The sequence below is a fragment of the Mya arenaria genome, chromosome 16 (genome assembly GCF_026914265.1).
Source record: "Mya arenaria isolate MELC-2E11 chromosome 16, ASM2691426v1".
NCBI classification, from domain to species: domain Eukaryota; kingdom Metazoa; phylum Mollusca; class Bivalvia; order Myida; family Myidae; genus Mya; species Mya arenaria.
Window position 1 is genome coordinate 21,215,273 of NC_069137.1, and position 288,358 is coordinate 21,503,630.

General features: G+C 34.7%; 8 protein-coding genes across 20 annotated transcripts; 2 read left to right on the plus strand and 6 right to left on the minus strand.

Moving 5' to 3' along the window:
• Window positions 1-3,978: 3,978 nt before the first annotated feature.
• On the minus strand, window positions 3,979-38,007 carry LOC128222184 (uncharacterized). Of its 3 annotated transcripts, none has more exons than XM_052931071.1 (9): window positions 37,872-38,007; window positions 19,190-19,312; window positions 17,992-18,189; window positions 15,956-16,101; window positions 13,758-13,869; window positions 12,986-13,141; window positions 10,340-10,516; window positions 5,354-5,401; window positions 3,979-4,931 (listed from the first exon to the last, which is right to left on the minus strand). In XM_052931071.1, the coding sequence occupies exons 1-9, from the start codon at window positions 37,899-37,901 to the stop codon at window positions 4,821-4,823; spliced, it is 1,101 nt and encodes a 366-aa protein (XP_052787031.1). In that variant the 5' UTR covers window positions 37,902-38,007; the 3' UTR covers window positions 3,979-4,820. The 3 variants fall into 3 exon arrangements, with proteins under 3 accessions (XP_052787031.1, XP_052787030.1, XP_052787032.1); XM_052931070.1 differs by lacking the exon at window positions 37,872-38,007 and adding an exon at window positions 30,909-31,020; XM_052931072.1 differs by lacking the exon at window positions 37,872-38,007 and adding an exon at window positions 29,364-29,426.
• Window positions 38,008-42,316: 4,309 nt separating this feature from the next.
• On the minus strand, window positions 42,317-137,889 carry LOC128221219 (transcription factor 12-like). Of its 8 annotated transcripts, none has more exons than XM_052929727.1 (24): window positions 137,726-137,889; window positions 129,663-129,747; window positions 127,387-127,407; window positions 118,147-118,225; window positions 98,504-98,568; window positions 96,250-96,325; window positions 95,662-95,723; window positions 90,285-90,402; window positions 89,536-89,585; window positions 74,536-74,632; window positions 73,290-73,423; window positions 65,490-65,675; window positions 64,973-65,051; window positions 64,329-64,405; window positions 62,586-62,612; window positions 60,107-60,343; window positions 56,708-56,937; window positions 56,304-56,318; window positions 54,442-54,474; window positions 52,526-52,606; window positions 50,863-50,901; window positions 50,034-50,179; window positions 49,439-49,563; window positions 42,317-48,710 (listed from the first exon to the last, which is right to left on the minus strand). In XM_052929727.1, the coding sequence occupies exons 1-24, from the start codon at window positions 137,746-137,748 to the stop codon at window positions 48,678-48,680; spliced, it is 2,118 nt and encodes a 705-aa protein (XP_052785687.1). In that variant the 5' UTR covers window positions 137,749-137,889; the 3' UTR covers window positions 42,317-48,677. The 8 variants fall into 8 exon arrangements, with proteins under 8 accessions (XP_052785687.1, XP_052785688.1, XP_052785689.1 ...); XM_052929728.1 differs by lacking the exon at window positions 50,863-50,901 and adding an exon at window positions 51,643-51,681; XM_052929729.1 differs by lacking the exon at window positions 62,586-62,612.
• A 17,216-nt stretch (window positions 137,890-155,105) lies between these two features.
• Window positions 155,106-172,395, minus strand: LOC128222116 (deoxyuridine 5'-triphosphate nucleotidohydrolase-like). Its single transcript, XM_052930974.1, has 6 exons — window positions 172,165-172,395; window positions 165,496-165,587; window positions 164,354-164,398; window positions 162,279-162,353; window positions 161,690-161,760; window positions 155,106-157,079 (listed from the first exon to the last, which is right to left on the minus strand). The coding sequence occupies exons 1-6, from the start codon at window positions 172,326-172,328 to the stop codon at window positions 157,023-157,025; spliced, it is 504 nt and encodes a 167-aa protein (XP_052786934.1). The 5' UTR covers window positions 172,329-172,395; the 3' UTR covers window positions 155,106-157,022.
• Window positions 172,396-188,964: 16,569 nt separating this feature from the next.
• On the minus strand, window positions 188,965-193,076 carry LOC128221483 (deoxyuridine 5'-triphosphate nucleotidohydrolase-like). Its single transcript, XM_052930089.1, has 7 exons — window positions 193,038-193,076; window positions 192,340-192,479; window positions 191,949-192,040; window positions 191,038-191,082; window positions 190,296-190,370; window positions 189,970-190,040; window positions 188,965-189,042 (listed from the first exon to the last, which is right to left on the minus strand). Exons 1-7 carry the CDS (start codon window positions 193,074-193,076, stop codon window positions 188,965-188,967), a joined length of 540 nt encoding a protein of 179 aa, XP_052786049.1.
• An 11,898-nt stretch (window positions 193,077-204,974) lies between these two features.
• On the minus strand, window positions 204,975-209,403 carry LOC128221172 (uncharacterized). The gene is made up of 3 exons (XM_052929647.1): window positions 207,643-209,403; window positions 207,238-207,450; window positions 204,975-206,438 (listed from the first exon to the last, which is right to left on the minus strand). Exons 1-3 carry the CDS (start codon window positions 208,298-208,300, stop codon window positions 206,086-206,088), a joined length of 1,224 nt encoding a protein of 407 aa, XP_052785607.1. The 5' UTR covers window positions 208,301-209,403; the 3' UTR covers window positions 204,975-206,085.
• Window positions 209,404-211,767: 2,364 nt separating this feature from the next.
• LOC128222516 (protein hinderin-like) lies at window positions 211,768-236,170 on the plus strand. 2 transcript variants are annotated; one of them, XM_052931560.1, is made up of 13 exons: window positions 211,768-211,825; window positions 212,671-212,712; window positions 213,257-213,401; window positions 215,530-215,662; window positions 216,395-216,498; window positions 218,213-218,328; window positions 219,103-219,209; window positions 222,093-223,140; window positions 223,628-223,669; window positions 227,985-228,204; window positions 229,865-230,008; window positions 231,488-231,624; window positions 232,714-236,170. In XM_052931560.1, the coding sequence occupies exons 1-13, from the start codon at window positions 211,771-211,773 to the stop codon at window positions 232,815-232,817; spliced, it is 2,397 nt and encodes a 798-aa protein (XP_052787520.1). In that variant the 5' UTR covers window positions 211,768-211,770; the 3' UTR covers window positions 232,818-236,170. The 2 variants fall into 2 exon arrangements, with proteins under 2 accessions (XP_052787520.1, XP_052787521.1); XM_052931561.1 differs by lacking the exon at window positions 223,628-223,669.
• Window positions 236,171-240,131: 3,961 nt separating this feature from the next.
• Window positions 240,132-249,020, minus strand: LOC128221188 (uncharacterized). 3 transcript variants are annotated; one of them, XR_008258914.1, is made up of 3 exons: window positions 248,774-249,020; window positions 241,852-248,491; window positions 240,132-241,569 (listed from the first exon to the last, which is right to left on the minus strand). XR_008258914.1 is itself a non-coding variant. In XM_052929662.1 (2 exons), exon 2 carries the CDS (start codon window positions 248,335-248,337, stop codon window positions 242,662-242,664), a length of 5,676 nt encoding a protein of 1,891 aa, XP_052785622.1. In that variant the 5' UTR covers window positions 248,338-248,491; window positions 248,774-249,020; the 3' UTR covers window positions 240,132-242,661. The 3 variants fall into 3 exon arrangements, 1 of the variants encoding a protein (XP_052785622.1); XR_008258915.1 differs by having other exon boundaries at window positions 241,852-249,020; XM_052929662.1 differs by having other exon boundaries at window positions 240,132-248,491.
• A 1,928-nt stretch (window positions 249,021-250,948) lies between these two features.
• LOC128221484 (uncharacterized) lies at window positions 250,949-276,558 on the plus strand. Its single transcript, XM_052930090.1, has 7 exons — window positions 250,949-251,048; window positions 255,333-255,617; window positions 255,909-255,987; window positions 258,541-258,588; window positions 259,512-259,640; window positions 261,107-261,445; window positions 276,434-276,558. Exons 1-7 carry the CDS (start codon window positions 251,022-251,024, stop codon window positions 276,556-276,558), a joined length of 1,032 nt encoding a protein of 343 aa, XP_052786050.1. The 5' UTR covers window positions 250,949-251,021.
• Window positions 276,559-288,358: the final 11,800 nt, after the last annotated feature.

The window sequence follows — 288,358 nt, forward strand, 5'->3', positions numbered from 1 at the left end:
AGTGGCAAAAATGTCAGCTGTTAAAATGGGAAACCAATCGTTTACAGAAGTTCAATACAAAAAAAAAATGTATTGTTTTCTTACGTATGTGTAATGTTCAGTGTCGAAATGTTAGCAATGTCTCAATATCTGTCTAATATATGTTATCATGCTTTTATCAAGTGTTCACGACATGGCTTAATTTAGATGAGTAAATTGGAATCACGCCCTCCATTTATTTACTCATGACTTGTTATTTAGTTAGCAGTTAATGTGTCAACTCAGTGTACATTGTATTAACAATATTTAAATAAACGCTGCCATTCAGTACATGGTAACTAATTTTTGGTTTTATGGGGTGAGGTTTTGATCAGGAAAGAATACAATGTCCATATTCACAAGAAAAACTCATTCAGAATGAGTTGAAAAAAATAACCAACCGAGAAATATAATTTACTGAATGAATTGTTATTGAAATGTTTGTAAATTAAAAACAGGGGTGTAGCTAAAAACTTGTAGGCGCGATGATTATAAATGAGTTTGGGGACTTTTATATGCATATTACACACACTTAATTATATTTGCAATGATAACAATATAATCAAGCCATACACCCTGCACATAGTTAAATTAAACACCGAACTTACTTTGGTTAAAATAACACTTTTTATAGTTGTTCAAAGTGTTTGAGTAGCTATTAGTATTTATTGCAATTTTTTAGTTATCTGATAATGACATTTTTCAAAAAAGGTGTAGGCCCATGCCTACAAGGCCTATATGTAGGTACGCCACTGAACAATACACTCGAAACAGAAAAAAACATGCACGGGAATCCGACCGTGATGACGAAATATTAAAGGTTTAGCTTATGCCTTCTGTAATTGAATTTCCTTTCGACACCACTAGTATTGATTGGAAATTACCCACAACACCCCATCTCTCCCTTTTATAGGGTTTCGGTTATTCTCTGTATTTCTCTATTAATACCTTGATTGATTGATTGATTACTTGATTGATTGATTGATTATTTGATTGATTATTTGATTGATTATTTGATTGATTGATTGATTGATTGATTGATTGATTGATTGATTGATTGTTTGATTGATTGATTGATTGATTGATTGATTGATACAGAATCCCGATTCGCATAAAATAAGTTATAAATAAGCTATGCCCACCTATCTTACCATTTTTTGAGATGTTAGTTGAAATAAAAAATTAAAAAATATCCATATATTCAAGTTATATGAACGTAAAAAGTGCATCATAAGGAAAATCGAATGCACGGAAATAGTCAGAAAATAATAAACACGGAAGCAAATATTATAGTTTTGTGGATTTGTTTATGTTACAATTATTTCTATATGAAATATGAAACAACATGTTGACTCAATACTTATGTGAAAAACTACTGAAACATGCTCAGAAGCTAAAAGTTTAAACAAAAACCCCGTTTAATGGCACTGGGTAAATGCCAAAGACAAGAAACACAAAAACAAAACAAATCACAAAAATAAAACATGGAAGAACAGCACAAAACTCCACAAACTACACAAAACATATCCACTATATGAAAAAAAGGTTTGTGTATCAAGAGGTGTTAGGTGCCGCCTTAGAATGATCAGTTAAAAGATAATTTACTGGTGGTTTAAACCAGAGGTCGTGCACAAACCTCACCATTATCCCAACGAACCTGAATAAAGAAAAAAACGTAAATATAATCAAAGAATGCATTAACCTGATTAATGGATCAGTCAATTGGATATACAAGACAGGTGTACATTCCACAAAGACTAGTACAAGAGAAAGAAAAAAATAGAAAAGCAACGCAGCAAGGAATTTCCAGTTGGGAATCCATGAAAGCTATAAATAGATAGGAGAGTTAAATTTTAAATAAGTCACTGTGCCATTCTGAACAGCAGCTTACATATTACAACTGCAAGAATACAGTTAAAATAGCCTGTATCGTGTTTACATGGCAAAGACCTTTTCCACAACTGTGGCATATATTTTTCCAGCCCAGGAAAGTGTTTTGCCTTCTTTCTGTTTGAAATCTATAAGACATATTCAATTGAATGTAAGAGTCACGAATGACAATCAGAACAGGTGAAATATACACAGACATTGTTAAACAGTTACCTTTAACAAATGCCACTTTGTTTTGGCGATTACATGACATATAGATTTAACAGTTTCAGCCCTACACTTAGCAAAGATTATCTTCAAGATGTTTAGCATTAAACAATCAGATACAGACTAGTGATTCAGCCGTAACAACTTGCATATAACATCCGTTATATACACATTAATTTCAACCTCCAGTAAACTCTTGTTCCGCTGACCTCTTCATTACGGTCAACTCGATTTTTTAACACCTGATATAGACTCATTAATTTCAACCTCCAGTAAACTCTTGTTTCGCTGTCCTCTCCATTACGGTCGCCTCGATTTTTTAACACCTCATATATTCTCATTTATTTCAACCTCCAGTAAACTCTTGTTTTGATGACCATTCTAAGTCAGTAACCCTGGCATTCATAACACCCGATATAGATACAGTTTGTACACGTTCGGACATCTGTTATCAATTCAATATCTACATTCATATATATCCATATTTAAACTACAACGTGTATTTATTGCATAACAAAACCACTTTAAAGCAATACTGTGTCGGGTTATATAACGAATCGCAACAATGTTCTAAATATATTTTAAGCAGTATTGTATTTTTAATGATTAACGACCATGACTTACATTGATATATGATGTGGAATTATCGTGAATTTGGCCACGGGTACATCAGTCACTCCTTATCAACGCACGTATCCTCTCCTTGGGATGATAATACGTCCGATACTCGCAAACTACCGTTACGTGGACCTTTCAGAGGGTTGGCTTCATTTTACCGTTGTCATTGGAAAGGCTCATGTGCATTTTCGCAAATTTCCAGCGTGGCCAAGTCGTCTTAAATTCTTCTAGGTCTTTGTTACAACGTACCGTACTATACATACTAGCGATATCGTCTTACAGCCTTCAGGCTCTTTGTAACATGATTGTATGGTCCTCTACGTCGTAGCGTCATCGACTTACAGTCTTCTGGCTCTTCGTAACAACACAGTCTAGTCCTGTACCTCGTATCGACATCCTCTTACAGGCTTCTGGCTCTTCGTAACAACACAGTTTAGTCCTGTACATTATAGCGACATCCTCTTACAGTCTTCTAGCTCTTCGTAACAACACAGTTTAGTCCTGTACATCATAGCAACATCCTCTTACAGTCTTCTAGCTCTTTTCAACAACATAGTATGGTCCTGTAAATCGTAGCGGCATCGTCTTACAGTAGTTTAGCTCATCGTAACAACATGGTATGGTCGTGTATATCATAGCGACATCATCTTACAGTCGTCTAGTTCCGGGGAGCTATGTATCAGACTTTAATTGAATAGCTGTTGTCTATGTTTTTATATGTGTTGTATTGTGGAAATGTGTGTCTCTTTAATTGGCTGTTTGGCTTTGTTAATTTTGTTTAAGCTTTAAAAGCGGTGTTTGCCTGAAGAGCTTACCCCTGTACCTTCTGTCCTATTAGCAACTGGTTTTGTATTTTACTGCCATTTTTTATGATTACTCCCTGTTAGGTTGGCCTCCTGATGCACGATCTTGTTTAGGTTTCATCGTTCTCAGAAGAGAAGAAAAACTACTGAAATAAGGCAAATGTTTTATAGCACTAGATAGTTTGCAACTCCATTACATTCCGCTGACCATTAGGCTTTCTTTTTAGCTCGTCTGCTGCTAGATGAGATAAATCGCCTGAATATTTAGATAACACCTTTTTATCAGTCAAGTAATCTGCATGCCATTTGTAACTTGGAATATTAAACTTACAATAACTGGTCGCTCGCTCGTTGATATAACGGCTCCTCTAGACAAACCAATGTAATGAAATATGAATTAACTATAAAAATGTTCTACCTAACATTCAGATAAAATGCAAGATAACTTACGACTTTTAATGCTACTCACTGTCATAACAATAACAAATAAAACAATCAAATGATTATGACAATTAAAAAAGTACCGCATAATCACACAATAGAATAAATACATTTGTTGACAACTGTCCTGGTTATAAACGCCGTTAGCAATGAGGTTAATTCACCAATAAACCTTTAAATTTCAACACGGCGTGGATTTTATTGCGCATGTTCAGAAACAACTTCCTGTCGCGTACATTTCCCTTTCACGATGAACCCAAATCCAATATTCAAATTCATATTCATGACCGATTAACAAGAAAGTGTTTTTCCACATGTGCATATGATTTAACAAATACATTTATTCACAGCTGTCATGCTTATTATAAGCAGTTAGAGTTGAGGTCAATTAAATAATAAAACTCCAAGTGACACCTCGGCCTCGATTTTATTGCGCATGTTCAGAAGCAACTTCCTGTCGCAATATTTTCTTTCCTTGATGAACCCAAATCGATATTTAAATGTACAGATTAACAAGAAAGTGGTTTGTTTTTTCCACATGATCACATAAATAAGCAAATCCATTTATTCACAAATTCTTTCTTATTCTATGCAGTTGGAGAAAATCTCAATTCAGCAATCACACTGCGAATGTCCCTGCGGCGTCTGTTTTACTGCGCATGTTCAGAAACAACTTCCTGTCGCGTACATTTCCCATTCACGATGGACCTAAGCCGAATATTCAAATGCATATTTATAATATATTTACAAGATAGTGATGCTACCACATGAACACATGGCAAATCAATTTAATCACAATGCCCTGCTTATTCTATGCAGTTAGATAGAATGTCAATTTAGCAATCAAACTGCGAACGTCCCAGCGGCGTCTATTTTATTGCGCATGTTCAGTCGCATCTTCCTGGCGCGTCTATCGTTCTTCCATGACGACCCCATCAGACTCAACGCCTTCTCCTATAAGAATATGCAAATCTATGCAAATAAGCTCAAACTAAGATCTACTTAAACCCAACGCTTTTTCATGTTAGGTAAGGCACACGTAAGATAGAATAAACTGTTAATGTTACATTAACATCATCGTCGGCAACCAGGGTACATGCTTCCGCTACACTCCATTCATATACCGTGAGGAAATTGACTGACAAGATCTCGTTTTAATGAATGTGAATTAGGCAGGGGAGACAACTTTTCTTCCAGTGAAATCGAATAATACAATTAAATGCCCTTCAATAATTCTGTATTGTCAGTTATAGTGATCTGACGGATCGAGTCGTTCGGGTTAGCAATTGAAGGTTTATTTGGCATATTACAGACGGAACATCTCTAGTATTAAAGTGTGTTTCATAAAGTTATATATATATACATAGAGAACAAACCTGATAAGCCTTCTCTATTATGTCGACTGCATAGAGTCTTTTCGCACGCTGGAAATAGACAAAATAATAGGATAAGATAAGATATTTTAAAACAATAGCTACTATGGTATATGGAAAAGCCTATAAAATAAAAAAGAAAGGAAACAGCGTCCGATGATCTAGTTTAATACTGCTAAAAATGGTAAGAGATAAGCTAAGAACTTTTTCGAGGATCAAGTAAAAACAATAATGCCTTAGACTGAAACGTTTGGGACGATTGGTTCAGTCTGTTAGATGTAGGTATGCCAGTAATCCGCATTGAAGGCTAGGGCAAGCTATCATTATGATATACTTTTAAGAATGTATCTTGAATAATAGTGCTGTTTATTAATACGGGGTATACTATCTTGTTCATGCATAAATGTCTGAACAGAGCTTCTAGTTTTTTTTAATAGTTTAATTGTTAAAGATGCACTTTTACTCCCAAATAATATTTACCACAATTTATACAATTGCTTTTATATACCCAAAAGAATAAATGTCGAAAAAAAAGGATTCTTATGAAGGATACCGAGTTTAATTTGAAAGGAAGGTGCAGAAAACACGGTAGTTCTACCTTATGAGACAGTAGTAGATAACAAAAAATCCTTAAGCATTCACCAATCATTGTTTTGCGTTTTCAGCTATTAAATACACGTGTATAATCCTGTTATCAGTAATTTATAGCTTTCGTAAAAACAGTATTTAGTAAGTAGTTAAAGGTTTACCACTTAAAATGAATATTTGTTATACATGAGTATGTATTGATTTTGAATAAGAGTTTCACTTTAATGAAACTATCCTATTAATTAGACCGACTGAAAAGTTTATGTCTTACAGTTGTTTATGTTGTTTTTATAGATTTTCTTTATACAATGCTGCAAAATTACCTTGGAATGTCTTTGGATTGTTCATGATTATTTCCGATTGATTTTCATAGTTGCTAATAAATCAGCACATGTCCAATCTGCTAAATTAGCTAGTATCATATTGTTTTTATCTGAAACTTCGCTAGCTGTTTACGATTAAATCCAGCACATGTTGTTCATTCTCGTACACCAGAGCGATGGTACTATCCGCACAACACTATTTTCATAGATATATTATTGTCGAACCTCTGATGAATTAGAATGTTGTAATAGGTAAATAGTGTTTATGTCCTTTAATTGAAATTTATTGTTTTCTATTTCCCGTAGCATATGTTGCTAAGGGTAACGAATTCTAATCACAAAGTATTTTTCTGTGTTAGTGACGTCATTGTTGAGTGTTTGTTTTCGTAGCGAAATGGTAAGAGCTCCTTGCTAGCATGTACAAAATGTTCAATGTCATTAGCATTACATCGAACCCAAACTTACACCCAGTTTTACATAAAGAAATTCCATTGAACAACAAATACGGATAAATAAATTGTCTCTTAATTTTGGTGCCTTTTCCCTTGGAAACTAATTTCTTTGGTATTAGTTTTTTGAAGAAATTAAGAGGCTTTTTGTGAAATTTTCTTTTGCACATGTCATTGTTCTTTCTCGGTTCTTGGTGATCAATTGTAAAGTCGGCTTGTTCCAAGTAATCCTTCAAAGCAGAGATGGCACAGCCGGGCGTCCATATTAAAATGAAATCAAAGCTGTTAAAGTGTTCAGGAATGGCATGCCGAAGAGCATTGTAAACAACTGTAGAACAATTCATGTTCAGTAAGTTATAGGTCTTGTTTTCCTTTCGAAATTTCTTCCACCATACCGCAATTTTAAGCACAACGTGATATGGAAGTGGCCTTTTCACTTCTTCGGGTATGACGCCATTTTCATCTTCTATGTCCTCTTCGACTGATTTATTTAGTTTCACGGGCCATGAAAGCCAGGTTAACTTCCCGTGTTTTCTTTCGGGCCACCAACTGATGTATTCCTCTGTCGGCAACCATAACGACACGTGACCAAGACGTTTAACGGCAGCAGCTTTCCAAATGTAGAATGTACACTCAACTGTACGTGTTGATTCCATTTTAACGTAATCCTAAACTGACTGTTATTTCAAGTGTGTTGATAAACTTCTATTCTTTATTTATTTGTTTCACTAATTAATTACATGTGAAATCATTGTCTATCACTTTATTAATAACTATTTCAATAAATTTGATTTCATTGCTAACAGACCTATGAATCGCTGATAATCTGTATTGTGCTTAAATAGATGTTTAGATATGTGGGAAACCCTTGCATGTGTCATGACATAATTGTCGTAAACGTTAGCTGATGAAATGACAAACAAATCCTTTAAAGATGCACTCTTACTTCCAAATAAGATTTACCACAATTAATAGTATTGTTGTTTTAATATTCTAAAAATGATGAATTGATGTCGAAAACAATGTTCTTGTGAATGATATCGAGTTTAGTTTAAAAGAAATGAGATAAAACACGGTATTCCTACCTTATTGGACTAAAGTAAACCGCAGTAAATCTTTTAGCATTCACCAAACATTTAATATGTTTGCGCTTTCTGCTTTAAATACACGACTGCTATCTTGTTGTTAGTAAATAATATTTCCCATAAAGTAATATTTAGTAAGTAGTTGAAGGTTTATCAGTCAAAATTGATGTATCTTATGCATGTGTATTCATTGATTTTGAATAAAAGTGTCACTTTAAAGAATTTAACTTTTCTATCAAGTGTTTTAAATTGACATGTATTAATTTAGATGAGTAAAATTGGAATCCATTTACTCATGACTTGTTTTTTTCTATAAATAACTTATGTGTCAACTTAGTGTACATTTTATTTACTCTATTTAAATAAACGCCGCCATTCAGTACATGGTAACTAATGTTTGGTTTTAGGTGTAAAGTTTTTTATCAGGAGAGAATACAATGTTCATATTCACAAGAAAACTTGTTCAGAATGAGTTGAAAAAAAATAACAATCGGGAAAAATAAGTTCATGAATGAATTGTTATTTAAATGTTTGCATGTTAACAACAGGGGTGTAGCTAAAAACTTGTAAGCCATATACCCTGCACATAGTTAAAATAAACACCGAACTTACTTTGGTTAAAATAAAAATAAAATTAAGTGTTTGTGTAGCTATTAGTTTTTATAGCATTTTTTTGTTATCTGAAATTGTCAATTTTCAAAAAAACAGTTGTAGGCCCAGGCTTACAAGGCCTATATGTAGCTACGCCATTGAGTTACAATACACTCGAAACAGAAAAAAAACATGCACGGGAATCTGACCGTGATTTAAGGGTGCATGGTGAACAAATATTATTTTGGTAGTATTTGAAACAGAGGGAGAAGAAATAAAACCTTTACCTCACTAAATTAACAAAAATGTTTGCTTGGCCTTCAAAGATTGTGTCATTTACGTCCGATTTCAGTCGTAATAAAGTGTACATATCGAGGGGTGAAAGCGAAAAGGTTCTATCTTCTTCTTTATTTAATGCCACTTAGACCCTTTTCGCATTCACTCTCGATATACAAACTGTGATAACATGATTTATGGTGAACTCCAGTGAGTCATTTATTTCGCAATGAGCGGATTGTTTACAGCGAATTCCTTAAACTCATGTATCGCCATACATCCAAGGTGTTTTATCGATAAAAAAGCCGAGGAATTTCCCAGCTGGGAATCCATGTCAATCTATAAATACTTATAGATTGAAGAATCGAATTATGAACAGGTTTACATTAAAAGAAAGAGCAAATGATTTAACTATAAACGATTGTTGATTCTGTTGAATAGGTTTTTTAATAAGATTAATGCAAAATAACAATTTAATTCTAAAGAAACTATAGATATACCGTGACATACAGGTCGCATAGCATGAGTCTGGGTCTTAGGTTCTTATGATGGTATTATATTGTAGTGTTTATTAATGCACCAGTCAATTGTAACCACGGCCCCACTGGTCCGTGGTATACCGGGGATAGCCGGGAAAATGGGCCGTGTTTTTACCTTCCACGTGGCCCGAAGTGCCGGATGAATGCGTTGGTTTTGTCTTCGGGCCAAAAACAGCGCGGAATTGGCCTTACCTATGGTCACTGGGGTGCGGGGGCATTTGGCAGGGATTTTACCAGCAGTTCGTATCCGCAGGGCGGAAATTTTACTCGGGCTTGGCTGGACCGAAAGTCAAAGTCCTTGCTATTCCCCGGACGTGAGGGGGCCGTGGTTACAATTGATTGAAGCATAACATTTACAAAATAATCTTTTGAAATTTTCAAGCACTACCGAATCAAGCTAGTAGCCAACATATATAACAAACATGAATTTTAAATGATACACCTTTAACTACTACCCAAATAGTGCATTTATGGAAAATATTAATTACTTATAACACGATTGTAACTGTGAATTTAAGAGCTAAAATCGCAAAAATAATAAATGATTTGTGGGTGCTAAAAGATTTACTGTGATGTATCGTCTAATAAGGTAAAACTACTGTGATTTGGGCACCTTTCTTTCAAATGAAACTATGTATCTTTCATAAGAACCAATGTTTTTGGACATTTATTTATCCTTTTTGGTATGTTTAAACAATGCATTGTGGTAAATCTTATTTGGGAGTAGGAGTGCATATTTAAGCAATCTATGACTGAATCTCCCCTCGCCACCTCAACTACCCTAACCTATCCCTAATATGGGGTATCGGTTCTACTTGTATTGCTCTCCCTGGTTTCTTTCATCATTCATTGGATCTCATTTTGTTGTTGTTTTTGTTGTTGTTGTTGTTGTTGATGCGTTTGTTGCGTTTGTTGTTGTTGATGCGTTTGTTGTTGTTGATTACGCGTTCAAGTGTAAGATCGTTATAAATTTCACCGAGTGGGCACCACAATTTACATTTCACGAGTGGCGTAGCCATGAGTAAAATATTAACTTTTGGTGTTCACGAGGTATTCGAGCTTGAATGAATAATCCTTGAAATATCTTAAGAAATTCAGCTGTTATTACAACCTCGCTAAAAAAATAGTACAAACTAACCCTGGCAATAATGATGATCCAAATAATAAGCTGGAACAGTACGAACACTGCAGTAAGGGTGTAGAATGCATAGCTGTCAATTTCAGCGATATTGTCCCTTTCCTGGAGTTGGGAGAGAATACCGTGCCAGACGCAGACGAGCCAGTTGAAGGACATGTTACCGATGATAAAACGATCCTGAAAAGATTAGGTGGATAGATTTAGTTAACGTATAGCTGTCAATGTCAGTGATATTGTCCCTATCCTGGAGTTGGAAGAGAATCCCGTGCCAGACGCAGATTAGCCTGTTGAAGGACATGTTCCGGATGATAAAACGATCCAAAAAATATTAGGTGGATAGATTTAGTTAGCTGTCAATGTCAGCGATATTGTCTATATCTTGTAGTTTGCAGATATTCCCTTGCCACACGCAGACTAACGAGTTGAAGGAAATTTCCCCGATAATAAACCGATCCTGAAATGATTGGGAGGAGGATGGTTTAAGCGAGCGTATAGCTGACAATGTCAACGATGTTGTCTATATCTTGTAGTTTGCAGATATTCTCGTGCTAGACGCAAACTAACCAGTTGAAAAAAATGTTCACGATGATAAACCGATCATGCAATGATACGGAGAAGAGAAGATGTAGTTAACGTATAGCTGTCAATGTCGACGATGTTGTTTAAATTTTGTAGTTGGCAGATATCCTCGTGCCAGACGCAGACTTCGCAATTGAAGGACATGTTACCGATGATAAAACGATCCTGAAATGATTAGGAGGATAGACTTAGTTAACGTATAGCTGTCAATGTCAGCGATGTTGTCTATATCTTGGAGTTTGCAGATAGTCCCGTGCAACACGCAAACTTACCTGTTGAAGGAAATGTTCACGATGATAAACCGATCCTATAATGATAACAATGAGGATGGATTAAGCGAACGTATAGCTGACAATGTCAAAGATGTTGTTTACATTATGTAGTTGGCAGATATTCTCGTGCCAGATCCATATTTCGCAGTTGAAGGACATGTTACCGATGATAAAACGATCCTGAAAAGATTAGGAGGATAGACTTAGTTAACGTTTAGCTGTCAATGTCAAAGATGTTGTCTATATCTTGGAGTTTGCAGATATTCCCGTGCAACACGCAAACTAACCAGTTGAAGGAAATGTTCACGATGATAAACCGATCCTGAAATGATAACAAGGAGGATGGATTAAGCGAACGTATAGCTGACACTGTAAAAGATGTTGTTTACATTTTGTAGTTGGCAGATATCATCGTGCCAGATGCAAACTTCGCAGTTGAAGGATATGTTACCGATGAAAAACCGATCCTGAAATTATAAGGAGAATAGATGAAGTCAGCGTATAATTGTCAATGTCGGCGATGTTGTCTATATCTTGTAGTTTGCAGACAGTCATGTTCCAGACGCAAACAAACCAGTTGAAGGAAATGTTTACGATTCTAACCCGATCCTGAAATGATGACAAGGTGGATGGATCTTGTTGTTAGCGAGTAGCTGTCAATGTCAGCGATAATTTTCCTGTTGTTATAGCTAGGTCACTTAAACGGAATGAGAAAATTATCTTGAAATAATGCATTGAAATTATTAGCTAATTAACGACTGAAGGTAACAACTACTCATCTATAAAAGGCTTAGCACAGTACTAACTGCACCACGATATCTGAAAATGCGTATTAACTCTGAGGACTTCCTCCACTTACACTCAAACCAAAAAAGAAGAAACACAACAACGAAAAATAGAGAGAAATGTTGTAAAGGGTTTCTTGGTATCTTTAACATGTTTTAAACGGTAGATAACAGAGGAAAGCTTAAGCAGGTCGGAATGGCGGGGCAGCATCTACATACTGGAAGTGCGTGTGGGAGGGTGTATTGTGAAGTAATCTATTCGACTGAAGCATTACAAGATTGGAAAGTTATAATACATTTGTCAAAGTCGAATACTTCAATTAGACAATTATTTGGTATAAACAGTCATACCCGGCCGTTGAAGGGTTCTTAATTGACACCTCCATTATCCGGCCATTTAAAATTCCTCCAGTATGATAATACAATATTAAGTACATATATTAAGCGGACACCTGTCTTGCGCGGCCGCGGGTACTTATTGTTAACCTCATGAAGTCATACAAACATCCTTAAACGACCACTGGTCACACTATTATGGTTGGTAATATTTAGGTAGAGATAAGGGGTGAATAAACAAGCGTTACCAGATCGGTAAGGTAAGGTATCTTTGGCGAACTGGAAGTGAAGTCATGCCATTTCAAATCCATATATAAAGTAAATATAATAACCGGACACTTAAACGCTATCCCCTTAATGCCATACAAACACCCTTAAACGACCACTTATCACACTAGTATCGTTGGTATATTATGTATGTTGAGAGTAGGAACGACGTAACAAGCATTAGCAGATGGGTAAGGTAGGGATTTTTTTTTTTGGCAAACTGGAGAGGTTTCAGCCCATTTCAAATCCTCCAGTACGAATTGTCTATATAAAGTACATATAATAAGTGGACACCTCACCTTATCATGTCCATGAAGCCAAACAGACACCCTTAAACGATCTCTTTCCACATTAGTATCGCTGGTATGTTATATAGGTTCAGAGTTTTACCACTAAACAAGCATTACCAGATGGGTAAGGTAAGGTATTTTTGGCAAACTCGAGGTTGAGACCATCTTGAACGTCACTCCCGTCAGGGTAATGATGAAGCCGAGTTGAAGTCGATTCTCAATCTTTACGGTGTTCACTCCGAACGTTGTTAAACTCAAGGATGAAATCATCGTCTGTAAATAATCATGAAAGGGTCATTTGAATTATCAATTTAATTGTTTTGGCCTGGGACCGTGTTTAATATCCATTTTTGATTTTATGTAAATTTAAGAGCAGAAATTGAGTGTTTTGATTGGACTAGATAATATTTGACAAATACACTGAATAGAGTCTCTGAGGCATGTCAAAGAATAATGGATAACAGCCATATTGAATATGAGACTCAGATGTGTATACCTGTGATTAAAACTCATTTTGACCCAGTATGAAGTCATCGTGTGTGAAATATAGAGATTATTAGGAATATTAATAACAGAGTTATTGCATCAAATTAGTTTGCAAGATGCTGCTTTTAAACAGGAAAAGCTCCACTAGTATTTAGGTTCAAAACGTAACATGAAAGACCGTGGCACCTATTATGATCATGATGGCTTTAAACAACAAAACGTCTTTTCTTGATTGTGTCCAAACGTAACATGACACAATGTGGGACCTTTTATGACCATGCTGCCTTTATACACCAAAACGTCTGCTTTCTAGGGTCCAAAACGTTACATGGCGCACTTTGGCACCTATTATAACCATGATGCCTTTAAACACCAAAACATTTTTGTGCATTTTTCTACTAACCATGATCATAATTATGTTGTACAAGAAGAAGCCAGCTCGTCTTGTAGCTACGCATTTCACCAACAGAGCTGGGTTTTTAAACTGGGTATCACTGATCTCCTTGTTGAATACTCTGCAAGATATGTAAGTTATATTTTTGTTATAATTATACAAAATGACTATTCAAGTATTTAAACAAATAAATTTTATATCTTAAAGTTTTAGCAATTCGCCTTCATCCGTAGATAAATAAACATAAAAATTATCATATTTTAATACTAAAAAAGTTTGAATATTTGATAATAATTCACTGCGGATGTTTGCTTGCATTTTCTTGGTACGGTTTAGATAAATATCAGTTGGGGTTTGATTTTTAAACGTTTTAAAAGCGCATTCTATCATAAAATATGTTGATTAACTGCTTTGGTCAAGGCTATCTTCTACAGCCATAAATGTGTTTGAGAAAAATATTTTTTTTACAATCGTTTGTTTTTCTGCACAAGAACAATTCCACTTTGAATTATTGACGAACGTGTAAAAACATACAATATTTTAAATCAACCTTTTAATTTTTTGTGGTAAATTGAGCTGAGATTGAGATTGAGATTTCACTTAAGTAATTTTGTTTTCATTTTCATCATCACAATCATGCGGGCATTTCCCCCAACAGAGCTGGGGTTATGAACTGGGTATCACTAATCTCCTTGTTGAATACTCTGCAAGAACATATCGGTGGTGGTGGTGTTAGTAGTTTATACTCCGGGTCCCGGCGTGGGCACTTTGAAGGGTCCAAGAGTGACAATTCAACCACTGCGCACCTATCCTGGGCAGACTATCAGGCGGTTAACCAGTACTAGGTGCCTTCACCTCTGCAAGGAACTGACAACCTATGTACATGCCAGGGGCAGTGGTACAGTGCGAATAGTCGTAGAAAGGATTTTATAACTAATCACAACAGAAGTAACCTGGTCCACCCGGGAATCGAACCCGGGTTGTCCGATTCACAGTCCAACGCTCTACCGATTTAGCTAACCGGGCGGACAAAATATCGGTTATATTTTTGTTATAATTTATACCCTTTTTTATCTTACAAACAGGTTATGTTGTTGCTGTTGTTTTTTTAACTTTTTTTATTATATCTTAACATTTTAGCGTTTCACCTTTATCAGTAGATAAAACAACTTTACAAAAATATCATATTTTATAAATAAAATAGTTTAAATATTTGATTATTATGCGCTGCGGATAATAACTTCAATTATCTTGGTTCCGGTTTAAATAAATATAAGTTGGGTTTTGATTAGTTGTTCTATCTTCCGGTATTTAAGTTGGTAAGGTTTGTATTCCTGGTTGCATGACATGAGTAGTAACTTCGCAAGCACTCACACCTGTTCCAAATTATATATCCCCATATACTTACAGCCTAAAATAATCAAAGCACTGATAGTGCTGAACGGCTGGTGCGATGATTCCTTCTATGTGTCTATGTGATAATCAAAAATATCATTTAAATGGTTCCCTGGTATTCGCTCGCTCTCTCATTTGCACAACCTTATAGATAATCCCCCAGCTAACCAATATCACTCGCTTTTTCAGTTCGGTTCATTATATTATTGCAGCATGTGAACTCTGAACAGGACATCAAGACGGTTCCCTCTACATCTGCTAATCACTATATTTTGATGCATGTGTTGCGCTGTTTTGTACTGTGTGTGCCTCTCGTAAAGTGCATGTTGTGCAATGATCTTGTAAATTAAAGCGGGTTTATCGTTTTGGCTTTTGTGCTTGTTCCTGGGAATAATATCGCGTAAAATACTTCAGTCAAATCTCAATCTCAGTCTCAACTCCTTTTGTTATATAACATCAAAAGTTGTTGTGTTTTTTTTAAAAACCATATATGTTTTTACAAGTATAAAAAGCGCATTCTATCATAGAATATGTTTATTAATGGCTTTGGTCAAGGTTCCAACAAAAAGATCTTCTACAGCCATAAATGTGTTGGAGTAAAAAAAAAAAATTTACAATTTTTTTGTTTTCTGCGCTAGAATAAGTCTTCTTTGAACTATTGACGAACGTATAAAAATATACAATATTTTGAATCAATCTTTATTTCATGTGGTAAATTGAGTTAAGATTTAAATTGAGATTTGACTTGAGTAATTTTGTGACATTGGGGCCAGTATTATTCATTGAATTGTCACATTGATGTAAACACCTACCTCGGCTCTGTGTACACAAGGTCACGTATGTGCCATTCAGTTTCGTCCACAAAACACATGACGTTAACAGCGGATATTTCTTCCTCGTCTTCCACGATCTCGATAAGGTCGTCCTCATGCTCCGAAGAAACAACGACGGACAGGTCCTAAAACAATAGTATAATCGTTACAAACAAGGAGCGACATATCCTACAGCAAAAATGGTTGCCTCACAAACAAAAGAACAAAAGACGGATGGATCCCAAAACAATAGTCTTTGCTTCACAATTAACGACAGAAATGTCCTTCATCAATAAATAGTTTATGCCATGTTTATACATGGTGGTTCAACATGATAAAGTTCAACGTCACGGCTGCAAATCGTGCTCAATGTCGAAAGTTGTTTTTATTGTATTCATCCTTGAGATATGTCATGTTTCATTTTCTGATGCATGTCATGTTTTGTCAAGAAACTGTTATCAACAAGTGTACGACAATAAACAATTATGTATCTTTGCATGTCGAAAAACTAATTATGAGTCGCATTTCCGGGGGAGATTGATTGCCACTTTTGTGAGTATAATCTTGTTCCGGATGTGTTTTATCTAATGCTGTATTCGAAATACGTTTCTTATCTTTAAATACACCATAAAACTGTTTCATTTTTGCCACTCTTAAACATAATTTCTGAGAATTCCATGTGCACGTTGTCTGCATCCGCTTACCGCGTACGTTTAAATGATCAAGTTAAACGTCGTTGGGATTGCGCAACTGATCCAGGTCCGATCCGTATGCGCTAAAATCGAGAATTTCGTCGGACGCATAAGTGATCAGAGAATGGTTTGAAAAAAAAAACGGAAGAATTCATGCCATTATGAACGAAAATACTGTCACGAAGAACGAAAATTCAATCGTGTTTAATTAATCATTTGTGAAAATGAAACATATGTTTCCGGAAAAGATCTATACAGAGAGGCGGGAGTTACACATTGAAATGGGAGCGATAGAGAGAGAGAGAGAGAGAGAGAGAGAGAGAGAGAGAGAGAGAGAGAGAGAGAGATTTAAATGTGAAATATGAAAAGGTGGAGAGAGGTAGGTGAGGTCAGAAAAAGAAAAGACCATGGGGGGGGGACGATGGAAAGAGAGTGGGAAAGAGGGAAGGAATTTGTGGCCATGCAGCTTTTACTTTAATATTTTTTATAAAGTCATATAGTTGTTGAAATGTACAGATTTTTTTTAGACAAATAAGTTTTACATAATACATAAAAAGGAATCAACCTATATTGTGACCCTCAAATGACAGAAAATATAGTTTTTACAGCAATTTTGTTTAAGCGTTAATCGGAAATTGCGCAATATCGCAAGACCAATAAATACTGCTTGAAATATTAGTGGCGATATAGCGTAATAAAATACACATGCATTATCTCTACACAAACCTCTTTCAAGTGGTACTGAAAACTATGGAGTCACGAGGCCACCACAATTTAAGCGTAATGGAAACATTAAATACGAAGTTTATTAAATCCAAAATCAATTTATCTGTAATCAAACAATTATTTGGTCGATTTCAATAACTAATACAATCGGTTTTGAAACAAATAAAGTGATCTATTTAAGTTTTTATCTACAATTGCCCAATCGTCGTGAATTAGATAACATTCCAGACTTTTCAGTTGGCGAGACAAGAAATACGATAAACATTTACATGTAGCCAATAACGCTGTAAGTAGTTCGCGTAACAGATTTCAATATAACAAATGAACCTGATGACTCTTTGGAATCATAATTGTCTTGTTAATAATACCCTTGGCTGGTTGTGACTTTGAACTTTGTATTAAAAAAACACGTTTAAACACTTCAATTAATTAATATTATTATATCAGAGGCACAAATCAGAGGATGTTTTCGATCGAAAACGGCCGAACGAGGTGTTGGCACAGATTAAAGTGTGAAATTACATATAGGCTAGAAAAAGAAAGAAATAAAGATCCGACCTCCCTACCACCATTTTGAAAGTAAAATCGAAAACAAACAATGTATATTGTTGGCCTTACTTGTACATCAAATGGGAATTCATGCAACTCCAGATTCTCTGAGAAGACGCCTTTGAGCCGCCTCTTTTCCACAATATAGGCCTCACCAACGGTGTTTTGGCTCACGGACGCCCATACTCTGCAGTCAACTGACGGGGCGCTGTTGGTAATGATAATTTTGGGATTCCAGTACTTGCTTGTGTCGATGCGTTTGGTTTCCTGGAAACAGATTAGTTAGACGGGTTACCGTGTAAGAGATAGGTCATTTAGGCTTGTAGACTGGTTACCCTGTAAAATTAGATAGATCCCCCTGCCTTAAAACAAAAATTAGTATTTTTTTACTGTTTATACTTGACATTTTCAGTCAGTAACCCTGTATTGTTTTTAGGTTGTTAATACTTGTAGACTGGTACCCTGTATGAGATGAATTATTTAGTTATGTAGACTGGTTACCTTATAATTGTAGATTGTATAGAATTCTAGAGTGGTTACCCTGTAAGAAATATATTGTTAAGAATTGTAGAATGGTTGCCCTGCAACAGGTATATGTTTTAGATTTTTGGACTTGTTACCCTGTAAGACATATATAATGTTTATATTTGAAGACTGGTTACCCTGTAAAAAATGTATACTAGTTATCCTATAAGAAATACATTGTTTATACATGTTGTCCGGAAGCATTTGCTGCTCTAATATGTATTGTTTTTGTTGAGGTCAAGGTGTTGCATTTTGCATTTGACAACTTATTATTTGTTTATCCTTGAATCTGATGCTTTAAATTTTGCTTGGGCGACTACAAAAGTTTTGCTTGATAGGCACCCTTATTTCAGATTAAACGGCGCTGTTAGTTATTAAGGATCCAACTATGTTTCCTAAAACCGTGACCGACAATTGTGTAATGTTTGTAAAAGTGCAAGTTTTGTGTTGTTTGTACAACTGGGACCTAATTACTAGCTCGAAAAAGAGAAGCGATTGTTGATAAGAAGTTCCCTCATTAAAAAACTACACTATCGAACAACCCAAACAGGTCAAACGAAATAAATTTTAAGGTTGCCTCCCCCCCCCCCCAGCCCTCTTTGCTTTTGTCGGTATCCTTGTTCTCGTTTTCTTTAGTTTTGAATTAAGATTGACTGACAGAGAAATTATTATTGAGTATCTTTGACCTACCAGTGGCTGTTAAGCGATGGTGTCCGTTTATGAATGGTTATCTATGACCTACCTGTGCACTGTCGAGCGATGGTTCCCGCCATCTTGTTTGTACGAATATATCCGCGTGGAAAACTTCCTTCAGCGTGTCAATGTCCGTAACCTTTAGGAAATTGACTTTGACGAAAACTTTCCGCTGAAAATATAAATTCACTAAGATGAATATTGCATTTTATTATATACCCATCATAAATCCACACGCAATACATATAGCATAATAGTCCAGTGCAATACGGCCGTATTCAACTCTTGTGACGTCACGTCATAACATGATTCGTTGCGCGATGTTAAAATGACGTCATAAAACAAAATAGTGCGTCGTTAAAATGACACTTATTATTGCTAATGTCCTTGACCATGAAGAATTTTTCTGAAAAAACTCCACTGAAAGTAGTAATAAAAGGTTACCCAAAATTGCATGCATGGTCATTTTCAAAAGGACCTAATTACTTATTTAATTTTCTCCACCATGAAAATGGTATTTGATCTAAGAATTATATAAACGAGCATCAGAGTCTGAAGCGAGTGTCTGGGTACAGTTGGCTGAAATAATGTCCAATTTGCCAAAACAAGTATTCGAGTTACGAATGGCAAAAAAAAGCATTCGAGTAAGGTATTGCTGAAGCAAGCGTTCGGATAATGGATAACTAATTGAGATTTTTTAAGTAAGAAGAGTTAGATACGAATTTCTCAAACAATGCCCGAGTTACAAATTGTCAAAACAAGTATTAGAGTTCAAAATAGCTAGTACGAATGTCAACTAGGAACAGCTTATACAATTATCCGAACTAGGAACAGCTTAAACAAGTATCCGAACTAGGAACAGCTTAAACAAGTATCCGAACTAGGAACAGCTTAAACAAGTATCCGAACTAGGAACAGCTTAAACAAGTATCCGAACTAGGAACAGCTTAAACAAGTATCCGAACTAGGAACAGCTTAAACAAGTATCCGAACTAAGAACAGCTAAGACAAGTATCCGAACTTCGAACAGCTTAAACAAGTGTCCGAACTAAGAACAGCTAAGAAATGTATCCAAACTTGGAACAGCTTAAACAAGTATCCGAACTAGGAACAGCTTAAACAAGTATCCGAGCTAGGAACAGCTTAAACAAGTATCCGAACTAGGAACAGCTTCAAACAGTATCCGAAGTAGGAACACCTTAAACCAATATCCGACCTAGGAACATCTTAAACAAGTATCCAAGCTAGGAACAGCTTAAACAAGTATCCAAGCTAGGAACAGCTTAATCAAGAATCAAGTATGCGTGCTAGAAACAGCTTAAACGAGTATCTGAGCTAGGAACAGCTTAAATAAGTGTCCGAGCAAGGAACAGCTTCAAGTATCCGAGCTAAGAAGAGCATAAACCAGTATCCAACCAAGGAACAGATTCAACAAGTATCCGAGCTGGGAACAATTTAAACAATTATCCGAACTAGGAACAGCTTAAACAAGTATCCGAATTAGAAACAGCTTACACAAGTGTCCGAACTAAGAACAGCTAAGACAAGTATCCGAGCTTGGAACAGCTTAAACAAGTATCCGAACTAGGAACAGCTTAAACAAGTGTCCGAACTAGGAACAGCTTAAACAAGTGTCCGAACTAGGAACAACTTAAACAAGCATCCGAACTGGGAACAGCTTAAACAAGTATCCGAACTAGGAACAGCTTATACAAGTATCCGACCTAGGAACAGCTTAAACATGTATCCGAACTAGGAACAGCTTAAACAAGTATCCGCGCTAGGAACAGCTTAAACAAGTGTCCGAACTAGGAACAGCTTAAACAAGTATCCGAACTGGGAACAGCTTAAACAAGTATCCGAACTAGGAACAGCTTATACAAGTATCCGAACTAGGAACAGCCGAACTAGGAACAGCTTAAACAAGTATCCGAACTAAGAACAGTTAAGACAAGTATCCGAACTTCGAACAGCTTAAACAAGTGTCCGAACAAAGAACAGCTAAGACAAGTATCCAAACTTGGAACAGCATAAACAAGTATCAGAACTATGAACAGCTTAAACAAGTACCCGAGGTAGGAACAGCTAAAACAAGTATCCGAACTAGGAACAGCTTCAAACAGTATCCGACCTAGGAACAGCTTAAACCAAAATCCGAACTAGGAACAGCTTAAACAAGTATCCAAACTAGGAACAGCTTAATCAAGTATGCGTGCTAGAAACAGCTTAAACGAGTATCTGAGCTAGGAACAGCTTAATTAAGTGTCCGAGCAAGGAACAGCTTCAAGTATCCGAGCTAAGAAGAGCATAAACCAGTATCCAAACAAGGAACAGCTTCAACAAGTATCCGAGCTGGGAACAACTTAAACAAGTATCCGAACTAGGAACAGCTTACACAAGTATCCAAAGTAGGAACAGCTTAAACAAATATCCAAAGTAGGAACAGCTTAAACAAGTATCCGAACTAGGAACAGCTTAAACAAGTATCCGAACTAGGAACAGCTTAAACAAGTGTCCGAACTAGGAACAGCTTAAACAAGTATCCGAACTAGGAACAGCTTAAACAAGTATCCGAGCTAGGAACAGCTTAAACAAGTGTCCGAACTAGGAACAGCTTAAACAAGTATCCGAACTAGGAACAGCTTAAACAAGTGTCCGAACTAGGAACAGCTTAAACAAGTATCCGAACTAGGAACAGCTTAAACAAGTATCCGAACTAGGAACAGCTTAAACAAGTATCCGAACTAGGAACAGCTTAAACAAGTGTCCGAACTAGGAACAGCTTAAACAAGTATCCGAACTAGGAACAGCTTAAACAAGTATCCGAACTAGGAACAGCTTAAACAAGTATCCGAACTAGGAACAGCTTAAACAAGTATCCGAACTAGGAACAGCTTAAACAAGTATCCGAACTAGGAACAGCTTAAACAAGTATCCGAACTAGGAACAGCTTACACAAGTATCCAAAGTAGGAACAGCTTAAACAAGTATCCGAACTAGGAACAGCTTAAACAAGTATCCGAACTAGGAACAGCTTAAACAAGTATCCGAACTAGGAACAGCTTAAACAAGTGTCCGAACTAGGAACAGCTTAAACAAGTATCCGAACTAGGAACAGCTTAAACAAGTGTCCGAACTAGGAACAACTTAAACAAGTATCCGAACTAGGAACAGCTTAAACAAGTGTCCGAACTAGGAACAGCTTAAACAAGTATCCGAACTAGGAACAGCTTAAACAAGTGTCCGAACTAGGAACAGCTTAAACAAGTGTCCGAACTAGGAACAGCTTAAACAAGTATCCGAACTAGGAACAGCTTAAACAAGTATCCGAACTAGGAACAGCTTAAACAAGTATCCGAACTAGGAACAGCTTAAACAAGTGTCCGAACTAGGAACAGCTTAAACAAGTATCCGAACTAGGAACAGCTTAAACAAGTGTCCGAACTAGGAACAGCTTAAACAAGTATCCGAACTAGGAACAGCTTAAACAAGTATCCGAACTAGGAACAGCTTAAACAAGTATCCGAACTAGGAACAGCTTAAACAAGTATCCGAGCTAGGAACAGCTTAAACAAGTATCCGAACTAGGAACAGCTTAAACAAGTATCCGAGCTAGGAACAGCTTAAACAAGTATCCGAGCTAGGAACAGCTTAAACAAGTATCCGAACTAGGAACAGCTTAAACAAGTGTCCGAACTAGGAACAGCTTAAACAAGTATCCGAACTAGGAACAGCTTAAACAAGTATCCGAACTAGGAACAGCTTAAACAAGTATCCGAACTAGGAACAGCTTAAACAAGTATCCGAGCTAGGAACAGCTTAAACAAGTGTCCGAACTAGGAACAGCTTAAACAAGTATCCGAACTAGGAACAGCTTAAACAAGTATCCGAGCTAGGAACAGCTTAAACAAATACCCAAGCTATTAACAGCTTAAACATGTGTTCTAGCAGCGAATTGATGAAACATTCACCCGAGTCTCGAATTAAGCGACACCAAACTGTTTTTTTTATAACTTAACCCTTCTCTGTTTTTGTTTATTATACAGATATTGCGTTAAATAGTTTGCAGTTGTTGTTTTTATATTTCCGTAAAATACCTTTCGCATTGTTGCTATCTCGTCCATAATTTCACGGAACAGTTTAAACTAAATAAATAAATCCTGAAAACCCGTTTCGTTATTAAGCCATCAAATATCTATCGACCGGGTCAATTTTCAAATCAAAATGCATGAAAACAAATCTGTTTTAAAGCGACTCGATCGAAGAAAACGTTTGTTTCAAATTCACATTCATCAATGCAATAGTCGTTTTTGAAAAAGTCGGAACTTAATCGAACACGAAAACGTTAACACAGACATTAGATTATCACTATTTCACATCCGCAAATCAATTATAGATCAAGTAAAATCTCCGCACCCCCAAACAAAAAATAAATAATAATAATGATAATTGTTATTATATTATTAATATTATTATTATTATTATTATTATTATTATTATTATTATTACTATAATTATTATTATTATCATAAAATGAAAATTATTAATAAATAAATAAGTAAAAAATACCTAAATAAATTTAAAAAAAATTGAAAAGTCAAACTTTTGAGGAAAAATAATACTTAACTCAATGTGGGCATTTTTTGTTTCGCACATTTTCGATTATGTAAGTTAAAAAAATAACGATTATTGAGGTTATGTCTTACAGATTCGGACTTTTTATAACATCTTTTTACCTATTTTATATCTTTATATGGACTATTTAATTTTAAATATCATATACAGCAAACGGGTATAGTTAAGGAGTACGTATGTACAATGATTAAATAGAAATGTTTCAATTAAAAGAATTGTATACATAAAATGATATGCATGTACATCTTGGGGGGGGGTGTAAGTGGCGGTTGGTGATCCCCGACCAAATCAACACACGTTACTGAAAAGGTTTGTTCTCTGTCTTCAAAAAGTAAAAAAACATCATCACAAGTTTAAGGAAGGAGATACGACAAAATCAATCGGAACAACTCGGTCAGTATTCAAAAAATATCCCGAAGCTTGCCGGAGATGGCTGAGTTGTTACGATTGATTACAAAATGTGGAATAAAATTAAGCAATATTGCCGCGTTAGTAACGATTTGAAGCTTCAAAATACAAATTGATAAGTATCTGCCAATTGCTGTGTGGTGTTTGTTTAAAAAAAATGTAAAAAAAAATCAAAGTAAGTAAAATAAATCATTTTTAAATAATGAATGAAAAAAACATGTAGCTCTTAACAAATCAGTGTATTAGTGCCTTTAAAACCATATCTTGTGACCGAATCCATCAGTATGTTTGCTGTGGCCGGTCACTTTACCAATACAAATATGTAAACAATCGCGGAATCTGAGAAAAAATATTGAATTTGTTCAAAGCAGATTGATTTCAACTTCATTTCAATAGCAGGAAAATAAAATAATGGAAGTCGATAGGTAGCAAATCCATAGACAACGCAAAAAACTGTACAAAGCCTTATGAAATTATTTTAAGACGTTTTAAATAAAAGATACTGTCTTTGCAAGTTTTGTGAACGAAGATGGGTCGATATGTAAATAAAAACTCACAGCAATGATAGTTCTTGAAGGGTTTATTAGAATAGTTTTGTCTTTGAATGTTTTGTGAACAAAAATGGATCGATATTTAAATAAGACTCAGAACAAAGATAATTCTTGAAGGGTTTATTAGAATAGTTACGCGCGGTTTACCCTTACTCGAAGATAAACATTTAAATAACGATGTAGGATAGGGCACGACAGATTAGAACAAATAAGAGACATCCTTTCGATCGAAAGACGTGTTAATTTATTATTTGAATACAGTCTCGTGAGAACAGACCTATTTACACTAGCAGACAGTTGGCTTCAGATGAAAAAAAATGGATGATCAGTTCCTTCGAGTCCCAGTTCACAGACATACCCTCAAATCACATTTTTATCATTTCAATATTTCCGTTTAATGTATTGTACATTGAAAAAACTGGCGGGTATCCATTGTTAAAATACTGCTTCGTGAGAACGGATACTGTTTACCCTAGCAGTGCATTTTGAAATGAAACGGAAATGGATGGATAATATAAATATTCCCTCAAATGTGTTGTACACTGTTTTTTCTCGCAGTGCAAATAGTGTGACTTTGATAAAAAAAAAATGGATCGAAACTTTATTCGAGTCCCAAGCATATAGGGATATCCCCTCATTTCATTTTTAACATATTAAAATAAATATTTCCCTCAAATGTATTTAAGACGAAAATGGCGGGTATCTATTGGTTAAATACAGTCTCGTTAGAACGGATACTGTTGGGTTTTTTTCTCGCAGTGCAAATAGTATGTCTCTGATGAAACAAATGGATGGTCTCTGATGAAACAAATGGATGGTCTCTGATGAAACAAATGGGTGAACACTTTATTCAAGTCCCAGTGTACAGACATACTCCCATTACATTTCTAAAACTTCAAAACAAATATTTCGCTTTAATGTATTGTACAGAAAATGTCGGGTACCTATTGTTTAAATAAAGCCTTCCTGAGAACGGATACTGTTTTCGCCATCAGTTCAAATAGTTGGCTTCAGATGAAGAAACAATGGATAAACAATATCTTCGATTCCCAGTATACAGACATACCCTTTCATTGCATTTTTACGAATTCCACATGCCTTGTTTCTAAATTTATTAAAGGAAAACTAATGTCACATTTCATGACAAAAATAATTTGAATATATACATATTTTATAACATTGAGAACAAGACAAATCTTAGACAATGGCAGTTTAAATCAGAATAGACTTACACATCAATACATAACATGTCATAATTATATACCTTTATCAATCTACTTATAGATGCACAGTTACTCCCAAAAAAGATTTACAACATTCAATAATATTGTTTTAATATTTCATAAAGGATGAATAAATGTCAAAAGCAATGGTTCTTATGAAGGATACCAAGTGTAATTTGAAAGGAATGAGCATAAAACCCGCTATTTCTACCTAATGAGACTTTAGTAGACCACAGTAAATATTTCAGCATTCACTAATCATTTAATATTTTTGCGTTTTTTGTTATTAAATACACGGTTACAATCTTGTTTTCAGTAAAAAAAAAAATCCATAAATGCATCATTTAATAAGTAGTTAAAGGTTTATCAGTCAAAATCGATGTTTGTTATACATGTGTATGCATTTATTTTAAATAAGAGTGTCACTTGTGCATCAACGAAATTAAGCATTATTTCTTTTATCCATTTACATAAACTTTTCATATTGTATAGTATTACCCGAATTTATCATTTACAGGTATTTTGTATGTGAATACCGCCTCGTGAAAACGGATACTGTTTTCGCTAGCAGAGCAAACAGTTGGCTTCAGATGAAACAAAAAGTGGATGAACAGTTTCTTAGAGTCCCTCAATTGTATTGTACACGAAAATGGCGCGTATCTATTGAACGCAGTTTGACTGGTAAAATTACGCATAGAGTGCTTCGGACTCCACACACTTTAATGAGCCCAACTGCGTTCATACCCCGATGATGACATCAATCACGCAATTCATTCCTTGAATAAATATGTAATATATGTAATAATGAAATCATACGTCAAGTAAGTAATTATCTGATTCATCGTAAAAATGCCTTTTTATACAGGTTTGTGTATAATTTATTAAATTGATGTATTCGGGCGGCCATCAAGATTGTTATGGCCGCCATTTTGGACGCCATCTTGGTAAATATGTGGCTATATATTATTATTTGCATTAAATATTGCACACATGTATTGCAAAGATTAAAACAATCCAAAATGATGGTATTTGCAACAAAATATAACGAATTAGACAGTTTTGTTTTGTTTTTTAATAAATACTACGATGCAAGGTTCTCGACTTCCGCTGCTTGATTAATAGCAATATTCACGCGCGATGCAAATTAGGCTGCCAATGAGAAAAGAGATGAAACAGGGTTTTTTTTAAGGCCACAATTAAAACTACTTCGTTAGGTCTTACTTGACCCACTTCTTTAGGGGTGGGAATGTAGGTAGGTTATTTTACTTCCTACATCCGTAAAAGGGCAAAATATAGGCTGGTGCAATAACAACTTTTAAATTGAATTATTGGGTATGGCCCATTTGACTTTAAAAGCACTAGACACCTGATGGTCCCAAAATCAGCAAATACAGTATTTCCTCAAACAAGCCTAGAATTTAACATACGAGTTAGTATGAGGCCGATAATACATCATTTTAAATGAGGTTGGGGCGTGGGGGGAGGGGGAGGGGGGACCGGAGTTACCGGAGGGAACCCAATTATCCGGCTTGATGCCAACTTTGGAGTTAATAATTTGAGAACCGGTGGCGGACAAATAATGACAGATATTAACCTATTAGAGACCTACTTTCAATGAATGCGTAGATAATCGTAAACATGTTAAATACTTCCTTAAAAAATCACCTTTGATCTGCAAATAATAGTTTTCAAAAGAAAAATATGTCATTAAGTTTACATAGGCATATCAATATCAATATTCTAGTCTTGTTACAATTGATCACGATTTCTACATTTAAACATAGTACATATTAACATCACATTTTACTCTTATATTCAAAACACCAAGATCATCAATTATATACATATTTACATCACATTGTATTCTTATATTCAAAACACCAAGATCATCAATTATATACATATTACATCACATTGTATTCTTATATTCAAAACACCAAGATCATCAATTATATACATATTAACATCACATTGTATTCTTATATTCAAAACACCAAGATCATCAATTATATACATATTACATCACATTGTATTCTTATATTCAAAACACCAAGATCATCAATTATATACATATTACATCACATTGTATTCTTATATTCAAAACACCAAGATCATCAATTATATACATATTAACATCACATTGTATTCTTATATTCAAAACACCAAGATCATCAATTATATACATATTACATCACATTGTATTCTTATATTCAAAACACCAAGATCATCAATTATATACATATTACATCACATTGTATTCTTATATTCAAAACACCAAGATCATCAATTATATACATATTACATCACATTGTATTCTTATATTCAAAACACCAAGATCATCAATAATATACATATTACATCACATTGTATTCTTATATTCAAAACACCAAGATCATCAATTATATACATATTAACATCACATTGTATTCTTATATTCAAAACACCAAGATCATCAATTATATACATATTACATCACATTGTATTCTTATATTCAAAACACCAAGATCATCAATTATATACATATTACATCACATTGTATTCTTATATTCAAAACACCAAGATCATCAATTATATACATATTACATCACATTGTATTCTTATATTCAAAACACCAAGATCATCAATTATATACATATTACATCACATTGTATTCTTATATTCAATACACCAAGATCATCAATAATATAATTAATTAATTAATTCTGCCCTTCCAAATCGTACTTAGTCAAAGTATTATGAATTGCGCAGAATACGATCACACAACTGGTCGATTGTTCAGAATTTTGTTAAAGTTAACATCGTTGTTAACTTCATCGTTGTTAACTTTCAAGTCGTTACTGCTCTGGAAGTTCCATGAACACCCTTATGATCTGGAGTATTTTTCCATGAACACCTTTATGATCTGGAGTATTTTTCCATGAACACCCTTATGATATGGAGTATTTTTCCATGAACACCCTTATGATCTGGAGTATTTTTCCATGAACACCCTTATGATCTGGAGTATTTTTCCATGAACACCCTTATGATCTGGAGTATTTTTAACATAATTTGGAAAAAAAACTGCTTCATCTGTTTTTGTTTCATTCAAATATATGAACACATCATAACATAATTCACCCAAGTTAACAACGATGCTGTTACCAAACGCTGTTAACTTTAACAAAGTTCTGACCAATCATCCCATTAACCTGCTTCATATCCTTAAAGTTTAGTTTAAAAGTGAATTATCCTTATATAGAATTAACGATAAATATATACCTGAACAAAATAGCAATAGCACATTGAACATCAAAACAAAATAAAAATCATCACGTTTAACCTACATCATCGTTTAAATGCTAAATTGAATTTATATAAATTCTTTAATATTGCAATTACAGACTTTACTAAAAAATATCCTTACTCTCTTGGTATCCATAATATTCAGTTCAAAACACGTTTAAAGTTTAAGGTTTCAATAATCTCATTTTATGCATGTAGCAAATTACATTTAATGCGAAAATATAACACTTTTTCTATTATCAGTTTAAGTATAACTAAATCGATATCCTCAAATGCTTAAAAGCCGCATTGAATTTCATAATAAAGTAATTAAATAGAAGAATAAATGTTGGTATATCCATTACTCGCGCTTCTGACATCTGATTCACATTTCATTCAAATCAATTTGTCAAGTTGGCATCGTAGTTTTGTTTTGTTATATTAATCATTACAATTTAGAAATTGTAATTCTTATTCTAAGGTTGTGGACGAATAGTCGACATTGTGGGAGAGAAGAAAAGACAAAGTCGAGAGAATTAGTCGGAGGTGTGACAATAGTGGAGAGTGAGAGAGGGGTGAGAAAGGGGAAAAGTGATAAAGGGGTGAAAAAGGGTATATTGAAAAAGGGTAGAGTGAGAAAGAAGTGAGAAAGGAGAGAAGGTGAGAATAGGGAAGAGTGTGGAAGGGGTGAGAAAGGATAGAGTGAGAAAGGAGTGGGAACTGAGAGAGGATGAGAAGAGGGAAGAGTGTGAAAGGGGTGGAAAGGGGAAGAGTGAGAAAGGGGTGAGAAAGGGTAGAGTGGGAAAGGAGAGAGGGTGGGAATAGAGAAGAGTGTGAAAGGGGTCAGAAATGGGGAGGGTGAAAAGGGGTGAGAAAGGGAAGAGCGAGAAAGGGGTGAAAAAAGGGGAGAGTGAGAGAGGGTAAGAAAAGGAGAAGTAAGAAAGGGTTGGAAAAGAGGAGAGTGAGAGAGGGGTGAGAAAAAGGGAGAGTGAGAGAGGGGTGAGAAAAGCAGAGAGTGTGAGAGAGTGAGAAAAGGGGAGAGTAAGAAAGAGTAAGAAAAGGGGAGAGAGAGAGAGAGGGTGAGAAAATGAAGAGTGATAGAGAGGTAAGAAAGGGGAGAGTTAGAGAGGAGTGGGAAAATTTGGAGAGTAAGAGAGGGGTGCGAAAAGGGGAGAGTGAGAGAGGTGTGAGAAAGGCAAGAGTAAGAGAGTGAGTGATAAAATGGGAATAGAGGTAGAGGAGTGAGAAAAGGGGAATAGTGAGAGAGGGGAGAAAAAGGAGAGAGTGAGAGGGTAAGAAAGGGGAATGTGAGAGAGGGGTGAGAAAAGGGGAAAGTGAGAAAAGGGGGGAGAAACAGAGAAGGAAGAGGGAGTATGAAAAGGCTTAAGTGAATGAGATGGCTGAGTTATGATGTATGGGATGAGTGAGAGACGGGCTAACAAAGGCAAGGGGGGGTAGAGGGCTTAGATCCACAATTCACGTTACAGATTGCCGTATGCTCACATACCGAATAGAATGTGTTATTTTGAATTGCAAACAAACTGCGTTTTACATTACCCGTAAAATAAATTGCTTGAAAATGTATATTAATACTGGGATCTACTAACTCGAAAAAGTAATAGAACGATACAATGGTTAATGAAAAGGTCACTGAGAATATACTAAACTATAGACCAACCACGATTACCTTTCTCCGCGGTTTTTCCAGGAGACTCATATCCGTAGGAGATCTTACACGGATATTCCTCACCAGATTATCCATTGCTTTAAACGCATTTTTCCGAGGACCACTCATGGCCGCAAAATCACGTTAATCCCAATAGCGTTAAACAAGTTAGACCACCATATGTAAAAAATCGTCAATCTTGATTTGCTCCAGCTGGTAGAATGGTAATTTCAGTAGAAGTTTGTTTGTCTTTTACATAGCATGATGTCTGTATTTTGTGAGATTGCGTTTTTCAAATTATTTATGTACTGTTTATATAATTTTAACTCACATCCGCATAACCACACAAATATCCAATATCAATTGCTATCAAAAACATCTTTAAAAATCGTTGTAGTATTTTAGGTCTAAAAGACTAAATTCAAACACGAAAAAAATACGTTTCCGAGTGCGTGTTATCCTATGATTACATATTCGATTTACAGATATTAAAAGTTATTTTATGTATTATATTTTCAACCTTAGCAGTAGCAGAGATAGACAATGTGCATTTATGTTTGCATACCTCAAATCTATTTAACCCATTAAATTCGTTTGTCCATTTGTTCTCGAATACGTCAGTTCAACGTGACCGTTTTAGACCACTCAACCATTGCATTCACGCTTGTGTCCACAGCTGATTCAATCTATTCTGAAACCACTTAAACCTGTTCTCCTATGGCCGTTTTTAAGGTATTCGATCCACACATCAGTTTATTATTTCATGGTTTCAATACCTGTTATGTACTTGACGTCAGTCAGTGGATGATTGTCGAGGGCAAAAATTTTTAATACCAAACAATGCCGCCACCGGTGAAAAGGTATTTTGCAGATTTAAAAAAAAAATGGATTTATATATTCCTTAAACACGTTACTCTAAGAAATGGTTATTACATTTGCGTTTCCTACTCTTGTAAAAGGCTGTCAAATGACATTAAAACTGCACGGTACCACCAGTAATCAAATATTCAATACTATAAGTATGTGTTTGACACCTTAAAAGCGGTTTCCTATATGTATTAAGTTCATAAAAAAGGTATTCTCTTAGCCTTATTAAATGATTTTGTTAAAATAGCACGGGAAAATGATTCCACAATTCACATTAATCAATGTGAATCTGACACCTTAAACGCGTTTTTCTATAGTTGGTAGTTCAATAAAAAACGCGGTGTCTTCCGAGACCGACATTCAATACAAACAAAACGAAGCAAAAACTCATAATTAGGCCGACATACACAATTGCAGGAAATCCATACAAGAAAATTTTTGTGTAAATTGAATCCAGAAAGAGTTTTAAAGTACAAAATGTATTATACTTCAAACAGATTGGAATTCAATATCGTCAGGCTGCAGTTACCAGGCGCGTAGCTACATACACAAAAACTACCAAGTTGCGTTCATTAACTCCCAAAGAAGCAGAATAAGAAAGGTTTAAAAAAATATATATAAGAAGAGCGAGGATGTTCGGATGTCTTCAACCTTAAAGAGGTTCTTTATTTCCAAAGAAATCTCAAGGTAGGCATAAAGAGAACCGGGATTATTTACTAAACGAGTGGGATGATGTGGGAGTTAGGAGTGGGATGAGGATAGATGATGATGAGGATGAGAAGAAGAGGAGTGGGGGTAAGGTGTGGGGTAATGAGGGGAGGGGGTAAGGAGTGGGATGAGGGGAGATGACGAGGATGAGGAGAAGAAGAGTGGGGGGGGGGTAAGGAATGGGAGAGAGGAGTGGGACGATGAGGGGTGGGAGGAGAAGGACTTGGATGGTAAGGGGAGTGTGGAAGAGAGGAGTACGATGATGAGGATTGAGGGGAGGGAGGAGAAGGAGTGGGACGATGATGGATGAGGGAGGAAAAGGAGTGGGATGATGATGGATGAGAGGAGGGATGAGAAGGAGTTGGATGATGAGGGACGAGGGAGGAAAAGGAGTGTGATGATGATGATGGATGAGAGGAGGGATGAGAAGGAGTTGGATGATGAGGGATGAGGGGAGGGAGGAGATGGAGTGGGATGATGACGGATGAGGAGAGGGGGAGAAGGAGTTGGATGATGAGGGGAGAAAGGAGTAGGGGAGAGAGGAGTGGGATGATGAGGGGAGAGAGGAGAAGGAGTGGGATGATAATGGGAGAGAGGAGTAGGGGAGAGAGGAGTGGGATGATGAGGGGAGAGAGAAGTGTTGGAAAGAGGAGTGGGATAATGAGGGATGAGGGGACGGAGGAAAAGGAAGGGGGTGATAAGGGGAGAGAGGAGTAGGGGGAGAGGAGTGAGATGATGAGAGGAGTGAGGAGAAGGTGTGGGATGATTAGGGGAGAGACGAGTAGGGGAGAGAGGAGTTGGATGATGAGAGATGGGTGGGTGTCTAGGGGTGAGAGGAGAGATATGATAAATATATAGGCAGAAGTGGAACGAGAGAGATAAATGTTAGATAATGTTGAAGTTGAAAAATCATGTGTACAGAATGAGATGTTATTAAGGGTTGAGTGTGTGTGTGTGTGTGAGAGAGAAAGAGAGAGAGAGAGAGAGAGAATGGGTTAAAGAAGAAAATAAATATGGAATATAGGTGTGTGGTTGTAGAATGGATGAAAGAACGAGAAATCGGTGAAGAAAGGAACATCGATGAGACAGTTCACGTATCAAGCGCGACCATATACGCATGTACGATGGAAAAAAAAGAAGAGATGACAGATCTCGTACTATGCACGACCACACGTACGAGCGATGGCTCTATGAGCCGGGTTCGAAAACTAGCATTGCCAGTTCCCGTACAAATTCATCCAAGATTTTGAAACCCTGGACGTATGTTTGATTATCCTTCTTGCAACTTGGGGTTTAAATGTCAGGTATCTATATCACTTTCCGTGTAAACAATCACTTGTATTAATGCATAATAGGGCACAAAAAGAAACCTACACGTTATAACAACTTATTTTTAGATGGTTGTTCTGAAATATTAATGTATTAAAATTGTTTAAGTTGTTGTATTTTAGGGTATTATTAATAATATTCTCTCTTCCGGTTTATGTTTTATGCGTCAGTCTTCTTTTATTTATTTACGAATATTCTATAAATAAATGTCGTATAACCTTAACAATGCTTTGTTGTATGACGTTTGGCCATTTCAATGAGAGGTGCGAAAATTGTGCATGAAAGTTTTGACACTTAAGCAGTATGCTGATCAAATAGCCTAGGAGTATTTGTCAGAGATGAAATTAAGAACCAGGCCCCAATATCACAAAAATACTAATAAGTCAAATTTCAATCTCAGTCTCGAATCATTTTACCACATAGCTCCAAAAGTTATTAAAAATCGCTTATGTGTTTACCCTTTAAAAAGCATATTATCTCATATACTATATTGATTAAAAACTTTGGTCAAGATTCCAGCTTAACTAGCTTAACAGGATAAACGTGGTTGAGTACAATATAATCGATCAACAAAAAGTCATCATCATATAGAAATAACAGTCGGCATATTTCGTCAGCAAGGGACTAGAAGGGAAATTACAATGAAAAGAAGCTATGCAGTTTTATCACTAAAGCTTAGAGTCAGATTAGGGACTATTCGAAATCATGGCCCCAGAAATATCCTAGAATGCATCAGAGGCGTCCTATACAGGGAGCCTGGCCAGGTTGACCCCCAAATGTTTGCGTACAAATAAGTCTAACTACGCCCTTGTCTATAAACAAATGTGTGCATTGCTATTATAATAACTATGCATGCATGAAGTTGCTCTACAGTGAATCTAAAATTGCCTTTAAGCTTTCAAAAATAAATTGTGTACACAACTAGCGTTAAACATATTTTCATCCGCCATCGGAAAACATTAAAGCAATGTTGGGAATATATAAATCATACACAAATATCTGTGTAAATAATGTCTGCAAAATGTTTTAATGGATTAATTCTAATAGATTGGTTGTCAATATGAAATTACCTCAAAACAATGCAGTGAATTACAAGTCTAATAAATATGACCACATGAACTGGCTATAGAACGAACCCATTACTGCAATTAATGGAATTGCATTGCAAGTTCGTATATTTATGATATAATAACATTGAATCAGTGTACAGATGATATATTTGTCCCAATCGACAGGGGCACTGATAAAAAACAGTCTGAAGTCTAAGTTCAGACTCAAACCCAGAAATGCCCATTAATTAAAGTTCAAAGAATTGTCATTATTCCATTCGCAGGTTACAATGAAATGAAGATTTGGAATTTTGCCACTTGAGTCTGAACTCAGACTTGAGACTGTTCGTTAGTATGGCCTCTGGGGCAGTGATTATAAACAGTCTCAAGTCTGAGTTCAGACTCAAGACTCATTATGGCAAAACTTCATTCCGTTGTTATTTCCCTTCGATCAGAGCATTGATGGTACAATTTGCTGAAATATATTACTATTCGAATGTTTTAATATTGTTAACACATTTTTTTGTAAAAGAAATGGAGAAAATATGAGTTTTTAATCCTTTATAAAAATACTTCTCTGAGTCTTAGTCTAGACTTGGACTTGAGACTGTTCATAATCATAGCCCCATGGGCAGAGATTACGAACAGTCTCAAGTCTGAGTTCAGACTCAAGACTCATTATGGCAAAACTTCATTCCGTTGTTATTTCCCTTCGATCAGAGCATTGATGGTACAATTTGCTGAAATATATTACTATTCGAATGTTTTAATATTGTTAACACATTTTTTTGTAAAAGAAATGGAGAAAATATGAGTTTTTAATCCTTTATAAAAATACTTCTCTGAGTCTTAGTCTAGACTTGGACTTGAGACTGTTCATAATCATAGCCCCAGGGGCAGAGATTACGAACAGTCTCAAGTCTGAGTTCAGACTCAAGACTCATTATTGCAAAACTTCATTTCATTGCAACTTTCCTTCTATCAGAGTATTGATGGTAAAATTTACTGATATTCATATTTGAATGTTTTACCTTTATTAACATACATTTTTGTAAAAGTAATGAAATAAATATGATTTTTTGTTCCTTTATAAAAAAGCTTTTCTGAGTCTGAGTCTAGACTTGGACTTGAGACTGTTCGTAATCATGGCCCCTGGTGTCCATTTTCAATTAAGGATTGTAGTCGTAATCTTAAATCTGTATAAACGTCACATATGGCAAATAATTGATTTTTTTATTTCCTCAAATTTGAGTTATTTTCTTTAAAACTGGCTAAAGTTTATGTATGTACCAAAATAATAAAATAATGAAAACTATGAGATTGAGATAATTTCAATTTAAGAATGAAATCGACTAAGATTAAAACAGCCAATTGGTATTGATTATTGCTCACACAACTCGGGATATTGAACTTAACACGAGCGCATTAGCGATCACAATGTAGGTTATGGTAACTGTGTTGCACCATGTTGCCCATGACAGCGTTCAATAACTAGGGTGCGAATAGACGAATAACGTCATAATTTAGAATTATAGAGGAAATGACAATGGTGATGTTTAACCTATAAACTCAAAATGAAGAAGAATGGCCGCTATACATTGCTGTTTTGTTTTGTATCCCTGTTGTGTCGCAGAGCTAACACCTCAAGTGGGGAGCCAAAATCCCAAATACCATGTATACAAAACCGGGCATTGAATACCATTTGCCATTCTTACAATTTTTTTATTTTTTTTTGAGATACATGGAATATCAAATTTTTTAAATAACAACTTGTTAAGATCGGAGAAATAAAACCATATCCGATAGTCAGAGCTGTACAAAATTACTCCTTTGACGAATATTCCATCAACGGGTGGGAATAAAACTCCCTCTTTCAGGGGCGTAACTTGACGAAAGTATATGTGTAGGCCACTTTCTGAGGAGGGGGAGGGGGTCACGAGGGCATGCATCCCCGGGATTTCGGTATTGGGTGCGTTTTAGCGTATATTTCTTTGTTGTTAAAACATTAATGAGGGTAACGATATCAATATGTTTTACCTTAAATAAATGTTTTATGTAATGAACAGCGTCAAAGCGCAGACTACTGGTATGCAAATTTCGACAAATTATATACGTAACATTAATGTCGTATGAATGTGTATTTTAGTGAAAAGGAAAACGATAGATTTGAAATACCTGGTTTAGGATATATTAATTAAGTTTTTATTGCAGATTTGGCATATTTTATTTTTTTTCTGAAAATTGTGTAGGCCGCGGCCTACACGGCCTATAGGAAGCTACGCCCTTACCTTTGGATTCCAAATTTTGTTTAAGTCACTCCTGGGGATGTGACGGGGTCAAGCCATAATGTAGCCATTATAGGGCGCGTGCAAACCCAACAACAACAATATTGTGTACCACATAAGACGTGTCCGTTCTTTAAACAGACGAATTGAAATTATTTGTTTAAAAAATTTGTTTAAAAAATTTGTTTTACATTTGCAAACATTTGTAATTTATCTGCAGTACGCATTACGGTCTTCACTGTATACCCTCATCGTCATCATCATCATCATCAGCAGCAGCAGCAGCAGCGTCGTCATCATCATCATCATCATCATCATCATCACCACCACCACCACCACCTACATCCTCCTCCTCCTCCTCCTCCTCCTCATGATCATCATCACCACCACACACCACCACCACCACCATCATCATCATCACCACCACACACCACCACCATCATCATCATCATCCTCATCATCTTCATCATCATCACCACCACCACCACCAACACCACCACCATCATCATCACCACCACCACCACCACCACCATCATCATCATCATCATCATCATCATCATCATCATCATCATCATCATCATCGTCATCGTCATCATCATCATCATCATCATCACCACCACCACCACCACCACCAACAACAACAACAAGACCATCATCATCATCATCATCATCATCATCATCATCATCATCACCACCAACAACACCACCACAATCACCTAATTTATTTATTATATTTTATGTCTTACCGAGTTTGTAGTTCCATTTTCATTCGACATATTCCCAAAAGGAAACACGTGCGCAAATCACTTGTATATATATAAACTACCATTAAAATGGCTTAAATGTATGCTTATACGATATACTACTTCTTTTGACTTAAAATACTAAATGCATCGGTATTTAAAGTTAAAATTGATCCTAACAAAGAACTAGATTGACTTAGGTAGTAATGTATTCATGACTTAGTTAAATTAATCCTTTGTTCGCTTACAATTGTTAATTATTTGTCTGCGGTTTAAAAACTGGCATTTGTATTTATACAAACGCGTTTACAATTTAAATCGCGCGTATGAGTAAATAGCATTCTTTATATTTGTGTACCTTCTTGTTTGGTTAAGAAGCATGTTTTTATATACAGGTATAATTACAATTACTAAATAAAGAGATATTTTAAAAGTTTAAATAGAAAAATACCATACCCAATGATAAATATTCAAAATGTTTTGTTTTTTTCTTTTTTTCGTTCTTTCTATATTCATGCCGTTTTGGTACTCAGAGATTAAACGTTTTGACAGTTTTATTTATTTTTATTATTTTTGTCTTGGAACGAGCCAATTTATGCGAAAATACATGGGGACAGGTGAAAAGATACTGCCCACAAGAAATCAGATCGCAGATTTTCATTATAACTTTAAAATCTAATCTTTTGTGCATTTTTCTTAAACCGAAAGAAACGCTTTAAACCATAAAACATTAATTTTCGAACGGAAATATGAAAATCTGCTATCTGATATTTTGTCAGCAGTCTTATAACACTGGTTTGCAGATATATATACAAAAATTGGCTCATTCCAAGACAAAAAAAAGTTGTCAAAACGGTAAATCTGTGAGAGTGCAGCTTTAAGTTACAATGTCACACAGTTTGTTTTGAACTTGTTGTTCGCAACATGGAAGTCTAATTAGTACTTACATATCTTACAGCCAAAGAAAATGTACAAAGATATATATCTGGGTATAATGCAGCATTGTCATTTTTCTCTTGCTTTGACGTATTCATATAATTGAGGGTTGTTTTTACAGCAACTATAAATTACTGTGGGGGATGTTCTTAAACATTGTAGAGAAGAGCAAATTAATAACACTATTTATTAATGTTGATGATATAACAGAAACAACATGTCATTCAATATACCCTTTATAATATTGAAAGGGAAAATAGAATATGTACTAAATGAACCGTGTTGAAAATGAAATTATGTACTAAATGAACTGTGTTGAAAATTAATACCACTTCCTACTTAAATGTCCATTTTATCGTGATTTAAAGCTGCACTCTCACAGATTAACCATTTTTACAACTTTTTATTTTATTTTTTTTGTCTTGGAAACTGTTAACGTTGGCCATGTGCGTCCGAATTTGTAACATTACTGTCAACAACAAATCCAGGGGTGAACGCGAAAAGGTTCTAAGTATCATTAAATAAAGAAGAAGATAGAACCTTTTCGCTTTCACCCCTCGTTTAATTCAGTGTAAATATCATTAACAAAACCGCAATTTAACTAATATCAAGCTTTTAAACGACGAGAATAATACTTTTTTCATGTAAATTTCGCCACCATGCTTGTTTATTCAGTGTCATGGCAATGTATTTAATGTATTGGCCAATAAAATATTGACTTGATTTGACTTGTTGAAAATTTCTTTAAAAGAAATCAGAGTAAGACCTTCTGTGTGCAGGTGTCCTCCAATCAGTTGTTAAGCCATGTGCAAAACATGAAAAGCCAATCCTCTGTCTCAACACCGCGGTCATTTTCCGTCGAAACCAACCTCGGATGTACGCCGTTGGAATCAGTAGAAGAAATTCGTATTTTTTTTAATTATAATATAAGTAATTGTTAACGTGTAATTTGTATGACTTAAGTTTAAACTGATAGCCGTAAACGTGTAATATTATAACTGAGAGTCCTTTGGTTTAACTTCTAAATTGAATTTACTACACGACCTACTTGCAGCGTACTTAATTGTCAAGAATTCCGACAGTGTAAACATTCTACCTACATCCGAGGTTGTTTCAATGGAAAATGGCCAAGATATTCCGATTGGACGTACCTCTGGTTTTTTGACACGTTGAGAAGGCAGATTCGATTTCTCAGCCATGCCGTTAATTTTAACGGTCCCAACTGATCCAACGTGTATTGATACTTCGGAGGTAGATACCAAATAAATTATATGCTTGCTGTTAACAAGGGTAAATCCCCCAGTGTGTTCTTACTTGATTTGCACTAACTGTGCAAAGGCTGTTTACTGAACATTTCCCAATGAGGACTTTTTAAAAGTACGTTCTGACTGGTTTATCCCAACCTTTACCAATGAAGATATGTTTGTTTTTCATATTCGTGTAATTGTTGCTGTCTTGTTGCGTTGTTTCTGTTGCTTGATGTCTGTCTGTACTTGATAACGTGTGCTTTTAAACAGGATTTGCTATTAATTTACTTTAATGAGCGTGTCCATGGAGTTTCCACTGTTGAATTTGGGTTTCAATCATGATATTTATGTCACTAAATGGAGTTTCCTCTGTTCCATTTGTGTTTAATTGGCAGGCTTGCAGCCTTTATCTTTGTCACTTAAAAAATCACAAATATTTTTTAACTACTGGGCATGTCCATGGAGTTTCCGTTGTTTTTTTTTGTGTTGAACTTGAAGCCTTTATCTTTATCACATAATAAATCACACTAAGTTTTCAACTACTGGCCTTGTCCATTGAGTTTCCAGTGTTTTCCTTGTCAGGCTTGAGGCCTTTACCTCTGTCACTTAATACCACAGTTAAGTTCGTTAATACTGACGCTTGCCCTGTGTTTTCATCCAAGCTATTTGTTTAACTTAAAGCAACACAGCATCAGAAAAACAAATTTATAATAGGTTTTCTCTCTCGAATATAATTTAAATCCTTTTCATGTTTGGTTTTATAACATAAATACCAAAATTGCACATTACACAATCGTTTAACGTTAAAATTGAAAATGATATAACTGAACGATTAAGCACTGATTTCAAAGACTGACCTTTTTAAGCTCTTAGTTAAGCAGCTTTGTACCAAACACAGTCACAGGCGATTTATGAATTAAATGTATACATTTAATAATCATATTGAATATTTTTGAAGACAAAATACTTAAAAGGACATTTTTTCGGAATCATAGCAATAGTGCTATGCGTTTGACATGGATACAGTCGAACTCCGTAATCTTGATGTTCTGGTTATGTAAAAACTAGGGATGGCAACGAGTAGTAAAATTAATACTCGAGTACTCGAACGATCGTTCCATCCAGTACTCGGGTACTCGGAAGAATTGAATATGTGTTTGCGAAGACAAGTTTGTGTATACATGTATCGTTAATGACGTATATTGTGCGTTGGCCGTATTATTGGTCATTATCACCTTTAAAGTAAACTTTCATTACGTATATAATGAAAATGATATAAAAAGAAAACAAATGTTGTTTCGGGCTTTTAATTTGTCTTATTCGTTTCATTTTATACAAGTATAATATATATACAAAAATAAGAAAATTCCATAAATACATTCGATTTGTTTTTACTAAAAACAAATCGAATGTATTTATGGAATTTTCTTATTTTTGTATTTCGGTTATAACGAATGCTCGTTATCTCGAAGTTTTTTTCCCGAGATTCTTACGACTTTGACATAGCGAGTTTTAACTTTATATCATTGTCAATCTTCTGGTGAATGAGAATGATTCTCTTGTGTCTTCTCATTTGTCTCTATGACTATGTGTCATTCACGATTGAAACTTCTTCGGGACTAAAAAATCATCTTTGGTCTCTACCTGGTTCAATATTGAGTATAGTTGAGGGTAGTTCCCCCTCCCGGCTTTTAAATCCCAATTGAAACTGTACGTTGGTTTCCGGTGGTGTCATGCCTTACGCTAGCCAATAGCTGTTATTCAGACCTCACAGCTTTAGTGCATTCTGGACACCTCTGCCATTTTCCATCAAAAACAACCTACGGTTTACAATTTAAGATTAACCATTTGATTTTTTAGATATATCCAAGGAAAAGGGTCTGCTTAATACTATCAGCTATTATGACGTTCAGACAATAAGAGGATAAAATAAATATTTTTAGTTTCTTCCATTTCCCAAATAGTAATATTTCTTTGCCTTTGGTCATTGCTACAAATAAAACAACTTGTCAAGGTTTCCTTTTGGCATTGATCAAACCTTCTTTTAAAATAGTCATTGTGATTTGTACAGTCATTTCTCCCTTCTTGTGGAGTTGTTTGTTAACATTCAGAGTCACGCACATAATGTGGTTTCACTTTGTCATTATTGCCTGATGTAAAATCTATGTAAAAAGTATGGCATTTATGAAGGTGTTACCCTGAGATGTCGGCGACAACACCAAGCTTCGAAATAAGGACAATCTAAAAATAAAACATACACAGAGGAAGTATATAAAATTTATTGTTTATTTTTCCACAAGTAGCTTGTGGCAAACATGTTCTTGTACATTTGAATTTATTTACTGAAGGCAAAATGTTCTACATATACACTCAAACACACATTTACACATATACACGTGTACAAATACACACACATATGTACACAACTACATATTATATGTGTAAACAAACTTGTATGCTACATATGGACATCTAAAATGACAAAAAATATCAACATATTTGCATACCATAAAAAGCATGCTTAAAACATTTGTGCTTACCTTTACAGCACATATGTTGAATGCTCAATATATGTTTATTTAGAACATAAACATGCATGTATACATATATTCAAACAGTATGTATGTACAGTTCTGTTTTACATATGCCTACATTGGGTGTCACATTGTATGAATACAATACATTGTATGTAAACTTTATGCATGAATATTGTATATATATTATCTCAGGCCAAAAAAGACACTTTTTGTTTCCTGTTACTCAATCAAGTCCACCAGATTAAAGAAAATTCAGACATAAATTTTGTTTGCTTAGCCTAAAGGATTTGCAGGTTTGCCATCAATAAACCAAATGTGAATTTTAATCTTGTCTTTAAGGAGAATAATCAGAATGACCCAAAAGTTTCAAAACTGTTGCTAATTAAAAGAAACAAAAAATAAACAAAATCTTTTTTTTTTGCCTCAGTAACTTTCCAATTTCACCCAATAAATGTCATGTTTACGCATAAAAGTTCATTCAAAGAAGGCATAAAGTTCTACACACATTAATAATCGCACGTACACATACATACATTCATAAACACATCTACACATATGTTAATGTGTAGAATTACATGCTACTTGTTCAGTTTGCACCATGAAAATCAAACAATGGTAAATGGTTTTACAATAACTTCATTGCTTTAAAAATAAATACTGATATGTCATGACCACTTTTTTAATATTTGAAATTGACTTATCAACATTTTAGGAAAACTTAAAGATACATTTATATTATATTTTCTTATGCCAAATTTAAAAACTCCAAAATATTATTTTTTTGCATTGAATAAACAAGTCTGTCTTTGAGAGTAAAAACAGACAGTCGAGAGGTTGCTTAACACATGTATGTGTATGTGTAGATGTGTACCTACACATACATGTAAAAGTGGAAGTAAAATTTCATACTTTATTTTCGAAACATTTATTAAAACTTGTACTTGTATGCTTGCTGATTCAGACATAAAACAATTTCCTTGTACTTTCTTATGTGACATTTTACATGTGCATAATGTACACATACCTCGATGACGTAGTGCACAAAAATAAGTCAACAAGAATACAAATTTGTACAAGAAATGTTTTGCAACCTCTTTTATAGCAACACTAATTTTCTGATGGAGTGCATTTTTTTTTATAACTTTTTATACAGAGAATTTTTGTTTCTAAAATAAAACCATAATAAAATCATCTCCTATCCTATTTTTTAAAAAACATACTAGAATTAGTATAAATGAGATACATTTATGAAGATCAACACTTTGCAATTTAAGAGAAATATATTCTTAAAGCACATGAAAAACTTGACATTTTTGCTACACATGTAAAACATTCATTCTGACAAAACATAATAGCAACAACAACAACAATAATCAGATTGGAAGAACAAGATTTATAAACAATATTTTTAACAGTTTAAAGACCAAAAAATAATTGCTTTGTATTCCACAAAAATGAATATAGCAGTACATAACATAATATTTTATTAAGTGACATTACATACTTTTCCAAAACATGGCAAAACAGTTTTCCATAAGTGACATTACATAATTTTCCAAAAAGTGGCAGAACAATTTTCCGTAAGTGGCATTACATAAATTTGCTAAAGGTGACAAAAAAGTATTAAATAAAAGGAATTACATATTTTTCCTTAAGTGACATAACATATTTTCCTTAAGTGACATAACATATTTTCCTTAAGTGAGATTACATTATTTTCCTTAAGTGACATTACATTATTTTCTTTAAGTGACATTACATTGTTTTCCTTAAGCAACATTACATTATTGTCCTTAAGTGACATTACATTATTTTCCTTAAGTGATATTACAAGATTTTCCTATAAGTGACATAACATATTTTTCAAAATGTGGTAAAATAGTTTTCCATAAGTGACATTACATAATTTCCCCAAAATGACAAAACATTTTGTCTTAAGTTACAATACATTTTTTCTTAAGTGACATTTCATAATTGTTCAAACAGTGACATAACATTAAAAGGTGGCAAAACATAATTTCGAATAAGTGACATTACATGATTTTCCTTAATGTGACATGTTATTATTTTCCATCTAATGGCATGACATAATTTTCCATTAGTGACATTACATAATTTTCAGTAAGTGGCATATGGCAATTAATGTGCTTCCATATGGGCATTTATAAGTGTTTTATAAATGAACCTCATCAAAAAACATATCTACAAAATAATAAAAAAATAATTGCAGTATTTCAAGAAAATGTGTTCTTACCAAAAAAAATAGTTATATAATAAATTACATTTTTTAAGCAATCATTGTGAAAAACTGATAAAACGATACTTAAGTGAAACAGACTTTCAGATTTTTCAAGAAATGTAATTCCACCCACTGTAAAGCTACATCTCAGCTAATGCATGAAAACTTGATAATACTGATTTAAATAACACCTAGGTTTTAAAATACACATAAAATGCATGGAAGTTTCACATTATTAAAGGGAGATTACACATTTTTTGAGGAGTTGAAAACAGTCATAAAAGCCAGTAATGAAACTTTTCTTGATCTTTGGACAGAGGTTGTCCATTTAACACGATTTTTGAGAAGCTGGGAGCATACATTCAAAGCAATTACTGAATATTTTCCTGATCTTTTGACAGAGACAATCCATTTAATAATGCAACTACTTGTATTTGCTGTTCTTGATTTCTAAAATATATAGAAGATAATTGTTTGCTCTGTTTAAGATCATCATGTATATCACCAAATGAGCACCGAAAGTTATATTCATTACAGAAATCACATCCTTGTTATTGTGTCCCAGCCCTGGGCACCCTGATTCGAATCCGAGAGGAGGCAAAAATTTAAAAACAGTGAAAAACATTTTGATTTCAAAAATCCTATTATTCGATCAACTGAGTTTTTCAATTGATTACTGGCAACGGGTCAATGGCAAAAACGTATACCTTGCTTAAATGAAAGCACATACGTATTATGATAATTCACGAGAGGTCTAAAAAATGTAAAGCTGCTTTCATTAAATTCATAAAATATCACCAATCTTCAAATACAGAAAAAAATAATTACAATTGATACATGAGGATTTTTTTAATGATTATCTGTCTGACAGACATAACTGAGTTATGATCGCCATCCAAACATTTTTATTTTCATCTAGCATGTCTTTCCTTGATAATTGCTTAAATAGTTTTAATACATTCCCACTCAAAGACAATATAATCTACCTTTAAAAATGTATTGAAAATTAAAGGCACAAGTTTGTATAATGTATTTAAAGTCACGGGAAAAAGCACATTTTTAGTTTTGTAATTTATGTACACATAAATATGTTAAATTATTTTCTTCTAAGTTCATACGTATAAAAACCATAATCCTAATTTGGAATACAAGCAAACAAACTAGTTTATTTGGTTATACATCAAGAAGAGAACAGCGGAGCGAACACCAATGCCTGTCTGTAATTTTTCAGTCAAAAAAGGGGAAATACTCAACATAAATTGAAACCAGAGTTATGGAACTTGATGGTAAGTTGTATCCCTGGCAACTCGTGTACAAAGTTTCATTTGAATATCTTGAATGGTTTTTGAGTTATGGCCATGGTTTAATCTTTTTCACAATAAAAATAGCAAGCCTATATCACAAAAGCTCAATCTTTTTTCTTTGAAAAGCAGAAAAGCAAAAAATTCAACAGTATTTTATCAAATTGCTATAATGATTTTGGTTTTTTGCACGAAAACAATAAATATTTTCCACAATTTTGTAGTGAAAAAATGAGGATTTTTTTAACAATTCTTTTTATTATTTAAATTTTCATCTTTATCCAATATGCTTTTAACCTCAACAAATTGATACCAAATAAGTTACACACACATGTCATCCTTCAATGCTACATAAAAAATTTAATGAACAAATATAAATAATAGCACATCAAATAATATAAAATAATGCAGACATTGAAAAAAGCATCATAGCAATCATAACCCTAAATGTACAACAGTTTAACATTTTAAAATGTTATCATACAATTGATCTCTGCAAATAAAATATGTATTTTATATAAGACATAAAAAATATTAAATGTTACTAAATATATACAAATGACATCATGATACTATTTATAGAATGATTCTATTTATAGAATGAGCTTGTAAGTTCATCAAAGTTCATACATGTATACAACTTCACACTTCCGTCAATAATTTTTGTATATTTTTTCTCAGATCTACAAACGATATTTCACTGAAATTGTTTGAATCATAAATACATAGTTATAACAGTAAAAATCAAAATTTGGTACATAGTTATTTCACTAAAAAGGAAAATGGCATTCTCAACCACTAACGAAACTCATGGTACTTCAGCATGCTTTCAATTCACACAAATATGTAGCAAAATAACGAAAATCTGACAAGATTGACCACGATCTTAATCAAAACAAGCCCATGAGGAAGTGGCTGACCGTGGGAATAACGACACTAGCAGTTTGTTGTAGCCTCTTTACATGTATATTACAATGAACCAATTCTTTATTTCTTTCTCAGTTACTAAATAAAATTCATGGAAATTTATGAATTAGATATAAAATTCATGGAAATTTCTTAACAAGTTTCAAAATTTATGGAAATATCCGACCTAGATTCAAAATTCATTGACATTTCTAAACAAGATACAAAATTCATGGAAATTTCTGACCTTCATTCAAAATTCATTGACATTTCTTAACAAGATACAATATTCATTTCTGACCTTAATTCAAAAATCATGGAAATTTCCAACCCAAATGCACAATTCATGGAAGTTTATGATAATGGCACAGATTTTTAAGCAATTATTGTTCGGAAGAGCAAATCAGCACTCGTGATGTATACCTACAGCTTTAAAGATAGAAATCAATTGATTAATGTAATTAAATTAAACAATAGACAAACAGCAATGTGCATGAAAAAATATTCAGTGTGTAAAATTATTAACATTCAAAACAAATTCTTGCCTGATACTTTGTTTTGGCTTTGACAAATTCATTTCCAAATTCAGTGTAATGTGTGCAATAAAACTTATACAAACACCATAAACTATATCTTTGTAAGCAATCAAAATAAACCATTTTGTTTCTTTAACTAAGGATTTGTTCTAATATACCTAACATGTTACAGAAATTATATTCAGTTTACACTTCGAAATTCCGCTGCCAAAATTCATACCTCACACAGAAACATAAGTTCCAACCATAAGGAAAAACCTTGAACACATCCAGCAAGCACTTAAAGGTCAATACAACTCTTTTCATTAATGCAAGGCAAAGTTAAATGTTTGTCCCGCGGAGAGCACTCGGTATCACATCTCAATCAGTGAGATGTTGCTGCCACTTTCACAAGCAAAGAAATGTCAAGTAAAACAAACCCACGCATTTGGCATCCTATCGAATAATTTCATGTCACTTCTATTCAATACCAAATTGCAGCACAACCTTTTTGACCTCATTTCACTTCTATGACCTTGACCTTTACAAGCATAGCAGTCCATATCTGCTTTTAACCCTGTTACCAAGTTTGAACACTTGGCCATTCTACTTATTTTCAGTCCATAAGACAAAATTGCTTAAAGGTATTAAACTTATTATATGTTTGATAGCCTAAAATGGCTATTCTTTTTGACTTCTTCCAATCCCTTTAAGCTGTTTACTTTTGCCAAACCCTGTTTTATTGTCTATTGACTTATAACCGCAGAGATCACTCCAAAATTGGTGTATAGTAACCTCAACACTTTGTGGTATGTAGCCTTATGTTAGACGAGATCACTTAGTCATCAAAATCGTGGTTTCACAAACCTTACTTTCATAAACTTATCAGTTTAACTCCAAAAAAATGGTGTACAGTAACCTCAACACTATGTGGTATGTAGCCTCATTTAAGCGGGCCGATCCAACTGGTGCAAAGCTGTTAAGGCTTTACATTCGTGCAAGAACCACAACACGATGTTGTCTCCTCAGTTGCTGGTCATTATGGTTTCAGTTTATTTTATTGTGGGTTATTTTATTCTTGTGGCTCATTTTATCTTTCCTGCAGATTCTGTGTTGCTATGGTTTCCGTTACCACCATGGTTTCCCTCCGTCTGGTGGGCACTGATAAAAATTAAACATAATTGTTAAAATATATTTTTTAACATGAATATGTTGACTCATATTTTATTTATTTTCCTCGCCCTAATTTTTTGGTAAATGGATGTTGGTCATTCTGAATTGGTCAAAACTGTTCCCTTTTCAACATCACATTTCTATTTTGTAAAACCAGTCTGTAGGGACACACCTCAACATTCAAGGAGCATTATCTAACATAAAGTTGACACCAAAGTATTCTTTCAATTGCAAAGAATACAAACTATCATTGCATGTGAAACTGGTTGCTTCAAAATATATCATATTACAACCCAAATGATTCAATATTCAAATCTATCGTACAATTAACTCTTTTATGGGATGGCTCTTGAACCATTTTCTATTTCAGTATAACCAGGCATGCCAATGCAAATTGGCAAAAAAAGAAATGAAATAAAAGGATTCCCATCACACTTCATACAAAAAATGTATAGATCAGGTAAAAGGCAACAGTTTTAATTTAAATGTTTTGTGACCAATAAGAGGCAATCAGGTGAAAAGAGGAAAATTGGCATCCCTGTATAATAATGTTTCGCGACATATTGACAGTTGTAAATCCTCCCCATCCAAGTTCATTGGTTCACACAAATTAGGCTACAGAACATAGATAATAGCTAAGAGGGACATTACAAACCTTTGGTGGCACAAAACTTAGGCTACAGAATATACATAATAACAGTAAGGACATTACAAACCTTTGGTGGCATATTGCCCTGTTGTAGATCCTCCGCATTTACGTTCATTGGTCGGCCCGGTATATCATCGGCTTTTTCCTCCTCCCGCCGCTTCAGACATGCTGCTTTGGGATTTAAGTTCCTCTCTAAAACACAAAGTAGTGAACAGTAAAAAATAACTCTTTTGGATTTGGATGTCTCTCCAAGCTTACATGAAGGGCAGAACAATTGAAAGTGCCTTCTTGGGATTAGCTGATTTTTAAAGCTGCACTCTCACAGATTGACATTTTTTTTGTCTCAGAAACAGCTGATTGTGGCATCTATGCCTTAAATTCGGTCATAGAAAAACAATTTCTAGTCCAAAATGGTGCATTTTGGGTGTATTTCATTACTTTTTATTCTCCTATATTGAAGTTTAAAGTAAACATGGGGCACACCCCCAACCTGGATCCACTAATCTTGTTAATGCATTGTTAATAAATATAGACAAATTGTTGGAACACTAACTTCTAACTTGAGTTTCTAGCTTAGATATAACAGTCGACAACAGTGGAGCTGTCCCATAATGCATTGTTTATGAACACAGACGAATTCTTGAAATACTTGAAATACTAACCTCTAACTTGAGTTTCTAGCGTAGTTATAACGTTTACAGCCTGCTGAAGCACCATGAGTTTCGTTAGTGGCTGAGTTGTACCACAATGTATTGTCACCATTGATCCGAGTTCCTTAAAAGCTTCGTTGATGTCACGCACTCGGACTCTGAAAAAAAAATCATTTTATATTTTAAACAATTCAATGATTTAAGAATTACAGAGATTTTTAGGGGTGTGAACTTTCTTGCAGATGTATAATGGATATTACCTTTTTCACATATAATGGACATTATCATTCACATATAATGAACATAATCATTTTCACATAAACTTGATATTAATAGTTTTTACACATAATCAATATTATCATTCACATATAATTGATAGTATCCTTTCACATATAATGGATATTATTCTTTTCACATTTGTCAAAATGGAAATTATCCTTTACACATATAATGGATAATAATATTTTCACATATGATGGATATTAATCTGTTCACATATATTAAAATGGAAATTATCCTTTACACATATAATTGCTATTATCATTTTCACATATAGCATACATTATCATTTTCACATATAACAGGAATTTCATTTTCACATAAAGAGAACATGATCATTTTAACATATAAAGGACCTTACCATTTTCACATATAAAACCATTATCAATTCCACATATAAAGGACATTATTATTTTCACATATAAAGGACATTATCATTTTCACATAATCATAATGGGAATTTTTTTCACATGTAGTGGACATTACCATTCTCACATATAGGGGACATTACCCTTTTCACATATAAAGGACATTATCATTTTCACAGGATAAACTGACATACCTTTCTCTGTCATTGTTAGCTTGCCTCTTCTCCTTGGTGCTATGAAGTGTAAAAACAGTTTTACATTGACGTTCACCCCTTAACATGTACATTTATGTCAACATCCCATGACCATATCAGATTGATTCTATATTTAGATTGTGTCGCCTATTTATAGCACCTATCAAAGTCAAACAAATTTTGTGATTTATTTGGAGCACCCATCAAAGTGAAATTAATCACAATTATATCAATTTCATTAAAAAGGAGCTAGATTTTGAAGTTAATTAAAAATATGATCAGTTTAGTATGCCACATTAATATGTAAACCAACAGCATTTAAATTTAAAATAAGCACGACTGTGTAGTAACTTGAGTGATTTATCTCATGATCAAACTTTGTCAAGAAGGTATGCCTAGAAACACTGTCACCAACTTAAATGTGGATTAGACAATAATTTATTTATTATCTTTACAAATTATAAAGCTATAGTTTACCATAAAAACATGTGAGAGATACTTTGGCGATCTTTTAACAAGGGCGTATGTGACTAAATGTATCAATTAAAAAAAAAGATTTTTATAAAGGCTAACATTTTTTTATCTGTACCTGTTCTTTTTTTAATTTTAATATCTAGTCAAATTGGTTAAACTTGATAAAGCATTAAAATTAAAAAACAAACAAATGGCATAAACCTATATTGTGCGCATTTCAATCTAAAAAACCTACTGACCAGACGACCCCACTAAACATAGAATCAATTTGGCATGGCCGAATTCCCAAAACCAAAGCAGACGTACCTTTCACGGTCATTGTTCGTTTGTCTCTGCACTTGTGTCCTTTTATATGAAGTAAAAGAACAGTTTGAAGTGCAGTGATTTCATTGGTCAAATTTTTTTAACAGCCTGTTTGGAATTTTAAGCAGACTGAGAGTAAAATTTGAAAATGTGTGTTTGGAAATTTAAGCAGACAATAGGTATTTTTTCTACTGCCTGTGATTTTCCATATGGAAATTAAAGCAGACAAAGTCAAAATGCTTAACAAATGATAAAGTTGGCATAAAAGCAACATTTAACTATAAATATTTGACAGAATCGGTAAAATTGGTCCAAAAATGGTATTGTTTGTTTTAAAACAGAAATATATTGGGGTTTTCTTATATTTCTCAAGGTAACTTTGCCATTTAATTATGGGTAAAATTGACACTTTTTTACATTGAGAAAACGACCATTAAAAGACAGCAAATTTCACCAAAAATACACTGCATTCAAACTGTTACTTTAGTAAAAATGGTAATGTCCAATTATCGACACAAAATGATAATGTCCATTATAAAATAATAATAAATATATAACAAAAACTGAGAAGAAATTTGATTTTGATAGGAAATGTTTTATAAATTTTGTGCCAAAGTTTGATAATCCCAGACTTAAAACTGAAACATGTTTACGAACAATGCACGGGAAAGAAATGGAAGTTTTGGTATTTGGGAATTCTGTTGAAAGAAATAAAAACAGTAGAATGCAGTGATTTTTTTTTAGCAAAATTTGTTACATAAATATAATGGACAATACCAATGAATATTTTACGGACATTATCTTTATCATTCGATTTATAATGGACATTATCATTTTTACAGTTTCAGATATTAGGATTAATTTCCACAGGATAAAATCGACATACCTTTCTCTTGCGTTGTTCGCCTGTCTCCGTAATCTCTCCCGTTCCGCCTTTGTCTCCGGACTTTCATCCTCATCTCCGGAACTGAAAAATAAATCATTGACTCTAAACAACGTAAACATTCCGCTGCTATGCAAAATATAATTCAACAACTTTAATGATGACACCAAAATCGGATATTGAATCAAACTATGTTCGCCTTTGATTATTTTCAAGTTTGTTTGACAAAAACGTTGACAATAATTTTAATGTTAAGGCCTGAAACGTTTTCTCATTGATTTATCAGGTTTGAAATTTTGTCAGCACAGCAATATTCCAGGCATAGTGTTATTCCAGACATACACAGCATTACGCCCTGCACAGCACCATGCCAGTTCCCTATTCAATATCATTCTATTTGTAGGCAAAAGTGCCTGATTATTAAAATGTCTCATAAATTGCATTGAATTCATGTCTAAAGAAAACTACTTTTAAAAACGATTCTAATGCCAAATAATTAAGAACCTTTCATTATATACTAAAGCATGCAAAATGCATATATATACATTACATACCATGGCCATTCTTAAGATATTTTGTGAATTGCTAAATAAAATCAGCCCCTGCGCAAATGATACATTTTATAATGGCAAAGAGCTGTCAGAAATGCTGATCAGAACAGTAACATGCACAGTGCATTATTGCATAATGATTACAACTGTTCAAGAGTCAGTAAATTGTATGTATTTTTGCTTTCCATACACTGCCATACTATCATCATATTCTATGATTCTATGGTTACGTTTTTATGACATGCAATAGTCTTGAGGTAAGTACACCCTATCTCCAGACATTGAGCAAATATGCTCCCGTGGGTAAACTTTTTCCCATTGGTATTTGCAATGATAAACACATATGTGCCAATGGGAGAAAATTTTCCCATGTGTATTTTTTTCCCATTGGTATTTGCAATGACATGCACATATTTGCCAATAGGAGAAAATTCTCCCGTGTTTATTTTTACCCCATTGGTATTTGCATTTATATGCACATATTTGCTAATGGGAGAAATTATCCAAACGGGAAGAAATTGCCCCTTATGTTAAATCTTGTCATATAAACGCAACACATGACTTCTATGGTATGTAAGTAAAAACTTGCCATGCAAAGTATAAAGTGAGTACTTAAACACAAAAGTTAATAACACTTAACTTGACTTGTGAGTTTCTAAATCAGTTCGAGTCCGAGTTAACTATATAACCACAACTACACACAAACTACTTGTACTTTTGAAAGAAAAAGATGACCGGTATTAAACTTAATATAATGTCAAACATGTTGGTTACTTTTTATTTCATTTTTTTCATAGGACATGGTAAAAGGGCTTCAACATAATTATGCTATCATCTTTTTCAAAGCAATGAATATCGATTTCAAAGTATTTCTTACTATTTGTATGGAACATTTCTATCCAAAAAACTACTTCTAACAAATCATGTACGATAGTCTGAACTTTAAAGCTTTTGATTCTGATTTCAGGATTAATTCTGAATATTTCTTAATATGAACATTATTGATATGCAAAGGAACATCTAAAATCTCCAAACTATATGCAAAATACAGACATGTTACAAGTACGATTATATGTAGCTATCTTGACGACCAATCATTATAAATTTGAAATATATATGGAAGTCTTAATTTTGTAATTCATGCAAATAACACAGGGAATTTCGTATCCACCACAACCTCATTAATGGAATTAATTTTTACCTTGTTGAATTGTTTAATAACTGGCTATTTCATGCAAAAACACAGGGATTGATTTGTTTCACCACACCCATAGTAATCATGTAGTAATTTATGTGTAAATCATTCTTTCTCCATAGTAACCAACATGTTACATAACAACAGATGGGTAACCATAGCAACTATCTTACCCATCAAGGTCATCAAGGGGGTCGTCATGGGAACTAAAAGATACAAGATGTCATTAATAATAACAAATAAAAAAATGGAGAATTTTCCACCCATTTGTTGAGAAAAAATAATTGCCTTCTATATTAAACATTCTTTCATTAATAAATTCTAAACCAATATTTTCAAACAATCAATTTATACAAAACTAAAACTGATACAATCAGTTATTGATTTGTAAACACTTTAACAGTTTATATAACATATTCATTTCATCATAATAAAAAACTTAATTTCACCTTTTTCTTTCAATTATTTGAATTGAGAAGCAATAATTACCTTCAAACATCTGTTTGCAAATAAACTTAGCAAACCCCCACCCACCCAAAGCTCCAACCAATTTCGAACAGTAAGTTTTCAGCACTTTGCAAAGCCTTATTTCAGGCTTCAGTTTGAAGGGTCAGTTTGGGTGAAACCAATAGAAACTTAACGTGTATGGATTCTTTGGAAGTGTATAAGGACACCCCTTTGAAGTAAGTTTCATGTTGATACATGAAAGAATGTTTTCAAACAGTGGCAATAGCAGGCAGCTTCTTTTCATGTGTTAGGTCCATTGACAGGTTACCACTTAGATTATTCGAAATTGACTTGGGTTTATTGGACACAATTATTTTCGGAGCAAAAGCATCAATCAATCATTGCTCCAATGCCTTGAAATGCTAAGTTCATTTGCAAACAACAGTAAAAGCAGTCTATTCTACTGCATTGTGTTATCATATTGTTTAACACTGTCAAATTCTGATTAGTTTATTATCATTCTTTCAATGTTATAAATAATAATCTTTTGACTTCAACTACTGCACTATGTTTTAACTTTGTTCTCTTTTTGATAAGTTTATTATCATTCTTATATTCTTGATAAAATACTAGAGGAATATCTTATTGGCCTAAGTCAAAAAGTAGGTGCAATATTTATTTTTTTGCATTTTTTTTCTTAAAAAAACATATGCTACAAAAAGAGGAATTCAAAGGCCTTTTAATTGGCTATCATGTTAACAGAGACGTATACATATAACTCTCAGGAGAAAACAAAACGTGCATGATTCATAATTCTGACCAGTTGTGAAATAAGCAATTAATAAAGCAAAACATCCACATTATGCAATAAGCGATCTCCTTTTGATAATTAAGGCTGCATTATTAAAGCCACAAGATTCTTTATAAGCCAAGATTTTGCAAAGAAATCAATCAATCTTCATGATTTTTAATAGATATCATGTCTCATTCTTCTTAAATTGAACTGTGATAAATAATCAAGAAATAATAATATATGAGATGTAGTATTGTAAAAGGTGAAGTGTTATATGAGGTGAAATATATAATGAGGTGTAGTATAATGTATGGTGTTATATAATGAGGTGAAGTATTATATGAAATATAGTATTACATGAGGTGTAATATTTATGAGGTGTAGTATAATATGAGGTGTACTATATTGGTGTGTTATATTATGAGGTGTAATATTATGAGGTGTAATATTATGAGGTGTAATATTATATGAGGTACACTATCATGAGGTGTGCTATTATGAGGTGTTATATTATGTTTATTGGTGTAATATTATGAGGTGTAGTATCATGAGGTGTAGTATTATATGAGGTGTACTATCATGAGGTGTTATATTATGGTGTATTATATTATAAGGTGTTATATTTTATGAGGTGTAATATTAAATGAGGTGTAATATATAACATTATATGATATAAGGTTTAATACTATGAGAAGTGTAACATTATATCATACAGTCGCAATAAATATGAGGTCTAATATTATTTCAGGAGTATTATTATACAAGGTGTAATAGCATATAAGGTGTAATACTCACGTATCTTCCTGTTTCCTGAAAATACAATTTCTTTCAAAATAAAAATTAAGGATGATGATAATAAAAAAAGCTAATTTTGGGAGCCTTGTGAGTCACCAAATTATTTTGTTATCATTTTCAAGGATTTTACATTGGGGAAAGAAAATGTAAAACACTTAACTTGAAAATATTATTACATTTTTGAAATGACATTGTTGCAATTGAGTCAATGCCCTGTGCAAGCTGACATTTGATATTTGAAAGTTACATCATTTTTATTTTACTGATGAATGTCTATAAACCCTTAGTAAGCAAATAATAAAATAATCTTCATGTTGTAAAGCCCCAAAATAGGCATGTTTTAACATTGATTCCAACAATACTATTTAATACACTGTTTGTGTACAATTTGAAATCAACCATACCTTGATCGTTTTGATGGTGGTGGTGTAATCTTGACTTTATCTGATGGCGCAGACGAGCTTCCTCCACCCTTACTATCTCCCGAGGTGTCGCTCTTGTTATCGTCTGCTTTTTCATTTTTAATCTCTTTTCCCTCCCCTCCCTTACTTTTTCCTCCTCCCCCTCCCGGCTTGGTTTGGTGGTCGTGGGAGGTTACCGATCCACTTGCGTCAGTTAGTGGTGGTGGACCGCCCTGAAAAATATATGAAGGAATTTGATTGGCTTGTCTAAAAAAATCCGATTTTGATTGGTTAATCTCAAAACTTAAATAACATATTTGATTAACTGATTTGAAAAAAATATGAGGTATAATTTAATAGAACTGATAATTTGAAAAAAAGAAATATTGACGGGCTGGTCTGCAAATATTTATTTTTTATTTGCTCATCAGATACATACTTAAGTTATTGATCGGTCAAGTGCAATCACAAAAATAAAACTTGTATAGCTAATAGGATTAAATCTAGCTTTAACATTTAACAAGAGTGGTCACAGAGCCATTGGGCTTAACTTTTATGCCGCTTTAAATTTTATGCCGCTTTAAAGTTTAAGGATTGCAAAGTTTTGGTGAAACATGCATGGATCACTTTAAAATGATATAACAACTAAAACCTTAGCGAGAAGTTTTAAGTCAAATAATAAGGAGGCAAAACTTTCATTATATGCAAGATAGAGTTATCATACTTGATTATATAGAATTTCAATATAATACAACAAGTAGTTGCTGAGTTATTGACTTAAGTGTTCTCACATGCAAAACCTTAACCAGAATATTTAAGTTGAATAATAAAGGGGCAGAATTTAAATTATACGAAGATAGAGTTACCTCACTTTATTAATGAAGTAGGTTGGATGATTGAGAACGCATGTCTACAGTTTCAATACAATACATGGTATATTTACTGAGATATTCACCTAAATGTGGTTACATGTAAAACCTTAACCAAGGTGTGACGCCGACACTGACGCTAACACAAGAGTGAGTAGTATAGCTCTCCTTATTTTATGAATACTCTAACTAAAAACCAAGAGTAATTTCATGTTCTTATCTGCAATTTTCTCAATATGAAAACCCATTTCTAGAAAAAGAGGCGGTATACAAATCAGAAAAAAATCATCTGAACATATCCCAACAAGTGCAAAGACATCGTAAAATCTACATTACTTTAACGACTTCACACATAAACTGGTAGTTGATGCAGATAGAATTTTCGCATGTGTTAAACAGGTGTGAGGCTATTAAAAGTTGGAGATAGCTATAATCTTATTCCATGAAATCTTACAAGTTATTTTCAAGAAAATATCTTCAATCAATGGCCGGAATTTCACAGTTTTGATAAAATTACACTTATGCCAACATGAAAATTATTATTTGAAAACATAACTACATAGTGTTGATATTTAAGGAGTGATCACATTATTTTGTGTGTTTATGCTGTATGAATGCAGTTGGGCACGCGAGCAAATGACAAAGAATCCTGCTAGCCAGAAGATCTAATGCACTTCATGAAATTTGCTTGCCTGCCCTACTGTGTTCATACAGCATAAACGCAATAAAAATGCGTTCATCGCTTATATTTAGCTAATAGCTTTCTATGTATGAACTTAATACTCATGTATACAACTTTGTTTAAAATAGAAATTCATTTTTTGTCAAGGAATTTATTAATAATTAAAAGATTGGAGCAATAATCATGAAATAACATTTTGGGAACAGAAATTTCTGGAATCCATTGCTGATTCAATTTTCTAAACCTGGAGAATTCCGATGCCGAATTTTGAGTGAAATATTCCAAAAATACCTTGCATATTTGAAATTAATTTCAAAGGGTCTAATTTACAAAACAAAACAAAAACTCATCATATAAAACATAAGAGTTTCATAATAGAAAGGTTTTCAAGAAACAAAGAAAGACATGTCAAGTAGATCGCAGACATCCAAAATACAACAATTTTCCATGTCATAAGTTTGCAAATCACGTCTCTGGTTTCAGCCAAGCAGAACAACCTGCATCATAATAGCGTAAGACCCATAATTAATTGTGGTAAAATCTGACATGCTTTTATAATAAGGCCTATTAAATCAATGGTGTTTCTGGTAATATACACCCCCCCCACACACACACACACCCTCCTGGGTCGGCTTTTTTTTTGGTAGTGTTTTCCAGTGCAATGACAGTTTGGCATTTTTCCACATGATCCCTTTGGACAAATAAAAGTGTTTTGTGGACGTCGCAAAAATATATGACAAACGGTCATTTCAAAATATTGAAACAGCTATTTAAAAAATTATGATCAGGGGTAACATAAATGGTCAGTCGACAGTGAAGAAACTGGAAACATTACTTTATTTTTGAAGGCCTTAGATTAGACATGCAATTTTTCTTATATAACAAGACCATATTTTTGCATATCAGAGTCTGTTCCATGTAAAGTATGGCAGGTGTTCAGAGCCAAACAGTTACAGACCAACAGAACAGCTTAAACCTGCATCTGGAGAATTTAGCGGGGGAAAAGCCAAAAACCTCTATCTGAAACTTGACTTGACATCACTTAGAACATTTTCCCTTCAGCCCCGCAATTTTGAATAAACAAAAGAATGCTTTGCAACCATTGCAGATTAATTAATTTGAGTCATAAAATCAATCCATTGACAGGTAGGAGCTTATGGCATGGAAGAAAGATTTATTTGCAATTTTATGTCAAGACCGATTGATTTATATTTGTATCAGATGGCAAATTGGATATTCAATAAAATGCACTTAAATTGGAAGGATTCATACAGCACTTCCTTTTTTTAACATTTTGCCGATTGTTTAGAACTCTGTTATAGTTTTAGGATTCTGCATGCTTTAACCAGCTCAACTATATTCATACCCCCATAATGACATCAATCACGCCATTCAATCCTTAAATCATTGCAATGATTCATTTGGAATGTGAATTTCCAATGGGAGAAAAGAAATCCCGTATGAAATTTGAACTTTAATCACACTCAAAATAAACAAATTTTAATTCATAACCATATATGGCCCACCAATATTTGCAATGATACCGTTGGAATGGTAATTTCCCATGGGAGATGAATTTTTGGCACCAGGTCCCATCATACCTATTTATGGCCCACCCATATTTGCTATGATACTGTTTAATTTCTCATGGGAGAAAAGAAATCCCGTATGAAATTTGAACTTCAATCACAAATTATTCTACCATGTCTGAATTACTGGCACCTGGTCCCATCATACCCAAATACGGCCCACCAATATTTGCAATGATACTGTTGGATTGGTTATTCCCACTGGAGAAAAGAAATCCCATATGAAATTTGAACAATAATTATGAATAATTCTCAAGCCTACCATGTCTGAATTACTGGCACCGGGTCCCATCATACCCGAATACGGCCCACCCATATTTGCCATGATACCGTTGGAATGTGAATTTCCTGTTGGAGGAAGCATATGGCCCCCAGGGTGACCACCTTGGCCCCCAGGATGACCTCCCGGACCCCCTTGGTGGGGCGGACCCATAGGGGGCATCTCGGCATGGTTACGTAACACATGTATGGCGTCATCTAGTCTCTCTTCCATACGACCCTGAAATAAATGCAAAATAATATTTTAAAAAACATACAGAAATAAAATAATCACAAAATCATACAGAAAATCATACACTTGGAAAATTGTATCTGCGCATGATATGAAATTAGTAAAAACATGGTCCAGAAACATTGCAATTTCAAGCTTCCTTCTGAATTATTTTATAATGATAATATTGATTGCAAAATAGCACTACAAAAAAAACATCAAAGCTATAAACATGTAATTTCTAATATCATGGTACTCAAAACTATGATTGACAGATATATGTTTAATTACATATGCAGCTGTATATCTAACTATAAGTGTGATAAATATAATAAATTTGAAGAACTGTTAATATGTTTAGTTAACGTCAGCCAAGCTCAAAAGCATCTATGAACCTAAGAAACACAAATTAATGATAAATAAATGATGTACAATTCATAACACAATCACTGGTAAAAAAGTTTGGAAGAAAATTGCAGAAGAACTTGACAAATATGAAAACCTTAATTCAATGTTAAATCCTTCACAGAATGTCCAGTTTTATATTTACAATGAAAATTGTAAAATTTATTTTAAAAAAAGAGTTAATAAAACAGTATTGCAAATGATAACATTATAGGCATGTCATGTGCTGTCCCTTGATGTCGGAAATGACATTCTGAACTGTTGCATTTTGCCCTACTTCTTTAGTGGCCAAAAACAAAGAAGACCCTCTTTATTTATTAAAAATGTTTAAATTAATCAGTACCTCGTGTAAGGTTCTATATATCTACATGAAATTAACAACAAAACATTCTTAAAATTACAAGGTTATATTAATAAAAATAAAATAAAAATTGCAATTTTAATAAAGTAATTCAGAAAAATTAAAATTTGACAACACAGAACTGTAAGATAATGATCAGTATCTCAAAGAAAACTGACAAATAAAGAAGAAGAAAAAACACAAAAAAATATGTCACAGTACAGTTCAATAATGAATTATACATGTATATATAATGATTATGCATGCTTACTCAAAATGGCTGCATAGAGAATAGTTTTTAATCAAAATCAACAATTAAAGAACTGGTAAAATAACATACAGATATTTCTACATACATTTAGGAAAGATGGGAGATACAGAAGCAGGGGATGAGAGAATGGCTGAATAATAAAAATCCCTGAACTTCAAGGGTTGGGTCCATGGGGCGGAGTTAGACCACTGGCAGGTTCAGGGCATCGCCTTAGCAGAAGTCACAAGGGATGAGTCAGCCATTAAGATGCTGGGTTTTCAAGCATTTTAAGACTTTAACAATGTGAGTAAACATATATGTACTGTTGTTTTACAGCTTATAAAACAACATAATATTATAGATATTTTTTTTATTGGACAAAAAATTCATAGAAATCTTTGAAAATGCGAAATATTCTCAACCTTGATGAATAAAGCTCTATGAAATAGATACAAAGCATCAAGTGAAGCAAAATGGAATCTAGCATTTTAATACAAAATCTGGTTTTCATTAAAACAAATTTTATCAAAATTCAGTTAAACAACTTTCTGAAAAGGAGGGAAAGCAAGACTAAAGAATATGAAGTTCTAGGATTTTATCTTTTCTTATCTTACCATTATTATTATTATTATTATTATTATTATTATTATTATTATTACTATTATTACTACTATTATTCTAATAATTTTTAATGTAGAATATTATTAATAACAAAAGTTTCCCAAAAGCATAAATCTTATTAGTTGGCACCAATTATTTAAGAGAAAGTTGTAGGCTATGTTCCATATCATATTTTGAATGTCTGGTTATATCTATGTTCAATAAAAAGTTATTAAATATGGCCTCGGTACTTAAACATTATTTGCCAATCAGATAAGCTAGAACTAAATTGTACTAAATATCTGAAAGATCAACTTATATCTAGGTTGGGAAGAAAATATTAGTCTAACCAAAACATAAATTGGACCAATGAAAAATAAAGCTGTATACAAGGACCAATCAAATGAGGCGTTACAACCAGAATACCTCAATATCCTTCAAGGCATGTATTGCATCATCTAGCCTCTCTTCTGTTCCTGTTTTCTATTGGTTCAGACAGATTTGAATAGACCAATGAAATTAGTTTGTTTAATACCAGTACAATAAAAGGCAAAAAAATTAATGATATAAACATAGCATGCTCTCTCCTCTACAGAAAACTATCTGAATATAGCAGTAGTAGTTTTAATCTGAATAAATTCGTTAGCGCAACTTACATGAACATATTGGACGTTTCCTCTCTTCTGAAAATGTTTAACAAGCATATCAAACTTCTAAGTTTTCCTTACCATCTATCATTCTTTAGTCAATACTTATTTCTTCATGCTCACGAAAGCTGCTAGAATCAAGTATGAGTCCATTTCATGGGTAAAAATGTCCATTTTGAGAGGCAATAAGAGAGCACCCATTTGCAGGATCGAACCCACAACCTATCACTAGTCCACTTTCCTTTAAATCTTTAACAGACAGCCATCTACTCTTTATTGCTTGAACCTTTTTCTTTATCTTTTCAGGTATGAATTTGACAATTATTTTAGCCTATGAAATGGGAGCCTTACTACCCACAAAGGCATAATGCAAACTGGCATTGGAAACAAATACTTACTCCTACGCACGTAGGTCATGAATTGGCTCATGGAGAGCAATATTTGATGAGCACATAGAGAGCTATTTTTCTACCTTCTGTACCCTGTGCGTAGGAGTGTACTTAGTAAAATAACTGTTTTTTAAGTAATGTTCAATTTAATGGTTTGTGTAAAGCTGTTGCTACCTAGAAACAACAAATCCAAAGGTATTACAAATTTCTCCCTTTTTTCTTTGTAAAGTTTTTCTTTTGAAACAAGAGCACCGCAGAGTCATCTCCAACCCTTGTCTGTGTGTGAGTTTTTCCCAGTCCAACAAGACACATAACTATTAAACCCAGAGTTATGCTCTGCTGGTGCATATTGCCTCTGACAACATGTGTACCAAGTTTCATTTAGATATCTTGAAAGGCTTTTGTGTTTTGACCTTGATTAAAGTTTTTGAACAATGATGCCTACGTCACCAAGGTTATCCAAATACCACAACATATTATCTTCAAAATACAGACTAGCTACAAAAATGACCTTAACATTGTGTGTGCTATTAAACAATCATTGTTTTGTTTATTTTTTCAAAACTGCAAAAAAATAAACATCAAGCATATGTTAGAATTTCTATGTGGCCATGCCGAAGTTAGAATAACAACATTTTAATAATCTTACCATAGTCTGCTATAAGGAAAAAGACATCAGTATATTATCTTTATAATTCTAATGTCAATCTCATCAAAAATAGACTTTTTTACTAAACAACTTAATTTTTGAAACAATGGTTAGTCCATACTCAATCATAACATAGGTTAGAATTCCTAAAGAGCACATTTGAGTTCTAACTGATTTAGACAATGTCTAGATAACTGATTTTACATAATCATTTATTGTCAATGGAAACATCTATTTTTGACTTTTCACTTCGTTTATTGGAAATCCAGCCTACTGATTGGACAATAATCCATTTATAGGAAATCCAGCCTAATGATTGGACAATAATCCATTCATTTACTAGAAATCCAGCCAACTTATTGGACAATCATCTGTTTATTGGAAATCCAGCCTTCTGATTGGACAATAATCTGGGACAACATGTTAATAACTTTTTGAATATTTACAGTAGAACAGACATGCCATTTTTATTTTGGAACACACAAAACAAACCATGGCTGTGACACAATCCTAAAATAGGCACAAGGAAACAAACATGGCTATAAATAACTTCTTACATAATGTTAATATCTATAAATAGCTCCATAATATATAAATAAACCATTGCTGTGACACAACCCCAAAAGAGGCACAAAGATACAAACATGGCTATAAATAACTTCTTACTTAATGTACACATCTATAAATAGCTCCTTAAATGATGAATAAACTCACCAGTGAGTGTAGGGGTCCTTCAAACTGTGGTGAGGTAGATGACTGTTGTGACGGCCTCTGCCATTGGCTAGATGATCCTGTAACAAGATAGTTCATTGGTCAAATTATGTTAACCAGAATTCAATTAGTTGAATTATCATTGTTTGCAGAAATAAATGTGACTGGTAAGGAGAGGAAGATGACTCTTGTCTGCCATTGGTTAAATGATCCCGTTACAATCAATTTCATTGGTCAATAAAGTAAATTTTAATATGATGGGTCAAAGTTGTTTTTGTTGAGTTTATAAAGGTCTGTCCCGCCTTATAATGGCTGCATTATGGCTTGACCCCGTCAAGGGTCAAATGATGTATAACACTTTTTGTATTGGTTGAAGTATGGACAAATTTGCATATTTGGTTCATGACCATTGTGAATGCTGTCATTGGTTATATTAATTCATTTCAACACATTTCATTGGTCAAAAACTTTATTGGTCAGTTATACAAGACAAATTGTGATTGAGGAATTGATAATGATGATTGTTTCAACATCTTCTGAAGCAACATTATATCACTGTAATGGGTCACAGTATGGAAGACTTTTTATACGTTAGGAAGTCGATTGTACGGTGTTTCGACCAATAACTTGCAAGATGTTGAACGTACCTGTCATGGGAGAAGGTGAAGACACAGGTGTTGAGGGGTTGGAGCCGTAACTACTGCTCGTATGCTCTGTCGGGTATATCTGACATTAGCAAAAGAAACACAACCATTAATATCATACCATATCTACACCCATGAACTATGAACCCATAATGCAAAAAAGTGTTTCTATTTTTAAAAATATCATCGGGAAATTCAAGAACTTATTATTAAAGCAAGAGTTGTTCGGTTAGCACACTTGTTCTCACCAAGGTGACACATGTTTGATTCCCAGCCTGGGTGCATGTGAGTTTCGTTTGTGGTCTTATCGCTCTTTCTTTGTTTTGAAAACGTCAGTTTTAAGCAGAATTTCTTTTGCGAAAAGTATAGTATAAACAACCTTCTAAATATATTTTGACTGCAGTCCTAGCAAACTATGATGTCATGTCTCCCACCTATGTCATAGAAACTATAAGATACTCTTCTCCTTGTCAAGGTTCATGTTTACCACTTTAAACAAAACATTAAGAGCAAGACTTACAGATGCTAACGCCTTCCCGAGGGCGTCACCGGTCTGTGATCCATGGTTGCCGGGAGCAACAGAAGACGAAGAATTTGTGTAAGTGGCACTGGCTGGGGGAAGGGGCTGGCCCCTAAATGTTGACATAGGGGGCAGGGCAGGATCCATCAAGTGGTCCTGGCTGGGTGAAACAGGATGGTTGTATCCCTGAAAGAAGAAATGGAGTGTACCATGTTATAAGTGATCTTCAACATTTTTCAGGTTCCATCATCCAGCTAATTGAAAAAAGACCAGTGTACCCCTGGGCCAGTATTCAATATTGATCTTATCCATATCCTTAGACATGCCTCAGTGATTCCATTCAGCCTATTGGTCAGCTAAATATACAGGCCAATCAAAACACGTTTCTAACCCATTTATTTTAGTTCAATTTAAGTAACTGAATGAAAACAATGAAAAATGAAATGGTCCAAAATATACTATTTTTATTATGAGAGTAAACATTTGGACAATAAAGGGCTGGCAAGATCCCTTATGGCCATCTGAAACAGGTTTGTAACACCCCTGAAATAGAAAGTGGAATGAAAGAATGTTTTCATAGCAATACTATAGTTAAACTATAGGGGGCGGGGCTGACAATATCTAATTTTTCATTAAATTTATTTTTGGAGTTCTGTTGTATTTGATAACAATGAAAACTCTGTAAATCCCTTATATTTCATTTCAAAAAGGCATTTAATGCAAGCTACACATTCAAACTTGTATTCCGACTTGTACTTCCTTATTTCTTCACTCGTTAGTTTTTTGTTATTGTGTTTGTATTATATTGTACATGTTGAACTGATTTAACCATTGTTACTTTTGCACATTTGTAATAAACATATTTGCATTCTCAACTCCTCAGCCATTTTCCATTGAAAACAACCTCGGATGTATATAGACAGTTTACAATGTCACAAATTTTTACATTTAACTACACCGTAAGTAGCTCATGTATTAATTTGAAAAGAGAACTTAAATAAATGACTTTAATCTCGAGACTCTTAATTGCTTATGTAATAAAAAAAACTTCACTTGCAATCAATTTAAACTTAGTAATAAAAAAATACTCGTTAAAACATTACAGTTAATTATTACTCTTATCTATAATTTTACAATACTTCTACTGATGTACTGGCTTACATCCGAGGTTATTTTCAATGGAAAATGGCAGAGATCTTCTGAATGACTTATTTGTTGTCTTTGGCTGGTGGCCTTTACTAAAAAATAATAATATTGAACTTGATTCATTTGTAAGACAGCATTTGGTGTTAATGGTAAATATTGGTTGTCTGTTGTCTTGGCTATATTATATAAAGGTAGAAACATTCTCAGAATTTGTTCACAGCACTTATAAACCACAAATTTCCTCATTCACATCACTCAGTTTTGCTAAGTGGTCCAGTATTGCTAAGAATTTAGTAATTAACGCCTCTTTAAAATGGGCGTATGAAATTGTAATTAAGGCCAAGAAATTAAATTTAGTTTATACAAAGTAATACTTGCTTGATTGGACTTTTTAATCAGCTTAGTGAAAGTTTCCTTGGTTGAGCATGGAATAAAAAAAACTCTCTGTTGAAAAGCAGACACTTGTACACTATCATTTTCCAATTAACTTAGCATTTCAAGGTTTTGAAGCAAGTACCATGTATGATAGTGAGGTAAATTCTGCCCAATTTTAACAAATGTTGTTAAACACGTTGTTACCTAAAACAAAAATCAAATTATTCATTATCATTCATATTTGTTTGCAGCATGAAAATATTGAATTCTGTTTGTAATTTGTCCATAAAATAACATAACCATATATATGGAAATAAAAAAATCCAAAAAATCTAAAATCTTTAAATTTCCTCAATTAAAATAACATCATAAAAAATATAGTTTCCCTTTGAATTAATGATTTTTGCTCCTAACATAAAATAACAATTCTTGTGACAAGAATCATATTTAAGGGCAACTAAAACTAGGCCAAAAAAAAAGTTAGTAATACGTCTTGTCCAAACACAGGTAGGGTATGTATTTTTCTTATTTATTATTCAATTTTAATGTTAGAATATTTTTGTCATCATTAGGGAATGGCTTAAAAATAAAGTATTCAGTATAAAAAATTTAATCTGCATATTAAAAACAATTTTAAATTTTTAAAAAAAATAAACAACATTAAGTGTTGGTATTTTTTTCACCAAAGGTGGCAACCTACCGAAATGGTAGGGCCGGCAGCTATTTCGTAGGTAGGCCCGAACTTGGGAGTTGTTTTTTTTGTTGGCCTAAGCCATTGAGTCTTAACATCTGGATGCAATTGTTATGCAAGAGGTAATTAATTCCATAGCTTCCTTGTTTTAATGGATGCTGCATAACCACTGGGAATATTTCATGCCCCCCCCCCCTCCTCCCCCCCCCCCCCAAATCACCAACATTAATAATTGATAGCTATACCAGTGTTGGCATATATCCTTGTTATATTTTAGGTTTTAGCTATACTGCCTAGAGTTATAGGTCTTGGTATACATGTCTACCAAGTTTCATTGTGATATCTAAAATGGGGGTTTTCTGACAATATTTCTGAGAGGCTTCCCAGGGGATTTTGGTCTGAATTCCAGGGGATTTTGATATTACACCAGGGGATTTTTACGCGACGAAAATTTGCACAATATCTGCATTTATAATACAGAATAAGAATAAATACAGAATAACATTTAAATTACAATAATTTTTAGACTTAAGTCATCATGGTCCTTCATGGAATTTCACACTCATAATATTATTGATGCTTTCCACTGTCAACCTTAAGCAAGTTTTGAAAAAAAAAAAAAAAAAAAAATTAAATTCCAGGGGATATGGATAGAAATTTCGGGGGATTTTCCCCCCGCCGGGGGATATGGCATGTATGTAGGTTCAACTAGAGTTAAAGGTCTTGCTTTACATGTGCATTATCATTTTGTAACATGCGTACCAAGTTTCATTTCAATATCGAAGATGATTTTTTGAGTTATGAATGCAACGTTCAAGTTTTTGAAAGACTACACCACTGTCTATGATGAAACCATAGCTATAAAAATACTTTGTCATAGTCATATTCTTTGAGAAACAAAACAGGTAAATTCTAAAATTTTTGAATTTGAGTGTAGCACACCATTAGGACTAGAACAGACTTATCCTCCATCTATGGAGTGCCTATTCAATCTTTGCGGATGATATTAAAAAACAAAACAAAAAAACATGTTAATAAAATAAGCCAAATTTAATGTGCACTTTATTTTGTTTATTGGTGTATGCAACTGATTCAATTCAAATTGTCACACTTATTGATCTTTTTACCCGAGATTCAACGCCCCCTAAGAACAAATTAAATTTGTAATAAATTTACTAAAAATAGCCTTTACATTCAACCTTTTAAAATAGTTCTTATGCATATCTGCATATTTAAAAGCAATAAAAAAAGCTGTGTGGGCAATATTATCTCACACGCATAACCCCAGCACTGTGAGGCGAAGGTCTGCGAAATGTCATAGCCATATAGACCACATCTGGGAAATGTCTTAGAAAGACAGGAGGCAAGCAGTTTGATGTTTACCATTTGTCTGACATGCAAAAAAACATCTGCATGAGATCGAATAATTATTTTCGTTCTGATCATTTGTGTACTAATTGGATTAAGTACTTTTTTTTTACCTTTTTTATCTACATACACACACTTTTAATTAGTATAAACTTTGATTTGCCTAATTTATGTTATTCATAAAGTTTTATAAATATTAATATCTTAGGCCTAGTAAATATATATCATTCTGTATATTATAAATATCGTAAATTATTATTATTATTATTATTATTATTATTATCATTATTATTAAAATGTTATTAAGATTATCTGCTTGAGTTATAATTATTACTATTTTACTATAATTATCGGTTTTAATTACTATTATCATTGATATTTAATATTATCTTTCTTTTACCATATTATAATTATTATCATAATTATTATTATTATTATTATTATTATTATTATTATTATTATTATTATTATTCAATCAATCTTACTTTTATTATTATTTTAATTTTTGCTATTATTATTTTTTTAATATGTAAAATATTTATAGTTATACAAAATTATTATTTAATAATATTATTTTAGAATTTACACATTTTAGTTAATATCAATATTGATAAAAAAAAATTCAAAAGAAAAGAGTGATGCATAGTGACGGCCAATGCCTGTCTATTTATTGTTGTTTTCTAGTCAAACAAGTGGTATAACCATAAAAATGCTACACCAAGAGTTCTGGCCCTTGCATTGTCTCCAGCAACATGTATACCAACTTTCATTCAAATATCTTGAACAGGGGTGGTATTCAATATTGACCTTAACTGGATCTAAGAACGATGTAGCTAATCGGATTACTTCTATTAATAACTGACCAATAGAGTGAATGAAGTCAATGATGTATGACCATAATATATACTTATTATAAAATGGATATTGAACACCAGCCCCATGGTTGAGTTATGACCAAGGCTTAAGTTCTTATGCGATGATGATGATGCCAACAACAACAACACCAATTATGCCTTGACTTTTATTTCTCCGAAATACTGGCAAGCATAAAGCTGCACTCTCACAGATTGACCATTTTGATAACTAATTTTATTTGTTATCTTGGAATGAGCCAATTTTTTCGTGAATGTCTGGAAACAAGCGATCGCAATTTATGCATATTTACGTTGGAAAAAATTGATATTTATTCCTTTAAACTCATTTTCTTAAAGCTTTAGTAACGCAATTAGCCACAAAACATTAATTTTTGATTCCAAGATTATTTTTTTAAACAGTTGTCAAAATGGTCAATCTGTGGGAGAGCAGCTTTAAAAAGTGCTAAACAAGTGTTGTTAATTGTACATGTCTTCAAAACTTGAGCGGTAAAAAATATTTGACAACTTTTTTTAAACAATACATTTAGACCCCCTATGTGGTATTGTTATGTTATTAATGCAAATCCTATTTTCTCATGCATGTGTGTTTTGTAAACGATAAACTTCGCATTTCCTGTGTTAAAACCTCGACAACTTTGATAGATGCCAGATGTGGGATAGATTTACCAGTTGAACACTTCTCCAAGACTTTTATTCGCCATTTTTCTACCTTCTTCACGATTTTTCTACCTTCCGCGAAACGAGCAGATTTTCCAAGTTGCGAACATCTGGGAAATAAAACTACTTGCATGTATGCTGTACATGTCCCAGCAAAATTTTATGTGTTTTACATAGAGGTTGAGAATTATGATTTTTGCAGCCACGATGTTGTGATGTAATTTGTGAAAATAGTTAAGGTTGTTTTTATGGACAAAAAATCAACAAACATTATTTAATAGACTTAAATAAAAAAAAAACATATGCATACAAAAAATGGGTTGTTTTTGTTTGTTTCTTAAAGTTAAACACTGTTGAGAGAAAATTGTTGTTCAGATATTTAAAAAAAAAAAAAATTCAAATGATTTGTAAGAAGAAAAAAAACAGATGCTTAAAAAACAGTAAATAAAGATAAAATAATAATGTCAATAAGATGTCAGCTTTACAACCGGATTATCTTTAATAGAAACCATATAATAAATGACAAGTTAGTGTAAAATAAAACAAGAAAAAGAAACAAAGGGCAATAACTCTGAAATTAGCTAAAATAATGTTATGGTTCCTGTACACAGAACTTCCACTTGTTATATTCTACCATTGTTTTAAGTTTAATTAAATTCCATCTGGTATTTTCAAAGTTATGCTCCAGACAAGGAAAATTGCAACAGACCGACCACCGAATGACCATAGGGTGACTCCAATATACCCCCTTCAAACTATGTTTGTCATGGGGTATACCTAAAAAACATCAAGTCAGAAATGATGATAAAAAATCATCTTTCATTTCGGTCCACTTCAAGAACTCTGGCAGGCTATCTTAATCTACATTACCTACGAATCAGAACAAACAATTACGAAAAGTCAATCGGGGACGTTCGTTACAAAATCTTGCCAACAGAAATACAATACCTTCTCTAACAAAACTACAGCAAAGCTTCAATGGTTTGCTACCCAGCGTGTATGTAGTTTTTTCTTTGCTCCGATGTCAAAGTGTCTGGTTAAATCGTTACACACCAGGAAAACTCATTACTAGTAGGTGTTGTTACGAGGAAAACAGACAGCAAAATGTGGCGAGAATTATAATGAGGAAAACATTTGTTTGTTGGTGCAATGATGCAATCAATGTGACACACTGACAGTGCTCCAGCCAGGCCTAAACAGCAGAGGGGAGTAGGGCATCCTGATGCCCTTTTCCAGCAACCTGCTGCCTTGTTACTTTGCCCTGTTCCCTTCAGTTGACAGAGCTTCCTTTGATTCTATATCTGATATTTATTATTGTCCATATATCAGTACAAGTTAATTTTCAGATATTAGTATAAAAATAATAAATATAAATAATTTTGACCCTAGAGTAAATAGAACAGCTAAGGTAATAACAAACTATTAGTATTGAATGTAGTTACGACACATTTAAAAAAAAATATTGAACATTGGCCCTTGCAAGACCCCCATGACGGCTCATTCAAAGCGCATCGAAAGTGCCTTTTCTGACCTAGCACCCTGCTCTTTTCAAATCCTGTCTGGGGCACTACACTAAGATATAACACATTTTTTAAAAATACAAAAATAAATTTAGAGTAAGACAATAACCATCATAGATGTATAAATAATGTTCATACTAATTTAAAATTATTTGAGACATAAATGTTTTTAATCTTTTGTTTCACCTTTGTTAGCTGATGTGTTTATTTCCTTTGATGATTTTATTTTGTAAAACAGAAACTTAAAATTTCATATTTAATCATAAATGTCAAAGAAAATGACAATTACTTTAGACTGTTGCATCTGACAAGATAATTAATTTGATTTTTTTTTTTATCAGCTACATTATTTCATTACAAGTGTAGTTTCCGGGTTATACAAAGGTGTAACGGAGCCTTTCTTTTAGGTAATAGGTGATCTGTTGATAATAATAATAATAATAATAATAATAATAATAATAATAATAATAAAAATAATAATAATAATAAAAATGATAAAAATAATAATGATAATAATAATAATAATAATAATAATAATAATAATAATAATAATGAAAATAATAATAATAAAAATAATAATAATTATAAAAATAATAATAATAATAATAATAATAATAATAATAATAATAATAAAAATAATAATAATAATTATAATAATAATAATAATAATAATAATAATAATAATAATAATAATAATAATAAAATAATAATAATTATAATAAAAATAATAATAATAATAAAAATAATAATAATAATAATAATAACAATAATAATAATAACAATAATAATAAAAATAATAATAATAACAATAATAATAAATATATAATACTAATAATTTGAACTTTATTTGATAAAGGGGTCTGAGTGTTTGGATGAATATTCACTGAATGGGCTTTGCATGTGTTCATCGATTAGTGACATGGAGATCTAGTGACATCCATTAGCAAGAGTCAAATCTATGTCCATTCCATACTTATCTGAAGTTGACTTCATACATTTTTTCATATCAATTTGAATATTTTATATTATATTTTTTTATTATTTTTCTTTTTTATTTTGTATAATTATTCTAGTTTATTTATTTATTTTCACTTATTTATTTTTTAAAGAAAGAAAAATGGGGGGGGGGGGGGCACAGGGGGCTGAAACGTCAATTCAATATGCTCACCATTTCATGGGGGTGTATGTTGTTATGAGATGAGCTCTGTGTGTGACTGAAGTTGCCTGGTAACATGGAAGAAGGGTATGTCGACGTTGAGCCTCCATTTGACCATGGGTTGGAGTTCCCCTGGGATCCCCCATCTATAAATAAAAACAGTTATAAATAGTAACAAGATTGCTAATTTAAGTTCCCAACAGGCCTCCATTTGAAAACATGTTTGAGTTCTCCTGGAATTTCCCATCAATAAAAAGAAGATATTTAAAAAAGAAGTTTTTCTACATGAAGTTTGAATGGGACATTCCATCTGTGACATCATTTCCTGTATCATACATCATGATGAAATCCAAGATGTTCCAAACTCTGTTAAAATAAATGTTGGACTTCTACAGTGATTATTGCCATCTTTACACAGAAACAGTAATATACAGAAACATGGAAGAATGGTAGGTTTGAATTCAAGACTCCATTTGACCAAGTGAAGGAGTTCCCTTAGGAAATCCCACCTATAAATAGAATCTGTTGCGATATCCCATCTATAAATAGATTATCTTTGGATCTCCCATCTATAGAAAGAATCTGAATTTTTGAAGATTACTTTTTTCACATAATTTCATACTTAGTCAAAATCAAGAATGCAGCAAATAACCAATTCTTTATATCTTAAAAGAATTGGAGCTTCAGTGTGTGTATACCACGTGATAAATTGCGTCATAAATGCTATGTCGGTAGGCAATATTTTGATTTAAAAAAGACTTTAAACAAAGATTACTTCACTATTTCTTTACCATTTTAAATGAAACATAGCGCAGTCTACGCCGCTTACGGAGCCCCACCTTCGGTCTTTTACCAGAATTTGATTGCGTGTTTAGTTTCTTAAAACACTTCAACAAACCTTTTCACTATACGGCCGTCTGACGGAGCACTGTCAAAACATTATTTTGGAAACAGGTTGTCGAAGTGTTTGAAGAAACTAATGACATCATCAAATTTCGGAAATGATACAAATGCGGGGCTCTTTAAGCGGCATGCCCTTTGTTTCATTTAAAATGGTGTTGTATATGAAAAGTTATCTTTGATATAAGTCTTCATTTTAAGCAAACTTATGCCTTCCGACGTAGCATATATGACGTAATTTATCACGTGGTATACACACACTGAGCTTGCAAATTGTGAGATGTGAGACTAAAACACTGTTTCTGCATGAGGATATAAATAAAATTGACATATCCAAGCAATCCACCCAATCACATACCCATGAAGTAGTTGTCCGGAGGATACATGGGTTTTGGCGAGGTGAAAGGCCGGCCTGGAGAGTCCTGCCCATAATCCTCTGGACCCGGAGAGTAGACCTGCAGATAGAAGGAATATGGGTTTATCTTACAGACAATTATAAGTTGCTTATTGTCAATAGTGATTAACGCTGTTGTGGTGATGATGACTGTGCTGGTGGTAGTGGTGATAATGGTGATGATGATGATGATGATGATGATGATGATGATGATGATGATGATGATGATGATGATGATGATGATGATGATAATGATGATGACGACAGCGATGACGATGATGATGGTGGTGGTGGCAGTGGTAGTTTTGGTAGCGCTAATAATGATGATAAACAATACTGGTGGCGATATCGGCACCTGTGCTTGTACTTTTTTGGGTGTTTATAATAATGATTAGCAGGTGTTGATGGTGTTGGCAGAGTAGACAACGATGACAAAGATGATCATGACATAAAAACTTCTGTGAAGAATACAAAAACCTCTGAAAAGTAATAATAACTGCCAGAATTCAAAACACAACGAAGTAACGAAAGAAATATCACCCATGAAAATGACAACTTCAATTTGGAACGAAAACCATCCACCCATCAGTAGGTAGATTTAAATCACTCGCCCTACCAAGCAGTGAAATTAAAACCACATGTTTTTTAACACCATCCTAAGTGCTTTGATCATATGCCATAAGAACCTAATTATATTTAATTACCCAAAAGTTTAGATTTAATTACCCAAAAGTAAAAGATGCAAGGGCAAGAAAGATGGTTTGATTTGCTTCAATTTTAATGAGAAGCACATTGAATTAACACATCACCTGTATTGGATTATTGCGTTAGCTCTTTCTTCTTAAAAGCACTAGTAAAAAGTGGCAGGACGCATTGATTCTTAGTAGAAGATTCATCATGTAATAAATACTGAATGTTTTTGAAATTGTGTGAAAGCTTTTGGTAAACATTCAAAGGAACTTATAATAAAACATAACTGTATGACAACTCACAAAAAAATGTGCCTTGCATGACTTACTACCCATTATGGTCGTAAAATGTATCAGAAAGCGATATCTTTAAAACCGTCTGAGTGGTTTTGCCATCCGACCTCCCGCCCTACCAATCAACCCATAGAATGGTTGACTCCGAAATACCACCCTTCTAAATTTGTTAGCGCATGGGGGAAATAGTGTCAACCGAAATACCACCCTTCTAAATTTGTTAGCGCATGGGGGAAATAGTGTCAACCGAAATACCACCCTTCTAAATTTGTTAGCGCATGGGGGAAATAGTGTCAACCGAAATACCACCCTTCTAAATTTGTTAGCGCATGGAGGAAATAGTGTCAACCGAAATACCACCCTTCTAAATTTGTTAGCGCATGGGGGAAATAGTGTCAACCGAAATACCACCCTTCTAAATTTGTTAGCGCATGGGGGAAATAGTTTAAGTACATCGAATTTCTGAAAACAATTTCTGCCGCTCCCAGTCATTTAAAACTTGGCTTAAACCCTAATTTTACAATTTCTTTGTCCATTTCTACTTACAGCTGACAACTTCGTAGGCAAAAGCATCCCCAATGGCCGATACAGTGGGTAGGGCGCGTACATTCGCCGATACCAACTAGATTGTCCTCGTTCACACATCTTTGTTGTATATTTCACAGTTTTATATCTTTTCGTAAATCATCCATTCATCTTCAAAAGAATTTCTTCAAATTTCACCAAAACAAATTTCACATTTATTCTATTAATATTCTATTTTCTGAAGAAAACAGAAGATATTAAGTCCAATTTTACAGCTTAAAGTCGTTTTACTATTTGTTTTTATAATGTTAATTCAATAGAAAATCCAGTAACCGACACGCTTTCATCATATTTAATGACAATTCACTGCTTTTCACAATTAGAAACACTCTTATCTCCATATAATCTGCACATAAAATGTCACAATCATTCAGTTATTGTAAACTTTATAATCAAACTAAGTGCACACGTCCTTTCACTTATATCCTAACTGACAAAAATCAGAAGCCAGTCATCATAAAGTTTAATTCCAGGTATCAATGCTTGAATTACGGAATATTTTATTTTCCATATCCATGCCATTCAAATACCATTTCAAGAATTAAATGAAATTAAGTTATCCGACACTGCAATTTATTCAAATATTTTGCATGGAATTTAATTATCCTTCATTCCATTGAATTCCATATATCTCAGACAACCATTTTTTTGAGATCTATGCTCGTCAGAATGTCAAAACGTTCTGATAAACGAACAAGCACTCTCTTCTAATGTTACAGCGATTTAAATTCCTTTAAAATGAAAGCAAAATATTAAACCCTTCTGAGAAATCTGCTTATAATTATAACATTACTATAGAAATTCTATTTCAATTTTTTAGCTTCTTTACAAAGAAATCAATTTGAAAGGACTACAAACATATATATAAAAACATTGTTTTAACACATAGTCCGGTTTCCAAGTCCTCATTTTTGAGAAAAAAGTGTCCGGCATGTTATACAAATTATTTTTATATGTTTTGTTAGGAGAAAGTCTATTGTTTATGAAAAGTGCCTTTGGCCACATGGCGGCTCTTGCAAATTTGCTAAATTCAAAATGGCGTTTAAAATGGCTGCCAAAATTTGTAATATGAGAAATAATCAAATTACTCTGAATTATAAGCAAAATGATAAATTTTTACTAATTGCATGATAATACTAATTGCAATTTTTTTTAATCTTTATAGAGTCCAAGGTATTAAAGCTTAGATGTATCATAATGAATTATACGATGTATTATATTTTCACAAAATTCTGCAATGTAATCTAAAAATTAGTTCATGGTCGTATTTTTCATGGTCATGTTTTTCAAATCCATCTTACTTCAAAGGTTTTGCATAAAATTTCTATATAAAGATTTGGTATTTAAATGCCATTAACATAAACTGCATAATCAAATGTCATATTCGGTAACAACTGTCACAAGATGGTTTTATGATGGATAACAATTTAAATAATATTATGTATTTTCTTTTACAACCTGTTCTTTATACTGCTGACTGGCATAGAGGTGATTACTGCATTGTTTTTAATCTTAATGGCCACATAACTTACTAATTCGTTCCCATGACTTTTTATGGCATGGCTACGACTAATACTATCTTCTTACCACGGCAATTTAACTCATTCCCACGAATAAGTATGTCATGGTCAGAACTTAATATCGTAAGCCAACGACTTTGATATCTCTAAAAGTCAAGGCCACAACTTACTAAATCATGAGAATAAGATTAAATAAGTCGTGGGAATAATATAAAGTCAGGCATGGCCGCAAGATAAAAATAAAATCATACACATTTCACCTCTATACCAATATATAAAAAGAATAAAAAAACTGAATTATTTTTAACCAAGCTTACTTTTACGTTATCCAAAAACGACCTAATTTAAGACGATAAACAGTTTACTGCATTTCTATATTTATTTTCAGTTTTAATCAAATGAAATCAAAATTTGAAAATTATACAATCACAAATCATTTAATTTTATTTTATTTCTTATGTTGTTGTTTTGAAGATTGAAAAATATGATTTTAACAAACACCTAAAAAAAATTCACATGTTAAAATTTTCATAATTAAAATAACAAGCTATTTTTTCGAAGTTCATATTACACAATATTAAAAAAAAAAATAATATTTTTTTCATTATTAATATATCACATATTTAAACTTCCATAAAATAACTTTTAAAAAACATAATCATCCTCAAACCTACACTGAAAATATAACATAACATCCACAAAAAACACACACAAAAAAATCCTAATAAATTTCCATATGAAAATATATTTTCAAACACACAGCAGCAACCGAGGACAACAATATGGCACAAGTCTGTTCCGTAACTTAACAGTTAGCCGGGTAGGTATTTACCCTGAGTATCTCGTGCACACCAAGGCAATGAGATTGGTAGGAAACGCAAACAGTAGGAAGTGGAAGACTCTCTCGCAGAGAAATTTGAACATCTGGCCAATATTACTTCATGCGCGAGTTATGCTATTTATTTTGTGTGCTTTTTTGATCAGTGGCATTTTATATGTAGAAAAAAAAAACTTGATGAGAAAGTTGCAGATCTTTTTTTAATTGAATTTAAAGATGTATTGAGAAAAGCAAGCAATGAATGATTTTTGTATTTAATGACAGTGACTTGTAAAATATTAGGTTTACTCCTAAAAATTGTCAGGGTTATGGACATTGGTAAGAAATGAGACTTAAAAATTGTGTTGGTAAAGTGAGGTAATATAATAAGATTAGGCCTAAAAACAAAATATCAAGTTTTAGGGCAGGGTTTTCAAAAATGTTAAGTAAACAACTAAAAATCAGATATTTATTTTTGTCTTAGGTCAACAAATCACTCTAAGAGGCGAGCAGCTTTGACAGGTTGCCCTAAAAAATGGTTGTTGTTTTTTAGGCCTTATATAGAAAGATTTTTTTTTGCTTTTTTTTCTTTTATAAGTAAAACATTTTGGCACTACGCCTTTACCAGTAGGTTTTGTTGAAACTGTTAGAAATTATTGAAAAATGTGTGCACATAAAAAATAATTACTGTTGGGGATCTGAAATGAATCAATTGCATGACGTTCTAAGCAATGCTAGACGATATTTCGCTATTATTGTGTATATTTTTTTTATCAGTATTTTCTACATTTGAGGCAAAATATAACAACATCAATGCATTTAGAATGGCAACAACTACACCCATTTACAACAGCGATATTAGCATCTTACCAAGAACACAAGCATCAAAACCTTCCCCCACATCTGGATAAAATAATCACCTTGTAATTTGATTGGCCAATTAAACAGAAAACACAGGAATTTGATTGGCTGAGTAATAAATTGGAATACTTACAATAACTTCAAAGAACGTAAGTAAGCGAAAAAACTGGTTCCAGATGGTATCCATATTAAATACTGCCAACTCCCCAATTAATGGTAATCATAAACTTGGTGATTTCATTAAAAATCTGTTAGCATGCCCAGTCATCATGGCTGAAGGTTATCATATTTTTATTATCATTAATATTTCTGGACTAATCAAATCTAAAAAGTCTGAGCATAATTCAATCAATTTTATTTTTAGTAACTCCCAAAAAAGATGTACCACAATTAATAAAATTGTTGTAATTTACCTAAATGGTTTAATAAATATCAAAAACAATGGTTCTTATGAAGGATACCATGTTTAATTTGAAAAAAAAAGGTGCAGAAAACATGGTAATTCTACCTTACGAGACAATAGTTGATCACTATTAACATTTTAGGACCCATTTAATATTTATGTGTTTTCAGCTGTTAAATACAGTTACAATCTTGTTATCAGTAAATAATAGTTTCCATAAATGAATAAAGTAGTTAAAGGTTTATCACCCAAAATAATGTTTGTTATACATGTGGTTGTATTGTTTTTACATAAGAATATCACTTTCATAATTTAGTTTACTTTACAAACATTATTAAGCATCTCATTGATTAAAGAGGGTTTTTTTATCTGTTTTCTTTCTAAATAAATTATATTTATTCAAATGCAGAAATTACAAAAAAAACACACACAAATAAAACACAAGGCTGTAACTACATGCTACTGACAGATAACTCAGGAACTATCTCAGAAAATACACATTGAAGTTACTTCCCTTACATCATAATGGGGACTACTTTTCTTGTAAAGCAAAATAGCCAACATACTTACAAGTGTATATGTGTATTGTGATTTATACATTATATATTTGTCAGAACAAAACTTTGAAAAACTTTGAATTCTATAGTCATTAATGATATCCTAGACAGCCTATCATATACTGGAGTTTTAGCCAGGTTTTGAAACAGCCAAGGTGTTGCAGAAAAGAAATGGATTCGTGGGCTAGTGGTTACACATTTCACTGACAATCCAGGGATCGCGCTTTAACAAATATCTGAACAATCGGCCTACTGCTATCTAAAAATTAAACAGCATTTAAGGGACAAATGTACACTTAAAGAATGAGGGAGGAGTTTTTCTCAGATCTTTTTATCTTGTCTGAAGATATACATGTAGCATGAAATTTGACACTTAAGGGAATGCTATGAATCTGCAAGCAGAATACTCATGGTCATAGAATGAAACTATGCAAATAATAAACCACACTTTTGTTACAAGGAATGGGGACAGTCTCATGGATTAGCTGTATTTCATCCATCACTGACTTAAATATTTTCAGGGTCAGAATTCAATATTGATCTTATCCTGAGATCTGTCTCGCTGATTCCATTCAGCCTATTGGTCAGCTAGATCAAAAAACATTAAGTTCCTTGTCTTACATTTAAGTTCAATCTAAGTTGCATGCTTATTGAATTCGGTCCCAGGCCCTCTTAGTTGACTTATTCCAATATATTTTTATTAATCATAATGGTCACAGCTAAATACCAGTGACTTTTAAACACATCGTTCTACAACTAGATTTTATTTGATGTATACACATTCATTACATTATATAAAAGGAAACCGCATCACACAGAACTTTGCCTTGAAAAGTTTACAAATGTATTCAAAATGTAAGACAGAACAAAAAACACCTATTCTAACTTTTGTTTCTTGTTGGCATTCCAACAACCAAATTATGATTCATATCACTGCAATAAACCTTTGTCTGTTAAAACAATTAATACTATTAAATCATAAAACATAAAACTTACCATAAATAAATCCATCATCTTTAGTTCTTACACATATACTCCCTCAAAACAATGAATCTTCCACGAGATAAGATCTTTACTTCGCTTTGAGATGACCCCCCACTATTTTCTAATTGCCCTTTGGTAACGTTGAGCTGCCCCCTTAATGAATTGGAGGCCATGTGGCATTCATCAAGCTGTACATTTTTTTTGTTCTTTCTCTTTAAAACCTGGGCAAAGCAGACTGAAGCAGGAAAGTACCCTTCATGATGTTAATTTTGTTTATATCTACAGGAGAAGCAGATTAGTTTCATGGAAAAATTGGGACTTTATCAAAAATTCTGTGAAAGATTAACAAAATCTTTGGCACCAAGTATAAAACGTGTGAAAAGTCTATTTACACTAATGTTACATCAATCTGAGATAAGCATCTTGGTATTTAGGCAGTGGTGGATGTGTTAAAACATTATCATTGTAGATTTTATCTTCTTGTCTTTGTCATAATACTCCCAGAACATATATACAATAATGGTGGAGTTTTTATGTACTGCATATTTTACATGTTCTCCTTATAACTGAAAGAGAAATCCAAGAAGAGATTTACCACTGAGGGTGTAACCCCCCCCCCCCCCCCACCTGCATCCTCCTATATTATTTAATTGAATCCTGAGTAATATAAATATCAATGTTTTTTTTTAGTGAATAATGTCAATTTAATAGTTTCTGCAAACTGCTTGTATATCTCTTAGAGTCCCTTGAAATAATACTAAATAAAACTTAGTTATTACCAAAAACTGCTGGAGAATTACCAAAAAAACCTGGACCCCCCCCCCCCCCCGAAATATTACCAATAAGGTTGGGGTGCTGGTTGGGGGGATTGGGGGGTAGGGGATGTTACAGATTCATATATTTTGATGACTTTGTTATGATGGTCGCATGGTGCATTCTAACTAAAGATATTTATAAGATCTATATTTCACAAACATCTTTTAACCTAACTTTTTTTTTATAAGACTATGATGATTTTGCAATAAAATGGAACAAGAAAATGTCATTATAAAGAAAAATGTAAAGATGTCACACTTTCTTTGCTAGTTCATAAACAATATCAATCATAAAAAAAATAAAAATAAGCCATATTGTTATTATCATGAATTCAAAAATAAATTGACAATTACACAATTAAGCATGACTGAAAACTAATAAAGAATAACTAAGATATTACAAATAAGAATGATTTACAACAATTACCTGCTCGTCTATCACGTTAATGACAAATAATCACGAAAGATTTATTGCAGAAAAAGCAATATAATTATTTGAATAAATAATCCTGTTTTGATAAAAAATATTTTTTACTCTCTCAAACATATTAACATCAAGGGTTATTTTTTTTCCTTTCTGAATATTAACCATTTTTGGTAAAATTACGAAACAATTTAAATGTGTTTGACAGTCGCCCCTCCAAGACCCATCGCCCACATTTGGTCAACATTGAACTTCAACTAATAGTACCCATCTTATTCAGGGAAGGGTGGGGCAATACCTAACCCCCAAGGAAAACTAACATCAGAATTCAAGCACCAGAGTACATAATTACAACCTGTCTTAAGTCAGAGTTCAGAAGTGGCAAAACTGCAAAATTAATTGCATTGTAACTTTTTTCTAGTTCAGTATTGAAGATGACATTGAATTGTGTTACGTTTTGAAATTGTCCAGTTTTTTATTGGTAAAGCAAAAAGAATAAGAAGACTTTTTGAAATGTAAAAAATGCTTTTCTGAGTCTGAGTCTAGACTTGGCATTCTTTGTAGTCAATGTCCCAGAACTTCACAGAAAAATACCAGCCTGGTTTGCGCCACATGGCAATACTTTGACATACAGTTCAAAAATTATTTTCAAATTTTCGACAGACAATGTTCATCTATAACGCGCAAATCGTGCCACAGTAATACTATGAACATCGGAATTTGTATATTCAAACACTTAAAATATTAATACAGCTTGATGGCTTGTGCTTGTTTCAAACAATGCAAAGTATGGTGGTATATTATTAATTCAAAGAAATTAGCATTATAAACCTTTAATTGGTCAATATAAATTCTTCCACTGGGTAAAACTGTATAAAAGTAGGGCCATTCCATCTCCAACCCCCTTCCAACCCCTTAGTCAAAATAAAATTTTATTCTAAGGAAGGGCGCAAGTCAAAAGGTTTTCTTGAGGGGGTACCCCCCGCACCCCCATGCCAGCCTTTAAACCAAATAAATTTCTGTACTGAGGGAGGGGTGCAAGTCAAAAGGTTACATCCCTAATTGACACCACCTCTAACATCAAATACTGGCTTCGCCCCTGAATTAATCTTTCATTATCTGTCATCCCCTGTCCAGTTATTCCATCATTTCCATAGAACAGCTCCTCCATCAGGGTCACATTGACTGGTGTGGGCTCAAATGCCATCAATTAATTACCAGAATATCTGGCACAGCAGCTTCCCCTCAATCCATGTTGGAACTAGTCCTACCGGTAATTACACTCAAACAATCCCACACAATTAAACTGCAATGCCAACTGATTAATCAATTTAAAGTTAATCAAAGAAATGCATTAAGTTAAGCAGTTATGTCAAAAGTCTGAAGCTAGACTTATGGAATTTGGAAACTGCTGTATCAACTTTCAACATTTGTAAGTTCAGTTTAAAAAAACTCTTTAGACATTATTAATTTTATGATTTTTCATCTTACAACTTTTAAAAACTCAAAACGTGCAAGTCCTGCGATGAAGAGTACATTTAACAAGCAGACAAAGAAATGAAATATATGTGAATTTTTAATTTATCTGCTCTGAGGTCTGCAGGATATTTTTTTTATCTTGTAACTTATCTATAACTCCTTTATGATCATTTTTGGACTCAGACATATGATATTATGCATATACATATATTTTATATAACAACCAGAAATTCTGATCAAAATCATTATTTCCAAAAAAAATATATGCAAGGGAAGTAACCCCACCATCCTGACCAACTCTCTGAAACAAGATTTGTCTCCCTTCAATCCTCAGCTCTTTTTTTTACAACAGTCAACAGCTGCAAAATCCCGGCTGGATACAAACACTGTCCAGATGTCCTCTGCAGATTTTCCAGGGAAAGAGACAAGTGATACTTTCACCAGCTGACAAGAGAGATGAATGAAAACTGGTATGCTACTGTTCTTTCATGAATGGAATATTTGGTCAGCACCTGTTTTCTAGCTGAACAACAAATGTGGACATATCCGTAGCATATTCAATATTCATGTTCTATTCCCTAGGTTTCCAAGTGGAATGTCCCACTCCTACACAGAGGGTACAGAAGGTAGAAAATTCAGCTCTCTATAATCTTATCAAATAATGCTTACCATGAGCCAATTTCTGACCACTGTGAGCAAGAGTGTGTCCAATGGTTATCAATGAAGCAGAGAGTAAAAAGTGTTCTAAGGGTTTCCCACGATGCTGGTTTTATCAATGAAAAACTGTGAAGAGTCTCTTGTGACGCCTGTTTTAAGTATGGACTATTGGCAGTACCTTTGGGTCTGAGGAATATAAGATGGAACCTGGAAACCTGTTGTACACTTGAAAATTATTTATGAATGAAACAATATCAACAAGGGGTGAACTTCTTGGCTTGTCTGGGCATATCAGAAGAAACATAGTAACCTCTTGTACTCTGCAGTTTTAATTAAATGAGATCAATGCAGAGCGAGCATCAACGCTTCTCTGTGTTTTAGCCATCAAAAAGGGGCATAACTTGAAAATTATTCAGGCCAGAGTTATGTGCTATGACCTATTCAGTCAATATTTGGCAATATGTGTACCAAGTTGGTACAAAGTACCAATGGCCACCAAATTTCATATGGCCTGAACCTGTATCTCCATAGTTCTTCTTTAAGCTCTAGTGCAGAGCTCATGAAAATGTATAATAAATTCTGCACCTTTAACCTTTTACGTTTTTACTTTATTCAGGATTGTTGGGAAAAGAGTCAAGTTTGTGCACGTAAATTGGTTTAAACCCCCAGTAAATTTACATTTAACTGACTGTTCTAAGGCGGTACCTAGCAATCCTTGATAAACATACCTATTTTTTTATATATAATTATTATATATATGCACTGTGTTGTTTGTGGGTTTTTGTGCTGTTGTTCCATGTTTCTTGTTTGTGATTCTTTGTTTTTGTCTTCTATGTCTTTGGCGTTTACCCTTTGCCATTAAAAAGGGTTTTTGTTTAAACTTTTGGCTAATAAGCTCGTTTCTGTAGCTTTTCACATAAATATTGTAGGGCTTGCTCAAGGGTTAGCGCACTCGCTTCTCAAGTAGGGAATGTGGGTTAATTCCCTACCTGGGCACATATAAGTTTGGATTATGCACCAGTCATTTGTATCCACGGCCACCCCCAGGTCCAGGGGTATACAAGCGATAGCCATGTTTTTACCTTCCAGGTGGCCCCACAGTGGTGGGTGAATGTGGTGGTTTTATCTTTGCGGCAAAAATAGCGGGCCATGGGACTTACCTAGAGTCCCTGGTGGACCCTGTTGGGGCATTTTACCAGCCTACAATGGACTGGTGCATAATGTGGTCACCAAGCTGAACAAGTGAGTTTCATTTCCCCCACAACACCAGACAACACTCGCACGTAATATCTCTCCTATGACAGTGAATGGTATAATGTTGTTATAACTGGTTCACAATTGTTGTAAAATAAATAAAATTTAAACTAACCTTTTATATATAGATTGACACATGTTTGAACACGATAAAAAAGCGGATATTTTTAGCAATCCTATAGGCCAAACATGTGGCCTCAAAACTCGTGTAAATAGAACTAGGTCCAAAAAAAAAAATGGTTTGGTTAGGGTTACATCCTTTTTAAAAACAGTATTAGCCTTTATATAAGAACGTAGCTGGCATCATTGGAGAATATAAGGTGTTAAAATAATCTTCTTTATAAGGCTATTAAGGCTTTAAACTACATATAAAATAAAACACACACATTTTTTTTTTTTTTTTTTTTTTTTACCAACTTACTATTAAAATGGTAGGGTAGGTGCCTATTTCTTACAGGGGGTGAGCTAGGCTTATGTAGGCCCGATGTTTCTATGTGAGTGAGAGTTTGTGGAATTTTATATGTGCATTACACTAACTTAATCATAGTTAAAATTATTACAATAAAATCAAGCAATACACTCTGCATGTTGTTTAAATAAACACCAAACTTTGGTTAAAGATCAACAAACTTTTAAGTTGTTCAAAGTGTTCAATTAGCTATCAGTTTTTATTGCATTTTGGGGTTATTTAAATTTTGTAATTTTTCAAAAAATTGTAGGCCCAGGCCTACAAGGCCTTTATGTAGCTACGCCACTGTCATGGGTAGGGTCGAGTAACACGAACCAAATGTATTTTTTATTCAGGCCTAGATTTATGAAAGGAACCGTTTGAGAACTTCTTCCAAAAGAGGTCAACACATGTTCGTACTAGAAAAACAAAAGCGGACAGTTTTGTAGCATATTGTATCAACCCTAGAGGCATAACAGGTGGCGTCAACAGTTTGACATGCTTGCACTGGGGAAAATGTTATAACTCTGTACAAGGATTGCCTTAAATGGAGTTATGGTGCAAATTAACCTATCCCGTATTTATCAAACATTGATCGTTGAATGTGCTAAAACACTCATCCCAACTCTCCATATTTCTTTGCAACACAAACACCTGTTTTTGAAACGGGAGCATGCACCTGTTTTCCGACACAGTAACCGGAAGCATAAAACACCTGTTTTCCTATACTATGACCAGAAGCATAAAATACCTGCTGTCCTACATGGTGACCAGGTGCGTAAAGCAGCTGTATTTCTACGCAATGACCAGAAGCATAAAACACCTGCTTTCCTACACAATGACCAGAAAATACCTGCTGTCCACACATTGACCAGAAGCATTAAACACCTGTATTCCAACACAGTAACCAGGTGCCAAAAAACAGCTGTATTCCTACAAAATGACCACAAGCATAAAACACCTGTTTTCTTAAACAATGACCATAAGCATATACGGTAACACCTGTTTTCCTACACAATGACCGGAAGCATAAAAAACCTATTTTCCTACACAGTGACCAGAAGCATAAACCACCTGTTTTCCTACACAGTGACCGGAAGCATAAAAACACCTGTTTTCCTACACAGTGACCGGACGCACAAAACACCTGTTTTCCTACCCAATGCCCGGAAGTACAAAACACCTGTTTTCCTACCCAATGCCCGGAAGTACAAAACACCTGTTTTCCTACCCAATGCCCGGAAGTACAAAACACCTGTTTTCCTACCCAATGCCCGGAAGCACAAAACACCTGTTTTCCTACCCAATGCCCGGAAGCACAAAACACCTGTTTTCCTACCCAATGACCGGAAGCACAAAACACCTGTTTTCCTACCCAATGACCGGAAGCACAAAACACCTGTTTACCTACCCAATGACCGGGAGCACAAAACACCTGTTTTCCTACCCAATGCCCGGAAGCACAAAACACCTGTTTTCCTACCCAATGACCGGAAGCACAAAACACCTTTTTCCTACCCAATGACTGGAAATTTCCTACACTATAAGCAACACAAGAATATTCTTCATAAGTTAACACCTGGGATGAGCAGTAGTCAATGTTTTCACAGTATGTAAACTTATTACCACTATTGCACATGAAGAAAAACGTGTTTTCTAGTTTTTGACCTATCCAATTGAAACAGGTTATATATACAACTTACAAGAAAGATGTTGAAATTTGCCATTATCGATTTTTTTCTAGCACATGTGCATGTGCATTTGTCTTTACGGCTAGAATTACTTGAACAAGTACATGATTACCTCCCCCCCCCCCGTCCATCAGATACAGATTTTCACTGAGATGTAGTTGAACTGGCCCTAATAGAGAAGTAACTGTCCAGCTATTGTGATCCAGGTAAATAACCCCATCACACACCACCCCCACCCCCATTCCACTCTCCCAAATGCTGACTTTTTCAATTGAGTGCTTCATTTCCTGCATTTCAGGCCATCCCATGAGGGCTTTTGTACTGGAGTTTTATACTTTATACTTTTAAACCCTAATCATCACACAATTCAGTTGGTACAAATTCTATCCTATTTGAATAAGACTGAAATCAAAATTTTGTGCACTAATTAACGAGAATTAATGAGAAACACAAACAGATGCATGATAAAAGATTGAAACCTAAACCTAGGCAAATTTGAACCAGCCAAAAACGCCATCTGAACTGTCCGTTTTGGCCTGCAGTCGTATTGTTATCGAGAACCCTATTCACCAATTATACTTTCAAGATGATTTAACTATGATTACCATCTTCGAAAGGAGAGTAAAATGCAAGTGAAATAATACAAAAAACAACAAAACGAGACTTTACCTTAAGAAAATCTCATAATTTACTAGCTTGTAACTTGAACTTAATGAGATTTTGATGACGTTTCATTGTTTTCACTAAAGATTAGAAACATAATCTGTATGCAAATTAGGTGAAAATTACCTGACAACAGCTGCACAAAGCTGCACTGTAATTTATTCATAAATATGATTTATGTGTCTGCATATAATTTCGATTTACTTAAGTAACACTATTCTTAAGTAACGCTAGTCTTATGCACACATTCATCACAACTCTACTATACTGGTGGGAAAGTATCTACTGATATAAACTGATGATGATGATGGTGGTGGTGGTGGTGGTGGTGGTGGTGGTGGTGGTGGTGATGATGATGATGATGATGATGATGATGATGATGATGATGATGATGATGATGATGATGATGATGATGATAATGGTTATGATGATAATGGTGGCAGCATCAGCAGTGACAACAACAATGATGATAATGATGATGATGATGATGATGATGGTTGTGGTGGTGGTGGCGGCATCAGCAGTGACAACAGCAATGATGATGATGGTGATGATGGTTGTGGTGGTCTTGGTGGTGGTTTTTGGTTGTAGTGGTGGATGATGTTGGTGGTGTGGTAGCAGTGGTGGCTACAACATCACTGGTGCTGCTGATGATGCTGATGCTGCTGCTGATTATGATGATGACAACAACAATAAAGATGAAGACAAAGACATTAATGATGATTATGGAAGTTTTTTTATAATACTTCATGCTCTTCATCTCAAATAGGAGGGAGATACCCGAGATATCATCCTATTTTTCAAACAAAGGGGAATAACTCACCGAGCCCTTCGGTCGCTTGTTCCCGACAGACTGGCCACTTCCCCTGCGACCTAAAACAATGACAATAGAATTAAATCCGGTTTCCTTCACAGTAATATAAACCAAATTTTTGGATGATTTCAAAACGTTTTAACTAATTTTTGTTATTAAATAATATAGCAAAAGTTGTACAATTATTAAGTTGAAAGCCATTCAATACAATCTGATATTCACTGGCAGAAAGTCATACTGAACAAGGCTGAGCCCATAAGTATGCGATATATTATGAGTCACTGATCATGTTCTTGAAAAATATGAAACTGTATAGTTAGAGAGGAATGTTTTATGGTGAAACTATCTCAATGGCGGGTTTGGTGTCCGCTTAAGGCCTACATTGGGGTGGCACCCAACCAAGAAGCAAAACTGGCTTTTTAGAAGCTCGTTTGATGGCTCTCCTGGCTTCAAATTATAAGCAAACTATATACCTTTACTAACAACAAAATAAAGTAGCAACCAGAACCCCCCACCCCCTCCCACCCCCGCTTGTGGTAGCTGACAATGAGTACTAACTTCTACATAGAGTATATAGAGAGTACTGACTACCACACACTGACTACTCTACCTCTTATAGATTCATCCATTGGCAGGGCTTATACCCCAGGTAAAATAGTGTTTTCTGTTTCCATGGTGATCGTTAGCCTAGTGAAAGCTGACCTCGAGTACTGACTACTACATTGAGAGTACTGACTACCACACACTGACTACCCTACCTCTTATAGATTCATCCATTGGCGATGGCTTGTACCCCTGGTAATAGGGCGACATCTGTTGTTTCCGGGGCGATAGTTGTCCCGGTGACATCGGCATTCCCCCGCCTCCCATCATGTTCTGAAAAAATCAAATGAGGGTCATAATGGTTTTCAGCTCAAGCAAACTTTTTAGATAATTTAGACTAAAAATGCCCTAAAATTTGCCTTTTTTAGGGAGATATTTAGAAATCAATTTATTTTTCTAACAAAGGGGAATAACTCTCCACACCCTTTGGTCACTGAAGGGTTATAATTGTTTTTAGTTAAAGCAAACATTTTTTGTTAATATATAATACGGACTCAAAAATGCCCTAAATAAGTCTTATTTATAAGTTATAAGAATCCTCCTATGAGCATGCATGCAATAAAATATCATTAATATTGAAGTTTTGTTTATTGTTAAGTCAACGTCACAGTCAATACAATGTTTTTTCTGCCAACATCAAATAAAGTTTGTTTTAAATGGACAATTAACTAACGACTAATGTAAAATATATATTATGACTACTTCACAAAAGCGTTGTATATATAAATTGTTTGTTGGTAAGAAGATGAAACGATCCTTATAACCTTGTTTTTTCCTATTAAATTTACCAGGAAATTATTTTTATATATATTTAAAATCCCTTATGTAAAATATGGCTTTAAAAAAAGACTAACATTTCAATTTACGCCCATGTGGTAAACATGTGTTTTCATATTTACGACATCATCTCCGTAATAAAGTGCTTTTAGCATGTTCCAGAAACCACAATTCATGTTTAAACCGTGGACGCAGGTGAGAAAATATCCATTACTAATTAGATTACTGAAAAATGGCTTTACTGTTGGAATTTATCTCTTGGAAGTCATCGATACCTTGCTCCTTTTATCATTATCTTATACATCATCTTTTAATCATATTTAGATATTTAGTAATTCCATTGTATTTGTTTAAAATAGATGTTAAATAGAGTTTAAATATTTATTTTAGAAATGTTGTTATTTTATGTGTTAATGCAGTGAATCATTCTCGCATTCTAATTGGTCTATAATAAATCCTAATATATTTTAAAACAATTTGATTGGACAATCAAACTTCATCACATGTGAGGTAAATTGCATGAATGTTGTGATTGGTCACTGAATGTTTTAATTTGTTTATGGTTTTTTTCATAGTTTAAATTAAATGATAGCAACAAATTACGTAACCTTGTTTATACAATGCTCAAAATGGCATAATTCAATTTGTACATTATTTATTTTTGTTTATTGCAGAAAAATCTTCAGCCATTAACCAATGAGTTTATTTTTTGCTTCTAATAGAATAATTCTTCAGCTATTACTAGAGTTTATTTTTTGCTTCTAATAGAATAATTCTTCAGCTATTACCAATAAGTTTATTTTTTGTTTCTAATAGAAAAAAACTTCAGTCATTAACCAATTGCAATGAGTTTATTTTTTGCTTCTAATAGAATATTTTTTTTGCTTCAAATAGAATAATTCTTCAGCTAAGATAAGATAAATTTTTATTTCCAATCATGGGTCATGTTATATGACATGTTAATCACAGTTTACATAATGCAGAAAATCAATTGAAACAATAAGGCAACATATTTAGTAAATGTAAATAAGGCTTCATTTTGATTTTTTTTAACACAAATAACATAAGCTCATTTGGAAAATTAACAAGAGCGGTCACAGACAGCTATATACCCCGCCTCATGGGGCATTTTTTGTAACGAAAGCCAAAAATGGCCGAATCACGAAAGCCCAACAATATGCACTGCGTCATTATAGTGTCATCAATCTGTGAAAGTTTGGTAGAAATCGCAGGAAAAACGTAAGAGAAGTTGCAAAGAAACCAATTTTAAATGTAAAATAAGCAAAGGGCAATAACTCTTTCAAAAATGGTCAAATCACAAAAGCCCGACAATATGCGCTGCTTCACTTTCAAGTTTGGTAGAAATTGCATGAGAAATGTAAGAGGAGATGCAAAGAAATTAATGTGGGCCGGACGGACGCACACACACACACGCACACACGCACGCACGCACACACAAACACACGGAATCGCGCCTACCATTGGTATATCCCCTCGCATTTTCAAGGCGGGGGTTAATAAACAGCTATTATGAGTTTATATTTCGCTTCTAATAAAATAATCTTCAGCCAATTACCAATTAATAATAAATAATAATTAAATCCTATAAATGATCTAGCAAAAATGTTAAATGCTTAAATAAACAAAAAACTACAGTTAATAAATCCAGACAGCCTCTATAAACAGAAAACGCAGTAAATAAATCGAGACCAACAGTATTTTTTCTTGGCATTTAACATCTTCAAACCAGTAACTTGATCATGTATGAAATAGTATTCATCCTCGGTGATTTATCCTTTACAGGGGTGACTTTTATTTCTATTTCGTGCCTCATCTGACATCAATTATTCTGGTAGCATTAATCCCACCTGATCCCCACATAATTTTCTAATGGGAGATGTATCACTCCCGTTTTTCCCATTCTGACATACAATTCCGGGGCTCAAATTCATCCTATAGAAGGTCATTTTTTTTTCGCAGAAAAATAAAGAATTGGCTTTCTTTTTTCCTCTCTCATTCAAACAATTGTTCACAGACAAAAGATAAAAAAGATGTTTGTTGAACTTCAAGACAAAAATAGGGTTACAAAAGTTTTTTTATATTTTTATAGAAGTTTGTATCACGTTTCGATGTTCATGATGTACAGTACACTCCACGCGGAACTACCACTTTCCGTTTTCCTCGGCGGATTTTGGTCATCGCGGACACGACATCCATTTGATCATAATCCTCTTTCCTCGGCGTTTTTACTCGTTCACCCACCAAGGCTAATCAGTGGACCGCATAATTATAATCGCCGCATTACTCGGAGGTAAAAACACCGCGAAACTCGGAGGAAAACCGATAACAATCTCCCACTGTATCTAATTTTGTTTAATTTATTTTATAATTTTTTGCTACACCCGTAATTGTTCATAAAAATAATTTATTTCGCGTACCTAATTTTCGGACACCCAAAGGACATCAATCGTAACTTTCACACTTACCAAGTTTCACAGACGAAGATTATTGATTTTCATCTTTTATCCTGGCTAGATTACCTAACCGTATACGTACACCACTGTGACAAGTTAATTAGTAAATACCCATCCTAAATGATGTATTGCATGTAGAAAGAGGAAATGTGAAAAACAACAGTTGTTAGACGATGCTGATGAAAATTGATATGGAAATTTCCGATAATCGTTTTTAAAAAGAAACTTACTGTACTTTGAAAAATTAATTATCTAATTATTCCATACTGTTTAAACAGAAGCAATGTACTGTAGTAGCTATGCACAAAATGCGGAGTTCTGCGATTAGGTCAATAAATCGATACGATCACCGGCGCTACCGGCAATAAAACCCTCCATAGATAACGATTAACTCGGTGCAACTCGGTGAAATTTAGCGAGGAAAAAGGTTGCGTACTCGGCGGAAATCCGCGATAAATTAAAAACACCTCCGAGTCACCGAGGAAAGTGGTAGTTCCGCGTGGAGTGTACTGTATATTTCATATTCCTAAAATCCCAATTTGAGTTGAACCCTCATATTTCATTTATGATTGTCCACTAATATAATTAACCATATCATTGGATATCTTTTTAATGTAAGAAAATAGCTCATTAAGCAAGTTATATATTATCATATACCTGACTTTACATAAAGATACTTGTATCTTGTAAATGGGAAACAAATTCTTCATACAAAATTTCTAAACTGATCTGCATAATTTACTAACTATTTCATCTCAAAATTTAAACAAATACTCTTCAAAGAAAGCTCTTTTCCACCTCCAAAGTACTCTTCAAAGAAAGACCCTTTTCACCTCCAACAGGAAAAGCTGTGAAGAGCTCCTAAGGGAGATAAAAACCAGATCTTAACAACCTTCTGTCTAGAACTGGCTCTTGCAAACACCTGAGACCCCAGCGCTAATGAGTATCACTTTCATAGAACAAGAAAGGTAAGCATAAAGACGCAATGTGATATTAAATCGAGGAGCCGATAGAACAGTTTAACTCACGCTTCATCCTTTTCATCTTTTGTTAACTTGAAACCCTATTTCTTGGCAATATGTGGGAAAAATAAAATTACGTTTTTTTGTTGTTGTTGAATACAGAAATGAGCTTTTTTGTGTGGTGAGCGTTTGCTTTTAACCAGATCAATTATGGTTTAACTGTTGGTAATATCTTAAAAGTCAATTACAATTTTAAATGTATTGATGAATGGCAAAAAGCTTGGAAATTACACCAGACAGGGAACGTCAGAGGGTTGTGACTATTAAAGACACCTTTATTTAAAGAGTTGAAACCGTCAGAGGTGTTTTTAGTCTTTTTAACTGTCATGCAACAGACATCACGAATTGCCATGCGCATATCTCGGGGTTTGAACCCAAGACCTATTGCTCTGCAGACGGACACTCTACTGAGTCACTATAAAAGCTAGCTCTATAGCGAGACAGTATAAGTGCCACTATATACACATCGAATGCGCCCGGTTACAATCAAAAACACATTTTTTTAGAAAAGAGAGTCATAATAGTAAAGGCTATTTGTTACTCTTTTTTCACAAACTGAACGCAAAAAAACTGAACGCAAAAAAACTATCTGTTCTGAACAGTGAATAATTTGAGATTGTTTATTCTTCTGTAAACTTATATTTACTGCTGTTTGCTAACTTGCTCTTCAATCAGTTACACATTTAGCATGATCACAATGCCAGCTTGCGACAAAGAGATTGTCAACTTGTACCACCTAAACATCAGCTCTGAACAGTCATGTTTTAACTCTTGAAATGAACAGTCATGTTTTAACTCTTCAAAGTGTTTCATGGGACTTTCTCGCGAGCTGAATTCAACACTTATGGATGCTGTACATGGTAATGAGTCCGCCTCTTCAGAAGTTAGTCCTACACAATATATATGTATAAAATTAAATAATACACAAATTCACTGATGAAGGCAGATGGTCTTTCTTTGATGTGTGAAGTCGGTGAATACCAAATATATCGCACTTGATTCAAAATTAACTTGGTGGTTTTGGGCGGATGATTCAATGCTTCAAAAACTTAAAATGCTAAGTTCATTTATAATCAAAAGTCTGTTTTCAATTTTAAAATTGTAAATATTAACCCTTTACTGCAGCGTATGGCTTATCAGTATATATTAGTATCCCAGCAACAAGTTAACTTGTAAAAAAATATATCTTTTGTCCCTGGAGCCATTGGATCCGCGGAAATCCATGAGTCCATAGATTAATCGCATCCATGATCACTTACCTGGGGTGTCAAACTGTCCCGGGAAAATCCGGGCCTCGGGAATGAATGATCAGAATTCTTATCTGGAATGAATGATACAAAATTTCATGAAAACAATCATTTTCCTTAAAAAAAATGTCAAAAATCATAAACAACTATTTAATGAAATTCTCATTTCATTCAGCAGTAAAATTTAAGATTATGTTGGTAATTTATGCCAATGTTTTTTGCTTCAATAAAATAAAAGCTCAATATTTAGATGTAATGTTTAAGTTTCAAACCATTATTTTTTTATAAATATTTCATATAATAGTTGTACTGCAATGAACACAGTCATACAATTTCGATATGCTATTGTAAGAACTTTTGATATCAGTGTCAAAAGATTGTTGAGGTGCAAATGTCAATTCTTGTGCATAACTGACATGTATCTATTATTGCAAGAAATACTGTCCTTAAGTACTATACTGTACATGTGAATATTTTCTGTGACAACATTTGTACCAAGTTTCATTTGAATGTCTGAAAAAGTTTTTGAGTTCTTGTTTACGTGATTACAACTGACTGGTGTGTAGCCATTACTTAAGATATTTCTACTTTTTGACATACTGATGATATCGTTGTTGTTGGCAAAAGGATGCATGTTGTCCACTGGGTGACCGTTGTACTGACTGTCTACATATCCCTGCAAAATAACAACATCTTGTTACAATAGGATAATAACAATAATAATAATAATAATAATAATAATGAAAATAATAATAATAATAATAATAACAATAATAATAATAATAATGAAAATAATAATAATAATAATAATACTAATACTAATACTAATAATAATAATAATAATAATAATGAAAATAATAATAATAATAATATAATAATAATAATAATAATAATAATAATAATAATAATAAAAACAATGCAATTGGTAAATCATAAAACATATGCATCCCACTTACGCATTGTATACAAGAACTATTGATGTTTTGAATATAATTATTCTATACAAATCGTGTTTAATTAACATAACAATTTAAGTCATTTCAATATACATCATGTACACGCCGATAGTAGTGTTAACTTTTTTATTGTCATCTTTGTTAACTTTTAAATGTCAGATATAATCATATTTGATGATGTACTCACATATTTCAATAAAAAAAGTTCTGCTGAATAATTGTTAGAAATACAGCAGATCACAAATGTATCCATTAAACTTCCACAGTGCAGTAAAGATTTGAAAGTTAACAACGATGAGGTTAACAACATTGTTAACTTTAACAAAGTTCTAAACAATCTGCCCAATATTATTTACCAGTATAAAATATTTCTTTCAACAATTCAAGCATGTATACATATGTTAGCTTTACCCTTTAAAAGGGACGCTCTCATGGTTTGTAATAAGCACTCTTTAAAAAATAAAACAAAATAAATTTTGGCAAATCATAAGGAGTGTTAAAACTATGATACTGATAGCTGGAACCCTTCAGCAAGGGTTGATATTAAATGCTCAAATATCGTCTTTGATGACCACAATTTTCAATAGCGCTACTAACAGCTTTCAGTGATCGTATTTTGCTGCAATTTATATATCAAAGAGTAAAATGACTGATAAGTCATTTCAGGTGCATTTCCGGGAAAACCTAATTTTCGTTAAAAAATATGAGCAATTCCCTTAAATATGAAGTTTTGGCATAAATTTCATAGGGATATTACAAGCAACAAATTATTGCAATTGTAAAATTTCATTATAATATTATTCCTCAATTCGATAGTTGCTCAGACTTAAAATACAAGATACAAGAATATTTTAAGATGGGTATATGTTAACAAGAAACATTATTTTCAGACATGAAAATAATAAATTTAATTAATTTATAATACACGAACTGCATAACCCGCAAACAATTACAATGCAAATTTATGACATTGAATTACAAAGCAAATTGATAAAGACGCGCTGTATTTCTAGGAAATGGTAATAATTGCCTGTTTCTTAAATTTAAATTTAATGTTAACTTAATTTTTCCCTTGAAAATTTGACAATTAAAAATACTTTTGAATACTTTTCTCGTCATGAAATCAAAAGAACCACTTAATCCATTACCGAAAACATTAGTGTAATACAGAACTATCTGACTGCAAGAAAATACAAACATGGTAGCTTTATGTATCAAACCCGAAATTTGTAAACGTAATGATTTATTAGCTAGAATTGTTTCTAAATCATTAGTTTACAGGGGAAATGACAGACGACATAATGAAAAACATAAGTTAATGTAATTCTGAACCCTTATATCACCTTAATATATCAAGATTCCCACGCAAAGAAAATGTACTTTTTTATTCAAACGAATACTAGGCAAAATTTGAAAGCTGTCTAGCCCAAAAGTAGTCTGCGCTAACTGACACAGCCCGAAAGAAGGCAGATCATTCTCTACTAGTTTATATATTTCACAACGATTGTGAAGAAAATTATGATAACTTATACAACCGGTAAGCTACTCTTGTTTGCACGAAGTTGTGCGAGAGCGTGGTCTTGTGTTGTGGAAGATCCAGGAAAAAACCCACTTGCCTGGCTTGTGATTACTAATCAAACTCATATGCGCCCAGGCAGGGGATGGAGCCCGGGTCGCATTGGTGAGAAGCCGTTAACTAAATAGGACAACCATTCTAGGACTGACGGGGCTCGATAGGTTAGATATAAAATTGTAAACTGTGTTTCTGACATTTTGGCGAACTCATCCTCACATGTTTTATAAAAAGCATATTCCACACTCCCTGTAACCAGAAGGTTGAACTTTTATTATGGCAAAATATAACATAAAGGGTAAAGGAAGATTAAAATCAAACTTACCCGCGACTCCCCGTAACCCGGAGGCTGACCTTGACCTTGTGACCATGCTGCTCCAACTTCCTCCCCTGAAACAGATAAAACTTCACATTAACAAATAGCACATACTCGCACATTATTTTTATTAAGCAGAGCTTAGAGCATTTACGTAATTGTAACTGATTGTCAGGTTTCGCTCCATAGACCACATAGATCCCTTGAGCCCTCATCATTTCTAATAATAAGGGTATGCTCAGGGTTAACAAAAAATTGGTTCTTGTTTTATGGTACTCATCATTTGTACTCATTATTGTTTTTCATTGGTTGGTTCTCATTACTGGTACTCATTATTCATGGTACTGATTATTGGTACTCTTTCCTTTTATATCAATTTATAGGAAAACAACCATTACATTTTAACATTTCATGAAATGAATACAGCTTAAAATTTTCACTTCTTTCAAAATGTCATTTAAGTTGGTGTATCAATTACAGCATGAACAGGAACCAATTTTTTTTTTGTCTTGGCATGACGTTTGCAAAATATTTCAAGCTTAATTACAAAATTTGGATTTAGAAAAAAAAAATCAGCTAATGTCTCAAGCACTTTTCAAGTGTATTAATTATCCTTTAATCTTTGAAAAAAAATCAATTTCCAAACATTTAAAGAATCAATTTCATTCAATTTTGAAATATCTTAAAGGATTGGTTTACGGTAATTGAGACACTTGAAAGGACATTTACGGTCATATTTCACATAAAAATCCTCCCCCCCCCCCCCACCCCTCCAAAACAAGTTGCACACTTTCTTGGCCCTTTTTTTAAAAATGTGTTTTATATTTTTTTAATGTGTTTTATATTGAAGTTATTAATGTCGTGTATTATTTATTCTTTGTTTTCCAACAAAGGGTAAAACAGTTTATTGTCTTTGTACTTTATTGGAGTTAAATTATAATATCCCACTACACTTTTTTTAATAGCAGTGTGGTGAAAACTTATAATGACGATAATTCGTAACAATTAAGGAATTTTTTTTTTATCATACATGAATAAGCAAATGACAAAGCTTCAACTGAATTTTAAAGGGACTAGACACCAGATGGTCCCAAAATCGGCAAAATCAATATTTCCCCAAAACAAGCTTAGAATTGTCAATACAAGCTAGTATGAGGCCAATAAAACATCATGTTATATGATTAAAATAATATCTTGTTACTGTCTCAGCTGAGTTTACCCGTTTAAAAGTAGACTATAATGGTTTCCAAGTTTATAGTAAGTTATAATGTTTAGCATGTGAAAGTCACATGAATAGATAATTACAGTACAGATACATAGAAAGTTATACGCTATTTCAAACTTTACATGGTAGACCGACTATACAAATTGGAAAAATACGCAAAAACAGCAAAAAATAATGTGTCATAAATATTGAATTTCCTGTAAAATTTTGACATTTTTCTTTTTTATTTTGTAATTTTATCATCTGGTGTCTAGTCCCTTTAAGCTTGGCTTAAAATTGTGGGTGGTTTTTTATCACTTTGAATCAATTATGAAATTACACAGCAGGTGCAGTTACTTCTAATTCGTGGGAGTAGACTACCAAATAAATCTTATGTTTTACAAAATACCTTTTTCCCTTAAAAGAAAGCTAATAACTGCACAGTTCATGAGAGATAATTGCTGATATTTATTAGTTTATGATGTCATGGAGGATGCGAAACATGACTTGTACCAGTACGTGTGATCTAAGTTTTGTTCCTAACGTCATACAGGTATGTCTGTGCGTTGTACATGATAAAAGCCTCAGGTCGATATCCAGGACCGATTTGAAATTTGTGATGTACGTTATAATGGAACGCTTAGGCTCAAGGTGAATGGTAATGGAATCTACAAAATCATATTACGAAGAAAAGTGTTTGTATGCCTACTGTACCATAAACATACACAATCATGGAAACAAGTCATCGAAATTAGACTTTGGTGATCAAGCCTGAATTCCAACACCTGTGCTTGGCATCAGCTTTCTTAACAAGCCCTGCTACATTTAAATCCAGAATTTTAGCAAGCCCGAAGAGCATTTTACTAGTGCAGAGCTTGCTACTTGTGCCAATATTTGACCACTGGTGGAAAGAGAAATTTTGTTTACGTCTAATCTAAGCTCAACAACAACTTTTTCTTGTGCGGCTAGCTACTCACTCAAGCAGAAGTTGTGTTTCCCAACAGCTTTAGGTTTCATCATTTTAAAACAGCTGCGTGTCATCAAAAATCGTAAACATTTTTTTTTTCTTATTCTTCTACAGTCGAATTACATTATAAACAACGACCATCATAATACTGAACTCAAATCAACTATAACTCATCTTTGTGAAACACAAAAACTGAAAACCATCCAATTTGTAACGTTGGTATTGTTTTTCCTACATTTTAAATCAATTAAACGAACAGGTGCATGTCAATGCAATTTTTCTTTTTTTCTTTTTTTAATTCTTCTTAAGTTTAAGCACAAACCTAAAAAAATGCAGTACAATAATAACTCATCTTTTCGACATACAAAAAGTAAACACAAAAAGTAAACAAATTATCGTATTGTTTTTCGTCTATTTAGAATCAACTCTATACAGGTGTGCATGAAAAAAAAAATGATTTGTTAAAGTTTTACTTTATTGCTCTGAAGTGTTATCATGATACAAACAGAATGATAATTAAAATTACCGTACTAAATACTTAGGGTTTTAGCTAAAAAGTTATGAATGGGTAATGCGCCCTGGGTTTGTTTGGTAGCACCCTTCTGCCCTTGTGGAGACCAGACCCCAATTTCTCGAAACTTCTTAATTAAGATACTTGAATTGAATTTTGATAAAAAAAATTTTTTTTTAAATAATTCCTATTTAAAGTATAAAAACTCTTAAAAAAAGCTAATATTACGCAAATTATTGAAAAACAATAATATGAACTTAGCTTTTAAAACCCTGTAATAAGGGACTTAGGAAGTTTCGAGAAATTAGGGCCTGCATGAGCACCCTTCTGCCGTATAGAATTATATGCTTAATAAAGACTGTCAAATAACTATTGATGTTTTAATTAAAACTTTATAATTTTCATTATACGATCATAAATGCATTCAAATGTTGCATATTTGGCAGTTAATATGGAAACCCAATATTACTTCGATTGAACACAATTCATAACATTTTCTGTCAAATTCATAATGTTTAAATTATTAACAGTCAGGACACAATGTGCCTTTTTCACCCTTTATAGCACCCTGTCCCTTTTCTGCAGCACCCTGCCTATTTCAAAACCTTTATAAACTCATCTTTACAACATGTATAGAAAAAACACACCTAATTACTACACTATATACGGTATTGGCCACATTGATCAGCCGACCGTATCGTTAGGCAAAATATCATACAATCATGCCTTTGTTCGATCGAGCCAGGTGTTTAAGATGACTGACAGATTAAGAAATCAAACAAAAATATAAGGTTACGCATTTTCATTGAGATTTAAGACCCCAAGAAGTGCATTCGACAAAAGTTGTGATCACCCAAAATTATACCAACGATCTTTAAGAATGCATTTCTTTCAGATTAAGACTTGAAACTAAAATTTGATCATAAAATTAACAATCAAAGATCTGGATCAAATCTTTAAGCACCTTCAGATAAAAAGTACAAATTGCAGTAATTGGCTTTAAATTGTTTTTTTAATCAGTTAGATAGCAAAATATGTTTTTATCCACACAATACTCTTGATCAAATTAAAATGTTTTTTTTTTATTATTATTTTAGTTTTTTAAACTTAAACATAAGCATGCAATGCTTGTAAAAGAAAGAATATATGTATTAAAAATATCCAGGGGCATATATATATATAATTCATAAACATTTTTCGAATACAACATTTAACCTAAATTTTAAGCTAATGAAATTGCACATAGACAATCATTAAGTATTAGACTTATTTTCATGAATTTACTTCATGTCATCTAACTATTACTAAGTCAATTCTTTATTACTTAAGTCAATTTCCTAAAATGTTCATAGTCATTTTAAAGAAAAGAAAAAGTGGGGTGTTTTTTAACATAAAAGTATGCATTTTTAAAAAAAAAAATGGAAATAAAATATTTCAGATATCATATGATTAGAGTCAGACACTGAACTACCGAAAATGACTCAAATAAGGATGTGACTGTGGCCCGGTTGTTCAAAACTCTCGTTAAGGATTTAACGTTAACTATCATCGTTACAATGTGTTATGAAAATACCGCAACAGATTTACTAATCTAAAAATTAGGTAATACTTTAAACACTTAAATTCTGTTTGTTCATATTGGGCTTTGGGCTTTGGGCTTTTTGCTGAATTATATGGGCTTGAATATGCAATGGTCATTTCCAACCATATGAGCACCATCGATGTCTAAAATGCCCCATATTTGCTATAAACACGAGCTACCACAAGGTTTATTTCATGAATTAACAACTCACGCCAACAATAAGAGACTTTATGACACATTCTTCGGCATATGGAATCATTTTACTGCTAGATTGGACATTCTGTGGTCACCGAAATGACCAACACTTGTTTTCCAATAGGAAAAATTATATGAAAAGTTTGCGGCAAAGTAATTTGATGAAAATGACCACTATTTTTGTCAAGAATAGGGCATTATCGACTGCCCAGTGCTAATTGAATAGACGCACACTTTTTGGGGCTAAGAAATTACTGATGTCAAGTTTGGAACACATTACAACAATAAGCATATTGTTAACAACTTTCTTTAAGTTAACAAATTTGTTAACGGTATCGCTGTTGACATTATTAAATATATCTTATGATGTACTTATTTTATTTTTTTAAATTGTCCCAGGAATTTTCAAGCCGCACTCTCACAGATTGAACGTTTAGACAACTTTTTTTTATTTTTTCTCTTGGAACAAGCAGATTTTTGCGAAAATCCATGGAAACCAGTGATATAAGACTGCTGACAAAAAAATGATCGCAGATTTTTATATTTAAGTTCAAATATTGATGTTTTTTCATTTTTCTTGAACTGTTAGTAATGGTTTAAGCCATAAAACATTAATTTTCGAACGGGGCTGCTATGACCCTGGTCGGTGGGAATGCACGTTCGCATTCGGTCGTCTGTGGTTACAAGCTCATAAGAAGTTCTAAGTTTTTCCAGTTTTATTCTTGTGATGAAATATTCATCATAATTAATAACTATAACAGTAACAGCATAAGTATAACGTCCAGATTAGGTTCTTATTCAGTTTTAATTGTCAATGTAAAATCAATGGTTTTCTTGTGACACGATAAAATAAGCTTTTAAACACCAAATAATTCATCATTTCTCTTAGTAAAAGTAGTTGGAGATGTTATTCCTTTAAATCTAACTTGAAGACCCTATCCTAAGTTCTCTCAAGTTCCCTAAGTTCTCTGCTTCTAAAGTCTAAACAGAAGAATTTATATAAAAAGCTCAACTTCCTAATTAACCAATAAAAGTCATTCTTTTAACTAATTTGAATATTTAACAATTTGAGTGACATAATGGAGTTTCTACTCTTTTTAGCACTAATCAAGAAAGTCTGGCAGGAAATGCTTCAAGCCATATGTGTGTTGGTTTCTTGTAGTGAAACAATCAGAATAAGAATTTTAAACAATCAAGCAGCTTATGATCAATGGTGAAGAAAATATTTGTTACAATAGATGCTTATCATATGGTGTGAATAATAAAACAAAGAAACATCTGCATTCAAGATATTCAATATAACAGCAAAGAAATGATTTTCAGTTGCTCAATCATAGAAATAGTTATTTAATTCTTTAAGAAAACAACAATTCTTATTAATTATGTAAAGCCTAAAATAACTTTTAATAAATCAAAAATTCTTCATAAATTGTTTAAAATACTTTAAAACAACAATTTGGGGCTTTACAATACTATGTTACATATATGAAAATCTACGATCTGAGTTTTTGTCAGCAATCTTATATCATTGGTTTACAGATATTTACGCAAAATATTTGCTCTTTCCAGGACAAAAATTAAAAAGTTGTAAAAATGGTAAATATGTGAGAGTGCAGCTTTAAAATCACAGAAATAATCGAATCTGCGGACAAATCACTTCTCTTTTTAGTGCTAACAGCTGTCTTGATTATATAAATCAAGCTAAAATAAACTATTATTAACTTAAGTCTTTAATCCAAATTCCCACCTTTTGTAATAATCTATTTATACAAGTCATCACCCTGTAACAAACATCAATTCATTCAGTCAAATAATCTGTTTATTTTAACAAGTGGTAACTCTTGTCATATATAAACGCCTTTACTTAATCGTTACCGAGCATATGGCCAGATTTAAACAACCTTGCCCCGATGTTTGACACCATGGGTGTAAGAGATTAACCAAACGCGCTCCATAATTGGGCTTACAGTGACCAAAACAAATCAGCAGGAGTGGTTCAACTGAGAGAAATGTTAACAAATATTTTAAGTACTGATAATTTGCCTTCGATCGTGACAAACAATATTGATGTCATATATAATCATTATGATAAAATATGAATCATATTTCTATCCTAAATTATACTACTATTGAATGTAAATCAAATCAATTACATTTAGATTTCGACCACATAGCTTGAATTTTGTCCCTTAATAGATTTGGGGTATTCATATCGGTTAAACATGATTATCCTTTTTTTCTGAAATCGGTATTTTAATGGTTAGCTTGTCTATGTAAATTGTGTTCGAAGGCTGAAATAATTAATGTTGTTCATGGACCATAACAAATTCATAAAGCAACTTGTAGCTGAATTTTTAACTATGTAGAATGGCGTGTTCTTTCTAGTCAAATTTGACCGAAAATTAATTATAAACAGTATTTAGATTATAACCAACATTTCTAGCCAATGAAATTCCCATTTCAATAAGTACCCACCAATAAATTTATCCGCCTTCAATAAGAACCCTGATAAATCATTAAAGCTGCACTCTCACAGATTGAACGTTTTGACAACTTCTTATTTTTTGTCTTGGAACGAGCCAATTTTTGCGAAAATCCATGGAAACCAGTTATACAGGACTGCTGACAAAAAAACAGATCGCAGATTTTTATATTTAATTTAAAAAATTGATGTGTTATGCATTTTCCTTAAACCGTTAGTAACGGTTTAGGTCATAAAACATTAATTTTCAAATTGGTAAATCTGTGAAAGTGCAGCTTTAAGATATACAAAGACTGTAAATGGTGTCATCATTTGTTTCCAAATTTGCAAAAATCATGTCATAATCGTTCGCTTCGATCACTCGACCATTCTTAATCGTCAATATTAAACATACTACTTTTGAACTATTCTAAAGTACAAAAAACATATATACTTTCATTAAATAATATCATTCTTTTTTTGCATGCCCAAACTAACTTTTAATCAATACAAAAGAAGACCAGAAAACATCATAACATTTAGTCCCCAGTAATCTATCAAAATAAAACACCAGTAATGCTATCTGTTACATAGACATGGATCCAGCATATGGCACTGCATTCAGTATATGACCTTTGGAAGCCAGACGGCAAAAACCCATGAACAAGTCAGTATTAGAAGTTCAATAGAACTGGGTGACAGCTTCTTAGGCCTAAAAAAAAAATTGTTTGGTTAGGGTTACATCCTTTTCAAAAATAGGTAGGGTAGGTAGGCTTTTTATTTTTTTTTTATTTTTTTTTTATTAGGCTTTATATAAGAATATCATTTTCATCATTGGAGAATGGTGTTAAAGCTATCTTCTGTATAAGCATTTAAGGTTTAAACTACATATTGAAAAGCAATTTAAAAAAAAAAAAACGAAAAAAAAAAAAAAAAAAAATTTAGTTTTTCATTTTTTTTTTCAAACTGACTATAAAAACGGTAGGGTCGGCGCCTATTCCGTAGGTAGGGTCGGGTAACCCGAACCAAATGTATTTTTTTTTAGGCCTTAGGACAAAAAACAACAACTTTGGGTTCAGGTTACCAGAACCTTCTATGAATTACTGGTGCCGACCCTATATCGTCTTTCATAATAGGCCGTTGGCATTTTTTATTTTTAAACATGTGTTTTTAAATGTAGTTTAAAACCATATAAGCTTTATAAAGAATATGACTTAAACACAATACCCCAAAGAGAGGAAAGCATTTTTACCAAAAGCCTAATAAGAAAAAAATATGTATAAAAAATAAAAAGCCTACCAACCCAACCTTTTTTTGAAAAGAATGTAACCAAAACCAAACAAAAAAATTTGGCCTTGAATATATCATAAGAATTTTATCAGGGAAAAACAAACCTATTGACAGAAATTCCTAAAACTTAATAACACAAGGAATATGTCCAAAAAACAACAACAATTTCAGGCAAAATACCCAATTTTTGAATTCGGGCCTTCTTTTATTACATATCCAAAACCTTATTTTTTATGAAGAAGCATATTCCACAATGCCCTACTGAACAGCCACCAGTAGCTGAAAACCAGATGCCATTAACACATGTAGCTAGATTGTTTGGTAGGAGATATACCAGGCTTGGTACAAGATAGGCAAAAACCTACAGCATTGTTCCCATTCAAAAAGTTAAATTCATGATTACAACTAGTAATTTTTTCAACTTTATCAACGTTGAATTCTGCATGATTACAACTAGTAATATTTTCAACTTTATCATTAAATCTCCATCAATGTTAATTGCTGCCATTCAAAAAAGTAAAATTTATGATAACAACTAATAATATTTTCACTTTTATCATTATATCATGGACAAAAACTAACAGCATTATGTTGCCATTCAATAAGTTAAATCTATGATTACAACTAATAATATTTTCACTTTTATCATTAAATCATGGACAAAAACTTACAGCATTATGTTGCCAATCAAAAAGTTAAATTAAAGATTACAACTAGTTATATTTTCACTAAATCATGGTAAAAACCAACAGCATCTATGCCATTCAAAAAGTTAAATTCATGATTACAACTAATAATATTTTCACTTTTACCATTAAATCATGGAAAAAAATCTACAGCATTAAATGTTCCCATTCAAAAAGTTAAATTAAAGATTACAACTAGTAATATTTTTAACTTTATCATTAAATAATAACCACTATATCATTAAATTATCATATCAACTATTTTATTATCAAATTTTATCAAAACTTGTAACATAATTATATTATCAAATATATCATTAAATAAGGACAGCAACTAGTCATATTGTCAAAAATCACTAAATCATCATAACATCTAGTACAGTATTATTAAATAGTATTTTAATAATTGCAAAAATGTTATCATTAACATGATTGCAACTAGTAAAATTATCAAATATTATCATTATTATGTGATATCACATGCATATTATATGCCATGTTGAAAATAAAACTTGTTAAACTTGTTATTACACAAGGATTGCAACTAGTAATGTTTAGAATCATTTGGCCATCCAATGTAGCAAGCATGGTCACAAACCCGTTAACCATTCTGTTTAACATGAAAATGAAAATAAATGTCACCAAAATAAATTTTATTTCATCAACAACTTTCAAGCTAGGCTATGGTAATGTCTGTTCATGGTACAGAAAGTTAACATTCAAAACACTTAAGGGAGTTGCAAGAGGATGTGATACCGGCAGGGCTGTCTTTCAGTACCCTTTCGAAGAGGAAATTTGCATGAAAAATGTGAATGCAAATAAACACATATATATTTCTTATTCTAAAATAAATTGAGACCAAAATTTAATTGTTCTATCATTAAGACAATCTCATTAACATTGGTAATTTCTAGATTCTAGTAAAGTTGCAGGAGATATGATGCTTTAATCTTTGCTATTTTATTTTGTCCAATACTTTCGACAAATTACAAAGATATCCACTCATACCCCTGCTAGTAATTGAACGTTTTCCTAATTAAACAACATGGTACAAAACAGTTCCTTCACTAACTCACCTCACACAGCTCTTGTATTATATTAATAAATCTGGTGGGCGGACGGGTGGGCGGGTAAGTTAACTATTACACATCATTCCTGGGGAGCAGTTTTATAATGGAGGGCATTGCATCAAGCACTACTACCTTTTCTTAGAACAAAGTTTGGAGACCTGTTACACCTATGCCGACATGAGTCATGATTCCGTCCAATTGCAACAACAAAGACTTCAAAATGCACTCTTTCGAGTGCGTCTTAAATATCTCTTGTAAATACAAACAACCAATTTGTCAACCAGTCTGTAAAAATCAGTGTAGTCTTATCTGAACAAATATTTAAACAGTTCTCATGCCATTTTGGAAATCAGGCAACTGTCTAAAATTCTTGGACAGGTGCTCTGATAAGTGAAAACATCAGGTGTATTCTTAATCCAGACTGGTTTACAAGTAACATATGCCTGATGGATCGGCCAGGTGAAATATGCTGCAACCAGTCAAAATGTTGTGTTGTAATTATAGCTTGGCTAAAAAAATATTTCATTCACATACTAATTAAATAACTGAGGGTATAAACAGGGGTGGATTGAATTTGTGTTACAGGGGTGTAACTCAGGAATTCAAGCATATGACATCCACCACCCACACATCAGTCTGTTAATTAGGAATCAGTCTGATAATTCCAAAAATAAGTCTGATAATTTTGAACATCAGTCTGACAATTTAAAATATCAGCCCGATGCTTCGGAACAACAGTCTGACAATTCAGAACAAATGTTTGACAATTCGGAACATGAAGCTGATAATTCCAAACATCAGTCAGTTAATTCAGAACATCACTCTGATTATTCCAGTCTGATAATTCAAACCTTAAATCTGATGATTCCAAACATCAGTCTGACGATTCCAAACATCAGTCTGACTATTCCAAACATCAGTCTGACAATTCCAAACATCAGTCGGACAATTCCAAACATCAGTCTGACCATTCCAAACATCAGTCTGACAATTCCAAACATCAGTCTGACCATTCCAAACATCAGTCTGACATTCCAAACATCAGTCTGACAATTCCAAACATCAGTCTGACAATTCCAAACATCAGTCTGACAATTCCAAACATCAGTCTGACCATTCCAAAACATCAGTCTGACCATTCCAAACATCAGTCTGACCATTCCAAGTCTGACCATTCCAAACATCAGTCTGACAATTCCAAACATCAGTCTGACAATTCCAAACATCAGTCTGACAATTCCAAACATCAGTCTGACCATTCCAAACATCAGTCTGACAATTCCGAAACATCAGTCTGACAATTCCAAACAGTAGTCTGACATTCCAAACATCAGTCTGACAATTCCAAACAGTAGTCTGACATTCCGAAACATCAGACTGATAAGGCCTAAAAAAAAAATACATTTGGTTCGGGTTACCCGACCCTACCTACGGAATAGGCGCCGACCCTACCGTTTTTATAGTCAGTTTGGAAAAAAATAAATGAAAAACTAAAAAAAATATGTAAACACCAGTCTGACAATTCAAAACATAAGTCTGACAATTCTGAACATCAGTCTGACAATTTTAAACATCAGTCTGACAATTCTGAACATCAGTCTGACAATTTTAAACATCAGTCTGACAATTCTGAACATCAGTCTGACAATTTTAAACATCAGTCTGACAATTCAAAACATAAGTTTGACAATTCTGAACATCAGTCTTATAATTCCGGGGGGAAAAAAGAGATAAATACATCAGTTCTGATATTTTGGGAATTGTTCCGAAGCCATCCTACTCATGTGTTTCTGGAATACAACAGGTGATTGGCTGTGTTCTCTACTGCTGAACAAGATCCATATGTCAGACAGGCAGCAGCGAACAAGAACAGGTGAAACACAGATATTGTGAGACTGGCAAATATCTACACACCAGGTGTTAGTTCCAAGAAGGCCGAGGTGACCCACAAGTTATAGTCTACCCAAAAAATTACAGTTTTCTTCAGAGATGGCACGGATACCTCTTAAGTTATTTCCCCTCAAGTCGCTCTGTGATCCAAGTTGTTAGTTCCAAGAAGGCTGAGGTGACCCACGAGCTAGTCCACCAAAAAAATGACTGTTTTCTTCAGAGAAAGGTTTGGACACATCCTCAGTTATTTCCCCTTATATCCCCTAGACACACAAGGTGTTTGATACAAGAAGGCCGAGGTTATGGACAAGTTAGACTTTGAAAACTATCTTAGTTTTTCTTGGAGTCGGTAGAGCAGTTCTTAAGTTATTCCAAATTAATTTTCTGACACCACACTATTAAAAACTGACCGATACATATAGTGCTATTAGATAAAGCATATAAAAGTCTTGTTATGATGCATACGTACCAAAAAACTTATAACTTGGGTATTTTTTTACGTTTATTATTCAAACTTATGCCGGCTCCTTCAAAACAAAAATAATTTATAATAACTATGAGCTTCCATAAATTTGACCTAGTAAAAAACTTTTCATCATTCTAAATCTTGCTTTTAATTTTAAGACTTAACACAACAATTCAACTCACAGATTCATGAGAATTAATGTCACCATACTGTTGTAAAAAGGCAAATAAAGGTGACATATAATATAGTCTGTTTTGCGCAGTAAAGAATTCCTCAAAGGATGTGCGTTTTAAAATCTTAATGCTATCTGCCAATCAACAGCAACATTAACGCACATAGTAACAGACCTTCATATTGTAGATATGTGAACTGAGAGCTCAAATGGTATCATAAAGTACGGTTTTAGCTTTAAAGCTGCACTCTCACAGACTGATCGTTTTGACAACTTTTTTTTATTTTTTGTCTTGGAATATGAGCCAATTTTTGCGAAAATGCATGGAAAACAGTGATATAAGACTGCTGACAAAAAATCAGATCGCAGATTTTCATAATTAAGTTAAAAATTTGATGTTTTATGCATTTTTCTTAAACCGTTGGTACATGTAAAAATTTTAGCCATAAAAGTTTAATTTTCAAACGGAAATATGAATATCTGCGATCTGATCTTTTGTCACCAATCTTAAATCATTGGTTTGCTGATATTTGTGCCAAAATTGACTCATTCGAAGACAAAAAGTAAGAGCTGTCAAAACGGTAAATCTGTGAGAGTGCAGCTTTAACCCATTTCATTCGGGATACACCTTTTGGTGTAGTTACCCTTTACATGCGGGATACACCAAAAGGTGTAGTTTTTGACGTACTGAACTTTCACTTTATTTACTTTCGTTTTGACTGTATTGTTTCCGGTTTATACGTTTTCCGGAATGACCGGATGTTATGCGCAGATAGATGCGCAGAAAATTTTAATGAAGAAATAATTTTAAAACTCAAAAATCGAGTTAAATTTAAGCTTTTTATTGCGATTTTGATGCAAATTTTGGTTGAAATGGATAGGACTCTCGACCACAGTGACGATAGTGATATTGGGATGGTTATAATGACGAAGTTTATGTGAATTTGTTTGATACAAACAGAAGGCATATTAAAACATCGATAGAAATCACAAACTATGACATTTGCACTTTTTGGTGGAGTTTTTATGACGATCTTGAGGAGTTCTAGAATGATTGAATGACAAAGAGGATCACCCCAAGGTTTCCAAGTGGGAATGCAAAGAATGGTGGTCCTAAAGAACAATATGACCCAAGAAAGCCAGGATATTGCATTACTGTCATTTATCAATAAAACTGTTATGGGGGCAAGACTTCTGGACCTTACTGGTCGAGGATTCAAACTGCTATTCCAACCAACATCGCGATGAACATCCACCCGCCCGATTTGCTCCGAAGTGGACATGGGATGATATAAACTGTTATAACTTTTTATAGATTTGAAATATATGCATAATTCTTTCTGCATTTTAAAGACAGATTAATTTAGAAACTTTCATACATTGGATTATGTGACATTTGAAAAAAATTATGTGTGCTTTTTTTGCTTTCAATTTGTGCATATTTATTTTTTGGTGTTTTTTTTTTTCATCATCACCTGGTTAACTTGCAAAATATAATTTATTTAAAATCATTTCCTAATAAAACTTACATAAACTTGTGCATATTTTTATTTCCTTTCCAAATATGTAATCTTTATTGGGTCTTGTACCAATAATAAAGAAGTTATTAGTGTTTATACAACACAATGGTCATAAAAAGGCAGATGGCTTATCAGTTATTGGAAAATGCCCAGATATTCAAGGTATCATATCTAACTGGGTCTCAGAATGAAATGGGTTAAAGTAACTGCTCATGGTTTGTAAAATGCACTTTTTATTAATCATGGAATAAAGTGAGTCAAATCATGAGGGGTGTTAAAACAAAAATACCAAAAGCTGGGACCATTTTGCAAATTTTGATATTTGCTCAAATATTGTCTTTGAAGACTACAAATTTCAATTGCATTAGAAACCGAACGGGAATTGAAATTTTATTTTGGCTATGGTGTTGCAGTCTGCGAAATAACTTTTCAGATGAACTTGCCCTTTCGGGCATCTCTCTGGCAATTTTAACTTGCCCGGACCAATTTTCACTTGCCCGAATAAATTTCAAATAAAATATAAGCAAAGATCACATCAGAGTTGTCTTTGAAACGCTTGCATCGGACTGGTTTAAATCAAGCGTCCAATCGGCTTTCAATTTTATACGCATAGTTATAAGCGTCTATTGATTCGGACTGCAGAGTAAGTGTACCAGTCGATACAGACCGCGTAAAACGTCATCAAATTTAGCGACTTTTACAAAGTCGAGTAATACGTCATCAAATTTAGAGTATTTACTTTGTTTGTTGATTTTCGGATAAACGATTTCGTTCTCTTTTTTCACTTGCCCGATCGGGCAAGCAAATACGATTTTTTACTTGCCCGGCGGGATTTTTACTTGCCCCGGGCATCGGGCACATGGGTTATTTCGCAGACTGGTGTTGCTGGATTGGTTGATTGACATTATCATGTGATGTTATCAACGTATCATTTACAGGTCAACATATCCACCACCTCTATTAAAGTCCCGGTGGACGTGTGGACTAGCCGGCTGTTTTCTACCTTTTTCTTGACTTTACTGGAATGGGTTCGAACCCCACTAAAACCAAAATACTTTTTTTTATGCTATAACTGTATTTTTCTCTGCAATTTCGATATCAAAGAGTGAAATAATGATAAAATAATTGTTTTCAGATGCATTAAAGGAAAAGTTAATTTTAGGTCCAAAAACATGAGCAAGTCACTTTAAAGCGGCACTCTCACAGATTGACCATTTGACTTTTTTTTTTTGTCTTGAAACAAGCCAATGTTTGCGAAAATCAATGAAAAACAGTTAGACAAAAAATTAGATTGCAGATTTTTATATTTAAGTTCAAAAATTTATGTTTTATGCTTTTTTCTTAAACCATTGGTAACGCTAAATTAAGGCCATTTAAATTAATTTTCGAACAGAAAAATGAAAATCTGCGATCCGATCTTTTGTCAGTGCTCAGTCTTATATCACTAGTCTGCAGATATTTAGGCAAAAATTGGCTGATTCAAAGACAAAGAAAAGTTGTCAAATGGTAAATCTGTGAGAATGCAGATTTAAGAGGTATGGAGTATGAAAGGTTGCTTTTTGTGAGGCGAACAAAAAAAGTCATGTTTCTAAAGTTAGACTGACCTTTAAAACATTAAGACCTTCAAGAAAATGTTAAATCACTTAAAAAATGTCAAACAAGGTCAAATGTCTTAAAACCTGTCCTACAAAGTCAATTCTGTTAAAACTTGTCCCCTATTTATAAAAGACATTTTCCAAAAAGTAGACATCTCTTATCGCAGTCACAGGTGACCACACACCAACTTCAAAATCAACAGATGTTCGGAATCATGTTTAAAATCAGGTCTCCCAAGAAAAACACAACTTTTCCACACCATGTGTTTTAACAGCTGAAAAAGCAATCAACTACTATTTGCTGGAAATAACATGTTTGTGCAGGATGTGGGCTTTGAAATTCACATATTACAGAAAACTGAAGGCAGAATTGAATTAATATTTGGTAGTTTTATTAAGGAGTTAGATTTATATATGGCCAAGCCAAAAAAAAAGTTTGGTTAGATTTACATCCATTTTAAAAACAGGTAGGGTAGGTAGGCTTTTTTTCTTTTTTAACTAGGCTTTATGTAAGAATGTTTTTGTCATCTTTCAGACTTTGGAGAATGGTATAATCTTCTGTATAAAGTTTTTTAAAGTTTTTAAAGTTACATATTAAAACGCACACTTAAAAAAAAATATTTTATTTTTATATTAATCTTTTTACCCACTTGCTTTAAACAGTAGGGTCTGAGCGCCTATTTCATAGGTAAGGCCGGGTAACCTGAACCAAATGTTTTTTTATAAGGCCTATTGCACCGTAATAACTGGCTTGGTTTGAGAAGTTGTTCAAAATTCGCTTGATGTTCATACTTTATTACTAATTGCAATGAAATTATTAAGCAGGCTATATCACAAGGAAATTATAATTAGATAGATTTATTTCCTAGTAAAAGCTAGTAAACACATTTTATCAAAATGTCACATAGTTTTCCATATGTTTTAAACATTACGTCAAGAATTCAAATTAACGCCAATAATAAGATGAGTTCTTATAGGAAATCAAAATCATATTCAACATGATTCAGTTAAAGGCCAAGGATAAGATCTTTTGCACAACGACACCAAGACCAACAACGACACTTGAGAATGCTCTCACATAGGCCTAAAAAAACATTTGGTTTGAGTTACCCGACCCTACCTACGAAATAGGCTCCAACACTACTGTTTTTATACTCAGTTGGTAAAAAAATACTTTTTTAAGTGTGTTTTCATATTTAGTTTAAAACCTTTAACCCTTTATTCAGAAGAATACTTTAGCACCATTCTTCAATGGTAAAAATAATGGTCTTATATAAAGACTAATAAAAAAATAAAATAAAAAGCCTACCTACCCTACCTGTTTTTTAAAAGGATGTTACCCTAACCAAACCCAAAAACACTTTGGCCTAAAATGGATAATAAAACATTTAGTCTTGTCATTTTGGGCTGAATATCAAGCCACAGCAAACATACAATATTTAACTTAATATGGCCTTATAAAATTATATAGTTAACAGTATCAATTAATTTTCGTCACGACGGAAACCTTATTTGCATATTTTTTCTAATATGGGTCAACCTCGATTTAAAATGACTAGGTAACAGCTGTCTTTCATTGATTTACATTCCGAACTCGGCTGAGAAATCATGTTCCTTTATATATTATTATGATGCATAATTCCATACTTTATGTAACCTTACAAAAATTTACAGAATTCTTGCGAATGTTTATAAGTCATGGTAAGAAAATTGTTGTTGTTTTTCAACTGGCCGAAGAGCTGGGCCTGTATTGCAAATATATTTTTATGAATCATCGTCGAATTAAAAGAAAAGTATAAGTGAAAAGAAAATGAGTATGGAAATGACTTAAGACGTTTTATGAATACCGCCCCCTGAGGGCTGCAGAAATGATAAAACAGTCATTTCCGAACTTAAGTCATTTTCTTGAGTGAAGTATCTCACTAAGTCACAATTACCATATGATATGATAATTCTAAACTGTATTTTTATAGTTTGACAGTGTTCGAAATTCGCGTTAGCCCGATAGCCCGAGGATACCAAATTTCAGCTGGGGCTGCCGATTATCCACAGAAACTAGCCCGACCGGGCTACCGTTGTTTCCTTGTGATTTTTTAAAAAAAACACCTGCCAATTAAACGTGTTGCGCATCGTGTTTTTTATACGCAAAGCCTTATTATTCAAGAATGCGTCCTTCAAGGCGACTGGAGTGACAACGGCGTAGTCGGATTCGCCGAAATTTACGATGATAAAAAAGCTAATTGCTCTGCTATTCAGGGCTCAAGCCATGTGCTCAATGTTTGTTTATTTAATCAATTAATATAAGCACATGTCAAAATTAATTGACGCCCAAAGTGACAAGTAATTATCGATCAGTTTCTAACCAGCAGCAGTCAAACTCTATGACGTCATTTAAACTCCGCCCATTATGTAAATTAACGGATAAAGTCGGCAGTTTTTGACAACGATGGCTATGAAAATCAACAATGCTAAAATAGCAATATTAACATTGATATTTTGTTTATTTCATTTAAATATATTTTATTTATTAGCTAAAATAAAAAGAAAGATATTTAAGTTTTTAATGCGAACAGAACATAATCATTCTACAAAAGTTGTCTGAAATGCGGAGGAAACATGTGCCCGCTTACTTCCTGACAAATTTAATGAAAGTGAAAGGAGAACTGTCGGATATACTTAACTCGTTGTTTGTGTACAGTACAGTAGGGTTCTACATGTTGTATTTTATACCTTTGAATAGCTTTGCTATTACTTTTTAAAGAACAATTATAGGAATATTGGCAATATGAACATCCATATATTTTTGTTGTTACTTTTGAAACTTGAAAGTGAAAAAGAGAAAAATGTCATTGCACAATCGCTGGTGCATATCGGATTTGACAAGGATGCATTGGATAACAGAACTTACAGTACATGCATAACTCTTTCCATTAAATAAATGATATGTTCAGAAAATATTTTTTTCTTTTTTTCTCGTAATACCTTTTTGAAAACTTTATTAGTTACTGAACTTTTGATGACTACACTAATATAAGTATGACTATAATTTATTATTGACACATTGTTCAGATTGGGGAGCATTTATTGAAACTATATGAGCGTGCTAGATTAGATGATCGGACTCGTTGCGGAATCGTAATTAAACTTCCAAAAAATATTCCGAACGAGTGAAATTTTAAAGTGTTTAAGTTTGGGCTAGTGAAATTGGTTTCGGGCTAGTAAAATTTCCTATCTGGTAGCCCGAATGGGCTAGTGGATTCAAAGCCGAATTTCGTACACTGGTTTGATTAATTATAAATACTTTTATGTTAAAAACGCTTTTACTTTTCTTTTAACTTGACTGAGAAATTTTAAGAAAATTGAGTCAAGTTAAGAAACAAACTTTAGATGTGTTATGAATATCTACTTGGAACTCCACAATATTTTAAACAAGAGATATATCCCATACTATAAATCTGCTTAAATCATCAGCAACACTGTATTAACAACATACCGTTACATTTCAGCCAATGAAATTGCAGGCAATTATTAAGTACTAGGTTTAATCATTAAGAATTTCAAATTTGGCGAGTGTTTAAAAGGTCAGCTCACTCCGCCTATTCTTAACCATTAAGATTTTAATTCATGTCATTTTACTATTACTTGGGTTAAAAACTTTCCATGACCGCAAAACGCACTTGCGCAAAAGCCTGAGTATTACATAATCAAAATTATTTCTATATAGCACAACAAAATTTCTAGTGGGCAATAATTAGGGTGAGGCATAATGCAGAGGTCACCAGGTGTAGCACGCTCTAATGCTTTGGTCAGTGGTGGAGCTTGCCCTACCCTTGCGAAAGTTGCGGGGCAGGCCCTCAACCTCTTTTGGTCAGAAGGTCATAGGTGAAGCCCGCCCTACCCCTTCAAACAGTGGTGGGAAACGCCTCACCCCTAGGCCAGTCATAGAGCATGATGCTCTACCCTAGGATGGAGGAAAGGCAATGCCTGTTCTGTCCTTTGCTAAATTGTTTATAGTCTAGAATGTACAGTTGTATGTATCTTACCTTGTTTGTAGGCGTTATACATATCCATGTTTCCCTGGCTGGGGCCCTTCATTCCGGAACTCACGGGAGGGGAGAACATCTGAAAATGGATATGAAAAAACATTAAATATTCAGTTATTTGACTAGATGGTAAAATAAAATAAAATCTTCACATTGAGCAAGCAAATAATAAAACCAACACTTTTGAGGAATTTTAAACACAAAAAGTTTAATCCTTTGCATGCTGGGTAAATTGTCGTCTGCTCAAAAATGTCGTCTGGTTTATTCTAAATTTCTTTCAATTTACTTAAAACTTTGGGGATATATTGACTGAGTGGCAAACAGCTTGGAACCTGACCAGGCGCCGAGTTGAGTTACTCGGTGTCTGGTCTGGTTCCAAGCTGTTTGCAAAGCCTTTAAAATCAGCCTAAGGGTTAATTTAGAGATATATGTTCATTTGGAATGAGTTCATGATAAACAAAATGAGGGGGAAAAAGTAAATTGGAGCTAATAAACTTCCACAGGAGCACTAAAATAACGTAAGGGAATTTTGCACAGTAAAAGTTTAATCAATGTTTCATTTTAATGTTTTTTTTTACTTTTCCAATATATTTCATTTATGCTAAAAATCATTATAAGAACGCATTCCTTTTAAACTCTTTATAACATTGGCTGAATTTTTTATAGTCTTTCCGCTCAATAATTCAAATACTGACAAATCATCATTATAACAACTTATGCCTTTACTAATAAATATTATTAATTACTTTATATTACTTATCATAAATAATATTTATGCCAATATATACTGCGTTGCCTTAATCGGCAAACATAAAAATGCAATAAATAATCAATTATACCTCGTCTTGTGACATTTTTATTGCTGCAAATATTATTTTGTACCATATTTATTAAAAAACCTTATTTTTTACCATAAATATGATTTTCATGAATCATTCACATTTCATACTCCTCTCTGACATGATCTATTTTGATTGGTTGAAAACTTGAAATCAAATAAATTTATTTATTCATAATATTTCTCATATTAAACTCTTTCAGAAATGAAATTATATTTTAAGGTTATATTTTTGAAAAGTGTTGTTGTTTTCTGAACTGACTGTTCAGTTCAGCCAAATTCCAATTGTTAAAAATTAAAAAAAAAATCTGAAAACTTCAAATAAAATTCCAAATTTCTGTTATTTCAACAACAAAAATGGACAACCATGCAAACTGTTTCAGTATGACAGAATTTGTGTACCATATGCTTAAAAGATGCAAACTGTATCACATTATTTTTTATCAATTCTTCCTCTTTTTTTTAAAGCACTCATATTTATTTCTTGGTAAATGTGGAATTCCCAGCTCCATTCCAAATATGGTAAAGAACAAAAAATTGTATGATTATATTCTTTAAAGTACTTAAAATTATGTGACCACATCAATTGCAAGACATTTTCTTGCGAAATATGACTCATTTAAGTTATCATAGTATTATATAACAGAAAAATGTACATGTTTCACTGATATTGTTAAAGCTGCACTCCCACAGATTTACCGTTTGACAACTTTTTTTCTTTTTTTTGTCTTGCTTGGAATGAGCCATTTTTGCATAGATAGATATATCTGAAATACAGTGATACAAGAATGCTCCTGTTCAATTTGTGAGAGTGCAGCTTTAAGTGTTCTTTACAAAATAAATAAAAAATATTCTTATCAAAATGGGTTTTTTTATCCTCAATTAACAGTAACCGATATCATGTCAAAAAATGTTTTTTTCCAAAAAAAATTATGTGGTCGTAAAAAAATGGAGCATTGTTCTTCCCACAAAAATGCTTTTTTTTCTTTTGTGTACTGATAGGATCAATAATGCCTAGCCTTCAAGAACCCTTCCTTATTGTAAGTGACGGAAATTGGAACCTAATTAGCAATAAATGAGCCAAAAGTCAGACAATGGAACCCAACTGGGGGACAATTACCCAAAAGAAGTTCAATTAACACACAAGACGGTCATTTTTCCTGCAGGAAGAAGAAATTTATTTCATCAAACAGTAGGGTCTTGATCCTCTGTGTGCAGTACCCTTTGTTAATTTTTTCGTATGAAATAAACTTGTGAGACTAAAAACTTTAAATATCTTTGTTAATATTAAAGGGTCTGTACGTATGATGAAATAGCAAAAAAAAAGAAAATTGTCGAAAACTGACATGAATTTGGCATCGATGTGTACAATGCATTGAAACTTACTAACTGAAGTACCACATAGTTAAAAAAAAAATTCTACATATTGGTATTTTTTTTTTACAATTATGATATCAAAAGAGTAAAACATTTTATTAAATAATTGTCCTGAGATTCATTACAGAAAAAAACTTTTTTGGTGCCAATCTGGTGTACAGTCCCTTTAAAGGGGCATAACTCAATATATAATGAAGCCAGAATAATGGGCATTGATTTACATGCATGTTTTGTCAATACATACATGTGTACCAAGTTTGATTCAAATATATTGAAACAGATTTTGAGTTATACTGTGGCCAAGGTTAAAATATTTTTTTTGACAACATTGTCCACTCAGCCCACACAAAGTCTTGAATAATGGCAATAATTAAACAAAATCAGCAACTAAATAATAATAAAGCATTTTTGTGACACACTTTATAATATTTTTAGCTGAAGACTGAATATTTACATATACTTCAATGAAAGGTAATTAGGGTTAATTTTTTCATTTTTTTTCGTCATAAATGGTACTCTTTTTTATTCTCATTTACAGAACAATCATCACACCTCAAAATTGTCCTAATAAGGAGAATTAGGTTCAACTGACATTTACAGCAGGGAGCTCTTAAGAAGTGCCAATTTCTAAAAAAAATTATATAATGTCAATAACAGCAAACAGAATTCACCTAACCTAGTCTTTGTATTCATATCATATCAATTAAATAGAGATTATTTTTAGGTACATGTAGCTGTCAAAACCATGTGTAGTCATTTCAATATATGGTGTCAAAGTTGGGTACGTTTTTGACATACTCTGTCAAAAAACTACAGGGGCTGTCATTGAGCGTGTTGAAATGTTGATGGCTTTGTGATTTATACAGAATAGACATAATCCATCAGCCAACAAAGAGGGATGCTGCATGATAAAGAAAAAAGTATCAATTTGTAAGCTGATCAAGTAAAATAAATCAATTCTCCATTGCATCACTAATAGAAGTACAAATTGTCTTCCTGGAGGGTCACGTTAAATAAACGTCCTGTGTGACAGTGCTGTACACTGATGCAAGTTAACCCTTTGCATGCTGGGAAAATTGTCGTCTGCTCAAAAATGTTGTCTGGTTTATTCTAAATTTCTTTCAATTTACTTAAATTTTTGGGGATATATTGACTGAGTGGCAAACAGCTTGGAATCTGACCAGGCGCCGAGTTACTCGGCGCCTGGTCTGGTTCCAAGCTGTTTGCAAAGCCTTTAAAATCCCCTTCAGCAGCCTAAGGGTTAAAGAACCAGGGTAGCTCTAACCAGGGTTACATTCTGTCTGTGCACAATTCTCCAAAAATACTAGTATGACTCATAATCCTATCAGAGCACTCTCTGAATGAGCCTTGCCAAATAAGCCTTCCCGAATAAACCTTGCTGAATGGGCCTGGAGTACGAGTATAAAGAAACGTACACCAACACCCCCATGTAAAATAAACAGAAAAAAAGGCATTTTAAGTATAAATCTGGCATTAAAAATCTTCTATATATATATCTTTCGTTCCCTTGGCCTAAAAAAATATAAATTGTTTGGTTAGGGTTACATCCTTTTCAAAAATAGGTAGGGTAGGTAGGCTTTTTATTTTTTTTTATTAGGCTTTATATAAGAATATCATTTTCATCATTGGAAAATGGTGTTAAAGCTATCTTCTGTATAAGCATGTAAGGTTTAAACTACATATTCAAAAGCAATTAAAAAAAAAACGAAAAAAATATATTTTTTTTTTAGTTTTTCATTTTTTTTCTTTCAAACTGACATAAAAACAGTAGGGTCGGAGCCTATTCCGTAGGTAGGGTCTAATAACCCGAACCAAATGTATTTTTTTTAGGCCCTACCATTATCTCTTAGTGTTCACACCCATGTCTCTGCTGATGGGATACGAACGCCATATTTTGATTTAATCAATAAGAAAACTTCTGAATAAAGCTACCACCAAAGTTGCATTCGGACAATAGGTTTAAAGTCTCATTATTAGTGATAAAAATTATGCAGTTATTTTGGTTTCACGCTGGCTAATGTATAGAGGGATAAGCGCCAACACTAAGTCAGTTATTTTAGTTTTACTTAACAAATTAATTGCCAGCCAGGCTTCGATCGGCTTATGCTGATATTATAGAATAGAAAATAAAATAATAAACAACCATTCATATATAAATAAAATAAAGATAAAGTCTGTTGCAGTTACCAATGTTAATTTCTCAGATTTGTTCAGTTTTCTTCAGAAAATATTTTGCTGATAATAATCAAGCATAAAATACTGGTAAAAACAGTCTGTTGCAATAAATAGTTCAAAGGCTGAAAGAATAACTTTCACCCATGCAAAGAAATTAACACATTCTTTCATTATAAGCTTTGTAAAACCTGCAAGAATTTCTTGGAAAACATAACTAATACATTTTCCAACACCTATATTAAGCTAGCAGGGCCTCAACAAAAAAAATAAGATTTCATGAAAATGCATTTTTACCCATAGGAGACAGTATCTGTTAAAAGATGGCTGATTTTTTTTTTTTATTAAGGCCAAAAAATAATGTGTGGTTAGAGTTACATCTTGTCCGTAAACAGGTACGGTAGGTAGGATTTTTTTTATTATTTATACTTAGGATTTATGTTTGAACGCTTTAGTCATCATTGGTTATTTTTATCATATTATGGAAAAAATATAGATTTATCTATCTATACCCTTGGAATTGGGATTTTTCGCATCATTTTTCACCTGAAATTTGGATAAACAATTCTTATGTAAGTTAAATATAATATTCAAATACCCTTATATCTATTTATTTCTCTGCTTTTATAACTTCAACAAATATAAACTACAGTTTTCTTTTATCAGAAAAAAGGAAGGAAAATAAATGAAACATTTTTTGAAATTCTGATTTTGTATTCGGAAAATAACTGAATAATTTTCAGCCATATAAAAAGGACAGAAAACAACAGAAGTTCACCATCTCGAACCCGATATTTTCACCTGTGTTTCCACCTTGAAAATCATTGATAGTTTCCTATTATTACCGCCATTCAGCATTAAAAGTCATTTTCCAAGATTTACTTGCTAATCATATTATATCCCAAACCACACCTCAGTTGCCAAATTTTCTCCGAAAAGTGATGCTGTTTTTACAGTGGGGAATATTAGCAATATAAAACAATCATAGATTGGATTCATTGTTATACAGCCTGAAAGGCCTGGCAACAGCGGAAAAATCCAATCCAAAAATTTGGTCCGTATAAGGCCCATAGAAAGGCCAGTGATCAAAATTAGCACAAGCCCTTAAGCCCTAAATTGGTAAAATGCTTTTCGGGCTTGCTAAAATTCTGGATTTAAAGGGACTGTACACCAGATTGACACAAAAAAAAATAATTCTCTAACGAATGTCAGGTCAATTATCTTATAGAAAGTGTTACACTTTGATATCAAAATTGTAAAAAAAAGTACCAAAAAAAAAAAAAAAAAATGTGTCGGAGACCGGGTTCAAACCCGTGTCGCCAAAATTGCAGTCCAGCGTCATTGCAGTCAGCTAAAACGACTTACTCTAAATGGGTGACAGAATTAAGCTATACACCTACCTCGGTAATATCACGTGATAACACCGACTAGCCAATCACGCATAAGGAATGAATTCTACCTGGTAGACATACCCAGTAATCTTTTTTAATGGAAAAATACGAAATAACTGCTAAACTTAAATAAATTGTAAACTATGTGGTACTTCAGTTAATAAGTTTCAATGCATTGTACACATCGATGCCAAGTTAATGTCAGTTTTCGACATTTTTCTTTTTTTCCCGCTATTTTATCATACGGAGTACAGCCCCTTTAATATAACAGAACTTTAAAAAAAATTCATACCAAGCAATAGTATAAGAATTTGGGCTTGTTCATACAAAAGTCTAATTTTCGATGACCGCAAGACTGTTAATATAGTTTCAAAAGCAATTTATATGCATTCGAAGGGGTTTCTTACTATTTTTAATGCCACTGTCCAGCAATAAACAGCCTTAACGTCAACTGTATAGTAAGTCTGAATGATGTCACTTGATCCTGATTTCAGGATAGTTTTGGAACTTTTCCTATCACTTCCAACACTCTGTTAACACACTTCAAACACAACCAGCAACACTACCGCGACCAGCAACACTACCACGACCAGCAACACTACCACGACCAGCAACACTACTGAGACCAACAACACTACCACGACCAGCAACACTACCTTGACCAGCAACACCACGATTTTTTCCACGATCAATTGAACTCTATAAGCTCCAAACAAAAACAAATGGAAAGCTGTATTAACATGTAAAGAATAATCACTATCTTAAATCTACGCTCATCGATATTCTTCAAAAAGTTAGATAATTTCGCAAAATAAATTCCACTTTGAAAGAAATTATATAAAAACTTTAAAAACATGCTGCTCTGCCAAACTTACAGCTTAGAAGTTAGAATACCGTAGTATGAACTATTGGTGTTTGGGTGATAAATGATACCAGAAAAAACTGGAACTGAATGACTCCATCCTCGATTTCCAGTAAAAAACTGTACTTCATGTACTTCAGATATTATGACTAAAAACATTCTTCCTTGATTTTGAAAGTACATCAGGGTCAAACAATCCTTACAATTATCATGTTATATTACAAAAGCTTCTCTTTATCTTTTTATACTTCAACTTTTTTTCCGGTCTTATACAGCCAATAAAAATTTTCTTCGTTTGAAATTATGAAAAAAGGAGAAAATTTTATTTTATTTTTTGATTTGATGTAATGTCTAGTAGGTAGCTTGATATTAGTTCTATACGGGTGATTTTAGGCGCTAAATAGTCATTCAGCTTCAGGATGTTGGATTAAAGGGTCGAGTTTTATAAAATAATTTTATAAATTATATAATTTTAGCAATTTGGATATGGTAGAATGTTTGGATCAGCATTTAGTGATATCTTAAGATTATCGTTTTTGTGTATGTGGGTGTGAACTAGTGTAAGCATTATTACAGAATGAGATTCCTTGAAGAACATTAAATACTTTGTTATTCAACAATTTCATTCAACTTATGTCCAACAAATATGGAACTATACTTTCCAAAGGAACTCTTATAAATTTCCCAATTAAACAAGCCCTCCCTGACCCTTCCTGTGTAACCATCACAGAATGCCGAAGGAGACAATTTTATTTCTAAGAATTGTCCTGGAGTACACAGAGATTGAAAGATAAGAATATTAAACTGCGACCCACTCCTACACTACAAGGGAAAATTTCACGGCAGAACAGATGGTAATGTTTACATTAGTCCAGAAAGCATATGCTTCTACAGAAAAATCTGTGCTCCCGAGAAAAATCTGTGCTCCGGAATACATGTGTGTACAAACATGCGCTGCCGTATCCATTCATAGAATGATTGCAGTCAATGTTGGGGACTATTTTCTTTTTGTCAATTCTTTCAAATGATAAAATAAAGCCAAATCTTTACTAATGCTCTGGCAAAGGATTTCAGAAAGCCTGAATTAATTAATAGTTTGCAAACCGAGAAAAATCTGTGAACTCATGAAAAATTATGTTTTGGACTCCAATTTAGTGGATTTAAAAAAAACTTGCTAAATGGAGGAAAATGGTTCCTTTTTAGCGGGCAGGGTTCTCAAACAGAATAGGGCCCTGTGTGTTATTTTAGGACATATATACGGTACATCATATAAAATCTTTTTGAATGTTTTCACAAAACACTACCTGAAGAAAAACTCCTTTAAAATGTTGTCCCCTAATCCAAGCCAATTTTACAATAATATTGATTTTTTCATTTGAAAATTTTAAAGCCCAAAATACTCTCTTGAACAGCTGCAAAGAAATCTAATATTACGATTTGCCAATTGCTATCATTAAACAAAGAAGTCTTTACCAGTCATAACTTCAATGTTTACATCAGAACTATACAAAACTAATCCATTGAAAAGTATGTTTGGTAAATGATTTTTTCAAACAAGACCACTGGGTTCCATATTCAAATATTTGCCCAGCTATTTGACGAATTATTGATATATAAATCATACTGTTGGACTTTTCACTTGAGCAATAAAGGATAAATAGCGGAGGTAACAGCTTGGATGTTACGAGTCCTTCGATCTTCGAAGAAGTCGGGCTTTTATGCATAAAATCACATTTTCGAACAATGTTTATTGATTTAGGGATGACTTTATATATGGAAAAAGCGTGGCTCCTAAAGTTGCTAATATCGTGTATAAATCAGGTCCAAACAATAAATGGGGATCTTGAATTCGTCCAGATAAGCCCAAATATTACATGAAATACAATTTATAGAATAGTATTTTTTCTCTCCTTTTTTGTGAATGGGGCCAGAAAGCAAAGGCCATTTCAAGTTCATAGCTTGACTTGAAGAATTATAAGAGCCTTAAGATTGCTCTTCAACATCAGTTTAATGTAAAAAAGAATGTGTGAATTTTGAGGAAAAATATAGTTCTTTTTGTAATTGCGGCCCTTTAGGCGATTAATCCAGATAATTTTTATTAATCAATGGTCATAGTTTATAATAAAATTATATTTTATCAGGGCCTCAAAAAATGTGCCTCAATTATGATATTTCATCAGGGCCTCATGATGTTTGCCGCAATTATGATATTTTTTCAGGGCCTTTTGAAATGTTCTATAAGTTAGATATTTTTTTTTCCTCAAAGCTTAAGAGCCTCTCTCTCAAAGCTTAAGAGCCTTATAAATGAATACTTCATAAGAAGTTCATTATTTTTTTAAAAAACAAATCCATTTGTTGAATGTCCGGCAAAAATGTTATAAACCCATTAAAATGTTTTCTTTGCTGTGTATTAAACACTGAACATACCCGGTAATGCTTAATATATAATTATGGTCGAACATATCGGTCAAAACACATCTTAAACACATACATGGAGTAAAAAAACTTATCTTAACAAATCTTATCTTTTAAATTTCTGTGACGTTCATCTGAAAGAAACAATCTATCTATAGACTGACCTTGTGGTAGGGATCGTTGAACTGTGAAGGTCATCATGCAGGAAGGTCAGAGGTCAGCACACATTATAAAAATAGAAAAACACAAAACAAACATAAGCAAACTAAATATAACTGCAAAGAGTTGTTACAATCAGCACAGGATGGACTTAACTCCTTTTTATAGCATATGGGAGTTGAGTCTTTCTTGCACTGATCTTCAAAATCGATCAGTATGGGAATAGATCTTGGACAGGAGAATGAAATTTGGACAGGAGAATATCTCGAACAGGAGAATATCTCGGATGGAATAATATCTTGGACAGCTTGGATAGGAGAATATCTTGGACGGGAGAATATCTCATCTACTAAGGAGATTTCTCGAACAAGACAATTTCTCCAACAGAAGAATATTTTGGACAGGAAAATATTTCAGACATGAGTTATCTCGGACAGGAGAATATCTTGGAGTTTTGTTGTGTTTTTTTCAAAGAAACAAATCAAGTGCTTGTTGAAAACCGAACAAGGTGTCAGACCTCATGAAATGCCAAGTAAGGAAAAAGAATCTTCGATTAACAATATTATCTAATGGCAAGGAAGAGCTTGAACCTTTAATACTGTTAATAGTCCGATGCAATGAAATATCAACAGAGAAAACATAAAATAAAACGTTCAATTAGTACTACAGTCAAACTAGATTTTGACCCCATTTCTACATCTATTTTGTTACCATAGAAAAAACAGAGCAATGTTATTTAAAAAGGTCACTTGGTACATTTCTTCACTGCTAATAAAATAGTCTGATATATCGACAGATCAGGAAGTTATCCTAAAAAAAATTCAAATAGTGTCCGAGATCTATTCTCCAACTGGTAAGATTCTGATATAATGATTATGATTATACATAGAATCATACATGTATAGCGAATCTGTCATTCAGTAATTGAATAACTTCAAAATTTCTTCGATAAAAATGTTTTACAAATTCACTAAAAACAATGCTACCATGGGAACCTTTGTTTCCAAGTCTTGAGTAATATGTACATACATTGGAAATATAAATGTATGGCTTTAATTTTGATCTCTTTTATACAGACTAAAACTGATCATTATAACATGGCATTGTTACGCCGTATATTATAAGTACATGTATGTATTTGTTGCATTTCATTTGAATAATTCCAGAAGCTTTAGCACATGTTTTTATGATAAAATTTATTTTAAAGATATTAATTCTTAAAAATATTTTTTAGATTTAACTTTATTATTAAAGAATGACAGGTTGCTAAGCAACTGAAAATATTCAAAGCAACAAAACAACAACCATCTACTAAAATACTAATGAGGTCTACTAAAAAAAAGTTTGTTTCTCGTCAGCTGACGGACTCGGTCAATTTGACGCCTACTCAAAAAAAATTATTGCCCCCCCAAAATGTAGTATCCAAAATTATTTGTCCCAAAATATAGCTACTTTGCTAGTTTTACAACTAGTTTTTTTTTCAGCACAAAATGGTGCGTTAAAGTTCTTTGATCTTTATGACAATGGAAAATGCCCTATGCCAGTAATTTCAATCTAAACATGCGTTATTTAAATATATTTGTGTTTTTAAAAACAAACCTTCCGACCAAATTCTCACGTGACCAGAAACAAACCTTTTTTGGCCTAATATGGTAAATGTATAAAAAAAATGATCAAAAAAGGTGGTTTATATGTATACGGTAATTTAATAAGAAACTGAAATTATGCACACACCAACAACTGTTCAGAATCTACAAGGGCTCTTTTTAAAGATTGTGGATCTACAAAAGTAAGGGAACTACGAGGGCTATTCTTCAATATTGTGGACCTTTAACAAGGGCTGGTCTTATATTTTGTGGACCAACAGCAGTTCAGATACTTTGAGGGCTGTTTTCTTATAGCTGATGGACCAACAACAGTCATACTGTTGATTGCTTTGCTTAATTGGCTGTTTGGATACTGTGGAGATTTTTGTGGTCTGATTATTTTCCCGATGTTTACAAGTCAATGAAAACAATATAATTATACATCAATGCATATACATGTTGAAGTCATTTTTTCATGTGTAAATTCCCTAAAATTTTCCAAATCAGATTTAAAGAAAATAATAACATAAAAGCAAGTTTTTTCAATGAACGCAATCAAAATAAAGTCAGAAATAATCAAATTATTATATCATTATGTCATTATATGATATGAGTTGAGAGATACCCCCTGCCCCTAACAACCCCCACCCTTCCCATATTTCCTGATAAAATGTACTTATAAAGTGCATACTTACCGCGCTAAAGTCCAACAGATCATTTAGTTCCTTATCTGGCTGCATGTGCATTCTTTCTCCAAACCTCTGATAGGCCCCGCCTCCTCTGAAATACACAATATACACAGTTCAGAGGCAGAATAAAATTTGGAACAATACCAACTTTCTTCAATAGACAATTCTGCAAAGGGGAATCAAAATTTTCTGATGGTTACTTGAGAAATTTGGGAAATGTGCATAGAATTAGAAACTAATTTTCAATGAAAATGACTTTAATGCAATGATCTTTTTCCATATATAAGGAAATAAATCCTGTTATTTATACACATGTCAGCCCTTTTTTTCAGGTTTTGGGGAAAGGTGGCGGGTCCTTCTCAGAGGGGAAAATTAACAAAATTGGGGAAAATTGACATTGACATTTGTTTATAAAAAAAGAAAGGTGAACACAATAAACTTGTTTCACAACTTTAATATCATGTTTTCTCATGCTTTACAAACATATGTCCCTCTTTGACTGATTGAAGATGTTAATGATGTTGTTAATATCTGATTGAGAAAGTTCAGTAGTTTCAGAAATCACAATTCTGATCAAAGATTCTAGCCTGACTTGACCAAGAGAGCTCCTGAAATATCGTGAACGAAATCGTGGGCGGAAATCGCATATGGTTTCCGGAGTAGATGCTTTATTATTCACATACAATTCAGTTAAACTGGGAACCAGTACATTCGGAACACTCGGTAGTCTAGGAAGTACACTAAGATGACGTCATACCAAAGTTTAGAAGACGGATAATAACTGCGTCGCTTTATATCGTTCCGTTTTCGGATTTTATTTTTTTTTGGCGGTGGGGAATTTTAAGCGACAATTGGGGAAAAATATATATTTTTTTGCTTGGGGAATGGGGCCGAATGTCGGCCCCAAAAACAGAATAAAAAAAGGCCTGATGTATGTAATCATTTTTTTCTCCACCTTTTAAGAATGGGGGCTGGGCCCTTAGGATTGTGAAAGTAGCGACACGTGGCAGTAAATTGTGATTTTACCATACATGTGTACTTGTATTAAGTAGTATTTAAAGAAAAAAAACATTTAGGCCAGTTGAAGGTGCTAGTTTGAAAATTTTTTAAATAAATAAGGCTGCATTAAAACCTTTCGCTATTTGTTGACTTGATATTAATTTAGTGTTGAATTTTATTTTTAAATGTTTTGAGTATTTTGAGCCATTTTTTTTAGTGAAAAGGTACTTTTTTCGGAATGTAGGGCCCAATTTTGGTTTTAAACTAGTATTGGCTATCACACTGTAGTGGACATTGTGTTGCAGATTTTTTTGTCAGAACAAAGAGATCAAAACAAGCATGAAATTGAAATTCTCACATCAACCACAATATGGTACATTCATGAGAATAAAATATGCAGCCAAAAAAAGCTATCTTTGCCAAAAATCAGTAACAATAATCACAAAAGTCATTCAGACGCATACATCCACATTAAAATATTCATATAAATTTTCAAGCTATCAGCGAGCCACGCGACTCAAGTCAGACCGGATTGTTTACCTGTTGAATTACACACAAAAGCGCTCGATCGACCAAACAAATATCACAGCAGTTAAACCGGTTTCGCAGTGATTATCTTTTGCCCCAATTTGATAGTAACTGAATGGGGTTGACCTTTCACCTATGCGACAGGTGTTTTCCCCGGGCTGTTGACTTTTGCAAATACTGCTGTTTAAGGGATCAACATTTCGTCTGATTTATATCCGCAACGCTGTGCATTTTATTTCGAAAATCAGCGTATTTTTGTATGACTCTGCTTGATTGCTTGCACAATTTACTCGTTTCGGAATGATTTAAGTCTTAATGCTTCGTAGAATTATCATATTTTATGTCTTAATCAACTTTTGAGAGCTCGGCACAAGACGGGTTTAATTCCTTCAATTTTGATAAGGATTTATATCATTCTTGCTCTGATCCAAAGATTTGAAGTTTGAAGGGTGAAAAATGTTCACAAAAGCCAGAGCTTTTTATCCTTTTATTTTGTCATCTTAATAAATTGAGTGTTGTGACGAAATTTCAGTTCAATCCCAAATGGAAAGTTTTCACAAATATCATTGCTTTATTTTGACTGAAATATTTTCTTTTTGACATTTTTAAATGAATTGGTGTTTGGTGCAAAAAAAATTGTAATTCAAATTTTAACTTAAAAAAAATTCAAATGAAATACAGACAAAAGTGGACATGACATTATCAGCAATGTATATACATGTAGTAAATGCTTATGAAGAACTTTAAACATTTATGATAAGGGAGCTATCAGATACCTATTGTAGAAGAAAATAGACAAAATAAGGGAAATTGGTCTAATTGAGTTGCCCGATGACCGTCTACCTAATACAAATTCAGCTTCTTATGAGTGAATATCACCGAAAATTTAGGGGTTTAGTTAAGTTTTAAAAAGGGCAGGGTGCTACAGAAAAGGAACAGGTAGTGCTGAGGGACAAAAGGGTTTATTCTATCAGGCTGTAATTAATTAAAGCATTATGAATTTCATAGAAAATGTTAGAAATTGTGCTTATTTGAAGTAATATTAGATTTCAACTACCAAATACATAAAGTTTGTTCTAATGCATATTCATATTATAAGTTATTATTAAAAAAAAAGAAGTATTTGATTATTTTTAAAGCATTTAATTCTATTTAAAGGCAGGAGGGACCTGCACATTCTGGTCTCCATGAGGGCATAAGGGTGCTTCAAAAATAGGACAGCGTGCAGCACCCTCACATAACCCTCTAGCTAAGGCCTAAAAAAAAAATACATTTGGTTCGGGTTACCCGACCCTACCTACGGAATAGGCGCCGACCCTACCGTTTTTATAGTCAGTTTGAAAAAAAAATGAAAAACTAAAAAAAAAAAAAAAAAAAAATATTTCGTTTTTTTTTTAATTGCTTTTTATTATTAAGTTTAAACCTTAAATGCTTGTACAGAAGATAGCTTTAACACCATTCTCCAATGATGAAAATTATATTCTTATATAAAACCTAATAAAAAAAAAAAAAAAAAAAAAAAAAAAAAGCCTACCTACCCTACCTATTTTTTTTAAGGATGTAACCCTAACCAAACAATTTTTTTTTTTAGGCCTAAATACCCTACCGAAATGATAACAATCCATTTTTGCAAAATAATTTGTACTTAAGGTTCAAAATTTTATTCCATGAGAAAAAAAGTGTACTGGCAGGAAAGACATTTTAATTATAAAAAGAGTTAAGTCCTCTTGCACTGAATCCTCAATTGGAGTCTATTACGTACCAATCCTTAAGAAGTAGTAAAAGTGATCAAAGCAGTATTCACCAAGTGACCTCCTATTTTTGCGGTTTGCCTGAATGGAGAGTCACTGGGCCAGATCCAATTATATGTGAACAGAATGTAATAGCCGAAAAAAACTGACTCACCTTACAAACTGTTAATACTACATGTCAAGTATTAATGTAAGAAACTGTTTCAATAATATTGAAGAACCAGTATACATGTATATTCATTTGATAATTAATAACATTTTTTTGCGTTTATTATGGTTTTAGCTGGGTTTTAAAAAGGACAGGGTGTTACAGAAAAGGGACAGGGTGCTGTGGGACTAAAGGGTACATTGTATTGGGCAGTGAATAATTAAAGCAAAATGAATTTCATAGAAAATGTTTGAAAATAAGTAATATTGGGTTTCAACAACCAAATTTGTTAAATGTGTTTGAATTGATAATCATATATTTCAAGTTTTAATCAAAACAAAGAAAACATTTAATTATCTTAAGCATTTAATTCTACATGTATGAAGGCAGGAGGGTGCACATTCTGGTCTCCATGAGGGTGTTAACTGTTTCCAAAAAAGGACAGGGTGCAGTACCCTGCCATTACCCTTTAACTAAAACCCTACATTTATGCTGTACAAATGCAGTAGGGCACGCGAGCAAGTTCCATGAAGAGTGTTGTTTATTTATGATTATAAATTAGCAGCTTTCTTCTGCAATTCAGTATTTGTTCAAATTCCAGTGTTTTTGTACGAAATTTGGCCCATTCCCCTCCAGAACAAGATATATATTTTTCCCCTAATGACAAGGTAAAAAAAAATGCCCTCTACTTTTTATATAGCGCCATTCATGAATATGACGTCAGGCGATAGGTTTGTTGAATAAAAGGTTTGAAAACAAATTGAAAATCATATCAATCATGTTACCGGTAGTATTTTTCCCCTTTTTGGCAAAACGATGTTATGTTTCCTATATCAAAGGATCCCTTGAAAACACACGATTCACATACAATTTCATCAAGAATCACAATTTCTGACCTAGGTGTTAATAGTGGCACAGTGTTTTTATCCCCCCCCCCCCCGCCCCCCCCCCCCCTGAAATGGCATATATATTTACCCTATCCAGGTAAAGAAATCCCCTTTAACAATTATTTTGTGTGTGTGGGGGGGGGGGGGGGGGGGAGAGCATTGGCGCCTTAACATCATTTATCAATGAAGTGCCATTCATGAACATGTTGATAGATTTGTTGAATAAAAGGTTTGTAAACAAGTTGAACGTCATATATGAATCATGTTAGTATTTGTCCCCTTTTAACCAAAAAGACACTTTTTTCCCTCTCAAAGTGCCCCGCCACCATTACCTTGAGAGTGGAAAAAACACTGCACATGTACTGTCTTAACAATCTCTCCTACAAAATTGCTCTTAAAATATTACTGTACATTGAGGAGGATAATTGAGGATTATAAGTTTCTTAGGTGGCCGAGAGCTCATCCCAACCCAAGCGTAATTTTGGGATGAACCTTTCTTACACAGGCTGTGACCAGGTTTATGTTTTTCCTCCCAAATCAGATAAACAGAATATAGTAAAAATGTCTTTTAATTTATTTTTTAAAAGATGGGTACTATTGTATCTTTGCCTACCTGTAGGCAAGATAAAGATTTCCAGCATGGCCAAATATGATCTACTTATCTTGGGTGGAAGAAAATGGATTTTTTCTAGTGACAGCATATTAGTATTAAAAAGAAAAAATTGCCTCTATCATGGCCTCTTTTGGTCTGAGTTAAGTCATACAAAGCATGAACTGAAGGTGAATATCGACACATAAATGGGAGGGAATAAACATACTTTTAAAGGCATCGGACCAAGTTTTATAAGCTAAAAAGATACACAGTTTTAATCAATATGACACAGTTTTCCCAAGTCAGATGAGCACCAGACCCATTCAAAGAATGATGGGGGAAAAAACTTGGGTGTTAGCTTAGCAATTCTGGGTGAAAACATAACATAAATTAAAAAAAGAATATTTCAGAAAAATGAAAGATTTGAAAAATGCAAAGTTATAAATAGATAAACTATTTTACAACAGTTGTAAACAAAAGTAGATCGTTCATCAAGGCAACATGTTGTAGTTTGTAATACAATCATGAAAATGTACGAAAACAATGCCAAGTTGGGGCATTTATTTCATGGGGACCGATCAAGCTGTCGAAGTACAGCCATATGCTGGTTTTCTGAACATATGTCTATGGCTCTGTCGGAGGACTGATTCACATGCCGTCCAACACTTGCACATTTCACATAGAAATATGTTCATTCACAACATTAATTTTATTAATGAGTGAAACTTTGATGAAGATGGTCGCAAGTTTGTGTGTGTTGCAAAGTGAAATTCAAAAAATACATTGTAGTTATTCTGATAATGGACTTAATGGATATATTGACAGTCATAGTAGCATGTAACTTCTATATGGAAACACATGAGTGAAAGATTATAGAGAAAGAAAATATTAACTGGACATTTAACAATCTTTGTCTTACAGATTCAATGTTTTGTTTGCGTGAATTAGAGAAAAAGGACCATCAGAAGTCAAGGTGAAAAGGGAACATGTATGGAATTTGAACAGTGTTTTTTTCATCTTTCATTAAATAGGGCCTTACATGTAGATTTGTGAAAATTGCGACAAAATGCTTTAAATTGTGGATTTACGACAGTATACTATATTTCAAACAAGGAAACAAAGCAAAGACATTTTAAAATACCGAATTTGAAGAATTTTAAGAGATTACAAATGCATTTGAACATAACTGTACTCATTGACTTTTTATGGGTGTACTTTTTGTATTGTGAATTTTGCCTCAAATTTGAGTGGACAAAAGTATATCTTTTGGATTGTGAATTTTGACACCTATTCTTGCGAAAAATAGTGAACTTTTGGGATTGTGAATAGGTACATCTTGAAGAAAAATAGAAGATAACTTGGAATTATATGAAAGGATTTCTTGAGACAGAAAACGCTCAGTGATTGGCTAACAAGACTAATTAACAGTGATGACTGATTAAAAAATGTGTATGGACAATATCAGTGATATTTTTGGGGATTATTTTCACAGCCTGTTCCTTCCAAATACGGATTTTTTCTCAACTTTAGGAAAAATACAAAATCATGCTAAAATAGCAAATATAACAAATATACATGTTTTCTCTCTTTTACACATACATTATTACTAGTCTTTTCAAGATTGTGTTTATTCTTTTATAAATTCATTGCTTTTTTATTCTTTTACAGAATTTGTAATTAATTAATAGGGAAAATATCATGAACTTGTGGGAAAATGAACACTTTCGCTAGGGGTAACTGCCTTTAGAAGGCAGTAAATTGTACCAGAAAAAATCACTGAATATTAAAAATCAAGATTTACCTATTTTCTTTCTTTTAGATGCCAGCAATTTTATTTCTATTCAATATTGAATGGAGAGACACTGAGGTATGTGCGGATGTTATTGATGACAAACAAATTAATAATTGTCATTTAAATGTCAATTCTGTTAACTGTCTTGTGTGATTTATCAAGTATGTAATTCTATTTTTAAGAGAAGTTTCTACGTCAATGTATATGCAGAGTAAGTTATTTAAGTGTATTGGAGTTTCATAAAAATATGAAAATGAGCACAACACAAAATATCTGGTTCCCTCATGTGTTATAGGCACCCATCTACAGATTTCATGTTAGCAACATTTCCTTTAAACTTTCTTTAAATTGAAAGACTTTGCTCTCTTTAATCTGGGATGTTTTTCCAATTAGTTGAACCAGCTTTTACGAACACACACCAGACCAGCAGATCTAGCAGATACTCAATTAAACAGAATTTTGTAAGTCGAAGCCTAAAATAATTCAAATTTAAAAGCACTACTAATCCTTTACGGCAAAATTAGGCATTTTCTGACACATTGAAAACAAATATGAAGGAAAGTCACACACGCAAGACAGTATCTGGCAAATACTCAATTAAACAGAAGTTTTTAAATCTAAGCCAAAAATCATTCAATTTTCAAAGGGCTAGTAATGCTTTTAGGCAAAATAAGGCATTTTCTGACACATTTAAAACAAATACTAACAAAGAGCACTTATACAATGAACACTGATGATTTATTATTGAAATAATACATTTCTGTTCACATTTAACACCTAATTTGTTTGTCGGATGTCTGACCCTATAAAACTGAATCAAATGAAAAATGAATCCCTTTAAAAGTTTTATTATGAATGCATAATTTTGTCAATTACATGTGAATGCCAATTATAAATGGTGTGACAGTTGTTCTAGTTCAAACATCAAAATTGCCTTAAAACATGTATTAGATGTTGCATATACAGAGAAAAACACTGAACAGACTGTCAAACACACCTATTATGATCTCCCGAATACACAAATCTTTATCAACAACGACACTTTGAGGTGTAAATCTGACGTCACGTGACTTGGAGAAAAATATTGTCGAGCTAGACACTGCGGCGCCGAGTGCCAAAATTTCGTCTGACCCATATGCTTGAAAATCCTAGATTTTACATAAAAATCATTTATAAAGAGCCAAAATAACGCCATATTTGAAAAGATCAGACTTAAATCCATCTAAAACGACCTTAATTGCAAGCGATTCGTGTTGTATTTCTGTAAAAACACCGGGAAATCCTCATTAATCAGGGGTTTAAACCGTCAACATGGCGTGAAAAATCCGAAAATCGAATCAGCATCATTTCGGACGTTTTCAAAATTACTTACCCTGGTGGGTACCTCCCGTCCATAGCCAAGTTTAATTCGCAGGACAATCAAGAAGGAGTTAAATCCAAGATCTTGCACAATCAAACTCAATTATCCACAAAAAATCACATACGGTTGACAATCATTTTGAATCTACTCGGAGTACACACTGTATACTTTCTTTGTGTTCCATTAGTACACTGTTGACCTTAATTGATATTCATACGCGCCTCCGCTGCAAAGCACCTGCTCGTATGCTAATTAGATTTTGTTAATTTCGAACATTAACACCACATACTTTCAAGGAATTTATATCATATGTAACGTTCTTTAATATCTGAGAAACTAATGTTAATGTCACGGCGTGATTCGGTCAATAATGGGATAACAGCTACAGTACTACTTTCTATCGGCTTTTCGCATGTTATTCGGCTTAATATTTTTAACCGTGTGTATTATTTACACGCGGACGATCGCGAGTTAAGCATCTTTTATATGTAAAATTTACAGTGAATAACAGTAGGAACAAGATACGAAAATAATTTAGTTAATCGGATAACTTTCACAAGTATTTGAATGAATTCAATTTTATTTAATTGTGTAATTGAATTTTAAATTAACCAAATATTTAATAAATGCGATGCATTGCATGAAATACTTTAAAGCTGTACATGGATGATTCAACGAACATTTTAACTACGACCATATATCACATCCGACAACAACCCTTATTAAAAAAACTACAGAAGCACGAAATAAGTATGATGATATATTAAATAAAGGATATTTAATGGCGATGTAAACATAACATAGCGTTGCCAAATCATGGTACATATATAATGCATGTGTACATGTGCCACTAACCCGCCCCCTCCCAGCCTCCGTCAGAAGATACACACCATCCAACGCAAAACCTTGGCCCATGGTATCAAATATTTGCTATCTGAAAGGCACTGGTCACGGGGAAAACAATCGATGATGTTTCATGGTCACCAAGATTATCTCTTATCTACCGTTGTCATATTTAGAGGGACACAATGTAGGTAGGCGCGTAGCAAAGGCCAATCTTGGATGACGCAGATCGATGATGGACAACATATTAAACCCTTCAGTCCCCCCCTTTCATTTTTCAGATTTGGGGTTTTCGGTATAACAAAATCTTCGACCTGCCAAAATTTCATTATGCAACTGCATATCTGCGTACAGTCAACTACGCGCCTGGTAGGCATAATGTCATATTATATCATACTGTTTTAATGCATTAAATGTTCTTTAAACACATTTGTCTTTAATGATAAAAAAACTTGATATGTGTACATATAAAAAAATGGCGATATTTTGGTGTTTTTTAACTGCGGAATGTGTGGCCACCGTTTGCTATTTAACGCTAAAGCCGCCATCTATTGGTCAACTAGCTGTTATGTCAAAGAGTAATTTTAAACGTTTTTTAAAATGTTTAGCAATACAATCTTTAAAATAACACTGTGATCTTAAAAACATAAATTCCTGTTCATTTCCCGACCCTCTCGATCTTACTTTCTCTAGATATCCTCTCCTGGTTCCGTTGTCCTGGTGACGGGGAAACAAGTAGAAGGCGGTAGAGGGCAGTGAAACTAGGAGGGGACGGGGAAATAAGTAGAAGGCAAGGCGGTAGAGGGCAGGGGAACTAGGAGGGGACGGGGAAAGAAGTAGAAGGCGGAAGAGGGCAGGGAAACTAGGAGGGGACGGGGAAATAAGTAGAAGGCAAGGCGGTAGAGGGCAGGGGAACTAGGAGGGGACGGGGAAAGAAGTAGAAGGCGGAAGAGGGCAGGGAAACTAGGAGGGGACGGGGAAAGAAGTAGAAGGCGGAAGAGGGCAGGGGAACTAGGAGGGGACGGGGAAATAAGTAGAAGGCGGTAGAGGGCAGGGGAACTAGGAGGGGACGGGGAAAGAAGTAGAAGGCGGAAGAGGGCAGGGAAACTAGGAGGGGACGGGGAAATAAGTAGAAGGCGGAAGAGGGCAGGGTAACTAGGAGGGGACGGGGAAATAAGTAGAAGGCGGTAGAGGGCAGGGAAACTAGGAGGGGACGGGGAAAGGAGTAGAAGACGGAAGAGGGCAGGGGAACTAGGAGGGGACGGGGAAATAAGTAGAAGGCGGTATAGAGGGCAGGGAAACTAGGAGGGGACGGGGAAATAAGTAGAAGGCGGTAGAGGGCAGGGAAACTAGGAGGGGACGGGGAAAGGAGTAGAAGGCGGAAGAGGGCAGGGAAACTAGGAGGGGACGGGGAAAGAAGTAGAAGACGGAAGAGGGCAGGGGAACTAGGAGGGGACGGGGAAATAAGTAGAAGGCGGTATAGAGGGCAGGGAAACTAGGAGGGGACGGGGAAATAAGTAGAAGGCGGTAGAGGGCAGGGAAACTAGGAGGGGACGGGGAAAGAAGTAGAAGACGAAAGAGGGCAGGGGAACTAGGAGGGGACGGGGAAATAAGTATAAGGCGGTAGAGGGCAGGGAAACTAGGAGGGGACGAGGAAAGAAGTAGAAGACGGAAGGGGGCAGGGGAACTAGGAGGGAACGGATGGGGAAATAAGTAGAAGTCGGAAGGGGGCAGGGAGACAAGTGAAGGGACGGGGAAATACGTAGAAGACTGAAGTCGGCAGGGACACTAGGGGGAGACAGGGAAATAAGTAGAAGTCGCAATAGGGCAGGGAAGCTAGGATTGGACGGGGGAATAGGTAGAAGTCGAAATAGGGCAGGGAAAATAGGAGGGGACGGGGAAATAAGTAGAAGTCGGAAAGGGGCAGGGAAACTAGGGGTGGGAAAGAGGGAAGAGAAACTAGGATGGGGCGGGGAAATAAGTAGAAGTCGGAAGAGGGCAGGGAAACTAGGAGGGGACAAGAACTTGAAACGGGAAGGAGATGTTGGGAAAGGAGATGGAAATGAGAAAATGACAAGAAAGAAAAGCGAGTTTGAGAAAGACTATGTGAACTAGGAGACAACGAGAAAACATTACGAGAATTGAAAAAAGAAAGGAAAGAAACCAGGAGAGGACGCAGAAACAAATATATGTTTGAAGGAGGCTGTTCAACGAGGAGATGACGAACAAAATTTGAGAGATTGTAAAAGGCCAGTGATACTGGGAATGAACGATGAAACTACGAAAAAACATGGAAAATAAGAGATGAAGACCTCCTAGTTTCCCTGCCCTCTACCGCCTTCTACTTGTTTCCCCGTCCCCTCCTTGTTTCCATGCCCTCTTCCGTCTTCTACTTCTTTCCCCGTCCCCTCCTAGTTTCCCTGCCCTCTACCGCCTTCTACTTGTTTCCCCGTCCCCTCCTTGTTTCCCTGCCCTCTTCAGTCTAATACTTATTTCCCCGTCCTCCCCTTGTTTCCCTGCCCTCTATCACCTTCTAATTATTTCCCCGGCCTCTCCTTGTTTCCCTGCCCTCTACCGCCTTCTACTTATTTCCCCGTCCCCTCCTAGTTATTTTCCCGTCTCCTCCTAGTTTCCCTGCTCCCTTCCGACTTCTACTTGTTTCCCCGTTCCCTCCTAGTATCCCTGCCCTCTTCCGTCTTCTACTTCTTTCCCCGTCCCCTCCTTGTTTCCCTGCCCTCTTTCGCCTTCTGCTTATTTCCCCGTCCCCTCCTAGTTTCTCTGCCCTCTTCCGTCTTATACTTATTTCCCCGTCCCCTCCTAGTTCCCCTGCCCTCTTCCGTCTTATACTTATTTCCCCGTCCTCTCCTTATTTTTCTGCCCTCTTCCGTCTTCTACTTTTGCACCGCCCCCTCTTAGTGTCCCTGCTATCTTCCAACTTCTACTTGTTTCCCCGTCCCTTCGTAGGGTCCTTGCCGTCTTACGACTTCTACAAATTTCACCGTCTCCTCATAGTTTTCCTGCCCTCTACCGACGTCAAATTATTTCCCCGTCCCTTTGTAGTTTCCTTGCCATATTGCGACTTTTACTTATTTCCCCGTCGCCTCTTAGTTTTCCTGCCCTCATACGACTACTACTTATTTCCCCGTCCCCTCCTTGTTCTCCTGCCCTCTTCGGACTTCTACGTATTTCCCCGTCCCCTCCTAGTTTCCCTGACTTTTCCGTCGTATATATATTTCCCCATCCCAGCTAGTTTTCCTGCCCTCTTGCGACTTCTAGTTATTTCCCCGTCCTCTCCACAAGTTTCATGCCCCTTTCCAACCTTACGTTGTTTCCCCGTCCCCTCCTAGTTTCCCTGCCCTCTTCCACCTTCTACTTATTTCCCCGTCCCCTCCTAGTTTCTCTGCCCTCTTCCGTCTTCTACTTATTTCCCCGTCCCCTCCTATCTCTCCTGCCCTATTGCGACTTCTACTTAATTCCCCATCCCCTCCTTGTTCCCCCGCCCTCTTGCGACTTCTATTCATTTCCCAGCCCCTCTGAGTTTTCCTGCCACCTTCCGACTTCTTCTTATTTCCCCGTCCCTACGTAGTTTCCCTGACCTATTGCGACTTCCCCCGTCTCCTCCTAGTTTTCATGCCCTCTACCGCCTTTTACTCATTCCCCGTCCCCTCTTAGTTTTCCTGCTCTCTTGCTACTTCTACTTGTTTCACCGTCTCCTCCTTGCCTCTCTGTTCTCGTCGGACTTCTATTTATTTCCTTGTTGCCTCCTATTTCCCCTGCCCTCTTCCAACTTTTTACTTATTTCCCCCTCCCCTCCAAGTTCCCCTGACTTTTTCGACTGCTATTTATTTCCCATCCCTTCCTACTTTCCATGCCCTTTCCCAACTCCACGTTGTTTCCCCGTCCCCTCCTAAGTTCCATACCCTCTTCCGACCTTTACTAATTTCCCCGTCCCCTCCTAGTTTCCATTAACTCTCCCGCTTTTACTTATTTCCCCGTCCCCTCACTAGTCTCCCTGTAGTATATGCCCTTTCCAAGCCTCACGTTGATTCTCGACCCCTCTTTGTTTCAATGCCCATTCCCAACCTCAAGTTGTTCTCTCGTGCCCATCTAGTTTCCTCGCCAACTTCCGACTCCTTCTTCTTATGTTCACGTTCCCTACTAGTGTCCATGTCTTTTCCCAACCTCAAGTTGTTTTCTCGTAACTTTTATTCCCCCGTCCTCTCCTAGTTTCCCAGCCTATGTCCAACCTCATTTTCTTTTCTTCTTCTCTCCTAGTTTTCCAGCCCTTTTCCAACCTCACCTTGTTTCCCCATCATCTTCTAGTTTCCCAGCCATTTTTAACCTCACTTTGTTTTCCAATCCGCTCCTAGTTTCACTGTCCTTTACCAAACTCACATTGTTTCCCTTTCCTCTCATTGTTTAACTGTTCTTTCCCAACCTCTCCTTGTTTTTACGTCCTCTGCTAAGTTTCCATGCCATTTTCGAATCTCTCCTTGTTCCCCCATCCTCTCCTATGTTCCATGTCTTTTCCCAAACTCACATTGTTTTCTCCCTTCCTAGTTTTTCTGTCCTCTCCTAGGTAACATACCCTTTCCCAACATTAGGCTGATTTTTTAGCCCCCTTTTAGTAATTCTGACGTTTTCCAAAACTTTTTCTACCCCTCTTAGTTTCCCTATCCTCAAAAGTTTCCCGCCCTTTCCATATCTGTTTTTTTCTCCCGTCCTAGTTTCTCTGTACTCTGCTAAATGGACTGTCATTTCCAGCCATTCGTTCGTTCCCCTCGTCCTAGATAACTTCCCCTTTTCTAGGTTCCCGGTAATTTCTCAATGTCGCGTAAATATTCCCCTCCTGGTTATATGTCATGTCCAAGTCCCATGCCCTTTCTCAACCTCGCCTTGTTTTATCGTCATCTCTTAGATTACCTGCCCATTGCTAACCTCACTGTTTCCCCGTTCTCTCTTAGTTTCCATGCCATTTCCCAACCTCATTTTGATTTCTCGCCCCTTCGAAGGATCCATGTCCTCTCCAGGGTAAAATGCCTTTTCCCAACTCAGGTTGTTGTTTTTTTCGTACTTTCTTAGAAACCCGGACGTGCTCGTACCTTTATTTGTTTTTCATTCCCTTCTATATTCCCTATCATCACATACATTGTAGTTACCCTGCCCTTTCCAAACCTTGTTTTTCCACCCAGCCTAGTTTTGCTGTCCTCTCTTATTTTGAAGGTCATTTCCCGACATTTCGTTCGTTTTCCCCATCCTAGTTTCACTTATTATTTATTTGTCCTCACCTGGTTTCCATGCCGTACCCCAACTTTTCCTAGTTCCCATGCCTTTTCCAAACTGGTTTGTGTTCACGCTTCTGCTTAATTTCCCTGCTCTCTCATAATTCGATTTTAATTTCCTAATCTTTAATCCGTTTTCCTGCTTTTCCTAGTTATTTGTCTTCTCCTAGTTTTTCAAACCTTCCAAATGTTCATGCCCTTTCCCAAACACGCATTATTTGTTCATTGTATCCTAATTTCCCTACCCTCTTCCGACACATATTCGTTTTCCCCATTCTCCCCTTCCTTTCCTAGTTCCCTTAGTTTCCCCGCCCTAGTTATTTGTCCTCTCCTAGTTTTTCTGCACTATCCAAACCATTCATCATCTCTTCTAGTTCCCCTTTCATCTCCAGTTGCATTGCCCTTTCTCACCTCTCCAAGTTTCCCTTTCATCGGCATAGATCCACTGTCCTCATGAGTTGCACTGTTTAACCTTCAAATTCACTGACCTCTTCATATGTACCCAAGGATTAAAGGTAACGTTATGGGTCTACCTAGGGCTTAGCTGTGGCATAGGTACTCAATAATTAATGCCAATGTTATGGGCATTGCTTATGTTCACCTGTAGCATGTGTACCCAATGATTAAAGCCAACGTTATGGGTCTTGCTAATGTTCACCTGTAGCATGTGTACCCAATGATTAAAGCCAACGTTATGGGTCTTGCTAATGTTCACCTGTAGCATGTGTACCCAATGATTAAAGCCAACGTTATGGGTCATGCTTATGTTCAACTGTAGCATGTGTACCCGATGATTAAATCCAACGTTATGGGTCATGCTTATGTTCACCTGTAGCATGTGTACCCGATGATTATAGCCATCGTTATGGGTCTTGCTAATGTTCACCTGTAGCATGTGTACCCGATGATTAAAGCCAACGTTATGGGTCTTGCTTATGTTCACCTGTAGCATGTGTACCCGATGATTAAAGCCAACGTTATGGGTCATGCTTATGTTCACCTGTAGCATGTGTACCCAATGATTATAGCCAACGTTATGGGTCTTGCTAATATTCACCTGTAGCATGTGTACCCAATGATTATAGCCAACGTTATGGGTCTTGCTAATATTCACCTGTAGCATGTGTACCCAATGATTATAGCCAACGTTATGGGTCTTGCTAATATTCACCTGTAGCATGTGTACCCAATGATTAAAGCCAACGTTATGGGTCTCGCTAATGTTCACCTGTAGCATGTGTACCCAATGATTAAAGCCAACGTTATGGGTCTCGCTAATGTTCACCTGTAGCATGTGTACCCAATGATTATAGCCAACGTTATGGGTCTTGCTTATGTTCACCTGTAGCATGTGTACCCAATGATTGTAGCCAACGTAATGGGTCTCGCTAATGTTCACCTGTAGCATGTGTACCCAATGATTAAGCCAACGTAATGGGTCTCGCTAATGTTCACCTGTAGCATGTGTACCCAATGATTATAGCCATCGTTATGGGTCTTGCTTATGTTCACCTGTAGCATGTGTACCCAATGATTAAAGCCAACGGTATGGGTCTCGCTAATGTTCACCTGTAGCATGTGTACCCAATGATTAAATCCAACGTTATGGGTCATGCTTATGTTCACCTGTAGCATGTGTACCCAATGATTGTAGCCAACGTTATGGGTCATGCTTATGTTCACCTGTAGCATGTGTACCCAATGATTAAAGCCAACGTTATGGGTCTTGCTTATGTTCACCTGTAGCAAGTTTACCCAAAGATTAAAGCCAACGTTATGGGTCTCACTAATGTTCACCTGTAGCATGTGTACCCGATGATTAAAGCCAACGTTATGTGTCTCGCTAATGTTCACCTGTAGCATGTGTACCCAATGATTGTAGCCAACGTTATGGGTCTCGCTTATGTTCACCTGTAGCATGTGTACCCAATGATTGTAGCCAACGTTATGGGTCTCGCTAATGTTCACCTGTAGCATGTGTACCCAATGATTGTAGCCAACGTTATGGGTCATGCTTATGTTCACCTGTAGCATGTGTACCCAATGATTAAAGCCAACGTTATGGGTCATGCTTATGTTCACCTGTAGCATGTGTACCCAATGATTAAAGCCAACGTTATGGGTCATGCTTATGTTCACCTGTAGCATGTGTACCCAATGATTGTAGCCAACGTTATGGGTCATGCTTATGTTCACCTGTAGCATGTGTACCCAATGATTAAAGCCAACGTTATGGGTCTTGCTTATGTTCACCTGTAGCATGTGTAACCAATGATTAAAGCCAACGTTATGGGTCTCGCTAATGTTCACCTGTAGCATGTGTACCCAATGATTATAGCCAACGTTATGGGTCTTGCTTATGTTCACCTGTAGCATGTGTACCCAATGATTAAAGCCAACGTTATGGGTCTTGCTTATGTTCACCTGTAGCATGTGTACCCAATGATTAAAGCCAACGTTATAAGTCTTGCTAATGTTCACCTGTAGCATGTGTACCCAATGATTAAAGCCAACGTTATGGGTCTTGCTAATGTTCACCTGTAGCATGTGTACCCAATGATTAAAGCCAACGTTATGGGTCTTGCTAATGTTCACCTGTAGCATGTGTACCCAATGATTAAAGCCAACGTTATGGGTCTTGCTAATGTTCACCTGTAGCATGTGTACCCAATGATTAAAGCCAACGTTATGGGTCTTGCTAATGTTCACCTGTAGCATGTGTACCCAATGATTAAAGCCAACGTTATGGGTCTTGCTAATGTTCACCTGTAGCATGTGTACCCAATGATTAAAGCCAACGTTATAAATCTTGCTAATGTTCACCTGTAGCATGTGTACCCAATGATTAAAGCCAACGTTATGGGTCTTGCTAATGTTCACCTGTAGCATGTGTACCCAATGATTAAAGCCAACGTTATGGGTCTTGCTAATGTTCACCTGTAGCATGTGTACCCAATGATTAAAGCCAACGTTATGGGTCTTGCTAATGTTCACCTGTAGCATGCATACCCGATGATTAAATCCAACGTTATGGGTCATGCTTATGTTCACCTGCAGCATGTGTACCCAATGATTGTAGCCAACGTTATGGGTCATGCTTATGTTCACCTGTAGCATGTGTACCCAATGATTAAAGCCAACGTTATGGGTCTTGCTAATGTTCACCTGTAGCATGTGTACCCAATGATTAAAGCCAACGTAATGGGTCATGCTTATGTTCACCTGTAGCATGTGTACCCGATGATTAAATCCAACGTTATAGGTCATGCTTATGTTCACCTGTAGCAGGTGTACCCGATGATTATAGCCATCGTTATGGGTCTTGCTAATGTTCACCTGTAGCATGTTTACCCGATGATTAAAGCCAACGTTATGGGTCTTGCTTATGTTCACCTGTAGCATGTGTACCCGATGATTAAAGCCAACGTTATGGGTCTCGCTAATGTTCACCTGTAGCATGTGTACCCAATGATTAAAGCCAACGTAATGGGTCTCGCTAATGTTCACCTGTAGCATGTGTACCCAATGATTATAGCCAACGTTATGGGTCTTGCTTATGTTCACCTGTAGCATGTGTACCCAATGATTAAAGCCAACGTAATGGGTCTCGCTAATGTTCACCTGTAGCATGTGTACCCAATGATTAAAGCCAACGTAATGGGTCTTGCTAATGTTCACCTGTAGCATGTGTACCCAATGATTATAGCCATCGTTATGGGTCTTGCTTATGTTCACCTGTAGCATGTGTACCCAATGATTAAAGCCAACGGTATGGGTCTCGCTAATGTTCACCTGTAGCATGTGTACCCAATGATTAAATCCAACGTTATGGGTCATGCTTATGTTCACCTGCAGCATGTGTACCCAATGATTGTAGCCAACGTTATGGGTCATGCTTATGTTCACCTGTAGCATGTGTACCCAATGATTAAAGCCAACGTTATGGGTCTTGCTTATGTTCACCTGTAGCAAGTTTACCCAAAGATTAAAGCCAACGTTATGGGTCATGCTTATGTTCACCTGTAGCATGTGTACCCAATGATTATAGCCATCGTTATGGGTCTTGCTTATGTTCACCTGTAGCATGTGTACCCGATGATTAAAGCCAACGTTAGGCCTAAAAAAAAAAATACATTTGGTTCGGGTTACCCGACCCTACCTACGGAATAGGCGCCGACCCTAACGTTTTTATATTCAGTTTGAAAAAAAAAAATGAAAAAAAAAAAAAAAAAAAAAAAATCTTTTTTTTTTTGCTTTTCAATATGTAGTTTAAAACCTTAATTGCTTATATAGAAGATAACTTTAACACCATTCTCCAATGATGAAAATAACATTCTTATATAAAGCCTAATAAAAAAAAAATATAAAAAAAGCCTACCTACCCTACCTATTTTTGAAAAGGATGTAACCCTAACCAAACAATTTTTTTTAGGCCTTATGGGTCTTGCTAATGTTCACCTGTAGCATGTGTACCCAATGATTATAGCCAACGTTATGGGTCTTGCTAATGTTCACCTGTAGCATGTGTACCCGATGATTAAAGCCAACGTTATGGGTCTCGCTAATGTTCGCCTGTAGCATGTGTACCCAATGATTAAAGCCAACGTAATGGGTCTTGCTAATATTCACCTGTAGCATGTGTACCCAATGATTATAGCCAACGTTATGGGTCTTGCTAATATTCACCTGTAGCATGTGTACCCAATGATTAAAGCCAACGTTATGGGTCTCGCTAATGTTCACCTGTAGCATGTGTACCCAAATGATTAAAGCCAACGTTATGGGTCATGCTTATGTTCACCTGTAGCATGTGTACCCGATGATTATAGCCAACGTTATGGGTCTTGCTTATGTTCACCTGTAGCATGTGTACCCAATGATTAAAGCCAACGTTATGGGTCTTGCTAATGTTCACCTGTAGCATGTGTACCCAATGATTATAGCCAACGTTATGGGTCTTGCTAATATTCACCTGTAGCATGTGTACCCAATGATTATAGCCAACGTTATGGGTCTTGCTTATGTTCACATGTGGCATGTGTACCCGATGATTAAAGCCAACGTTATGGGTCTCGTTAATGTTCGCCTGTAGCATGTGTACCCAATGATTATAGCCAACGTTATGGGTCTTGCTAATATTCACCTGTAGCATGTGTACCCAATGATTATAGCCAACGTTATGGGTCTTGCTAATGTTCACCTGTAGCATGTGTACCCAATGATTATAGCCAACGTTATGGGTCTTGCTAATATTCACCTGTAGCATGTGTACCCAATGATTATAGCCAACGTTATGGGTCTTGCTAATGTTCACCTGTAGCATGTGTACCCAATGATTAAAGCCAACGTTATGGGTCTTGCTAATGTTCACCTATAGCATGTGTACCCGATGATTAAAGCCAACGTTATGGGTCTCGTTAATGTTCGCCTGTAGCATGTGTACCCAATGATTAAAGCCAACGTTATGGGTCTTGCTAATGTTCACCTGTAGCATGTGTACCCAATGATTATAGCCAACGTTATGGGTCTTGCTAATATTCACCTGTAGCATGTGTACCCAATGATTATAGCCAACGTTATGGGGCTTGCTAATGTTCACCTGTAGCATGTGTACCCAAATGATTAAAGCCAACGTTATGGGTCATGCTTATGTTCACCTGTAGCATGTGTACCCAATGATTATAGCCATCGTTATGGGTCTTGCTAATGTTCACCTGTAGCATGTGTACCCGATGATTAAAGCCAACGTTATGGGTCTCGCTAATGTTCACCTGTAGCATGTGTACCCAAATGATTAAAGCCAACGTTATGGGTCTCGCTAATGTTCACCTGTAGCATGTGTACCCAATGATTATAGCCAACGTTATGGGTCTTGCTAATATTCACCTGTAGCATGTGTACCCAATGATTATAGCCAACGTTATGGGTCTTGCTAATATTCACCTGTAGCATGTGTACCCAATGATTATAGCCAACGTTATGGGTCTTGCTAATATTCACCTGTAGCATGTGTACCCAATGATTAAAGCCAACGTTATGGGTCTAGCTAATGTTCACCTGTAGCATGTGTACCCAATGATTAAAGCCAACGTTATGGGTCTAGCTAATGTTCACCTGTAGCATGTGTACCCAATGATTAAAGCCAACGTTATGGGTCTAGTTAATGTTCACCTGTAGCATGTGTACCCGACGATTAAAGCCAACGTTATGGGTCTTGCTTATGTTCACCTGTAGCATGTGTACCCAATGATTAAAGCCAACGTTATGGGTCTAGCTAATGTTCACCTGTAGCATGTGTACCCAAATGATTAAAGCCAACGTTATGGGTCTTGCTAATGTTCACCTGTAGCATGTGTACCCGATTATTAAAGCCAACGTTATGGGTCTTGCTTATGTTCACCTGTAGCATGTGTACCCAATGATTAAAGCCAACGTTATGGGTCTAGCTAATGTTCACCTGTAGCATATGTACCCAAATGATTAAAGCCAACGTTATGGGTCTTGCTTATGTTCATCTGTAGCATGTGTACCCAATGATTAAAGCCAACGTTATGGGTCTTGCTAATGTTCACCTGTAGCATGTGTACCCAATGATTAAAGCCAACGTTATGGGTCTTGCTAATGTTCACCTGTAGCATGTGTACCCAATGATTAAAGCCAACGTTATGGGTCTTGCTAATGTTCACCTGTAGCATGTGTACCCAATGATTAAAGCCAACGTTATGGGTCTTGCTAATGTTCACCTGTAGCATGTGTACCCAATGATTATAGCCAACGTTATGGGTCTTGCTAATATTCACCTGTAGCATGTGTACCCAATGATTATAGCCAACGTTATGGGTCTTGCTAATATTCACCTGTAGCATGTGTACCCAATGATTAAAGCCAACGTTATGGGTCTTGCTAATGTTCACCTGTAGCATGTGTACCCGATGATTAAAGCCAACGTTATGGGTCTCGTTAATGTTCGCCTGTAGCATGTGTACCCAATGATTAAAGCCAACGTTATGGGTCTTGCTTATGTTCACCTGTAGCATGTGTACCCAATGATTATAGCCATCGTTATGGGTCTTGCTAATGTTCACCTGTAGCATGTGTACCCGATGATTAAAGCCAACGTTATGGGTCTCGCTAATGTTCACCTGTAGCATGTGTACCCAAATGATTAAAGCCAACGTTATGGGTCATGCTTATGTTCACCTGTAGCATGTGTACCCAATGATTATAGCCATCGTTATGGGTCTTGCTAATGTTCACCTGTAGCATGTGTACCCGATGATTAAAGCCAACGTTATGGGTCTCGCTAATGTTCACCTGTAGCATGTGTACCCAAATGATTAAAGCCAACGTTATGGGTCTCGCTAATGTTCACCTGTAGCATGTGTACCCAATGATTATAGCCATCGTTATGGGTCTTGCTAATGTTCACCTGTAGCATGTGTACCCGATGATTAAAGCCAACGTTATGGGTCTTGCTTATGTTCACCTGTAGCATGTGTACCCAATGACTATAGCCAACGTTATGGGTCTAGCTAATGTTCACCTGTAGCATGTGTACCCAATGATTAAAGCCAACGTTATGGGTCTAGCTAATGTTCATCTGTAGCATGTGCACCCAATGATTAAAGCCAACGTTATGGGTCTTGCTAATGTTCACCTGTAGCATGTGTACCCAATGATTAAAGCCAACGTTATGGGTCTTGCTAATGTTCACCTGTAGCATGTGTACCCAATGATTAAAGCCAACGTTATGGGTCTTGCTAATGTTCACCTGTAGCATGTGTACCCAATGATTAAAGCCAACGTTATGGGTCTCGCTAATGTTCACCTGTAGCATGTGTACCCAATGATTAAAGCGAATGTTATGGGTCTTGCTAATGTTCACATGTAGGCTGTGTACCCAATGATTGAAGCAAATGTTATGGGCCTTTATGTTCAAGGCTGCGTATTTTCCTCTAAGAAAAGGCCATCAAAGAAACAGGAACTCCTGTTTTATTTCATTGAAATAAGGCGAATAACTCAAAAATAATTCAAGCCAATGGTATGGGCCTTGGTGAACATGTTCGTTTTTCCCCAGGCAAGGCATGTACCAAGTTTCAATTCAATATTTTAGCCTTTTTGAGTTACGTTTAAGGTTAAAGGTTTTGCACTACAATGACTACATCAAGGCTTACAACGACAACATAAGGCTATCACAAAATGATGAATATCTGCATTTTCCCTCAAACAACAACAATAACAGATAAACAACAATAACTATAGGGCAAGATACCTTTTTATCAGATGGGAGATGAAACAACATTGAATGCTTAAGAATTTATTTGTGATATTCAGTGTACAAAACCTGAGACAATGGGGTGGTTTTTCAGAGCTTTTAGAATCTAAATGCCATTATTTTAGAAAATTATAATGGAAATTCTAGCATTGTTTTTCTGTACCAAAATACATTGTGTATAATACAAAGACATTATAAACGTCAAAACAAACAAATAAGTCATGAGAAAATATGATAACACCAGTAATGAAACATTTATTTACAATGGCACACCATGGCTTATACATGTAGAAACTAAACAGCTTCTAAACATTAAGTATGAAATGCAATAAGGCACAATATTGGTAAATGGAAAATTAATGTGATTTTAATGAACAATTATGTTTTAGTAACTGATTTGACTTTAATAAATGATCAAACCAAAAAAGGGTATGATTTGTGTTCAGATAAAAAGACATCAACGGATATAAAATGGGGATTTTAAACTATTAGCTCTGGTCAGAAATTCCTGTTTACATTTTATTATCTGTGCAAAAAAATAATATGTTTTTTAGTTGTTAGGGTTTTGCTTTTAACATTCAATTAGAATGAATTCAGCTGTATCTGAAGTCAGTGCAAGATCTCAGTAACTAAATGAAGAAATAGAATCAGTTATTGAATTATGGTGACAAAAAAAGTTACTAAATTAATATTGAATTTCAAAAACTATTCCAAGCAAATTATTGGTTAAATTTAAATATACAAATCTATAATAAGTAGGCCTCCGACTGGCGGTACAGCGCTGAACAGATTTTGATCAATATTGCATAGTGGTACGGAGTTGAAATCATTTTACGAATATTGCATATACCTGTTATGTCTAACACTCTTTATGAATATTGCATAGATCTGTAAGGTTGAACACGCTTTATGAATAACGAATATTGCTTGGATCTGAAAATACTGCATATAGATCTCAAAGGCTGAACACATTTTGACAAATATTGCATAGATATCAAAGGTTGAACACATTTTGACAAATATTACATATATCTCTGAGGTTGAACACATTTTGACAAATATTGCATAGATCTCAAAGGCTGAACACATTTTGACAAATATTGCATAGATATCAAAGGTTGAACACATTTTGACAAATATTGCATAGATCTCAAAGGTTGAACACATTTTGACAAATATGGCATAGATCTCAAAGGCTGAACACATTTTGACAAATATTGCATAGATCTCAAAGGCTGAACACATTTTGACAAATATTGCATAGGTATCAAAGGCTGAACACATTTTGATCAATATTTCTGGACCTTGAGTTTGATTTTTTTAATCAATGCAAAAATAACTTAAGAGTTGAACACATTTTGACGAATATTGCATACAAGGTTGAACACATTTTGATCAATATTGGAATGATGTACATAGCCAAGGACATTGAATCAATCTTGCATAGATATAGAGTCGAACACATTTTGGCTTATATGCAAAAATAAACAGACTTGAACGAATTTTGACAAATATTGCCTTGATGTAAAAGTTTCAATCCATTTTGACAAAGATGTACGAGGATGAATACATTTTGATCGATATTGCATGAATGTATGAGGTTGTTTGATCTTTATTACATAGATGAACGAGGTTTAACCCATTAACCGATAATTCATGGATGTACTAGGTTGAACCGATTTTTGATCGATATAACATGGATGTACGAGGTTGAACCGATTATGATCGATATTACATGGATGTACAAGGTTGAATCCATTTTGACCGATATAACAAGGAAGTACGAGGTTGAACCGATTTTGACCGATATAACAAGGAAGCACGAGGTTGAACCGATTTTGACCGATATTACATGGAAGCACGAGGTTGAAACGATTTTGACCGATATTACATGGAAACACGAGGTTGAACCGATTTTGACCGGTATAAAATGGAAGCACATGGTTGAACCGAATTTGACCAGTATAAAATGGAAGCACGTGGTTGAACCGATTTTGACAGATATAAAATGGAAGCACGTGGTTGAACCGATTTTGACCAATATTACTTGGAAGCACGAGGTTGAACCGATTTTGACCGATATTACATGGAAGCACGAGGTTGAAACGATTTTGACCGGTATAAAATGGAAGCACATGGTTGAACCGATTTTGACCGGTATAAAATGGAAACACGTGGTTGAACCGATTTTGACAGATATAAAATGGAAGCACGTGGTTGAACGGATTTTGACCGATATTACTTGGAAGCACGAGGTTGAACGGATTTTGACCGATATTACATAGAAGCACGAGGTTGAAACGATTTTGACCGATATTACATGGAAGCACGAGGTTGAACCGATTTTGACCGGTATAAAATGGAAGCACATGGTTGAACCGATCAATGGATACACACACATAGAACACACATAATTCAGAAACATACAAACAAATCTATTTACAAAGTTTTGAACACAATTGGTGGTATCCCCCTTTGAAAAAAGAGAAAAAATACAATATATAGCACTTCTCACATTAAACAATGAATAATTACATTTACAGATTCTGTCAATTTAGAAAGTTTCAAGAAAAACAAAACAAAAAACAAAACAAGATGAGAGGGGCTATTTTGGGCTCTACTTTTTGGGGGCCTATTTTAGGCATTGATTATTGGGCAGATATATTTTGGGCTGTGGTTTGGGAGAATTACTTTGAAGTAATGATTGTTTGGGGCTTCTTAAAATGCCTCTTTAAATAAGGTTTCTTCGCAATAGCAGTATTACTAATTTTACATTTGTATGGATTCTCTCCTATGTGAATTCAAATTTGGCTTTTGAAAAATATGATATTCAAGTGTAAAAGCTGAACCACTTGTCTTCCAATTTGTATGGCTTCTCTCCTGTGTGTATTCTCATATGTGCCTGTAAATCACCTGGCAGAGAAAAATCAGCATCACATATCTCACACTTGTATGGCTTCTCTCCTGTGTGTATTCTCATATGTGTCTAAAATCACCTTTAAGAGAGAAATCAGCATCACATATCTCACACTTGTATGGCTTCTCTCCCGTGTGTATTCTCATATGTGTCTGTAAATCACCTTTAAGAGAGAAATCAGCATCACATATCTCACACTTGTATGGCTTCTCTCCTGTGTGTATTCATATATGTTTTTGTAAATCACCTTTAAGAGAGAAATCAGCATCACGCATATCACACTTGCATGGCTTCTCTCCTGTGTGTATTCATATATGTTTTTGTAAATCATCTTTCAGAGAGAAATCAGCATCACATACTGTATAAGACTTGCATGGCTTCTCTCCCGTGTGTATTCTCATATGTGTCTAAAATCACCTTTAAGAGAGAAATCAGCATCATATATCTCACACTTGTATGGCTTCTCTCCTGTGTGTATTCATATAGTTTTTGTAAATCATCTTTAAGAGAGAAATCAGCATCACGCATATCACACTTGCATGGCTTCTCTCCTGTGTGTATTCATATAGTTTTTGTAAATCATCTTTCAGAGAGAAATCAGCATCACATACTGTATAAGACTTGCATGGCTTCTCTCCTTCGTGTTCGCCTTGCTGACAGAAATCCCAATCATGTCTTACACATGTGTATGGTTACTGCGTGAATTTCTCTCCTGTGTGTATTCTCATATGTTTCTGTAAATCACATTCCTGAGAGATATTACTATTTTAAGTTAGCGCAAAGACATTATGTGATCCGAAGTCGCCAAAAAAAGTTACTTTGTATTTTCAGTTTAAGCAAATGGCTCATATTTTTTCAATATTTTAAAAGGCCACCCTTTAAGCATCTTACAATGAAATATTTATAATATTATATACTAATCAGTGCTTGAAATGTTTAAAGTACTAAACAAGTAAACACATGAAATTTGATGACCCCAGGATCCAGGGACACCTTTAGTGTAGAACACTGTTGAATAAATTAAAATTTCAGTATCTTCAAAGGTTTTGAGCGCAATATAATTTTCCTGAAGGCCAGAAAAAAAGTCTGGACATAATAATTTTGATAAATGATTAAAACTGATGGAGCTCCACAATATAAGGACAGAGCCCAAGACAGACATTCCTCTATATGAATATAGAGTCACCTCGGTCTCAAACCCAGTGAGCCCAGCAAGCCCAGCCCTAGATAATATTATATATCCTGACCAACAAAAAACAAACAGTATCATTGACAGAACATGTAAATATAATATTCAAAGAAAACATAATTTTTAGGATGAATGCAAAACGGATTGAAGTGGGTCTTTACCTAATATCACTTCAAACCTTTTTGCTCTCACTGCTTAAAACATAATAGAGGGCTCAGCGCTTGACAGACATTACTTCCATTTTTATGTGGAATTACTTCAGTCTTCGACCCAGCCCTCAAATTTTAACAAAATCATCAACAGCATTGATGACTACTAACATCTATTTCACCATTCAGAGGCCTTACATCTCATAATATCTTACAGTGACTTCCCTATTTCATGAACACATTTTTACACAATCTTAACATTACTTAACATTTTGGAATGAGTCCGTTACAAAATTTGGTCCCAAAATCCTGTTTTCGCTTCTAAGACTATAAATCTCATGAAAGATTATTTTCAAATAAAAAAACTCTGTGTCTTGTTTACAAAGCGCCAAAAACAGACGCATTAAATTATGAAACGTTCAAAGATCATCACTCCAAAATTAATCTTGTTATAAATATAAATATATATTCTATTTAAGCCCCTGAAATTTTACATAATGCATACTTAATTTCACCACTCCATTCACAAGCCACACATGATTCCTTACGTTCTCCCGCTAGATTTACATATTAGGTTGGATTGAACCCTTCCATTTTTGAATGCATCTTCAACTGAACTTCTACCAGAAGTTTGGATCACTGCAGACGAGCTCTCTAATTCTTTCCAGTTGAGCCAAAACCACCATCGCCTCTCTCTGTGTCGTCCAAACTCTGTCAAAAAACAACAACAACAACATCTTGAGATACAATCACTCAAACCCAGGGAATATTATGTTTATGTCGTCCAAACTCTGTCAAAAAACAACAACATCTTGAGATACAATCACTCAAACCCAGGGAATATTATGTTTATGTCGTCCAAACTCTGTCAAAAAACAACAACAACATCTTGAGATACAATCACTCAAACCCAGGGAATATTATGTTTATGTCGTCCAAACTCTGTCAGAAAACAACAACAACATCTTGAAATACAATCACTCAAACCCAGGGAATATTATGTTTATGTCGTCCAAACTCTGTCAGAAAACAACAACAACATCTTGAGATACAATCACTCAAACCCAGGGAATATTATGTTTATCAGGCCTAATAAAAGTAAAATTGTTCAAGGTAACATCCCCAAAATTATTAGGTAGGGTAGGTCGAGATTTTTTTTTTTAAATATACTTTAATGTTGAAGATCATTTTCTTGCAAATAGCGCAAAAATCTCTCACAAATGTCACTCATATATTGCTGTTGACAGCTTTATTCTGTGAAATTTTTTTTTGACAGTTTATGTTTTAAACAAGAGCTGTCACAGTATGTGACAAATGCCCCTGAATGTGACATTGACCTATGAACAAGGTCAGTACATGAAAAGTTGATCTTGCCTTTTGTGTCAAATACATATGGCAAGTTATTTTAAATTGTCCCGGAACATAAAAAATACCACCCATACTTGACAAATTACACTCTTATGTCCTTATATTCAGCATTCCATTGTGAATAAGGCCAAAAAAAAAATAGGTCTGTTTCCAGTCGCCCGACCGACCCTCTTATTTCAGCGCCGACCCTATACTTTTTATTGGTGTAAAAGTTAACTGCGCACATATTTAGTACTTTTCGGTACTTTCTTTCCGTTAATTTTCTTATCTTTGGTCTCATATCGAATTCGGTAATTTGATAAGCAGTCTATTAAAATGGCGGCACCCATGTCGAGTTCGTCAGTGTTGGGACTGAAATTGAAACGTTGCTCCCACAATAAAACCGATAAAAATATTTTAGTAAGCCTGCCAAACAATAAAAATATTGAAGATGTTTGGCATATCTACCATGATACGAACGTTGGTAAATCGAGCGTGACGATAAAATGCTCTACGGAAATGTCTGGTGCAACAAACTTTGATGTTGAAGGCAGGGTTCTCAATAAGAACCGGCCGCCGGCCAAAATGACCGGTTCAAATGGCATTTGGGCCGGTTCAAAATCGCCTAGTAACAAAAATTAAAAGTTCCCAAATCGTTTACAATTTAAATTTTTAAAATCCGTCAACGAATAAAAAAGTTATTGCCTTTTAAATACGACGACTTGATTAGCGTTCGCCCGGTCCCGCATATTTCTTTACGGCGCCGTTTAATAAACTTCACTAGTCCGTGTAGATAGACGATTGATAAAACGCTTGGAAGCAAGCGTCTCATTTTAGTAAAAATGAAGAAAAGAAAAATACACGATTTCTTTCACCCTGTGTCGAGTGAGTATAAGATAAAAATGAAATAAAACAGTTGCATTTATGAATTTTGTGTTCTGTTTATTGTTTCACGTTCGATTTCCACCGTTTATTTTGTTTGAAGTTTTGATCGTTGTTTATTCCGTACAAGATGCATTATTACGAAGATTTGATAAGGAGGTAAGTTTACTCTATTATCATTATCATTATTCTGTATAAATCGTAGCAATATTAAAGACTCACCAAATATAAAGTGGGTTGGGTAAGGTAAATTTTTAAATTTTTGCTTAAACTTCAATTTTAATACAAATTTGCAACTACATGATGTCAAAATTAGACAGTGTGTCCCATTTATAAGAAAACATTTTGATTGCAAGTGTTTTGAACAAAACAAAAAAAAAGTAAAAAAGATAGTGTACTTTTGATTTCAGTTGCATTTGCAGCAAGCTAATCATTGACTAATTTTTTTATTGAAAGTGAATTGTTTCCTTTTTTATTTTAAGACACATTGATGTAAATTTTACTGACATTTTAAAACTGTCATGTCAGTACCAAGTTAAAGTGGTATTAATGAAATGTAAAATGTGCCATTTCCTGCATTTTTATATTATTTCAGACAGTACTTGTTGAGGGGGAGGGGGACTACTACTCTTCCAGTTCATCGGATGAGGACAGTGACATGTGTTAATAACAGGGATAAGCGTAATGAATACTGTTCTTATTAATTCAATGTGCCTTATGTATTTTCACAGTACAATTGCATTGTAGTTTTGTTAATACATTGTATATGGTGTTGAAAATACAATTTTCAAATGGATATTTTGTTGTTGAAATTTGGTAAATAAATATAATTGCATTATGATATATATAGATCCTGATACAACTACTGCTCTGCAGTACTTGTATCTGCATATTTAGGGGATATTACTTATAAAATTGCACTTGAAAGGGGTGATTTAAAAGGCATTCAAATAACCCCAGAATGCAGGAAATGACGCGCTCACATAAAAAAAAAATTACCCCCCCAATTTGGGCCTGTTACTTTTTATAAACGGCCTGTTCACTGAAAAGTTATTGAGAACCCTGGAAGGTATAGTGTTTGTATTTTGGCAAACCATATATTTTTCGTTCAAATTTCAAAATAATGGCCATGTTTTTAAGATATCACCTGCAATGAATTACTGTGTCTTATCAACTAAACTTGTATTTGTCTTTTTGTCACTGTCATATTCTGCTATTAACGTTAATTCTGCAAAGCTTGTGAAAATAAGTTTGTTCTGGTACTTCGTTGGAATGAGCTTCGGTAGGAAATTATTCGGCCTGAAAACACTTGTAGAAGGACTTTTATTTAATATAAAATTTAAAATAATTCCCAAATTGTATTAAATTTCCTTGGTACAATTTTTAAAGGAGTTCCACTTTAAAGGAATTAAAAATAAACAAGTTTTTGATGTTGCTTTTATAAAGGTAGTATGACAAATTTTGATATCAGTGTTACCAAACCTCAGGTTTAAACTCCAAATAAGTCAGATAACCAGTACCTAATTATCACTTTCAAATAGTTAGTGTCTTAAATTTAGTACTAAACATATTTTTGAGATTTAAATAAGAAATTAAGTTTCATACTCTTAATTCAGTTGAGAATGGAAACGCTTTGTGAACACGGGTCAGGTGTACTTCGGAGATCATTGAAGTGACAAAAACAGCTTCTGACAATGTTTGGAATTTTAATATTCTATCAAATATAAGAATAGCATTATAGCACAAATGTGAAATTGGTAAATATGAAAAATTGACAAATCTGAGGCACTCTTTTTCGACATCTGTCATACAGACAAACATGTTCAACAATACATGCATTTATATTCTAGAAAATGTATATCTATACATTATAATTAATACACATTATACAGTTCTTAATAAATGAATGGACTTGTATTTACATTTTATGCTTTAGTACCTTTTAAAATTGTCTCATACGCAGTTAATATGGTTGTTTTTGAATAAAAGTCAGCCGCCTTCTATTCTAGAACACCCCCCCCCCCCAAAAAAAATAAATAAAAAAATGCCTACCTACCTACCCTCTTTTTTTGGGGAAGGAGACCGGAAACGAACCTATTTTTTTTTTTGGCCTAAACACTAAGTGTATCTTTCACCTTAGAGGTAGGTAGAACGGGTCTTGCACGCGACACATCATCGTGGTATGTCAAACACATGTGGCAAGTCATTTTAAAATCAGTCTATACAAGAGGAAGTTACAGCCCGGACACGACAACCTATACTCTAATGGCCTTATATGCAGCATTCCATTGTGAATAAACACCTAAGTGTGACTTTGACCTTGGAGGTAGGTACACGGGTCTTGCACGCGACACATCATCGTGGTATGTCAAACACATGTGGCAAGTCATTTTAAAATCAGTCTATACAAGAGGAAGTTACAGCCTGGACACGACAACCTATACTCTAATGGCCTTATATGCAGCATTCCAATGTGAATAAACACTAAGTGTGACCTTGATCTTTGAGGTAGGGACACGTCGTCTTAATATGTCGAACACATGTGGCAAGTTATTTAAAAATATATCCATATATGAGAAAGTTACAGCCCGGACATGACGACCTATACTCTATGTCCATATATGCAGCATTCCATTGTGAATAAACACCTAAGTGTGACTTTGACCTTGGAGGTAGGTACACGGGTCTTGCACCCGACACGTCGTCTTGGTATGTGGAACACATGTGGCAAGTTATTTTAAAATCTGTCCATACAAGAGAAAGTTACAGCCTGGACACGAGTTATTGAGCCCGACACACGGACTGACAGATGGTGCGATTATAATATGCCCACCTTTGGGGGCATAGAAAGTGTTTATGATGAGAAGACTGATGTTAATTACTAGTGTAGGACAAAATCCCTCCCACTCATTTTTGTATAGGTGGACATTATCCCCCCTCCATTTTTTTCAAGGCGGATATAATCCCTCCCATCGTTTTAACAAGGCGGACATAAGACCTTTAACTGTTTTAATCTACATATTAAACCGCAGAGTAGTATAGCCCTCCTTATTCTTCGAATAGTCAAGCTAAAAATTGTAGAATGTAGTTACCGTTTCTTCCACGAGCTCCGGCAGGGCGATTCTCTCACATATCAGTTGAGCAATACGGTCACCAGCCTTCACTGAAAATCAATGACAGCTGAGTAAGAAGAGTTAACTGGCAAGTTGTCACAGTTTTGACATTATAAGGATTTACTATGACAATCAAAAGCAGAGCTCTAGGGGCCAGTTTCAGTAAAGATCTTTGTCTATTTAAGTTGTTATTGAAACAATATTGTCATTATTTCATTATTTTGCTACATATTTGTGTGATTAAACTTGATAAAAAAATGAACACTAACTTGATGAAATAAAACCCAAATTCAATGTATTTGACATTGGTGATGTTTATACAGATTTAAGGTTATTTAAGTTACGACTAAAAACCCTTTATCAAAAAGACTTCCTGATGCAGTATATATATATATATTAAGAAATGGAACACTTTAGGGGAAAGTACAAGTTGAAGCATTTGGAATGGGGCCAAACTTATGCCTAAACTTGGTCTAAAAAACACACCTAAAGAGTCATTTTAAATCTGTTAACTATTTCTATATGGGCCTTTGATAACAACACAATTCAACTATCACAACCCCCTCACCTTCAAACTCGTTCTCTCCAAAGTTGAACATGATGACGCCAACATTGCCTCTGTAGTCTTGGTCAATCACACCAGCTGAAAGAAAAACACAATTACGTTTCATACCCCCAAGCAGTTCGTACATGCCATATTCCCTGGCGGGGAAAAAATTCCCCTGGAATTTCGATCCTTACTTTGTTTCCTAGTACGGTATAAAAATCTCCCAGATTTTGTATGTAGGTATATATTTCTTTAGTCCTTGCGGTCAAGGATAACCCGTGAAAGTGCAAGCACCTATTTCCAATGGGGTCCTTTGTTTTTGCTGAAGGGACACCACCCTGAAGAGACAGTGATGGGATACAAGGAAGTCCAGGTGCAATACCCTAGCTCTTTTTCGAAGAGACTCCTGGATTCTTTGACGTGTTCGGTAAAAAGCACCGATACACGGGGTACAACTTTCCTGGGTTAAACCAGTACTGAGTACACCACTTTTACAAGCACTACCCTTTAAATGCCGAGCGCCAGGCAAGAGAGCTACTTGTACCAACTTTTAACGTCTTCCTGGTATGACGCGGCCAGGGAAAAAACCCACGACCTCCCACTTCGTAGGCAGAGCTTTACCACTAGGCCACGGTATATTTTTTTTTATACTTCTGTATCATACATACAAAAAGGTAAAGGTTTTCATAGCAATAAATATATTTGTATATTGATTTTGTATCTTTGTAACTTGTAACTTTGTGTCTTATATCTTTTCTCTCTTTTCAGGTAATACGTACTTGCATCTTAAATTATTTTGATATTTTGCAAAACTCCCAAGTTAAACAAAATTAGTTGATGGACAAGAGAATGCAAGAAAAATGAGATTTTTAATGCCCAAAGAAATTTAATAAAGTATGCAACATTACTGACAGCTGGTACAATGGCTGTTCGATTTTGTAAATTAAAATGGCAAATTTTTCAAATTCCCCGGGCAGGTCGATTCGAACCGAAAATCTGAAAATCTGATTCAAATTGAATGCAAGTGATGCCTGCCCAAAGCAAGAGTAAACAGTTTAGAACCAGGCTGAAGGTGTTTTAAAGCTGCACTCTCATAGATTGACCCTTATTTTTTGTCTTAGAATCAGTTAATTTTTGTGTAAATGTCTGGAAACCAGCAATCTAAGATTGCTGACAAAAGATCAGATCGCTACTTTCCATATAATTTTACTGTTTACATAGTAATACTTTTAACCAAAAAACATTTAATTTTTGAACGTAAATATGAAGGCTGCGATCTGATCTTATGTCAAACATTTTGCTTTCCAGACATTAATGCAAAAATTAGCTCAAGACACAAAGTTAAAAAGTTGTCAAAACGTTCTCAGAGAGAGTGCAGCTTGAAAAAAAAAGTCCAAGGTATTTCTACCTAAAATGTTAATGGCATCTATTTATACATGTCTACCTTTAGAATAACATTTTCAATCTGAAATTTTAGCTCTCAATATTAATTTCAGGATTATTCCTGATCTGTACATCTATAACCAAAGCTATGGAAAAGTTTTTTTACTTAAAAGAGTATGTTACACCCTTATGCAATTTAGTCAAGTTTATGGTACACCCTTGGGCCTAAAAAAACAACATTTGGTTCGGGTTACCCGACCCTACCTAGAGAATAGGCACCGACCCTACCGTTTTTATAGTCAGTTTGAAAAAAATAATCCTTTTTTTTTTTTCAATATGTAGTTAAATCCCTTAAATGCTTATATAGATGATAACTTTTACACCATTATCCAATGATGAAAATGACATTCTTATATAAAGCCTAATATCAAAAAAGCCTACCTACCCTACCTATTTTTGAAAAGGATGTAACCCTAACCAAACAATTTTCTTTAGGCCTTGGGTCATTCATTAAAGTGTAATGGGGATTTCTCAAGTGCACAAACCAGTTTAACATTTAGTCAAACCTATTTATTTCTTTAATCGTACTGGTACGCACAGCTGTTTGATTTTATGTTGTAATTGGCGATTTTTAAAGTGTATTTACGCCCATTACGACCCGTATCTGTATCTCTGTATAACGTATAAACTTTGGAAAAAACGACCCCTGTTACCTCCGACATCAATAAAATGCTTGTGTGCCAGGCCAGATCTTGGGGCTGAAAAAGAAAAAGTAGGACGTGAACTTTTTGAAAGGAAAACATATGCTGACTATTCAGAGCAAAAAACCTGTCCATTAAATTTGGAAACAAACTGACTAAAATTGTTAGGGGTTTGGTCTGTCTCTCGGAAAGTTTTCAAGTTTTGTAATAAAATAATGAAGATGTAATGCACCAGTCAATTGTAACCACGGCCCCCCCAGGTCCGGAGGTATACTGGGGATAGCCGGGGAAATGAGCCGTGTTTTTACCTTCCAGGTGGCCCTGCAGTGCCGGGTGAATGTAGTGGTTTTGTCCTTGCGTCAAAAATAGCGGGGAATGGGGCCTTACCCAGGGTCCCTGGGGTGTGGGAGCATTTGGCGGGGATTTTACCAGCAGGCTGTCAAGGGTCAAAGACCACGCTATTCCCTGGATTTGGGGGGGCCGTGGTTACAATTGACTGGTGCATAATGCTTACATCACTTTTTTTTGGTCAAATTTAACTTTCAGCTGAGTGTTGATGTCAGGATGAGTACTAAACTACTCACATCAAGCAGTGTTATCCCTTTTCAGTACATTACAAAGTCACCACAGTGAATCACTCAATGATTTTAAAACGCTAAAAACACAATCTGAATGTTTGCGATAAGCATCGACAGGTAAATTGCCAAAATTTCCAAATGTTCCAAACTCCAATCTTACCTTTTGGAACATGCTATGCGATTACTAAAAAACCAGTACAGGTACGGTCCGAGAAATACACATTGCCATAAATTTTACCAATAACAATTTTAGTAAGGAGTCAGGACTGTCAAAAAATGGTGATATTTAGATTTAATTCGGCCGATAGCCCAATTGACTGACACTTTTTCTAATTTTCGCCAAATCTGATTGAAAAGAAAACATTGAATGTTAGTTATAAATCTTGAAACATTTTTTGTAATCTTTATTAGAAATCAAAAAGAATCCTGGTAAACACATCCCTGGCAGGAGTAAAAACCTCGAAGGAATGTTGAAAATTTATGTTCGGAGGGGCCCAACTTTTCAATGCAAGAATTTAGGCTGGTGATTTAAATGGCTGTACTCATAATATTAAGCTATCTTCTTTTATTACATACCAACTCGTCCATAGCAGCCGTCGGGCAGGGCGATCTGTATGTCTGTCTTCACGAGAGCCTTGCCCTTCGCTGGGATAATCATGTCGTAGGCACTGAAATAAGATTCATTTACAGGCCTTTTTTCTAAAGGTCCCACGGGTCCCATTCGGACCCATTCCCAAAGCCAAAATAGCTTTTTTTTTCCCAATCTGTACAAAAAATTCCCAATTAAAAAAGAAAAGTTTGTTCTGTGACCGAGTTTTTACCATTTTAGATTGACATATGGCACATTTATTTCAGGAAAATTTTAAAAAATCATTATGCATAAATGGTTAAACTGATACTAGTTCAGTTTTTCTAAACAATGACCCCAAACCTGCTCATCATAAGAGACAGAGAAAACTATAACATTCCTAAGTTTTTGGCTTCGTGCCAGCAATTTTGTTCCGAAATTGACGCATTTTACGACGAAAATTTTCCCAAATTGTACAGGGTCTTTTTCCCAAAATAGACAGAAAAAGCCCTGATTTAAAAGATGCATTTATATTCAGACATATATTCCAAGGAAGTAGTAAGTATATTCTACAGCTTAGAAAGGTAAAAAGATCCTGAAAGCTGACTAGGCCTAAAAAAAAATAATGTCCGTTTCAGGTTACCCGACCCTACCTATAAAAATGCGCCGACCCTAACTCTTTTTTTTCCATTTCTGAGCAAAATAATATTTGTAAGCGAATAGAGAGTTACGAAGGGCGGATAAATGCAGATTTTAATCAGAATTATTTTTAAGAAAGTCAGGCAATGACAGCAATGTAGGAAAGACTGCCATAAGCAAGAAAACACTGAACTTACGACAGATTTAAAAAATAAATAAAAATCCCTTCCTACCCTACCTAGAAATTTTGGGAAGGTTACCCTAAACAAACTCTTTTTTTTGGCCCTATGAACATTGATTCAACACTTAAAAGAATGATCTAATAGCAAAACCCTTGGCCCCTAAAAAAGCTTTGGTTAGGGTTACTTTTGGTTCAAAAGCAGGCAGGGTAGGTAAGACTTTTTATTTTTTTTATCAGGCTTTATATAAGAACATTTTAATCATCATTTTAGAATGGTGTTAAAATGTTATTCTGAATAAAGCTTTAAAGATTTTAAACTGCATATTCAAACAGACTTAAAAAATATAAATATATATATATATTTTTTTTTTAATATGTTTTAACCAACTACCCATAATAACGATAGGGTTGGTGCCCATTCTGTAGGTAGGGTCGGGTAACCCAAACCAAATGAATTTGGTGGAACATGGAAAATGGAATATGAAGAAGCAAAAAGGCAAGTTCTGAAGTAAACCTGGGAGGAAAAGCAAGCCAGCTGTGGGGGTTAAACCCAGAGTTGTGGAACACTAGCTGGGGTGTCTAACCAACTAAGGTAACCAGGCAGCTGGTTCTTACCCACACACTACACTTTCACCCAATTAACCTTCCAGGCCAATCCAGTCATTTCTGCCTTTTATTCGACACCAGTAAGGCCAGAGTTTTTATATATTTAGATTTACGGGAGCGCCGTACCTAAATATTGCAAAACCAAAACAAATTTCGTAGTTTTATTTTTATTTTTTCCGACGAACGTTGCTCCAATGTCAAGAAGAAAATAAAATTAGTGTTCTATAACCCTTTTCTCAGAAGCAACTGGTGTACCAATTGTCATTAATTATCGGTCTTTTTACTTCAATACCACGTAAACCAGTCGAAAATACGCGGTGGAAACAACAGGTACCCGTAACCATAACAACGTCCTGTCAAAAGTGAAAGTAGTCAATGTCATTACCCTTATTTCTCGCAATTTCTGCAGCTATACTAGAAAGGTTTTACTATCAAGACGTTCCGATGTTTATGTTTCTTTATTGAAATCAAACCGTAGAGAACTTGAGGCTTGTATATTGTGATTTTTTGTAGATCTAGTATGTTGTTCGCGATTCATGGAATGATTGCGCAACTTCCGGTCAAAATAAGGAGACAGAAATTCATGGGTTCTGTATTTGTCATTTGAAACTAAGTCGTTGGCGAACGTCGTATATTAACAAGGATAAATTGGATTACAGCGCAAATATGCAAAGCTTCTGACAAACACAAACTGCAAAATGATATCGGGTTCATCATAGTCAAAATGGATATTTTTTCTGAATTTGACTCTGAGGAGCATTGAACACACAGCTTCACGGTCACATATTTGAAGCAAAAACACAAGGTATTTTCTAACGTTCGAGTTGTTAATTTGTTTAATAATGAATTAAAATTGAGATCGTTATAAAATACTGAAAATGATGTAATAATAACATAGTGTTTGTTTCTGATAAGACAGAAAAAATCGGAACATAAGATCATATTAGGCAGTCAGTGCAAGAAGTCAAACTGATCGGTTGCTAATGTGTCAAGGGCATCCCAATAGCTAGAACTAAAAGGATATTGTTCAGGATAAATTCTAAAATCAGTTTTTAGACCATTTATTTGGAAACTTATTTGACACTTGTCAAATTTATTTTAATGCTCCCGAATTTTCTTTGGTGAAGTACCTAAATGTAGTTTACAGATTGATTCTGACTGTCTATGCATCCGTAAGCCCTGTCAAACATCGAAGTGAAGAGGTTTATCCATCAGGGCTTAGACTATGTTTGGTTATATTTTCTATATGAATACCACATTACCGTAAATGGTCACGGTGCTATTTGTTAAAGACAGAAAAAAAACATTTGACCTCCTTTCCGTGTCTTAAATTTTGTTCATTGTTTGATCACTTCACTATCAAAATGAGATGCTTATATTGTGGGCATAAGGTTAGAAATGGCCATTTAAACTTCTTTTATACACTGACATGTTTCATAAAATCTATGGGTTGATAATATATGCATCACATATATGCATAGATGCATTTGAACAAATATATATTTAACTATTAATTTCAATAAGCGCTTGAACTGTGTTAAGGTAAATATTTTCAGTCTTTAAAAGGATCTTTAATTATGCTTTTGAAACTTTATGGTGGTCTTTCACCCTTTGTTCAGCCTATGAAATAGCTGACACAAGTAAGGTGTGTTTTGTCTTCATGATATAAGAAGATTTAAAAAAAAAAAAATCGAAGAAAAATCCATTTTATTTTTTATTTATTTCACCTTCGGGACATTTTAATTTTATTTTTATTTCCTCCTCCTTAACCCAACTTTTTGAAAAATCTCCCATAAATCTAAAGATAAAAAAACTCTGGCCTAAAGTTAACCTTGGAGGAAAAATACGCAAGTTGTGGTCCTAAATACCACAGCTTACAGTGCTCCAGCTAGGCCGTTTTTCAATGGCGCAGCGACCGTGCCCCTTTTCTTACCGCCCTGCCCCCTTTCTGAGTAGTGCCCTTTTCACAAATACTCTATTAGGGCCAATTATTCCGTTAGTGCCCTTTTTACTATTGAAATCATTATGAAAGAGCAGCAGCCCTTAATCCGCTGTCATAATTTAGACAAATTACGTATTATTTATGATAATAGTGTTCCCGCTAGGCGTCACCATGCCCCCATTGTCTGCTTAAAATATGCCGTACTGCCCTTTCATCTTCCCATGTGCTTTGTCCAAGTCATATGACAGCTAAGTGTGTATTTGTGTAGTGAGCAGACGACCTGTGTATTCATAATCGGTCATCTTCTAATCCAATAATTAGATAGAGCCAAATACGGAAACATCGGCAGGAGGTGGGGCTATTGCATGTCAGCCAATCAGAATATACATTGAGAACTCGTTCATTCAATCATGAAAATTCGTTAAAATGCGATAGAAAATGTGAAAGGATGGTGAAAAATGTTGTCAAGCACAAATCTTTAAAAATAATTGTTAATTGTATTGTACTGTCGATATTCGCCATTTTAATTAAAAATTGTTGATTTGAAGCAGACGGTCACTGCCGATTTGAAAACATAAGAAAGGTGGCGCTGACACAATCAAATACATCACCTTTTCAGTAAAAGTTTTGAAAGTTTATTTGTAAAATATTCATGATGAAAATTTCTTAGTTACCCACAAAAATATGTTGATGTTTTATGTAGCATTTATCTATCATGTCCACGATCTTGTCAAAATTCGCCGAAACCGCCATTTTGTCAGAACGATTTTCTGAGTTATTTTATCAATGCTCTATGTTTTATAAGTGATTTTTAAACCAGGGAAGTGATTTTTATTGTCATTTTATTCTAAAACATCAGCATATTAAACATTATTTTACCAAAGACAATTAAATAACAGCCAGGCTGAATGTAACCTTCCTACCCAATTGCGATCGTACCAAACTAAGATTCGTCCCCTACATATTTGTTTTTTTTTGTGTATCTATTTATTTGATTGCTTCAAATGTTTAACTGTGTTTGTTTTTTTCTTCATTTTACATAATTTTTAGGAGAAATATGTGACATTGCACTAAAGAAGACTCCAGACAAGTACAATCATACTACCACAGACAAAAAGACAAATTTTAATTTTGATATTAAAACACACCCTTCTAATTTTAGAGAAAAAAACTACACCATTTTGTATAAGTCTGAAACTCATGGAAAATGATTTAAATTGAGTATGTAAACAAAACAAATTCTAGGGGGAGACCCCCCCCCCCAAAAAAAACACCTTGTGACAGGGGTGGACCCCTTCCACGATCACCCCCAATGCAGGGGTGTAGAAATGTTTTGAAGTAGCAGGGAAGATCCCAAAAGTAGGTGGGGGTGGGGTAGTCTGGGTGTCCTTCCCCAGTTAGGGTCAAAGGGCCAATGCCCCTTGTGGGATTGATTTTAAGCCCCTTTTAACCAAAATTTCTAAGGTTGGACTGTTCTGGTGCATGTTTATTTTGTAACAAGGAAACAGGGAAACTTCTGTACTTGAATATGATACTGAATCTGAGAACAACCCCACTGATCTGAGTTTTACCCCCCACCCCCGACCAGTGAGGGCCAACTAATAAAACAAACAACTGTCAAATGCAGATTCAGGATACTATTTTAACATTCCAGACCACATGCCTTGTCATTTGCTACCAATTCCCTCCTAATCGTATGTGTACCTTCTTCTCTACCACTTATTATCAGCCACTGAATCTCTGTGATACTCTGAAAATTAAACATCTAACTTCATTTTCTGTGGTTCTAGCTAATTCCGTTTTAATAACAACCAAAAGAAATTATAATCTGGACACTTTGTGACGTTTATTAAAAGCGTACGAAATTTCACCAAAGGTACATGTAAAATTCATCAAAATAATGGATTATTTTTAGCAGTGACATCACCGCAAGCTTGTTTCATTTTGTTAAACATCCGGATAACACGCGTATAAAAAAAGGAATGTTGCGTAAATGGTAATAGGACTAACAGAAGGCCAGACACGCTCATGTTGCAAACTTACTACGCTTTTTGGTGTCTGGAAAAAAATATTCTTTTTTTCACCCTCCATTGCTTCGCTAATCATAAACTTCAAAACATCCCCATGGGGGATGCGACTAATGAGTTCATGTATCGAGCCAATGTTATTGTATTCGGAACGCTGGGAAACCCAAACCTAGAACTTGAAAACATCCCAGAGGGGGATGGGACTAATGACGTCACGAATCGAGCTAATGCTGCATTGTAGTCCGAACGCGTGGAAACCAAAATAAACAATACCATCAATCAGGGTTTTAAACTTATGTAAACATAAAAACATGACAAAAAAATAACAGATTTTTTTTTGATGATGCGGGGATAAATAGCCGGGTGAAGTTGCTAAAGTAACCGGGTTATTTTACCGGCTTCCGGCCCATTTCTACACCCCTGGCAATGGCGCCTACACGACTCATGTAGCTTGCCATTTTCAAAACTCCACCCTGCCCTTTTTAAATCCTGGCTGGAGCACTGTTACAGATCACTAGTACCGAAATTCCAACTGAGTTAACCAGTTTGTTCTTTCCTCGTTCTGGCTTCCTTAAAGCTGCACTCTCAAAGATTGACAGTTATAACAACTTTTTTTATTGTTAGTCTTGGAATGAGCAAATTTTTGCGAAAATATCTGCAAACCAGTGATAAAAAAACTGCTGACAAAAGATCCGATCAAAGATTTTCATATTTATGTTTAATGGCTCAAAGCGTTACCATTTTGCGCACAGTGGTCAGAAATTGGCTCATGGTGAGCATTATTTGATAAGCATAAAGAGAGCTGAATTTTATACCTCCTGTACCATGTGCATAGGAGTGTTACTAACAGTTTAAAGAAAAATGCACAAAACAGATTTTGACCTTACACAATACAATACACAAATATATTTATACATATTCGGTTTAAAAGCTCACATGAGCTTATGCACCAGTCACGGCCCCCAGGTCGAATAGCCGGGACTTTGACTTTCGGTCCAGCCAACCCCGGGTAAAATCCCCGCACTGCAGATGGTTAAACCCCGGCCAAATTCCCCCGCACCCCAGTGACTCTTTATTAGGCCCAACCTCGGCTTAATCTGGCGCTATGACAAAACTACAGTGGTCACCCGGCCCTGCGGGGCCACCTTGAAAGTAAAAACACGGCCCTTTTTCCCGGTATACCCCCGGACATAGGGTGGCCGTGGTTACAACTGACTGGTGCATTATGTTGTATTGTTTGTATCTTGTCGACTCAAAATAAAATGTATCTATTTTATCTTACCTATACAAATCGTATCCTGCCGCCAATTTCGATCCGCGAGTGGGTGTCAAGGCTTTCTGGGTTAATTTCGCAAACCTCAGAGTAATTCGGTTCGTCATGGTGCAGGGTTTCTTTGCTAAAGGTTCGGCGACCTCTTCAAACTGTGTTTCAGCTTCAACCGGCATTGTTTTAAGACAATTATCGACGAAAATATGTTTTCCGACTTGCCTCCCCGAATGTGTTGTTGTTAAATTTAAGCGGGAATACAGTGGACGAGTGCGCATGCGCAAGGCGGTGTGAGGTGATACAGGAATCCAGTGGATTTCCACTCAAAACGTGAAATCCACTCAGAACTCAGTTATTTTAATTAATAATTTATTTTTTATGTATACCTATTAGAAAGTGCCTCATGAACGGTTTATATTTCAAATTTTATTGAAATTGGTCAAAAAATAAAGAAGTTAGAGCAATTTTTCATTTTTTTCCAAAAATAGATCGAAAATCGAGGTGAAATCCAGATTCCGATAAGTGAAATCCACTCAGAACTAAGTTATTTTAATTAATATTTTTATTTTTTGTATAAATATTGGAAAGTGCCTCATGAAGAGTTTATATTTCAAATTTTATTGAAATTGGTAAAAAAATAAAGAAGTTAGAGCAATTTTTCATTTTCTTCCAAAAATAGATCGGAAATCGAGGTGAAATCCAAATTCCGATAAGTGAAATCCACTCATAACTCATTAATTTTAATAAATAATTTTCTGTTTTTTTGTATATTTATTAGAAAGTGCCTCATAAAAGGTTTATATTTCAAATTTTATTGAAATTGGTCAAAAAATGAAAAAGTTAGAGCAATTTTTCGAAAATAGATCGGAAATCGAAGTGAAATCCACATTTTGACAAGTGAAATCCACTTTTCCAGACGTGAAATCCACTCATAACTCATTTATTTTTAACAAATTATTTTTTTGTTGAACATATAATTGAAAAGGCTACATAATGGTTTATATTTCAAATTTTATCCAAATTGATCCAAAAATAAGAAAGTTGAAGTTATATTGTGAGGGCGTTCTGTTGTGTATGCATAATTGTTCATTTTTTTTTCATGATAAACGCAATATCCATACACATCCAGGCCATACCACGTGGAGGCGCCCTTTTTTTGATATCATGAAACCCTTCTTGTAATGATCCACACAGATCGCCATCAATGTCAAATTGTTCAGCCGGCGAAAGACTAGCAGTAACATTAGAAACATCATCACACGACGTGTTTTGATGTTCTGTTGGTTCTGTTGGTCTGTCATCGACGTTTGTCACGCTACTTACATCAAGAGTATTCATGTCATGTGATTCTGTTAATACAGTTGAGCTCAATGGGGAATCATCCTGCTCTGCTGTCTCAACAACGTCACATACACTTAAGTCCACAGTGTGTGTACAATCAGCATCATTCTCACCACATAACACACATCCTTCATTTTTCATAAGTTCATCATCATCATCATCATCATCATCATCATCATCATCATCATCATCATCAACACCACCATCACCAACAACATCACCAACAACATCACCAACACCACCATCATCATCACCATCATCATCACCATTTTCATCATCATTTACATCGTTATCATCATCATCATCACCACCACCTTCAACATCACATTCATCATCACAAACACCATATCATCATCATCACCATCATCATCATCATCAACAGCATCATCGACACCACCAACATCACGTTCATGATCACTAACAACAGCATCGACATCAATAACAGCATCATCATCACCACCAACATCGTATGCATCATCACAAACACCATCATCAACAACAACACCATCAACAACGACATCAACATTTTTCGATCAGGTCTCTCTACCCACCTTCGCGGGATATGCAAATGACAAACGCATTGACTGGAAATGTGGTAGGTCGGTCTGTATCGGCAAAGAAAAAAGCGGTATGTGAGCTGATGTGGTCATCAATGAAAACCCCCAGTTTATCTAAGATACCACTATTCAATCATATTGTACCACTTGTTTCCATCAAATTACTTGTCACGCTACAGGATGAGAGTGTTGATGAAAGTGAATTGAAACCACCTCACAGCCCGGGCCACCTCCAAGGTAAAAACATGGCCCATTTCCCCGGCTATCCGCGGTATACCCCTGGACCTGGGTGGGGTTACAATTAACGGGTGCATAAGCTTGTGTTATTGTATAATTGATTAAATATGGTGTTATTCTTTTTTATTTTCAGGCTCATTGCATTCCCAACAAGGAAGTCCAATCCAGAAATGCGGGACAAGTGGAAGCAGGTGATTGGTCGGTGCCAAGGAAAGAAGACCTGGTCTCCATCCAAAGACAGTAGGGTCTGCTCACGGCATTTCGAGGACGGAAAGCCATCTGATCATAACCCGTTGCCGACTCTTGATCTTGGATATGAAGGAGCAGTACAACGGGTGCTCAGAATGACACTGTTTGATGCCACCAAGCCAAACGACAGAAAGAGAGCCCGTAAGATAAAGTTAGAGCAACGTGAAATGTTGATTGCTACACCTATTGTAGAGGATCCTACCGAATAATTTCTGCAGGAGCCCAATAGGAATGAACAGTGCAACAAACAGGTGCCATCCATATTTGTTCTGTTAGCAATGATTGTGGGATTGATTAAACATTTTGTTGACCAGAAAATGGAAATAGAGAAGTTTGAAAACCGAAGTGTCTTCCTTGAAACAGGCAATATTTCAACTGAAATGCACTAGCCATATCAACAACACTCTGAATAGTGAGAACTATGTGAATTTCTACACTGGTCTGCCAAAAATATCAACATTCACCAAACTTCATAATTTGATTGCGCCATATGTTCACCGAAGATGGACAGGTGTTGTTTCAGCAAAGCTGTTTATAATACCTGATTATGTTGATTACTTGATACTTTTCGTAACAGTCGGTAACGAGTAATATAATATTCACTTAAGAAATCCCGGTATCACCAGACCCGGTTTCAAGTACAGGATTTTGAATATGTTGAAAAAGGAATAGTGAGTTTTATTTAACAAGAAAACATTTGTGTATGTAAGCTTATTTATACTCGCATTCATTCGGCTAGTGTTCCAATAAGATTACTAGTCATTTTTGGCTTTTTTGGTGTAAAGTGCACAGACAGAATGTAACCACCCTGGTTAGAGATACACTGGTTCTTTAACGTGCACCAGTGTATATATTCAGTGATATACACTGGTGCACGTTAAAGAATCAGTGTATCTCAAACCAAGGTTACATTCTGTCTGTCTACATATATATATATTGATTTATCCGATAATCTTACCTCCAATAGGCAATAAATAGCTGCTCATGTCATACCGAGATTTGTCATCTCGAAAATACCGGGTACCGGTTTTTAGCACCACCTTAAATATTATTAGACAATACGTTACCAAACCGAACGGATTGTGATAATTGTACTGATGATACTGACGGTGGTGCGAGGTTGTTGTAAAGATATGTAATCGGCCTCTGTTTATATAAAGCTTAAAAACCTGTCTTAAGCAGCCCCTTTTCCCAAGGGTGGACACTTAACTGTTGACTGTAATAAATCATTCTGAAACCATGTAGTTTCTGGTAATAACATAGAAGGCATGTTGAAATAACAAAAAGTTATCACTACAGTACTGTTATTTATTAATCATACTTGTATTTTTCTTCGCGAAGAGCTCTTCAAGATGCCTCTTTCGCGAAGGGCTTTGTGTAGACGATTCACTTGAAGGGACTGGGGACTGTAAATTATATATATATATAAAAAAAAATCAATAAAAAAATCAATAATCTTATAGTAATGTGTTTAGAGTTACAAGCCATTCATAGCAGTAGACATGGCCTGATACATCAGCGATTTTTTCTCAAGTTTTCGAATGGGTCCTGGTCCAGTTAAATTAGGGAAAATCGAGTATTTTACTCTGATATCTTTCAACAACAAACTAAATTAAATTTGTGAACTGCTTACCATGTTTAAAATGCAATGTAAAAATAACACAATCTGTTTTGTGGCTAAAAATAAAAACATATCAAACACCGTGATCATGTGTTGAAAGATACTGAATGATTTCAAGTTAAGCATTTGAATACTATTTCGGACATATCCGAATACATTTCTCTGGGACGCTCCCGAATATTCAAGAAAGTGAACTTGTATTCTTGAAAATGACGCAAATTCATACTTTTCATATAAACTGCATGAATACAATAGAATCATACAAACACAAATACCGACGATCCTGGCGATGTGTTCATTTTCTTTCTTTTTGCGTTTTACTTTCGTTTATGTTGTCGTTTCGCTTTATGCCGGTTGGCATGATCTATGCAAATTGGTTTTTCGAACACGATCAGAAGATGGCGGGCCATTTGAAAGTAGATCATTTCAAAAGGTGGAAATACCGTGTTTTCTGCACTGTTCTTTCAAATTAAACTCGGTAATCCCGTATCCTTCATAGGAGCCATTGTTTGCGATATTTATTCACTCTTTTCGATATATTAAAATAATTTTTTTTTATATCATTTGTGGTACTGCTTATTTGGGAGTAGATCCATGGGTGCATCTTAAATGTCCAATCCTGAGTAACTGATAAGTAAGGTATATGAAAAAGCACTGTGGGTGAAACTGAAGAAAATATTTTAAATATCTTTTTCTGACCACATGTGTATGTCATTTTCCTCTGGTGGCATGGAAGGGGTTACACCAAATGATACCACTGCAAGAATAAAAAGAAAAAAAATGTTTACATTGCATTGAATCATTCTTACTTATGTGCCACATCGTTTACAACACATGTATCGCAGTTTTATCGTGTTTTTTTTATGATTCGAAATTAATTTGGGTTGTCTACCACGTAAATCCCAGTAAATTTAAAAATAGCGTCGGTATATGTATATGTATCCTTGGAAACCATTATGCACTATTTTTAAACGGGACTACTGAACTGAGTCAGCGACGAAATATTCCATGATAGGTAGCAACAACGGAACAGAAGTACTATACTTATTGATCGGCAAAAGTTTAATTTATACTATTTTTATTAGGGATGCAAACGAATGGGAAAATTGATATTCGAATATTCGGTTATTCTTTCGATCGAATATTCGAATATTCGATTAACAAAATTAATATTTAAGAAAATGTAGTTAACTACTATTATTATTCTCTACATTTATAGCCGGGGCTTTTGCCATAGCCGGTACACGCGACGGACCCTGATAAATCCAACAAAAAGCAAAATATTTTGAACAAATAAAAAGCCAAATTAATTTCAATTCCACAGCATTCATATTTGCAAAAAAACATGATCGTAAATTCCCGGTCGAATGTCGTGATCACCAACGGAGGGTCTTTCCGTAGGACGAGAGGCTCGTTCTGGGATTGATCTCTACTTAATATATCTATGTAAATCCAAACCTAATCGGGGATTAGTTCAGTAATAAAACGAAAATGACCCTGAATTTTGACTCATTTATTGTACAACATTATCCTAAAACGCTATACTATACAGTTACATTTCATCGCACGAGCGACATATTGAAACATGGAAGATAGTTTAGAGCACATAACTAGCACATGTCATTCATATTATTACGGCGATTTGAGCTATATTGCACAGCTTAATTGGCAGCCATGACACCACTTTGGCTGCTGTTTCCGTATATCTTTTATTGGCATGGTCATTAAAATTTACCGAAAATAATTGTTTGATGTCACTTGTCTAATAGCCATTTTTCGTAAATTTACGGGTACTGTTTATATAGTCGCCGACGATATGTCCCTTATTAACATGTGACACGTGTATAGTGTCATAGCGTTCACGCCCCTGGCATAAGGGATCAGTCGTTGTAAAAAGACAAGTGAATAAATACAACAACACAGTTGTAGGCAAAAGGTTTATTTGTTATCAAACAAAAAACATCGAATATTCGAATACCGATTTTGACATTCGAATATCAAACGTTCGATCGAATATTCGAATATTCGTTTGCATCCCTATACCAAACCGAACGGTTTGTGATAATTGTACTGATGATACTGACGGTGGTGCGAGGTTGTTGTAAAGATATGTTATCGGCCTCTGTTTATATAAAGCTTAAAAAGCGGATATTTCCAACCTGTACTGAGTGGCCACCTGTCTTAAGCAGCCCCTTTTCCCAAGGGTGGACACTTAACTTTTGACTGTAATAAATCATTCTGAAACCATGTAGTTTCTGGTAATAACATAGAAGGCATGTTGAAATAACAAAAATATATCACTACAGTACTGTTATTTGTTAATCATACTTGTATTTTTCTTCGCGAAGGGCTCTTCAAGATGCCTCTTTCGCGAAGGGCTTTTTGTAGACGATTCACTTGAAGGGATTGACTGGGGACTGTAAATTATAAAAAAACAAAAAAAAACAATCAATAATCTTATAGTAATGTGTTTACAGTTACACGCCATTCATAGTAATAGACATGGCCTGATACATCAGCGATTTTTTCTCAAGTTTTCGAATGGGTCCTGGTCCAGTTAAATTAGGGAAAATCGAGTGTTTTTGATATCTTTCAACAACAAACTAAATTAAATTTGTGAACTGCTTACCATGTTTTAAATGCAATGTAAATAGAATACAATCTGTTTTGTGGCTAAAAATCAAAACATATCAAACACCGTGATCATGTGTTGAAAGATAAGGAATGATTTCAAGTTTAGCATTTGAACATGCTGCTTTACTAAGAAACCGCTAGACAGCGAGAAATACGAATTGATGACTATTTAGGACATATCCGAATACATTTCTCTGGGACGCTCCCGAATATTCAAGAAAGTGAACTTGTATTTTTGAAAATGACGCAAATTCATACTTTTCATATAAACTGCATGAATACAATAGAATCATACAAAAAAAAACCCCGACGATCCTGGCGATCCTGGCGATCCTGGCGATGTGTTCATTTTTTTTTTTGCGTTTTACTTTCGTTTATGTTGTCGTTTCGCTTTATGCCGGTTGGCATGATCTATGCAAATTAGTTTTTCGAACACGATCAGAAGATGGCGGGCCATTTGAAAGTAGATCATTTCAAAAGATGGAAATACCGTGTTTACTGCACTGTTCTTTCAAATTAAACTCGGTAATCCCGTATCCTTCATAGGAGCCATTGTTTGCGATATTTATTCACTCTTTTCGATATATTAAAATAATTTTTTTTTATATCATTTGTGGTACTGCTTATTTGGGAGTAGATCCATGGGTGCATCTTAAATGTCCAATCCTGAGTAACTGATAAGTAAGGTATATGAAAAAGCACTGTGGGTGAAACTGAAGAAAAATATTTTAAATATCTTTTTCTGACCACATGTGTATGTCATTTTCCTCTGGTGGCATGGAAGGGGTTACACCAAATGATACCACTGCAAGAATAAAAAGAAAAAAAATGTTTACATTGCATTGAATCATTCTTACTTATGTGCCACATCGTTTACAACACATGTATCGCAGTTTTATCGTGTTTTTTTTATGATTCGAAATTAATTTGGGTTGTCTACCACGTAAATCCCAGTAAATTTAAAAATAGCGTCGGTATATGTATATGTATCCTTGGAAACCATTATGCACTATTTTTAAACGGGACTACTGAACTGAGTCAGCGACGAAATATTCCATGATAGGTAGCAACAACGGAACAGAAGTACTATACTTATTGATCGGCAAAAGTTTAATTTATACTATTTTTATTAGGGATGCAAACGAATGGGAAAATTGATATTCGAATATTCGGTTATTCTTTCGATCGAATATTCGAATATTCGATTAACAAAATTAATATTTAAGAAAATGTAGTTAACTACTATTATTATTCTCTACATTTATAGCCGGGGCTTTTGCCATAGCCGGTACACGCGACGGACCCTGATAAATCCAACAAAAAGCAAAATATTTTGAACAAATAAAAAGCCAAATTAATTTCAATTCCACAGCATTCATATTTGCAAAAAAACATGATCGTAAATTCCCGGTCGAATGTCGTGATCACCAACGGAGGGTCTTTCCGTAGGACGAGAGGCTCGTTCTGGGATTGATCTCTACTTAATATATCTATGTAAATCCAAACCTAATCGGGGATTAGTTCAGTAATAAAACGAAAATGACCCTGAATTTTGACTCATTTATTGTACAACATTATCCTAAAACGCTATACTATACAGTTACATTTCATCGCACGAGCGACATATTGAAACATGGAAGATAGTTTAGAGCACATAACTAGCACATGTCATTCATATTATTACGGCGATTTGAGCTATATTGCACAGCTTAATTGGCAGCCATGACACCACTTTGGCTGCTGTTTCCGTATATCTTTTATTGGCATGGTCATTAAAATTTACCGAAAATAATTGTTTGATGTCACTTGTCTAATAGCCATTTTTCGTTAATTTACGGGTACTGTTTATATAGTCGCCGACGATATGTCCCTTATTAACATGTGACACGTGTATAGTGTCATAGCGTTCACGCCCCTGGCATAAGGGATCAGTCGTTGTAAAAAGACAAGTGAATAAATACAACAACACAGTTGTAGGCAAAAGGTTTATTTGTTATCAAACAAAAAACATCGAATATTCGAATACCGATTTTGACATTCGAATATCAAACGTTCGATCGAATATTCGAATATTCGTTTGCATCCCTATACCAAACCGAACGGTTTGTGATAATTGTACTGATGATACTGACGGTGGTGCGAGGTTGTTGTAAAGATATGTTATCGGCCTCTGTTTATATAAAGCTTAAAAAGCGGATATTTCCAACCTGTACTGAGTGGCCACCTGTCTTAAGCAGCCCCTTTTCCCAAGGGTGGACACTTAACTTTTGACTGTAATAAATCATTCTGAAACCATGTAGTTTCTGGTAATAACATAGAAGGCATGTTGAAATAACAAAAATATATCACTACAGTACTGTTATTTGTTAATCATACTTGTATTTTTCTTCGCGAAGGGCTCTTCAAGATGCCTCTTTCGCGAAGGGCTTTTTGTAGACGATTCACTTGAAGGGATTGACTGGGGACTGTAAATTATAAAAAAACAAAAAAAAACAATCAATAATCTTATAGTAATGTGTTTACAGTTACACGCCATTCATAGTAATAGACATGGCCTGATACATCAGCGATTTTTTCTCAAGTTTTCGAATGGGTCCTGGTCCAGTTAAATTAGGGAAAATCGAGTGTTTTTGATATCTTTCAACAACAAACTAAATTAAATTTGTGAACTGCTTACCATGTTTTAAATGCAATGTAAATAGAATACAATCTGTTTTGTGGCTAAAAATCAAAACATATCAAACACCGTGATCATGTGTTGAAAGATAAGGAATGATTTCAAGTTTAGCATTTGAACATGCTGCTTTACTAAGAAACCGCAAGACAGCGAGAAATACGAATTGATGACTATTTAGGACATATCCGAATACATTTCTCTGGGACGCTCCCGAATATTCAAGAAAGTGAACTTGTATTTTTGAAAATGACGCAAATTCATACTTTTCATATAAACTGCATGAATACAATAGAATCATACAAAAAAAAACCCCGACGATCCTGGCGATCCTGGCGATCCTGGCGATGTGTTCATTTTTTTTTTTTGCGTTTTACTTTCGTTTATGTTGTCGTTTCGCTTTATGCCGGTTGGCATGATCTATGCAAATTAGTTTTTCGAACACGATCAGAAGATGGCGGGCCATTTGAAAGTAGATCATTTCAAAAGATGGAAATACCGTGTTTACTGCACTGTTCTTTCAAATTAAACTCGGTAATCCCGTATCCTTCATAGGAGCCATTGTTTGCGATATTTATTCACTCTTTTCGATATATTAAAATAATTTTTTTTTATATCATTTGTGGTACTGCTTATTTGGGAGTAGATCCATGGGTGCATCTTAAATGTCCAATCCTGAGTAACTGATAAGTAAGGTATATGAAAAAGCACTGTGGGTGAAACTGAAGAAAAATATTTTAAATATCTTTTTCTGACCACATGTGTATGTCATTTTCCTCTGGTGGCATGGAAGGGGTTACACCAAATGATACCACTGCAAGAATAAAAAGAAAAAAAATGTTTACATTGCATTGAATCATTCTTACTTACGTGCCACATCGTTTACAACACATGTATCGCAGTTTTATCGTGTTTTTTTTATGATTCGAAATTAATTTGGGTTGTCTACCACGTAAATCCCAGTAAATTTAAAAATAGCGTCGGTATATGTATATGTATCCTTGGAAACCATTATGCACTATTTTTAAACGGGACTACTGAACTGAGTCAGCGACGAAATATTCCATGATAGGTAGCAACAACGGAACAGAAGTACTATACTTATTGATCGGCAAAAGTTTAATTTATACTATTTTTATTAGGGATGCAAACGAATGGGAAAATTGATATTCGAATATTCGGTTATTCTTTCGATCGAATATTCGAATATTCGATTAACAAAATTAATATTTAAGAAAATGTAGTTAACTACTATTATTATTCTCTACATTTATAGCCGGGGCTTTTGCCATAGCCGGTACACGCGACGGACCCTGATAAATCCAACAAAAAGCAAAATATTTTGAACAAATAAAAAGCCAAATTAATTTCAATTCCACAGCATTCATATTTGCAAAAAAACATGATCGTAAATTCCCGGTCGAATGTCGTGATCACCAACGGAGGGTCTTTCCGTAGGACGAGAGGCTCGTTCTGGGATTGATCTCTACTTAATATATCTATGTAAATCCAAACCTAATCGGGGATTAGTTCAGTAATAAAACGAAAATGACCCTGAATTTTGACTCATTTATTGTACAACATTATCCTAAAACGCTATACTATACAGTTACGTTTCATCGCACGAGCGACATATTGAAACATGGAAGATAGTTTAGAGCACATAACTAGCACATGTCATTCATATTATTACGGCGATTTGAGCTATATTGCACAGCTTAATTGGCAGCCATGACACCACTTTGGCTGCTGTTTCCGTATATCTTTTATTGGCATGGTCATTAAAATTTACCGAAAATAATTGTTTGATGTCACTTGTCTAATAGCCATTTTTCGTAAATTTACGGGTACTGTTTATATAGTCGCCGACGATATGTCCCTTATTAACATGTGACACGTGTATAGTGTCATAGCGTTCACGCCCCTGGCATAAGGGATCAGTCGTTGTAAAAAGACAAGTGAATAAATACAACAACACAGTTGTAGGCAAAAGGTTTATTTGTTATCAAACAAAAAACATCGAATATTCGAATACCGATTTTGACATTCGAATATCAAACGTTCGATCGAATATTCGAATATTCGTTTGCATCCCTATACCAAACCGAACGGTTTGTGATAATTGTACTGATGATACTGACGGTGGTGCGAGGTTGTTGTAAAGATATGTTATCGGCCTCTGTTTATATAAAGCTTAAAAAGCGGATATTTCCAACCTGTACTGAGTGGCCACCTGTCTTAAGCAGCCCCTTTTCCCAAGGGTGGACACTTAACTTTTGACTGTAATAAATCATTCTGAAACCATGTAGTTTCTGGTAATAACATAGAAGGCATGTTGAAATAACAAAAATATATCACTACAGTACTGTTATTTGTTAATCATACTTGTATTTTTCTTCGCGAAGGGCTCTTCAAGATGCCTCTTTCGCGAAGGGCTTTTTGTAGACGATTCACTTGAAGGGATTGACTGGGGACTGTAAATTATAAAAAAACAAAAAAAAAACAATCAATAATCTTATAGTAATGTGTTTACAGTTACACGCCATTCATAGTAATAGACATGGCCTGATACATCAGCGATTTTTTCTCAAGTTTTCGAATGGGTCCTGGTCCAGTTAAATTAGGGAAAATCGAGTGTTTTTGATATCTTTCAACAACAAACTAAATTAAATTTGTGAACTGCTTACCATGTTTTAAATGCAATGTAAATAGAATACAATCTGTTTTGTGGCTAAAAATCAAAACATATCAAACACCGTGATCATGTGTTGAAAGATAAGGAATGATTTCAAGTTTAGCATTTGAACATGCTGCTTTACTAAGAAACCGCAAGACAGCGAGAAATACGAATTGATGACTATTTAGGACATATCCGAATACATTTCTCTGGGACGCTCCCGAATATTCAAGAAAGTGAACTTGTATTTTTGAAAATGACGCAAATTCATACTTTTCATATAAACTGCATGAATACAATAGAATCATACAAAAAAAAACCCCGACGATCCTGGCGATCCTGGCGATCCTGGCGATGTGTTCATTTTTTTTTTTGCGTTTTACTTTCGTTTATGTTGTCGTTTCGCTTTATGCCGGTTGGCATGATCTATGCAAATTAGTTTTTCGAACACGATCAGAAGATGGCGGGCCATTTGAAAGTAGATCATTTCAAAAGATGGAAATACCGTGTTTACTGCACTGTTCTTTCAAATTAAACTCGGTAATCCCGTATCCTACATAAGAACCATTGTTTTCGATATTTATTCACTCTTTTCGATAAATTAAAATAATTGTATCATTTGTGGTACTGCTTATTTGAGAGTAGGAGTGGATCTTTCATGTGGATTCCAATCCTGAGTAACTGATAAGTAAGGTATATGAAAAAGCATTGTGGCTGAAACGGCTATTGCTATGAATGGCTTGTAACAATATTGGAATGTACATAGCCAAGGACATTGAATCAATCTTGCATAGATATAGAGTTGAACACTTTTTGACTTATACTGCAAAAATAAACAGACTTGAACAAATTTTGACAAATATTGCCTAGATGTAAAAGTTTCAATCCATTTTGATCACTATTGCATAGCTTTATGAGGTTCAATCCATTTTAATCAATATTTCATGGACGTACAAGATTCAATCCATAAACACATTTTGATCGATATTGCATGAATGTATAAGGTTGTTCCCATTTTGACCGATATTGCATGAATGTATAAGGTTGTTCCCATTTTGACCGATATTGCATGGATGTACAAGGTGGTACCCATTTTGATTGATATTACACAGATGTTCGAGGTTAAACCCATTTTGATCGATAATTCATGGATGTACGAGGTTGAACCGATTTTGATCGATATTACATGGAAGCACGAGGTTGAACCGATTTTGATCGATATTACATGGAAGTACGAGGTTGAACCGATTTTGATCGATATTACATGGAAGTACGAGGCTGAACCGATTTTGATCGATATTACATGGAAGTACGAGGATGAACCGATTTTGATCGATATTACATGAAAGTTCAAGGTTGAACCAATTTTTATAAATTTTGCAAATAGTTATTTGTATAGCATGGATCTATACAATTTAATATCAAACTATGAGAACATTTAAAAAGTCAATGAGAAAATACAAAACAATGTAAATCATAAACATAATTTTGAACAGATTTTGGACCAGATGAATGCAAAAATCCATCATATTCATGTAAATACAAATTAAGAAGTTCAATGTATTGATATCAATCCTTAAATTGATACACACACATAATTCAGAAACATACAAACAAAAAAACAGATCTATTTACAAAGTTTTGAACACAATTGACCTTACGCCATGGCTCGATAGGCCACGCCCCCGATAATCAGGGGAAGTTACTCCGCTTATGTCGGACACTGACCAAAGATGGCGGATAAACAAAGGCGTCTCGGTCTCCGGGATATTCCTGACAATATCAGCTTAGAATACGTAAAAGAACAAATATCGCTAAAGAAACAAACAGAAAGCTTCTGCTTTTTTATCCGGAAGCTACATTAGAGAAATACAAGTATTTGAGGGGAGTGAGAATTCGGTCCTGATTCGAGGTGAAGTACACCCGAGTCAGCGGAAATGTAATCCTTGTCATGTAGTTAATCAGGAAGTTGACACTTTGAAAAAACGCCTACTAGACGCCCACTGCAAGTGTCAGCAAGGGTATGTTTTTTTTTTTCATTTATCGGAAGTATAATAACCATTTAAGACTATTAGAATCTTCCCTCTTGAAACAAATGACGCTGTACATTAATAAGTGAATATTTTTTTTTATATTTTTTAAGATCGATATATCTGTAATTTACAGATACAATTGTGTCATTACTTTTAAATTAAAATGTTAATCTTTCAGGAACGATGGATGCATACATTTAAATGTATATTTTCCTCTGACTATAAATAACGTCGTAAATAAAACTGCTCCTTTGAACAATCTTAGCCCATACCAAATGTTTAGCATCAACCCTTAGTACGAAAGCCTGTCTAGCTATCCAGAAACAATAGGAGTCGTCAAAGAAAATACTTTCGGCCGTGGTAAACCAGCGGGATGACTATGAACTAATGGTTTGACTGTTCGACATGTAACATAGACTGTTTTTGGTTAAATTGTTGTTACGCAATTCCTGAGTCAGTGTGGCATGTTGAATCATAGTCATGCACAGTATAACAGAGTATTGTAATGTTTGCATAAACACGTGTTATTTCACAATACAGAAATGTTTTCACCCTTAAAAGGGTAATGAGATGCCATGTGTTGTATGCGATATAATTTTAGATTTATTTTAGGGCGTCAATATATATGACCAACAAGAATTGAGGTATTGAGAACGTCGTTTAGACTATAATGATCGACCTTGAAGGTAGTAAGCTAGTTGCTTATGGTTTGCAGCTAAACGCTCTTATAAAATATAAAACATCAACTTCAATATACATGTTATATCATTTTAAAATTAATATTGAACACACTTTATATTGTTCTCAAGTCTTTCAGTGTATCTGCTGTCAGTGTTGCAGGTTCCATAACTGCATCTTTTAACCATTTTTACAGAGGAAAAAACATTGACGACTATTGACGGATATAACTTGTTTGTCGGACAAAATGGCGGATAGTAGCAAAGCCGATGCGGGCTTATCAGAGCGGCTATCTGATTGGTCAATTGACCCGTCAATCAAATTTCTGGCGTAAGGTCAATTGGTGGTATCCCCCTTTGAAAAAAGAGAAAAAATACAATATATAGCACTTCTCACGTTAAACAATAAATAATTGTATTTACAGATTCTGTCAATTTAGAAAACTTCAGGAATAAAACAACAACAAAAATCAAGATGAGGGGAGCTATTTTGGGCTCTACTTTTGGGGGGCCTATTTTAAGCAGTGATTATTTGGCAGATATATTTTGTGTTGTGATTTGTAAATGCTACTGAAGTTAATGATTGTCTGGGGCTTTTTGTGGCCGTACTTCCTAATTGGTTATTTATAGAAAATAACCCAAACCATTGAATTGATATTTTTTTAAGGTTGGACATCCAGAAAATAGTTTAAAAAGACTCTATAAATTAGGTTTCTTTGCTATAGCTTATCTCACATTTGTATGGCTTCTCTCCTGTGTGAATTCAAATTTGGCTTTTCAAAAAAATGATATTGAAGTGTAAAAGCTGAACCACTTGTCTTCAATTTGTATGGCTTCTCTCCTGTGTGTATTCTTATAAGCTTCTCTCCTGTGTGTATTCTTATATGTTTCAGTAAATGACCTTTCTGAAAGAAATAAGCATCACATATCTCACACTTCTGGCTTCTCTCCTGTGTGTATTCACATATATGTTTCTGTAAATATCCTGAGAGAAATTCACATCACATGTTTTACACTTGTATAGCTTCTCTCCTGAGTGTATTCTTATATGTTTCTGTAAATCACCTTTCTATGAGAAATCGGCATCACATGTATAATACTTGTATGACTTCTCTCCTGTGTGTATTCCCACTGTAAATGAGGTTTCTGTTAAAAGTTAAAGCTAAATATTTGCAACTAGTTTGGTTTGAAATGTTTGAAGCAATAAACATGTAAATGAAATTATTTGAGCATCAATCTTGTGTATTAAACGTATTGAGCATGATGGAGTTTAAAAAAGTAATAACCTTGGTAATTTTATAATTATGAAATATTTTTCGATGTGTGTGTGTGAGTGGGGGTGGGTGGGGGTTGTGGGGGTGTAAGGGAGTTACCTCTGTCCTCAGCCGAGCCCTCAATAATACTATCAATCCAGACAAACTAAAACAGAATCATTAACAGAACCTGTAAATATAAAATTCAAAGAAAACATAATTGTAAGGATGAATGTAAAACGGATTGAAGTGGGTCTTTACCTAACATCACTTCAAACCTTTTTGCTATCACCGCTTAAAACATAACAAACAGAGAGCTTAGCGGATGACATACATTACTTCCATTTTTATGTGGAATTACTTCTGTCGTCGACCCAGCCCTCGAATTTTAACAAAATCATCAACAGCATTGATGACTACTAACATCTATTTCACCATTCAGAGGCCTTACATATCAGTGACTTGAACACTTTTACACAATCTTAACATTACTAAACTTTTATGAATGAGTAGGTTACAAAAGTTGGTCCCAAAATCCCATTTTGGCTTCTGTTATAAAGACTATAAATCTCATGAAAGATTATTAAAAAAAAAACACTATTCGTGTCTTGTTTACCAAGCGCCAATGACAGACGTATTAAAATATGAATCATTCAAAGAGCATCACTCGAAGGTTAATCTTGTTATAAAAATTGAAATAAATATAAATATATATTATATATAAGCCCCTGAATTTTAACATAACGCATTCTTAATTTCACCAGTCCATTCACAATCCACACATGATTCCTGGCTTTCTCCTGTTAAATTCACACTTAAGGTTGGATTGAAGATATCCTCAAATGAACATCTACCAGAAGTTTTAATCACTGCAGTCGAGGTCCCTAGTCTTTCCGGTTGAGCCAAAACTACCATCGCCTCTCTCAGTGTCGTCCAAACTCTGTCAAAAAACAACAATGGCTTAAGATACAATCACTCAAACACAGGGAATATCATGTTTATCAGGCCTAAAAAAGTAAAATTGTTCAAGGTAACAACCCCAAAGTTACTAGGTTGGGTAGGTAGGGATTTTTCTTTCAAATATGCTTTTATGTTAAAGATCATTTTCTTGCAAATAGAAACAAATCTCTTAAAAATGTCACTCATATATTGCTGTTGACATGGAGCTTTATTCTGTGAAAATATATTTACAGTTTATGTTTAAAACAAAAAAAACGCTGCAATGCGACGAAACCAGGTTTTCAATGATTGACAGAAGAACTTCAGTCTGTGTCTGTTTTTTAGTAACAGTGACCTTGACCTTAGGCACACCAAACGCAATCCCGTGAAAGGTCTCTATGAACTCTTCCTATATACCAAGTTGGGTCAAGATATGTCATGTCAACCCTAACTAAAGTTATTCAGTTTCAACCATTTTTCTATTTTAAGTAAAGGTGACCTTGACCCTAGGGCCCCCAAACGCAAATCCATGAAAGGCCTCCATAAACTCTAACTTTATACCAAGTTGAGTTAGGTCGAGATATGTCAACCCTAACTTAAGTTATTTAGTTTCATAGGTGAGTTTGACGCCGCCCAGCTGCCCGCCTATAACGTTCGTCATTCTAATAACCAGGTTTCACTATGTGAAAACCTCGTTAAAAACTATTTATGGTGAGAAGACAGACAAAATCCCCCCACTCATTTTTGTATAGGCGGACATTTTCCCGCCCCCCCCCCCCATCATTTTTTTCAACGCGGACATAATCCCTACCATCATTTTAACAAGGCGGACATAATACCTTTGTTTTAAACTATAAATTATACCGCAAAGTAGTATAGCCCTCCTTATTCTTCGAATAGTCAAGCAAAAAATTGCAGAAGTAGTTACCTTTTCTTCCACGAGATCTGGCAGGAAGATTCTCTCACATATCAGTTGAGCAATACGGTCCCCGGCCTTCACTAAAAATAAATGACAGCTGAGTAAGAAGAGCTTACTGGCAAGTTGTCACAATTTTGACATTATAAGGAATTAATTATATATATATCAAATGAATACTCTTGGGAACAAAGTTTAAGTTTTAGCATTTGGAATGGGGCCAAACTTATGCAACAAACTGGTCAGAAAAAACCCCCTAAAAGACAATTTCTACATGGACCTTCGATTACAAAGTTGAAACACTATTCCCCCACCACAACCCCCTTACAGCAGCTCACCTTCAAACTCGTTATCTCCAAAGTTGAACATGACGACGCCAACATTGCCTCTGTAGTCCTGGTCAATCACACCCGCTGAAACAAATACACACTTATATTGGTACCAGCGTTTTTTCCACTTTCAAGGGAATGATTGCAGTGCCCGGGGAAAATAGCATTGTTTGGGTACCGGTAAAAAGGGGGATTATACTAACATGATTCATATAATGTTCAACCTGTTTTCAAACCCTTTATTCAACAAACTTATCAGCAGATGTATAAATGGTACTTTATTGCTACATAGGCTAATGTTTCGAGGTCAATGCTCCTCCAAAAAATAAAATATAAATGTGCTCGTTAAAGCTTAAACAAAGTTAAATGCAGTATGTAGCATTACAGATGACTAGTTTAAAGACTGTTTGTTTATGTAAAATAAATTTATCAAATTCCCAAGGCAGGTAGAACTGATGAATAGAAAATCTGAAAGCTGAAAATTGGAATCGAATACCAGTGTTTCATGCCCAAAGCAAAAGTGAACAGGCTTAGGAGTTTAGAATCATGTTGAAAGTGTTTTAAAAAAAGTTCAAGGTATTTCAACCTTAAATGTAAACAACATTTCTTTTTGTAAATGTCAAGCCATATGTCAACTCTTCAGCAAACTGATATTAATGTCCTCTATATTGATTTCAGGATTACTTCCGATCTGTTCATCTATAACACGTACTAGTATACACTTTGGTAATAATTCAAAGACCACTGTTACCGCCGACATCAATAAAATGATCGCGTGCCAAACCAGATCGTGGGGCTGAAAAAGATAAAGTAGAACGTGAACTTTTTAAAAAGAAAACGTATGTTGACTGTTCAGACATATTATAAAACGACTGTCCATTAAATTTGGAAACAAACTGACTAAAACTGTTAGGGGTTTGGTCTGTCTCACTGAAAGGTTTCAAGTTTTGAAGGTGTGAAGATGTAATGTTTACACCACTTAGGTGAGCATAATTTTATTTTTATTTTTGCTGGTCAAATTGAACTTTCAGCTGAGTGTAGATGTCGGGATGAGTAACAAACAACTCACATCACGCAATGTTATCCTCCCTTTTCAGTACTTTAGCTAGTCACCACAGTGAATCACTCAATGATTTTAAAACGCTAAAAACACAATATCTGAATGTTTGCTATAAGCATCAAGAGGTAAATTACATTTTGAAATGTTCCAAACTCCAATCTTATATTTTGAAACATGCTATGCGATAACTAAAAAACCAGCACAGGTACGGTCCGAGAAATACATATTGCTATAAATTTGACCACTTATAATTTTAATTAGCGAGTCAGTGCAGGACTGTCAAAAACTAGGTGGTATCTTAATTTCATTCGGACTCTTAAAATTTCAGAGGTCGTGGCATAATTGACCAACACTTTTTCTAATTTTTGCCATGTCTGATTCAAATGAAAACGTAGCATGTGAATTATAAATCCCGACACATTTTTTTAATCTTCGTTAGTAAGGAAATGGAATCCTGGTCAACATCCCTGGCAGCAATAAAACACTCGAAGCGCATATTGAAAATTTATTTTTGGAGGGGCCAACTTTTTAATGCAATAATGTAGGCTTGTGATTTAAATGGCTGTGCTCATAATATTAAGCTGACTTTCAATATTACGTACCAACTCGTCCATAGCAACCATCGGGTAGGGTGATTTGTATGTCTGTATTCACGAGAGCCTTACCCTTCGCTGGGATAATCATGTCGTAGGCACTGAAATAATATTAACATGGGTGAAAGTTGCAAATTTTCAAAATATCGCAAGTTACAGTAACCACATCATATTCTTACTAAAAATTGATATATATATAAAAAAAAAAAAAAAAAAAAAAAAAAAAATACGGGCGGGGGGAAGGTGTGTCAAAACAACGCAACCTACCCTGTGCACACAATTTTCATGCAATCACTCCGTTCAGAAGTCTAAAATTTGTAATAGCAGTTCAAATCGTGACACCGTTCAAGTTTATATACTAAAACAGCTTTTAATCCATAATGTCAATTGAAAAACAAACCTATATAAATCGAATCCTGCCGCCAACTTCGACCCGCGAGTGGGAATCAATGCTTTCTCGGTTAATTTTGCAAACTTCAGTGTAATTCTGTTCGCCATGGGGCAAGGTTTCTTTGCTAAAGGTTCGGCGACCTCTTCAAACTGTGTTTCAGCTTCAACGGCATTGTTTTAAGACAATTACTGACGAAAATATGTTTTTCTACTTCCCTCCCCGGACGAGTTGTTAAATTTGGTGGGAATTATCGATAGCTAAATACCAGGCTGGTGTTAAAATCCGGTACCCGGTATCGATATTGCGTAAAACTGTTTAAAATACCGAAATATATTGATATCGGGTTTTCGTCACCGTCGGTAACGAGTTATATAATATTCACTTAAGAAATCCTGGTATCAACAGACCCGGTTTCAAGTACAGGACTTTGAATATGTTGAAAAAAGAATAATGAGTTTTATTTAATAAAAAAAGATTATATATATTTTTTTTTAAGAAATTGAATTATGTTTTTTGTTGTTGTTGTTTTTGATCTCCGAAAGAATAGTAACGGCTTTATAACATAACCAGAAGTCTATAAAACAAACCAGGTAAACAAAACAAACAAATATACATACAACATTAGAGATCTTAATCCGATAATCTTACCTCCAATAGGCAATAAATAGCGGGTCATGTCATACCGAGATTTGTCATCTCGAAAATACCGGGTACCGGTTTTTAGCCATTCGGAACTCCTCGGCCATTTTTTTCAAAAACAGCCTTTGTTTTTGAAAAAATGGCCGAGGAGCTCCGAATGGTTTTTAGCACCACCTTAAATATCATTTGACAATACGTTAGCAAATCGAACGGTTTGTGAACACATTGTGGTCAGTGGAAGGTTAATGTAGGTAAATTGTAAGGAAATGTTTATCTATAAATTGAGTAAAAAATATATATCGATTAAAAGGTTGTACAGATGAAAAATATTTTTAAAGCAGAAGAGTAGATAGAACATTAATTAATACCAAGAAAATATTGATCTTCATTTTTTTTAATGGTCATAACAAAAAGCGGGCATAATTAGACTCTATTTGTTTTTATCCAGGATAGGGGAGGGGTGCACGTCGGTGTGGAACGGCATCAGCTGGTGGAGGGTGGTAGCCTCTTGGCTGGCATGTGGCTGGCTGTTTGACATGCAACATGAGGCGGGGGTCCAAAATATATGGCTTGACAGAGAATATTATCATCTGCCGCTTGGTCAACCGACCAACCCCAGCCTGTAAATCAGGTCATGTCAATTACATGGGACACCCTTCTTCACATTCAATTCACATTGATAATGCTTCTTTCTGCTTATAAAAGTATATATTAAACAGATATAAACTAGTTTAGTTATTATCTCATACAGTTTTATTATTAATAGTAAAGCAAATTCATGACATTCCCTCATGTTTTCTTGTCTTCTTTTCAACAGCAACTTCTCCTCCTCGAAATCAACATCTTCCACTGTATTTCTTCGCCTGGCAGGGGCAGGAGGACAGCTTTCCCCTTCCTGTTCCCTCGACTTGCACCCCTCCCCTTCGACACTGGGGCCTGGGGCTCATAAATAAAAATTAAAGATGCACTATTACTGACAAATAAGATTTACCACAATTAATAATAATTGTTTGAATATTCCAAAAAGGATGAATACATGTCAAAAACATTGTTCCTGATAAAGGATAACGAGATTAGTTTGACAGAAATAATCATAAAACACGGTATTTCTACGTTATGGGACTATAGTAAACTACAGGAAATCTTTTAACATTCACCAACCATTTAATATTTTTGCGCTTTCTGCTATTAAATACAGGGTAACAATCTTGTTTTTAGTAATTAATTTTTTCTATAAATACATTATTTAGTAACTAGTTATAGGTTTATCAGTCAAAATTGATGTATTTCATATATGTGTATTCATTGATTTTGAATATGAGTTTCACTTTAAGAGAAGTTTGCATGTCAGTTTTTTATCATCACTAATTGACTTTGGTCAGCAGACTTCGTTTAATATGGTTTTCATTTTCCCTATGAAAATAGCATGCAAATTGCAAAAAAATAACAAAATATATAAGGATGTAAAATCCTTTCCAACCAGTTTTGTAAGAGTCACCAAAAAGTCGATGAGTTTCCTTCCCTGATAAAAGTCACTTTTTAAACCCTTAACTTAACTAAAACCACTTTTGTGTAACCAGGCCAACAAATGATACTGTGATATTCAATTGCATTGATATGATACTGATAAATTGATTATAAAATATTAGGTTGCTTAGAGCCAACTGTCTTGTTCAACTGAGCCAGTAAGAGCGCTGTTTTAGTGTTCCAGCCATTATTGGTTTGAATCAACAGTGGGTACACCCTACATATAATATCTACATGCAAGTGTGGACTGATTTTTTGTGTTTTTGTTTTTGTTTATAATGCCATGTTTAAACATTTAGCTACTGTACCATTTTCCCAAGGGTGGCCACTTAATATAGGTTTGACTGTTATTATTCTGAAACCATGTACAGTTTTTGGACCAGGGCACTTGTGGTCTAGTTCATAGCCATCATAAACACGCTATTTGCATTCTCAAGCCGCATCTGGGGGTACACTTACGTACTGTATTCATACGTTGTATTTTGATTGGATTGCGGTTAGCAAATTTGAATAATCAAAGTAGTACCAGAACTGATTACAATGAAAACATCCAATAAAAATAGTTCTCCTAACAATTCAACCTAACTGTATGTTCTTTTAATGAAGCACAATAAATTCATGCGTAGCGAGTGAGTTAATCGGGTTAACTACATGAATGTTCTTGCATACGGTCAGATTATATGCAATAAGAATATGAACATATTGGAAAAGTACGCATCGAATTTTTCCGTTCAATGCTCTGTATTGATAGACTGGAACCCTCTTTCTCTTTTTTCCGAAATGAAACCAGTATCAGCTAACCGAGGTGCCCGTCGCGCATTCGAAATGTTTTGTAAATTCATACGTAAAGCGAACAAAGCGTGCAGTCTAAGCAACTCTATTGAATATAAACCAATATTAAAACAATATAAGTAAAACACGTGCTGGTGAAATCATGACTTCTGAATCTCATAAGTCTAAGGTCTAAACATCATTTTGCTAGGAACGAGGAAAGTTGGTTTAAAGAAAGTATTTTTATCCTTTCTATAGAATGTTGGTATTCCGAAGTCGGTCCCTCTTCTTTTTTTCGACATTATTTGCATGTTTCCGAGATATTTTCTTTTCGATACAAAGTTTTTCTAACTAATCATCGCATGGCACTTAGCACTTTTTAAATACAACATGATTGTTGGTATTTATTGTTCAAATAAAATTAATGTTAACTAAAAACCATATGCCGCGTACCTGTATAACTTTATATTTTTGAGGAAACGTTAATAAGAGTACCAGTCTACTTATTGACCTCAAAAACTCTGATCAGAGCGGCTGAATGATTCAGACATGTATGTTATCACTACTTCCGGATGATGTGAATTATTTAGTGTTTTATTGAGGAAGTTTATTAATAAAGCCGACATTGAATGATTACCACCATCAAACGAATTTATTTTCATTTTACCGTGGGTAGCATTTTTAATTTGACACGTAAATTTTCAAGCAATATAAGTTCGTTTGAAAAAATCATGTGATTTCAATTTTGCAAAATGGAAATAAAAATATCGAATATGCGCATACTTATTTATGAAGTTTCATTCTAAATGAAGCCAAATGTATGAATATGTGCACAGCATCTGTGAATAAGATGATTGTTTACCTATGTGCATAGAAAAGTCTTGGAGCCACTCTCAGTGTAAGTACATACTTACTTTATACATTTTGTTCAATGATATGGTGATAAGCCATCGCCATTGATAAAACAATCTTGCATGCTCAATTTTGATTTCCTCTCTTTTAATGCACCAGTCTATTGTTAGGTACCACGGCCCCCTCGGGGATATACCGGGGAAAAGGGCTGTGTTTTTACCTTTCAGGTGTCCTCGTACCTAAAGAACTTCAGCAAACACATTATATATTACCTTTTTGGACGTGTTGTAAACATCAAAAAATAAATATCAACATTAAAGTTATGGAAACCAGGACTAGTATCCTCGCAATCCCGGGTGAATGTGGTGGTTTTGTCTTCCCACAAAATATATCAGGGAATTGCTCTTACATTCGACCCCCGAGGTGCGGGGACGTTGTTCACGGGATTTTACCACCAGTTCGTTCTCGCAGGGCAGGGATTTTACCTGGGATTGGCTGGACCGAAAGTCAAAGTACCTGCTATTCCATTGGGGGGGGGGTTACAATTGACTATTTGCATACTTTACAAGTTCTTTTTCTGAAGTCGCTTTGTGCTCACTTTTTGTTTTCTAGCCAAGAATGAAAATCAAAAATCAGAGATACAGTATGGTGATGCATTGTTGTTGATAGATCAATATGAATTTGTGAAATATTTGAGGGAAAGGTATTTGATTAAATAATTTACAAGTGTAAATTTTAAGTTTTATTAAACAATGCAGTGCCGAATATTGTGGAGATAGAATTGAATTTGTATTAATTAATCAACTGACTTGTGGCGTTTAGGGAACAAAATTAAAATCAAAATATTCAATATAGTTCCCTTATCACCCAATGTTGTGGAATATGGAAGTAATGAAGATTTAACCTCACATCAGTCTTTCTCAAATGCTGTCCAGGCTTTTTTATGCTTAAGAATAACTAACCTCGCGATGTCAGTCCAGAAATCATCTTGGCATGAGATTTGATCACTGTGGATCATTATGCAACAGTCAATTGTAACCACGGCTCCCACATCCGCGGGTATACCGGGGATAGCCGGCGAAATGGGCCATGTTTTTACCTTTCAGGTGGCCCCGCAGTGCCGGGTCTTCCCGGAAAATACAGTGTGGATTGGGCTTAACCTAATGTCCCTTGGATGTGGGGGGCATTTGGTGGGGGACTTTACCATCAGATTATCTTCGCAGGGAGGGGATTTTAGCTGGGGTTGGCTGGACCGAAAGTAAAAGTCCCCGCTATTTCGGGACCGGGGGGGGGGGGTGGTGGTAACAATTGACTGATGCATTAGCTTGTGTATTCAGATAAAGTTAAGAATATATATTTATTTATATAAGTTATACTTTGCAATCTAAATCAAAGATTAGAAAAAGGTATCCTGTATCAATAAATGCAAATATACATAATAAATGACTGTGCAAATCGTTATGTATTATCCAAATATGAGTACCTTGCAGGGTGAATGTTATTTGTAAAATTATACTAAGTGAGCTATCAACATTACCCTTCCAATCGCATACACAATGCAGTTTGAAACCTGGATAATTAAAACAAATCTTGGTTGTAGACCATTATTATACTAAGTGAGCTTTCAAGATTACCTTTCCAATCGCATACACAATGCAGTTTGAAACCTGTATAATTACAACAAATCTTGGTTGTAGACCATTACTATTAAATATTTGATAAGTCACAGACATTATAAGGTTCAGTTTAAAGGGGCTGTACTCAGTTAATGATGAAAAAGCAAAAATTTAAAGAAAATTGTAGAAAATTGACATAAACTTGGTATCTATGTGTACAATTAATGCATTGAAACTTACTAACTGATGATCCCCATAGTATACAAATGATTTATTAATAGCAGTTATTTCGTGTTTTTCCATTAAAATGTTTTTACTAGTTATGTCTACCGAGTAGAAATCATTCCTAATGCGTGATCTGCCGTTGATGTTATTATATGATATTAGCGAGTTAGGTATACATCTTGAAAATTCCACCCAGTAAAAGTAAATCTTCATAGCATAGTAGATACGACACTTCACTGCATTTTTTTTCATTTTGGTATTTTATTTACAATAACGATATCAAAGAGTAAAATAGTTTATTAAAAAAGTGTCCTTAGATTCGTTACAGGAAAAAACAAACTTTTTGGTGCCTATCTGATGTGCAGTCCCTTTCATAAACAACAAGTGAAGCCAATGCTGTATTAATTTGAGAAAAACAAAAAGAAGACAGCACAAAGTTCAAAAAGTGTGACTAATATGAGAATACCTTACATAATTTATAAATTTTCATGCGACTCAGACAATTGTAATGCTAGAAATCACAAAAAAATCATTCCCTTGAATTATTCCTGTCATTGTTTAAAGCTGCACTCTCACAGATTTACCGTTTTTACAGCTTTTTTTGTCTAAGAGAGAGCAAATTTTTGCGTTAACATTTTCAAACAATGATATCAGATTGCTTACAAACAATCAGCTCGTAGTTTTTCATATTTCCGTTCGAAAATTAATGTTTTATGGCTTAAACCGTTACTAATAGTTTAAGAATAATGCTTAAAGCATCATTTTTTTTAACTTTTATATAAAAATCTGCCATCTAAATTTTGGTCAGCAGTCTTATATAACTGGTTTCCATGGATTTTCGCAAAAATTGGCTCGTTCCAAGACAAAAATTAAAAAAGTTGTCAAAACGTTCAATGTGTGAGAGTGCAGCTTTAAACTCATAATAAAATTTCAATGCACTGCATTTGACATAATTTTAAACAGATGAAAAAATGTTATTTTTAAAAAGCACAATATATCCTTTATGTGACCTTACATCATAATGAATTTATTCAGATCATAATCAAGTGACTTTTCTTGCACTTAAATGTGAACAAGAAAGCTTGGGATTGAACACTAAATGAAACAAGAATGAAATTAAATGAATCACAAAATATCATCAAAATTATACACACAAATGTTCTTTGATATACAAAAAAAAATGAAACTTTTTAGACTTTCAAATATTTAACATTTAATAAATACGGTTATATAAAAATGATGAATACATTTGTAATTTGATATCCTACTAGATGCAACTCGGCTTCGTTCATATTTCTAAACTTTCTCTCAGTGATGAGGAATAAATTTTATTCACTGCAGTTGTTTTCTAAGTTTATGAAAATAAGAACAATTGAAACAATTCATTAACTGCTGTTGATCAGTGCAGATTGTGGGAGGCCATGGTTGATTTCAATGAACCACCAATAAGCCCTGCCAAAATTGGATACTGATTGGTCAGTCAGGTGATTTTGGTAGGCATGATTAACATGAATGTTCATTTGAACCATCATTTATGAATGTTTACAATATCATTGAATATTGAAATAACAAGCAAAAGGTTAGTTTGAATGGTGAAAGCCATGAAATATGTGAAGTATTCAAAAAGAGACCATTTTTTCAGCTTGTGTAAATAATGAGAAAATTGTTTAGTAAAATTATTTATTGTTTATCAGAAAAATGTTTAAATCTCATGTTTAGGCCTATAGTGATCATACTTGATTGCTATGTTATTGGCACTTATTGCAATATTTATGTAAAACATTAATTATTATGTTGACTTTAGTTTGAAGATAAGAACTAATGGTAAAGGTGATGTGAGAATGATCTCGTAAGTCTTTAAAACCCATTTTGGTATTGTGAATTGTTTGCTCCAGTCTTGTTCAGTTTAGCTTTTGAAGATTTTCAAAGTAACTGCAAAACAAGTCCAACTGTCTAGAAAGACTATGTCAAACCCTGACCAGATATAATTTCTTGTCTTTTCAAATAACCAACTTGGCAATGGTTTTTTCATAACATAGGATATTGGTTTTAAAGAACATGTTAGTGTTTTGTATGCGGAATGAAATATCATAAGTGGCACTAAATTGAACATAATTTATAGTTCTCATTGATATTACACATAGCCCCAAGTACATGTTGATCTAAGATTTAAGGCTTGGATGGAGTCAGGGCAAGAAGAATGAATGTTAATACATTGTACTTTCCAATGCAAGAACTGTTTGTTTATTCAAGTTAATAAAGCAATCTCCACACCAAGGAACTGCAGTATTGCTTAACCAGCTTAATTGACATTGTGAGTTGGAGGTCAAATTGCTGCAATTAAAGGCACATCTAGTTTTCAGAGTTATTAAAACTCTGATTTAGCAACCTTAATATAGTTATATGAACTACTTTTGCGAAATGAAAGCTTTTTTAGATTTACCAGGACGGGTGAAAAGTATTTGCCAAATGTACTGCAACACCTGATACCTGTTGCCTAGGAATCCAACAAATTCTTGGCACTTTAAATGTTACAGTATTATTCAATTTGGAGTGCCTGAAAAGAAAACTTCTTGATTCTACATTCAACAACTTCTTTCTGTATGACATATTGGACCAGGAGAATCATGAACCTACAACCCTTTGCATCTATTGAGATAGGGAGCTATCAGGACAGTGACAGAGGACAATACAAGAATGGCCAACTGCTGCATTTATTGAGTAGATTTTTGCAGATTCGGATTTCACAAGGCACAAGCCGAGTAAAATCAAAATCTACAAAAAACTACCAGAATCAAATATGACATTCGGCCATATCTGGATCAAAACGCAGTACTAATAACCCTTTTATTATATACATTACTGATTAGATCACTTAGAAGCCACATCTTTGCATAATAAATTTCATTTTAAGGATGCACTCATTGCTTTAATGAGGTCAATTTAATATTGCGCAACATACTTGTTATGACGTGACGTCACAAGAGTGGTATATGGCCGTATTGCACTGGAGCGGAATATGGGTTAAAGTATTTTGTGATATGTATTGCATGTGGATTGATGATGGGTATATAATAAAGAATAAAATTATGTTTGGTATTCCATTCTCACTAGCAGTGTGATGAAATGCTGACACCATGTTATGAAATTTGATGGTCAAAGTATTTAAAAGACATTTCAATATTTCATACTTTGAAAACGATATTCATCTCATCTTAGTCTACTCAACTTGCTTTGCTATGTACAAAAGTCTGCAGCAGTAATATGAATAGCATTAGACAGAAGGCAGTGCTTAGTATTCATCAACAGCACTAAGTTATCATGGTAACATGTTATATGAATTGAATACCAAGCACAAATTAAGAGGGACAAAATAATTATTCACTTTTTAAATAAAAACTACTTCCTTATAGCATTGTGTATGCAGTATGACATAGGTGTACAATGTAGATGTCTTTTACAAATATTGTTGAAAGTATGGCCCTGTGGTTTAAAGCTCCCCTGAAAAAGAGGTGACAGGTGTTCTATATAGTATATAATTACATCATTGAAAATCTTCTCTGAAACTGCAAATAACAGACCTTTGATATAAAAGGATTTGATCAAATTAAAGAAGTATGTGTGCCAACCACGTAAATTAATTTGTACAAGTCTGATTTAACGACTTTGAGAAATTCAAAAGAACTATGACTTTATCTAATTTAACGCGTTAACCCCCCCCTCCCCCCCAACGCCCCCTTTACTCTACGCACACTTAACTAGATTTTTCAAATTGTCTTTGCAGCTTGCAAGCAGTTTTGGTCTAAAGTTTAAGCTAGCTCACCAAACAGTGACCCCTTGTGATGTGAGCCGATTTGTCAATGCTTAGAACATGGTTGTCAACATTCCCCTAAATGAAGCCCTAGTCCATCAGTGCTTTCAGCACTTTGATTGGTAATAACATTGAAGTCTTGTTAAAATAACAAAAAGTGATCACTACAATCACTACAAAATTGTTATTTATTAATCATGCTTGTATTTTCCTTCGATGCTCCCGCGATGGGCTCTTCAAGATGCCTCTTTCGTAAAGGGCTTTGTGTTGACGATTCACTTGCAGGGACTGGGGACTGTAAATTATAAAAAACAAAAAACAAAAAAAAAACAATCAATAATCTTATAGTAATGTGTTTAGAGTTACAAGTCATTCGTAGCAATAGACATGGCCTGATACATCAGCGATTTTTTTCTCAAGTTTTCCGAATGGGTCTTGGTCCAGTTAAATTAGAGAAAGTCGAGTATATTACTCTGATATCTTTCAACAACAAACAAACTAATTTTGTGAACTGCTTACCTTTTTTTAAATGCAATGAAAACATATCACAATCTGTTTTGTGGCTAAAAATCAAAACAAATCAAACAGCTTGATTATGTGTTAAAAGAAAAGGAATGATTTCAAGTTTAGCATTTGAACATGCTGCTTTACTTACAAAACGCAATACAGCGAGAAGTATGAATTGGTGACTATTTCGGACATATCCGAATACTATTCACTTGGACGCTCCCGAATATTCAAGAAAGTCAACGTGTATTTTTGAAATGACAACGCAAATTCATAATTTTTATATAAACTGCATGAATACAATACAATCATACAAACACATATATACCGACGATCCTGGCGATGTGTTTTTGCGTTTACTTTCGTTTATGATGTCGTTTCGCTTTATGCCGGTTGGCCTGAATTAGTTGTTCGAACACGATCGGAAGATGGCGGGCCATTTGAAAGTAGATCATTTCAAAAGGAGGAAATACCGTCTTTTCTGCACGGTTCTTTCAAATTAAACACGGTATCCTTCATTAGAACCATTGTTTTTGATATTTATTCACCCTTTTCGAAAAATTAAAATAATTGTATAATTTGAGGTACTGCTTATTTGGGAGTAGATCCAAGAGTGCATCTTAAATGTCCAATCCTGAGTAACTGGTAAGTAAGGTATATGAAAAAGCACTGTGGGTGAAACTGAAGAAAAAATATTTTAAATATCTTTTTCTGACTACATGTGTATGTCATTTTCCTCTGGTGGCATGGAAGGGGTTACATGTTGCCATCAACTTATATGATTGTATTAAAGGGACTAGACACCAAATAATACCAATGCAAGAAAAAAAATGTCAAAAAAAATAATATTTGTTTACATCGCATTGAATCATTCTTACTGATGTGCCACATCGTTTACAACACATGTATCGCAGTCTTATCGTGTTTTTTTTCTGATTCGAAATTTATTCGGGTTGTCTACCACGTAAATCCCAGTAAATTTAAAAATAGCGTCGGTATATGTATATGTATCCTTTATGCGCTATTTTTTAACGGGACTACAGAACTGAGTCAGCGACGAAATATTCCACGATAGGTAGCAACGACGGAACAGAAGTACTGTACTTATTGATCGGCAAAAGTTTGAAATTAAACTAATATTAGCCACATTTCTGAAAAAAAACGTTGAAAATGCGACCGTAGAAGTGAAATGAGTCTGATGTTATTTTTATTTAAATTATGTTTCATAAAAAATCATATAAACTAAACTTTTGCCGATCAATAAGTATAGTACTTCTGTTCCGTCGGTGCCAACTATCATGGAATATTGACCCGTTTAAAAATAGCGCATACTGGTTTCCAAGGATACATATACATATATCGATGCTATTTTTAAATTTACTGGGATTTACGTGGTAGACAACCCGAATAAATTTCGAATCAGAAAAACAAACACACGATAAAACTGCAAAAGATACATGTGTTGAAGCCGATGTGGTACATCAGTAAGAAGGATTGCATTGGTATTATTTGGTGTCTAGTCCCTTTAATACAATCATATAAGTTGATGGCAACATGTAACCCCTTCCATGCCACCAGAGGAAAATGACATACACATGTAGTCAGAAAAAGATATTTAAATATTTTTCTTCAGTTTCACCCACAGTGCTTTTTCATATACATTACTTATCAGTTACTCAGGATTGGAATCCACATGAAAGATCCACTCCTACTCTCAAATAAGCAGTACCACAAATGATACAATTATTATAATTTATCAAAAAGAGTGAATAAATATCGCAAACAATGGTTCTTATGAAGGATACGGGATTGCCGTGTTTAATTTGAAAGAACAGTGCAGAAAACACGGTATTTCCACCTTTTGAAATGATCTACTTTCAAATGGCCCGCCATTGAAAAACTAATTTGCATAACTTATGCCAACCGGCATAAAGCGAAACGACAACATAAACGAAAGTAAAACGCAAAAAGAAAGAAAATGAACACATCGCCAGGATCGGTATTCATTTGTTTTTGTATGATTGTATTGTATTCATGCAGTTTATATAAAAATTATGAATTTGCGTTGTCATTTTCAAAAATACACGTTGACTTTCTTGAATATTCGGGAGCGTCCAAGTGAATAGTATTCGGATATGTCCGAAATAGTCACCAGTTCGTACTGTCGCTGTCTTGCTGTTTGTTAGTAAAGCAGCATGTTCAAATGCTTACTTGAAATCATAACTTATATTTAAACACATGATCACGGTGTTTGATTTGTTTTGAATTTTAGCCATAAAACAGATTATGTTATGTTTACATTGCATTTAAAACATGTTAAGCAGTTCACAAATTTAGTTTAGTTTGTTGTTGTAAGATATGAGAGTAAACTTACTCAATTTCCTCTGATTTAACTGAAAAAGGATCCATTTGGAAAACTTGAGAAAAGAATCGCTGATGTATCAGGCCATGTCTACTGCTATGAATGACTTGTAACTCTAAACACATTACTATAAGATAATTGATTTGTTTTTATAATTCTCAGTCCTCAGTCCCTTCAAGTGAATCGTCTACACAAAGCCATTCACGAAAGAGGCATCTTGAAGAGCTCTTCGCGGGACCATCAAAGAAAAATACAAGTGTGATTATAACAGTACTGTGGTGATCACTTTTTGTTATTTTAACATGCCTTCTATGTTATTACCAAAAACTGTACATGGTTTCAGAATAATTTATTACAGTCAAACCTATATTAAGTGGCCACCCTTGGGAAAAGGTCAAAGTGGCTGCTTAAGGCAGGTGGCCACTAAGTACAGGTTGGAAATTTCCGCCACTTTATATAAACAGCTCGGCCGATTGCAAATCTTAACAACAACCTCACACCACCATCAGTATCATCAGTACATTAAAGAAGTTTAGAAACGAATGAAGATCAAATAACTTTACTGAAAAAATACAAATAGAGTACAGTAGCTAAATGTTTAAACATGGCATTATAAACAACAACAAAAACAAAAATCAGTCCACACATGCATATAGATATTTGAAACCATGACAGCCATGGCAGATATGGTTGCGATAACTATGAAAGTGAGCCTGCGACAGGGTGGAGCATGTTGTCCACGTTGTTGGTTCAAACCAATAATGGCTGGAACACTAAAACAGCTCTCTTACTAGCTCAGTTGAACAAGACATCTGTTACAATAACCTAGCTAGATTTGATACTTATTGATCGGCAAAAGTTTAGTTTTTATGATTTTTTTATGAAACATAACTGAAATAGAAATAATATCAGACACATTTCACTTCTACGCTTGCCTTTTCAACGTTTTATTTGCGTTTTAAAAAGGTCTACGGGTCGTTCTCAGATTCTCATGTAGAGGGTATTGCGGATATGATTTTAATCAGATTGTCATAAAAGTCAACACCCACTGATACATCTTTTATTTTTAATATTTAAGAAATGTGAAAATGCTTCAACAGTTGCCTTTAACAAATCATTCCACCCCAATAACAAATCATTCCACCCCAATAACAAATACTATTTCTCGAAACTATTGTTTGATCATCACCCCATTCCCTTGAGAACACTGAAAACAAAACTATGTATCTAAGTATAACATAGCAAGACACTTTCGGCCAATCGGAACACCTCGGCCAGTATCAAACAGCATTGTCGCGAAGCTTGCCGGAGATGGCCGAGTTGTTACGATTGACTTTCGGCATGATTATGAAGAAATCCAGAATTTTTTTTTCATTCGATTATCAAAAGTGTTCCGCTGATTCCGAAGCGACCTTTTGCTAGACTTCGCTTCGAGTACAAGCTGATTAGTACTGTATATGGCTTGGTTTGACTGGCTTATAACAGTCATAATGACCCCAGGTCTGTATTTCTCGGTAAAGCATCTCTCCTGGCCCTTCCGTTCCTCTGACATCCCTATGGCCACATAGTTTATAGCCTGAAGTCACCTTTCCTAGGTCTACTCCACACTTGATCAAAGCCTGTGCTGCCATTAACGCCTCTGGTGTCGGGAGTTTGTCGCTGTAGTCCCCCATGAAACAGATTGAAATGGACACATTGTTCCAACCTAGTGTGTGCGCGCCTACCCGGTCCCAGGCCCGACTCTCGTACACATTACCATCTTCGCCGACCATGAAACTATACCCAATGTCATCCCAACCTGTAAAATCAATATCAAAATTCAAGGGAGATTTTGTTGGTACTAAATCGGTTTCGGTTTAATAAATGTTTAACGAACTGTGTTAAATTTGTTATAACAGTTTCAAATAAAACAAAAAAAGTATTATCGTTGTTGCTGTTTTTTTTTTTATCGAACCCGGTTTTTGAAACTATCGAAACCCCTACCGGATGCGGTTTCATCGGTTTGTTCCATCCGAAGTTTACTTTCAAAACAACATGGCAGAAAATGGTCAACCACGTTTGTTGAAACTCAATAATTTGATAACAATACCTTACAATGGGCAAATAAGCTAAATGATATGGGTAAACTTAATAATTAGAAATAATGGCTACATGCAGTAGCTCCGCCATGTTGTTTAAACTGTACACAAAACCATGCATTTGTTACTTCAAGCAAAACTATCAAAACCGGTTTCGAAACTGCTGAAAGTTTGAAACCAAAACTGAAACTGGGTTGGTATCAACATAAACGCCTTTCAAGCCCTCAAGCTTCCTGAGCAAGAGAAAAGATTCGGTTTGCAAAATACCATTGCTTATACTAGTAACTGAAAACGTTTGCATCCTCGACAACATGAATATTGCGTTTAAGTTGTTTTACACGGAATTAAAGCGCAGCTTTTCAATGCGTATGCAAACAAATGACATGATATGCATTCAGTTACTTCTACAGTATAATGGGAGTAATATTAAAGTGTATATGTTGCCGATAAAAATATTGATTGTTTTAGCAATACTATAAAATAAACATGTTTGTGGTTAAACCGCATATCTTCAAATACTTCGGTTGTCCATATGGTAGTTTTGAAGCATTCTCGCCTCCCTCGCGCATCTGTTCTGCGTAAAACATTCGCCGGAGGCTGCATGATGGATGAAGACAAAGCTGACCGGGGTCTCCATTCTTTCGACCTTTTTAGGTGGCCGTGCACCCCAGTTTTCCCGTGTCACCATGGTAACGTTGTCACAGTAGATAACCGGATCGACCCTTTGCATGTCTGAAATGTTAAATTACTTAAACCTTTCGGCATACAATTGATACATATGAACAACGACGAAGTCGGACGTATATATTTTCCCAGTTCACTGTAAATTTATGAATGCATATATATGTTCGTGTATTATCTATTTATTTTAAGTGCTGTGTAATATTTACAGTATACATATAATTGAGCCATGACATGTATAACCTCCATGTTCCGACTGTTGGGCAATTAGCACACTCGTTGTTGGTATTTCCTCGCCATGGTACCAGGAAAACAGGGATGCCATGTCTGAATGCATAAACTGCATAAGGATTGTCAGTATACCCAGACCAAAGGCCAGCACGATCAAAGTAATCAAGTTACGAGTACATCTGGACTCGGACGACAATTGCGAACTAATTTCAACTATATCATCATGCTGGTCTAAAACTTCCTGTTTAAAATTTTCTATTTGGCCCTTCGAACCATTGCGGGTATCTTCAATTTCCTTCCGTACTTTATTAATGTCATCACTGAAATTATGGTGTTGACCATGCTCAAGGTCATTCATCATTTGCCACACATCCTGATAATTAGGAATTGTAGCCCGTATAGTTGGAATACTGATGACGTTTCTGATTGTTTGGAAGTGTAAAGTTTTCGTAGCATTTGTGATCAGTAAACTTTCATGAGCAATAGCGTTTCTCTGTCGTTTTAGTACATCTAATAAATTCACGATTGTTCTTGGGAAGGCCAAACATCGTGTCCATATGCTGAACATGGTGGATATATCCTGGAAACGGATGTTCGTAACATCCAAGCCGGGCTGAATGTAGACCTGGGCAATCTTTTTGTAGTGGTTGGGCCAATCCCATGATTCCATTTTGTGCCAAGCACCCTGTCCATTGTTTGGGAGAAGTTCTTTTTCCAACTCCAACCTCCATTTCTTACACGTCTGGCACCACCTGTGGACACGTGATCTCACATATTACGTGACCTATGTACACACAATATAAAAAAAGAATGGGAAAGGCTAAATGTTTCAGCTTCTGAAAGTTTTTTTGCAACGTTAAAACGTACGTTGATATCATTAGAGAAATTTGACTCGCAAATTTCACGAAAGAATTAACATGTATAATCAGACGGGTTTAAAACACGCTTACATCCTCGACACTATGAGTAGGGCCCTACGAAGACATTACGATATTGAGGAAATACTTAACTAGGGACTTAAACTTACTTCCGGAAAAACTCAAAATATAAAAAACTCAAACATTCTTTAACATAAGGGGCACAAGTGTATTGCTCGGCTCTTCAACACATCTAAACATGTAGAAAAAAGATATGTACATGTATTATGCCTGATAATGATGGAACTTATATACATGTAATATAATGTAAACAACAGCAAAATAGTGTACATGTTCTTTTTTTAGCCTTCAGTCTCACTTCTGGTGTAGATAATTTAAATCTCATACTCACCATATTATCATATAAAGTTGTATTAAGCGCATTTGTACATATTGAGCATAAACATTGACTTGCCTGTTTACAGCATATTTCCCCTTGCCGTACAACTGACTACACTGGCTGGGGCAGGCTGGCAGGGCTTGTGATTGAAGCCTTCGCTGGATATCCCCGTGAAGCTTCCTCAGGACGTCCTCCGTGTAAGGCTGCAGTGCTTCCACGGTCTTACTCAGAGCCACATGGCATCTCACGTAGTTCTTATTAAAGTCCTCATTGATTCTTATGTCCTTAATATTCGCCATTAATTAAACGGCGATGAACCGTGGCTCAGTATGGCCTCGCCTTACGATCGATTCTTAAAACTTTGTACAGTTAATATGATCAGCAATTGATAGCGCGGCAATACAATTTATAATTATTCTGAAAACGAAACACTTTAAATACATGTCAGATAGTTCGTCAAGTGTGTACAGTTTTATTGATGTAACGAATCCTACCAACACACTCTTCCGGAATTCAGTGGTGCATGCTGGGTGTTGGATACATGTAACGATATTTTTTTGCGTTTGTCGTCTGCTATAAAAGTTTATGATATTCATCAGGATTTTACTAATAATAAATATGTTTTACAATTCATACTTCATTCAATTTCATATAAACTTTAATTATACATGTACTGTATCATTTAATTTAACATTGAAATTTTATCTTTATCTAGCTATTAATAACTTATTTGCAAATCATGTTAATTTCATTTCGCTGTAAATTATTCACTGGGGCATGCGCTTATTTTGGGAATAAAATATGAGATAGGTAGCTTGTTTTAAATAAATTTTGTATTAAAATGTTAAATAAGCTCGTTATAAAATTGATTAGCTTTGAACTTTAATTGATTTAATAACCAAATTAAGCTATGCTATTAATTTAAATGTTTAACAAACCAGATCTAAGAGGGTTTTGCCGTTTACTAGTAACACTAATTTCTAACCGTTTATTCATAGTTTTTTCTCCAATTTGATTATTTAAAAACAAAGAAGTACATTATTAGCCAAAATTACAAAATTGCTTTTGAAAGAACAAAATACATTTTTTTACAAAAACTAAAGGTCAATTTTTAAGATTCAATAATTAGCAAGCATAATACATGCGCCATTTTAAGCACCAAGACCGGGTGCGTTGATTTGGCACAACCCTTTGAATTCACAGAGTGTGTTATTATTCAAATATTATGTACTGATTGAAAATAATAGTTTTATATCATATAGCAATACAGATTAAAAATGATTTGTACATTTAATTAAGATTAGTTTATAATAGTGTTATTATTTCTTCTTCTTCTTCTTCTTCTTCTTCGTCTTCGTCTTCTTTGTCTTCTTCTTCTTCTCCTCTTTTTGTACATGTCAATATATGCTCATTAACTTTACTAGTTTACTGCACGTTCACCTCGTGGAAGTAGGAGCTGGAATCCCTCGGTAAAATGCGGACCTCGGCGGGCACACAATGGGGAAAATGAAGTCTTGACGCTGGCCAGACCATTTCCTGTATGCATACAGCCGGGCAGGAACACCGCCCAAGTCAGCCTGCAGGACCTGACCACTTTGTGGGGCATATGACTTTTGATCATTTAAAACTATGTATTATCGGCCTCATGCTGGATCGATTGTTAATTCTAGACATGGGACTATCTGGTGTTCAGTCCCTTTAAAGCGGAAACCAATTCTGGTGAAGTCCTCTTTGGGAGAAGAGGAACTGTCACTGGAAATAAACTGATTTGCTACATTCTTCAACTCAGATTTACAATTCATCCGGGGCGAATACAATTGTCGCATAGCTGGCTGCATACAATTTCGAAAGATCAATCGAGACGGACGAGAAAAGTATTTTAACATAATTTCCGAATAAAACGTTCAAATTCGATGCAAACGCCGTCGCTTTAGTTCACAGCGGAGATGCATTATTGTTTTTGACTGATCGATAAGCCAAGAGGACATATATCTATGATACCAGCACTGGTGAGAAAGTGCTAGTCAAATGGTTATTATCCGATGGTGAGGGTAATTAGCTTACCCCCCCCCCCCCCGATCCGCCCCTCAATATGCCCCGCCATTAGACCCTCAATAAACACCTATCTGCCCGTCCGTCCGCTATCCACGCCACTTCCATCACCCCCTCGTTAATCTTCTCCATAAGCTCCTGACCCCTCAGTTGCACCGTCATCTCCCCTTCCATCCGACCTCCACCCCCTCCGGTTTGCACCGTCATCAGCTACTCCAAACGACATCCACACCCTCCAGTGGCACCGTCATCAGCTCCTCCATCCGACCTCCACCCCCTCCAGTTGCACCGTCATCAGCTCCTTCATCCGACCTCCACCCCCTCCAGTGGCACCGTCATCACCCCCTCCATCCGACCTCCACCCCTCAAGTCGCACCTTCATCAGCCCCTGCACAACTGAGGTTGGTTTGAGTATAGAAAATTGGCATAATAGTTACAAAAATATATTAAAATAATGCAGGAAAGCACTGTCATACATCTAAACATGCTGATTTTTAAATATTAAATGACATATTTACTATGAGACTATTATCGCTTTACTTTATGCGGAACATGGAATATGTATTTCTACATTACACAAATGTGCAGTGAAAATGGTCAACCTACCAGTGAATTCCTCTGTTGACATTGGCCGATCTGAGGACAAAAGTTATCGCCGTATCTTGTACCTCAGAGAAATGAGAGAAGTTATTCTAATTTGAGAAAAAATCTCTAAAAATATACATTATGGGGCAACGGGGTATTAATGTTGAAGCACTTTTTATCTATGCCGTTTTGACTAATAACGTATTTTCTTTTGCACAACGTATATATTTTTCACTAACACCAAGTATGGCGCAGAAAACAAAAGTTCGGAACGACAATTCGATATTTTGGTCAAACATTGGTAAGCTACCGAACCAACAAAAAATTATAACTATAAAGTGTGTGACAAATTCCATGCTTTTGCTAACAGCATGACTGTTGCTTCGGTACAGGGATTGTAGTTAGAATTATTCGTTGTCATCTCAGGAATTCAAGTTTGTACATGTTAAGTTGTTCTGTCAAAATATTTTATTCCGATTTGTCATATTCTTACAGGAAAATATGAATGTCTTTTCGTTAGGACTTTACGTAGTTGATTGTCAGTCTGAGTTTTGCTCTATAACAATGTGTAAAACCTGTTTGCATTTAAGCAACTATCAACCAACACATCAAAATTCACGATACAAAAATACAGACATAAATACTAAAATTCTGCTCAACTCATTAAGTGATAAACAACTTAAATGTATTACATGCACATAGTTCAGTATTTTGCAGTCATTGAAATTATACTTATGGATGTCTAAAACCCGAAATCTCACAATATTTAAACATATTCTCTGAGTATACCGGTTATAGCCTGGGAAATAGGCCCTGTTCATACCTTTCAGGTGGCCCGCAGTGCCGGGTGAATGCGGTGGTTTTGTCTTCGCGCAAAATATAGCAGAGAATGGGTCTTACCTAGTGTCTCTGGGGTGCGGGGGGCATTTGGCAGGGATTTAAACATTTGTTCATTCCCGCAAGGCGGGGATTTTACCCGGGGTTGGCTGGACCGAAAGTCAAAGTCCCTGCTATTCCCCCGACCTGGAAGGGGCCGTGGTTACAATTGACTGGTGCATAAATACAAATGTAAACCAAATTTGACCAGGCCGGTATGATAAATGCAAAGAATTGTCCCAAGTACATTTATTGAATTTGTAATTCCAGCTAAATCTTCCAGTGATGAAGACTCTGATGCCTATATTCCAGGTAAGTTTTATACACCCATGGTAGCAAGGTTTCCCAGTGCCAAGAAGTTTTTTTCAAATTTGAATGCCAAAATTCCCAATCATTCTTTGGAGATAAAAAAGGTCCAAATTGGCATCTGAGCATTAATAGCTCTTATTGACCAATATATCTTTAAAGCCTTAGATATATTGAATTATTTGAGCATTTTTGCTGATTAAGGCCTTTACCCCAAAATAAATATTTGGCCGCAGGGCTGATAAAATCTAACAATTTTCCAGTCTTTACTGACTTTGACCAAGCTAGACCTGCCTGAAAAAATTTCCGATTTGACACAAATAAGTTATCTATCTTAACAGCCAAAAAATCCTTGGTTAACTTTAAATTATATGTTTGAATCATGATAAAAAAGTTGATAATAAATTATCGTTCTTTTAATTAGTAGGAAATAATGCATGCATGCATTTCGAATAGATTTAATCTGCAAAGCATGTTACAATGCCTTGGTTGAATGGGATCCCATGGCAGTGTACATTAGGGTACAATTGACATTACACAACAATTTCAGGACTATCATCAAAAGGCAATCGACGTCCCGGTCGGCTAAAGGGCCGTAAAACAACGGAAGTTAAGGCACAGGTTCCGTTAAAGCAGCCCTTGACATTGTTAGAAACAGTGGTGAATGATTTGCCGGAACGAGATACTGAGAAAAAGTGAGTTTAAATTTTAGATTGGCAGTTAAACTGTTTATAGAAAGCACTATATATTATATAAATATCAAATTGCTTGTATGGTCTTGTGATGGTAATATTATATTGTTATACAGAAAAAAATCATATATTTTAAAAACTTAATTAAAACAATTTCAAACAACATTCTAACATTATTAGGTTTGCTCTTCAGAATAATACTATATATGTATATATGGGAAAAGAGGCTAGCGAAACTTCGTAATGCATTATTATTCATATTCAACCATAACTACCGGGTATTTCTGTATTCATTTTTTTGCCTTAAGTGTGTCTCAAGTTTCCAATCATACGACATCATCACCTATAATTATTTTAGTATTAGTTTTCTATAATCAATTTACCCAGGCTACTAAATGGACTCGCTCATTATAAACAGACTTGGTACTAAGGTTGCTTTTTTGCATGTGATGTTGGTGTTTAAAAATAGGATACAAATGTGATTGTATTTTCAAAGCAATTGTTCTATTCATCTCCATAATATGCACTGGAATTAATACCAAAAAAGAATCAAAGTTTAACTTTCCTGTTGTCACTGTAACTTTTGCATTTTTTTTATTATTTGGTCCCATTCCCTTCTTAAAGTGGATAAATTTTCATCCTACCCAGGTACTATTTTTCCTCCTTTTGACAAAGCGATGCTATTTCCCCCCCCCCTCTCAAAGAGGCCTGTCCCCATTCTCTTATAAGTGAAAAAAGCCCCCCCCCCACTTTTATTTACCCCCCACCCCCACCACCCCCTCAACTTTTTTATATAAATATCAACATTAAAATTGAGCCCAGCAATTCAATATCTAACATGGCAAGGTGTGACAAGAAATAAACTTATCTAACACAGATGAAACATTAAGTCATGTGTGTTTTTTTCTTCTGTATATGATGTAACATGTTTTATATGTAATTTGCTGCAAGATTTGAATTTGAAGTGGATTTGTTGAACATCCCATGGTAAATATCCCGGTCCGAAAATATCCGGACTTAGCATGGATCGGGTTACACACAACTAGGTCCGAATATAATCGGACCCCGCATGGTAAGGTTTAATATTGCTGTTGTATACACATTAATAAAAAAAGGAGAAAAAAAAATCCCGGATTCCGCTTTATTTTTTTTGATGAGCATTGACCTCTTAACATTTAGAATATGTAGTAATTTAGTGCCATTCATAAATGTATCGATAGGTTTATTGAATAAAATGTTTGAAAACAAGTTGAACATTATATGATTCCAGTGTTCTGCCAAGGATTGAAAAAGATGGGGTCGAATGGCCCAGCAGTCATGAAAATTAGGGGCCATTTTCAAAAGTGAAGGGCCATGACCTTTGCCAGGGGAAAAATGAAACTTGTAAATGAAAGTGTTTTATTTACCCATTATATACATGGTGTTACATCCACATGACATCAGTATTCTCAAATATTGGACAGGACCACAAATGAGACACAATGTTATATGTTAATAAACAGTTTCAATGCTTTATAACCCTTCCCACCCAGGAACATTTTCTTCTGTTTTGCATTCCTTCAATGCACCAAGGCCTCATTGAAATTGAATTTATTTAAATATATTCCCCGCTCTAATTTTAAGACAAGAGGGTCATCCACAACCTCTGGTGATAGCCTATTCCTCTGTGAGGTTTTTACTCTGTTTTGGGCACTAAAACCCCTTTCACTGTCTGCTGTGTGTACTGGTGCAGACACAGCTAGTTCAGCAAGGGTCAGTAGGTTTGGGAATGTATCTTTATAATGTTTCTTCTGAAGAAACCACAATAATTTACAATTTATTAAAAAAAATTACACTACCCCTCGCGATTGGATAGTTACTTGATACGGACCAATGAAAATCATAGTTTTATCGAATGAACGCTGTGCTGTAAAACTTCTGAAAAAGAAATAAATTAAGTCAAAACCACTCTTCGAAAACTGCTTTTCGAAAAACGGGCGCGCCAATCGGCCCATCTACAGGTATTTCGTTGCACCATCCCGATTTATCCCCCTTTTGACATAGCGACGTTATTTTCCCCTCTCAAAGAGGTCTGTCACCATTCCCTTATAAGTGAAAAAAGCTGACTAATTTACCAACAAATATATTACAGAATCCGTAAGAACTCAACAACTAGTCGTTTAAAGCCAAGAAAACCCCAGATGTCTCACAGAGCGAGCACTTCAACTGAAAGACATGACACAAAATCAGCTAATCAAACCAGGCTGTCTTCTGCAGCATTTCAGGTGTGTTTATGCTACACATACACAAGTATTGATATACGGTTGAACACCGCTATTCTGAACACTGTTTATCCGAAATTGTCGCTATTTCGAAATTATATTTTCGGCCTCGAATTTACTCCATCTTTGTTAACCTAAATTTTTCATCTTTAATCTGAAATCGCTAGTCTGAAATAAAGGCCATTCCGAAGAAAAAAATTACGGATTTTGTATTTTACACCTGATTTCGGATTAACGGTGTTCAACTGTAGGCTGCTGATGGCGATTTTAAAGGCTTTGCAAACAGCTTGGAACCAGACCAGACGCCGAGTTAATCGGCGCCTGGTCAGGTTCCAAGCTGTTTGTCACTCAGTCAATATATGCCCAAAGTTTTAAATGAATTAAAAGAAATTTAGAATAAACCAGACGACATTTTTGAGCAGACGACAATTTACCCAGCATGCAAAGGGTTAAATAACATGGAGATCTTCTTTTTTTTCTGGTGGGAAGCAAAGTAAATAAATGTGATAAAGAGCAACACTAACATTATTTACAAGCTTGTCCCTACTTGATCTTAAATCCATGTCGTCCACCCTGAATTCAGGTAGTCCAAAAATATGCAAGTGCAGATGTAAGGGGAATGGCTTAAGATGCTTTATAAATCTCAGCCCAGCATATTTCAAATGATTTGACCTTATTGTTTTCAAATTCCACTGTAGGTTTTTTAATCCCATCTTTTCCTGTTTTTATTTTTAGAGTTTTGCAGAGAGGAGTATACATCGGCTCAAAGAGGCATCGCTGAAGGATTTGAGACCTGAAGATAAACAGAGGGTGGCGAACTTGATTAAAGAACTGGCCAGGTTGGTATTGACTAATGATGTTTGTGTGATATTATCGATAAACCAATATAATATCAGGGCTTCCATTAAGAATTTGAAACTGGAAGTATGAACTTCCTGTGAATCACTTTTGGAAGTTTTACACTGAAATATGGAAGTTTAAGTCTCCATAATACAATATCTTTTTCAACTATTATTCAACAAATATATTAAAAATCAAATGATTTTCACTTTAACTTATATTATTATAATTCCTTTTACTTAAAAACACTTAAACTGATTGAAATTATGACTATAAAAGTAATGTTGACAAAAGGTTTTGATTTTTTGTACTTCCAAGGTTTCAACTTTGGAAGTTTTCTTCAAAATTATGGAAGTTTTTGTACTTCCAAGGAATCAGTTTTGGTTTTAACCCATTTCTAGGGAGTAATATACTTCCAAACTTCCTTTAACGGAAGCCCTGATAATATAATACCAAGGTATTGGTCAGGTTTGAAAAAGTGGAGGGTGCTGCAGGAAAATGACAGGGTGCTTAGGGTATAAAGGCTTACATGCCTTATCCCCCGGTGGGGGGAAAAATCCTACCCATCCCCTGGTCCCCGCTGGGGGATCCATACCCCTGGAATTTTTTTTTTAACTTGCTTAAGGTTGATAGTTGAAAGCATCCATAATATTATGAGTGTGAATTTCCATGAAGGACCATGATGACCAAGTCCAAAAATTATTGAAATTAGAGTGTATTTTTGTATTTATTCTTAATAAATGTTGATATTGCGCAAGATTTTGCCATGTAAAAATCCCCTGGTGTAACATCAAAATCCCCTGGAATTCAGACCAAAATCCCCTGGAAAGCCTCTCATAATTACGGCATGTATGTAAAGGGTACATTGTTTTTAGGCTGTGAAGAACGTAAATATTATAAGTTTGGCAAGAAATGGGTCTAAATTAGTAAAATTAAATAAGCTTTCAACAGCCAGATGTAAGTTTGTAAGTATTTGAAGCAAATGATAAGGTTTAAAGAAAATATAAAATCTGTGTGATTATCTACAGCATTCAATTCTAAGAAGGTGAAAAAAGTGCTAGGGTGTCTTCCACATAATTTGTTAAAAGGCCCTGCTTTGGAACTCATCATCACACTATTTTCAGAAGACAAAACAGTTCAAGAGTTATTGGAGAGAGGACATGTTATGAGAGCCAGTTGATTACCTGGTATACCATGGTGGAATACTTTCAAATTTCTTTTCCTACTTTCAAGGTTGGAGATGAAAAACAGAACAGTTCAAGTTACATGTACATTGGTAGCAGTGACATTACACCATTATAACACCATTATTACTCAACACTTCATCAATTTGTATGTGTAAAGCATCATAACACTTCTTTCAGGGTTGGAGATGAAAAAGAGAGTCAGTTCAAGAGAGGGAACATTACACCATTATAACACCATTACTACTCAACACTACACCATGTTGTATGTGTAACACATCATAACAAATATTTCAGGATTGGAGATGAAAAACAGAGTCAGTTCAAGTAACATTGGAAGCAGAAATATTATAACACCATTACTATTCAATTCTACACCATTGTGTATGTGTAAAGCATTGTAACACATCTTTCAGGGCTGGAGATGAAAAAGAGAGAGTAGTTCAAGAGTTGCATGGAGAAAAGGAACATTACACCATTATTACTCAACTTTACCCCATTTTGTATATATATGTAACACATATTTTAGGGTTGGAGATGAGAAAGAGAAAGCAGTTCAAGAGTTACATGGAGAGAGGGAACATTATGAGAAGCAGCTGATCACCATGGTGGAACAACAGGAGAAGATCTTGAATGAAAGGGAAGGTAATACCAGGCTTATTTTACTTTATTTTGGGAAAATGACTTATACCTTTGTAATAGGGAATTTTCACATTGATTTTCACAAAATCAGGATATTTTTAAATACCAAATGTATGTTGAATCTAGTCAAATACTGTTTTAAACAACCTATTCGTGGGTTTTTATCACTTCATCAAAAATGAACTACAGGTTATTTAACAGAACTTCTTTAATTGAAAGGAGATTCTTTTAAATATCTGATTGGAGATTCAGAGATGACAGGTTCAATATGCTGTCTCTCCACATCTGTGTTGGTGTACTTGGCAGGAAAGCTTTAAATAGGGTTATTTTCTCTTAAATATTGTCGGCACAAAATGAAAAACCAGAAAATACCAAAATGGTACTTTTCAGCGGAGACAAAAAAACTAAAGATGAAAATACTGAGTCTGCATCTTTTGCACAAAGTCTCTAACCATGGTTAATTTCTGTGCAATATGCTTATCAACCTAATAGAACTAATTCTTTCATTGTGGGCAAAACCCATTGACAGTTCAGTGTTGTTGAGAAAGAAACAGTCGACCAGTCATTGAAATTTTGGATAAAAAAGCCTGGATTCTTATATTATTTCTTTGCATCAACAAATTTAACAAGCCCTGCTATATAAAATTCAAAATTTGAGCAAGCCCAGAAGATTATTTTACCAGTGCAGGGCATGCGTGCTTGTGTTTTTGACCACTGGATTCTACCCACTTTGTTTTGTAAAATGTATGTTTGTTAATGCAACATTCCTATTTTCAGATATTCAGGACAAATTGTTCCAGTGTCAAAAACTGTTGACAGAGTACCAAGCTCAACTGCTGAACAAGCAGGACCGAATCAATGACTCCATTGCCGAAATACAGCAAGTATGAAACATTATTTCATTTTTTGTTTGACAAAATTAGTATGCAGTCGAATCTCTTTGGTTTGAACTCTCAGGGACAGGCGAAAAAAATTCAAACCAAGCGGAAATGCTTACCTTCAGGTTAAAGGAATTTGTCCTTTAAACCCAGTTCGAGCCATCAAGGAATTCGAGAAAAGCGAGTTTGTTATCAACTGTGTTCGACTGTACTTCTGAAGTCAGAGTAACTGTTGTTTCAAGTCTATATATCTTAAAGACTGTATGCATACACTAAATCTATATCAAAATTAACTTATTAAACTTGAAGGTTGGCTAAACATTGACTATTTAGCTTTTGTTATTTGTTTCAAAACTTCAGTGCAGGTGATCATAGAATTCCTATGTTAGCATTTGCCCTATTAAATAAATTTGCAGGAGTTATTATTTGTTAAAAATGCTGTTATGAAGTTTGTTTTATTTTTTATTATGCATTCATTATACAATTCATTCTTTATTTCTGCATTTCTGTTTATTAATTGTTCTTCCATAGGATTTGAACGAACTTCAACAGAATCCAGAATTGGATAAGGCTATCCCTTCAATTTCTGCACAAAATAACATGCAGTCAAATACTATGAACCAAAATAATCCCCTTCCTGTACAATTCAAAACTCTGCCTAACAATCATGCTCAGAAACCTGTGCCCTATAGTTCAAGACAAAATGCAAATCCTGTGCTCTATAATGCAGTCCAAAACACTGCACCAAATATGGCACCTTATGGTTATGCTGCAAATATGGCTCCAGCCATGCTATACCAAAAGTTTGCACCAAGTAGTTTTGTACCAATAGTGAATGGGTCTAACAGCTATCAACATTCATGTCCGGGATTTAATGTTGTACATAATGGTCAGAGTCAATTTGGACCAGGCAGACTATTTCAAAATGTATTACCCAGTTATGGTCAAAATATTGGCACTGGGCAGAGTAGCTCTCAGCAGACTTTTAGTCAAGTTGATACTCCCAAATTTGCTTCTCAGGGTACTTTTCACCATGTCATACCAAACAACGGGTTCCAAACCCTTGGACAGAATGGGCAAGGTCAAATTAATCAGCCCTTTGTTGCATATATAGCCCAGAATGACCCTGCACAAGTTAGAGGTCAGAGCAATAATGTAAATCAGAATTTATTACCTATTCCTGAAGAAAGAATTATAAATAAAGATGAGAAATTAAGGGAAGATAAGCTTAAAGAAATAAGTGTGATTCCGCGTGTAGTGGAAGGAATTCCTGGAATGGAGGAGGACAATTTTGGAGTCGCAAATGCCAAAAAGGTCTTAGTTGTCTTTGAGTGATGTGATTTGACTAACTGGTTGGTGCGCTGTAAGGTTTAAATGACTTTAATACATTTAAACACCATTAATCCGAAGTTGTCAGGACCTAGGTAAAATCTCGGAATAATAATATTTTGAATTAACAATTTTTAGAAAATGACAGCGTTCGCGAATTATTTATGCCATAAAATTTAAAGTTATGGAAGTTTGCAATGTTGGCTACACATGGCTGATGCCAGATTGCTTTTGCAGTATGGTGTAAAACTATGAAATATTTTAGTTCGAAACAGGGATTGATAAATAGGACCGTTTTTATTTTGACTTCGAAATAGCGATTATTTCAAAATAGTGTTTTCGGATTATTGATAAATAAGTTAATTAAACAAAGAAGGCATAAAATTGGGACCCCAAAAATAAGTTTGAAATAGGGTTAATTTTGGATAAACAGTGTTTGTAATAGCAGTGTTTAAATGAAGTTTTGATATGTTTTGATATTAACTACACATTACATATTTAGCATGTCTTATATACTATGAAGAAGTGGAGGCTTTGTAATCGGTGTTACAATTTTGCAAAATATTTACCCTTGGCCATAACTTAAAAAAGGTTCAAAATTGTCAAATGAATCTTGGTATGCATGTTGCAAGCGACAATAGCGCATGAATTTAAAAAAAGGTTGTTCAAACTTCATTGTTGTCTCTTTTAACACATGCCATCTCCACTAAAGATGTTTTTACTTACTTTATTCGATTTGATTAACAGCGTGGATTTTGGTTTTTTTACTTTAAACTATTAATAGAATTCAAGCATACTGATTGATGCATATTCGAAGTGATACTCATATTTAAATTAAAAACCATTATGTAAGAATGTATAACAAACAGAACATAACATTTTTAGGGATAAACCTTGAACTACTTACTAAATAATGCATTTAGGGGAAAATATTAATTACTGATAACAAGATTGTATCTGTGTATTTAATAGCTGAAAACGCAAAAATATTAAATGACTGGTGGGTTCTAAAAGATTTACATTGATCAACTATAGTCTCATAAGGTAGAAATACAGTGTTTTCTTCATCTTTCTTTCAAATTAAACACGGTATCTTTCATTAGAACCATTGTTTTCAATATTTATTCATCCTTTTCGGTAAATTAAATCTATTGTATTAATCATGGAACTGATTATTTAAGAGTAAGGAGTAAGAGAGCATCTTTAAGTACAATTGAAAGTAATTTATAGGCAGCCTTGTAAAGGATTGTATTCATTTTGAAAATTATCTCAACAGCGTTAGATAGTAAGTACATGGCATAACGAGCAATAACTCAATAACTGCATATAAAAAATGAAGCAGATTTTGAGTTCTTGCACTAAGGTGACGATGTACAATAATTCAGTAAAGAAATGGTGAATATCCTCCATTATAAACTTTTCCAAACAATTGTTAGTAATGTACTTGCTGCATTATTTCTACCAATTTGGCTGCATTTACGATCACTTTCTTCAAATATCTGTACCTGGTAATAAATTTATATTGATTGGTTATAAACAGTTGTAATTGTTTCATTCCAGGAAGTGGTTGTTTCCCAGAGTTCCTCAGACAGGAAGTCAAGGTCAAGAGTTCCTGCCCACAGATTATCAGCAAATCAAAAACACTCACATGAGTTGTGGACCAATCAGAACGGAGATGACAATGACTCAGTGTCAGATTTATTGCTAAATAGCAAAGATCCCAGGGATAATGTGAAACGGCCATTCACCTCATTAATTGATAAGGAGATTGCGAAAGAAAGGTCATTGAGTCGGGGTTCACAAAGGTCAGATATTTCCGGAAGGTCACAGGGATCAGACTCAAGGTCAGAAAGGTCAAGAAGTAGGTCACCCTCTGAGGGGCGTCCAAAATTTGCTTATCCAGAAAAACTTATAAGTTTAGGGCCTTTACATGAACCTATAGCATCTAGCACTCACAAATCCATGGAAATTAAGGCTCAGATGTCAAATAACTTTGACCTTGAAAGTGTAAGGTCATCAATCCAAGGTCAAGGTCAAAGGTATGAGAGCAAAGGGAACAAAAGTGCTGACTGTCATGCTCAGAATGATAAACAAAACAGCAAGGTAGTGTTTTCTGGTAAAGATGAGTATGATGATGAAGGTGAAATTCATTCTCCAAATTTGAAGGCAACTAGCAAGCTTTTTAATGACCCAGAATATGCTGTGTATTACAAGAAGCTTTCACCAGGGGGGCGCAAGAGGGAACTTTTGAAACAGAGACAGGCTTTGTTGATGGAACAAGAAAATTTAAAAGGAATTCTTGAAAAACAAGAAAGGCAATTGAAGGAAAGGCAGTATGAATACACTAAAAGGCAGGAATTGCAGAAAGAGAGAATGGAATTTTACCAGAAAGGTGGGAAATTCCCAGCATTTAAATTAAACTTTGATGAAGATGAGGCTGAAAATGGGGAAAACCCTGGTGCTAAAAATAGAAATGAGGCCTCAGATGGGGAAATTGATGAAGATGAGGATTTTGAAGAATTGGAGAGGGGCTCAGAAGGGGGATATGTAAGAAAAGAGGATCAGGGCACATTTGAGAAATACAGTCCTCAACGGAACCTGGAAATAGGTACATAAATTGTATGTTATTTTAGATTAAGTGATTGTTTGTTTCCAGTGTTTTTTCCACTTTTAAAGGAATAATGTCGGGGCCATTTCATATGGTAAAATTAGTATCATTTTGGCAAGAAAGGGGAAAATACTAACTTTGTTTTCAAACCTTTTATACAACAAACCTATCGACATACTCATAAAGACACTTAATTGATACATTTACTAAATGTTAAGGGATCAGTGCTCCTCAAATATTTTTCTTAAATCTGTCAATTGTTTTTACCTGGGTAGGGGAAAAGTACATTCTTTTTTAGGGGCAAGAAAAATGGGAAAAAACACTGTTTTCGGAACGGCAACTTTTTGATGTATGTATGCTTAAATCACATAAAAAATTAACTTTAGTTTATCACCAACTCACCAATGTGTTTTCACTGTTCCATTGTTTGTACTGTCAGTAATGGTGTTTGTCATGAAGTTACTGTTTTAGCATTTTACCGTTGTAGCTGTAACAAAAAGAAGGGTGTACTTTGCCGATGACACACAGGGTAATGTTTTGGTTCGGCATTGCATCGTGAGCATGCTGGTATTGTTATTGTTAAAAAAGGGTTTTAGCCAGGTTTTAAATTGGGCATTGCACTGCAGAAAAGGGTTACCGGTAACACTTTTAAAACTAGGGTTTTAGTAAAAGAGTATTGGAAAGGTTCTGCATCCCATTCTGTTTTGATAACATCCTCGTGACTAGTATGGGAACCCTCCTGCCTTTGTATAATTAAAGTTTAAGACTAACGTTTAAGCTAAAGGGTTATGGAAGGATATTGCACCCTGTCCGTTTAAGGTAGCACCGTTCTGCCCTCATGGAGACCTGTAATGGGAACCCTTCTGCCTTCATACAATTAAAGCTGAAGACTAGCGTTTTAGCTAAAAGAGTTATGGAAGGATATTGCACCCTGTCCGTTTTGGGTAGCATCCTTCACTCCTGGAGACCAGTATGGGCAGCCTTCTGCCTTCATACAATTAAAGTTTAAGACAAACGTTTAAGTTAAAGAGTTATGGAAGATTAAGAACCCTGTCCTGTTTAAGGTAGCACCGTTCTGCCCTCATGGAGACCAGTTATGGGAAGCCTACTGCCTTCAGAGAATTGCTTAAGACTAGCATTTTAGCTTAAGAGTAAATCAGAGTTATGGAAGGATTTTGCACCCTGTGTCTTGTTTTTGGTAGCACCCTTCTGCACTTGTGGAGACCAGTATAGGAAGCCTTCTACCTTCATACATTAAAATGCTTATGAACGTCAAACATTTGTTTTGTTTGTTTAATATGTATACTATGAATATGAATACAAAATAAATGCATCATCCGTGTATGTCTGCAGTGCTTCCACGGTCTTATTCAGAGCCACTTGGCAACTCACTTAGTTCTTAAAGCCCTGCACTAGTAAAATCTTTTCCCGGCTTGCTAAAATTCTGGATTTTATACCGCAGGCCTGTTCAAAAAAGTAATGCTAAGCAAAAGTATATGAACTCGGGCTTGTTCATTCAAAAGACTAATTTCAATGACTTATTCATAATGTTCAAGTTATCGATTCCCGATACAATGAGCCCTTTTCACCTCAGCACCCTGTCCCTTTTCTGCACCACCCTGCCCTTTTTAAAACCTGGCTATAACTCTGGTTCACATTTAAAGCATGCCAAAATGGTGTCAATGTTGCAGCTACTGTTGTCTTGATTGGGGCTCAAAAGTCCCGCTAAGGGTTACCTGACCCTATGTTCGAAATAGGCAATGACCCTACCATTTTACAGTCTGTTGGTAAAAAACCCTAAGAAACTGGAAAAAAAGACTTATTTGTTATATGCATTCTGGTGGTTAATAGAGATTAGTCAGTGAAATAAAATTGATATTTCACTGTTACAAACTGTAAAATATAAATTTGATATTTTTTTCACTGTTTTGAAATTTTAGCCTGATCTCATATCCAATTCCAACATCAGGTCTGGGATATAATTTCAATGACGTCATATCCAACATGACATTATGTTCGCAATGTAACGTGCTTTTCTTATAAAACTATAATAAACTGCCATTATATATTATTTTTCGGCATATATTAAAAAGAAAAAAATGTTTTTACATAAAGCCAAATAACAAAAGCCCACCTGCCTGTCCTGTTTTAAGCTCAATTATTCGAAGAATAAGGAGGGCTATAATACTCGCCATGGTGTCGGTGTCGGCATCTGGTTGGGTTTTTTGTGGAAGTTGGGATTTCCACTTTTAACTTCAATACCCTTCATTCAATTCAATTCATACTTCAAACAGTTGTTCAAGACCATCACACAATTAGGTTCCATAACTCCATATCATCCTAGATAAAAATTATAGCCCCTAATTGACTTAAGAACTTAGGTTAAAGTTATAGGGCACATTGTGTCCGGTTCAAGTTTTAGGGCAGGTTGGGTTTTTCACTAATAACTTTAATACCCATCATTTAATTCACTGATAAATGTTTTTGACACAAACATATTACATCAATGATGAATTCATTTCTAAGACAAAGCGGCGTATAGTCGAGCGCACTGTCCTACGACAGCTCTTATGGACAAGCTGTAAACCTAACCAAACAATTAAAAAAAATTTGGCCTTTCGATGATTTTGTTTTCAGTCTTTTAATTGCCCAGTTAAAGGCATGGAGCATTTCATCTTTACAAGCATGCGATATTATAATTGCTAAGGCATGTATTAAACTCTTTTTAGCTCACCTGATCACAAAGTGCTCAAGGTGAGCTATTGTGATCACCCTGTGTCCGTCGTCATCGTCCGTCGTCAAGGAAAAGCTTGTTAACACTCTAGAGGTCACATTTATGACTGTATCTTCAGGAAATTTGGTCAGAATGTTAATATTAATGATCTCTAGGTCAAGTTAGAATCTGGGTCATGTGCGGTGAAAAACTAGGTCACCAGGTCGAATTGAAGGAAAAGCTTGTCAACACTCTAGAGGTTACATTTATGACTGTATCTTCATGAAAGTTAGTCAGAATGTTTATATAAATAATCTCTAAGTCAAATTTAAATCTGGGTTATGTGCGGTCAAAAACTAGGTCACCAGGCAAATCATAGGAAAAGCTTGTTAGCACTCTAGAGGTCACATTTATGACTGTATGTTCATGAAACTTAGTCAGAATGTATATATTGATTAGCTCTAGGCCAAGTTTGAGTCTTAGTCATAGGCGGTTAAAAACTAGGTCACCAGGTCAAATTTAAGGAAAAGCTTTTTAACACTCTAGAGGTCACATTTATAAATGTTTCTTCATGAAAGTTGGTCAGAATGTTTTTATTAATAATCTCTAAGTCAAGTTTAAATCTGGGTCATGTGTGGTCAAAAACTAGGTCACCAGGTCAAATTGAAGGAAAAGCTTGTTAACACTCTAGAGGTCACATTTATGACTGTATCTTCATGAAAGTTGGTCAGAATGTTAATATTAAATATCTCTAGGTCAAGTTCGAATCTGGGTTATGTGCGGTCAAAAACTAGGTCCAATTGAAGGGAAAGCTTGTTAACACTCTAGAGGTCACATTTATGACCATATGTTCATGGAACTTGATCAGTATGTTATTCATGATGATCTTTAGGTAGAGTTTGAAACTGGGTAATCAGAGGTCAAAAACCAGCCCACTAGGTTAAATCATAGAAAAACTTTGTAAACACTGTAGAGGTTGCATTCTCTCTTTAATCACCATAAAACTATTTCAGAATGTTTGTGTTTATGAAGTCTTTGTCAAGTTTGAAACAGGATAACCTGAGTTCAAAAACTAGATCACGTAGTCAAATCATAGAAAACATTGTTAAAACACTGTTGAGGCCATATTTTCTACTTTATCTATATGAAACCTGATCAGAATGTACTTATTACAGCAAGGTAAGGTTTGCAACTGGGTCATCGGTGATATTAAAAAAATCATCCGTGATATTAAAAAAAAACTTGGTCACTAGGAAGGATCTAAGTAATATATTTTTTAATTCCAGCAGGTATAAATGTTTTGATTCCATACCTCATGATTATATTTGGATGTGAATGAGATGTGAAACCCAAATCTTTAGTCCTGTTTTGCACCATATAACCTGAATTGGTATGCGGTAAAGCCCATATAACCAATTCACCATCTTACTTTACCTTATATGATCTAAAGTAGCTGAAGTGAAGATGACCCCTCAAATTGTGGTCTAAGGCTGATAGGGAAGAGTTTTGTCACAATTGCCCTCGCCCTGAAAACACTTATTTCACACTTGAATTGGATCAGGTGGGCGATACAGGGCCTTCAGGGCCCTCTTGTTTATTATTGTTGATGTCATGAAATACATTCTCAAATGTAAATAAACCCATTCAATATATGCATGAAAAATACTGGTACATTGTCCAGATTTTGTCTCAAATCATCTCTCCTTTGATAAAATACATGTATTACCCAGTTTTAATACCTCTATTGTAAAAATGAATGTGCTGAAAGAAAAGAATGAATTGTGTACAAATAAAAAAATATTTGCGAAATTTTGGCACTTTTTTAACTTTGGAATTTGTGACCATGTAGCTATCAATTGATAAACCCCTTATATAAAACCAAAAAGGTTTTTTTTTTAATCTTTACACTTTAAATATCATGTTTGATTTTTTATCTGGATCATAAAAATCATATGAGTAAAACATATAAATGCATTATTTTTTCTATTTTTTTTCAGGTATTTAAGGTAAGAAATGCATTTTGATGGGCAAAAGACAAAATGTTGAAGTGTTTGTTTAAGGTGCACAATAAAGGTTGATGTCAATTTTTTTTTGTATTTTTGAAATACAAAACTATATTGTTCACTTTCAGATGAAGAAGTACAGATCCAAAGTCGTATCTCTGCTGGCGCATCACCTATGACGACCCCTACAAAGGTCAAGGTCGTTACCAAGGTAACATCCCCTGCGACCTCCCAGGAGTCAGAAGTCAGGTCTCAAAGGTCAGTGAGGTCAACTTTGGGGTCAGGGAGGTCAGACACAGGGTCAGGAGCACCTAGAGGGGTGGATGCTGCCACCAGTATTTCTTATAGGTATATAATTTTTTGCTTCACTAAATTGACATTATTATATGAGCTGCATACTTTGAGAGTGGTATTACAGGCCTTCCAGCGTTCCTACTTTTTCCTACTTTTTTAACAGCTTCCTACTTTTTCCTACTTTTTTAACAGCTTCCTACTTTTTCCTACTTTTTTAACAGCTTCCTACTTTTTCCTACTTTTTAACAGCTTCCTACTTTTTCCTACTTTTTTCTAAAAAACTCCTACTATTCCTACTTTTTTGAAAATAAAGTCCACAAAAATATTAAAGTTTGATCTTTGTGCTAGTTTCATTTGCAGAAAATGAACAAAAGATGTCAAACTGGCTGGTTTCTGTTGTTGAAAGGTGTGGCAACATGTTCCACTTTGACATGCATCATCTTTTCACCCACACAGTTCAGCAACAGAAACCGACCAAGCATCATTCACTAAAATATTCAATGTGGCATATAGAATGGTGTGATTTTGCATTAAAAACATCTCCTCTAGGTAAGTTAATAGCTATTTATAATTACATATTTAACCCAAAATATTCATACTTTTCTTACTTTTTTGTAAAATATATTCCTACTATTTCCTTCTTTTCTGTCAGAAAACCTCCTACTTTTTTCCTATTTTTTGTAAGTTGCTGCTGGAAGGCCTGTATTGTTATACCCTTGGTTGTTGGTAACATTTTCAGTGTGCAGTACATTGAGCCAAAACTTGAACCTAGATCATAACTCAAAAACTGTCCAATACAGTTTTAGGGTAGTGACTCTTACTTTAATGAAAAAACAACACCAGTTGGTGTTAAAGCTTTCTTTGCAGGGCTCTTGTTTCTTCTTTTGAATTGGCGTACAAAACATATTTGTTTAGCATGGCGTTTGATTATTTATTCCTTCCTATGTGTTTTGGTTATACTTAAAAGTGAGTAAGAACACATCAGGCTGATTATTCAGAACTTAGGTAAAGTTTACAGTGTATATTTGAATGGCACAATGTTTAAAGCCCTTGACACACTTTTGTTTTTGACCAGTGTCTAGGTATGTCCTTGCATGGTTAGATATGTAAATCGATTAACAACATTCTTGTTAACATTTAAATGTGAACTATTTGATAATGTGCTTATATATTCAAATAAAACAAACAGTTGTCTCAAATCTTGTTAGAAAACTTAAAGCTGCACTCTCTCAGATTAAACGTTTTGACAACTTTTTTATTTTTTGTCTTCGAACGAGCCATTTTTTTGTGATAATCCATGGAAACCAGTTATATAAGACTGCTGACAAAAAATAAGATCACAGATTGTTATATTTAAGTTCGAAAATGATGTTTTATGCATTTTTTTTAAACCGTTAGTCACGTTTTAGCCATAAAACATTAATTTTCGTATATCGAAATATGAAAATCTATGATCTGATTGTTGTCAGCAATCTCATATCATTGGTTTGCAGATATTAACACTTTAAAATCACATATTTATTTATTCAACTTCCAGAGCAGGAAATATTTAATGTTAACAACAATGGCATTGTTAACTTTAACAATGAACAAGCAGTCATTTGTTAAACATGAGTTAAACAACAGAAAGAAAAAAGTGTGTTTTGCAAAAAGTGTAAAAAAGAAAACATAGGACACAGTCAGAATTGTAAAGATGTTGCGGAATATTTTGCAGGACTCCACTGAAAGATGCAACAAGCAGACAGGGGAACCTCACTTTAGGCGTAAATCGGCATAGAAGTAGTCCCTTGCACAGCAAATACAGCCCAAGATCTGAGAGTCTACCCTCATCTAGTTTACCTTCTTCTAGGGTCCCAGGGTAAGCAATAGCTATTTAAGAAATATTACACACCACTGAGGGTCATGTGACATTATAAGGACCAGTCAGTCAGCCAACGAAGGTCCATTCACCTTCGGGGACTGACTGGCTGGTCCTTATAATGCCATATGGCCCAAATTGGTGTGTAAATATTTCTTATATTATACCGAACATTTTATATTAAGATTCAATAATTTTAAAGCACTTCGATGTGTTTTATTGAACTTCTTATGATGTTTACTTGTGACAATTTTTGCCGTTGTGAAAAAAGCAAGCCACACTTACCAGTAGTATGACGTAACCGGTCCATATAACATTTTGGCGAGGCTCGGACCAGCCAAAAATATGATATGGACTGCCGACGTCATAAAACTGGATTTTTATCAAAATACAGTGATAAACGGACCGATCGACTTTATGTAAACAAAGAAGGGACACATTTATGTAACAGGGCTTCCATTAGTAATTTGAAACTGGAAGTATGAACTTCCTGTTCATCAATATTGGAAGTTTTTCACTGAAATTAGGAAGTTTTGTGTCCCATTTGCAATTACTTTTTCTAGTTAGTTAAAAATAATTTGCATCTTTAATTTGCCAAATTCACAGATTGAAATAATTCACTTTACTTCAAGACACATAGAAATTGTAACCATAAAAGTAATATTGACACCAGGTTTTAATATTTTAAACTTCCAAACTTTCAACTTTGGAAGTTTTCTTCAAAATCAAGGAAATTTTTGTACTTCCAAGGAGTCAATTTCTGAAGTTTTAGCCCATTTCTATATATAATATACTTCCAAACTTCCTTTAATGGAAGCCCTGATGTAAGGTATAATATCAGTAAATATTTAGAATGGAGGGTTGTAAAGTTTCAAGGTTATTCCTGAGATAACTTTTGTGCAGATTCCTTGTTGTATTCACTTGATGCTACACCACTGGTGAAATATAAATTTTGGTGCTTGATCGGTAAAATATATTATTATCTTACACTGAAACAAACAATTATCCTATATTTGATTGCACAATAAAATAAAATTATTTTATAAATACTATATATATACAAATCCTGGGAGAGACATTGAGTGTGCAGTAGGATAAAATAATTAATTACTAGGATGTATTTGTTCTGGGAAAAGACATTGAATGAACAATTAAATGAATTAATTAATGACTAAGATATAACAATTCCGAGAGAGAGTCAATCAATGCATGAAGGTCCTCCAATTCTGATACGAGAAATACAAGAATGAAATAAACATAGGAATTTAAAAAAATGAAATACCGTTGGTATTTTATAACATATTTATCAATCTTTTTCAGGTTAAAGACATTAAATGTTTTTGAGATAATTATAAACTCACTTGATGAAGGGCCTTGCACTTTCAATCCAGAAACAGTTTGAAGTTTTGGAGATTTCTCTAGGGAGAAGAAATTAAAAGAGCCATTAAATAAATTAATTAGTATGATATTATTTTCCAGGGAGAAGACATTAAATGTTTTGGAGATTGTCAATTCCATGGATGAAGGGCCTTCCACTCCGATCCAGAGACAGTTTGAAGAGTTAGAGAACTTTCCCTCAAATATTACTCCCACTAGAGGAGGTACAAAAAAGACAGGTAGGAAAATATGTTCCATTTATCATTAAAGTGGGTGTAACATACATGAAAATTGATTAATGAAATACAGCAAATTATTATTTTTTACATGATTTAAAGGTTCACAAAATAGGTTGATGCAAAGAAAAATGAATACCGCAAATGGAAATTAGGTAGCCTCACATGATCAGATCTACTTTTTTACTTGACATGTTAAAGGAATTAGTTCGCTGGGGTAAGAAATTGGGACCTATGCTGTTATGCAGGATAATTTCAAATTTTTTTTTTTAATGCATTATCATGTTTTACTCATTTAACTGTTATAATCATAACATAAAAGGGCATATGATTTTGGTAGGGATAAGAATTTTTTAGCCTTTATAAATGATTTTAAGAATTATTAGCTTTGTTGTGGTCTCAAAATCCACAGTTAAAAAAGCGCTAAAATATCGCAATTCTTTTTTTTATCTGGACCTAAATCATATGCTTTTTGGTTTTAATCTGAATATTAATATAAGTGGAACATGATAATGCATTGAAAAAAAAAATAAATTGTGTCATCAACCTACATTGTGAACCTTTAAAGTATTTCATCTATTTTTTTAAGCAAGTATTTGACTTTAAGCTGCACTCTCACAGATTTACCAGTTTTGACAACTTTTTTATATTTTGTCTTGGAATGAGCAAATTTTTGCGTAAATATCTGCAAACTAATGATATAAGACTGCTGACAAAAAATCTGATCGCAGATTTTCATATTTCCGATCGAAAATTAATGTTTTATGGCTTAAACCGTTACAAACGGTTTAAGAAAAATGCATAAAACATCAATTTTTGAACGTAAATATGTAATTCTTGGATCTGATTTTTTGTCAGCAGTCTTATATCACTGGCTTTCATGGATTTTCACAAAAATTGGCTCGTTCCGGGACAAAAAAAGAAAAGTTGTCAAAATGTTCAATCTGTGAGAGTGCAGCTTTAACAAAATAAGATCATAAAACTATTAGTACCGGTATGTTGAAGATATTTTGACAAATTGGATGGAGATGATGAAATGCCCATTTTGCCAATTGACCATGAATTATTGAAGTTTTTGTATTGGTTTTCCAGTTGCAAGCTCCCGGCCACCCAGACAATATTCTACCAAGCTCCTGGATGACTCGGAGGAATCAGCAGAAGAGAGCAAAATTCTGGAGGACATTTTCTTCTTGTGATGATTGTCAAAGTTGTTGATATCATGACATATTCTCCATGTAGGTTTTAAAGGGGGCAAAGGGCTCCAGAAAAGGGACAGGGTTTTCTGGGTTAAAAGGGCACATTGTATCAGGCTGTGAAAAACTTGAATATTATAAATTTGACAAAAAAGTTGTTTTAAATTGAGTTAAATTAAAATACTACCATAGTTTTCAGTTCCTACTGTTAGATATGTTAAGTTTGTAGTATAAAATATCATCAATTTGAAAGAAAAAAAGTTTTAAATTGTGTTAAATTTAGGTGTTAGTTTCGGTTTCCAACTGTCAGATATATTACATTTGTAATAATGATACTACTTGTACATGTAGCAATACAGTCGAACCCTGTTGGCCCAAAATCGTTTGGCTCGATTCCTTGTTGGCTCGAACTGGATGTAATGGACTGATTTCTTTCAACTGAAGGTAATCCTTCACGCTCGGCTATAACTTCCCGAGGCTTGAGGTATTTTGGCCAGTCCCTTGAAGATCGAGCCAAATGGGTTCAACTGTATATACAAGGTGGTGATTTCAATACAAGAAGTCGGTGCTCAGCTCCCAAACTGTGATATTATGATAATTTATGTAGAGGTTTTCTCTCTTTGTTTTGCCTACTAAGTATGGCAGAGGAATTTCTTTGTCTTTCATTGTCGTCTGCTTCACTCTTTCGTTTCTGTTCCATTACTTATTAATGTCTTGGTGAACAGTTTTCCAACTTGTTATGCACCTTGGTCATGGTCATTGTCGTCTGCTTCACTCTTGTTTCTGATCCATTTCTTTTCAACTGACTTGATGTAGAGTTTTCAAACTTGGTATCAACATTGGTCATGTTCAGTACACAGCCCCATGTAAGTTTGAGGCTAGTAGTGCAAAGGTCAAGGTCAAGGTGATCTTTGGGCTCCCAATAGGCAACACATCCGTTCTAGTTTCTTATTAGTGAGTGTACGAAAAATGTTTTTATGGACAGTAAAGATACTGCGTCACATGTTTCTTAAATTTATTTCAATTTGAAAATATGCTTATTGATAAAAAATCTCTTGTGTATAAAGATAAGTTATTTCAATTATTTTCCTCTTTTTTTTGGCAAAAAGTTAGAAGTAATATGTCTTATTTTTGTGTTATGGTAATTTGCTATGCAAATTGTTTTGTTATGCAATATATGACTTCCATCAGGTATTTTGGGTTATATATTTATTATTTCCTATGTAGGATTTAGATTTTCTCTTTCCTCTAAAAGTTTATTCGAAACATTTATAACCTAATCTGAGTTTTACAGTGCATAGTATGCAATTATAGGCCATATTAATTGTTATGCACCCCTTTGAAGAAGAGGGGGTATATTGCTTTGTACACATCGGTCGATAGGTCAGTAGATGACCCCTTGGTCCAAAGTGAATATAATTTAAGCGAGAAAAATTAGGAATATCTGTTGCTAAAAATAGAACTGCAGTTATTTTTTTAAATATTTTTTTTTTAGCAACGACTGTGGAGAAGGTTATATTAACTTATGCTAAGTCACTCTCGTTGGCATGATGTTGCGCGAACTGCAGATCCCATGGCGAGATGTTTATTAAAGGTCATTGTTACATAAAATTATATATATGTTTATTGAGTAAAACATTCTAAATCTCATGCAGAAACACTTATTATTAAGTTGATTGGTTTTGAAAATGAACTTAAAAAACATTTATTTCTCATCTGATAAAATAAGATGTGTTTTGTTCTGTACCATTTAAAGCTGCACTCTCACAGATTGAACGTTTTGACATTATTTTATATTTTGTCTGGGAACGAGCCAATTTTTACGAACATCCATGGAAACCAGTTGTATACGACTGCTGACAACAACTTTGATCGCAGATTTGTATGTTTAAGCTTAAAAATTGATGTTTTATGCATTTTTCTTAAACCGTTAGTAAACCACAAAACATTAATTTTCGAACCAAAATATGATCTGAATTTTTGTCAGCAATTATATATCATTGGTTTGCAGATATATACGCAAACATTTGCTCTTTCCAAGACAAAAAATAAAAAAGTTGTAAATATGGTAAATCTGTGAGAGTGCAGCTTTAACATGTTTTTGTAAAATAATACTCTTTATCATTGTTATAACTATCTTTTTTGATAAATTGCTTAAGGTATTAGACCCAAAAATATGTAAATTTGGAAGCTTTTTACCCCTTATTTCTTTGGAACCATTTAAAGGGGTTTTATTTTCAGTTTAAGAATATACAGAAAATATAACAAAAAAGTAGAACTGATAAATTATTTGGCCTTGAATGATCAATTAAATTATTTGGCCTTGAATGATCAATTAAATTATTTGGCCTTGAATGATCAAATAATCAACTGTATTTATTTTATGTATAATGCATTTTTGGTCATTCATTATCATAATACTCTTGATCATTTTAATAACTATATTTATTGATAATGTGCTTATGGTATAAGACCTACAAATATGTGAATTTTGGATGCCTGGCTTCCTATATTATTTTGGGATGTATTTGCAAGTAAAGAATTTTCTGATTTAATGTATATACCAAAACAATATTAAACATATAATTTTTTGACCATGAAAGATTGCAAAATGTGTGATTTCAAGTGAATTAATAACTAGATATATAACTACTTTTAAATTACATTATGTACAGTCGAAACCTGCTAGCTGGATTTCCCACCGACTGGCCAATATACTTATCCAGCCAAGCGAGAATGCTTACCTAGAGTAAAACTAAATTGGTCCTCTAGACAAGGCCAAGTAAAACTAAATTCGGTCCTTTAAATCAATTCTAAGCCAACAAGGAAATCGAGCCAAGCGATTTCGGGCTAGATTACGAGCCAGCGGGCTTCAACTGTATAATGCATTTTGGATAATTTATTTAACGTTTTAGCAGGGACCTATAAACCATATATGGCTTATATCACCTTAAAGGTCCTTCATTTTAGCAATCCAAAACAATTTCTTTTTAATTGATACTAAACAATAACATGGGGTAAACAGGCGTACAAAATAACATAATTGTTAATGTAGCTATCAGAGAAATAGCTTTATTGTGGGCTGAATACCAGGCCCCAATTTCTCAAAAGTTCTTAAGAGTAATTCACTTATATTATTATCATTAAGCAATATTAAGAAAATGAATTATGAGCAAGTAGTTTATTATCTTATTTATCTAAAATATTACACAATTTGTACCAAATCAAAAAAGTGTGCGGAGTTTGATCCTGTTGTATGGGACTGAAGATGTTTCGAGAAATTGGGGCCTACATTCTATTGTTATGGGTTCTATAGTTTATCTGTATTCATTTGTATAAATAAATACTAAATACTGTTACGTGTTTTTTGTTTACACACTGAAACCATATTGCAAGAACTCAATTACAGTCGAATCTCGTTGACTCGAATTCCCAGGGACTGGCAAAAATACTTCAGTATAATATCGAAATCAGTCCTTAACATTCAGTTCGAGCCAACGAGGAATTCAAGTTAAGTATGTTTGAGCTAACAGGGTTCGACTGTATAGTCAAAAGTTCTTGCCATACAGGGGACGATATTTCCATGCCAGCAGGTAACAGAACCTGTCAATATTGTTGCCCATTATTATATGATATTTAGTATTAATGACTTGCAGTGAAGTGATTTTTCTGCTGATCCCATGGCCAAGGGACCAAAACATATTGATAAAATATATCTAAAATCATTTTAACTGCTTAAAAAAAGTGGTTGCTTCTGGTTGTTGCTCTATTTCTTGATAGTATTGGCATCCCAGTTTGCTCAAAATTTAAAGCCAAGAGAGCCATCAAAATGGCTTCTTAAAACCCAGAATTGTTTCTGCAGCTGGGTGCTTGATCCTTTGACACCCATTTTGGGCCTTTAGCAGCACCCAGAACCCTACGGCGAAATGGTTGCAGCCCATCGGGTGCAAGGTCAATCACATATCAGATTTAAGGACGACAAGAAGAAATGAACTTGAAAGTATTAGTTTTAAACATCATGTCAAATTAAAACCTTGTAGAGTAGATACCACTGACAGATGTCTTTGGCCTTTAAACATGCCCTTTCATATGTGCCACCATTCCATCTGCAGTTTTCACATACTATGAAGTCATATCTCCCAACTTTGACATTCTAAACATGTTACCGCCATTTTATCTTTAGTAGCAGCAAACCATGTTTTCATATTTCCCACCCATGTGTTTCACAGAACGCTATGATGCCATATTTGCTGTCTACGCAATATCTACTAAAAATAGGGATGGCAACGAGTAGTAACATTAATACTCGAGTACTTGAACGATCGTTCGATCGAGTACTCGGGTACTCGATTACTCGGAAAAAATAAATATGTGTTCGCGAAAACAAGATTGTGTATAGATGTATCGTTAGTGACGTATATTGACCGTTGGTCGTATTATTGGTCAATTTCACCTTTTAAGTAAACTTTCATTACGTATTTTAACAAAAAATGATATAAAAAGAAAACAAATGTTGTTTCAGGCTTTTAATTTGTCTTATTCGTTTCATTTTATACAAGTATGCACTGCAGAAATGAACAAGAACCAGAATTACAATGAACGAAAATTAATAGCATACATAAAAATAGTGAACGAAATTCAGTTGTTCACTCTTCAAAAAAAATTAAATCATAGTTTGTTGTACTGTGTAATTGTTGTTTACTTCATTAATATTCATTATTCTTGATTTAAAATATCAACCAATCAATTGTGATAATCATTGCAAAAACAGTTAAAATACGCCCATTAAGAAATCAATTCTCGTAACGGTCGATACACTTTCGCTCGTTAGCGTCCATTGTTTGGTGAAAGGTCTCTAATTGGTATACAAAAGAATTGTGTAGGTGAAAGTACCACTATCAAAACTTCGCTAATTGACATCAGTGCTAATTTGAAATAGGGGTCCTTTGTTGACAGTTTGCAACTATCACAACTGTCAACTAATTGATTGAGGTCAATTGTGTACACAGCGGGGATTAGAGGGACCGTAAATTGTCCTCTTGGCAACTAACCAGATCTGATATTTTGTCTGTAAATCGTGTATTTAGTGATTTTTATAGATTTCGTTTGATTTTTTTTTCCAAGTACTCGAGTAGTGTTTGGGTACTCGACTACTCGGACGTCCGATCGAGTACTCGAGTTCTCGGGTACTCGTTGCCATCCCTACTAAAAAAACAATTTTCTGTCCGTCAAGATCCTTTTAAGAAGACGTAGTAGAAAGCAACAATTTAAGTAAGCACTGAGTATTTCTGGCATACACTGTATTTCAAATAAAGCCATTTTAACTATCCTTTAGATAGGGAATGAAGATGGTTTACTCGAAAATTAAAAATAGTTATATCATTAAGTCTTACTCATTAACTGTGGCGTAGACACACAGTGAATCAGTGGTTTTCTACATGTATTTGGTAATTTACTACACAATGCGACGAAATCAGGTTATATGGAACTTTTGACAAATTTAAAAAATGGGCATCTTAAAACAAGAAGTGACCTTCACCTTGTTCTTACCAGGACTAAAGGCTTTTTGCACGAGCTTGCTATATTTCAAGTTTAATCACTGCACATTATGCTAAAATAGTGTAATTGAGCCAATACTGCTTATCATTTAGCCGTATCAATAACCTCGCATGTTGGCCTTGACCCGACCTACCCTTTCTTGACCTTGACCCCTAACGTCAAACCGAGGGTACGTTTTAACATGAGCCTGTATACCAGGCTTTATCACCATATTTTATTATTTACTCAAGGTATTGATTGAAACATGTTTTCTGATTTTAGTCTCAATGACATTACTTCGACCCCACTTTTGCTACATACCAAGTTGCCTTGATATACTTTGTTGCAAACTCACTTTGCTGAGCAGAACTCATTTTCTACTTGAGAAACAGCGTCAAGCCTGACCTTGACCTTGATCCCATTAACCCAAAAAGCACTCTAACAGTTTGTCTTCATTTCAGGCCAAATCACAACAGGCTGCATCACTAAATGTCTGTTTAATCTCATGTATTTTAGTCGAAACCATTTTTCGAATTTACATGTAGTAACAGCGACCTTTACCTTGATTATATGGATCTGAAATGAAATTCCACTGTTTTCACAATATTCTGAGACCTTGACCCTACCAACCAAATAATCAATACAAAGGTATTTCTTCACATATGCTTCACACAACACCAGATAGCTTTCCATTACATTTAGCTATTTTTAATGAAATCCTGAGGTATTGACCCATCAACCCGGAAATCAGTACACTGTGACGTCGCAAGGACAACGTTCATAACTAGCGTGCGGATATTGTTGTAATTTATCGCATGATAATACTGTTATGCCCTACCTACATGTTACCAGGAAGTCAATGAGTAGATGAAAACAATGGAATTTCCATCAAACATAATAAACCTAAAGTTATTGAGCTGAAACCATTTGTTTTCCCATTTCCAGTGACAGCGACCTTGACCTTCATTTTATTGAACTGAAATGATGTCTCAATGTAAACCCTTCCTTAGAAACAAACAATTATCCTCTATATCATACCATGTGATTGTCATAACCTCTAAAAGTATTCGCTTTACAATGGAAACTTTTATTTCTGCCTCTCCGGGTCACATAACAAGAACAGTGTCATTTTGAAAACAGTCCCCTGTAGTACCTTTCAGTGCTTTGATTTTATATTGGGATGGGGAAAAACCTAGTTATTTTCTATTCCACTAGACCCACTGTTCTGTCTTTTGAGCTAGGATTCTGTCATCCATTATTAATCCTTGTCTTTAATTCCATACGGAATACTACTTTTCAAGAAAGGTTCGATGATCCCATTAAAGTCGTCTGCTAGTCGGGGTGGTTTTCAATCGTAACAACTCGGCAAGCTTCGGAATAGGCTGTTGGATAATGGCCGAGGTGTTCCGATTGTGTGATTTTGTATATTAATCACATAAATAGGTGTCACTAAAAGAAGGGGCCCTTTTCAAAAGGGTGGTAATACAATGACTGCTCAAACATCCTAATGAAGCTTAGAAAATAATTCCCTATAAGTAAAACTTTATCTTAGTGAGGGGCATCACGATCCCCTCCGGCGCCTTGCTTAGAGATACGTTCATTACAAACAACAAATATGGCAGGTTTACCTGACAACTACAAACACATTATATTATATTGAACAAGAATGAGCATAGAGGGAACGAAACGATAACCGGCACCTTAAGCGACACACACGATAGTGATTCACACGATGAACGAAATACTAAGCTAACAGCCAAATGTATATAGAATATTTATTGTTTTACATATTTTACCTTTTGGAATTACCGAAACATACGAATGGAATTCATGGATTTAAGCAGGTTATTTGGAACGATGAATACCAAATCGACTATCCATTATTATCAAGTCCGGTAAACAAACATTTCATTCCTGGAGTTATGAGATGAACGCGTATAAATTGGATCTCTACTACTTTTAGTAGCTATAAATTACTGACTTTCAATCTACATTATGGTGACAAAACATTTCTTTTCTTCTTTCGTTTTCACATGAAAGGATGAGGTATTAAGGAGTATGATGATATACATCGATTTAACCATAAATTATTAAATGCAAGTCACCATAACCTAAAACGAAACCAAATTATTTTTCGGGCGAAGTTGTCAAGAAAGAAAACCAATATCGGTATAAACTGTATAAAGACATTTTGAGTTAACAATTCTACCGATTTAAACCGTTACATCCATAGTGCTATTAGAAGTCCATGATGATTTTACATGCTATGGTGATGGTGTTGTAATATAACGCTTCTGGTCCAGGTTTATTGTTAGGAAAAACAGTTTTTGATCCTAGCCCTAATTCATTCATTCACTTAAAGATATTGAAATTTTGAAAATATACATGGTTACGACCTATTGATAAAAAAGAGAAGGCACTGGACCAGGGGCTACATACCTGTATATAGAAAGTATACTATGTATTTTTTTATCCCGCACATACATATTAAAATGGAAAAAAATCGGGCGCAGGCCAAAAAAACAAAACAAAACAAAAACAAAAAAACAAAAAAAATCCTATATTATTAATCATTATTATTTTTAAAAACAACCATAATAACCCTCTCTATATATGTACATGTACATTTAAAAAACATGTAGGCAAAGTAATGTCAACGCACTCTCTGGTCTTGAAGAATTTCCAATAAGTAAATAGTGAGGCAATAGTCGGGCATCGACAACAAAGTGGTCAGTTCATATATATATTAGAAATATTAATACATATAGTGGGCAAAAATTCCTGTTCTCACAACACTTTCTTGTCAATGAACTGACCGTGAGTCTTTCCCATCCTTCAAAAAAAATACCATTCTTACACGTAAATGTTTTTTAAGATACAAGACTGGAGAAATGAAACCATATCCAATATTCAGAGCTGTGGGACCTCCCTAGATGTCATTCATCGCAGGTTTCGCGGCATTTTGGGTAAAAAATTACTCCTTTGACGAATATCCCATCAACCGATGGGGGTAAAACTCCCCTTTTGGCTTCAAAATTCTGTTTAAGTCACACTTGGGGATGTGACGGGGTCAAGCCATAATGCAGCCATTATAGGGCGCGGGCAGACCTTTATAAACTCAACAACAACAACAACGTCACTATAATGCCACCGCATCCATGGGAAGACGACGCATCTAGTTTAACCATTTATTCGTCATAGATATTGCGGTTAAAAACTGAAAATACACAAGGATACACTTAACAATATGACTGAAATCTTATTTAGGATACAGCATATCACATAGAAAAGAAACTTCTTAATAGTCAAATCAAATTATAGAAATTACACGTAATAGTATAAAATAACCTAGGGTACGAAACGAGTTACGAATTGAACGAGGTTGGGTACGAATCCAGCTTCGGAACGCATGTGAGGGTTTTCAGAGTATACGGTCAAAAACTAACTATACAGAAAGTTATAAGGAATAATATAAGACATATTGATACAGTAAACTTACACTGTGAGGGGCTATAGGACTAGAATTTGCTTGTTTTAGACTCGTGGTGCGGAGCGCACCCGACACGACGGAACGTCAAAAACCAAAACAATCGAGTAGCACACAACAGTTTACAAATCGACAGTGGTCTGTAAATAACCAGTAAAACTTAGCCCCGAGTATAACTTCAAATTATCAAATTTAAACAAGAAAACATTACTTAATACTGAATAAGGATTAATACTGAATAAAGATAATAGAAAACAAACATGGAACTTCAGTTCCAGTACACTCCCCGTCTGGTATTCTAATACCAAAATTTTAACCTAATACAACAGCATATATATATAGAGAGAGAGAGAGATTCACATATTAAACTTAAGACAAAAAAGCTATATCTTTGAACTTAATCACCTTAAAGTACAAGCCCTAATTAAACAAAACAAAATGACCAAGATACAAAGCATCAGTAAAGAAACTGAAATTATAAAGTTCCTACATTAGTGTTAATTTTAATAAAACTTCACTAACAAGTGTATATGAAAATACAAAAATTTGACCTACTTTTACAAAATAAAGAAATACAATGTTACTCAAGTTTCTTACTATGAGAGTAATTATAATTGACTTAGACAGTTAAATATTGACTTTTAAAAACAATAGATGCAAACCCTAATTATTGCTTTAAACAATATTGAAGCCAATACATGTATCTTATAACAAATGAAAGCATGTATGCAAAACAATAAGACATATTCTAATCAGCACTCAAAATTGTCTTACATTTATGTTTGTGTATGTAGATAAACTGACTTATTTTGAGAAAGTACATCAATCCACTAGGAGTACCAACTCCGTGATTGGTCTAACATAATTTACACATTTTTTGTCTTTAACGATGCGTACTTCCACTGAACGAATGTTTGAGTCACTTCCACTTTGGAAGACACGAACAACGATCCCCAATGGCCAATGGTTTCGATGTTCTTCAACATCCTTAACAAGAACAACGTCTCCGGTTTTCAAATTTTCTAGAACACTTGGCCACTTTCGCCGTGTTTGCAAAGTTTGAAGGTATCCGTTACGCCACTGTTTCCAGAAAGTGTTTGCCATCACCTGAACGTACTTCCATTGCGCTTTGTATATGTCCCTCATACTCAGGGTTGAGTCCAATCCTTCCAAAGGTTCCTTCTTCTGGGTTAGCAGCATTCCCGGGGTCATCATTTCAGGATCGTCTGGGTCCGTAGAGATTGAAGCAATAGGTCGGGAGTTGATAATCGCACACACTTCACACATGAATGTACACAAAATGTCATGAGTCAACTTTTGCGCGTGTGTCTTCAGGAGCATAGAGTCTAGGATTCTACGCGTGAGTCCAATGATTCTCTCCCACACTCCTCCCATGTGTGACGAGTGTGGAGGGTTGAATTTCCAAGTTACCTTCGAGTCGTGAAGGTATTTCTTTACAGGTCCATCTTCTACACAAATGCCTTCGGCTTTGAGATCATCAAGCGCCCCAATGAAATTCGTACCACGATCTGATCGAACCTCTTTGACTGGTCCTCTTATGGCTACAAATCTTCTAAATGCATTTATGAAAGCTGAACTGCTTAACTCTTCAATAACTTCAATATGCACTGCCCTAGTACTCAAGCATGTGAAAAGCATGCCCCATCTTTTACTTTCTGCAAATCCGCCTCTGGTCTTGCGGGCAACAATGTGCCATGGTCCAAATGTATCTACGCCAATCACTGTAAAGGGAGCACTTGGAGTAACTCTGTCTTCAGGTAGGTCGGACATGTATTGACTTTGAAATTTACCACGCTGTCTTTTGCAGATGACACACTTATGAATAGTACTGGAAATAAGTCTCTTCGCACCAATAATCCAGAAGCCATTGTTACGCAAAGTGGATTCAGTAAGTAGTCTGCCTTGGTGTTGAACTTTCTCGTGGAAATGTCTCACAAGAAGAAGAGCTATGTGAGACTTCTTCGGGATGATGATTGGCTGTTTGCTGATAGACGGAACATCTGCCTTTGTTAATCTGCCACCAACACGCAAGACACCTTTCTCGTCTAGAAATGGACTCAATGTAGACAGACTGCTACTTGCAGGTACAGCTCTCTTGCTTAACAATAACTGAATTTCCTCTTCATAACTGCTCTCTTGAACTATACGTACAATGAAGTTTTCTGCTTCAATGTGACTCGTAACCACATCAGGTTTTGCTACTTTTTTGTGATCTTTACACGACCTTTTCAAGAGCGCGAATGCTCTCACCAAAGACTGCCAAGTAGAAAACTTTTCAAACTTGCTAGTTATACTGGATTCAACGTTCACTGTTTTCCTCGTGAGAACTTCAGGTCGAATCTCACTGTCATTTTCAGGGTTGATCAGGTCATAGTTCTTGGACTCTTCGATGTTATCCTCTATCTGAAGCTCTTGATCTTTCAGAAGAGGAGGACCTTTGATCCACATACTGTCGCTAACATCTAAGCAAACTGGTCGACATCTGGTTGCACAATCGGCAGGATTACGGGTCGTTGAAACGTACTGCCATTGCTCTGGTGTAGATACATTCAATATTCTTTCAACACGATTGCTAACATACGTGTAGAACCTCCTAGTTTCGTTGCAAATGTATCCTAGCACCACTTTGCTATCAGTAAAGAATGTCATGGAAGCTATCGGTATGTCTAACTGCTTAGATATTATAACAGCTAACTCAGTGGCTAAAACTGCGCCGCACAGTTCCAACCTAGGAATACTATGTCCTTGTGTAGGGGCTAACTTCGCTTTTCCTAACAGAAACCCAGAACTGGATTCACCAACTTGGTCGGTCACTTTCAAATAAGAAACTGCAGCAATAGCTACTTCTGAAGCGTCTGAGAAGATATTCACTGAACTCTTCTTTGCTGTACTGAAGGAAATCGTAGTGTAGGCACGAGGAATCGCAATTGTTTCTGTGTTTTGTAAGGACTGCTTCCATTCAAGCCATCTCATCTCATGGTTTGGTGGGAGAGGAGCATCCCAGTCTACACCGGACGGTGTAGCTTCACGTAGTAGTATCTTGCCACTTATGGTTATCGGAGCGATGAAACCAAGGGGATCATAGATACTGTTCACCATGGAAAGTACGCCTCTTCTGGTGAAAGGCTTGTTTTCCATTTCGATATTGAAGATGAAGGCGTCCTTCTTCAAGTCCCAGGCCAATCCGAGACTTCGCTGGGCAGGAAGAGGATCTACACTAAGATCTAGTGATTTTAAATCACCTCCAAGGTCTTCCTGAGGGAAGGCGTGCATTACAGCGACATTGTTTGATGCAATTTTATGTAGCCGAATGTTTCCACCATCACGTAAAGCTGTCTGAGTTCTTTTCACTGTAATTATTGCTTGATCAACAGTAGGCTTAGACGTTAAACAGTCATCTACATAAAAGTCCTTGTTAACCAGATTTTGAATGTCTTTTTCAGCAGTTTGTACAGCCTTGCGTAGACCATATGTAGCAACAGATGGGGAAGCACAGTTTCCAAATACGTGAACACACATTCTATATTCAATGAGTTCTTTGTCAGGATCATTATCTCTGTACCACAGAAAACGAAGGAAATCACGATGCTCATGAGTGACTCGAAAGCGATAGAACATCTGCTCTACATCGGCCGAAACAGCGACTTCGTCTCTACGGAATCTGAGAAGAATTCCTAGCAGGCTGTTTATCATGTCAGGGCCTGACATGAGAACACTGTTCAATGAGATATTCTGGTAGACTGCCGACGAATCGAATACACCTCTTATCTGCCCAGGTTTCTTCGGGTTGTAGACGCCAAATAGTGGAAGATACCAACACTCTTGTTGAATAGCACAGGGTGCAACTTCAGCAGCTCCGCTATCGATGACCTTGCCCATAAAGGTGACAAAATGCTGTCTCTTGACCGAATTGTTCTTCAAGCTATTATCTAGGATTTGAGCTCGGCGCCACGCCTGTGCTCTGTTGTTAGGTAGCTCGGGTCTGTCATCCTTGAACGGAAGAGGTGCAGTCCAGAAGCCATTCTGGTCACGTTCCATTTTAGAGTCCATAAGTTTTACAAACTGTTTGTCTTCTGCAGAGAGTCCAGTCGTATCGTCATCAACTGTTCGAACAAACAAGGTATCATCAAGCGACTGAAAATCAGGATCTTGATTTTCCTTTATATTCAGGTTGAATTGGCATGGTTTGATGTGTGTGCCTCTGCCATCGGGCATGATGTAGGTCTTGTACACGGAGACATCTTCGTTTGTGTGCACACGCCCTGAACACACCTCTCCCGCTATAACCCAACCAAGCGCTAACTTTTGAGCGAACGGAGTGCCACGGGATCCAATGGCTTGGTCCATAACATGGTGGGCTTCAGGAACATCACGTCCTATAAGAAGCTGCACCTTGCAGTCTCCCTGTAGGTTAGGAATTGTATCCGCAATGTGGTTCAGATGACTATACGCTCTTGCCACGTCTGGAGTGGGTATCTCTGATAGTTCGTTTGGAATATCATCGCACTCTATGACTCGAGGAACATCAATCTCTGTGGAACCATCAATCGATTTAACACATATATCGCTAGTGCGTCTACCAAACTTTGTAGCACGGCCATTGCATGACGACAACGTGTACGGAGTGGTCTGTCCATAAATACTCAATTTATCAAATAGTTCGCCAGTACCCAAGCTACAGTTGCTTTGATCGTCAATGATAACATATGCCCTGACAGCCTTTTCAAATTGTCCTTTTGGATATATGTCGACAAGAACAGTTTTACTACACGACCTTCCGATGAGTGTATCGCCACACAAAGTCGTGCACTTTGCTGTAACGTCCTGTTGGTTCTGCGTCTCCCCGCCGTGAAGTGCCGCAACGTGACCTTTTCCACAAATGGAGCATTTCACGGCAACTCGACAGTCCCTTGCGTAGTGTTTAACTGAATCTAAACACTTGAAACAAATGTTCTTCTCTCTAACAAATCGTTTTTTCTCTTCCAATGTTTTTTGAAGAAATGTTCTACATTGCAACAGGGAGTGCTGTGCATTGTGTATAGGGCAACGTTTTATGGTGGCTGCATTTTGATCAGTGTTGGTTTCCTTTTCTTTGGGTAGAGATTGGACTTCTTCAGTTTTTCTTGCAAATACTTTAAATGGTTTGGAAATTTCAGACTTTTGTTCACACATGTATTGGAAGGCTGGATCGTTTTTGGTTCTGCTTATTTCCCTCACAAAATTCACAAAGAAGCTGAACGGTGGAAACATAACTTGGTGGTTGTGTTTGTACTGAGATGCCCTATTTGTCCATTTATCCTGTAGGTTGTATGGTAGTTTGGAAACTATGGGATTCACTCCAGACGATGAATCGAAATATGAAAACATCATTGTGTACACAGGATTAGCTTTTAGATACTGGATCTCACACAAAATGTCTAACAGGTCGTAGAGCCTTTTGTAGTCTTTTGATATTTTTGTGAAACTATTCAATTTCTTTTTGATAGAAACCTCAACCAACTCTGGCCTTCCATACATTTCTTCAAGGCGAATCCAAATTTCGTCCCTAGCATAGCTCGGCTCATGGGCATTTGCCGTTTTGATGCTTATGGCATATTTGGATGATTCCGCACCAAGATATTTGATAAGTAGATCTGTTTCTTCTGCAGGTGATGCGTCCAGTTCATTCATTACTGATTTGAAAGTACCTTTCCAAGATTGGAATGTCTCTGGTGTATCTCTGAAATTAGACAACCTTGCAACTAAAAGGTCCTTTTTTAACAAGAATTTTGTTATGTCCATGGGAAAGTTTACATCGCTTCTTGTGGCATGTGCATGTGTCACAGGATCAATGTTAAGGTACCGGTCTACCTTCTCTTTGGGATTTTCAAACTGAACTGGTAACTGTTTATCTGATATACTAGTTTCACTGATTGAGTCACTTGTGTCTGCATTCTCTTGTTTGACTTTAAGCAGATTTAACTCAGCTTCAATCTCTGTTCTTTTCCTGATTTCACTTGCTTGTTCTATTTGAAACCTTTCTTCTATCGCGGCCTTTTCTCTTAATAACTGAAATTCTTTTTCCGCATATTCCATCTTTCTCCTGTACACAGAACTTGAACTTTTCTTCGAACTTTTAACAGACATTTTTTCGCTAAACAATACAATCAAGTGGTCAATGTGGTTCATAAATTGAGTTATAACCTTTCTTATCTCTTTTCCATGTTCATGTAACTCTGTAAATTGTTTTGTACTGTCTTCTGTGCCAGTTCGCGTCAAATACTCTTCAAATTCACCATAAATGTTTTCAAACTTTGCTGTTAAGTCTAAAAGTTCCTTTTTCCTTTCTGTCAAAACTTTAATATCACTTTCATCAATTTGTTTTGCTATGCAAACGTTTATATTATCTTGCATCGACTTGATCTTAGCTTTGTAGGCGTCAACTTTTTCTTCATATTGCGCCATTGCTTTTGGCGTAAGCGTTCTTATTCTTTTCATTTACAGGTAGTAGAACTTGCGATGACTTGCCAATACTCGAAACAGTTGCAAACTCCACTTGCCAACAGTTTTTTAACTATAATGCCACCGCATCCATGGGAAGACGACGCATCTAGTTTAACCATTTATTCGTCATAGATATTGCGGTTAAAAACTGAAAATACACAAGGATACACTTAACAATATGACTGAAATCTTATTTAGGATACAGCATATCACATAGAAAAGAAACTTCTTAATAGTCAAATCAAATTATAGAAATTACACGTAATAGTATAAAATAACCTAGGGTACGAAACGAGTTACGAATTGAACGAGGTTGGGTACGAATCCAGCTTCGGAACGCATGTGAGGGTTTTCAGAGTATACGGTCAAAAACTAACTATACAGAAAGTTATAAGGAATAATATAAGACATATTGATACAGTAAACTTACACTGTGAGGGGCTATAGGACTAGAATTTGCTTGTTTTAGACTCGTGGTGCGGAGCGCACCCGACACGACGGAACGTCAAAAACCAAAACAATCGAGTAGCACACAACAGTTTACAAATCGACAGTGGTCTGTAAATAACCAGTAAAACTTAGCCCCGAGTATAACTTCAAATTATCAAATTTAAACAAGAAAACATTACTTAATACTGAATAAGGATTAATACTGAATAAAGATAATAGAAAACAAACATGGAACTTCAGTTCCAGTACAGTCACTAAAAGAAATGGAAGAGGATGTTATCAGAGGCTAAGCTACCTATAGCCATGTAGGCCAAAGAATCATGATACAACGATGATGACTGTCGCATTTTTTGTTATAGGTCAAAAATCCGGAGAGGGTATGTCTCCAGGACTGCACAGTACCCGAGATCACGGCCTACAAAGGTTTTTTTCAGCCCATATATGCCTCTGGGTTTCTCAATCAAACAGACAGTTTGCGAATGATTTTTTTTATTTATACGCGCTTTTAAAGATGTAAAAGATGAATTTGTATAAATACAATGTCAGTTGTTCAAAGTTTTAAAACATGATAGGTGTAATTATCATTTGGTTCAACACACAAGTATCGAATTTCCTAGGTCGTTATAGATTTTCACGGGGCCCCAACGCTGTAACACGAGGTAATGTTGAGGTGAGTTTATGTCAAGTGAGTCTGTACATAGTGTCTCAGACTTTACCGAGTCCTTAACCCACCCATCAAAATGGTAACACACATCGTACTTTTTACAGAAACACATGTGACGAATTTTTCCACAGCCGTACAAAATTACTTGACTGTAACCTAAACAGTTGTTTTTCTATCATCCTTAATAGTCACCTACATAAGAATAATTTTGTCCAATCAGGATGCTAATCGAAACCAATCAGAGTGCTTGGTTTTCAATCAATCGACGCTCAGTTTAAACAACCAATTAACGCGTTGCTTTGCTTGAGCGCTTTTTGCGGCGTATATAAAGACGAGTTTTTGAAAATATCGTCATTATGTCCGCCCGGTTAGCTCAATCAAAATCATATGTACACAATCAAAAGGTTAAGTAACCTTGAGGAATATTATTATATAGTTTCAGCTTTTGTCATTTATTTAAGAATTTGCCATAAGTTTTATAAAATAATGTACAGCCGCTCGGTACACTCCGCACACGTTACACATTCATTCATCTACATATGTTAAATGGTATGGCTATATTTTCTTCATATAACAATGTTGTCAATAAGATTATGGAGGAAATAAAATATGGAAATAGCCTAATCAATTACTTTTCGTTGCGTATCCCGTATCCATCACTATGTTTGTGTACAAAAACAATTGAATTATAGAGGCTTGTTAACTAGTGTTTGTACAAACGATTACTTTAATGTCATGGTTATGTAAGAAATATAATGGTATGTGACATTTGCGAGTACAAAGTTTAAAGCTCTCACAGATTTACCGTTTTGAAAACTTTTTTTTTGTCTTGGAAAAGCCAATTTATGCGTAAATATCTGCAAACTAGTGATATATGACTGCTGACAAAAGATCAGATCTCAGATTTTCATATTTCTGTTCGAAAATTAATGTTTTATGTCTTAAACCGTTACTAACGGTTTAAGAAAAATGCATAAAACATCAATTTTTGAACTTAAATATGAAAATCTGCGGTCTGAATTTTTGTCAGCAGTCTTATATTACTGGTTTCAATGCATTTTCGAATAAATTGGCTCGTTCCAAGATTATTTTTTTAAAAACTTGTCAACACGTTCAATCTGTGAGAGTGCAGCTTTAAGAAAACGTTATTTTACAGTTTAACGGTTGATTTCTTTCATGTCACGAATTAAATGACGATATTATTTTAAATGTCACATTTTTTGTACTTTCAGCCCAGGGAGACAACATGCAAAGAGTGCCACATATTCTTTAATTAAACCCTTTTGCGGGCTATTACAGTTTACAAATACGAATACTGGTGTCTCGTCATTTCAACGAAAACATAGAACAGGTTTAATGACGAGTTTGTGTCATAGAAGCATGTAGATAAACTCGTCATTAAACCTGTTCTCATGTAACGGAGTTGTAGCCTGTGTGTTAGGACCAATCTATACTTTAATTTCGAATTGCACTCAGTAATAGGACATAAGTGTTAGTATAAAGTTAGGCATTTTTGCGGTAGTTTAACATAGTGGTATATTTAAATGTATTTCATACGGGGGAAATGACAAAAAACGGGACTTCAAATGTGGTAAGTTGTATGTATTTTTATAAATTCCTAAGTACAAATGTATATGTATTAAAATTGGTTTGAAGTACATTAATAGTACTTTGTGCTTGTGGTCGATGATGAATATATTGATGATGATGATGATGATGATGATGATGATGATGATGATGATGATGATGATGATGATGATGATGATGATGATGATGATGATGATGATGATTGCCTATGTAGCGAAAGGGTGAGGGCAAACCTTTAAGCTCTTGTACATTTACCACGAAATGAACTATCAAGCCTTAGCTAAATTTAAGATGTATTAATATTCTTGCTCCGTGCTTTTCCCATATAAAAGCTAACTAATTAAAAACACACAAGCTTTCCTTTATAGTCACGATCATATTTAAATTGCATTATGTCACTTGTTAAACGACATGCAGCATTCAAGTACGACTACTTTTGTCGTATCATATTAAAAAAGACACACGGATCGTTTAAGTTTTAGAGGCTTTATCAGCGAATATAATTTTGGATTCACAATACATAGTAGGCCCAAATGACATTTATTTGGTGATAATTTTTTTTTTCATTTATAATTTAAAAATCAAACTATTGATCACGTAAAAGCCTACTTACAAGTATCGTTATCTCGAAGTTTTTCCCAAGGTCCCGATGACTTCGAAATAACGGGTTGAGATTGTAATTGGCATCATCTTTGAGTAAAAATAGTACGTGACATAACGTCAATAAGCAACGTTACTCGGGCGTTTTGGTGAAATGAAATTTGTATTTCAGTGAAACAAATAGTTGTCACCCAAACAGAAAGAGTCGCATAATTTGTATAAAGGCAATGGCTGAATGCCAATAATTGCTGAATGTTTTCAACTGTTATGAACAGTTTAAACCATTCACCATAATTCACAAATATCTACCTACCAAGGTCGGTAAAGATATTTTTGTAGGACCAAATTACACTTTAAAAACCGACACACTCAGAATTTAGACATAAATACTAGGGTATATAAGTTGTAGTTTATAGAGGAGGTGTATTTATACGTATTTCTTACTGGGAACATGGCGAATTAAATGGGACATCGGTTAGTAATAATACAAGTTTTATTTAAAGATGCTTATATGTATATGTATATGTATATGTATATGTATAAGTATATGTATAAGTATTGTTTAACGTTTTAACGTTTATAAGTATATGTATAAGTATATGTATAAAAATTGGCTTGAAATTTATGTATCGTACATTAATTGTTTGTGGCCGATGATGATGATGATGATGATGATGATGATGGTGGTGGTGATGATGATGATGATGATGAGGATGATGAGGATGATGAGGATGATGATGATGAGGATGACGAAATGCGGTGGGTCAGCTAATGGGCCTGGACAAACCTTAAAGCTACTACAAAGCTATCACTATAAAACTTAATTACCGGGCGGTAGCTTTAAGTTTAGTGTATTGATTTACTGCTCAGTGAAAATCACAACCGTTCCTTTATTGACGCAATCATTTTGTATAAATTATTTGAATTCTATAATGCCACTTGTTAAATGACTTGGAGCATTCAAATACGGAATAATCTTTCCTATCATATAACGAAAAACACCACCACTAACTCAACCAACCCAAAATCAATACAATGGTACGTCTTAACATAATGTGACTTATACAGATTTATCAGTGAAATAAAACAAATAATTAAAATGTTTGATAGTTTAAACTGTTTTGAAAGTTTGGCCTGCTCTTACTTCTGATTTAAACGCCAGTGCACCAATAACTGGGACACAACTTCAACGACGTCATTTCCGAAATGACGTTACGTTCGCATTCAATTAGGCGCACTTTTCTGAAAATTACGATTAACTGTCATTTTATAAATACATGTATGCTTTTAAGGCGCATAAGGCAGGAAATCACTTTCTTGTTATATATTTCACACCGTAAACACCAAAAGTAAATATTTCCACTCGTAGTTACGCCGCTCGTGTTATTTTTGCGTCAATACCCTTCCATAGAAACAAACAATTATCCTCTATAGCATACCCTGGGATTGACATAAGCTCTAAAAGTATTCGCTTTACAATGGAAACTTTTATTTCTGCCTCTTCGAGTCAAATGACAAGAACAGTGTCATTTTGAAAACAGTCCCCTATTGTACCTTTCAGTACTTTGATTTTAAATTGGGATGGAGAAAAACCTAGTTTTTTCTAGAATTTCATAAGACCCATTGTTTTATTATTTGAGCTAGGATTCAGTCCTTATTATTAATCCTTGTCTTTAATTCCATACGGAATACTACTTTTCAAGAAAGGTTTGATGGAACCATTAAAGTCGTCTGCTAGTCGGGGTGGTTTTCAATCGTAACAACTCGGCAAGCTTCGGAAAAGGCTGTTGGATAATGGCCGATGTGTTCCGACTGTGTGATTTTTGTATTTAAAGAAAAGGAAGGGGATGTTATCAGAGGCGAAGCTACCTAAAGCCATGTCTTCATCATCGTTCATCATCATGATTCTGATGATATTGATGATGATGAAGATGATGATGATTATGATGATGATGATCGCTTATTATTGTAGCTAATATTGGAGCATGCATACAAATACAAATAGGAAAATAGGATTAGAGCATCGAGAACAGTGATTACACCAACAAGGTTTCCCGGCTGTTCTGCCAGTCCACACGCGCACGGTTCCACTAGTTGATATACCACTGTAAAATGGTTAGTTGTTTCAACAGTATAACTTAAAGGGTAATCATATACATTGAAATAGCTAAATTGTAAGGAGCAAAATATACAAGGGAATAGCAGCTTTGTACATCGATGTGTAGTTTATAAAAAAACTAAAAAAACTTATAATTAATCTAGCATGATAGGAAAAATACTTTGAAAGTATTGCTTAGAGGAGGTATGATATGTATCATGTTATTTTGATATTACACCTATCACTGTTTATTGAAAAAGTAAAGACGTAACACCTAAACAAAAAAATTGCCGAAAGAAAAAAATCAAGTAGTTGTATGTGTTCGACAGATGTTATATAAATTTGAACAATCATTATTAGATATAAGCCGATGTAATTTAATTTAATAAGTTGTTATTTTAGTCAAAGAAGTCCGCTGAAATCTTTTCTGGTATTTGAATCCCATATCTTGTCCAGTGGGTGTAAGCCATCCCACTGAAAACAAAACTCCTCTTCTGTTAAGACAAAGGATAAAAGATATTCAGTGAAACATCTCATAGTTCTCAATTTCTCTTATTTTTTAGAGCAAAAAGGTATTATTTACACATTGAACAATTACAAGAGTGACCTGTCCAGGTGCGTATCAGCCTTCTAAATTCCAGGTAGTTTTGGGAGACCCTTATTTCCTTTGGGAGGCTCTTCCATACCTGACTGGCCTCAAAGCGGAAAGAGTTTTTTTCATATTTAGTTGTTCTCACTGATGGAACGTCTACACAGTTTCGTATCTCAGATTTAAATTATATGTCTTAAAAGTAACAGGGTTTTGAACATATTCTGGTGAGATACCATACAGACATTTGTAGGTTTCAATAGCAATGTATCTTACCCTGCTCAAATGTAAAGTTGGCAATTGAACTCTATGAATAAGATTTTCGTAAGTTGAGGTGTAATCATTAAAAACAACTTTTAAAGCTCTGTATTGAATCTTTTCCAATTTTTCTGTGTTGGTCTTGATACAAAAATGCCAAACGACAGGACAGTAGTTGAAATTGAATCTGATAAATTTTTTAAAGATAATAAGCTTAGTATTGGTTGTCAAAAATTTGCTTCGTCTTTGAATTGCTTAGCAGCTTTTTTGCACATTTTAGAAATCTGGGCATCAAAATTTAATAAATTATCTACCTCAACACCGCAAAGTTTTACTTGCTCTTCACAAACAATGTTGTGATTAAGTATATTGAATTTTTTTTTATTTCTTTAACAGACTTTGAGCCAACTGAAATTTGTCAGGGTTAGCCTGCATTTGATTGGAAGTAAACCAGTTTATCAAAATGTCATCAATCGGGATTTTTATCACATACAGTATGAGTATTGTCATCTGCATAATTATACAAAGCTGCATTATTGATAAAGCAGAAGACGTCATTTCGGAAGATGTTGAAATAGTTGATACTGTTATATCACACATGTGTTTTGCAGAAAAAAACATGATTTTTTTGTAATATTAGACCTGAAACAAGTTAGCATAATTAATGATAATATGGATAATTCATGCTTTAAAACAAGCATTTTAAATGTTATGATTTTGCTGAAGGTAATTTTTGCTTATAGGTCAGTCATCATATCGAAAAAATGAAATTTGGAAAACTAGGAGTGTTTCCTTTTGCTGTTTTTCTTCCTGCAATTTGTGATGGCTTGACCTATTGTTGGACTAGAGTCCAAGCTGTGTATGATAACATCCATGATACTTGCCATATGCAACGGCACAACAAAAGGACAGAGGAAAAGAAGCCACTTCAGACATTGAAGGAAATCGGGAATTTCACTAAAAACAACAATAACAGCAAAATAAATAGAAACTACAAGATACCTTTTGATTCCATTTGGCTGATCATGGTGAGTAAATAATGTATACAAATATTTTTCAAAGCATTGATGTTTGGTCAGTAGGATTCTTGTTTCTAGCCACTATTATCCTTGGACATGTTCTGTCATTGCTTAATATTAATACTGTCACAATATTTGAAAACATAAGCTTGATAGGAGTCATTGGATCATTGTTGTAAAGCGAGCTTGTATTGGAGATTCTTATCAAAAAGATAAAATGTGCCGAGGATTTGACATTATTGCATACTTTATACATATTTGTTACTTTAAAATTGAGCTTATATCATGATTTGTCACCAGATCTCGATACTCACATTTTTACCTGGTGCTGATGGTGCTGGTGGTGCTGCTGCTGCTGCTGCTTTTACTTGTCATTCAGGTATAAAGTAAATAATGCAATGTAGGATTCTGACCTTGAGAATAAATGTTCTTTAGAGGATTTTCATGAGCATTGCATAACCACAATTTACCATATTACATGAAATATGAGGCCTAAAAAACGGTCACAGGCCTTAAAATCCACAGTTTGGTAGGTAGGATTTTTTTCCTTATTAACCTTTTGATTAGAACGTTGAATGTATTGTATCCCAACAATAGCAAATTACTATCAACCCCCTTTAACAGGAACACATGTCTATTCAATGCTATTTGACATAAAATAAGTCTTATTTGTTGTAAAAATAACCAGTTGTATTTTAAACTGTTTCCAACTTAAATCATTAGTTTGCAGTACTAAAAATAGCAACATCTGGTACTGGCCGATTACGTTCAATGTTCGTAGTGATTTGCTACAGAGAGTGGCGATATATGTCAATGTTACTGAGATGCACTGGTAAGTTTTGAGTTGAGCAGGAATTCTGCATGTATAATTAGTTCAGTTATGCAATACATCCTTGTCATAATCCATGTACGATGTCACGCGAGCAAGGGCCATTATGAAGTCCTGTTTAAATATCCATGATGGATAGCACGGTTATTTTTTGTCCCCAGTGCCATTTTACCCGGGTTACAAAATCAATTTTGCGGCAAAAAAGAACAGCTGGGGGGGGGGGGGGGTAAAAAAAAATGGTTGGGTAGGTGACCTGAAACAGTACATTTTTAGCTCGACTATTCGAATAATAAGGAGGGCTAAACTACTCACCCCAGCGTCGGCGTCCGGTTAAAGTTTAAGGGCAAGTTGGGATTTTCACTTATAATTCCAATACCCTTCATTTAATTTGCTTATTACTTCACACAGTTGTTCAGGGCCATCACATAAGGAGGATAGATAACTCCATATTATCATTTATACAAATTATAGCCCCTGATTGACTATGGAACTTAGATTAAAGTTCCAGGGCAGGTTGGGATATATATTGATAACTTCTATACCCTTCATTCAATTTACTTAATAATTCACACAATGAGGTTACATAACTATTTAATATCCTTAATACAAGTTATTGCCCCTGATTGACTTAAAAACTTCGGTTAAAGTTTTAGGGCAGGTTAAAGTTTTAGGGCAAGTTGGGATTTTCAATCATAAGTCCAATACCCTTCCTTCAATTCACTTAATACTTCACACGGTTGTTCAGGGCCATCACATTATGAGGTTAGATAACTCCATATTATCCTATATACAAGTAATAGCCCCTGATTGACTATGGAACTTAGAATAAAGTTTCAGGGCAGGTTGGGATATTTATTCATAACTTCTATACCCTTTATTCAATTGACTTAATACTTCACACAGTTGTTCAGGACCATCATACAATGAGGTTACATAACTCCATACAATCCTTAATACAAGCTATGGCCCCTGATCGACTTAGGAACTTAGGTTAAGGTTTTAGGGCAGGTTAAAGTTGTAGGGCAAGATTGGATTTTAATAAAAACAAATCTATACCCTTCATTCAATTGACTTGACACTTCGCACAATTAATGACGACCTTCTTACAATAAGGTTAAATAACTCCATTTAAAACCTAGATACAAATTATGGCCCTTGATTGACTTTTTTATTTTATTTTTATTTCTTTTGACAGGCACATTTTTATATTCTTAACCAGGTTTTCACAAAGGGAAATAAGTTATTAGAATGACTTACGACATTCTTTGTGCGGGTTGGTGGGAGGGCAGCGTCAAAGTCATCTTATGTATCAAATATTTTTAGCTGGGTTTGACATAAAGTGACCAAACTTGGTATATATGAAGAGATTATGGAGACCTTTCAGGGGCCCCTATGATCAAGGTCAAAGTCAAAGTTATTAATAATAGAATAATGGTTAGTATTGAATAACTTAGGTAAGGGTCGCCATATTGGGAGCAAACTTGGTATATATAAAGAGTTTATAGAGACCTGTAATGATATTGTGTTTTGGGCCCCTGAGAGTTATGGCCACTGTTTACTTTTTGATTTGATTTTTATTGCGTTTGACAGTCACAAACATCATTATTGTTTTCACATCTAAGTCAAAGCGGCGTAGTCGAGCGCGCTGGCTTACGACAGCTCTTGTTATTTAAGCGGTTAAGCCTTAAGAAAAAAAAGCAGTTAAGATCTCCAAACATGAGAATTAAATCACAGTTAATTGATCTTTATAGATTCTTTATATAAGATGTTGGGGGTAAAAAAACAGAGTTAGATACATCATACTAAGGATATGGGCAGATAATTTCAAATGCATTGTATTTTTATTCACGGCGCCATGACATGTCAACGTTCACCGGGCTGAAAGGGGTGGTGATTAAGATATGCATATAGAAAGGCTTCCAACCAGTAATTTAAAATGAAATATTTAATACTTCTTCTCAATATATTACCCTACATGTGACATGTTATACTGTTTACATAAATAATTTGTGGAATCAATTTGCTCCTGTCCACAATGTTTACAAACAACCCCGTAGATTAATTGGAGTTTCAGAAAAAAGATGTGTTCCATTTCATTTTCAGGGACCCAACATGGATTCAGCCCCACAGGTCCACCTACAACCACTCAAGGTAACTTACCTACCAAATGTAGCAAGATAGATAGAGAATACTAGGTTAGTGCCGTGGATGTAGGAAGTGTAACTGGCAAGGTAGGGGATTTTTCAGATGAGCTGAAGGTGAACCCGATAAATTCCGCAGACGAGACAATGAATTTCAATGCTTATGTTTCAAGGCTTATTGAAATAAACTTGTTTGTATTAAACATATTGTCATATTGTACATACATGTATAAGCAAAACATTGGTAAAGTTTAGATCTAATCTACATTAATGTTATCATGATGCACCAGTCAATTGTAAACTGTATCAAAATACTTGTCTACTTGTCGTCTTGAACATATGTGAGTATGGGTCATCTGAGGTAAAAAGGTAAAAAAACTAAGTCACCAGGTCAAATCTTAGGAAGATCCTAAACCATGTCTTAAAATCAATAGTTTTTTATCCAATTGTTATGAAACTGTCAGAATACTTGTCTACATGTTGTCTTCTGTGAATATGGGTCACTTAAGGTCACAAACTAGGTCACTAGATCATAATGTTAGGAACTTTTTATTCCATGTCATTAAATCAATATTTTTTATAAATTCAATTGTTATGAATCTTTGGCAGAGAAATTGTCTGCATGTTGACTTGAAGTTTTGTGAAAATGGGTCACTTTAGGTCAAAAACTAGGTCACTAGGTCAAATCTTCATTCTTCTTGTTGGATCTAAAGCATCATATTATCTTTATTATAGGGCCAAGGGTACAAGCAAACATCAAGAAATCAATTGTTATAGTTAAAACTGGCTTTAAAATTACTTATTGAGTAAAAAATGTGTTGTGTGACCATTAAAATTATTTGTTTCTAGATATTAAATGAAATTATTTAGTTTATACAATGATCATTGACATTAAGGCCGTCAAAATTAAACTGTAGATATATTCTATTACAGTCACGGTGATTCCAGAATCTTTGTCGACACCCCTTGCCATGCCATCAACAAGGCATATACGACCTCAACCCATAGTAAGCGAGAAGGCTAGTCAGGCAAGGCGAAGGAGAAGGCAAATTGTTAACAGAGGTCAGTTGTCCTTTGAAATCAGTTTTTCTTTTATAAAATCAAGTCTGTCTATGATATTTTCCCATATATTGCATGATATTGAAATATCAATAGCTCTGCCAAATATGAGTTGTTTTCTGAAAGAACTCCCTAATGCATTGATTATTATTCATTTTTTTAACATTTTCATTTCAAAAGGTTGCCAAAGATCTCCTTTAATAGTTTAATGTTATGCCATGCTTATAACGTCGCAGAAATGAGATTTGTTAAACTTGCTTTTAATAATTTCTTTAATGCCTTCAAAGTATATAATGCTTTTTGCTTCATTTAAAGTGACACTCTTATTCAAAATCGATACATACACATGTATAACAGACATCTATTTTGACTGATAAACCTTTAACTACTTACTATATAATGCATTTATGGAAAATATTAATTACTGATTGCAAGATTGTAACCAGGTATTTAATTGCAGAAATCGCAAAAATATTAAATGATTGGTGAATGCTAAAAGATTTACTGTGGTCTACTATAGTCCCATAAGGTAGAAATACCATGTTTTATGCTCATTTCTTTCAAAATAAACTCGGATCCTTCATAAGAACCATTATTTTCAACATTTATTCATCCTTTTTGGAATATTAAAACAATATTGTTAATTGTGGTAAGTCCTATTTGGGAGTAAGGCCCGCCCGCCCCGACCGTAAGGGTGCATCTTTAACAATGGGCATTAAATTTAAAGATCTTGTTTTGGTTGAAGGTAATTGAATGCAGAGAAAAAAGTGACTTAAGGATCAAAATATGTAAAACCTGATACCTTAAAGTGATACTCTTATTTAAAATCGATACATACACATGTATAACTTAATAAGATAATTTTTGAATGATATTCCTTTAACTACTAAATAATGCATTTATGGAACATATTAATTGCTGAAAATGCAAAATTATTAAATGAGTGGTGAATGTTTAAAGATTTACTGTGATCTACTATTGTCTCATAAGGTAGCAATATCGTTTTTTTTGCACAATTCCTTCAAATTAAAATCGGTATCCTTCATTAGAGCCATTGTTTTCAACATTTTTTCAGCCTTTTTGGTATACCAAAACAATTGAATTAATTTTGGTGAATCTAATTTGTGGATAAGAGTTAATCAGATACCCTGAATGTCAGGGGCACTTGTTTTTGCCTTATCAACCAAAAACACAAAAAATTTCAGTTTTATTTTAACACTTAACGGGTTATATGATACATGTAACTTCCCGGAGGTTCTTTCATTCGTGCATTCGAAGAACAGGAAAACCAGAGTGCTTCAAGTCCAAAGTGCGTCTGAAACTTTGGCCTGGCCAGCTTTAAAGTATTAAATGAAGTACTTCTGATATAATTCACATGATAGAAAGTGACATTATTGATGTTAAAGAATAGTTAAAGGTAAATGACATAGCTTTAATCTGAACTTTTGTATGTTAATTGTGTTTTTCAGGGCACGATTTGTGCTCCGTTGAAGTGGACAATGGCCACATAGTGTTTAAAGTCTCCTCCAAGGACGGTACCAGTGACATTCTTAATTTTAAGGTGGATAAGCATTATGTTGCTGATTGTGTTACAAGAACTGAGGAAGCAGTAATTGATGAAAAGTTTCAAAAACAGTTTAACATCTCTTTCGTCGATGGACAGTGCATCTTCATTATCTTTAGTTTAAATGGAAGCCAATCAATTGTCAGCATCTCCTCTGAAGCTAAGGCTTTGGCAGAAGTGTCAATAAATGAAGAAGACCAACAAAGATGCAAGGATCCTTCCAACCGGAGTTTTATCCTGAAAAGTAAGTTTCAAATACAACCATATATTAGATATTTTCAAGTAAACCGCTTATCCTTAAAGTCTTATTAAAGGGCAGAACAGAATTCAAGAACAGTTTGACTTAGAACCATGAAACTTTTATATTGCCCTTCACAATAATATAACCTTGTGTTTATTATACCCCGACAGAAAAAGTTTAAAGGGGGTTATTGTTGTCAACCTGTAGAAGACAAGATAATATTAACACCGATACAAGTATCTATAGATAATACATTTCCTGAATATGAATATATTATATTGAGTAAACACCAGCTAGAGAAAACTGTAAAGCCGCTTTCTATTGTTCTTAATAGTAAAATTAAGCACCAACAGCATGATTTTAAATGAAATATTGCACTAAAATCGCATGTATTAATATTTATATGAAAAACTACAGAAACAAGTCCAGTAGCCGAAAGTTATATATAAAATATAAACCCCATTAAAATAATTGCTCCGGGTCAATGATATAGAACACAAACACAAACAATCACAAACCAGAAACATGGTACAACAACACAAAACCCCTCAAACAACACACTTCAAATATATAATATTTAAAAATAGGGGTGTTTATCAAAGATTGTCAGGAACCGCCTTGGTACGGTCAGTAAAATATAAATTTACTGGGGGTTTAAACCAGTTTGTTTGCACAAACCCCACTCTTATCCCAACACTCTCGAATAAAGTAAAAATATAAACGGTAAATCTTATCTAAGTATGCATTAACTTGAGGAAACTTAAGATTAAAACAAATAATAAACTAATAGGTTACAACCCCAAGAACTTCTAATATGATTATCAATCCCAACTCTACAAATGTATATGAAGACGATATAGGAGTACAATTCAATACCTACGGTAATGACAAAGCTTTTCAAATATATGATGCAGTTAATGTTTGAAACTATAAAATCGCACATAAAGATAATGAACAAGTTGGCCACTTTCAATCAAAGGCTAAACTGTTTAATTGGGCTTTTCTGGTTGTATGCTTTTGCTAAGATTGTTTTGCCAAATCGTTAAATGTATTGAATACATTTTGGAGACCATTATATTAATATAGTATTTTTTAAACCATGACAAGTTCATTTCCAACTGTATCAATATTAACTTTTTCTTCGTATACAATTATTGCAAATACCTTGTTATCGCTCTTGGTGCACTTTTTTGTATGGAAAAACAATTTGCTTTGGATCAAGATGAATGAAAAAACTCTCCTATTGCAGGTTAAAGTAAAAAAACAAACTCTGAAAATTTAATATATTTAGTAATGTTCCTGTATTCTTATTATTCTTTTTGTAGTCGTAATTAATTGCATCTCTAAATATTATTGGCATATCATAACTTAAATACTCAACTTCACTTTGTAAATAAGTGTATCATCATCTGTAAGTTGTAAACTGATTTGAATTTGACTTGGTGGTAGCATTTTTGTTTCTAGTCCTTCAAAAATGAATATTTGTTTAGTGGTATAATCGCATTAACATGAGCGTTGTCCAGAATGAGTATTTTTTAGCTTTAAATCCTTTGTTATGACTGTCATCGCTGTCTGCCTCATCATGCGTATCTCAATAAAAAAATCACTCGCACCAGTTGTGTTTACATAGCGCTCAGACATTTCTAGCAAGCTTTTTACATTCGTTGTTCTAAATAATATATTACCGTCATATACAATTTTACCATTGTGTTTAACCTGTAATACATTAACTAAAGACGCAGCGTCATTAATTAATGCATTTTTATCGCCATCATAATTTGTGCCATCTGCAGAGTTATTTACTTTAAAGTTTACTTGAAAGTAGCCGCTATACCAATCAAACTTTGAGCTTCTGACATTTAAAGTTAAAGTATAACCACTGTATGTTTGTCTTGCTCCATCTGTTGGTTGAGTAAGTGGCGTATCTAGTTGATCTGGTATTTGTTCATAACGATTGCAGTATTCAACACTTAAAAACATAATATTTATAAACATAAACAAATTTATAAATATTTTAACCTTTTCATTCGATTACTATATATATTTGATTTTAATCCCCTTTGCCCGAACCAGAAAGAAGTTGACTTATTCCTATATTTCTGTCTGTTACAGTAGGTTTGTGTAATGCTTCTTTTTTGTTAGATATTTTTTTCATTATTATATGTCCTGTTGGATTTGCTTGCATTGCTTTATGTGAAACCAGTTATTCCACCGCCTTATTTCAAACACGTTTTCACAGTTCTTCACCTGCCCCTTTAGCTCCTGTTTGTTTCCCGGCTTTTTTCTAGTGCCTTTGCTGCAGCTATTTAAATATTACGACTTGATGCAATTTTTGATCCAATATTCGCTATCACATCAAATATTCCAGAGCCAGTAAGTGAACTAGCTGGATAACCCAGTCAGTCTATCATAAAACTCATATGTTCCACCACGTAAATAATACTAATGGCCAAAAGTCTTGTCCGGTCTACAAAAACTACAATATCCAAATGTTTTGTCCGGTCTACAAAAACTACAATATCTGTTTTGTTTTATATTGCACACTCATAAATTTGGTATCGATTAAAGAGAACATTAATATGTATTCAATGAAAAAAGAATTTTGGAATTTGAGCCAGTACTGCCGGTACAGCTATGTGTTGAAAATTGGCATTTAGGATTTGCAAGGCACAAATGAAACCCATACCGGACACGACTTTTGGCCATTAGTATACACTATTTACCTTGTCTGTTCCTTGTGAAGGTAGTTTACTTAATATTTCTGTACTTGTCTGGTTGCTTCGTAATTCTCAGGAAATGCTTTTAAATAACCCCACTATATTATATTGTTCCATAAAAAAATCTTTTAACCAACTTCCTTAAAGCTGTGAAAAGTCGCCCCGCACTTCCATTTAATGTTGTCATAATTTAGACTGAGAACTTTAGTTTACATAATCGTAGCCTTGTTTAAGACTTTGTATATACATAGGTTTTAGTATATTGTTTTGGTTACTTAGTGTTGATTCCATTCATACACTTTATATGACTCAATTTGTAATCACCTATGAGTTTTAGACCACATTTATCTTGCTAGAAACTTACTCTCATGTTTAGTCACGTTGATTTAAGAGGGTCCTTAATGTAGCTTTTTAGCAATGTTCTATAGTATTTATGACTGTGGCCAGAAGTCCTGAATTGCCTTAAAATGATCATTGTTTTGTTATCCTCATAATTCGGAATTTCCATTATATTTATTTCTTTTATAATATATTTATTGGGTTTAAACACTTGCTTTTCGCTTAAAGAATTTTAAAGGCAGCCAAACCTGCTTTTCAGTGGGGCACATATAGGCATCTGTTAAAAGGGTTATCACAGTAAACAAACCGTAATGGTATGTAATGTGTTCGTCGTTGGGAGATTGACTTATTTGGAGTTTACTTGTTTTGAGTATTGCGAGATAGTAGATTTACAAAAGCATAATATGGTTATTTACAAATAAATGAAATTGTCAATATATAATAGATTCATTTAAAATAAAAATCAATAAAAAAAATCAAAATGCTCAACTCTTGTAAGCTCCAAATCGACGAACTGCTCTACGATGAACGTATTACATACCACTATTACTTTTAGTTAAAATTAATATTTAGTTGTTTCAATTAATTCCAGGCAGTTTATAACGAAAGATAAATGGCATGGAATGGTCCTGTTTAAACTGATACTTAATGTATAACTGATCTTTAGAGTTATTTTCCATATTATGCCTTCCACGATGTTCAAAATAATAATTTGGTCTAATTCAATAAAAAACACACCGGTTTTTCTTTCTTTCTTTGTTTCTAAGCTGCCATCTGATTAGTTTATGATTGTTTAAAGAGTATGCACATCACTAGCAACTACAACTCACTGCATTTTTATTTGGCATGTTTGTAGCCATAATATCTTTTAAGCAAGTTTGATTATGAAATTAATAACTCAACATCTGAGTTAAACCCCCTTTACAGTAAAATACAGCTGCCTTACTTATTCTTATTGTTACTGCTTATGATAACCAGACAATATTCTCACTTAACTTCAAAGTTCTGCTCATTTTACACTGGTACAATTGGTATGACAGTTTGTTTGACTTATAACATAATATGAACTAAGGCGCTGCCTCTACGGGCTTGAAGTGTTGTTGCCGGAATCGTAGTTCTTGTTATGAAACACGTGTTCTACAATACATGGCCGGCATATTTGGCCTCTCGGGCCATCAAGAACAACTAGCTGTTTTATATAGACAAGTCGAAAAACTTTTCAGTACATGTGCTTTAAAGTTAAGCACAGAGCCTTAATTTATGAATATTCATATGGCAAGGACGAAGAGGCTTTTTATGCCCCCGAAGGTGGGCATATTAAAATCGCACCGTCCGTCCGTCCGTCTGTCCGTCCGTCCGTCCGTCCGACTCAATAACTCAGAATATTATGGCCAGATTTTAAAATAACTTGCCACATGTGTTCGGCATACCAAGACGACGTGTCGCGTGCAAGAACCGTTTCCCTACCTCTAAGGTCAAGGTCACACTTAGGTGTTTATTCACAATGGACTGCTGCATATAAGGACATAGAGTATAGGTTGTCGTGTCCGGGCTGTAACTTTCCCTTGTATGGACAGATTTTAAAATAACTTGCCACATGTGTTCGGCATACCAAGACGACGTGTCGCGTGCAAGAACCGTGTCCCTACCTCTAAGGTCAAGGTCACACTTAGGTGTTGATTCACAATGGAATGCTCCATATAAGGACATAGAGTATAGGTTGTCGTGTCCGGGCTGTAACTTTCCCTTGTATGGACATATTTTAAAATAACTTGCCACATGTGTTCGGCATACCAAGACGACGTGTCGCATGCAAGAACCGTGTCCCTACCTCTAAGGTCAAGGTCACACTTAGGTGTTTATTCACAATGGAATGCTGCATATATGGACATAGAGTATAGGTTGTCGTGTCCAGGCTGTAACTTTCCCTTGTATGGACATATTTTAAAATAACTTACCACATGTGTTCGGCATACCAAGACGACGTGTCGCGTGCAAGAACCGTGTCCCTACCTCTAAGGTCAAGGTCACACTTAGGTGTTTATTCACAATGGAATGCTGCATTTAAGGACATAGAGTATAGGTTGTCGTGTCCGGGCTGTAACTTTCCCTTGTATGGACAGATTTTAAAATAACTTGCCACATGTGTTCGGCATACCAAGACGACGTGTCGCGTGCAAGAACCGTGTCCCTACCTCTAAGGTCAAGGTCACACTTAGGTGTTTATTCACAATGGAATGCTGCATATAAGGACATAGAGTATAGGTTGTCGTGTCCGGGCTGTAACTTTCCCTTGTATGGACAGATTTTAAAATAACTTACCACATGTGTTTGGCATACCAAGACGAGGTGTCGCGTGCAAGAACCGTGTCTCTATCTCTAAGGTCAAGGTCACACTTAGGTGTTTATTCACAATGGAATGCTGCATATAAGGACATAGAGTATAGGTTGTCGTGTCCGTGCTGTAACTTTCCCTTGAATGGACAGATTTTAAAATAACTTGCCACATGTGTTTGGCATACCAAGACGACGTGTCGCGTGCAAGAACCGTGTCCCTACCTCTAAGGTCAAGGTCACACTTAGGTGTTTATTCACAATGGAATGCTGCATATAAGGACATAGAGTATAGGTTGTCGTGTCCGGGCTGTAACTTTCCCTTGTATCGACAGATTTTAAAATAACTTGCCACAAGTGTTCGGCATACCAAGACGAAGTGTCGCATGACAGACCCGTGTCCCTATCTCTAAGGTCAAGGTTACACTTGGGTGTTTATTCACAATGGAATGCTGCATATATAAGGACATAACAGTGTCGGTTGTCAAGTATGGGTGGTATTTTTTATGTTTAGAGGCAATTTAAAATAACTTGCCATATGTATTTGACATGTAAAGGCAACTTTTTATGTACTGACCTTGTTCATAGGTCAATGTCACAATCGGGGGCATTCGTCACATACTGTGACAGCTCTTGTTTGAATGTGCTTTTCAGCTGTATAATTATTTTGATATCGGGTCTACACTACAGTTACCATAAAACCATTTTTTTGAAGAAATAAAAGATAAAGACCATTATTTTTCCATGATTTAATGAATACTAGCATGATAATACAGGCATATCTCTATTGTTCCCCATCTTCCTTGCCACATACTTTGCATGATCTCTCAGTATTTTTATTAGTAATTAAGACCATAGTGAAAGAAATCGGCTAAGTAGTGTGAAGGAAATCGTTCCTATTACCAGATGTAAATCCTTATAAGTATTGGTCTTTCACACCTTCCATAAAGCAAGCAGTAAATATTTTCACAGTTTATTTATGAGTCCTTAATTTACATAGATACACTATCTACATACATTTATAAATGAGTAATGTTATATTCATACAGTTATGTTGCAGTAGACAAATTATTAATTATTATAAACAAGAACTAGGTAGCATATAACTATAATGAGGATAAAACATGAGCATACAGCTGATACTGAAGACATTTTTAAAAAAAAGTAAAAGACGAGTATATGGTCACCTTAGTGCAAGAAATCAATATCTGAATATTGAACTAAAGCAAGTACTTTTTGCTTTTTAAAATATATTTAAGGCTTATACTAAGAATAACTGATAATCTATTGAAAAATAATGGATTGAAAGTAACTACATGGTCCTAATTAAGCAGTGTAATGTACATGTTTGTCAAGTTTAGAAGTGGTTAATAACTTTCCTGTTTGTACATGATCTAAAGCAAGTACTTTTTGCTTTTGATTGTTTTCCTTTAAAGCATTGATACATAATAAAGAAAAATCCACTAATTGGAGGTTGTCATTTCTGCACACACTTGATTATGGAGGAAAATATCAAAATGCCATAAAAGTTTTGCTGTTACTTAAAGCTGCACTCTCACAGATTTACTGTTTTGACATCTTTTTTTATTCTTTGTCTTGGAATTAGATTTTTTTTTTGTAAATATCTGCTTACCAGTGATGAAAGACTGCTGACAAAAGATCAGATCGCAGATTTTCATATTTCCATTCCAAATTTAATGTTTTATAACTTAAACCGTTTTAATAAAAAAATATAAAACATCGTTTTTGGGACAGAAATATGAAAAGCTGCGATCTGATCTTTTTTCAGAAGTCTTTTATCATTGGTTTGCAGATATTTATGCAAAAACGTGTTCGTTCAAAGACAAAAAATAAAAAAGTTGTCAAGACGTTAATCTGTGAGAGTGCAGCTTTAACATCATATATCACAATAAATGGAAAAAAAACAGGTATCACACATGTCAGAAAATAAATTACATAAAAAGCTGTTTAATTTCGGATAAAAATAGGATAGAAACTCTATTGCTAAACTATGACAAAAACAGTGCTATTACTTTGATATAAAGTCTTCTTGATGTTTTTGTTCTGAGTAATATCCCAAAATATGACATTATATAAATATTGCATGGCTTCCAGTGTGACAGTACAGTATTTACCCGAATGTTGACAATATGTACTGTCACACTGGAAGCCATGCAATATTTATTATATTATATCGAACACAGTTACAATTATATACATATATAAGATTTTTACCATAACACAACTTTCAAGTTTAATCAATTCATCCTGTAATTATTGTTTGCTTACATTAGATGTCATTTTTTTGGAAATGTCGTTTAGAAATAAGGCAAACACCAGTTGTAACCAGATTCACAATACATTTTAATACATGTAAGCAATTTTCACAGTTCCACAGGCAATTATTTTTCCATTTTTTACACTGAAAACTATCAGTTTTTGCAATACAGTGTCAAATTATGCTAAGCTCTATGCCACCTGTTTCTTCTCTTTCATTCAACTTTAATAAAATATTGATACTTAAACACAAGCACTCTTTTTCTGTATTCACATCCGGATCTTGGTCAACGGGGGGCAGATAACTGTGGTCTTCAGCCTATTGAAGCAACATTTTTTCAAAACTCCTATAGTTCAACTTCAGGCTATATACAGGCTATATGCAACACATACTGAAAGTTTAACAATGATTAATTAAACACTAAATGAATGAGACAAGTATCAACACCTGTGGTATTTTCATAAAAAGGCAGAAACAGCCATTTCCCTCAAATGGTAAGCCGCAAACCTTTGAAGAGCCATTATTTCTTTATGCATTGGAATAATTTGACTAATTAAAGTTTTCATTGTAGATTTCAATAGTGTCTATAAAACAGACCACAAAAAAATGGCCTGCCTACTTTTTAAAGATGTTTTTCTAAGCAAAATAAGGTTTTTCCACTTCATCGGCTTAGTGTTTTGTATAAAAAAAAAAGACAAAGAGCCAAACTGAAATGCTTCAACTTGTCAAAATTTTGCTTTTCTGGTCCACTTATATACAAAGGTAACAGATCTGTTCAGTTTAACAAAAGAAGTTTAGTGATTATGTGCTTTTAGACAGTCTTAACACCACTATATGCCAAATTGTATGCTTCTGGGACAAATGGCGCAACATAGGAAATGGCAAAAAAAACACCAAAACTGAAAGATTCATGACAACTGCTAGTGTTTTCATGTATGTCTATGAGGTGGCTACATGATGTAGAAAATGCAGAGGAGATAGCATTATTATGCCCATTTTAAAAAAAATACTTTAAGTATCTGTTTTGAAGGCTAGATTTGGCATTATTAATTCAGAGTACAGCACTTCACCATTGTCTATAAGTTGCTTATTTACACCTGATTTGCTATAAATCTTACTCTTTTGAATCATTTACACATAAACAAGTACTACAGGAATAACTAACATCTTCATTCTTCTGAAATATTGGATTCAGAGCTGCATCTCCTGGATTTAGATTGCAGGACTACCGCCGGAGGGGAAAAGCCGCAGCTAACTGGAGCTTATTGGCACATCATGATCTGCAAGCAAGACACAAAAGCAATGTTTTACACTAATAAAACTATCTGCCACTACTGTTAAAGTTTGAAAAAGGCCTGTAAACACTCATTTGAGGCATACACAATCTTTTATGAATCATAAATGTGATAAATATGCAGAAAAGTTCATGAATTCAAGGATTTTCAGGACAATTTTATGAAATATATAATCTTTTGGACATTTTGCAATCAGTTATTAACAACTCAAAGGTTAATCTCATCTTATTGAGTACCCAGATGCATTTTGAAAGCATTAAAACCAGACATGCTTAGAATTTCTTCTTACTTGGAGACGGTATTCCTTTCTCGGAAATCCTTGCCGCGAACCGGTATGGAAAACCACACAAGACCACATTTTGACCAGCACTGGTTCTTGTCCTTGAAAATTCCTCTGTGTCTACAGCAACCAGGCTGGCTATTGAAATAAGCAATACATTAGGGTTTTTAAGACATTTATAATATATTAAGGTTGTTTTTCTAAATGCAAGAAGGGAAAAGGCTCTAATCTTTATGAAAGCGGCTCACTTTTTTTTTATTTCTTTTGCCTTGAGAAATGGCAAGTTTTTAAATGTATAAACTGAATAAATATATATGAATTAATTAATGAATTAATGAAAGGTGGCATTATTTCTTTAAAATAGAGATCTCATTGTGTTGCTGTGATTGTTGAAGTAGATGTTTTCTTGTCCATAAGCTGAAAATCATATGCACACTAATGCACCAGTCAATTGTAACCACGGCCCCCTCAGGTCTGGGGGTATACCGGGGAAAAGGGCCGTGTTTTTACTTTCCAGGTGGCCCTGCAGGGCCAGGTGACTGTGGAGATTGGGCCTTTTATAGAGTCTCTGGGGTGCGGGGGCACTTGGCCGGGGTTTAACCATCAGTTTGGGGGGGGGGGGGGAGTTACAATTGACTGGTGCATGAAGAAAACATCATGCTGCATCAAATGTGTAGTAAGTTTTGATTAATGGCTTATAGAATTTGCAATTAATGTAATGTTTGCTTAAAAGAGCAAACAAAATGTGCGAATATATGCACAATACAGACCAAAGACTAATACAAGTCAGCAGTTACATTAGAAAATAATATTATTTATAATTATCAAAGCCGCACCAGAAATGATTGACAAACAACATGAAAGAAATTCATTAGGAATTGAACAAACAGTATCAATGGTCTTATATGACCAAACTTACTCACTTTATACTTTAGTTTGGATACAATTTTCCATTATAAAATCTTGAAGTGCTAAATTTTTTTAGCATGTCGGCATGTTGGCATACACCAAGTACAGCTCGGCCGGGTGGCGGGCGGGCTGTCTGGCTGGTTCATCATCGTTTCCTCCCGGGTCTGTTTAAAATAAAAAGAATTAAAAATAAACACCTACTCGAACATACAATCATTGACACCCTTATACTCAACCTACCAGGCGACTTAGGCGATTAAGTCGCCCTGCCCGCGGCAACTTCGCTATTTTCTAAGATCAAAGCGAAGTCAACTTCGCCGACTTTTTCTAAGATCAAAAAGTCGATATCGCTAAGAACTAACGCTTGTCAAAACAGAGCGACTCCGCCTCCCGCCTGTCAGCTCGATTGACAAACAGCCAATCGTGTTAAACCTAGTAAATATGCTCCATTGACTTTGGCCAATGAGAACGCTTGTTTTATTCAATCGAGGCACGTGTTTGCACCATTGACTTTGTGTACATGCGCTACGTCATCGATGTAATAAAATTGTAAGGGATTAATATTTACACTTGCCGATGTTTGTAAATGTCAATAGTGCCAATTAGGAATTATACTTTATGACAAAAGCGGTTTAAATGATGTGCACTGATGACAAATGAACTTAATTGGTTGTGATTACCGCGAAGTTAGCGAGAAGGGCTAGTGCGAATCACAGTTCCAGGTTTGTTGTTTTTTATTTTAGAAATGCTTCCATTATTATGTTTTCTTCGAACGGTTCACATCAATATTCTATATATGAGATATTTTGCATTCTTTTTAATAGTAATCATGCTTTCTACGTGGCTTCTGCGGGATTCCCCAGGCCTGAAACGTAAAGCTGACGATGTTGATAGTGATGACATGATCGACAGTTCAAATAAGAAATCATTCAAAAAGTCTAATTATCAAAATATTTTCAGTTGGTACAAACAAGATGCAGATAAAAAATGGCACTGCGTAGTTTGTAGATGTGCTATGTTGGACAACACCTACGCCCTTCGACATGACCAACCAGCAAAAACAACCAATCATCAGAGACATGGCTTGTGTAAGTATTTATTAAAACAATAGAAGCATTGCTTAGTCTGCAGATAAATCAATTCAAAGTGGTATTAATTTTAAGGTGTCTGGCTTAATATATATTTTAAAACATCTTGTAATATATGCCCAAATTATTTTAAATGACAGTTGAAAATGATGAGATACTGTTAATATTTTGTGTCAGCACAAGGCCACCTTGGAGAAGACAGTTCTGCCTTCCCAGGAACCCATGAAGAAAATTGTACTAGCCAAACTGTCCAAGGATGACGAGCTGTCTGGCTTAATATATATTTTAAAACATCTTGTAATATATGCCCAAATTATTTTAAATGACAGTTGAAAATGATGAGATACTGTTAATATTTTGTGTCAGCACAAGGCCACCTTGGAGAAGACAGTTCTGCCTTCCCAGGAACCCATGAAGAAAATTGTACTAGCCAAACTGTCCAAGGATGACGAGCTTGGGGTCAAGCTCCTTAGGACTGCCTACCACCTAGCCAAGCGGGAGCTCCCTAAAGAGGAATTTCAGTACCACCTCCAGCTTGCCGGGGCCATAGGTGCTGATCTCAGCCATCTCATGAATGGGCCCTCACACTCTTACACATCAAACAAGAGTGTTACTGAGTTACAAGATGCCATCAGTGATATCATTCTTGAGGACAAAATTAAGTGCATAAAGAACTCTGGAGTATTTTCAATTGATGTCATGTTGTTTGATTTCAGCTAGTTTTGTTTGTATTTATAAGCTTAATTAATTTATTTATTATGTATTTAAATTCTGATATATATTTATGTGTGCATGATAGGTTTGCATGTAATAAAATGTTTGAAACTTGACTTTTTTTAAAAAGTATATACAACAAATTAATTCCAACTAAAAACAACCAGTATGACTATTTTAAAACAATTTAAACACCTATTTATTTTACACCTATTTAAATGCATAGAAAAGTTGTCCAGGACACACCAGAACCCACCATTTGACATTTAAAATCTCAAAATTTTCCCACCTGCAACAGGGGAAACTCCCTCCCGCACCCTCCCCCGTTCTCACTTCTCCCTAAAATTTCTGTCTAGGATGAACTCAGTGAGTTATAGCCTATACAACATACTCAGCCAACACATTTCTGGCAAACCAGTTTAAATTGATGGGATTCAATATCTATTTGAGAGCTGGCTTTAATTTCAAACAGTAAAATATATATCAAAATGTTTGAAACAGTGAAAGATTGTTTTTATTGTTTATAAATGTCTATAAATCAACACAAAGCATATATAATAAAATTGTTTTGAATTTTGCTATGCCTATGCTTTACTATATTAGAGCTGGCATTGTAAATGTCTTGTTAATTTTACATGAACATTATTGCTATTTTAGTAATTCATATAGACTGTTTTAAGAACAAATTGAGAAGAAAATATTTCTCTAACATATTCTATCTCAAGTCAAAACAGCTGTTGGGAAGAGTAAATTGCACACCTACAAGCATGTTAAAAACTTCTGAAAAATATTGCAAAAACCGCCACTGTTTTTGTGCTGAACTGATGACCCCGCATTTTCTGATTATATGCAGGAGAAAAAAGGTTTTATTAACATTGCTTGTAGGGAGGGGAAACCCCTCCCGAACCCACCCCATTTACATAATTAATAACTTAACTGTCATTTTTTACTTTGTAGGAAAGAGTTTGTCTAAAACTGTCTTGCATGCTTATACATGCCTTCAGCTGAATAATTTTGAAAAGAGGTAAACATGTCAATACATTTCATCTCGCCTACAGATATCCTTCTGAAAACCTTTGTAAAAAAATCACCAGTAATACACAGTAGCTCTAGTGATATCATGTGTTATCATGTAATTCTGCCAAAAAGAAACACTGCCTTTTATGCTGAAACCTCCCCTTGGTTCATAATCTATAATACTCACATTATAATGCTTGTTGAAACCAGGTCAAACATGCCAAATTTGATGGTTATCGGGAGGGGAAACCCCTCCCGAACCCTCCCCTCTAAAACAAATTATGAATTACTAAACATTTGATTTAATTATTTGTGCTGAAGTGTTTTTCTGTAATTTCATTCCTACATCTTTATCGCTTAAAGTATTCGCGAGTCATCTGCCCCACTCTGCCATGACAAATTTGTTTATTCAATAAACATTTTTAATTTTTAAACTGGGTTGAAGTGTGTTTGGGTTAGGACCAGCCGCCGAGTTAGCTCTGAGTAGCTATATAGAGTTACGGCTGATGTGTTGTGTTTAATCACCTCACTGGGCATAATTACACTCAGGTTACCCACAGTCGTGGCAGCAGTAAAAGAGTAGAAGTGCCTATACATGTCAGCCTAAATGGTTAAAGGGACTGTGTCAAAGATCTATAAGCACCAAAAAACGTTTTTTTCGGTAACGAATCTCAGGACACCCACTAGCTAATCATGCATAAGGAATGAATTCTACCTGGTAATCTTTTTTAATGGAAAAATATGAAATATCTCCTGAACTTAAATAATTTGTAAACTATGTGATACTTCAGTAAGTAAGTTTCAATGCATTGTACACATTGATGGCAAATTTATGATATTTTTTGAGAATTTTGATATTTTTCGCTATTTTATCATCTGTGAGGCAGCCCCTTTAATGAGCGGACGAGTCTAGTCTGTGTGAGTTGAAACCAGCTGCCCATTTAACTCAGTTGGCAAGAGTGCCGTGCTAGTGTTCCTGCGGTCGTGAGTCTGAGCCCCACACCAGGCTCACTTTTCTTCTGATGTTTACCATAAGCATGCACAATGGTTTTTAATGGAAAAGGAATGGGTTTTGTTAGATTTAATTTCACTACTTAAGTTTTAACATTTTTATTTATTACTTTAATTTTACAATACAATAAACGAAGTACACAATCGCACAGTTAACAGTTAGTTCGGCATGTATAGTGATGAGTCATAAATTGTGACCTGAAGGTCACCTGGATACCGATTGCATCAACTTAGCTTGTTCATTATCCGTAAAAACCAACGTTATGTCTTTATTGTGTCCAAACAGCAACGTATGAACGATTGAATTTACAATAACAAGTATAATTCTTAGTACAACTCACCGTGAAAGCAACGTTAAATTCGTGACATCAGCTGTCGTAAAATGCGCATAAATACATCTAACTTAATTATTTAGATATCCAGTTTAAACGGTATTTTTTAAGATGTGGGGTATAAAAACAATTGTTATGACAAACCCTGTTCGTTTTGTATTATTATTATTGCAGAGTTATGAAATATAATTTTCGGTTAAAAGAAGTACTCTTTAGACGTGTATTCATTATATGTGTTATCCACTCCTTTTATGGAAGTGCCGAAGGTGGATTGTACATGTACCTCGGGTATTTCCGTATTGATTTTCATTGGTTAACGGAGGTTAAACCCCGCCCTAAACATGTACAATTTGCTTGCCGGCATGCACGCGCTCTATATGAACAATGTATGACGAGCTTTTCTGGTTCTCATTTTTACGATTCAGTGGTGCCCAAATTTTTTAATGCCTATCACTCCGGCAAAAAAGAAGTAGTACCTTGCATACACGTACAAACCGTAAGAGGGCTTGTACAGACAAACGCTTCGCGTTTGTCTTCAAGCCCGTAAAATGATTATCATTTTAATCAGGAGACTCGGCGGAAGTCTTGAATGTTTACTCATCCCTATGTTTCTGAAAAAGAAGGGCTCATGTGTCCTTCTATTTGACAACATATTTAACATGTGCTGTATTTTACAGAAAAAAAATTGGACAGCGGGGTTCCAATGGCAACTATTGTTGGCATTGTGATTGGCGTTTTGATTGTTGCAGTGATTGTTGCCACCATAAAGAGAAGAGAGGTACCTTATACACTATGGAAATAAGTACATTTTTCAAGTATAGTTCATTGGGTGCAGTATGTTTTTGATTAATACCCTTTGTTTATTGTCATACTTACTTTTCATCCAAAGCAAAACTAGAAACGTCTTGTGGGGCATTGACTTCAAACATCACATACAAATAGATCTCCTTGAGATAAAGTGCATTGCACAGTGACCTTAACTCTGGCTGCAATATTTTAAGCATTTGCTCTTTGTTTATGTTCAAATATGTTATTTTGTCCGGAGCATAACCTGAAATACCTTTATGTATTGACATTAAACGTCATATTTAGATATAGCTGATTGAGCAATGCACAGGAAACATACTCTGGCTGCTGTATCTATTAAGTAATTGCCATTCATTTATTATGCCCTCCTTCGAAGAAGAGGGGTATATTGCTTTGCACATGTAGGTTTGTCGATAGGTTTGTTGGTCGATCCGTCGGTAGACCAAAGATTGTCCGAGTGATAACTCAACAATTCCTGAACGTATGGTCATCAAACTTGCCATGAAGGTTGGGCCTGACCAGTAGATGACACCTACAGATTTAAGGGCTCATCGGGTCAAAGGTCAAGGTCACAGTGACCTTTAATGTTATTTTTTTTAAAGCGTGTCCGAGTGATAACTCAACAATGCCTAGACCTATGGCCCTCAAACTTATATATGGAAATTGGGCCTGACCAGTAGATGATCCCTATTGTTTAAGGGGGTCATCGGGCCAAAGGTCAAGGTCACAGTGATCTTGAATGGTAAAAGGTTGTTATAGGGATAACGCAACAACGCCTGAACCCATGGCCCTCAAACTTGACTTGGAGGTTGGGTATGAGCAGTAGATGACCCCGATTGATTTTAGGGGTCAAAGGTGAAGGTCACAGTGACCTTTAAAGCAAACTCGACAATTCCTGGACCTATGGTCCTCAAACTTGATATGAAGGTTGGGCCTGACCTGTAAATGACCCCTATTGATTTTATGTCTCATCGGGTCAAATGTCAAGGTAACAGTGACCTTGAATGGTAAAGGGTTGTCTGAGGGATAACACAACATTACCTGCACCTATGGCCCTCATACTTGATATGGAAATAGGGCCTGACCAATAGATGACCCCTATTTCTTTAGGGTGTCATCAGGCAAAAGGTCAAGGTCACCGTGACAATTAATGATAAAGGTTGTCCGATTGATAACGCGACAATGCCTGCACCCATGGCCTTCAAACCTGACCTTGAGGTTGGGCCTGACCAGTAGATGACCCCTATTGATTTTAGGGATCATTGGGACAAAGGTCAAGGACACAGTGACCTTGACTAATAAAAGGATGTCCAAGTGATAACTCAACAGTGCCTGCACCCATGGCCCTCAAACTTGATTTGGAGGTTGGGCCTGACCAGTAGATGAGCCCTATTGATTTTAGGGGTCAAAGGTCAAAGTGAGAGTGACCTTGAAAGCAAACTTGACAATTCCTCGACCTGTGGTTCTCAAACTTGATATGAAGGTTGGGCCTGATCAGTAGATACCCCTAATGACTTAAGGGGTCACCGGGCCATAGTCAAGGTCACAGTAACAAATCTTCTCCCAGTCTACAATGCCTGAAACTATGACATCAAACATGACATGGAAGTTGGGCCTGACCAGTAGATGACCCTTATTGATTTTAGGAGTCATCGGGTCAAAGATCAAGGACACAGTGATCTAAATGCAATTTTTTTGTTTGATTGATAACTCGACAATGCCTGCACCCATGGCCCTCAAACTTGACTTTAGGTTGCGTCTGACCTGTAGATGACCCTTTATGATTTTAAGGGTCATCGGGTCAAAGGTCAAGGTCACAGTGACCTTGAACGGAAAAAAACTTGAGTGTGTGTGTGATAACTTGACAATACCTGAACCCATTGCCCTCAAACTTGACATTTAGGTTTTTGGTGACCAGCTGATGATTCCTATGGATTTTGAGGTCATAGAGTCAAAGGTCATGGTCATAACACACTCTATCCTCACACTTTGATTGGTCATAATCTTAAAACTGCCTCTATGGCATCCAATGTCAGTGATAAAATCAGCTGTCATTTCGGTCCATGCATATTTCATTTAATTGTCCATATAATCCTGACAACATTGCGCTCAGGGGGGGGGGGGGATAATCTTTGACAAACATCACTTGTTTTCATAATTGTTTTATTTATGGAGCTCTACTTGTAAAATCTTTGAGGTCTTTATTTCAAACTCCACAGACAGATATATCTTATGGAGTGAAGTGCGTTCCATAGGTTCCATAACTTTGGTTGTAGCATTATTGTGTATTTTGTAATTAGTGCCCTTTATTAACTTATTTATTTCATACTTATTTGAACGTAACTTAACATGAACAATATGTGATTGACTTCAATATATATATAAAAATATATATACAGATACATTTCACTAAGTGCTATGGAGTGCACAGGAATCATAACTCTGTCCTCAGTATTTTTATCCCCCGCCGAATCGAAGGTCTTGGTAGGCATTGATCAGAAAATGTTCAAACTTGGTAAGAATGTTCCCCTTGATCAAATCTCGACCACTTGTTAAAGTGGGGTCAAAAACTAGGTCACTAGGTCAAATCTTAGAAAAGTCTTTGGACCAAACTAGAGGCATTATACATGGTCAAATATTCATAAAACTTAATCAAAATGTTTTCCTTGATGAACTCTTGGACGCATGTAAAACTGGGTCACAAATGATCAGAAATTAGGTCACTAGGTCAAATCTTAGAAAAACTTGTCAGAGATTTTATCATGGTAATGATTGGTCAGATTATGTTTAAATTGGCCAGGATGTACCCCTTGATGAAATATGGACCGCTTGTAAAAGTGGGTCACATGGGTGAAATTCTAGGTCACTAGCTCAAATCTTTGGAACACATTAGAGGCATTATGTATGGTGTAATATTCATGAAACGTGATCAGATTGATTTCCTCAATGAACTCTTTGACATGTTCAAAACTGGGTCGCATGTGATAAAAAAATTAGAAAACTGGGTCATATGTGATAAAAAATTAGGGCAAACCTCAATCTTCCAACGTTCATAACAGTCCATTTCTCTGCAGCCATTTTACATGTTAATATAGGAATATTCCATCTACTTTTCTTTTCCAATCCATGAACTTTGCCTAATCAGGCGGGGAACATCAATTCAACGAAATTGCTTATTTACTTTTACTTTGCCCTTTGTGTTTTTTAACCTAATTCTTTATGTGATGGCGAAGTTAAAATTTCCTTATTTGGCTGGGAATATAGAGAATAATAGGTAAGGCACTAACCTAGTATTCTATTTATCCTGTTACTTTGTTTATTTAACACGATAAATTTCCTTAAAATTATCAAGTTCCTTTAAAAAAGGGGGACGACTATGTTTCCCATCGGCACGCAAGGTACCCATATTTAAATGTGCCCAAAATAGTTCTTAAAACTGTGCAATTTCATTCAATACGTTTATCGTCAAAGTAATTCCATTTTTATACATCAATATCAATCAAAACATAAAAGCTTTTGAAATCGAATAAACTTGGATCAGTCAAAATTGTCTTGTAGCATAAGTGTTTAAGTATTAAAAATTTGTAACACAAATTTAATGCCTTATTTAACTTGTTCATAATAAATATATAAATTGTAACACAATTGAAATATCTTAACTGTTCCTACTTTATATATTTGTAACACAAATTAAATGTCCTTACTTAACTCTGGTGCCACTGAAAGTTTTAAAAAAATGCACTGGTTTTAAATTGTTGGACATGTAATTTTGAATAATTTGATTACTAATTGAAGAATGGTTCATATGTTCTCACCTGCAAGAGCCAGAATGTTTAGCATTAGTTCGGGTATGACTGTTTGTAAACTGTTTCAGATTGAACGGTCTAGAAAGGTGCTCATGGAGCTCGTGTTTCCTAGTGCATCACAAGTTAAGGTATGGCTGTATGTACACTATGTCTAATGGACAAATGTAGGAATGTGCACAGGGTGATTTTGATTTTGTGTATTACTTGTGAAGGTATGGCTGTTTGCAAAACTTAGACGGATGGACGAGTGTTTGAATTTTTATGTGGTGCTCTTGATTGTTGATTATATTTTTAATTTTTGCAGGATGATGAAGGGGAACCATGGCTTTATAAGTTTTACAATTCTCATTGATTGTTCAGCCAGGAACAACTCGTCTATCCAACGTTTAGCATCCCAAGCTATGCCAACCATCCATCTGCATTAAAAGTTATGTCCCGAATTTCTAGTATATAGTTATCGTATCAGTGTTATGTATAAAGGCCAACTACTTACTTAAAGCAATTGTTGTTGTTTGAGGTTGTTTTTTTAGCTCATCTGAGCACGAAGTGCTCAAGTTGAACTATTGTGATCACCCTGTGTCCGTCTTCGTCGTCCGTTGTCAACAATTTGACTGTTAACACTCTAGAGGTCACAATTTTGGCACAATCTTAATGAAACTTGGTCAGAATGTTACCCTCGATAAAATCTTTGACGAATCCGATATTGGGTCATCTGGGGTTTAAATCAAGGTCACCAGGTCAAATTAAAGGAAAAGCTTGTTAACAGTATAGAGGTCACATTTATGACTGTATCTTCAGGAATCTTGGTCATGATGTTAATATTTATGATCTCTAGGTCAAGTTCGAATCTGGGTCATGTGCAATCAAAAACTAGGTCACCAGGTCAAATAATAGGAAAAGCATGTTGACACTCTTGAGGACACATTTATGACCATATGTTCATGGAACTTGATCAGAATTTTATTCTTGATGATCTTTAAGTAGAGTTTGAAACTGGGTAATCAGAGGTCAAAAACCAGGCCACTAGGTCAAATCATAGAAAAACTTTGTAAACACTGTAGAGGTTACATTCTCTCTTTGATCACAATGGAACTATGACAGAATATTTGTGTTTCTGAAGTCTATGTCAAGTTTGAAACTGGGTAACCTGTTCAAAAACTAGGTCACGAATTCAAATCATAGAAAATCATAGAAAACATTGTTAAAACACTGTTGAGGCCATATTTTCTACTTTATCTATATGAAACCTGGTCAGAATGTACTTATTACAGCAAGGTAAGGTTTGCAACTGGGTCACCTATGATATTAAAAATTCATCTGGATATTAAAAAAAACAAACTTGGTCACTAGGAGGATCGAAGTAATATAGTTTTTAATTCCAGCAGGTATAAATGTTTTGATTCCATACCTCATGATTATATGCAGATTTATTGAAAATATACTCTGGAATTTAATAAAAAAGTCCTTCCATGATGTAGTCAAAAGTATGTATAATAAGTTTTCAATGTTTCGTGCATTTTCATGTAGAATAAGTGTTGACTCACGGCTAAAATACATTCTGATTAAATGAAACAATTTTCATGTTTATACTCCAACCATAACAAGAACAGAAAACATGTACAAACAAAGACAAGTACGCATCCTTTCTAAGGTAGCTGACCACCAGACTGACATTTCAAATTCTCTAAAATTGTAATACCCTCAACTTTAATATTTAACATGTAGCATTGAAAACTACTCCTAAATTTGTTTTAATTAAGTCCCCTCTCGTTGCACTTTCCATCACCCTGAAAAACACTTATTCCCTCCCCCTGTCACAATTGACCTCGCCCTGAAAACACCTAATTCACACTTGAATTGGATCAGGTGAGCGATACAGGGCCTTCAGGACCCTTTTATTTTAAAAATAGTCTGTTTAATTATTGTTTTTCGCCAATTATCTTTGTTTAGGAAAGAGATGATCAAATTTGCAGAACCACATGTTGGTTATTTTCAAGTTTGTATTAAAAGAACTTCATATATGTACACATGCTGTACTCTCAATATAAAACATATTTTTGAGGTTTGTTCAAATTGTTTTACATACTTTTATGAAAAAGACCAAACAGCATTTGCAGATACACATTTTAAATAGAATTGAGAATATCAGCCTGAAATGATTCAGTTTTAATAGCGTTATAGAGCATTATCTGTTACATTTGTCAATAATTTTTAACATTAGAGCCAATTTGAATTTTATTATATCTATGTTTTATCAGTGTTAAAAGCATTTTGTTCACATTTCACTTCATAAAAAAACCCATTTATGTCTGACCCTATTAAACATGAACAAATCCCTTTAACTTCTTTCCAAATAAGAATATATAATTATTAACATCGAAGGATATTTGCATATTTAAAACTTGCTATTGTTTTTCTTTTTACAACAATTTGCAACATTGCATTGAAAGTTTTTTTTATACTCGTTTGTATTTTCAAAATCTTGTTTAGATGTTGGTGGTGGATTGTGTGTAAGTTAGTTTTATTTGTTTGCATGATGTTAGGTAGTTTTCTGTAAAAAAATGGTTTGTTTTGTATTGTCGGTGTGCTAAAAGTTAGTGATGTCATAAAGAAGTATTATGCATGCATTATATTGAAATGAAATCATATAATATAAACGACATCCCAATAAATGTTTCACTTTCAAAAAAAAAGAAAGATAAATACTTAAATTCAAGTCGGTTGGCAGGTCGGTCGGTCGGTCGGTCTGTCAGTAGACTAAAGCTTGTCTGAGTGATATCTCAAAAATTCCTGGATGCATGGTCATTAAACTTGACATAAAGGTTGGGCCTGACAAGTAGATGACCCCTAATGATTTAAGAGATCATCGGGTGAAAGGTCAAGGTCACAGTTACCTTTAATGGTAAAGATATTTTAAGGTTGTCCTAGTGATAACTCAACAATACCTAGACCTATGGTCATCAAACTTGACATGGATGCTGGGCCTGACCAGTGAGGACCACTATAGATTTTAGGGGTCATCGGGTCAAAGGTCAAGGTCACATTGACCTTGAATGATAAAAGGTGGTCCGAGTGATTAGTCAACAATGCCTAGATCTATGATCATCATACTAAGAAGGAGGCTGGGCCTGACCAGTAGATGACCCCTTTTGATTTTATGAAACTTGACATATATGTTTTTGGTGACCAAATGAGGACCCCTATGGATTTTGAGGTCATTGTGTCAAAGGTCATGGTCATAACTCCTATTCATCATTAAAATTTTGTCATATTTACTTATTCCCTGCTGCTAAGAGGATTCTTTTTTCTGCAAAAATCAATCATCATCTGAACATAATTAAAAACTGCACCTGCTATCCTCACACTTTGAATGGTCATAATCTTAAAACTGTGTCCATGCATATTTCATTCAATTGTCCAAATAATCCTGACACCATGGCGCTCAGGGGGGCGGGCAAATGTTTGACTAACATCTCTGGTTGATGATGTGTTGCATAATTATTTTGTTTATTGAACAATTTTGCTTTAAAAAGCAATACAATGTACATGTATTGGAAATAATAATAAAAGTACAAAATTAAACAGTATATCAAATTAAAATTAGCCATTGTTCGGAATTCATACAGTTTGAGCGTTACTGTTTGTAAACATCTGTGTTTTTAATTATGCTATAACATTCCAAGGAATTTGTATAGTAAATTGTACAAATGTGTTTTTGAACAACTGCATATATATATATATATATATATATATATATATATATATATACGTTTACATATTCTACATTAGCATTTAATACAAACAATTATGAAATAAAGTTTGATCAATTTTGTAAAGCATTTGATGTAATATGAAAATGGGCAAATGATTTTACGTTGTGAAACCCAGAAGTAAATATTTCACTCTTGTTTATTTGAGAGCATGGAACAAAAAATGTGTTTGTTTTATTAAAGGTATTGTGTGTGAATGAATACATGTTTAATTAAAAAAGGCTGGCATTAGTTTAGTAGTGCTCATTGTAGAGAATGTAATACATGAAGATATTCACTGTTTTATCAAAGGTATCATGTGTGAATGAATGCATGTTTACACAAAAAGGCTGACATTGTTAAAGCAGTTTTCTTTTTCATGTGCATTGTTTACTGGTTGTATTTTTGCTGTGCCATTTAAGTCATTGTTAGTAAATGTTTATTTATATCAGAACAGAACAGAACAGAACATTTATTTAGAAACAAGCATATACAGCTTATGATCATCAAAACAATTATCATAGCATGCACAACAGGATATAAAATTTAACATGAATTCAAACAAAAAGAAACAACAAGAAGAGAGCAATAACATCCAGTTTGAGTTACGCTGTAATATTAATTATATTGTCTCTGATCTGATTCGCCTTAATAGTAAATATAGCCAGTTTGTGTAACAACGACTTCTTCTTAGAGTTAAGAAGAGTAATAAATTTTAACATACAAGGTCGTGTTCGATAATAACTAGGTATATAATGATCTCTTAAGTGTTTATATCTATCACATATCAGTACAAAATGATATTCATCTTCAATGTCATTCGATGAACATACATCACATCTCCTTTCATGTCGGGGAATGTTCCGATAACGGCTTTCTTCTATTTTAAGCCTGTGAGAGGATAATTTTAATTTGCTTAAGGCATGTCTGTGTTTAACATTGTCAACAATGTTCAGGTAGCAAGACATTTCAAAAGTGGATTTCACTGCACGAAATAGAGTAAGACTTGTTGAGCTATTAATATCTTCATTCCATTGTGTTATATAGGTATCTTTCAGTCTTAATTTTAACTGGCTTATAAAACATGGTATATCCTGTACATGTTTATTTATACCTACAATCAATGTACAACACTGGTAAATGTTAAGGTTTGGTCAAAGCATATTCATATTTGTAATAATTTGTGGTCATTAAGGTATTCTGAACAGTGTGTTAACATATTAATACATCCTATGTCGCAAAATGTATGCTCATTTAAGAGCATGGAACAAATACTGTTTTATGAAAGATAGTGTGTGCCAATGTAAAACACTGATGATCAAAATCATTTAGATGTGAATGTACAATTCTCATTATTTGTCCCAATTGAAGTCATCTCTGAATATCTGAAATAAACTTATTTTGCCAGCGATGCTGGTCTTGCTGTTTTTTATTTCGATAGCTTATAGGTATAAGATCTAAAGGAAAATCTGCAAGTTTAGCATGGAGAGGTGTTCCGGGCAACAATTAAGGCCAAATGTCAAAAATATGCATTGTGGAATTTTGAACGCTCGTTCTTGCTTTGTGAGCATGAGAAAAACAAGAGCTGTCAGAGGACAGCGAGCTCGCCTTCACCACTTTGGCTTAGAAATTAATAAAATAATGATGTAATATGTGCCTGTCAAATGCCATAAAAACGTCAATTAAAAAAAGTAATTAAAAACGCCACGATGTGACCATCCAGACTTTCACTGATTGACAGAACTTCAGGCTTTGTTGTGAAATTTAGTTTCAACTGCGTGTTTCTATTTTAGATAACTGACTTTGACTCCAAACACAATCACATGGAAGTCCTCTATAGACTCTTCCTACTTATCAAGTTTTGGTCAAAATATGTCAACCTTAACTTAAGTTATTAAAGAACAAAACAGTTATCTATTTTTAATAACAGTGACATTGACCCTAGGGACCACAAACACAATTCCATGAAAGGTCTCCATAAACTCTTCCAATATACCTAGATTGGTCACAAAATGTCAACCCTTACTCAGTACAAACCATTTGTTTTTTGATAGCAACAGTGACCTTAATTTTACCATGTATCTGGGAGCATGAAAGGTTTCCATAAACTCCATATATACCGAGTTTGGTCGCAATATGTCAACCCTAACTTAAGTATTCAATATCAACCTTTTTACATTCACTGTAACAGTGACCTTGACCTTGATCCTAGGGGTCCCTATTGCCAGCCCATGAAACGTTTCCATAAACTCTTTATATGTACCAAGTTTGGACATTTTATGTCAAACCTAGCTAAATTATTCGATATCATAATTAAGAAAAAATAGTCAATAAAAGGTTCATAATTTGTATTTAAGGTTAAGATGGAGTTATGTAAGCTAATTTTAAGATAGTTGTCAATATGGGTGCGAAAAATTAAGTCAATTGAATGAAGGGTATAGAAGTTATCAATACCAATCCCAACTTTACTTAAAACTGCTTTAAAACTTTAACCTAAGTTCCTAAGTCAATCAGTGGCCAGGATTTGTATTAAGGATAATATAGAGTTATGTGAATTAATTGTGGGATGTTCCTGAAAAATGAAGTTTTAAGTGAATTGAATGAATGGCATTCGAGTTATAAGTAAAAATGCCAACCTGCCCAAAAAACTTGAACTAGACGCCGACACCGACGCTGAGGTGAGTGGTAAGTCATCTATATGCTTTGAATAGTCGAGCTAAAAGCCACTTCAAAACGCGCACAGAAATAGAGGCTAATTGGAACACGTCATGTACGCGTACCTATCTGTGTAGCAAAATGTACCTGTATGTGGACTTTTAGAATCGTCGATTCTCGCATGACGTTCTTTCCTTGTACTTTCGTACATGACATCCTAACTTGTACATTGTACACATTCATGGATGATGTAGTGCACATTAACCGTAAAAAGTCATACTGCAAAAATCTAGCGTTGAAAGGGTTTATGCGCGACAAGCACAGGCAAAAACGCATACTTATCTTTAATTATCTATTCTCCTCGATTTCTCGCCAAGATTCATTTACGATTTTTCGACTTGCTTTCAATTTCTCATTTACGTGATGTGAGATGTGAGGATCCCTGATTTCTATTTTCGTAAATAAAATCCTTAGGCCTGCATTTTACAACCTCACAATGTATTCCTCACAATGAATGGTCAACTTGATAACCAACGGTCGTCTTTTATTGTTCAATTATATCTTTTGTTGAGTAAATGGTACAAGCGCACTTTTATTATTCATACAGATTGACTGATGGATTGATTGTTTAATCGATTGATTGGTTGATTGAGTGAGTGCAAAGATTTCTGGCTCAAGTTCGAATATGGGTCATCTGGGGTCAAAAACTAGGTCACAGAGCCCAAATATGGAAAAACCTTGTTAACACTCTAGAGGTAACATTTACAGCCCAAACATCCTGGAAATTTGTCAGATAGGTTGTTTCGATGATTTCTAGCTCAAGTTTAAATATGGGTCATATGGGGTCAAAAAGTAGGTCACAGAGCCCAAATATGGAAAACCTTGTTAACACTCTAGAGGTAACATTTTCAGCCCAAATATCCTGGAAAATTGTCAGAAAGATTGTTTCGATGATTTCTAGCTCAAGTTTGAATATGGGTCAACTGGGGTCAAAAACTAAGATACAGAGCCCAAATATGGAAAAACCTTGTTCACACTCTAGAGGTAACATTTTCAGCCGTAATATCCTGGAAATTTTTCAGAAAAGTCGTTTCGATGATTTCTAGCTCAAGTTCGAATATGGGTCATCTGGGGTCAAAAACTAGGTCACAGAGCCCAAATATGGAAATATGTTGTTAACACTCTAGAGTTAACATTTTCAGCCCAAATATCCTGGAAATTTGTCAGAAAGGTTATTTCGATGATTTCTGGTTCGAATATTGGTCATGTGGGGTCAAAAACTAGGTCACTGAGCCCAAATATGGAAAAACCTTGTTAACACTCTACAGGTAACATTTTCAGCCCAAATATCCTGGAAATTTGTCAGAAAGGTAGTTTCAAAGATTTCTGGCTAAAGTTCAAATATGGGTCATCTAGGGTCAAAAACTTGGTCACAGAGCCCAAATATGGATTAACCTTGTTAACACTTTAGAGGTAACATTTTCAGTCCAAATAGCCTGGAAATTTGTCAGAAAGGTTGATTCGTTGATTTCTAGCTCAAGTTCGAATATTGGTCATTTGGGGTCAAAAACTTGGTCACAGAGCC

Coding starts and splice junctions, on each gene's coding strand:
- LOC128221484 (XM_052930090.1), top strand. CDS start 251,022: ATGACAAAAAACGGGACTTCAAATGTG. Junction 255,618..255,908: donor ATTCCATTTGGCTGATCATG/GTGAGTAAATAA, acceptor ATTTGTCACCAG/ATCTCGATACTCACATTTTT. Junction 258,589..259,511: donor TCCACCTACAACCACTCAAG/GTAACTTACCTA, acceptor ATTCTATTACAG/TCACGGTGATTCCAGAATCT.
- LOC128222184 (XM_052931070.1), bottom strand. CDS start 31,016: ATGAGTGGTCCTCGGAAAAATGCGTTTAAAGCAATGGATAATCTGGTG. Junction 19,313..30,908: donor TGGAAAAACCGCGGAGAAAG/GTAATCGTGGTT, acceptor TTATATTTTCAG/CGGAAAGTTTTCGTCAAAGT. Junction 13,870..15,955: donor CTTGTGTACACAGAGCCGAG/GTAGGTGTTTAC, acceptor CATATCTTGCAG/AGTATTCAACAAGGAGATCA.
- LOC128221172 (XM_052929647.1), bottom strand. CDS start 208,300: ATGGAATCATGGGATTGGCCCAACCACTACAAAAAGATTGCCCAGGTC. Junction 207,451..207,642: donor CCAACAGTCGGAACATGGAG/GTTATACATGTC, acceptor TTAACATTTCAG/ACATGCAAAGGGTCGATCCG. Junction 206,439..207,237: donor CTACCATATGGACAACCGAA/GTATTTGAAGAT, acceptor TTGATTTTACAG/GTTGGGATGACATTGGGTAT.
- LOC128221219 (XM_052929727.1), bottom strand. CDS start 137,748: ATGGACGGGAGGTACCCACCAGG. Junction 129,748..137,725: donor GACGGGAGGTACCCACCAGG/GTAAGTAATTTT, acceptor TGTGTATTTCAG/AGGAGGCGGGGCCTATCAGA. Junction 96,326..98,503: donor CGGGTTACGGGGAGTCGCGG/GTAAGTTTGATT, acceptor GTTATTTTGCAG/GGATATGTAGACAGTCAGTA.
- LOC128222116 (XM_052930974.1), bottom strand. CDS start 172,328: ATGCCGGTTGAAGCTGAAACACAGTTTGAAGAGGTCGCCGAACCTTTA. Junction 165,588..172,164: donor GCAGGATACGATTTGTATAG/GTAAGATAAAAT, acceptor ATCTTATTTCAG/TGCCTACGACATGATTATCC. Junction 157,080..161,689: donor CGGAGCTCGTGGAAGAAACG/GTAACTACATTC, acceptor GTTTTTTGACAG/AGTTTGGACGACACAGAGAG.
- LOC128222516 (XM_052931560.1), top strand. CDS start 211,771: ATGGCGCAGAAAACAAAAGTTCGGAACGACAATTCGATATTTTGGTCA. Junction 212,713..213,256: donor CTCTGATGCCTATATTCCAG/GTAAGTTTTATA, acceptor CAACAATTTCAG/GACTATCATCAAAAGGCAAT. Junction 223,670..227,984: donor CTTTGCCGATGACACACAGG/GTAATGTTTTGG, acceptor GTTCACTTTCAG/ATGAAGAAGTACAGATCCAA.
- LOC128221188 (XM_052929662.1), bottom strand. CDS start 248,337: ATGAAAAGAATAAGAACGCTTACGCCAAAAGCAATGGCGCAATATGAA.
- LOC128221483 (XM_052930089.1), bottom strand. CDS start 193,076: ATGGCCGAGGAGTTCCGAATGGCTAAAAACCGGTACCCG. Junction 190,041..190,295: donor TGGAGATAACGAGTTTGAAG/GTGAGCTGCTGT, acceptor ATTTATTTTTAG/TGAAGGCCGGGGACCGTATT. Junction 189,043..189,969: donor CAGATCTCGTGGAAGAAAAG/GTAACTACTTCT, acceptor GTTTTTTGACAG/AGTTTGGACGACACTGAGAG.